At 39.3% G+C, this 228,612-nt stretch overlaps 1 protein-coding gene across 16 annotated transcripts; it reads left to right on the top strand.

The window, feature by feature from the left end:
• The first annotated feature begins 76,366 nt into the window (after nucleotides 1-76,366).
• Nucleotides 76,367-214,762, top strand: SNCAIP (synuclein alpha interacting protein). 16 transcript variants are annotated; one of them, XM_070569444.1, is made up of 13 exons: nucleotides 76,370-76,507; nucleotides 143,603-143,705; nucleotides 157,042-157,114; nucleotides 167,835-167,876; nucleotides 175,622-176,490; nucleotides 178,150-178,329; nucleotides 183,756-183,869; nucleotides 191,785-191,910; nucleotides 195,726-195,895; nucleotides 200,820-200,912; nucleotides 201,501-202,569; nucleotides 203,859-203,929; nucleotides 214,140-214,762. In XM_070569444.1, exons 2-13 carry the CDS (start codon nucleotides 143,649-143,651, stop codon nucleotides 214,222-214,224), a joined length of 2,949 nt encoding a protein of 982 aa, XP_070425545.1. In that variant the 5' UTR covers nucleotides 76,370-76,507; nucleotides 143,603-143,648; the 3' UTR covers nucleotides 214,225-214,762. The 16 variants fall into 16 exon arrangements, with proteins under 16 accessions (XP_070425548.1, XP_070425545.1, XP_070425553.1 ...); XM_070569441.1 differs by lacking the exon at nucleotides 76,370-76,507 and adding an exon at nucleotides 76,523-76,644; XM_070569445.1 differs by lacking the exon at nucleotides 76,370-76,507 and adding an exon at nucleotides 77,007-77,145 and having other exon boundaries at nucleotides 167,838-167,876.
• Nucleotides 214,763-228,612: the final 13,850 nt, after the last annotated feature.

The raw sequence follows: 228,612 nt of genomic DNA, 5'->3' as shown, positions 1-228,612 counted from the left end.
TACCTCTCCAATTTTCTTCCCACATTTGTCTTTTCCTACTTGTCATTCTCACACAATATCATCATCTCCAATCTCCAAATCCATTTCTGTTCATAAGCAGGCTCATTTCACAGTTCTATCAATAAGCACTCTAGCCAGAAGAGGGCAGTATTTGGAAGCAATGAATGCAAAAATTCTCACCGTGCAGGCCTGGGCATCGCCAGGCAGAGTCTGGGTTCTCGTTTTTTGTTTTCTCTAGTAGCAAACTATAAATGGGACATGAATTCCCTCCTGAAGTCATATCAAGTGACTCCTTCATCTCCTCCCTTTCCCAACTTTTTAAAGAAATAATCATAAATACTTAGGGTATAGATATCAATTTCACTTCATAACAGACCATGGTTTGGCCATTCTCTTAACACAGAATATAGAATGCAACCATCTAGAAGTTGTGAGTGATTCAGGCAAAGCAAGCACTTTGCTTAAAGTACACTGCTCTTATTATGCAGCTGACAAGTCGAATTTGTATTCTACCCAGTTTTTTTCAAAATGATTGTATAAGTTGCTTATCAACTTTCTCAACACATGTTTCTTGAACGCTATTAGGTGTCATGTACTGGCTGGAAAATGGGGAAGTAAGTAGGTAACTGCAAAAGAAGGGATACTGGGTGATGTAGATGGATGGCGTGAACTTGAAAGAAGCTGGAGTTTTGAAAAAGAAAGTTCTCAAAGATAAAGTGATGAGAATAAAGACAATACCTTCCCCATCCCCAGGCACTGTGGGATGTGGCACTCTGACAGAGTCCTCAGGTGACAGCTAAGATTTAGAATAAGAAGAATTCTTCGGAACATTTAGAGAAGAAATTGAGGATACAGGAGATTTTGCTGATAGCAGATCCTGAGGCAATAAAGAAGGGCTTCAGGGCAGGGAACGCAGACGGCTGGTGAGTGTACAGTCTGTGTAGCCACTCAGAGCCCCACACCGAGAAGGGCCCCAGGCTTGATTTAATGTCTTACTGTTACCGTCAAGAAATTCTGACTAATTCTTGAACAAGAGGCCCCACATTTTCATTTTATATTAGGCTCTGTAAATTATGTAGCCGGAGGTCAGGGATATGTGGATGTTTGGGTGAAGTGAGACTAGAGAATTTACAGACCTGTCTGTGGATAAGTCTCCATGATGCCCTGGGAAGCTTGAATTTCTGGTGGTGGTTAAAGTAAACAAGGATATAATTTCCAACGAGATTAGCCCTGATGGTCTTTTAGGGAACCATGGTTCACACTTCTAAATAAGGAGGGATGCCTGGAGAGAGGCAGTGTTCCAGGAACGCGCACTGTTCTGTGGGTCAGGAACGGTGGCTCTAACCTGGAGCACGTAGGTTTAGGGGTGCTTGGTGCTCAGTTGTTTCCTTTCTAGACTGCAGTGTTAAGTGGGGGAAGTGTACTAAAGGGCTCTTTGTGGGCCTTCCTTACATCCCACTGTAGGCAATGCTATGTCTGAAAGAGAGGAATCTTATCAGAAGCCATGCAGCCAGGTAAACATCTGAATACGGTAAAATACATCAGATTTTTCCTTTGTGCTTTCTGAGGGTGACGTCCAGCTTAAAGAGCCCTCCCCCTTGCCAAGACTATATAGTCTCTTAAGCTTCTTATAGCAATTTTTGTTTTTACATATAGCCTTTAATTCATCTGAAATTTTATTAGTATATGCATAGTAGGGATGTAACGTTTTTCTTCAATCAAGTTTTCCAGTATCATTCATTAATTGGTTTATCCTATATAAATGGGTTCGTTTCTGCTGTTCCATTCTGCTCTATTGATCTATTTTCCCATCTCTGCAACATTATCACACTGTTTACATGTTATACCTTTAGAGTATATTTTGATATTATATGCAAAGGTTGGCTTCCTTTTCAAAAAAATTTTGTCTTTTATTATTTATTTCTTCTAGATGAATTCTAGAATCAAGTATGTCAAACAACATAAATAATTCTCCTAGGATATTGATTTGTATTAAATCAAATCAACAATTTCTTTGAGGAAGAATCAGCATTTTTATAATGTGGACTCTTCTCATTCAGGAACACAGTATCCAATTTATGTTTAAAATCATAAATCTTCAATCCTGAATTCCATTCACATTCACGCACCCATACTAATTTGCTTGTTTTGCTGATAACAATCTCTTTGCATGTTTTCTACTTCTTTTGTGAAATGCTTGCCATCTCTCTTTTCATAGGCTTGCGTTTCAGCTAACTCTGAGGGGCGGTGAAGACACACGGAATTGAGAGCCTGAGTACAGTAAAAACTTCACACTCAGAAATTTTCTAAATAAGAGGAGCTTTTGTTCATTTCTCAAACCTATGTTATTAAATTGAATTGTTTATTCTAAGTGCTCTAGAAAAGATGGAAAGTTTTGCCTTAGATGCTAAAGATGTTCACATCGATAGTTCCTCTGTAATCAGATAGTTAAAACGCAAAGCCATATGAAATTAAATGCAAAACATCATTGCAGATCAATACACAGCTGGAAAAGCACTCCAGATAGCTCCCTATATCTCTCAGGAAACTGAAACCTTCCACAATACTCATCTTGTAAAATGAGAATATTCATAAAGAAGAAAATCATTTTTATTCAGCCAATTCGCTTATTCCACTGTCCAAGGCTAATCAAGGCATGTGATTAATAATATTCCCTTGAAATTGCATGCTGGGAAGTGTTTTCACTTAGGTTTAATGAAAAACACTTGGAAGCAATTGAGTGCTATGGAGAAGTGGTTAGTTATTATCCTTGTTTATGAATTAGCATGAGTTTAAAGAGTAGTTGATGCTGAAGGCTAAAGCTTTTATTTCTTTTTCATAACAATGTTCCATCCAAACTGAAACAGAAAGATTGACAAATGTCAGAGGGCATTTAGCCTACAAAAGAAGCCAGAAGCCAGAGAATTGAAAGAGATGGTGAGGGGGATTGTCTGATAAGTACGGGGAGACCAGCAGGTGGCAGTAGAGGCCCTTGTCGCCTCTCCTTGGACCGGCATTTCAAGTCGTCCACCTTCTTAACCCATCGTTAAGGCAAACCTGATTTCAATTATCCATGGTCTCCTTGTTCTCGTGGAGACAAGGATCGGAGGATTCCGGGTAGAATAGGAGGAATGAAAGCTCATATACAAATCTGAGCCCTCCCAAGTCACCGAAGACTCCTAGTCGTAAAGAACATGTGTCTCAATAGCCTCTGCTTCCTACCATTGTAAAGATTTTTCTATTTTTCTTAGTTGGGGAGGCACAAGACAATTTTAATCGTCAGTAGTTTTCAGCTTAATATTAAGTCTCTTGGCAGACTGTTTGGTAAGGCTTATCAGTTCAAAGGGAGCGCATTGAAAGGCTTGAACTTCTAATGGAAAAATGTAAAACTCCAAAGTGTTTTCAGGCCGGGCGCTGAGAAAACTGAGGTGTTGCTCTAGAGAAGGATTTGAAAGAGGGAAGCCTCTATACCAGGTTGGATTCATATTTTGAGGTCACACCAAAGTAAAAGAAGACATTGCTCTATAGGATGTCGTGAGAGGACGCATGTCTCTCTAAAGGTCTTTATTTTTAAAGTAGAGTTGGTGGGAACAGCATAGACTTTGGGGTTTGCATCTTGAATTCAATTCCCGCCTTCACCAATTACTACCCATGGGATTTTGAGTAAATAACTTATCCTTTTTGTGCCTCAGTTTCTTTATCTGTAACATGGAATTAATATTCGTATTTACCTCATACAGTTGTGAGTAATCAATGGCAAGTACTGGGATATTGTGATTTATAATAAGAAATAAATATTTGGTCTTAGTCCCCATTTCTGGCACAGAGCTCCTAAAACCCTTGGAATTTTTCAAGTGGTGAGAGCCCACAAAGGTGTATTTTGTTATGTTAACGAGGTGACTTTTGCAAACACCTAAGGATGGGGGCTGGCTGCCCTGAGAACCAACCATGTGATGAGAGGGTTGGACATTTCAGTCCCATCCTAGACCTCTGGGGAGGGGAGAATTAGCCGCTAATGGACAAAGATTTAATCAATTATGCCTCCGTAATGAAGCCTCCATGAAAACCCAAAGGACAGGGTTCAGAGGAGAGCTTCCAGGTTGGTGAACACATGGAGCAGCAGGGAGAGAGTCTCGCCTAGAGAGAGCATGGACGCTCCACACCCATTCCCCATTTCTTGCCCTGTATCTCTCTTCCATCTGGCTGTTCCTGAGTTATATCCTTTTATAGTAAATCAGTAGTCTGGTAAGTAAAATGTTTCTCTGAGTTCTGTGAGCTGCTCTAGCAAATTCATTTAAGCCCAAGGAGGGGGTCCTTGGAATCTTCAATCTACAGCCAGTCAATCAAAAGCACAGGTGGTACCTGGGCTTGTGATTAGCATCTGAAGTGGAGGAGGTGAGGGCAGTCTTGTAGGATTGAGCCTTTAATCCATGGGATTGAGTTGAATTACAGGACACCCAGTTGGTGTCTAAGAATTGTCGTTGATGTGGAACTTCCTCTCCCTGAGGAATTGGGTGCAGGACGTTTAAGCACTTAGTATATAGTTGTCACACAGAAGTTCTCAACAGACATTGGCTATTGAGGCAGAGACAATTAGTGCTCAGTGCGTATTTATTTGTTCCATTACATTTCCCTTGCACTTAGTTTAAGGCCATGTGCCTACTTATAGCCAATGAACTGGAGCAGAAGGGCTGAGGCAGGTAAGAGCCAGTGTGCCTTTGAGATCTCTCTTTACCTGATGAAGAGAACTTAGAGGTCACGTGTTCCATGTATTATAGCTCCAGATTGGAGGAGAGCCACCAACCAACATCAGGGTATGAAGAGAATGACAAATAAATTGTGTTATATCACTGAGATTTCAAGGTTAATTTATCACCACGACAGTTGCACTATGTAAGGAAGACATAAGATTTGACTATTAGAGTTTCTTTATAAGTACTGTTAATTCTAGATAATGACTAATAAAATGTTAAAATAAGTAGCAGACTGACTTCCAGTTCTTAATAAGCAGAATAGAATCTACTTGAGAATAGGGCCTTTATCTGTCTTATTTAGCATTGAAACCCCAGTACCTAGAATAGTGCTTGGCACAAAAGTGCTAAATACATATTTTTTGTGAAAGTACTCTGTGTTTTCAGTATGCACAGCACTCTATACATTGTGTAGTGCAAAGGAAATTAAAACTGTGGTCTTTGCTCTCAAGGAACAGACAGTCTAAATGAAGAAAAAAAACCACCTTCTCTTCCCCTGCCCACTCCCCCCTCCCAGGAACACAAACCAATGACATTACTACTTCAACTAAAAGGCACTATATTGAAATGCTAATTGATGCCACAGACCAAGAATGTTCAGATAACAGAGTTCTACGTGAGAACTAGAAAGGCAAACAATTGGGACATGAAGAAGAGATAATATCTCAATAGGTTAGAAAAAGAGAGAGATCCAGATTAGAGAAATAACTGGAGGATAGACCCAGGATACCAGATATGAGACTACAAATATTAATGAGACAGGGCCAGTCTAGAAGAAAAATATGTGTAGGAGAGGAGAAAGAAAAAAATTGGATGGTGGATGTGATGGTATGCCACCCAGATCCCCTCTTTGGGACTTAAGCACTCATTCTCCCAGCTGCTGGGACTGTTGACTGCTGAAGTCTTTCAGCTGAGACCCTTCCAGAAATTGCCCTCAGCTGAAGAGAGAGCCATCTGGGCCCAGGTCTCATCCTCTTTCCAGAGGCAAGCCATATCTAATGATGGATTGATGCTAAGATATGAAGGCTAGGCCTCTTGCCTCAATGAAGGGACAGTTCTGCAAGGCCATCCCAGCTCCAAGCTCCCTGGAGGATTGTCAGAGGCCTGTGTTGTGACCCTATCACAGCCTAACATCTCTCTCTGCCCAATCCTGCTTCACTCACTTCCCCACAGGTATCAATTCCCAAAGTAGGCCCAATACTTCCTGCATGCAAATCTCCACCTCAAAATCTGCTCTGTGACAGGTAGTAAGAAGCAGACAAACTTATGGAGGGTCACACAAGCCAGGAGGAACTTAGACTTGTTAGAAGAGGACGAAAGAGTCACTAATGATTTCTGACTAGAGGAATGGGAATCTAGAAAGGATTTGGTCTGGTAATGGAATGGAGGGTAGGTGGAGGTGAAGAGTCCACGTTTAGAAAGGGAAAAATCACTAGCTAGAATTCTGCTAAACAGTCTTTGAAGCCCTTCAGTGTGGTTGCACTGTCTAGACCCCAGAATATTAGCCTGGAATATGTCTAGTATTTCAAAGCCCACTTAGGACTCTGAGCTACAAGTCTAATGAATAAAAGGGAGTGAAATTCCTTCTTGGCTCCACTTCAAGTAGGGTCATTTGAGTAGAGATGAATTTGAGGAATAACCAGAGTTAAAGGTGAATTCTGGGTTTCTTGAAAAAAATGTCAGCATTTTGTGACCTTTCACAATATAGAATTGGGATTGTGAAGGAATGAGCAACTGAAAGGAAGGCTGCATCTCTGTATGGAGAGCTGACCACATTCTTACCAGTCAGGTGTGGTGTTTGGTGGTGGTAGCATTGGCCACAGAATTAAAAACAAGCTGAGAGGAGTATCTGTCAGGGGAGATAAAGAGTAGCGAGGGCAGATAACCAAGAGTAGCTAAGTAGACATAAGAAGTTATGGAAACTTCTTTGATTGATCAATGATCATTGATCATGACTGACCAATGAAAATTGTTGATTGTTTGATGTGGTAACATTTTCAGACACAACTTACATAACGTTTAGGATCTTTTCTCTACACTAATAAGAAGACAATTTCTCTATTCCCAAGTTTCTTTTTATTTCTTATCTATTGTTTTAAAGACGGTTTTAACAACACTGGGGGTACCAGAACATTTGTCTTAGATGCTGATTGCTATTAGAGTGATGCCCATTTGACAGAAACTAAATGCAGATCTAATAAATGTTATCAGTGGAATCTTGGAAAACTGTTATTTTGACTACAGCACTTCCAGAAGTTCAAATATTGATTGAATATTTAAATAAGAACTTTGGAACAATGGTTAGCCTTCTAAATGTTTTTCTAATGTGGCCATTAGCTCAAGTGAACTTGGCATGCTATACGGGTGATCCCAGCCTGATGGAGCAGATGTTACAAGGTGTAAATGAGGGAATTTATGTATTCAAAGGGAAGAATAAAGATGGGACATCTTAAAGCAGGATGTGTGCAATGAATGGTTTTGACGCTAATGAGCCCAGTAGGATGGAAATTACCTGCTTTCTAAGCTCATTCAACAAACATTTCTTGAGGCTCTACCTTGTGCCAAGCACTGCATGGGAGCATATTTGGCAAATTTGCGAAGAGTTAGATCTGGTAAGGCTTTCTGAATTCAGAAAGATGAGGGAAAAGGTAAAAGAGACAAAGCCTTTTGGAAAGGACTAAAACTTGTAATTAGGCAAATTAGGAGAGCTGAGTCTGGACTGAGAGGCCATTGTGAGAAAAGGTTGCTCAGTGAAATTCCCTTTAAGGCCCAGGAGTCACCAACTGAATCAGGATCCTGTGACTTCTGGGAACAGAGGCATATGGGGCATCGTGGAGTGGTTAGAAAAGTCTGTCCTGGAGTCAGGCTGCCTGAGTTTACATCACAGATCTGTCACCACAACTGTGGGACTTTGGCTAGGTTCCTTATCTCTCCATCTCTCTGTTCCACATCTGTACAATGTGGTTAATAACATTACCTCATGGGACTGTTGCTAGAATTAATAAAATAATTCATGTAAAGTGCTCCTCACAATGCCTTGAATAGATTTGCATGGCTATATGACAGTGGACATCCTGGGTATGGGGAGAGAGATCCCTGGAGAAATGAAAGGGGCACCTGTCTTTCGGATGTAGTCCTTTCAAATGCCCTCCCTAAGTTCCCTAGGGGATGAGAATGGAAAAATCACCCAGCCCAGCAGCATGAGGAACAAAGCTGGGATATATTCTCTTTGGAGTCATTCATCTCATTGCAGACATCCGTACAGACATGTGATTTCTTTTCTCTTAAGTTTATAGCTTATAGGATGTCTTAGCTTCTGATAGACTGCAGGTACCTTCTGGTGAGATTTAAGCAATTTTCTCAATTTTTGCTTAATAAGAATAATTCGCTCTAAGTGCCAAGTCTACATAAATAGTTTCTGACAGATGAAACAGTTTATAAATCCTCAAGAGCTTTTTATTGTCCTTGAAAAAACCTTTACACTTACTATCTGTGTGCCCTGAAGGCCTGTTGTGTTGGAAGGGCTCTCAGTCTAAAGAACAAAGGCAGGCAATAGTTTTTTACAACAGATATAATTGTCCTGCAAGACTGAGGCTCCTTCCAATTCCAAACCTTCAAAATCCTCCTCACTTTTAGCGTAAGTGCATTCACAAGAGCAGGAGTAAGCCAGAGTCGCAAGATTTCCATGTCAGCCCTGCTGGGTCCTTGCATGACAGGTGACAAATGGCTTTTCGTCTTCTTCTTTCACCCTTGCAACCCCTGACATACCTGAACTCTTGCTCTTGCATCTTCTCTGGCCTTTGAGGATAACAAAGCAGCTGCATCTTAAGCAGACGTAAAGCAGCCTTTCAAAGAGTTGTTTTGGCTTTCATAAGCTCTAAGTAAGAATAAAGTAAAAAGAAGTGATTTAACTTGCCCCAAATGACAATATATTCTGACAGGAAAGAGAAATAGCATATTTGGGGTTTTTCTCATCCCTGTTTTCTGCATCCATCTGTAACTCCTATCTAACACACTAAAGTCAGTTGATAGAAGAGGTGTTTGCTTCCTGCCCTCTCTTAGCTGGATACTTGGCTTTCTAGCTCTTCATTCATCTTATCCCATCCTCCTGATGTTAGCGTGTGTGAGCCATGCAGAATACTGGAGGATATCTTTGTGTATATCTTTGTGTGCATCTTTATATATAAATTAACTGAATAAAATCCCCCTGGGGAAAAAACGTTCCAGAAATATGGTGCTGGGAGACACTTCTCCATTAGTCTCACGTTTCTGCACATCTTGCAAAAGAGGTACTGACTGTCCTTTCTTCTGGGCCATATTTCTAAGGATGTTTATTTAGCGAACAGCCTTGGAAAATGGTGTCTCCCTCTAAAGCAAAGTGCAGGCATGCTCACTGTCCATTATAAAAGATTCAGCTTCCCTGAGCTCAGGGTTCCTCTCCTGTGGCATAACCCGCTGCATGTACAGATTTATTACAGCTCTCCTCACAGTGCGCTGTGGGAACTGGGGCTCAGTGACTAGCATAGAACTGTTACTGCTGTTGCAATGTGTAATAAACTGTTCTTTGTCTCTGATCTCAGAATCTTGTGTCTTCTGCTAGCCTCCGTGAAACTATGGCAAGCTAACTTGTTTGTATGTAAGTTAAAATCTCAGACCCTTCCCAGTTCTTGACACATAGTTCCAAGTTTAAAATTATCCCAAGAGATTTATTGATGTACAAAATCCAGACAGGATTTTTAATGTGTTGCTATACCAAACCGCTCAGCATGACCCACTGCTTTCTCAAATTCTTAGAAACTTATCCTATGTGTGTAACAATACCTGTACTCCATCACTATTCTCCTTGGATCATTATTTCTAGAAACTTTTTAAAAGTTGATAAGAAAGCACTCAATTTTCAGACCACTTTCTAAACATTATCAGATCTTTGATCTGTGCACTAAGGATTAAGCCCCCGTAAATGGCCAGGACAATTTGTGTTTAGCAAGAACACAAAATGTGTCTCCTTTCCCACTGTATAGATTGATCCATTCATTCTGACCTAATCATTTATTCAAATCCATTTATGCTTTAACCTAAAAATATATTTCACAGGGGCCGGCCCAGTTGTCTAGTGGTTAAGTTCATACACTCTTCTTCAGTGGCCCAGGGTTCATGGGTTCAGATCCCGGGTGCAGACCTACACACTGCTTGTCAAGCCATGCTGTGGAAGCATCCCACATACAAAATAGAGGAAGATGGGGATGGATGTTAGCTCAGTGACAATCTTCCTCAAGCAAAGAGGAAGATTGACAACAGATGCTAGCTCAGGACCAATCTTCCTCATAAAAAACAAATATATATATTTCACAGAGGAAGATAAGACAGGCACACTCCTGCCTTCATGTAACTTGTAGGTTAATGAGAAACAAAATATTAAAAATAATTACATAAAAATTATTTAATAAGTAATGAATACTGTAAATGAAATAAATACTACGAAGAACTATGAAGCGTAATAGAGAATATAATGGGTTGTTTTTTTCTTTTCTCAAATTTCAAAAGTAGCAAAGATTAGCAAATAACTATGGTACAAAACTTTTTTAATAATTGAGATCTTTTTTCTTTCCTTTTTTTTTGGCCTTGGATCTTGTAGACAAACAGGAAATAAGAACTAAAATATATATGTTTTTCACAATTTTACCCAAATAAAATAACATTTCCCTTGGCTTTTTGAAGGTTTCCTGAAGATCTTTCTAGAGAAAGGAGACATTGCTCCATTGACAATCTTTGAGGAGAAGTTGAAGTCTGTGAGCCATTATGTAGGAATTAGAAGCTGGAGGGAGTATGAGAAAAGAAGAGGCACATTGCACTTTTCAAAACAGTAGGGTAGATTTAAGACCTGAAAGAATGTTCTTACCTTTCCCAGCGAGGTTTTATAACTACACGTAGTGACTAACCTGTGATGATAAGCATCTAATGTGTTAAGTACAAAAAAAATCAATTGAAAGGATGAGGAGGAAGGGAACATATATAAAACAATGGTTAGTTACAAACATTCTAAATTAAAATTTCAGAAAAGCAGAAAGTTGTGAACTTTCCCAGGCAGCTCTCAGCTTCATTCAATTCACAGGTTGAGCAGAAAAATTGCAAAGCAGCAGGATCAACTGGTATTCCAGGGCTTTAGGGAGTCATCTGTGTATCACATCTGTCTGTCTCTGTCTGTCTCTCTGCATGCATGTGATGTATATTTATCTCCTGTTTTCTGAATAATTCAGACAGTTGTGTTTATTTTGTGAATTATTCCAAATTATGTAGATAATTTACTAAAATCTGTACTTTTGCCCAGTGTTGGCAAGGTTTAGTCATAAAATCCAAGAAATAAAAGCTATTTTTAAATGTGAATGAAGAAAGCATGGGATAGGGAGGGATTTGACTGAGGGATGGTTAAAAAAAAGAAGGTATTATTATGTTCATCTAGATTAAAGGAACCTAATCCGATTGAAATTCTTCTTTTAAGGTGGTGCCAGAAAGGAATTTACTTTTCTTTGTAGTAATGCTAGGACTTGAAATAACTTACCTAGTAATTAGTTACTTCATGGGAAAGAAAAATCTCATTTGTGTTTGCATTACTACAGCTGAAGGCAAAGCAGCAACGATGCGGTAGACCAGTTCTCTTCATCTGTCAGCAGTGGTAGATGTTTATCTCTGTCTGTCCCTGAATGCGTATCTGGATGAGGCTGAGACTTGCTGCCCAAGCCTGCAGAACTGGTCCTTGCTATCCAGCAAACCACATTGTGCCCAGCTATTGCTTCTGGCTTGGTGACCCTCACTACACTACACAGCTCCTTTAGGATCAAGGTTGTTCAATATGGTTGTCCCTCGCTCCTAAAGCAAGTACGTTACAAACTGGTGTAAGATTTCTGGTCTCCCTTCGGAGCATTGTTAGGTGAGTGTGTTTTCTCTAACTCTATTGGTAGCACAAATGCACTCTCCTTCAACATTTTAATTTTATGAGAGCTTCCACCCCGCCATCAAAGTCAAATAAAAGTTCAAAAGACTGCAACCTTTTCTTTTCATGCTTCATCCCTGTGAAGGAGGGAATCCTGGGGGCTGAGGTATAGAGGGGGGTAAAAGGGTTTTTTGTGTAAGAAGCAAGACTTCATTACATTCCCTGTGTTTGGAAATATCCACATGGTGTTCAATTTCCTTCTTCACATCCAACACTGGCAGTTTCTAGCACCTAATAATAAAATTCTAGTGTTTCCTATAGGATTCTTGCTAACTGCTACTACTTTATCTGAGTTACAGCTTATAAAATAATGAAAGCATCTACCTCAGATTGGGTTAATAAGGAAATTCTCCTGCTGGATCCAAGTCAATCTCACAATGTCTAAACAGAAAACAATTGTATTGGATTTATAACGGCATTCTTAGTCCTATCTATTTCTACAAGAGTGGCTCTAAGTGATACCACCTTGGGAATTTTGTGTAGAGTAAGCCATTTCCATTTAATGACAATTGAAACTGAAGCAAATATTTTCTGCTTTAGGAAGTTATCCGACAAAAATTTCCATTGGCAATTTGAAGTGTTGTGATTCAATGAGGGATTATAGAAGCTCGACTTTTGGATGCGTCTTGAGTTGGGTAGAGTGGGGGCTCTTGCTGATCTGTATATCCCTCTGTATCTCCTAGGATTATAAGTCCTGAGACATCTACTTCAGGTACTGGTTTTTGGACTAGCTCCATCAGAGTCAGTTGGGGATCTTTAAAAATAATACAGATCTGAAGACACCAGTCTCAGGAATTCTTATTCAGCTGGTCTGAGACAAAGCTTTGGAATCAGTGTTATTTATAAGTCTCTTATTCGGTTTTTAAGCTATGCCATATTTGAGAAATAGTTTTTAAATCCATTAGATACTTTAGTTACTTTTTCCTATAAGGCTTTTTCATGAAAACATGAAGAAATGAAACAATGACTTCTGATCGTGCCAAAATAAATGTCCCAGTGCTTTATTTTTGTTTTTACTTTTTCAAAGAAAATGTTGTGGTGGCAAAACACTAGATTGCTTGAGAAGAGCCAGCTCAGGCATCTTATGTAATTTGTCAATTATGTTTTAGATACTCTCGAGCCTTCTCTTTGTCCGTGGTTGCCTAGGTGTCTATACTAGTCAGGATAAATTAGGTTAAACTGTGGAAATGAACAGTTCCAAAATCTCAATGGCTGACCACAGCAAAGTTTATTTACTACGCATCCGACAGATCCATGTGATTGACTATGGCTTTGCTCCACATCGTTTTCTCTGGGGCTCAAGCTGACAGAACAGCCTCTGTCTAGAACATTGCTGGTTATTGTGGCAGAGTGACAAAGAAGATGTAGTGAACCATGTGCAGGTTCTTAAAGCTTCTGCCCATGGAGGGTCACACAGCCATGCCTGAATTCAGTGGGGAGGGGTGTGTAATCCCCAACAGGAAGGGATAGTAAATATTTTAGAATCAGAACACACCACATAACTCTTTTTAGAAAATAAATAGTGCTGGTCTTAAACTAAGAGAAAACAAGTATTTATTGAGTGCCTACCATGTTCCAGGCACTGGGAATACACAGTAAATGGAAAACACAAAATCTCTGAACTCTTGGGGCTTTCATTGAAGGGGTGGGAAGGGTAATAAAAAGAAATATTTTTATTTGAACAAAAACAAAGCAGGAGAGACTAAGAGTGATGAGACTGTTGGGAGTTCTATTTAGACTAAGTAATCAGAGAAGTGTCTTGTGAGATATTCGAGCACAGAATTTAGAGAAGTGAACGGAGTCCATTCCAAGACCTGGGGGAGGAGACTTGGAGACAGAGAGAGCAGCAATTGCAAGGGCCCTAAGGCAGAAACATGTGTGGCCCGACAGGAACTATGAGAAAGCCAGAGGGGACAGACACTTCCAATCCCAAAGGGAGAAACAGGAAAGAAAAAAAGCACTAACACGTTCCAAATCAGCCCAAACTACAAGGCAAATTCCGTGAGATCTTAAGGCTCAAGTTTAATTCCTTTTGTCTTGATGCTCTGTCCTCCAGGTCTAGGAAGGGTGGAGGTCCTACATTCCAGATACACTGGGGTGGAAGTCCCACCTTCTGGGCCCATGAGGGTGGCGATCTTGCCCCTAAAGCTCGGCCAGGCCAAAGTGGGATCCTCAAAGATCTGGGCTGTCCTACCCGCGGGGCTTTGGGCAGAGACCACCGGGCCTGTTGAAAGTGAGGTGATGGTCTCCTCTTTTGATACCAAGAAGCCAGCCTTGATGGTCTGTGAATTGCTTCAGGGTTATTCTTCCCTGGATTTGAAGAACAGTGCACATTCACAGTCAAATAGCTCTAGAGTTGCATCTTATAAAATCCCAGAAGTCCAACAATTTTCCTTCATCTTTCCCATCTCCTTCCTCCCCAGTTCAAATGCAGTTTTCCTGCTGAGGTGGCCGATTAAATCCATGGTGCATACATATACTAATCTCTTCTTCAAAGGGATGCTTGGCCACACCTTTAGTGTTCTCCTCCGAGCATACTTTCTCACTTTTTGCAATATAGGCTAGGAATTTTTCAAATCTTTAAGTCCTGCTTCCTTTTTGCTTTACAATTCCATTTTTATGTCATTTCTCTCTTCTCACGTTTTACTATAAGCAGTCAGAAGGAGCCAAGCCACCTTCAACACTTTGCTTAGAAATTGCTTTAGCTAAATATTTAATTTCATTGCTTGCAAGTTCTACCTTTCACAAAACACTAGAACAGGAACACAATTCAGTCAAGTTCTTTAACACTTTATAACAAGGATTGCTTTTTCTCCAGTTTTCAACATGTTCCTCGTTTCCATCTGAGCCCTCATCAGAATGGCATTTATAGTCCATATTTCTACCAAGATTCTGTTCAGGATTACTTAGGTATTCTGGAAGAAAATTGAGGCTTTCTCTACAGCTTTGTTCCTCTCCTGCTGAGCTCTGACCAGAATCACCCTTAACAGTCTGTTCATAGCAATGTAGGCGTTTTCTAGCACGCATCACAAAACTCTTCTAGCTTCTACTCATTACCCAGTTCCAAAGCTGCTTCCACATTTTTAGGTATTTGTTATAGCCACACACCTCACTCTCAATACTGATTTCTGTCTTAGTCTGTTCAGGCTAAGACAGAATACCATAGACTGGCTGGCTTATAAGCAACATAAATAAGAAATTTATTTTTCACAGTTCTGGAGGCTGAGAAGTCCAAGATCAAGACCCAGGCAGATTCTGTGTCTGGTGAGAGCCCAGTTCCTGGCTCATAGACAGCTGTCTTCTTGCTGTATCCTCATGTGGTGGAAGGGGTGAGGGAGCTCTCTGAGGTCTCTTTTATAAGAGCACTAATCCCATGGATGACCTAATCACCTCCCAAAGACCCCACCTCCTAATACCATCACATTAGGGGTTAGGAATTCAGCATATGAATTTTGGAGGGACAGAAACATTCAGTCTATAGCAAGGTCATTGGTCATTTTAGCAAGAGAGGTTTAAGTGAAGTGATAAGGATTAAAAAGCTAACTTGAGCCAGCCCTGATGGCCTAGTGGTTAAAGTTCAGCGTGCTCTGCTTTGGTGGCCCAGATTCAGTTCCAGGGCACAGAACCTCACCACTTGACTGTCAGTAGCCTTGCTGTGGTGGCGGCTGACATAGAAGAACTAGAAGGTCTTACAACTAGAATATATATAACTGTGTACTGGGGCTTTGGGGAGGAAAGCAAAATGAAAGAGAGAGAAGAAGATTGGCAACAGATATTAGCTCAGGGTGAATCTTTCTGAGAAAATAATCAATTAATTAATTAATTAAAAGCTTGATTTGAGCAGTTATAGAACCTGAGAATTTGGAGAGCAAATACAGACTCTTTTAAGAGGTTTTACTATGAATGGTAACAGGCAGATGAGGCTCTGCTTAGTAGTTATCTTTTCCATTGTAATGGTACCATTTTACAGACTTGTCTCAGTTGTAGTTGTTCCACATTCTTACCAAAACTTGATAACCTTTTGTTAATTTTAGCCGTCTAATGAGTATGTATTTGTATTTCAATATGGTTTTAATTTGCATTTCCCTGATGACTAATGATATCGATCATCATTTCATGTGCTTGTTAGCCATCTGTATCACTTCTTTTGCAAAGTATCTCTTCAAATTTTGCATTTTCTTTTGGGTTTTTAGTCTTCATAATTGAGTTATAAGAGTGCTTATGGATTCTGGATACAAGTTCTTTATCTTACTCTGGTTTGCCTACAGTTTCTCATCATTTGTGGCGTGCCTTCTTGTTTCTTAGTGATGTCTTTTAATAAAGTAAAGACAGACCTAGCACCACTCATCAAGCCATACTGAGACGGCATCCCACATGGCACAACCCGAAGGACCTATAACTAGAGTGTACAACTATGTAGTGCAGGGCTATGGGGTGGAGAAGAAGAAGAAGAAAAAGATGGGCAACAGATGTTAGCTCAGGTGCCAATATTAAAATAAATAAATAAAGTTTATTGTCCATTTTCCATTTCATTGATTTCTATTCTTATCTTTATTATTTCTTTCTACTTAATTTGAGTTTACTTTGTTCTTCTTTTTCTAATTTCTTGAAGTGAAACTTACGTCATTGCTCTTAGATCTTTCTTCTTCCTAATATACCCATTTAAAGCAACTTTTCCATCTAAGCACTGCTTTAGCAGCATCCCACAAATTTTGATATGTTGTATTTTCATTGTCATTCAATTCAAAATATTTCCTAATTATCCCTGTGATTTTACCTTTAACATATGACTGCTATTTAATTTCCAGATATTTAGGATTTTCATAAGATATGTTATTGGTATTGATTTCTAATTTAATTCCATTATGATCACAGAATTCACTTTGTCTAATTTTGATCCTCTTAATTTTATAAAAACATTTGATATAGCCCTGCACATGGTCTATGTTTGTCAACATTCTATAAGCACTTAGGGAAAAAATGTGTGACTCTTTTTTTGAATGCAGTGTTCTATAAATTAGATCAAAGATGGCTAACAGTGTTGTTCAAATCTTCTATATTTTTACAGGTTTTTTTGTCTCATTGCTCTATCATTTGCAGAGAGATAGGTGTTAAAATCTCCCATAGCCCAGGGCTGAACCTGAGACTTGTGCAGGTCCATACTGAGAATCCCAGCGTGCTCCTCTGAGCTCTCCCCTCTGGGGTTGTCCTCTCACTCTCTAGCCTCTGGAGACACATTTTCTTCATTCCTCTGGCCAGAAATATGGGATATTTCTTGGAGTTTTAGCTTCTTACAGTATTACTGCTGCAGCAGCACTCCAAGACCAGGGCCTACTATTGGGATAAAGCTGCAGGGAAAAGAGAAAAATGAGAAACTCATCCCTGTGGGATCACTTCTCCAGGTTCTGACTCCTTTCCACAATCTGCCTACTTTTGTTTACTTTTCAGAGTCCTCAAGTAATTGTTTTTGTATTTATCCAGAGTTTCAGCAATAATCAGTGAGAGGAGTGGGGCATATGTAGATGGAGCTTTGTGCCATGCTGGTACTAAAATACCCAAAAAGTTTCCTAAAGTTTTATGTAGAAAAATTTTACTCTTTTCACCAGGGATTCTGAATTTTGTGTCTTCCTTATGCCAAGAATATAAATGTATATATTCTTCTATCTTGCTTCTTTGAGCACTTTCTAATTTATTTTGCTTGTTTGTTTTGTTTTAAGCTTACTTAGTCCAACTAAAATTCATTTTTTAAATTTTTGGCATAGGATGAAGTAGAGATCCAACTTTAATTTTTTTTCGGTTTAAATAGATGACTAATTGTCCAAGCACAATTTACTGTGTAGTGCATCATTTACCCACATGAATTTGTTTCTGTATTGTCCATTCAGTTCGGTTGATCAGTTCAATTATTAATTTTCCAATATCTAGCATTATTCCTTTAATCCCTTTTTCGTTATAATGTATATTATTCTTCTTTTATACTTATTATTCTAATTGAATTTTCAAAAATTGTATGAAGTACGAATCTAACCTTTTTTTAAAGGACAGTCAGTTGTTCCAACATCACTTTTTGCATAGTCTATCATATATACACATAAATGCATTTCCAAATTCTAGATTCTCTATACTGTTCTCTTGACCTATTTGTCTATTACTTTTCCAATATTTAGTCATACGATGTTAAACACTTGTTGATCATGATGTATATTGTTCTTTTAATGAAGTTCTTCAAGAAAAGTGTGAATATTTCCTGGAGCTATATATAGAGCTATATATAAAGATACATGTTAACTAGACTTATTGTGGTGACCATTTTGCAATATATACAAATATAAAATCATAATATTGTATGCTTGAAGCTAATATAATGTTGTATGTCAATTATACTTCCATTTTAAAAAAAGCGCTAATATTTTATATAGGATTTTTGCATCTAACATTATAAGAGAAGGTCCATTGTGTTCTCTTCTTTTAATATTCTGGTCTGATTTTGTAGAATCCATCCATAAAATGTTCTGGTCCTGGCTTTTTTTTTTTTTTTTTTTTTAAAGATTTTATTTTTTCCTTTTTCTCCCCAAAGCCCCCCAGTACATAGTTGTATATTCTTCGTTGTGGGTCCTTCCAGCTGTGGCATGTGGGACGCTGCCTCAGTGTGGTCTGATAAGCAGTGCCATGTCCGCGCCCAGGATTCGAACCAACGAAACACTGGGCCGCCTGCAGCGGAGCGCGCGAACTTAACCACTCGTCCACAGGGCCAGCCCCTCTGGTCCTGGCTTTTGACTATATTTTCCATTTTGTCTATGCCGCTTCTCTCTCTTGTTTTTAAATTCTTGATGTAATCTTATTAATTTATATTTTTCTAGGAAAGTCAATCATTTCAATTTTAAAAACTACTTTCCGTAAAAATTTTTCCGTTATTTTTAAAAATTCCTATATTTATAGTTTTGATCTCTTTATCACTGTAATGTTTTTTTATTCTTGATCAGGTTAGCAAGAGTTTATTTCACTGGCATTTTCAAAGAGATAACATTTGACGTTATATACATATTCTATTGGGCTTTTAATTTCTATCTTTTGAATCCTCCTACTTTCTTTGGGAGTGTTTTTCATTCTTTCTCTAGCTTGTGTTGAGTAGTTGGTTCACTTATATTTAATTTTTATTTTTTTAAATACTTTAAGCATAGATTTTTAAATTATTATTATCATTGTATTTTTAAATTTCAAAGTGAATAGATTTTCTTTTCTTGGATTCTCTCTTATTTTCTATCCTTTAGACTTTTTTTATTCATTTGTTTTATTTTATTGAGTTTTTTGGTCTACTTCATACATATTTTTTTGTCTACTTGTCTTATTTCTGAGAAAGGTTTGTTAACGTCTCCCAAATTAGGATACTTTTTTGTTGCTGGACTAGTCCAGAGCATATATCCCAAAATACCTGTGGATTGCACTTTCCATGGCTTTCTTAACCTCTTGAAACTGATCAGAGTTCCAGAGGGAGAGAGCTGGGAAGACATTACCCAAAGGTCCTCAGTGCGATGCCTATTGGATTATCTCTTTACTTCCCTAGCTAAAGCCAAATCATCAGTACTCTTGGCAAGTCAGACCCTCTCTCTGGAGGTAACTGGATGTAGTTAGTGAGCAAAGCAGTCTCTCTATATATGACATTATTTATAAGATTTCCTTGATGTGATGAAAGAAATTGGAAATTCCCTGGGGAAAGTCTTTGTAAACACTCTGAGCACTCATTTACTTCCACAAGATACAAATGTCTAAACTGTTAAACAACCAAACAACTTTGATAATAGTGCTTCCTTCCAAAGGAAGAGAATTTGACCTGTAAAGAGGCTGAAAATGTGATGGCTTCAAAGGAATTTTTCCAAAGTAAATTAAAATTAAAGTTTATTGTAGTTCATAGAGTATTTTTATACACGCTAGATAATTTTATACTAGCAACAATTCTGTGACAAAAGTAAAAAAGACATGATTCTCATAACCATTCTGATGGATACTGTTGAGTACCAAGGATCAGAAGTGACTCATTCCAAGTTATACAACTAGCACACGATGAAGTGAGTATTTGAATGCACATCTTTTGACAGCAAATGTCAACTTACTTTAACTTTGTCATAGCAATCTCCTACAAACTGGAGACTTGATTTCCATGGGAAAATTCTCCTCAGAGACCAATTCATGTAGATAATGAAATTTTGGAAATGAGGAATTCCTCAAATACAGCTGTTGAATAGTTATTGGTTGATTTTAATAAAAATGGGCTAGATCTCTTCCAGTTGCCCCTTCACCCTTTCTGCCACACTCTGTACACCAGGAGGCTGACTTACACTCAGCATCATAGGCTCCCTTGTCCTCTGAGACTTGATAAGGTTGACCAATGGGAGCGCCAGCAGGAGACCTGAGGGAAGAAGAGAGTGAGGTTCAGGCATTTATTTCCATCTCCTTCTTGCATGTTGATTTGCGCTGGCCATGTAACTTAACTGAAGATCCCAGCTCTTGTGAGGGGCCTTCTTCATCCAGCTCTTTTTTCCCTATTCCACTTGCAATTTTCTCCCCTTGCCTTCTCAGGCCTAGGGTGGAAGTGGTTCCCTACTGTTCCTTACCCTAAGTACTGCACCATTCCCTGTGGTTTCTCTAAACCCAGCTCACACCTTTGTAACAATCTCTCTTTAAGTAATCCTCAAATTATCCCATTTGAATGTGCCAGCTGTTTCTTGCAGGGGCCCTGACTGATAAAGAAAACAAATTACTCTGAAAGTTTGTAGCTTAAGTAAAAAAAGATGGGGTGAAGGGACAAGTTTCCTAGGCAAGCCAAAAGCTGTTCATATACTAACATCTGATTACTACAATTTTGGAAAGGAGTTGGCTCTTTTAATATATTCTTCATTGGGGATTACACTTTTTCTGGACCAAAATCATAATCAGATCCAAAAGATTTCTAATACTTTATATATTATTAATAAAATTTAACAGTAACAGGAAAAAAAAAAGGAACAACCCTTTCAGTTTCCAAAGTAGAGAGAAAAAACAGTGCATTGCCCCTAAATCATTCTGTTGCCATGCAAACTTCTTTGCCATACCACCCTGAGAAATCCCTTAGAAGAGTTAGATTCTCCAGATCCTGATTCTTTGGCTAATTAAAGCAGGCATGGGGCACTGCAAGGGGTCACTGTCCAAAATGCAATGTGAGAAGAGAGAGTGTGTTGATTACACATGAACGGAGGGATTGAAACAATCCATTTCCAACAGGCGTCTATGTACACATGAGGACTCACATGCACATACACACACATACCCCCATACATGCACATGCACAGAAAGCCAGAAAGACAAACCTACAGAGAAAATGGTATGATTCACAGAATTCATTCTGCTGCTTGGGGACTAGACGGGAATGGAGGCTATTACTTTCCTTCTGAGCCAGAGCAGGGTGACATGCTGACGTGTATGATATTTTCTGCCAGTTGGCCACAATTTGAGTGGGTGGGAAAATACACTTCATTCCCATTTTCCTCCCTTATTCCCTTGCCATGGGTTAATTTTTATTATAATGCCATAAGGAATATTATAATTCAAAAAATAAGACAGGAATCAAGCCACATAACTGCTTAATCAATATGGGATAGGTTTCCACTGTCAAAGTGGAGTGGAACATTCTCCTCCAGTGGATTTGATTTCCTGTGGTTGTACAGGAATAAAATTGACTACATTTCCCTCTTTTGCATTTTAATGAGAAGAGGGGCTGAAAACTAAAACATAATGGCTGCAGTCACTGAAGGGTGTGTAGTGGAGCAAAACAAGACTGGGTCGTTCATACTAACAATTTTCAGTTCTGTAATAGTCTCTCTGTTGTCATTCAAGGTAGTGAGATAAAGAGGTCTACCACAAATTTAAGTTTTACAATTTGTGCTCTTGAGCAATTATTGTGGGTTGCTAGTTCCTTGGTTCTATTTTTAGCAGTGTAATAGATATTTCCTTGTACCACAAACTTAGGCGTGCAAGCATGGCACAAATTAATAATTAAACAATTTGTGCCTCAGCCCTTCAGAGTTTGGAACAAAGGAGATGAGAGTAAGCACTTAGAAACTAAAATTATGACTGTGAAATTAACATTTATTTCCTAATTTCTCAAAGTGAGGAGAACTAGCTATACTTTATATGAAAATTGATATATTGAGAACCATAGGTTTAAACATATCATTTAAAACTATAATTGCAATTGCTATTTGAACTTAAAATAGTCTGTACTTTTTCAAATGTCAAAGAGAAAAGGGCAAAGAAAAGAAGTGCAAGACATTAAAAGCAGAAAAGAATATTAGTATGACAAAAAATCTATTATGGTGGCTTGATGATAAAAGTAAATCAAATGGTGGCAGCAAACCTTATACTAATATCAGGCAAAGGTGAATTCAAGCTCAAAATCTTGTGTCTCTTAATGATGCAAGTTAAACTACAGAGAAGTTAGAATTATTCCTTATTAGTAAAAATATAAATAAAATACGAAATTACAGAAGCTAAAGGATATATTTACAAGAATACAAGAATAGTAGAAGGCAATACCTCACTTTCAGCTGCTTATGGGTGAAAAAGTCAAAATTTAAATACAGAATATTTAAATAGTAATATGTATAATCGTAATAAATAGATAGGCACATGTCAGATATCAAATCCCAGAAACAAAGAAATCTGTCTTTTTTTGAGGACCCAGAGATGTTCACTGATATTTACCATATTATTTTGAAACAAACAAAGAAGTAGAAATATTATGGGCAGCATTTTCTGACCAAAATGCAATCCAAAGTAGAAACAAATAAGAAAATTAGAAACAAAACAAAAATTCCCTTATTAAATAATTCTCAGGTTAAAAAAGAATAAAATCGGGGCGGCCCCGTGGCCGAGTGGTTAAGTTCTCGCTCTCTGCTTCAGCAGCCCATGGTTTTACCAGTTCGAATCCTGGGTGTGGACACGGCACTGCTCATCAAGCCACAACTAGAAGGAACCACAACTAAAAAGACAGAACTATGTACTGTGGGCATTTGGGAGAAAAAGGAAAAATAAAATCTTTAAAAAATAAAATAAAATAAAATCACAGTTATAGAATGTCTGAAAAATAACAGAAGGAGAAAGAAATTTAAAACCAACTATATCCATATTACTAAAAAAGAAAGAATAGAAATAAGCAAATAAGGTGGCACTTGTTAAGCCAGAAAAGTGAATACCAAAATAAACTTTAGAAAAACAGAAGAAAGGAGTTTTTTAAAATAGTAAGCAAAAATTCATAAAGAGAAAAATTATAAAAGTTATAAATGAATTCCAGACTTGGTTCTGTGTTGGGGGAGAATCAAACACAAATAAATTAATCATTTACCAATACTAAATATGAGAGAGACCACAAAAGAGAGAGAAAAAACAAAAAGTCATAAAATGAGAAATGAATGAAAAGGGGAAATGATTACAGATGAGGAAATCATCATAAGAAAATACTTTGCACAGCTTTATACTAATAACTTTCAAAAATTGGATTTTTTCCCGAGAAGAAATAAATGGACTACAAATTGTAGAAGAAATTGTGAATGTTGTCAAAATTTTCCAAAAAGCTTCTGACATAGAAGGTGTCTTTGGTAATTTTTTTCATTCTTCCGTGAAATAGATTACTCCAATGTGATTTAAATTTGTTCCAGAGCAACACAAAATAAGGAATTCTCTTCAAATTCTTTTATGACACCAGCATATGTGTGATAGTAACATCAAACAGATTCTCTCTTTCTCTCCCTTCCCTCTCTTCCTCTCTCTCTCCTCACAAAAATCCTGAATGATATATTAGCAGAGAGAATTTAGCAGTATATTAAAAGAGTGAAACAGCATAACTAAGTGGCATTAACTCCAAGAATGTATCCAATTCAATATTGGGAAATATATGGATTTCTTTCAATCAGTAAAATCACAGTAGATGCTAAAATGTATTTGAGAAATTCAGGACCTATTCCTGGCTTAAATTTTTTTTGATCTCTCCAAAATTATAAATATGAAGATATTCTCATTGTGATAACAATCCAAATTTGGCAAAAAAGATAATGTAAGAAAATTTGTATTCAAAATAGTAATAAAAATATAAATTATATATGAATAAAATAATTAAGAAGTTTTCTGCAGGTATACAAAAGAAAGCAAATATCTTATTAGAGGAAATTAAATATAATTTAATAAATGAAAATACACGTCATGTTTTTGGTTACAAAAACTCAATATTTTAAGGCTGTTCATCTATTCACTTTCTTCAAAACAATCTATAATATTCATGTATTTGTATTCAATATTGAAGTAATATTTATTTAGGAACTTGTAAATTATTCTAAAATTAATTTTTAAAATAGATAAATAAAAAAGCCAAGAAAATTTGGGAGGATTAAAAAAAAGAACTATAAGAATCCTTACTTACTAGATATTAACATAGTATAAACTACAATATCTAAAACAGAACTGCTACAGGAGGCACAGACACAGTCTGAACTGAAACATAATAAAGTCGCCAGAAATAGACCCAAGGATATGTAGTAGTTGATTACATGATAAAGATGGCATTTCATGTTGGTGAGAAGATGAGTAGAATTTCTAATAAATGACATTGGAATTACTGGCTACACATTTGGGGAAAAGAAAGCTGAATCCCCTAACTGAAAACAACTAAATAACTTCTAGATGGATCAAAGATTTAAATGTATATTTTAAAGGAAGATAAGGAAAAGAAAGGAACAAAAGAAAGCATAATATTCTAGAAGAAAATATGATTGAATAATTTTATAATCTTAGAATGGGAAAATCTTTCTTAGCTATATAAGTGATTCAGGATCCATAATTAAATTTTGATAAGTTTGGTTACATAATAATGTAAAATTTCTGTACCATGAAATAAGCTTTTAAAGTAAATCCAAGAAAAAAATACAAGCTTGGAAATACATGAGAAAAAACTAATACATTTAATATATAAAGAGTTCTAGCATATCAGTAAAACAGTCAACCACTCCAACAGAAACATAGGTAAAACAAAAAATAGGTGATTCACAAAAGAAGAAATACAAAGACTGACAAACATATGGAAAATAGTCACTCAGTTAAAGAGAAATGGAAAAGAAATTATATATATTAATTTTCAATCATGAAATTAGCAGATGTTTATGTGACTGTAGGGAACACTGAAGTGTCCGATTCTTATTGGTGGGAATATAATTCTATAGATTTCTGGAAGACAGTGTGGGAGTATGAATAATATCTTAAATTAGATGCCTTTGGCCCAACAACTCTACCTCTAGAAATTTATCCCAAGAAGATCATTGTATAGGTTAAATTAATTTATACATATGTGGATTTTTAAAATGTATTTAAACAATCTATAAATGTCCCTCACTATTCAACAAATTATGGTACAAATTATAGAACATCACAGATCCAATAAAATAACAATACAGATCTTACCCAGAAAGATGCTCATGACATATTTTTTTTTGTTGAGAAAAGCAGGGTAAAAATAATAAAGAATAAGCCGAGTATGAAATTATATATAATAAGCTCCATTTACATAGATGTACACAAAGAAATATAAACTTTTACAATCATGTATCAGTTATATTTCCCTTGAATACAAGTGACAGAAATTCTATCCAAACTAATTTAAGCAAAAGGGAAACTTTTGGCTCAGACTGCTGAAAACTGTAGCTTTGGTTTGATTTCAGGCACATCTTTTTCAGGGCTTCAAACAGGGTCATCAGGAACAGCCAGTTTTTCTCTCTCTTTCCAAGTTTCTGCCCTGCTCTCTCTGTGGGGCTCTATTTTCAGAACAGTATCTCTCCTCATGGTGACAAGATGGCTGCCACAGTTTTTGCCTCTCATCCTCTTCATGTCAACACTAGCATGAAAGAAAGACAGTCTTCTCCTAATTATTCATTTGAAAGCTTTGGGTTCATTGGACCTGGTTGGCTTAACTTGGGACATGTGCCCATACCCAAATTAACACTGTGATCTAGAGAATGCAAGTTTCTGATTGGCTTAGGCCTGTGTGCTGTGTCACATGTTCCACCATATATCTTCCACATCGATATGTATGTAGGATAATACCTATAGCAAGTGGCCTGAGAGTTGGATGGGGGAGGGGGAGAAAGGAGGAGTGTCCTAAAGGAAAATTGGTGATTACCTGGAGAAAGGTAAGTAGATGCTAGACCACTAAAAGAACAAACGAAGTTTATCCCTTCATGGTGATGTTTCTGGGCATACTTTTTCTTCCTACTTTTGTATATTATTTCAGAACTTACTATTTTTTAATTAATTAGTATGCCTCATTTGTATACATAGATAAACAATAAATCTATTTTCAATATAAATAAAGTAAAATACATAGTTATGTGTTTCTCTAGTTCATGCTATTTTTGCTCTTTTTATTTCTGCCTTGCCTTTCACTTATTTATTTTTCTTTCCTATTAACCTCTCAGCATTACTTCTTTCTGTTATCTTTCCATACCTGTTATTCAATCTTCCACAGTCACAGGCAAAAGAATCTGTGCAAGGGGCTGGCCTGGTGGCACTGCAGTCAAGTTTGCATGTTCTACTTTGGCAGCCCAGGGTTCGCCGGTTCAGATCCTGGGTGTGGACCTACACACCAGTTGTCAAGCCATGCTGTGGTAGGCGTCCCACATATAAAGTAGAGAAAGATGAGCAGGGATGTTAGCTCAGGGCCAGTCTCCCTCAGCAAAAAGAGGAAGATTGGCGGCAGGTGTTAGCTCAGAGCTAAACTTCCTTCAAAAAAAAAAGAATCTGTGCAAAAAGTGAAGGTATTTAACCCAGGAAGTATTTCAGAGAAAGAAGTATACAAGTAAAGATAAAGATGGTGGTCCCAGAATGTGTGAACGTGTATTAGAGGACTCACTTTGAACTTATATTTGTATAGCAAATAGAATTTTTACTTTGCTTGCAAGTTTATACGTGATTGCTGGAGGAAAGTCTGGCTTTCCAAACTCACTTGATCCTGCCTTTGGTGAAGGGTTAATTTAGAATCAGTGCCTCAAAACCTTTCATGTACATGTGAGTCACCTAGGGATCTGTTAAAATGCAGATTCTGATCTAGGACGTCCATGTTGGGGCCCAAGATTCTTCACTTCTCATAAGCTCCCAGGTGACGTTAACGCAACAAGTCTACAGGCCTTGCTCTGAAAAGGAAGGACTTGGATAACATTTTCTTATCTACTAAGTAAAAGTTAAGCCAGCCATATTCTACATACATTTTATTAAAATTAAAAATATATTAAAATATACTTTTAACTATTCCAGGTTTGTTTGTATATGCTACTATTTTTCTACTTGGGACTACATTTTTAAGAATCAGCAAAATTTCTCAACAACAAAACATCAAACAACCCCATCAAAAAATGAACAGGGGATATGAACAAATATTTCTCCAAAGAAGATATACGGATGGCCAATAGGTACATGAAAAGATGCTCATCATCACTGATCATCAGGGAAATGCAAATCAAAACTCCACTAAGATATCACCTTATACCCATCAGAATGGCTATAATAACCAAGACAAAAAATAACAAATGTTGGAGAGAATGTGGAGAAAAAAGAACCCTCATACACTGCTAGTGGGAATGCAAACTCGTGCAGCCACTATGGAAAACAGTACAGGGATTCCTCAAAAAATTAAAAATAGAAATACCATATGACTCAGCCATCCCACTACTGAGTATCTATCCAAAGAACTTGAAACCAGCAATTCAAAGAGACTCATGCACCCCTATGTTCATTGCAGCATTATTCACAATAGCCAAGATGTGGAAGCAACCTAAGTACCCATCAACTGATGATTGGATAAAGAAGATATTGTATATATAAATATACAATGGGATACTACTCAGCTCTAAAAAAGGATAAAATCATCCCATTCACAACAACATGGATGGACCTTGAGGATATTATGTTAAGCAAGATAAGCCAGACAGAGAAAGACAAACACTGTGTGATTCCACTCATATGTGGAAGATAAAAAAACACTTGGACAAAGAGAACAGATTAGCGTTACTAGGGGGAAGAAGGGTGGGGGAGGTGGTCACAAAGGGTGAAGAGGCGCATCTATAAAATGACTGACAAATAATAATATACGACTGAAATTTCACAGTGTTGTAAACTGTCATACCTCAGTAAAAAAAAATCAACAAAATTTGATTCCATGTTACCTCATCTTTGAAAAAGGTAAGTACTTTGTTTCTCTCCCCCACTCTCTAATATAAAATTCCAAGTCTGTTTTTACATTAATTCCACAAGGAAAAACATGCTTTTTTGCCTCTGTAAATGCTATTTTTCTTATTTGGAACCAAAGATTACTCTGTTCAACTTTGAATGACACTGCGATTGTGGAAAACCCTTCTTGTTTGAGATTTCAACAATGTGTTCTGTCAAAGGCAAACTTAAGAGTCATGGGTTTTTACTTTATTGCTCCCAACCAGTGTGATTTGTAAGACAGAAGGAGCAAAGTGCAAAGAACTTCTCTTGGAGAAAAAGTTTTTTAAAACTTTGATTCCCACTTGTGCAAAATGGTGGCTCCTGCTCCTCACTGTGGATCCATGTGACCTTGGGCAGCAGACACCGCCTAGTCCTAGTTTTCATCACCAATATTGACTGAAGGCCCAAGCCATTTACCCTGTCAGAGGCCAATTTTTGTGGCTGTGTATGAATTCACTTCAGGTTATAAACATTTTTAATGATTTTTAATGATGTTTATGTTTTTAAACTTCACATACCCTCTCCAACTCCAAGCTTTTTGCCAGTCCCTCTTGGCTCTGCTGAAATGGATGCAATCTGGGAATCAAGATCAAGGGTGGGAGTCAGCTTTATTCAAGAGGAATGTGCGTGTGCGTGTGTGTGTGTGTGGTGCATGTGCATGTAAAACAGAAACACACTTCTCCATGCCTCCCTTGGTTTGTGTGCTTTCTCTTCAGCTTGTCCCAGAAACCAAACCTGCTTTTGGAGACTCCAACAGGCAATTCCAAAATGGTAGCTCAGCTAAAATTTTTACTTACGTACAAGCATCTCACTTGCCCTCGAGTTTCTGCCTGTTTGAATATGCCTCCCTGCTGGGTGAGGCATGGTGCATTCTCCCTTGGGCCCTTGTTGCTATCCTGACTGCACACACAGGTTACCTCATCTCTTGGGAGCTTAACTGGACTTTCAGACTGCACTCAGCACCTGTAACCACCTGTGCTCTTCTCTGGCTCCTATTGAGGCCCACTGGCTAGGTAGTTTTCATGTCTGTTCTTCTTCGGCTATGCCTCTGTGAAAGCTCCTGGCACTTGCTAAGAAGACAGAATGAAATAGTAACATAAGCATTTATAATAAAAAAAAGCATGCTGATGAAAAAAATATTGCCACAATCTACGTTTATTTTTGCCAGTGATACAGCTTTGGTAACCAAAAATATCTCCTTTTTAAAGGCATCCACATAATAAATGACTTCTTTTTGCTGTGAAATCATGACACTTGTTTGATAACGGATGTGGGGTTGATCATTGGTGCAGGCAGCCAAAATCTTAATGTGCAGGTTTAGCCTTTAGCCTCGCCATCATGATGACAGGAACAGAGACCCCCCACAGTGCTCTCCTGTGGCTTGGCAATTCCCTTCACCCTTCCTTCTCTAGGCCTCAGACATCGTGGTGACTGGAGACCCTACTGGAATTGTGGAGTTAATGCTTCCAGCATTGTATATAGACAGAAAAAAAGAGTCTTGCACATGCATGTGACTAATTTTTAAATGTCCAAGAAGAAAATTATGTCTTAAGTTCCTTGATCTTTGGGTACAAAACTCAAGTTATGGAAGAAAACGAAAAGGATTCAATATGTTTTGAATAATCATTTATTCTAGAGCATCTGGCCAACATAAACTGTAAGAACCTCCATGTTAACAATGGCCACTGTCCAAAGAACAGTGAGGGACGTGCATTTAAAAAACAACAACAACAAAAAGCAAAAACCTCAATCATCTGCCACAGAAGCAATGACTGCTGAAATTATAAAGGAGGGTGATAATAAGCAGAAGGTTGTGTCTTTAAGTCCTGCCAGTGAAATCCAATTTAATGAAATGAGGGTTTAATTACAAAAGCAAAGATGACTTTCACTTCTATTTTTAATTTTATGGATGAAAAGTAAGCCTCAGAAATATGAAAGAACCAAATAAAGGCATCAAATAAGAATAACTTAAACTTGTCGTATCCCGGTTTGTGGGGGGTTGGGGAGGTTTTGAGCAGAGGATCGTTTGGCAGGCAATAGATAAATATAAGCAAACTGAAAGTCCTTGACTTTGCCTTAAGTGGCAAAATGGATGATGAAGACAAGACTGAAAGAGTCTGAGTTGATAAACATGGAGACAATTATTGTCCTTATTTATTGGCTTCTAAAGCACATCTTGCTTCATACAAGGTGCTATGCTGGAAAACAGAAAGACCTCTAAAATCCCCAAGTAGAGACATTCTGAGAATTGAAGCTCTGCAGACAGTCTTTTCACTTGCTTCAAAAAAGAAAATATCACATATAGAGCTATGAGTGTAAAAGAGTTTCACTAAATAAGGATTATCATTTCAAAATGAATGCTGTACCATGCCCTCGAATGGCAATAACATGTTACACATAAAGAAAGAATTGGGGCTAAAGTATTAAAATACATTAAGATATTTAAAATCAGAATTATTGTTATTCTTATTTTAAATTTTTTTCTGGGTGAGGGATGGGGGGAGTGGTGAAGAGAGAGGAAAAGAGTTAAAGAGAAGTGCCACAATGGTTAAGCAAAACTTGCTTCAGTTAATTCAGAGCGACTCAGTGGGTGGTCTATATCATATTTTTTACATTTCTTAATAAACCCAAAATTGTATAGCTCTTCTTTTTTTCCTAAAATGGCAACTTTGTGTGGCTCTGTTCATCTATACCCCGTCTGAGTAGGCATACACACAAACCAAGAGGTTAAAAAAATTTTTGCCTCTCTCCAGGACATTTTAGAACTAATTTATTTTGCCTTGCTTCATCATTAAGGAAGATTATTTAAACAGAGGCACAGTCTACTTTTTGAATATCCTATCCTGGGACTAAAATTAGCAACTAAACCCTTGACTTTAAACCATTCCAAGTTTTTGGATCCAATTGTATTAACCTTTCTACCAGTTTTCCTGCTTGGTTTAATCTGATAGTCCCAAGAGATGGGTTCTGAAGGAGTGGCTGAGCTATTGGGGAAGGAAGTGGTTAAGAAGGAAGAAGTACATTTCTTGGCAGAGTGTCTGAGCATTCAGGGACCTTACTCAGCGCTGGAGTAGATAATGCCCAAATATCACTATATCTAAAAGTGTAATTTAGAGATGTCAAAATGCTTACTAGCTCTAAAACACCGGATACCCCATCATAAGTTCACTCAACAAGGATACATTTGCTAATCAAATATTTTGGGGAGAGAGGGTATCTATGACATGCAGACTTTTGTGTTTGGCATTTATATATGGTTAGAGGGGGAAATGAGACATGGTCTTTGATTTCAGGAAGAGACCCACCTCACATTTTCCAAGCACTGTCAAGAGTACAGGCAGAGGAACTGTTGGACCATTTGTATGTCTTCTTTTAAGGAACCTATTCAGGTCCTTTGCCCATTTCTTAATCAGGTTATTTGTTTCTTTGCTATTGAGTGGTATCGGTTCCTTATATAGTTTAGATATTAACTCTTCATCAGATATATGGTTTGCAAATATTTTCTCCCATTTCATAGGATGCATTTTCATTTCATTAATTGTTTCCTTGGCTGTGCAGAAGCTCCTTAGTTTCTTGCAACCTCATTTGTCTATTTTTGCTTTTGTTGCCTGTGCTTTTGGTGTCATGACCAGGAAAACTGTTGTCAAGAAGCTTTTTCCCTACGTTTTCTTTTAGTAGTTTTACTGTTTCAGGTCTTACATTTATGTGTTAATCCATTTTGAGTTGATTCTTCTATATGACATGAGATAAGGATCCAATTTCACTCTTCTACATGTGGATGTCCAGTTTTCCCAACACCATTTACTGAGAAGGTTATCCTTTCTTCATTGTTCTTAGCACCCTCTCAAAGATCAACTGACTATAAAAGTATCGTTTTATTTCTGGGCCCTTGATTCTGTTCTGTGGTCTATATGACTGTTTTTCTGACAGTACTATGCTTTTTTGATTACTATAGTTTTGTAGCATATTCTGAAATCAGAGAATATGCTGCCTCCAGCTTTGCGCTTCTTGTCTAAGATTGCTTTGTCTATTTGGCGTCTTTTATCGTTTCATATGAATTTTAGGATTGTTTTTTTCTATTTCTGTAAAGAATGCCACATCAAATCTGTAGATTACTTTGGGAAGTATCGATATTTTAACGGTATTAATTCTTCCAGTCCACAAACACAGGATGTCTTTCCATTTCTCTGGCTTTTCTTTAAATTCTTTCATCAGTGTTTTAAGTTTTCAGTGTACTAGTCTGTCATCTCTTTGGTTAAGTTTATCCCTGAGTGTTGTGTCCTTTTTGTTACTATTGTAAAGGGGATTGTTTTCTTAATTTCCTTTTCTAATAGTTTATTGTTAGTGTATAGAAATGCCATTGATTTTTATATGCTGATTTTTGTATCCTGCAACATTACTGAATTTGTTTATTAATTCAAACAATCTTTTTATGGAGTCTTTAGAGTTTTCTTCATATATGATCATGTCATCTGCAAACAGAGATAACTTTCCTTTTTCCTCTCTAATTTGAATGGCCTTTATTTTGTTTTCTTGTTCAATTTCTCTGACTAGGACTTCCAGTGCTGTGCTGAACAGAAGCAGTGAGAGTGGGCATCCTTGTCTTGTACCAAATCTTAGAGGAAAAGCTTTCAGTTTTTCTTCATTAATTGTGATGTTAGCTGTGGGCTTTTCATATATGGCCTTTATGGTGCTGAGGTAAGTTCCTTCTATACCTATTTTGTTGAGAGTTTTTATCATGAATGGACATTGAATGTTTGTCAAATGCTTTTTCTCCATCCGTTAATTGATCGTGGCACCTGGGCTAACAACTGTTGCCAATCCTTTTTTTTTTTTTCTGCTTTTATCTCCCCAAACCCCCTCCCCCCCCCCCGTACATAGTTGTATATCTTAGTTGCATGTCCTTCTAGTTGTGGGATGTGGGATGCCACCTCAATGCGGCCTGACGAGCAGTGCCGTGTCCGTGCCCAGGATCCGAACCCTGGGCCGCCGCAGTGGAGCGCTCGAACTTAACCACTCGGCCTCGGAGCCAGCCCCGATCATGTGGTTTTTATCTTTCATTCTGTTAATGTGGTGTATCACACTGATTGATTTATGTGTGTTGAATTATCCTTGCATGCCAGGGATAAATCCCACTTGGACATGGTACATAATCTTTTTAATGTGCTTTTGAATTTAGTTTGCTAACATTTTATTGAAGATTTTTGCCTCTATGTTCATTAGGGATATTGATCTGTAGTTTTCTTGTGGTATCTTGTCTGACTTTGGTGTCAAGGTGATCAGCATCAAAAAAATGAGTTTGGAAGTGTTCCGTTTTTTTCTATTTTTTAGAGGAGTTTAAATGGGATTCATATATATTAACTTTATAATCAAGATTATTTAAGTAAAGCCAAAAATGTTTAAATTTTGAAAACAATGAAATAATAAATATATTAACAAAAATAAAACCATTTACATTTCTAGCATTGAGCATCTAGCATTGAGCATTTCTAGCATTCTTTACATTAGCAATGTGAAGAATTAGTAACATATTCCATACATATTATGTCTAGATGTACATATATGAATTATTTAATATTTCAGCCGCCATAGGCAACTTTTGTGAATAGCATACCTCCAGAGCCACAAATCATAACCCAAAGAGAAGCAAGAAAAGAGACTTTTGGCTCTACAAAGAAATCATTGTTATGCAAAAATCTATTGCATTCATACCATATTAAAGGGAGAATTTGACAGTAACTGTGTTTTCTCTTCTCTAAGCACACCTGTGTTCATCAAATCTTCCCCTCACTTCAGAGGAGCATTTGCTTCTGACGTTGGCGGTAGCACAGGCAACAAACCTTCACAGCATTCGAATGCAATCATCTTTATTTTGGGGACATAGGACAAGAAACGTGGACAAGATGTTCCTGGGACCTGAACAGTTTAGTCACAAGAGCTGATGTTTTAGGGTGACAGGCTACGTTGTGCCAATCTTCACGATTCAGTCTCAAGTGACTAAGTACCGATGTGTTCTTTAATAAATTTAGCATTTTGGTGTTTGTGATATATGGGGCTTGCTAAAGCATAGCCAAGGATGGTCCGACCATAGAGCCTATAATTTAGACAGAGAAATAGACATATAAATCATAAATTATAATAGGAAATTAAATGAAGAAGTGCTATGATAGTGGAATAACAATAATACCCAGCCTTTACTGGCTCCCTAGGTGACACTCTTGCAAGTGCTTTACACACATTATTTCATCTGAACCTCACAAAACAATAAGTGAAGATTGCAAAATACAGAATAGAGGCACAGAAATATTAGGTAGCTTGCTCAAGTATGTGAGTGTCAGTCAGAGGCCATATTTTTAAGCAGAAATTTTCTGGCCAGAGTGGCTTGCCAAATTTTATTTCAGATTTTTTTAACATATGTTCATGAAAGGAATTGTTGGTTTTTTCTTCATCATTATGCTGTCAGGTTTTGCATTTTCAATTAAAAAAAATTCAACTGTGTGTGTAAATAAAGGAGCTAAGTCTAAAATGTATATGGAAATGCCAAAGGCCAAAAATGGCCATGACAATCTTGTAGAAGAACAAATTTGGAAGAGTTACACTAGTGGATATCAAGATATATCATTAATCTGTTATTATTAAAACAATGTGGCATTCATAAAAAGAGAAACAAATCAAGGGAACATTGTAGAAAATTCAGAAGCAGGCTCACACCCAAAAGGACATTTGATTTATGACAAAAACAATCCTGCCCAGAGTGGGGGAAGATCACTCTTTTCAATAAATGATCATGGATCAATTTGATATCAAAATATGGAAACAAATGGAATTCGATTCTTGCCTCACATCATACCCAAGCATCAATTCCGTAGAACTAAACATGAAAAGTAAAGCATCGATGCTTCTAGAAGATAGCATGGGAACCTATCCTTCTGACCTTGAAAGGTGAAAAGATATTTTTAAAATAGAACATAAAAGCACCAACTATAAACAAAAATTACAAATTGCACTACATCAAAATTAAAAAAGTTCTGTTTATCAAAAGTCATCATCAGGGGCTGGCCCCAAGGCCAAGTGGTCGAGTTTGCGAGCTCTGCTTCAGTGGCTCGGGTTTTGCTGTTCAGATCCTGGGCACAGACGTGGCACCACTCCTCAGGCCATGCTGAGGTGGCAGCCCACGTAGCACAACCAGAAGGACCTACAACTAGAATATACAACTATGTACTAGGGGGCTTTGGGGAGAAAAAGGAAAACAAAAAGAAGATTGACAACAGATGTTATCTCAGGTGCCAATGTTTAAAAAAAAATGGCATCATTAACAGAGTGAAAAGGTAAGCCAGATTATGGCTGAAGACGTTTTCAATATGTATATCTTTCAAGAATTCGTATCCAGAATATATAGAGTGCTCCCACAAATCAGTAAAAAAAATAAAATGATTACACTATAGAAAAATTCGCAAGAAATTTGAGCTGGTACTTCATAAAAGAGAATATCCAAATGTCCAACAAACACAAACATGTGCTAAACTTTATTAGTCATTAGAGAAATGCAAGTCAAGACCCCGATGAGATGTACCAACACATTCACCAAAGTGGTTAAATTTTTTTTAAATGATTAACAATACCAAGTGTTAGTATGGATGTGGACCTCTCAAACTTTGGTGGTGCAAATGTAAATTGGCACAACCATTTTGGAAAATTTATTTGCAGTATATATAAAAATTAAAAAATTCTTATTTGAATTCTAATAAGTCAAATTACTATGACTCAGTAATTTAACTCATAGTATATACCTGGCAGAATGGACAAAAATGTTCATAGCAATATTAGTTGTAATAGTCCCAAATTGTCCATCAATAATAATATGGATAAATATATTGTGGTATAGTCATACAACGGAATGGTGTTCAGTAGTGAAAATGAATGAACTATAACCATATGCAACAGCATGGATGAATTGCATAAATATTACATTGCATGAAATAAGTCAGACAAAAAAAAGAAATTCTATTTCACAAAGTTAAAAAACACACAAACTCATCTGTGGTGCAGATCTCAGGTTTGTGGCTACCTTTGGGGCAGAAGAGGAAGAATGACCCAGAGGGGACATGAGGTGGGTCTCTAAGATGCTGGCAATGTTCTACTTCTGGGTCCAAGGAGGTCACTGTATAGCAATCTATCAAACCGTATAGTTATGATTTATGTACTTTTCAGTAAACATTAAATACTTTGAATTCAAATGTTTAAATGCTGTGAAGGAAATAAACAGGGTTGGAATAGAGAACAGCTAGAGGAGGGGGGTCAGGGAAAGCCTTTCTGAGGAGGTGACACATGAGGTGAGCCCTAGAGGATAAGAAAGAGGCACGTGGCTGGGGAAAACCATAGGCTCTCTGCAAAGGTGAGTGCATTAGCTCACTTTCACATGCGCTGGGGTAGTTTTATGCTTAATGCATTTCTGCTCTTGTTATCTATCAATGAGCAAGGCCCCATGACACAAAATAGATGCATCTTAATGGACTGCAGGACTAGGGAAGATTCAGAAATATGAGATGCTGCCCAGGAGATGTACATATGTAGGGAGGACACAGCTGAGAAGAGAGAGTCCTGAGGCATAGCACGAGGGCACTAATTAATTGAGAGGAGGGAAAGAGGGAAGAGATGACAAGGAAGAAAGGAGAAGATTGAATCCAGTCTTGGCCTCTTTCATGACTTCACCTATCCTGATCTCAGACATCAAGTGGTGGAACCAGGGCCAAAAATATCAAGAAAAAAATGACCAGGAGTGGCTGGCCTGGTGGCACAGTGGTTAAGTTTATGCACTCTGCTTTGGTGGTCCGGGATTCACAGGTTCGGATCCTCGGCACGGACACACACACCGCTCACCAAACTATGCAGTGGCAGAGTCCCATATACGAAATAGAGGAATATTGGCACAGGTGTTAGCTCAGCGACAATCTTCCTCAAGCAAAAAGAGGAAAATTGGATACGATGTTAGCTCAGCGCCAATCTGCCTCACACACGAAAAAAGACCAGGAAAGAAGAGAGCATCTAAAATTAGTTGCAAAATATTTAGTATGTGTGTGTAGCCAATATGCATATGTAGACTTGTTTATGAGTTCACATGAGCAAACCCATGTTAAGGAACTGAGTGGACAGAACATATATAAGTAGGGGATTTAGAAAGAAGAGACAGATAGGAGGGGCTGCATTAATAAAGTAATGTGAAAATTAGATACAGAAGTTTGACATCATCTGGAAAAAAAAATTTTAGAGATTTTTTTATAGATGTTTCTCACCTTTGAACAAAATTATTACATGCACAAAGCTTAAGAACTGATGGGCCAAAAGGAGAATGCAAAAAAAAATTTTTAAAGGCTACTGAATGCCTTTCTATGTACCATAACTGATACTATAAAGGAATGAATTAGAATCACGTTCAGAAACCATGAAAATGCCAAAAGAAACCAAATCATACTATACTGACCTTCAGTAACATTTTTGCATTATTTAGAAAGCATCTGATATGTTACTCCTCTGCCTAAATAGGTTTTACATGCAAATCTTATGGATAGGTGTTCATGCTTTTAGGCAAAAATCTTTATAAACTAAAGAGAGTGAAGATTCCAAACTTGTGAGCATCACAATAACACATGGAATTACACATTCACACATCAGTCACTCTGGCTTGGATTTGAGAGAATGCCACCGTGTAATTCATCAATTCTCCTCTGCAGCTTTTACTTCAGGCATTTGTTGTACACAAAACGGCTCAAAACAGTCAGTTACTTTCGGTAGTAGAAATAATCTGAAATAAGAAAATACAGAACCCAAAGGCAGTTCACATTAGCCTTCTAAAGTTATAATAGTGCTAAACTATGAAATTTACTTTCCCAGGTGTGAACCAGATGCTATAAGATTATTTTAAGGTGCTTTCTCTTCTGCAAAGACTTTCAACATTTTCTCAAGGATTACATATCGATGATTCACACTTGTGTTGAACACATTCCAAATTGCCTATGCGGGAGTTGCTTCTAACAAAAATCAAAGAAAGGTTTTTGAAAGTTTATTTAACTGATGTTTCATTGGGAGTCATTTATTTTCTAGCATTTCGAGAGAACAATCTGAAAACAAGTTAAAATATAGCAGAATATTACAATTATCAAAAAGTGATAACTTAGAGTTTGTAAGATAGTAAAAAAAGAAAAAGTAATAAGGTATATTTTTATTTATAGAACCCTTATTACATCAGGTAATCTTCAGCTTCTTACAATACAAGATTTTCTCTTGGGGTAAACAGGTATAAAATAGTTGAGAAAAGAAATTTGATGTCATAAAATATACAAATGGCAAACCCCATTGTCTTTAGTAGACTTATCTATAGCCCAAACACAAAGAGATTAATAAGTATATAATACACATTTTATGGTCAGGTTGAACAGAAATAAATTCAATTTTATGACACTATCGGTAAAACTAAGAAAACATTTGAACTTCTTTCCCAAAATTTCCCTCCAGGCCTATGTCCTAAAAGTAAATATTAGAAAAATGCAGTATACATTTATCATATAGAAAACATAAAGCTGTGAGTGAGGCTGTGACAAGTATCGTATCTTCATGTCACAACAGGGGGATGGTGTAAATCCTAAACAGGTGAAAGCCCTTGATGTACGTTAGCACATCCTGTAGTGACCGAAACTCCATCATGGGAAGAGTAATGGGAGAAACAATTGTATAGTGGCTAAGGCATTTTTCTCGGCTAATTGGGTTGTGGCAATACTGTAGCAGAACCCTCTCTCTGACTGTACTTACTAGTTTCCAATGACTGCAGCAGAGAAATTTCACCTTGTGGCTTTTCCTGCTCTAGGAAAACAGTGTATCTCAGGAGAACAGCCCTGGCTCTCAGCTAATTTCATCCATCCAAGTGATGCATTTGCCAGACACATGCTGGGGAGAAGCTTCTGTCTATCATGCCAATTATCATGATCTCATTGGACAAAATCGCCAGGAGCACTAAGGTAAAGACCCACCCAAGATAAATACACCCCTCCCCACCTCTCCCTGTTACCATTTCCCCATCTCTGCTTCTTCTCCCTCCATCTTGAGCTCTTCCTCAGATCCCCATTTTGGATCTTTCACTCTCTTTTTTCTCATCTCTCCTTCTCCTCCTCATCTCGTTTTCTTCCTCTTTGTCTCTGTTGCTTCCTCCCTCTTCTCCATTCCTTCTCCCCTGACCCTCCTTTTGTCGTATTTTCTCTTCTGCTTCCTCTGTCTCTCATATACTTGGGGTATTCTTTTTGGATTTGGGGGGATGAATTCTTTTGGGATGGATGCCTCTCTGAGCATATTCTCCACAGAACCTATTTCAGCAGCTCTCCTTGGCGTCACATCCTTTGCCCCACTACACACCTCACCCTTGACCCCAGCTGACCCTTTGTAATGCAACCACATCCTTTCTTTTTGGAAAGTATAGTGGTTAGAGAGGCAAATACCTTATAGGAAATCAAAATCCTGCTGATTTATTGCCATCAGCAACATGTTTAGGCCAAATTTTCGAAGGCCCTCCATCTTCAGAGTCTCATGTTTTTAAGGCTTCTGTTTGATTTATGCTTAAAGTCAGTAAATTGTTTTCTGCAAAATAAGAGGCAAAAAGCCAATTTTATCTCGTTAAAACAGAGACTCTTCCTTTAAGATCTGGCCAGAAAGGTTTGTGGAATTGCTCTATTCAACAAGGCTCAAAAGACCAAGAGAATAGGCATCTTTAGGAGAAAAAAAGTGGCAGCACTGTGGCTACAATCTAGAGGTATAGATAGAGGTGTCAGAGCCAGCAACTGATCTCATCGTGATGGGTTACCAGGGTTTACATAGTGGAAATGAAATAGTTAAGGTAAATTAAGCCCAAAGCACACAAATGCATCATCTCCCCACTACTGTTTTATGACATATAGGAAATAGTTCCCATCAGACTCCAGGAAAGAAGGCCCTTTGGAGCTCTGTTGGTTGGTGCTGTGCTCACGGAGGGAATTCAGACATGGCCCCATTTATCCACAACCCTGGAATGTAGATTCCCCCCACACAATAATGTTAACAACTGTCTGATAATGAAAACTGAGCTACTGGAATATGTCCCGACTTTTTCCCTCTTTCAAAATGCTAGCCGTTTGATTCTTACACTGTGAATTCTCTTATGATAGAAGTAGGAGTTAAAGATAGTGCTTGTCTGTGTGGTTCTTGACAGAATTTCAAATGAAGCCGAAATCTCTCATCCTGCTCAAACCAGACAAGACGTTATCGCCTTCACGTTTCCTTGCTGAATCCTATTAGCTGTTTCATGAGTCACAATTTAGTATGTGATCATGGCATTCTTGTCTGTGATTAACCCAAATTAAAGTTTACATTATCTGTTTTCTTTCAGATTTTCTTATTGGATGAAGAAAACATACTTGCATTTAATGGGAATTATGATAATGAAAATGACACTAGCCAGCCAGCCTGGCACTAAAAATATGTGGTTTTTTCTAATTACAAATGGGAAAAAAAAAGCCATTATGTCAGACTAAAATCTTCATCTTCTAATGGGCAGCAAGCTCAGGGTTTCTTTGCCTGAAAGATGTTTTCAAATCAATTGTTCCCTTTGTATCAGAGTCCAAGGAATCTGCTTTTGTTACGTGAAAAATTCAAGAGGGCCAGTCCAGGTGACCTAGTGGTTAAGTTGGGCTCACTCCTCTTCGACAGCTGGGTTTAGTTCCAGGGCTCAGACCCACACTACTCGTCTGTCAGTGACCACGTTGTGGTGGTGGCTCACATACAAAAAGAGGAAGATTGGCAGCAGATGTTAGCTCAGAGCAAATCTTCCTCAGCAAAAAAAAAAAAAAAAATCAATAAAAATTTCTATCAATATAACAAATATTTTTAAATAAGTAAGAGCACTATGTGAAAATGAAAAGGATATGAAAAGCATGCTAGTTAACTGGTAAAGTGCATAAGGATTCAATTTCACATTAAAATATACATATATATCAAGAAGATCTCATGATATTTAAATTTTTCCAAGTGATCATGGAATGTTCACATTGAAGAGGGCTTTTAAGATCATCCAGTGGTTCTCAAATTTAACTCCCATCAGAAACACCTGGGGGGCTTGTTATAACACAGATGGTGGGCTTACCCCCAGAGTTTATGATTCAGCAGAATTTGCAAGAAGTATAGTTGATGCTGATGCTGCTGGTCCAGGGACCACACTGTGAGAAGCTCTGACTCAGGCCAACCCTCTTGGTTTACAGACTAGAAACCTGCAGTTTCAATACACTGTCCAATGCTAAACAACTTATGAGCGGGTGAGGCAAGAAAAGAACCCGGTTCTTCTTGCTCCTGGTTCATTCTTGGTCTTCTACACCAGTGCTTCTCAAACTCTGATGTGCTGATGTGCATACAAATGGCCTGGGGAACTGGTTAAAACACAGGCTATGCTGGAATAGGTCTCTAGTGAGACGTGGGCTTCCAAATTTCTAACAAGCTCCCAGGTGCCATCCTTGCAGCTGGTCCTGTGGGGCATCAGAACTGGCAACCCCAAAACATGTCTCTGTCCCTTGCTTTGGTTATTTTTAAGAACAAAAGACTCTGAAAGAAACTTTGAACTACCCCCGTGACTGCCTTAAAGAATTTAAGATAAAAGGCCTGCCATCAAAATAAGCTATCACCATAGATAACTCTGGGTATCTGTAGACTGTGAGGGGCCTTGCTAAGCCCATTCTTATCTACCAAATATTTGATTTTTCCATTTCCCTGTGAATTGGCTTCCTCCCCTTTGAAGCCCCAAACCACTACCCCCAACTTCCTCCTTTGTCTTTAGCTGAAGATGGTATTTAAGCTGGTAACCTTGGCCATTTTGGAGAGTTACCCAATTTTCCTGGGTTTCTCTCATGTATACATGTTATAAAGCTTTGTTTGATTTTTCTCCTGTTACTCTGTCTCATGTCAGTTTAATTTGAAGCCCAGCCAGAAGGACCTAGAGGGTAAAGGAAATGTTATTCCTCCTCTACAGTTTGGTGACTTGGGTGAGATAAAACTTACCTGGCTGGACTCTTGCTGCTCACTCCTGGACCAGCCGAGAGATCCTGGGTCTCTGACAAGAGCCTGCAGGAGGTAAGAGTTCTTATCACCTCAGTCTCCTGGATCTCTGCCTGCAGGGTCCTTTGGAAGAGAGAGTGCTGAGTTTTTTTCCTTTTCTAAATTTAGATTAGCAGGAGAAAATATTCATGAAGCTAGCTTCTTGGACTCAGTTGCTCTAGGAAATTTGGTGGCATACTCATTGGTTATTGATTCTTTTCCTCCCAGTGATGGTCATATTTTTCCTTGCCTCTGTCTTTGTGTTATTTGTCATAAAAAGGAAAAACCACAGGGCAAGGCACAGTCATCTCTATAAGCGTGTTGTCTGGGCCAGTATGACGTTTCTTCTTTTCCTTGTTCTATGTCTTGAGAGCTTGGCTTTGTGACCTTTCTCATCTCCGCCATCTGGAGGATGCAGGTACCGGCATGCATCTTGGTGGCCAGTTGAATAGACTGGGGTTCTAGGACACACTCTCTTTGTCCAGCTGTGTCAGCTTTCAGAAGAGTTTGTCATAAGGGGTCCCAATTGCTTTCATTAGTGGCCTTTGTCGTCTCAACTTCTGGTGCTTATTGTGCAACGCTGACCTTTGCTTTCTTAGACTATTTTTGAGAGTGAACTTTCTGGATCTTTTTTGGGGATGCCTCTTGCATCCATGGTTAAACTTATTCCTATGAGTCACTATTAAGACCCTACTCATCAATGTGGCCAGATGATAGATGGCTTAAATTGGGAACACTTCCAGACTGGGGAAAAAATTGTGAGAGATGTCATCATAATTGTTTTATTGGTACCTATAAATAGGCCAAATTTAAAAAGAGGAAATACAAAAAAAAAACAAAATAATGACTAGCCTTAAGACGCTGATTCAGGCTACAATTAAATTAAGAAAATATAAAAGTTTAAGCATTGATAAGATTATAAACGTTGGTGTGTTTGAGCTAATTTTATGTAAAGAGGTATATAAATTTTGCCTGAGTATGCTTTAAAAATGTCTCACTGAGAATGCTTCCGCTATCCAAAATTATAAGACCAAGACCTATTGATAAAGTCCTAATGAAAGCTATGATTAGAGGTATAAGAGTTGATGGAATTCAGATAAAATTTTATAGAAAAATTGATATATTTGCATGCTTTATGTGAAGTGATTGTGTCTTTTTTGCCTGATTGTGTCACAGATTGTATTGTGGGCATAGACATCGCGTCTCACTGGGGAAAGGGAACTTTTCCCCTGCCTGATTTTAAGACATTATATAAATCGGTCCTTCAGACCATGTTCATTAAACATACAAAAGGGAAATCAATAGGGTTCCCTGAACACACACAATACGAGATAAAATCTAGAGGCTAATATCAGGTGCTAGCAAAAAGATAATAAAAGCTCCCGTCCCCCAGGTAAATTGGTCTAGGGTTAAATTGTACACTTAGAAAAAAAAGGGCCTTTTTTAAATGTTTTGTGCAAACTTTTAAAGGTGTGGTACATTGTCCTAAAGGTTTAAAACAATAACTACGGAATCTTTGTGTATTTGTGTCAATATGTATGTTATACATGGGTGATATTACCTCCAGATGGTATGGCCAAAATTCAGAGCTCTGTTTAATTCGCTTAATGTAACCACTTAGCTGAAATATTTCTAAATGTAATAGAAACTGACTCAAATATCTTTCAAGTTAATGTGATATGAAACAATCTTTGGTAAATGAAAGCTTGTTTAAATTTGTTGGTTTAATTAAAATAGACATGTCTTCAGTGTTATCAGCATTGGATGTGATGCAGACATACAGCCTGGGTGTAATAGTGAAATAAGCTTATGTTATCCCTGTTACAAATTTGTCAGCATAATAACTTAAAATGATAGCTAATTTTGTCCAATGTCTCATGAAGTTTTTGTGGGTAATCTAAACATAATTTTTGGGAACAAATGCTTTAGATGTGAGATGAGTTTATAGATAAAATTTCAGGAATAATTATAGTTTTATGGCATGTCTATTTAAAATAACTTCCAAAACGTCTTTGGTAACTCGAAACTTTGAATTTTTGCTAGGCTAATTTAGATGATAAAAATTCAGGGGCCGGCCCCGTGGCCGAGTAGTTCAGTTCTTGCGCTCTGCTGTGGCGGCCCAGGGTTTCGCCGGTTCGGATCCTGGGCATGGACATGGCACCACTCATCAGGCCATGTTGAGGAGGCATCCCACATGCCACAGCTGGAAGGACCCACAACTAAGATATACAACTATGTGCTGGGGAGATTTGGGGAGATAAAGCAGGGGGAAAAATAAAAAAAGATTAGCAGCAGTTGTTAGCTCAGGTGCCAATCTTTATTTAAAAAATTCATTAAGTATTTAATTTTCAAATAATATTTGATATTAGACATTAATTACTAAATATAAGTTTATCTACTTCTGGCTTCTTATTACAGAAAACTAAAAGATGTTTTGGGTCTATTTGTTTATTGTGTTTTATTAAACATGTCTTGTGTTTTATTAAAAGATTGCACTATAATGTAACATGTTTCCAGAAATTAAGAAAAGTTATTATGAATTTTCCAAACCACAGGATGATAATGTAAAAGACAGTTCATAATTACTTACTTACTGAGTTTTCACTAAAAATTAAGGTTTCTAAGGGTTAAAAATTCTAATATGTGATTAAAGCTACTAAAAAATTAAAATATATTTGTATTCAAGGAAAGTAAGATGTAACATGTATGTTTTTAGTAAAGAAGGTATCAAGAATGGAAATCTTTTTGTTTATTTGATTAAGAAAGATAAAGTTGTCCTAACATACCAGAAGGAAAGAAAGAAGGCGTGGGATAGATTCTAAATGTAAAAAGAAAGTTGTAGAAGGTTTGTGAAAAAGAAACCCTGAGAAAAAAGTTTTGTACATGGTCAAGTTGGCTAAGATTGCAATGAATTCAATTAAGTAAATGAGTTTTAATATCAAAAGTAAACTAGTGCAAAATTAAAATTTGATTTTTTTCCCTCTCTTAAAAGGATAATTTTCTTAAATTTTTAGTCTGGTCATGGTAAAGTGATTAGGAAACATTTTTCCTTTGAGTAGTCTACTAGAAGGGTAGAGATTTTGTGTTTTATCAAAATTAATTTCCTGTTTTGTTTTTGTCAGGTCTTTAATCACAGGTGTTAAGGTTTTTCTTACACCTATTTAATTTTATGCATTTCCCTGAAAATCTTTAATTGTCACCATGGTTAAATGGATAACTAAGTTTGTTTCAAAGGGACCTATGGTATTGTGTGTGTAAATGGTATTGATATAAGTTTTTAAAATTATATAACATTCCTAAAGTTCTGATCTGTTCTGGTTATCAGTCATAACTCTAGTTATTATTCTAAAGTGTTGTATGTCACAGAAATAACCAAATTATTTTCAATTGACATTTTTAAGTCTTTTGTCATTTACAGACAGTTATTGTTTTACTCTGATGCTTTTGAAAATGTTTTCATCTTTAGAAAAATTCATAAAAAGGACTCTGACACTCTTGAATACAGGTTTCTGATAAACTTTCAGATCATAAAACTGAACTGGGTAAGAAATTACAGAAATCTAATGGAGAAACTGATGACTTCATGAAACTGCTAACAAAACATCAAGATCAAAAGTTGATTACATGGGACTGAATGAACTGATGAAGATGATTATAAATTTTTATGACTTTTGTTTGAAATAATGGTGATTTTTAAAATTTTTCTCAGATTTAAAAAACCTTTTTTCCTCTTAAGCTAACCATGACTTATAGCAATTTGGTAAATTATACTTTTGTAGACAGAATTGAAGCATTTATTTTTTTCTCCAAACCTGATCCCTCCAGAATTTGGAAACCTTAGTAAGTGAATATTCTTATTTCATGGCAATATACTTATTTGCATAAGTTCAATAAGAATCTGTTCTCCTTATATGAGGACACAATTGGAAACATTGGTTATATTACCAAAACTTTGGCTGGAATGTCATATTTGAGAGAAACGTGCATAGACTCAGATATGACCAGACAGAGTTTGATAAACAAAGATTGGACTTTATGAAATAAAGCTACTTGGAAATACTGGCCTGGTCCCTTGTTTACAGGATTTCCAACAGCCATATTGGATAAGGAAGGAAGGTCACTTATCTGGCAGATGCAAGGAACCTCAACATTTTGGGGAATGTCAAAAGAAGAGAAGAATTCACCCAAATCTGTAGGTATTACAGGCTTTGTCTGATAAGTCCTTGGCTTTCCTGGCCTTGAGAGGCCTTTAAAGTTCAATCTGAGATTCCTTATAAAAAGTTTCAGCAAAGCAGGTTTAAAAGAGCCTATATGATCTATTGCTATTCTTGCGGTACTTATGTAAATAATTGAACCAAATTTATTGAAACTAAACTTATTTTGCAAGCCAGTTAGTCTCAATTTGGCCACCTTTGGTAAAAGTGAAGGTGACTTTAGAGAGAAAGATTATGTTTCAGTAAAAAAAAATATAATACACAGTTGTGGATATTGGATTCTAGTTTTGTTAATTGTCTTTGAGGTTTTTATTTTCTACCTGTAAACTGGACTGGATCCTGAATTCTTCTAGTCTCCTGAAATATCTGGCTACAAATCTTCAAACTAACATTTTCAACTTTTTCCATCATTTTATTTGAAGTCATTGAGAATTGAAGCCACCCTTGTTCCTGAAGCCCTGCAAACTGAAGCTGGATAACTTGATATAAACTTAAGAGACATCACCACAATATCATGGCCGTTGCTATCTAAGTCACTCAAAAGGATACTTGAACACCCAACGACATCATCAGGGACATTTCAAGGAACAAAAGATGCTTCAAACCTGACATCTAAAAATCTTCTTGACTAGCTGCCCCTGGGCTCAGAAACTGGTTTGTTATTTGCTCCAACCATTAATCTCATTTTCCTTTTTGTTTCCATAGAAATGCTTTTTATTAAATACCTGATTTCTTGCTTCCCCAATTCAGGCCTAACTTTGGGAGCCCACCTGCATCACTACCTTCTAAAATGAAGTTAACTGAACAGATCCATTATCAGGACTAAGAAATGTGTTCAGTGAGATGGAACCACTCAGCTTCTGGACTATGAAACTTCTTAAAGTTTCAAAGGTGGGACTATGTGGGGGATCGGAATTGGCCACCCCAAAATCTGTCTCTGTGCCTTGCCTTAATAATTTTTAAGAACAAAAGACTCTGAAAGAAACTTTGACCTCCCCCTCGCCCCCACCAATTCCTAAAAGAATTTAAGATAAAAGGCCTGCCATCAAAATAAGCCATAACTCTGGGTATCTGTAGACTGTGAGGGGCCTTGTTAAGCCCATTCTTATCTACCAAATATTTGCTTTTCCATCTCCATGTGAATTGCCTTCTTCCTCTTTGAAGCCCCAAACCACTACCCCCAACCTCCTCCTTTGTCTTTAGCTGAAGATGGTATTTAAGCTGGCAACCTTGGCCATTTTGGAGAGTTACCCAATTTTTCTGGGTTTCTCCCATGCATACATGTTATAAAGCTTTGTTTGATTTTCTCCTGTTACTCTGTCTCATGTCAATTTAATTTTGTCTCATGTCAATTTAATCCAGAAGGACCAAGAGAGGGTAGAGGAAATGTTCTTCCTCCTGTATAGTCCACAGACATGCTTTGAGTAGTAAGACCCTACACCGTGTTATGCAATGGTATTGTCTTCTTTATGTTAATTACTTGTACTGAAAAAATGTAGAACAGGTATTCTTTTTTTATAATAAACTTTATTTTAGAGCAGTTTCAGATTCACAGTAAAATTCAGAAGAAAGTTCAAAGAGTTCCCATATGCCCTTCCCTTCCTTCCTCTGCACCCTCCCCCGATGTATAAAACATTCCCCACCAGAGTGGTCCATTTGTTATAATTGAAGCACTTACATTGATGCATTGTTATCACCCAAAGTCCATAGTTTGCATCAGTGTTCACAATTGTTGAGTGAGTTCTGTGGGTTTTGACAAATGTATAATGGCATTTATCCACTAAAATAGTGTCATATAGAATAGTTTCACTGCCTTGAAAACCCTCTGTGCTCTGCCTATTCATCCCACTCTTCCACCTAAATGCTGGCAACCACTGATCTTTTTGCTGTCTCCCTTCTTTTGCCTTTTCCAGAATGTCATATAGTTGGAATCATACACTATATAGATTTTTCAGATTCACTTAGGTTCCTCCATGTTTTTCCACGTCTTAATAGCTCATTTCTCTATAGTGTTGAATAATATTCTATCATCTGAATATATCACAGTTAATTTATCCATTCAGGTACTGAAGGACATCTTGGTTCCTTCCAAGTTTTGGAAATTATGAATAAAGCTCCTATAAACATCTATGTGGAGAATTTTGTGTGGACATAAGTTTTCAACTCCTTTGAGTAAATACCAAGGAGTGTGATAGCTGGGTCATATGGTGAAAGTATGTTTAGCTTTGTAAGAAACTACCAAAGTGTCTTCCAAAGTGGCTATAGTATCTTGCATTCCCACCAGCAATGAATGAGAGTTCCTATTGCTCCACATCCTTGCTAATGTTTAGTGTCATCAGTGTTCCAATTTTGACCACTCTAATAGCATGTAGTGGTATCCCGTTATTATTTTAATTTGCAGTTCTCTAATGATATGTGATGTTGAACATCTTTTCAAATGCTTATTTACTATCAGTGTATCTTCTTTAGTGAGGTGTTTGTTAGAGTCTTTAACCCATTCTTTAGTCAGTTTTGCTTTTTTTTTTTAATCATTTTTGAGTTTTAAGACTTCTTTATATATTTTTGATAACAATGCTTTATAATATATGCCTTTTGCAAATGTTTTCTACCAGTTTGTGACTTCTCTTCTCATCCTCTTGATAGATATTCATTTTTTAAAGGCAAAAGACATCGTTTCTTTCATAAATTTTTATTCTTTCATAAAGTTAAGTTTATTGATTAGAACTGATTCTATGTCAAGGAAATGAATTATTAAAAATATCTTTTAAATTACCTTTTTATTACTTCAGAAGAGGAAGAGTACTCTGAATATGCTGAGTATTTTTGTGGATGTGTTAAAACTGTTTGAATAGCTTGTATACATATCCATTCATTGAACAGCATTTATTATCAAGCACTTTCCCTGTGCTCGGAGCTTGGAACACGAGAGTCATAAGACCCAATCTCTGCCATCAGGTTCAGTTAGGAAGGCAAGTGTGAAATGCAGTACAGAGTGTGCTCTGGTAGGTGTTAGAACAAGCAATAGATACAAGAATGGAAAGAATACTGGAGGGAAAGAGTATTTAGGGATGACTTTCCGGAGGAGACAACTTCTGAGCTGGATTTAAAAGTGCATATGAGAGTTTGATAGATTTTTTTGGGGGGGGTGAAGGGGTAGAGAGACAGATATTCCACACTGAGATGTCATAGAATTTAAGACTAGAAGAGGAAAGGCCTGAGGACAAAGCACTAATGAAGGTTTAATTTTAGGGAGACAAAGGAGACAGAGAAAGCAAAATAGAGACAGGGCTTCTTCAGAGACTTGGGAGAAACTAATGTCCAGAGCTAACTTTAAAAATGAAATAAAATTTATCTACTGGTTGTCCTTGTACTCCATCAGAGGTAAAGAATGAGCCCATAGCTTCTTACCAGTTTCGTAGTCTATAGAAAACCCAACACACTGTGGCTCAATTGGACTAATTGTTAGGGCAGACACACTGGCTGAACTTCAGGGATTCATATACATTTAAAAGCTGTAATTTTAAAAACACTTTCTCTCAAGCAATTAAAATGTAAACTAATATATGAACACCTATTTTAAGTGTGATGTATTTTAAAGCAATCCAATAAAACAGAATCAATTGGTTAGATTGCGAGCTTCAGGAGGGCAGGAACTGTGAGTTAAATTCATAAGGTCCTAAAGATTAATTAACTAGTATTTTCACTTCTAATCTTGCCCTTTGCTTCTTTTAAAACTTATAAGTGGTTTTTCAAAGAAAGGTCTTCTTTTCTCTCCACACTTATTCACTATTTAGCTTAGTTGCAAACCCCTGCTCTTTTTGGCAGCTCACTTCTCTTCAGGGAGCCATCTTTCTCTGACTCAGACATTTCTGCCTTTTCCCCTCTCTCGTGTAAGACCTCTACCTAAATTTTCCAGCTATAGTTCAGCTAAAATATCCCTTCTTTCCTGTGTGGGTAATTCATTTCTCTCCAGTTTATTTTCTACTCTGCAGTTTTCCTGTCCCTCTTTAGAAGAAAGACCTTTCATAGAACCTTCTTAGCTCTCAACATATCTGTGCACAGTGATTTAGAGCTATGTTGCAAATTTTCCTCAAATATGACTTTATAGATTGAGAGAAAACGCTTGTAAATACCCAGAATCTCTTCAAATGAAAACTTAAGTAGTACTTGAATTTATTACGGCTAGTTAACTGATTTTCCTGTTTTCTATCTAAACTTTTTATCACCATGAACAATTAAATACTAAACATTGTTACCAATTGAAGAATTATTCCATATTTAACACAGCTAAAATCATATTTATGGACCAGCTATCATGTCAATTTAGAAATCATTATATTTTAATATGAAAAACGTAAATATAGAAAAATAATTTTGACATCACAAGGCAGAAGGAAGAAAATATTAAAGATAAGAGCATTAATCAATGAAATAGAAAACAGGAAAACAATAGAGAAAATCAATGGAACAAAAAGCTGAGTCTTTGAAAACAATCAATAAAATCGATAAATCTCTAAGACTGACAAAGATAAAAAGAGAGAGAAGACACAAACCAACAATATCAGAAATAAAACAGGGGCTATCAATACAGATCCTGCAGACACCAAAATGATAAAAGAATACTACAAATAACTTTTGCTAATAAATTTGACAACTTAGAAGAAATGGACTTGAAAGTCACAAGCTACTAAAACTGAGCCAAGATGAAATACGGAACCTGAATAGTCCTACAAACACTAAATTGAGTTAGTAATTAAGAAGCTCCTGAAAAAAGAATCTCTAAACACAGATGGTTTCACTGGAGAATTCTACCAAACATCTAAGTAATTAACACTAATTTCACACAATGTCTACCAGAAAATAGAAGAGGAGGGATCATTTCCCAGCTGATTTTATGGGCCTAAACCTACCCTGATACCAAAATCAAACAAAAACAGTACAGAAAAAGAAAACTACAGGTCAATATATCTCTCATGACCTTAGATGCAAAAATCTTCAACAAAATATTAGCATAACAAATCCAGCAATGCATGAAAAGAATTATAGACCATGACCAAGTGGGATTTATTCCAGGTATGCAAGGCTGGTTCAACATTTCAAAATCAGTCATGTAACCGCCATATCAACAGGCTAATGAAGAAAGATAATATGATCATATCAATTGATGCAGAAAAAGCATTTAACAAAATTCAATACCCAATCATAATAAAAACCCTCATCAAACTAGGAGTGGATGGGAAACTTCTCCAACTTGATAAAATGCATTTACAAAACACCTATAGCTAATATACTTAATGAAAAAGAATTAAGGCAAAGAAATCCATTTTCACCATTCTTCTTCAACATAGTACTGGAAGTTCTAGCCACAGCAATAAGACAAAAGGAAGGAAGGAAAGAAGGAAGGAAGCAAGTGAGGAAAGAAGGAAAGAAGGAAGGAGGGAGGGAGGAAGGAAAAGAAATTAAACTCATACATGTTCGAATGGAATAAATAAAATTGTTCTTATTTGCAGATGACATGATTGCCAGCATAGAATATTCTAATGAATCCATAAAACATACTCCTGAAACTAAGAAGTTCAGCAAGGTTTCAGGATACAAGAGCAACATGAAAAATCAATCACATTTCTATACACAAATAAGGAATATGCTGAAACAAAAATCAAAATTACAATACCACTAATAATCTTTCCAAAGAAAATGAAATACTTAGGTATAAATTTAACAAATCATATATAGCATCTGTATGCTGAAAGTTACAAAATACCTGTGAAAGAAATCAAAGAGCTAAATAAATAGAGAGACACACTGTACTGCATTCATGGATTGGAAGTCTCAAAATAGTAGAGAGATCAATTCTCCCCAAATCAATCTATAAGTTTAACATACTTCCTACAAAAATTCCAGTAAGATTTTTTTCGTAGGCATGGACAAGACAAACTTATTCTAATATTACATAGAAAGGTATAAATCCTAGAATAGTTAAAACGATTTTGAAAAAGGAATATGGTAGAAGGAATAACTCTACCCAATATTCATGTCTATTATGTATATGTAGTAATCAATACACAGTGATATTGGTGAAAAGATAATGTAGGGGAGGATGACAATTCTTCTACCCACTCTAGGTCCTTCTGGCTGGGCCATGAATTATATTGACATGAGACAGAATAAAAGGAGAAAATCAAACAAAGCTTTATAACATGTATACATGTGAGAAACCCAGGAAAACTGAGCAATTCACCAGAATGGCCAAAGCTGCCACCTTAAATAGCATCTTTAGCTAAAGACAAAGGAGGATGTTGGGGGTAGTGCTTTGGGACTTCAAAAGGGAGGGAAGCAATTCACATGGAAATGGAAAGGCAAATGTTTGGTAAATAGAATTTTGATAAGAATGGACTTAGCAGTCTACTGATACCCAGAGTTATCTATGGTGATGGTCTGTCCTGGGGACAGGACTTTTATCTTAAATTCTTTTATGCAGTTAGAGGGAAGGTCAAAGTTTCTTTCAGAGTCTTTTGTTCTTAATAATCAGGGCAAAGAGATATATTTTTGGCTGCCACTTCTGATTCCCCACAAGACAAAATGATCAATGGAACAGTAGAGAGAACCCAGAAATAAACACTCAGAAAATACGCTCAACTGATAATTGACAAAGGTGCAAAAGTAATTCAATGAAGGAAAAATAGCTTTTTCAACATATGATGCTGAAGCACCACGGGAAAAAAGTGAATCTCAACCTAAATCTCATACCTTATACCAAAGTAACCAGAAATATTTCACAGACTTAAATGTAAAACATAAAACTATAAAACTTTAAAGGAAAAAGATAAGAGAAGATCATTGGGATCTAGGGCCAAGCAAGAGTTCTTAAACTTGACACCAAAATCATAATCCAGAAAAGGTAAAATTAATAAGTTAGACCTCACCAAAATTTTAAAATTTTCCTCAGTGAAAGATGCTTTTAAAAGGATGAAAAAACAAGCTACAGACCAGAAGAAAATATTTTCAAACCATCTATCTGACAAAAGACTAAAATATATTACAAATACTCAAAAGTTGACAGTGAACAAATAATCTGATTAGAAAATGGACAAAAGACATGAACAGGTATTTCATCAAAGATGATATATAGATGACAAATAAGTACATGAAAATTATCAGCCATTAGGAAAATGGGAATTATAATAACAATAAGATATCACTACATACCTATTAGAATGACTAAAAAATAGCAACATCAAATGCTGACAAGGATGCATACATTACTGGAGAGAATGAAAAGTGGTATTACTGCTCTGGAAAATACTTTGGCAATTTCTTATAAATCTAAACACACAACTAACATACAACCCAGCAATTGCACTTTGGCCATCCCAAAGAAATAAGAACTTGTGTTCACACAAAGACATGTAATAGAAGTTTCATTCAGAATAGCCAAAAACTGGAAACAACTCACAAGTCCTTCAACAGGTGAATGGTTAAACAAACTATGATACATCCATACCATAGGATATTACTCAGAAATAAAACGGATACGCTTGACAACGTGGGTGAATCTCTGGGGAAGTATACTGAATGAAAAGAGCCAATCCTAGAAAATTACATGCTGTATGATTCCATTGATATAACATTCTCAATATGATAAAATTATAGAAATGGAGAACAGATCACTGGTGCCAGTGTACAGGGATGGGGGTGGTTGGGTGTGGCCATAAAAAAGCAATGAGAAGGATATTTGCCTGTAGCAATATTAATTACCTGGTTTTGATTTTGTACTATAGTTTTTGTAAGATGTTACCATTGAGGGAAACTGTGTAAAGAGTACATGGGATCTCTTTGAATTATTTCTTAAAACTTGATGTGAAGCTCTAGTTATCTCAATTTAAAAGTTTAATTTAAAAAATCAGTTCTAGCATTTTCCTATTTTTAAATTATTTAATGTTTTTTTATCAATACCAAAGAAAGACATAGGAATCAAATTATGATCCTATCAAGAAGCAAAAGGGAATTATTAATCTGTTTTATGGAATATTGACTAATATAATACTAGTGATCTGCCTTGTAAACATGTAGTCCCATATGGGATATTGCAAGACAAACAGAATATGGCATTGCCTCCTTGGATCTTATGTGGAACAAGGGGGTGTATGAGAAAACAAAATTATATTGGGTGTGAATACAATCTCAAATTCTCCATACAGAATGTTAACAAAGTGGCATTTCTATCTTAATCTCATTCACATTATGGCTTTAAGCAGTGTTCTTCTGTCATCTTCTGCTCAGGTATTAATGAGTTTTATTCTCCGATGATGGCATATTTATTAACATTAAGATAGTTCATGTGGGTTGTTTGTTAACTGAAGGGATTCTATAATGCAAAGTAAAAATCTCATCATTTCCATGCAAAGAAAAATAATTGTAAAAGTACAACCTAGAAATTGAAGCCTAGGATTGGATGCTGAGGCGATAGGACCTTCTTTATTCTTCACCTTGTTGTGTATGGACCTTGACACCATGGATAACATGCCATTCGTATATTCTGTTTACTCGTTAATTAATTTATTTTTTATTCATTTATTCAACTAACATTTACTGAGGACATAACATGTGCATAAAATTTTGCTAGGCATTGATATAAAGCAGAAAGGTAAATAATGATCTGCCCAAGTAGACTACACATATACAGAAATATCAACTACAAAATAGAAAATCTTGGGGCTGGCCCTGTGGCATAGTGGTTAAATTCGGTATGCTCCACTTCCACGGCCTGGGTTCACAGGTTTGGATCCCCAGCACAGACCTCTGCCACTTGTCACACCATGCTGTTTTGGTGACCCATACACAAAATACAGCAAAGATTGACACAGATGTTAGTTCAGGGCTAATCTTCTTTAAGTTAAAAAAAAGGGAAAATTGGCAATGGATGTTAGCTCGGGGTGAATCTTCCTCAGCAAAAAAAAAAAAAAAAAACAAGGAAAGAAAGAAAGTCTTAAAAACCCTAAGATACAGTCCATATAAACAAAGGACAGTCAGCGTTTGGAGGAAGTCATCTTTTTAATCCAGGGAAAGTGGCAAAGGCTTTATGGAGAGAATGGTGTCTAGTGGAATTTTTAAGGAAGTTAGGTTTAAATAGATTGAGATAGTGAAGGTTTAGAATAGAGTGGGAGTCCAGGCCATCAGGAATTACCAGGGAAGCCTGAGGCCATTTAGGCTGATAATGTGATGGCCTTTATTCCATGTCTGACACTGGTCAATCAGGCTTGCTTGGATTCCCAGGGACAGGTCTGTGACTACTTTGCAAAGAAGTTTCTTCAGCCATTCAGTAAATTCTTGCTGTTTTTTATTTCCTTATTTATAACATAAATTTTACAGAAATTAAGGAACTACAAATATCTAAAGTACCTCAATAAATATATATATTTTTATTGACAGTGAATATAGAATAAGAAATTTGACCAAAGGATAGCAATCAGATAGGAAATCATTTCCAAGCATGAATTTAGGGGTCGGGGGATGGTTAGGGTTTAAGGATAGCAGCACTGAAGTACCAGGGAAGTTTGGGATTTCCTGGCGGTGTCTAAAAAATCAGAGAAATTAATAGTTATCATCCTAGGGAGTAGATGTTTACCAAAGTCAGTATGAGGATATATCAGATGTAAATTTCTTTCAATTTGTGGCTGTTTGTACCTGGTGAAGCTTAGGGTGATAAATCATTTAATTGCGTATGCTATCTACCATTAATTCTCTAAAGGGTTTAAGAGAGATGCTGGGATGTTTTCACTTGCATATTAGTTAATTTGGGACAGCCTTTTTGATGTTCATTCATACACTTTCATATTAGACACTTAGTAGAGTCTTAATATCAAGCAAAGTGTCTCCTCACAAATTTGAATTTTCTCTTTCCGTGTTCCCCCAGAATCTGGACACCCCAATGTGTGTGTGTGTGCACGCGGGTGTGTGTGTTGGAGTCCGGAGAGGAGAAGGAGTAAATAAAGGAAGGTGATCATATCACATATGAACTATTGGAAGACTGATCTTAAATTTCCTTGAAATTTTAAGAACCACTTCCAATGACTAGAAAGTGATTTTCATCTTAGTAGAAAGGAATTCATGTAACAGACTTGTTTCGATTGGCACATTTCAAAAAAAGAAACATATTCAGGTCAACAAAGAGCATTTTTAATTTAGCCTGATGAGCTGTATTTCAAACAACTGTGTAGATGGGAGGCTTAAGAATCATTTGCTTACACCCACCCACACACACACACACACACACACACACACAAACATACGCTTTCGGTGATCACAAAGCAAACTCTCGTAATCACAAGATTGCAGGACTGAACTTCTTGGAAGACATGCCATCTGAGAACCTACAACTTCACAGGGAAGTTTAATTACTACGTTGCCCCACGGAGCTTACCCTCAGCTCTGATGAGTAGATTTCATGCTTACTGTATAAACAAAATGTCTAAACCCCTACTGCTCAGAATAAAAAATGGCTATACATTTTCTCAAGTAATCAGTCCCAAGATGAAGAATCCTCAAGGAAAACAATAGTTTATAGGCTGATGGGGTAATGTCAAATACCAGATATCATGCAAAAATATCCAGTATGAGTTTTCCTCTTCATGTTAAGGTCTAGTTCACTCACCTGAATAAACTGGCCTCTGATATACATTACATCATGAGTATGAGATCAGAATTTTCTTCCTTAGATAATACTTAATGGAGAAACACATAAAGCCTGTGTTTCTTTGAATCGCTGTAGTCATAATGATTTTAAAGAATGCATAGCTATTTGAGTATTATTGAGTGCAAAGTTTCAAAGCATTGGTTCCAAATTATGAAACTCTCCACATCAGAAAGGTGACTCCACACCAAGATGCCCGACAATTGCTCTCGGGGACCACACTGGTAACTCTTTATCCTGACACTTAGGTTTTCTCTTAAAATCTGTGATTACTTTGGTGTTCAAGTAGGAATTGAAGCGTAATTAAAAACAATAGTAAAGGTAACACAGGAGACTCAAGAATCCAAGAAAACCGATTGTTCTGCATCTTTATCTTTTCCAAGTGTTAAGAGATTGGAATTGTGGGTTTGTAGTTTTTGGCAAGCATGTTTATTTTGTACTGATGAAAATATTTGGCTTTGCAAAATGTGTTTTGGTCAGGTAGGCTCATAACCCAGGCCATCCATCACTTAGGTAATGTCAGGACTAGGATAGCTTGGCAGGTGGAGGAGAATATGAACGCCCCATTATACATAGCAAAGAACAGCCCTGGGGCCGGCCTGGTGGCACAGTGGTTAAGTGTGCACGTTCCATTTCGGTGACCCAGCGTTCGCTGGTTCACATTCCAGGTGCGGACGTAGCACAGCTTGACAGGCCATGCTGTGGCAGGCATCCCACATATAAAGTAGAGGAAGATGGGCACGGATGTTAGCTCAGGGCCAGTCTTCCTCAGCAAAAAGAGGAGGATTGGCAGCAGTTAGCTCAGGGCTAATCTTCCTCCAAAAAAAAAAAAAAAGAACAACCCTGAATGGGAGGTATCTGGGGTCATACCACATGGCCCTAGTGTTGACAGCAGCAGCAGGCCATTTTCTCCTTCCCAACATGAAGCATATATCTGCAAAGTGACTCTGACTGTGTACAGGACCACAATCACCCTGAAAAGTGGGAAGGGGTCCACGGAGGGTCGGGCTGGTTTTGAACGTTTAGGGATGCCCTGAGCAGGTGGGTAATTCTTACTTCTGCTGTGCTGGGTAGTCTCATGGTCTCACGAGACTTGCGGGGCAGGCCCCAAGCCTAGAGTGTCTCTCACAATGGTCACATCACACAATCCTCACTCCCCTAGGAGGAGTGTCTCTCAGCGGCCATTCTTTTCTGATGTATAAGAAAATGCAGTTCAGTAGGTTTGGCCATGGGGTGGTTGTGAGTGGGGCCTGAGGGTAGGCAATGATATGTCTCTACTCTTGGCATGAATGAGCACAATTTTTTTCTGTGGGTTGTACTCAGTCATTGTAAACAGCAAAGTCCCCATCTGTTCTTTGAGTCTGCCTACCCTAACTCTCATAGATTAAGACTCTCTGCAGACATATGCAAAAATCCTCCCTTGGAGGGCCTAGCCAGGCCAGATGCAGCATTTTAGAAAGCCTAAAGACTATTTGGTGCCACATGATGCTGCAACGTAACTACTAGTGGGCAAGAGCAAACGGGATGCAAATGCTTTCCTTGTGGGGGTACCTGGAGCACCTGACCCCAAGTCCTCTGTCCCTGCACTGACTTCCATTCAAACTACAGCATGGAAGGCGGGCAACCAGCTGACACATCCATGCTGTAACAACCAATATTAATACTTAGGGTCAAATGTGACCATATCTAAAATACCTTCCCATTTTCTCGGACCTGAAAGCTTTCCTTATACTTAAAGCAGGCTTGGGCTTTCATTTACATCCTGGTACTATTGGGGTCAAGCTCCTGATGTAATTTGCCAGGTATTTTGGCTTCAGGTAAAATCCTTTCACCAGGTTCTTTGCTTGTTTCAAAGGCATTTGTTTCTGAACTGCCTAGTTTCTTACCCAACATGACAGATTTGGATTTACAGAGTTTATGGATTTATACTTCTTCACGGTGATCTATTCATGTCCTGACACCCAGTCATTAGAGCACAAGAGAATAGGGATTCTCCACTATTCCTTTGAGATTGTGTGTTTTGGGGCTGGGTGTCGGAGGGGGTGTTCCTATTAATAGATGAAAGATGGTTTTAACAGAAAGACTATTTAAAGATAAGCTCTTGCAGTGCACACAGAAAGCTGGCACTTCAGTTTCCAGTTTTGGAGTGTCTGGGGTGAGGAGGAATGCTGGAGCCCCAGCTGCTTCTTATTTGGCTCGCCATGAAAAATGTCCCCCTCTGAAATGCCTGCTTTGTAGGTGTCACATGGTTCCCGCAGCTGAAGCAGCCTTTCTCTAACTTGGCTGTTTTACATGCAAAATATTTGAAGTTAGATACACGTTCGCTTAGAGGACCTTAATTTCAATCTTTTAAGCTAAAATAAAAAAGACTTGCTCTCTTTTTTTAAAAAGCAGGGAGGGGCTGCCTGCAGGACAAAGGGAGTCAAAATGTTTCATTTCAGCTTGCCGCCAAGTTCATCACCTTTATTGTTCGAGGATTTTTCTTTCTGATTATCTTATGTTTTCAGGGTCTGGGCAGTTTTACATGTATGAAACAAAAGACTAAACTGTTTTTTGAAAAATTATACTAGAAAGAAAGAAAAAAGCACTTGCGTTTATAAAACCAAAACCCAAATATCTTAAACTGATTTTTTTCCACCTAATTTCTCAATCTTTTTCCAAGAGTGGAAATATTTAAGTAAAATTCTTTACATACGTATTTGAATTCACTCTGTACAGTGTTCACTTCTTGGACTTGAGTTCTTGGGTAGGGGAACCGGCTCTCTAGCTTTGGAAACAAGCTGAGATGAATGAAAGGGAAGAACTTCAGGAAAATGAGATTCATTAGTGATTCTTCTGGGACATCCTCTTCATTTCCCTCCCAATGCTCACATAGGCTGAGTCCCTTCATTCTAGATAGGCTCCCTGAGGATCACAGATCTGTGATTCATTTTGACAGGAGATGCGGGAGGATGTGTATTTGTGGAGGCATATTTTAAATGACTGCCCGAGGGTTATGCCCAAGTTTCCAGCCTTCTAAACCCAACCTTTTCTTTAACATCCAAATAAATTGGATCAAAACGCCAAACTCTCTGCCTCTCTCCATACTTCCAGGATTTCCCAGAGAGATTTGTTTTCCAGTTTATCTCTTTCTCTGAATTCCTGTGCCTATGTGGCAGCCTACCCTCTTCTACATTCCCTCATCCCACTCTGGACAGCACTGAGGGCTACATTGCTGCACAAAGCTAGGGGGCCTAGTCACTTTGTAGTCTATGTGAATGACGTCCCTTGGAGCACATCTAAGTATAAATGGTGTCCCTGGCATTGGGCAACACAGCAGCTGCAAAAAAAATTCTTTTTTTTTTTCACTTGCAAAAGTACTATTAACTTAAGATAGGAGTCACTGAAGGTGTTGTGGCTAATAGCAATTACATCACAGGGTGGGGAACCCTTTTAGGCTGGATGGGGGAGGGAGGCGCTCAACTTTCATAGCCAAACAGGCCCAGGCCATTAGGGTATTTTCTTTAAAAAAAAAAATCTTGAAAAGAATTCCGCCTTCTTCCTAAGATTTTGCCTCAAAATGCTAAAATGACAGGTATTTTTATTAGCTTTACAGACGGTTTGAGGAGAAAAGAGAGCAGAATGAATTGAGACCACAGGGATGATTTAGGACTATGGCAAAGCCCCAGACTGAAAGCCTGAAATCCCTGGATTCATCCCGACTCGCCACTTCACATCGTATATTCAGTCTTTCCCAGACTGAGGGCACGGCAGAAATACAGCCTTCAGACGCTTATACAGAAAGAAGTTTCTCTTATCTATCCAACGTCAGCCAGTTGTTTATTGATTTGAAAATCTCCCTCCTGCCCTAGGTCTTTCTTACATTGCCAATTAGCTTGTTCCCAATGTCCTGTCACCAACATTAAGATCCCCTGATTAGAGATTTATAACTGCAATCTCATTTTTATTATATTTCTTGAGATGTGAAGTATTCCCTTAATTGTGTAATTCTCTCTTGAACATGAACATATTTAATTAAGCGAATGAAAAGTAAATAAATTTTTCTTTTATAATTGATTTATGAGAGCTTAATGCAATCTAAATCAAAGTCCTCAATTATTCTTTACCCTTCAAATAGCTACTTCACTGAATATAAAATGAACTAATGTTGTACCTATAAATTTTCTTTATGTTGCACTAAAGCTAAGTAAATTGAACAAAGGTCTTCGCCTATGGAAAAATTAGAAAGTACCGTGTTCAGCTATAACTATGTCCAAAATAGTTTAAGTAGGCAGGAAAATCTACTCCTGGTAACAGAATATTAGGTGGCTATTCCAAACTACCTTATAAAAGGACACAGTGGAACTAGTAGGATTGACCAGAGAATAACTAATTGAATTTAGGGAAATATTTAGAGGAAACGTGGCAGTCTGTGAAACTAATTTTTTTTTCTTTTTTAAAGATTGGCACCTGAGCTAACAACTATTGCCAATCCTCTTCTTTTTTTTTTTTACCTTCTTCTTCTCCCCAAAGCCCTCCAGTACATAGTTGTCTATTCAGCATGGCCTGATGAGCGGTACCGGGTCCACACCCAGGATCAGAACCAACGAAACCCTGGGCTTCCAAGGTGGAGCGCACGAACTTAACCACTCAGCCACGGGGCCAGCAACGAATTTTTCTTATATTTAAGAACAATAGAGAAATAGTCCACCTTCTTCCTAAGAACCTTAGCTCAACTTCTCTTCCCTATCATCTTAATCAAAAATCACTTACGTCACATACTGCATTTTCAGTTGCTGATTGGAAGATAGGATTGAAATGCTACGTAGAACCTATACTGTTTAAAGAAAAAGCAATCATATTATGATACAGGGAATTTGAGGGTATCAGAAAAGATAGAACTGACTTGAAAAGACAAGAGGCCAAAGTAATAACTGACCGTTTCATTCAGTCAGAACAATGCTGTCTTCTTCATCCCAATTTGACCTGACAACTGTTTTTTGGAGCTCCCTTGTTGGACATAACATGGTGGTAGGCCTTTAAATGAGCTTCTACAAGAGCAGTTAGCACACCTACTCACCCGAGCGCCCTCTGAAGCACAAGGCAGGCTAGCCATGGAGGAGGTGAGACATGAATGTGAGAAAAGTCATCAGTAAAATCCACACATCTCAAACAACAGAATCTTTCACTACCTCTCTTGTGGAGTGTCGAGAGGCTGCTTGATGCTGGAGAATGTTCCCTGGCAAAGCCCTCTTCCCCTGCTGTGGAGAGCAGACCTAAGGACTGCTAAGTTATAGTTGCAGCTCTGTTAGGATATTCCATGGAGTTCCCTGTGAAAACAGCAGAAAGCAGAAGGCCAGGCTAAGTTGGTGTGGTAGGGAGCTGCCTCATAATGTGCTTTGAGGAGTTTCTGAAAGCAACTCTATCACGGAATACCTCCCATAAGAAGGTGTCTTAAAGCCCCACCACAATATTCATTCCTTTTGCCAAAGGGGAATTCTCACCAGATTCAGGAGCAGCCTTTTAATTGCACGTACTACCCAAGAGATGTAGCCACTAGTGACCTTCACTTGTATAGGTTTGCCAGCCTCACTCCAGATGCTAATAGGATCCAGAGGGAGTGGAACACAAGACAGGTATATTTTGGTGGCAAGAGTTGGGTGGAGACAGAAGAGTCTGAGATGTGGTATACAGCCCAGATCTAAGAATAAAGTGCGGTCCCAGGCAGCCTAGCCCAGGGTGAGGATAATGGATTTCCAGAGGCAAGGGAAGTTACAGCCTATTTTGAGAGATGGAGGACAATTGAAAAGTGAAGTGAGGTGGTTGGTACCCAACATAAACTTTGCTACCCCCCAGTTTTGCAGTCAAGTACTGGCCTTGAATAAGGAAGGGACCTTGCTTTGATGGTAGTCATTGATGACTGTCAGACAAAGAAAACAAAAGAAGCCCTGGATGTCTGGTTGACTTGGGCTTCAGATCTCTCCTGCATTTCAATGTTGAACGGGAATCTGCCATCAGGAGCATATCTTCCTTGTCAGCAAAGAGACAGGGCTTGCTGTTTTAATTGGTCACTGTTTTTTAGCCAACTATTCTGCTACAATTGGAGATTTCATTACAAAATCATCTCACGTTATTTTCTTACCTTCAATATAACTGAAGAAAACGATAAAACCTAAGTGAAAGTGGGCCCTGCTGCCTCTCTGGGGTCATAGGCAAGGCACCTGCACATCCTGCACCAGTCAGGTTATCTGGGAACAAGTGCTGTACATCAGTCAGCACATTTTATCTCCCTGCTTTCAGACATAAAAATGCTAGTATAAAGAAAATTAAGCCAGGTGATAAACCACCGCAGGAAGGGATGCTTTTTTCACATTTTCTTGCCCAGAGAAGGTAGAGGAAAATATTGCAGGTAATTAAGTCAGGCTTCAGCAACCTGAAGCATCATAAACCACCTCCTCACCCCAGAAAAAAAATACTGCAGGTTTAATAATGATACAAAAGCAAAAAGAAAGGACTGTACTATTTTTAAAACTCTAGAAGTTTCCTTGGAAAGGAATTCAAAGCAGAAGGGAAAATAAATGAATCCTGTCCACTGGGCTGATTAAAGAGTAGCATTGTATTGTCAATGCTGCCAGGACTTCAACACCCCCACAGAATTCAGAATTAGAGGTGCTTGTAAGCCTCTTGATCCAGACAAATGAACAACAGACGTCCGCCTGAAGGTGAAGAACTGTTTTACTAACAGTCTTGTGTGCTAATTGACAGAAGCTGACAATGAAAATGGCAGAGATGTAGGTTAAGAGGTCAGTCATCTGCCAAGCCCTGTAAGCCTGGAGCATGATTTGAATGTTATACATGAACACAAGGGGAGGCGACTGTGCATGTGTGATTGTGGGTGTAGACCTCACCCTTCCCAGGTCAGATAATTTACATTGATGTTTCTTCTCATGTCACACTTCAAATCATGCCTCACCGCTGCCTATTATTTCAATCAGACCCAGTACGTGTGTGTACATAGGAGGTGTGCAAGATGAAGATTTTAATTGGTCCTTGTCCTAATCACTAGTTCATAGTTTGTAATTAGGAAACTATTGCAACAATATCTAGCATAATCCTAATTTTAAAAAGCAGGGGAATAGAGGAGCCAGCCCAGTGGCGTAGTGGTTGAGTTCCTGCACTCTGCTTCAGCAGCCCAGGGTTTGTGGGTTCAGATCCCCGGTGCAGACCTACACACCGCACATCAAGCCACACTATGGCAGATCCCACATACAAAATAGAGGAAGATAGGCACAGATGTTAGCTCAGGGCCAATCTTCCTCACCCCCCCAAATAAAAGCGGGGGAGGCATAAAAGTATATTGAAGGTTGTTTGTCATATCATTCTATCTCATAGCAAAAACAAAACACTCCAGACAGACTAGATATGCATCAATACATTAAAATATTAGTCAGCCACTAAATAAAATGAGGTGGACCTGTCTGTTTTTACATGAAAAGATGTCCATAAAATGCTTTTAATTGTTAAAAAAAATAATAATAATTACGTTGGGAATAAGAAGTGAACTTTGGTTCCATTTTTTGTTAAAAGAAAAAGAAATGTTTTGATATATGCAAGGAAAAGGATCTGAAAGAGTACACTCAGGGATACACTTGAAGAATAGGTTTGAAAAGTCGTTTAGATTTTTATTTTTAATGAATTGGCTTCTTTACTACTTACACTTTTTAAAAATGTTATACATTAGTTTATTAATTCTTTAAAATAGTCAATTCCTTTTTTATTTAAAAAAGAGGGAAATGGTAAAATAGAAAAAACTATATGGAAAGAGCTGAGAGGTATGATTCAAAAATTTCCACTTTTGCATGCAGACTACCTCCTATGCCAGGAACAGTTAATTTTATTGCAATGTTTTAGTTTGTGTTCAACTCTAGTAAGTTAAGATTGATATTCTCTTTAAAATTTCTGTGTATTTGTGTGAGTGTGTGTGTGTGTGTGAGATTTCTGTTAACACATTGAGAGAAAGGAAGAGAAATTCTCTAATTATTTCTAGTTATCTTCTTTCTTTTCCCCGTTTTGAGAGGGGCTTATTATTTTCTTTTTTCCTTCCTTTCTCTTTTAGTAACTGTTTATTTGCACGCAAACATAGCATATTATGAATCTTTTGGTTACAGGAGACAGAAACCCAGCTCACCCCCGCTTATACTGAAAAGGGAAGCTGAGCGGGAATTTCGTGATCACGTAAGTAAGAAATCCAGGGGCTTAAATTTTTTCACTAAGATTTTCTTTTTTTTTTTCACCTCTGTACTACTTGACTCTGTATTGGCTTCATTCTCAATCAGGCTTTCCCCTCAGGGTAACAAAGATGGCATCCACAGCTGCCTAGGCTTCCAACACTCTCAGAGCTAACAACGCTAAGAAAGCAAGAAAGATGCCTCGTTTTTGATAGTTCCAACCAATCCTTCCATCCCTGTACAATCACTATGGCCAAAAGGATGAGAGACTCTGATTGGCTAGTCTTGGTCATGTGCCCATCCCTATGGCAAGGGAGGCAGGTCAAGCAATAAATCTCTTAACTGAGGAACGGGAAGTTCCCGGAAGAAAAAGATAGTAGCTGTTATAAAAAGAGAAAAGAAGATCTACTAAGTAGGCAAAAACAACAGATACACATGACCATGGATTTAAAATGTGTCACATTCCATATGAAGAGCCTCTCTCATCTTTGTCTTCCTAAATTCTTGAATGTTTTCCCTCCTTAGTTTTCTATAAACTCTTGTAAAAAATCTCTCGCTGGATTGGAAGACATGATTGCATGCGTTTTTCTTCCCTTGTGTATCCTGTTATGAGCAAAAGTCTCTTTCTCTGGTTTGCCCAACTGTCCTGTCCCTTGCCTTTCAATGATTTATCTCAGAAGGAAAACTCTAGTAAAATAAAAATTCTGATTTTTTAAAACACCTTATTTGATGAGCAGGGGAAGAAAATACGCTGTTTCAGATAGGGTTTTTTAAAGGCTTGAGCTGATGAGTTATTGCATAAAAATAAGTTATGTTCTTTTCCCTGAGCCAGCAGTCTTTTAAAAAAAGCAGGTGTTCCGGATACTAGAGATGACAAACAGCTTTATAACTAACACAAGGAAGAGCAGAGGACAGTGAACTCCTCTGCCAAGTGTTAAAGCCAAGGGCAAAATATTCCAAAATGGACTTTTCTGTAACCATTTCAAAACAGGGGAAGCCAGAGGATTAGTAAAACAGTAAGTCTATAGTCTGGTCACTTTGAAGCCTGACATATTAGCTAGTTTGCTAAAGGCTTACATTTACACAGATCTTTTCAAGGGAAAAGATTTTTCCTTCAGCCAAGTATGAAGATACGATAGTTTTTTCTCTATCCTCAGCTCATGCTAAGCATCATCCACATCTGTCGCATAGTCTACATGAAGTGGGGCTATTGTCATGAAGTTTGCGGAATATACACTGGGTGCCTTAGCTCACTGATTGTAAAGGCTTATTTTCTGCTTGTTTAGTTGTTGTTTATTGAGGGAGGGAAAGGGGGTTGGGCATAGATTTGGAGAATGACGCATGTTCTCCTGTTTAAAAAGGCAAAAGCAATCCAAAAGACGTTATATTCTGCACCCCTCCGTCACTGGGCACAAGGATAGTGAATTGTTTTGATTTTTATGTTCCCAGTTTCCTTCTTTGGGAATGTCTAGAGCACATCAGTCATTTCCTCCCAACACTTATCAATGAGGTTTTTACAAAGCACCAATTTTTCCAATACTGTGTAACTGTCACATCCATCTGTTACCTTCCACCTAAACCTGTAGCTGGTTAGCCAGCTGTTTTTCCCTCTGACAACACCACCATCCATTTTGACAGAATGGTTTAGGATGGATGTTTCGGGAGCAGGCATGATGAGGTTGGTTTTTCACATTCCCTAGAATAGAGCTGTCCAACAGAAATATAACGCAAGTGAGATATGTGATTTCAAGTTTTGAAGCAGCTGGATAAAAAAAAATTACAGGTGAAATTGACTTTCAGTATTTTATTTAATCTGATATATCCAAACATCACACAATTACTAATGAGATAGTTTATATTCTTTTTCCTGTACTCAGATTTTGAAATCCAGTGTATAAACTACACGTATGGCACATCTCAATTTGAATTAGTTCAAGTGCTCAATAACTACCTCTGGCTAGTGCCTACTGTATTGAACAGTGCAGCCCTAGACAGACCCTGTAGGCTATACTTAAAGTATTCACTGTGGACATGTGCTTTTATATAATACTACATAGTTCTGGGTAGTTCAGGATGCTATGAACAATAGAATTGTTTTTTCAAAAATCCTCATTTCCTCAAATTTGTACCAAGGTTCCAAGATCTTTTCTCCTAGTCAATCTAGCTACTAAAAGCCATTTCCAAGGTCATGACAGATTTTAGAAAATATGGAAAGTTAGAGCTGAGGAGAAGTGCTCCAAATTTCTAGGTCACAATTCTAAATTCCATATTAAATAATAAAAATTTTAAAACATATCTACCTGATTATTTGTGATTTTCATAGACTTTTTCATCCCTTTCATAATTTCCTGCTATCTGACTTGCTGTTAGATGTATTTCATGTTCTGGTCTCAATTCTCCAAGGTTTTGGAGCAATTAATCTCCTTTCCACCTCGGCTACACGTTTCTAATAGCACTGCTTGATCCTTACACGAGGGAGGATGCTGTAGGAGTTTCTGCTTTCTCTCAAGAGTCATCGTCTAGGGATGAGCAATATGCAGTGATGTTCTCACAGATGCTTTGGAAGCACTTTAATGTGTCAACATTTCCACCTGTGTTTCTCAAATGTGTGTTAATGGTAGTATTGATGATCATTTTTGTTTTTGTATGTGTGTGGTGCCAGGCCAAGAGTAGATTGCATATGACTCTCCTTAAATCATTTAGCTATTTGAGAACACTCTGAACACTCTTTTAGTTTCTGTTGGTGGACGATATTTAGCAGTCTAAGCTGCTTCCTCTACCTGGAAATCTTCTCTCACTGTTCACATGGTTGGCTTCCCATTCTTCAAACCTCAGAGGCCTTCCCTGACCATCCAATGTTGTATAAGATCCTCTCTTTGTTTTTTCCACAGCAGTCTGTTTTTTGCCTTCAGAGGTCTTAGCAACACTGAAATATACTTGCTATTGAATATTCATAAAGGCAGTCTGGTGTATCTGTTCTGTCCACCCAATATATCCTAAACAACCAGCACAGTGCCCAGTGCCCAGCAGGTGCTCAAAAATATTTACTGAATGAATGCATAACAAAATACTTTGTATTTTCCCAAGAACTGTATTTTTCCATTTATATCACATTAATGGTAAATATATCAAAATCGTATTGACAGCCCTAGAGTTAAAAATGCTGATGATACTCCTCTCGCTAGGGGTGTTTCATTTTTTAAAGTACTTCTTCTTCATCCGCTCCTGAATTGTTGGTCAATTCACCATTGGAGGTCTGGGTAGAATGTTAAATATGGTTTACAAACCAAAGTTAAATATCAAATTAGAGGAGCTAAATTTTTTTAAATTTTATTTATTTATTTGTTTGTTTATTTTTTGAGGAAGATTAGCCCTGAGCTAACATCTGCTGCCAATCCTCCTCTTCTTGCTGAGGAAGACTGGCCTTGAGCCAACATCTGTGCCCATCTTCTTCCACTTCACATGTGGGATGCCCACCACAGCATCACCTGCCAAGTGATGCCATGTCCACACCCAGGATCCAAACCGACGAACCCCGGGCTGCCAAAGTGGAACGTGTGCACCCAACCGCTGCACCACTGGCCGGCCCCTAAAAATTTAAATGCCAGAGAACCAATAGCAATACTGAAACATGAACTGAAATGTTTTTCAGATAACATTGCACAAAATCTAAGTGATTACAGTAAAAGCAGGATTGTGGACAACTATGCACATATCACATAGGAATCCAAGATGTACTATTATTGTAGCTTAAGGAGAAAAGATTTCTAGTGCTATTGGTACAAGCAGAGAAATAGAGATATTTAGAGCCAGCCAGCTAGCCGGCACTCTGGAGTTCATTACTCCAGTGAACTCACCTAGGCACCAACAGCTTTCTTGAGTTCATTTGTTTAACAAATTATGTGTTCAGTTTTAATGACTAACAATTTTAATGTGTTCAATTTTAAATTCTCATAGAATATTAGCTTATTTAATTCTTATAATAATCCTCTGAAGTAGGCATTATTAACATCCCACTTTGTAGTTAAGGAAACTAGGGCCTGGGCACATTAAATAATTTTGAAGATGATAACAAGTAAAGCCAAGATTTGAACTCAGGGGGTGTGACTCCCAGATCAGTGTACTTAACCTCTACACTACAGGGCTACCTTGAACTTTGAATTTAAAAGCATTTAGTCTATCAACAATTACATCTTTCTCTATTCTCCCTGCAAACCACCTTTAAAACATTTTCCATGATTTACAAGGACCGTTTTTCATCAGCCATCAGCTTTTCTCATCCAGCTCAATATATATTTGGCTTTTCTCTCCTTGTTTTCTTCTAAAGAGGACCAGTTGTCCACAGGCCAAGGAATTGGAAACTGGAAGCTATACATTTGGGGAAGAAAGTAAAACTTCCAAGACAGTCATAGCTAAGAAGTCTGAAAACATTGCATTTTCAGAACCAGGCTTTCTTCCCAAAAGCTATTTGGAAATAGAATTTATTCTGGTTTGGAACAGTGAGGATTATAATTACTTATGCATTCCATTCATTGATAGCTTTCTGTGCTACTTAGAGGTAACCAATTCTAATGTCTTTGCGTGGCTTATCCAAGGGGAAAAGTTTCTGTTCTATTAACCCACTAAAGGCAGCTTAAGGATAAAGCCAGAAAACAGTCCATTATAGTTTTAATCTTACAGGATCTAAATCCACGTATTCCCTTTCATAGTCCTGGACATCACCTGTAGACCTATCTAGTCATCTCCAAATGCATATTTTTGGTCTGAAGGTAGAATAGGTGGGGAAAATGGTGAATTATCTGTAAAGATAACAGAAACTCTGAATCTAAGTAAAGTGGGTATATATCATAGTACTCTTCAACCACAGATTATATGCTATAGTAAAATCATCATCAAAATGAAGGAGGGAGACTTCATAGCTGCCTATAGGACCAGATGTGAGTAAATACACAGTGCAGTTACAACTGACAAGTAATCAATGGAATGTGTTTTCATAGGTCTCATATTCTGCAACTGTGGCAGGTCCGTGTGAATGTAGCATGATGTTTGGAAGTTGACCTGCATTCCTCTTCAAATCATGTAACCACACTCAGCTGACCTGCATTCCTTTTAAAAACAATCTAATCAAATTCATTTCAAATACCAAAACCTTCAGTTAGAGATTTAATCTGTTTATGCACACGTGTGAAATCCTTAGTCTCTAAATGTGCCCTTGCCTACAAATATCCATGTTTACAGAATATGAATTTCACAAGACCTCCCAGCCCTAGTTTTGCAAACTTAAATAAATTTTCTCGCTTTTTTTTCCTTATAAATGAAAGAAGTAGGACAATCCGGTCAAGGCCAGAGTGCCCCTGATAATGTTTGGTTTTATGCACCTTGGCCTGTATCAGGGAATCGTTCTGGGAGGGAGACTCCAGGTGCCCCTCCCTGAGAGCCAGTCTCTCTCTCTCCCTCCCTCTCCTAAGAGATTTTTAATCTGTGGGATATAGTAATCGTTGAAAGCACCCATCCTGGGCCCACATTTTAGAAATTATTTATCTGTCCTATTGGCCCAAGTTGGAAAGTAGTATAACCCAGCAGGCAAATTACTAATTTGGAGCTCTGGAAAATATATTCATCCCATGGTATAGCAAAGAGAATCTGGCTGAGTATTTAATAACTAAGAGATAATTATATACATGTCATGTTACGAAAGCAAGTATGTTGACCATTTGACAGTTGTATAGCATTTTCATTTATCCCTGACTAAGTTGAATACTCTAACGTACAAGGGCTATTTACTTCATCAACGGAAAACAAACCTAAGAAAAAGTTGAATAATAAGGCTGTACAATTTGAAGAGTTTTGAACACTCCTCAGTTATTGTTGTAGAGTGTTAGGTATTTCCCTTACAGACAGAAATGTAGATGCAAAAGATTTCTTGAAAATAACCATTTTATGATTAAATGACAGACTCATGATATCAGTTCACATGGGCTAGTAGGGTAGATAATAATGAAGATGAAAAAAAGAGACTAGAATCCAAAGGAGGAAAGAATGCTATCAAAGACGAAAACCAGACAAATAAGACTGATTTTATTCAGGCTCTTGCAATAGGAAGAGCACCCTAAATCTGAATGTCAGATTGTTTCTGAGGGGTGATTTTGCATTAGACTTTTATAGGGAGAAACAGACAAGTTACAGGAGGGGGGACTTATGATTGGGACTGTTTTGCAATCAGGGGAAGTCTAGGTCAGTTAGCTGAACAGGAAATGTTTTTCTCTGTGTCTAGCAAGTTTCAGAGGGACAAACAGTTCTAATCTCAGCTATTCATTCATGAGACAAAGAATGGGAAGTCGGAAGGTCTGCGTCTGGTCTTGTCAGCACATTCAGGCAGAAAGGGAAAAGTCTATGTTTGGCCTTGTCATAGGTAAACAAGGAAGTCCTCTGCAAATCGTATGGAGTCATGTGTAAGAGGGGACCGTGAGTTTTATCAAAGTCGTATGGAGAGGTGGCTCTTTGTGGTAAGCCGTTTCCTGAAACACAAAAAGGTGGGGGCATTTCTCAACATTGCTGATTTCTAGGAGCACAGGGCTCACGCAGAATTCACCATTGTCGATGGCAACCTGATTTTGATTGGAGCCATCGGTGGACTGGTAGGGAGATGTGAAATGACCCAAGGGGTGTCAATTCAACTAGATCTGAAGCCAACAATCCGCCCAAGGAAGAAAAAAAGCTTTCCTAAAAAGCATCCAGGAAAAAGTGAGCTATTAAAGACAATGTGGGTGGAACCCCTGGAAAAATAGACCCATCCACTGGGCTCAGGTTGCTGCAGAAACATTACTTCTAAATCAAAACCGAAAGTTTGTGGATGAAGCTTAACGAGAATGGGCAGAGAGTCCCTCAGGGCCAAGGAGAAGAGTGAGCTCAAGTCAACCTCAGGTAGAATAAAGTGCTAACCTGCAAAAATCCAGCTATTCAGTTAAAGTAAGCGAAGTTAAATCCAGTCATGAAACGTGCGTTGCCTGCCTAAGTGGAGTTTGAATCCAGAGCTCCTCTTGGTATTCTGTCATCTTACAGATGCACTGGGCTCTCTGCTGGTAACTCATTGTGGAGAGGTACACAGGGGAAGATCATTTCTAAGCTGATTTACCAAAAAACCCTTAGTCCCTCATGGATATTCTCTTTGTATTTTTGCCCCAGGCTGCCTCAGAACACATGGCAAGACACTCATTCATCTCAATACTGATCGTATTTTTGCACACGGTCTAATTGTTTCCATTTAAAAAACCAACAGGAAAACTTCCAATGATCTGTAAGAATAGGTAAAGCATAGTAGTAGGATTAATTGGAATCCCATTAATCTCAGTGAATCAGATTAATGATCCATAAAAAACGTCTTCTATACCAAATCTTTTATTAAAGCTGCTATATGATAAGCAGTTAAGCTGCCAGACTTGAATTTCATCTCTCTCCCCAATTCTAACTTTATTAGAAGTTCTAAGATGGATAACAATTGCTCCAAGAAGGGAGAAAAGAAAAAATATTGAAGGAAAACAAAAATCATTGGAAAGTGAAGAAATGACCATAAGAAACAGGTCAGGCAAGGAATGCTACATTGCTAGTCACACTGAGCTCAGGCACAAGGGTGCAGAAAGATGAGCACTGTCTAAAGAAGTCCTAGGTAAGGGAGGTGGGTGCAGGAAAAGAAGGCGGGGAGAACATGGGAGCGTGTCCTATCACCAGGTGGAAAACCGGGAGAAAGCACATGTTTCTATAATCATTCCTTTCTCTGTGAGACTCCAAAATGTCCAAAAATTGGGTTCATAATCATTCCTCGTCAGTCACATTCTTTCCTCTCGTTTCTTTCGTTATTCCAGAAAGTAAAATTGACCTGGAATTTAGACCTCCGTTCAGCATTTATTTCCATACTTAAGTTCTACGACTTTTATGTAAAATATGTAGAGAATTTTCTCCTGTTTTATAAGGTCTACAGTGACGTGTAATATGTTGATGCTTCCTCATATGATTATTTACGAAATATTCTGGGTATATTGTAGGAGGCACTTGCTTATCCTCTTCTGATTGGTGGAGCTACATGACTAGTTCTGGCCAATGAGTTGTGGGCAGAAGTGACCTGTGTAACCTCTGAGCTGAAGCATTTAATTCCTGGTATAAGACCCTCCAGAGTTCGCTTTCCCTCACTAGAGTGACTAGCAATATTGCTTTTAGTGACTGCTCCATTATTCTGGAGTCTTAAAGTGAAAAAGACATGAAGCAGACTTGCAACTGACCTGGAATTGTCAGATAGGGAGAACAAGAAATATATTTTTATTAATCTATGGAAGTTTTGGGTTGTTGTTGTTGTGATTGTTTGTTACCATGGCATAACCTAATCTATCCTGACTGATACAACCACATTTACATAAGAAATGGCCTCTGATTCTTGATTTAAATACCTTATAATTACTTAAATACATCTGTACAAGCAAATAAAACAATCTTGACTCCAGAATAAGAGTCTGGCCCAACTGAATCAACCAGAAATCAGAAAAGACCTCAAATAGGGCTTTCTTCAATGACCCAGAATCTGCAACGAGAATAAAAAATCTGAGTCTTTAATACAGAGCTGAACGTTTTATTTAGGAAAATCTACGCTTAACAGGAAAAAAAGAAATCGTTTTCTGCTTGATTACTAGCAATGTGATAGCAGGTTTATCCAATTTTTGTAGCACAATAAAGATACATTATGGAAACTGGGTAAAAGAATAGAGGCAGATGTTTAATTGTAATAATTGAATGAACGATTACATGACAGCTCTTTGGCAGATGACATACAGTGAAATACACTTCTGTACTAATTATTTTCAGTAGCTAACTCTTCGGTATAAAAATATGCTGTGTTGAACATCCAAACATGAGTAGTATGAACTCCCTGGCATCTTGATGGGAACTGACAATTGAATGGTAGAAGATAAGAAATAAACATGAAGCAGAACTATGCTAAGTGCTGGAAGAGGTGCACACCCTGTGCTGTGGTGGGCATGGGTGGGGGCTATTCCAAAAAGGGGTACATGGTCCAGTGGCTGTGGCCGCTAAGCCGTTCCATTGATACTAGCCGGCCTATAGAGGCAGCTGCTTGAGTAGAAAACTTTAGTATCAGAGACTGGTTGGTAGTAAGAAGTGACTGAAGGATTCGCAGAACAGTCTACTAGCTTGACAAAAAGTCAACATTATGTTGAAGAAGCTGGCTTTCTTGTCCTCCAATCTAAAATCTAGCAGCTCTGTTTCAACCCAAATACTTCACTACTTCCACACTTCGGTATATCAATTTGTGGTTTAGGATTTGGCAAGAGTTTGCACAGGAGAAGGAAACCAACAAACAGTCCAAGCAAAAGCAAACTCACAGTCTGTGTAAAAAAGTGTATATAAGCATAGGTTTAAATCACAGTGTAAAAATAATCACATGGAAACAATGGTACATATGTAATCAAAAACATGTTAGAAACAGAATAAACCATAACAAAAGAACTATAAAAAACAGGGGAAAATATCTGAAACAACATCTCAAAGATTGCTCTTGCACACGATGGCATGCTATTCCTTTGGCTACACAAAAGCAGAGAACTTTCTTTTCTGGAACAACCCATCTTCTGTACATGTGACACCATCGAGCCCTTTCTTATTGAACCATTTAAACTGAGTTAACGCCCGGCTCATTGTTGGAGATGTTTAGGGCAGTTGGAAGACAATAGCCATTTAGAATTCTTCAATAAATTATTCCTTCAATAGATTAAAATTTGATTTTTAAAAAGCAGGCTGTCAAAATATGTAAGAGGATGGCAGTGAAAGTACACTGCCTATAGAACACACCAAGGGTGACATCAGTTCCATCCATATCTACTGGATGGAAGCAAGATGTGCTTTTCTCAGAGTTTATACTAAGCAAAAAAAAAAAAAAAGCGTTTTTATTTTAACCAGATGTGAACGAATTAAACCCAATATTTTCAAGTATTTTTAGGGCCATATGATGTCATCTGATTTTATATTTTTTACCGAGGGATAAATGTGTATTTTTAAAATTGTGAAGCCACTTTCCATGTATGTACTTAAAGTCTTATATATGATAAATTACAATAAACAAATTACAACACTGCAGAACAGGCTCTTGGCTTTGTGCACCAAAAAGCAGAGAGGGAGATTTAGTTTCTCAAGAGGAAACGGAATTAAAAGCATGGGAAATGTCTTCTGCTGGCCTTCAAGGTAGTCCTCATTTCTGTCACTATTGTAGTTGTCCGAGTAGGTCCAGGGCGAGGACAGCTCCCTCCATGCCCTCCTAATAGTACAATCGCCTCTTTCCTGAAATAGCGGCAGAGCAGCCCGTGGACTCCACAGGCACTGCGTGCAGTATTACTAGTCATGCAGGGAACCCAAGTTTTTAAACAATCAGGTCCTTCCTTTTTTATTGGTAACATATTTTCAATGACAGGCTCACACACGATACTCATCCCCATTTCCACTAACCCAGACAGAGCTGAGTTTCCCAGGCTCATGGCGCCACTCCTGTCCTCCGGACCTGGCAAAGGATGGAGGATGCCCATAAACAGACGGACCAGAACTCGCTTTCTCACACTTTCTCTGGGGCAGCATCAGGCAAGCAGTCACACCCTGGAGCAAGAGTGTGGCCCTCAACGGCTTTGCTGAGTGAACTTTTCAGAGTCATCTCTCCTGGGAGAGAGATTTCTTAAAAACCATTTAAAGCTTTCCAAAGGGCAAAAGCGAGATGGTCGTGAGCCAATGTTACCATAAATGCTTCCACTCTCCCTGATTTCGTGTCGGAAATAAGGAAAGTGGCAGTCATTCCTGCTGGCTTGCTGACGCCTCATCCAGCCGCTGCCGCCTCCCGCCCCCATTAAGAAAGAGACGCTAAAAGTAAAGTTAATATTACTGTAGGGCCGTAGGGTATTAAACGTTGTTGAATTAAAAAGCCTTTATTTCAGACCAAAGTCTCCTCCATCTACCACCTACACTAGAGCACACAACATTCCGGGCTCCTTGGCGACGTCCCCGAGGGTGGGCGAGCCTGGGGCAGGGGGAGGGTTGGGGGCTGAAGACTCCGTGCCAACGCCAAACGCTCGGCCAAAGGCTTCTGAAGCCCAACGGTTTCCCAGGACCGTGCCCACGTTCCGTTTTCCCCCTTCCCGAGTCTCTTTTCCCGGTTTAGGCTGGAACCCTGGAATGGTTTGGGGACCAATGAGGTGGCAGAGGTTGACGCCTGGAACCCTGTGAGGGGCGATTTCATCTCCAGGGGGCGAGGCCGCGCGGCGGGGGCACGGGGGCGGGGGAGAGCGAAGGAAGCGGGGGCAAAAAGTAGGAGGGAGGGGAGGAGAAGCCCAGCTGCCGAGAAGCGAAGGCAGCAGAGGTAAGAGAGCGAAAGGTAGGGAAGAAGACAGAGCAGGTCCGCGCGTGGACAGGAGCGGGTCGCGGGCCGGGCTGGGGCGCCGCGGGGACGGCGGGGAGGGTCGCTGTCAGTCAGGCCGAGGGGGGCTCGCGGGCCGGGGGCGGCGCCGGGCACACGGCCGCGGAGGGCGCGGCGGCTCCGGCAGCCCCGGCAGTGGCGGCCGCGCCCCCGTCCCCGGCGGTGCGCCCTTGCCGCGCTCCGCGTCCCTCGGCGCCGGCTCCGGGCCCGGCCGCCCCGGGGCTCCCCCCCTCGCCTGCCCGTCCGCGCGCGCCCGTTGGGGGGCCTGGGGAGCGGCGCCAGCGGCCCGGCCGCATTGTGACGTAGCGGGGCCGCGGCAGCGCCTCCGCCGCCCGCCCGCTCCTGCTGCGGCTGTGCCTGCTCCCGCCGCCGCCGCCGTCCGTCCGTCCGTCCGTCCGTCCGTCGGTCCGCGCTCCGGAGCCGCCGGCGCGCCGGGCGCCCCCGGTGAGTCCCGATCCAGGGCGGGCGCCGCAGGGAGGCGGGGGGCGGCGGCGCGGGCGGCTGAGCTTTCCCAAGTTTGCACCGGGCGACCCCGGCGGGTGTCGTCCCTGCTCCCCCCGATTCCCGGGCCCCCTTTGTGCCGCGAGTCCGGGCTGCGGGGCCAGCGGCGGCGCCTCTGCAGAAAGGGTTTCGGGGGAGGTCTCTATAGTAACGGCGGTGGCGGCTGCCAAGCGGCTGCTTCACTCGCGGAAAGGGGGAAACAGCCCCCGCCTGGGTTTCCAAAGGATTGTTCTTTTCATTTGCCCATTTCTTGTGGTTATTATTCATGCTGCCACCTCGGGTCGTATCAGAGGCAGGGATGGGCAGTGCCGCAGCTCCCAAGAGCTGAGATAACGAGGGGCGAAGTAATAGTAATAGCAACAGTACCAACAACAATAATACTAAACGCAAGAGGGGGACGCCTGGCGTTGCTGCCGCCCGAGAGGAGCTCCTCTCTCCTTGGCACCACGGCTCCCAGGCTGCCAGGTCCAGCCCGGGCTCCCACCGCCGCCCTCCGGCGCTGTCCTGCATCCCGGGCTCATGGGCGTCAGTTTTAGCCGGGAATATTTCTCTCTTGGCCCTCTCTCGCGGTGATGACTTTCATCTGCAGGTGGTAAGTGAGGTGAACTGGTATTTTGGCTATTGTCAAATGCCACGTTTTGTTTATTTCATTTTTGCGAAAAGAGGGAAAATTATGAGCCATTACTGGCAGCCATACAGTTTCCACAGGAAATACTAGCATTCTTTGAGGAACACGCTACTGCTTGCAGCGAGGAAAGTCTTTAGGAAACAAAAAGGCAACAGCATTGTTGCTCCTTTTCAATGGACCGCTAGGAGGGGGGAAACGTGTTGTTTTTTCCTGTGGGAACGTTGCTTTCCTTGGGAAAGTTAATTAAGGAAGCTTACTGTCGGTGCCCGTTTTTCACTTGCTGGTGGCTGGGCCCCACTGCTCTTGGCTGTTACTGACAAGCGCCCATCAAAGAGCCGGGAGGAAGGGAGCACCGCTGCAGGACAGTCTCACCGCACACCACGTGCGGTGGAGCCGGGCCAGGGTGCAGTTTGCAAAATGAAATAAGGGCTGTCTGGGGAGGTTTATGAGGATTACATGTGTGCAGAGGATGTCAGTTCTCCAAGGTGTCACTCTAAACACGTAATTTTCAAGCATCACTTTCCTTGCTGATTCTGCAGGAAGGCAGAAACCTATTTCTCTTATTATAGAGCAGACATCCCAGTTGGGAATGGGTTGAAATCTGTATTTCATTTGTACATATTGAAATTTTGAAAGGCCAAGAGAACAAGGTGTAGGAAAGCGGTATGCTCATGTGTTCACATCTGGGAGAGAATGTCTGTTGGGTATTTCTGATGTATCTCAATGTTCAATTGCATTCGGCATGGTTCGAGGGAGACACCTTTAAGGTGTCCTTAAAACTATGAAAAAGGTGTTTTGGTACCAATCACAGAAGTCTCTCCGGAAGGCAATATTCACTGAAGATTATTCATAACCAATTATGTAGGCATTCCCAGGTCTAGAAACGGAAAGAAAAGATGGTGCCCCTCTTAAGGATCTTTGGACATCTCAGTTAGGAAGAAAATAGGAAAATAAGGGATAAAATTTTAATTAAACTTCATTCTCTCCATAGCGAGCATTTCTTGAGTAAAGATTACAAGGTAGTAGTTTTTAAATGCTGCTGCATTTCTTGATTTGACATTTACCATGTGTTGATGTCCAAAAGGAAGTGACTAAAGCAAGTAAATTTCTCTACTATGTCACAGCTTTGCTGATTCCAAGCAGTTGTTCTGGTGCAGGTGTACAGTGGAAATGCAGAACAGAGGCCAAGAAACTTTGTGTGCACTGTTGTTTTGGAAGGAATTGTAACAGTACTTTATTGCTCTTGAGAGAGGAAACCCACACAAACATCTAATACAAACAAACGATCTTTGATATTATCAGAGAAAGCCTGGAGCCCTTTTTCTTGCCAGATTTAAGGCATTTCTTGTCAAAAGAGGAAATCTCCCAAGGAGCAGGTGCATCATTATAGAAACACAAGGGAATTTCTCTTTTAAATGCAAAATCTAATTGAATAGCAACAAGAGAATCAGTGACACTTTTAGAATAGATGCCTTGTTTTTGGCAGTCTGTCAGATTAGGGTTGCAAGCCACATAGGAGAAATATGTGTCTTGGGAGAAAAATAATATCCTGGTGAAAATCAAACCATTGCTTCTGTGAAAACTTTTATGCTTATGTACTTCTTTCCTTGTGCCCCTTTGACTGATATGCATATTAACTTACAAGAAGTAATTTTCTGAAAATGAATCAATAAAGTGGTTACTAATATGACATATACTATGCATGATTTTGCACTTTATATAGGTTAGATAATGATTTTATATTCTATGGTTTGCATCTCACCAGCTCTTTTATTAGGCTTCTAAAATAAAATGATCAATATATGGTGTTGAAATGACAGGCCTGATGCCAGTGTTAATTGATATGCCTGATGGCTGGGCCCTGGAAAAATACTGATTGATTCCTACATAGTCATTGTGTATTCACTTTGTACATATGTGGGATATAAAAATATATAATGCACAATCTCTTCACCAGGAGATTACAAGGGGGGAAATAGGACATATGAAAAAGTAGAATGGTACAAAACCTGACAGAAGATATTTATGATTGAGTGTCCAAGACACTAAATAGTAATTGAAAAGGAATTCTTAGGGGAAAGTGACCAAATCAGCTTAGATATTTTATCAGTCATCTGTTATTGCATAACAAATCACCCCTAAATGTAGTTAGTTGTTTAAAACAACCACTATAGCTCCTGATTCTGTGGTCAGCAGCGCAGGCTGGGTTCAGCTAAGTGGTTCTTCTGCTGGTCCCGGTTGGGTTCCCTCAAGCATCTTCAGTCAGCTGGTGGCAGGATGATCTAGGATGGCCTCCCTTATGCCTGGCAGCTGTTGGGCTGTTGGCCAGGTTCTCAGGTGACTGGGACATGTGCCTCCCATTCTCCAGCCGACTAGCCAGGGCTTCTTTACATGGCAATCAAGCAGTGTTCCAAGAGCAGCAAAAGAGCAAACCCCAGTTCAAAGTCGATTTTTAAGCCTCTGCTTTTATTTTACTTGTTGCTCTCCCATTGGCCAAATCAAATCACGAGGCCACCACAGATTTAAGGAGTGTCGAAAGACTCCACTTATGATGAGAAGGAGCTGCAAAAAATTATAGCCACTTTTTTTGCAGCCTACTACATGTTTGAGAACACTTATTCTAGCAAATGTTTTCTGCTGAGGAATAGCGTACTGTAAGGAGAGATAGGTGGAGCCTGCTTGTAGACAGCCCAGAATTGAGGTTAGAGAATTGCCTTGTAAATTATTGTCCTGTAATCTTTGTTCTGTAAATCACAGGTAGGACAGGAGTGACATAATGATAATAAAATCTTAGCCATGTCCTTTGCCTGTGGCGTCAAGATGTTTTGGAGACAGTAGGCTTGTGGCAGAGTCAGCAGACCATTGTTGGGAGATGAGCAAGGCTCTGGCAAGGGTGTAGGCACAAAGAATGGAAAGGAAAGGATCGATCTGGAGGATCCCATATTTAGGATTAGGTGACTGATTATAGGGGGTTACTGAAAGCCGAGAGTCAAAATCATTCTGAAATTTAAAAGAGCTTAAGTGACTGAAAGAATGATTGTGCTGTTGTGAGAAATAGAGAAATCAATATGTGATTTATTGGGGGGAGGAGAAAAATTCAGTTCCAGAAAGGTTGATTAAAAGAGATAAATTGAACGTGAAAGTACTTTATAAACTGCAGAGTATGCTGTGAATGTTAGCTAGCGCTTAGTGTTTAAATCGCAGAGGATTGTATATAGTTAAGCTTCTCTAGTTGTAAAGCAATAGAAAACAACAGTGTGGAGAATATCCTAAGCATCAAAGGGAAGTCAGAAGAACCACTCTCAGGGTGGAAACCCAATTACTCTGGGGACATTGGGAAGTAGGAGCTGATGTTCTTTTTCCTGAGGCACAGCTGGACGTCTGCCCTTGGAGTGCTCTGCCCTTGGACTTAGCGTACCAGGAAGGAGAACATCTTTGGCCCGGTTTGAGTGGCATGCACACTGCTGAGCCAGAGGCGTTGATTGACAGCTCCACTAAGACAGCACACAATGGGCAGTAGGTAGGTGCTTCCTCAAAGGACGTGGGAGCACTGCTATCAGAAGTGGCAGTGGACAGGAGGTGGCAAAACCAACAGATGCCCACGAGAGAGGGACACTTGAAGATTTATTTGTGCCTAGCCACTGGGAGGCAGACAGGACAGGAGGTGACAATTTACATAGAGATGTAGGTGCGTTAATAACAGTTAAACCCATGCTTGTGGTGGGGTTTTCTCATGGAGGGAGAATTAGAAAGAAAAGAGGGCCCAGCACAATGCATCATCCAGGCTCCTCCATAAATGTCAGTAGATGTTTTATTAGAAGGGAGAGGAATCCAAAATAGGTTCTGTTCTGTCTTTACTGAAGGGCTCAGTTGAGGTGCTGCTTCATCAGCTTTGTTTTATAGATGGCCAGTCTGAAATTCAGGTGGTGTCCTTACCATCCAGTGCAGCTGTTGGGCCTGACAAAAACATCTGGCCTCTCTCACGTCACACAATTAGTCTGAACAGCATACACAGCTGCTCTTTATGGAAGGGCCTTGGATGGACCAGCTTGAGTCTAAGCCTATACTTTTTTATAGTTTCTATTGCACAAGTCTAAGAACCCTGAAGATATTCAATAAATGTTAACTTAATGACTGAATGTGCCATTATCTGGTGCAGTAACATTTTTCTAAAGCAGTCTGGCCTTGCTTTTCATTATTCACAGTAGAATTTGTTATAAAGTCCCTAAATGCCTTTTGTAGATTTAAATGTTTTAAGGTACTATTGTCACAGTAATATAGGTTTTTATAATCTACCACTCACAAAAATAGACTTTTTTTTCTTTTTTGAAACACAATTGTCTTTACTTTTTATATTTGTCAGGACTCTTGGCAGCAAGTCACAGAAAACCAGTTTATACTTGCTCAGGTAGGAAGGGGCATATCCTGCTCCTGTATTGGAAAAGTTCAGGAAGGATCCAATTCTGATTTCCTCTCTTCTTCCTGGTGGTAAAATGGTCATCAGCAGCTTCAGGCTTAACTCCTGCAGGAAAAGAGGATAATTCAGAATTAAATCTAATTAGACCACTTTGATCATATGCCCATGCCTGAACCAGTTCTTATGGCCAGAGATTTGGAACATGCCACTTGGCTGGGCCTTGGTAATGTGCCCAGTCCTGGAGCCTTTGGGAATGTGGTCTGTGAGGAGTGGCTGGGGGTAGGGGAAGTGGAGGAGGGTGGTCAGCAAAACCCTCCTAAACCCAATGACTTGAGAGCACGGGAAGGGTGGTTTTTAAAAAGAAAATGTTGAAAAGAAGAGAAAGTGGATGCTGTTCAAGCAGGAACAGCAGAAACTATTCCATCTGTTTTCCCTGGAGGACCCATCATCCTCTTACTAAGCCACCGAGCCGTAAACCTGGGGATGATCCTGAGCTGACCTTCTGCCTTTCCTACTCTACCTAATCAATCACCAGGGCCTCTTGCTCCATGTCTCAGTCTTACTCTTTGCCTCTTTTGGTTTAGACCCTCCCTCCCTGGTTCACTCTTCACAAGTCACCTCTTAGATGTCATCTCCAGGTCTCCCTGCTTCCAGGCCATCCTCCTTGCACTCCCTCAGTGTTCTTCTTAAGAGCAAAGAGAGAAAATTGAGTCCGTGGTCAAAAGGTACAAACTTCCAGTTGTAAACTAAACACATCCTGGGGATGTGATGTACAGCACAGCGACTGTAGTTAGTAATACTATATTGCATATTGGAAGTTGCTAAGCAAGCAGACCTTAAAAGTTCTCTGTCACAAGAAAAAAAATTGTAACTACGTGTGGTGGTGGATATTAACTAGACTTACTGTTCTGGTCGTTTCACAATATGTACAAATATTTCACGATATATACAAATATCAAATCATTGTACTGTACACCTGAAATTGATATATTGTTGTATGTCAGTTATATCTCAATTAAAAAAAAAAGAACCATTCAAAACCTCATAGCCCTGGGGGAAAAGTCTAAGCTCTTGACCATAAATTCTGAGGTTCCCCACGATGTGTGCTCTGCCTCCTTCTCTGGATGCAGCAGATGGCAAGGAGGGAAGGTGTTCAGTAAAGGCTTCTTCTAGCTGCCCATGTTATCCTCATGCTGTGCTGACCTATATAACATTAAGGTCCCCAAATGCTCCATTTGCTCTCTTATTTGCATGCTTTTACATGTGCTGTTGAATCTGTGGAATATTGTTTATCCTTTCTTGTCTTAGTGAACATATCTAGATGTCTTAGTCAACATCTTCTATACTCAACCCAAGTGTTGCTCTTTCAAGAAGCCTTGGCTGCACACCCCCTCCTACCCAAGCCCTGCGTCAGACTTTGCCTGGCGGTGCAGTGTTGGGTGTACTTATCCCTCTCTCTCGCTGCCCTGCGTGTCCTGAGAGCTGCACGGTGCTTTCTCAGCTGTGTATCCCTGTGCTCGGTACAGTGCCCCTCACATCTTATATGCTCACCAATTTTTAAATGAATGAGCGAAAAATGTGTACTGAATCATTCATCTTCAGGTTTTTAAGGTGATGTTTTTAGGTTTATTCTGTTTCCTCTAACTTGATTCTCGCATTTGCATCTCAGAATGTTGGACATGAAGACAAGTTCTCTGTGAAGTTACTGCGCAGACACTTTTTCAACAGTTTTCCCCGTGGTTGGTGTTTCTTCTTTCCTGCTTGGTCACTAACAGCTACCGAAGAAAGAGGCTGGAAAACATCAGTGGCCCAAAACCAATCTCAAGGCTAGAATCTAGCCTTGAGAGATCAGATGAGGAATGATTTTTCTTCCTACCATAAAGAGGATATGTAATAGTTAATATTTATGAGGCACTGACTCTTTATTGGGTGCTTACCAGATGCCTTACAATTATTTCCTTATTTAATTCTTCCAGCAGCCCCAGGAAGGAGATGTTATAATTATCATCCTTTTTCTCTACATGAGGAAACTAAGATTTATCTAAAGAGTTGAAGGGGCTTGCTTGCTACTAAGCTCCCTCTTCCTGGAGATGGCTGGGCTGCCAGACGCTCCCCTGCATTGTTGAGGAATAGAATCAGCCTTCGACCGGGCTCTTCCGATTCATCTATTAGAATTTTTCTGTCGTTGTTCTAAAATGAAGTGACTACCTCCTAAGAATAAAACATTCCAGCTGTCTCCCTTGGCCATCAATTATGTCAAAAAGATTATGGAAAAAGATATATTTAAAGAGATAAGGACTCTACTACTATAGCTGACATTAAGATGAATTTCTACCTTAGAAATTCCAGTCCTGTTCCGTGATTGTGATGTTGCCAGATAATCTAGGTCTCGTCCAGAGGTTATACTGTAGTGCATAAAATGTAGGCCTCTTGAACAGGTGTAGAAAAGACTTGGTTCTGAGGATCCCTCAGAAAGTTATTCCATAGGTACATAAAATGAGCTAAACACTTTGGAAGCCATAGAAGCTCAATGTCTCTTAACCTGTTTTCAGCCTGAGAGCCTTTTGAGATCCGATGAAAGCTATGGATTCTTTCCTTAGAGGAAAAAGATGTGCACACACACAAACCGCTTTGTATTTGAGTTCACGGATTTCCAGGATCTGTGAAAGCCCATCTGTGGATTTCCTGGGGCTCCATGGACTCCAGGTTAAAATCCTTGTTTAAAAGCCGTAATCCAGAACAAAGATAATAGCCGTTGTTGAGTGTTTACTATGTATCACATGTAACCACTTATTGGTTATTTACTATGTGCTAGTCCTTTTTGAAAAGTACATTATAGCTAACCGACCTTCTAAAACATACACTATGAGCCATGTTTTAAGCTGTAGAGAAGGAGGTTCAGAGAAGGCATTTACTCAGTCTCCCAGCTGCTAAGTGGTGAGAGTGGAATTAAACACAGAACCCGGATCTGTGTCACTGCTACTTCACGCTCCCTCCACGCTCGTTCATCTTACCAAACTAAGCATGAGACCTGTGCCAGTGACATTTCCAGCCTTTATTAGTCCTGACCTCCCTCAGCCTTCAACTTCCCTGTTGAAAGCGGTGAAGTGGCTGCTTCTGCCGCCAGAGCATCCTGGAATGTTTCCAGTGCGGGAGCAGTGAGGGCTGGGGGGTCTCCGCTCCCTGTCCTCCTTAACTGTCACGACTCTCACATGCGGAGCAGAAAACATCATTAGAGCGATACAGCACTACTGCTTGACCATCTCTAGGTGAGTTCCTAGCTCATTCCTGAGTGCGGTTTATACACCTGGAGACCTGAACTCAACAGATACTCAACAACAAAAATAACTGCAGATTCTCCATTTGGACCCATCCACAGACATTTATTTTGGACTCGCTGTATGCCAAGCTCCATCCTTGGAGCTGTGGTCACAGTAGTGAGCACACAGATGTGGTTCCTGGGCTCATGGCACTTCCATCTAGCCTATATATAGCCAGGAAGGAGGCTAGCAAATAATTTAAATAAAGCGCGTTAAGTTTTATGAAAAAGGGAGTATGAAAGATTCATCCTGTGCACATTTCCTTTCTTTACAGCTTCAAAACTCTGGTCACAAATGTGTCTACTTCCTTAGCCCTTCCCTCCCTCCCTCGGGGTGTTTAGAGCGCTTCAAGTTTCCAGAGACTGACTTGACAGAGTAAGGGGGACACACAGACAGAACAGTTCATCTCAGTCCCCCCTTTGCAGATGAGAAGACAGAGTCACCAAAAGACCAGCCGCAGATGGGGTGAAGACCAGGCTAGCTAGTTGGTCTGGTCCCCGGCAGAGCATGGCTCACTGCAAACCACAGGCTGCTTCTCATTTATTCGTGATGCAATTATTGTTGTTGTTTTGGCCTTTATGTTGTGGTCTCTTTGCTGCAAATGAATCCAGGAGGCAAGCACTCTTCAGGAGGCAGACACGTTGCCAGCTTCTGTTCCCTTTTCATAGCCCGTCATAGGCTCCCCTGTGTGTTGTCTCCTCTCCTTTCACAGTTACTTCTCCCCCTTGCCCACCTGCCCTCTGGCAGCCTCCCTCCAGGGTTTTCTCCCCAAGAGTTGTCTTACGACTGCTCAGACCAGAAATGGTGGATAGAGATACTAGGATCCGTGAATGCAAGCCACATAGGTAATTTCAAATTTTCTAGTAGGCACATTAAGGGAAGTCAATGGAAACAGGTGAAATTAATTTTAATAATATATTTTACTTAACCCAGTATGTCCAAAATATTAGCATTTCCCCTTGTAATCAATACCAAAAAACCCATTAACTAGATTCTTTGCTTTCTTTTTTTTTCAAACTCTTTGGAATTTGGGGTGTATTTTCTTAAGTCAGACTGGCCACACTTACAATGCTCAGCAGCCACATGTGGCTCGTGGCTCCTGTAGAGGACCACAGACTTGGGCTCTGAGGAGGCCCTGGGAGTACCAGGCTTCTGTGTCCCTCAGCACTTAGCTTGCTCCCCTGCTATTGCCCCTGCAGGAGCTGTCGTACGCGGTTGTGTGTGCTCTCGAACCTGGGCTCTCTAGGGTAGGGAACGTGTCTGTCATCTTTCTTTCCCCGGTGTCTTGGGCAGTGTTTAGTAGGCCCCATCATTGGCATTCAGGACTTTGGGAATGCATTAATGAGTGAGGGAAGGTTATTTGTAACCCCCGGGGCTGAAGGGATTGGTGTGTGGGGGCGCGGCTCACCAGCCCTGACTCCCGCCTTTCAATCCCAGCTCTGTCCAGTGCCACAGAGCCACATTTGCATCAGCCTGAATAGATAGGGGGCCTCTACAGTCGAAAGGGACTTTCCAACCTAGAAGTGTACTGAGCCTCTGTGTGTCTTATAGCTTTAGGTTTCACCTCTCCTAATTTTGAATGCTAGAGGACTTATTTACAGTCTAGTGTGTTAAATTGTAATGGGCTATTTAACAGGATGAAAAAAAAACAGGACAGACCAAACGCCAAAAGAAAATTCATCCACTGAACTAAGCCTCCTACTAAGATGACAAAAAAGGCCGAACTGACATCTCAAACATTAAACATTCAAGGAAGGAATAGCCTGCATCAGGGAGCTGTTAGAGTCATCAGGATGAGCTTTCTCTGCGTTCCCAGTGGTTTTAGAGTCATCCCCACTCCCCCTGAGAGAACGGGGGATTTGTATCCTGAGTAAATTTGCCTTTGCACATACAGTATTTAAATTTTGCAAGTGCTTCTAACCAACTAATGTGCATGTGCTTGCTTGTCTACTTTACCCCATGATAAATATCCCTTGTAATAAGTCATGCAACCAAGTCTCAAAGATCAGTACTCCCATAAAACCATACTAGCCACATATTCAAATAAATTCAAAGTTTGGAAATGGAGGAAAATAGTCTTTGATCTGTTAAGTCATATAAACATTTTAAGAATGGATTCTTGTCTCAGAAAAGAGTATGATTACCTCAGGCCTGCTTAAAGACTGCATTGAAATGGGAAGTGGAATTGGGCCTAACCTCCGTTTTACCATTGATTACCAGTTTCAACCTGGAAAGCTCATTGACCTGCTTGGGGTTTTTGTTTCTCAGAGTGCATACAGGGAAAAGTAAATCCTGCTGTCACACACTATGTAGGGGGAGGATGAATGAAGTCTAGAAAGTATTTTGAACAATTTTTCAACAAAACTATTTGGAACGGTTTGAGGGCTAGGTAGCTTGCCAATATTTTTTCAGAGTAAATTCTAAAAAGTTAGAAAAATCGTAGCATCTATCATATTGTAGATAACTAAACACTAGCCATGTTTAAGTAATTTGGAGTTCTATTCTTTAATAAGTCAAGGATGGTTCAAGACAGACAAAGCTTCGCATCTGTTGGCTGCAGTTTAGGGAATGCCGCTTTCATTTGAATCTCTTAAAAAAGATCTCGTGCCTCTCTGTTAACTGTAAAATACTTCTTCCAACATGACGGCTCTAGTGTGCTGTGTTGGTGTAATTGAAAACCTATAAAAAGGCTGAGAGCTACTTTTGAATTGGCTCGGTGAACTTGGACTGGCTTTGTCAAAGTGGTGAAAGGTTTAAAGGAATTTTCATAAATGAGGTCTCCAAGCTGTGTTTTAACTATAGAATTCCAATGAACTCCAAGGCCTGTGAACTCTTAGAATAGCGCCTCAGAGAAGAGCAGTCATATCAAGATGGAAATAAATGATTCATTTTCATTCCTCGAGTTCTGCAGACATAAGCACACTTAGCCACTGATCATCATAATTTAGCAGTGCTGTTGTGCACTAAGAATACAATTTAAAAGTCTAATCTTTAATTAAGTTGAGTACTCACAGATTAACATGGTTACAAATCTTGGGCACTGGATATAGCACAATGTTTACTCATGTTGCTAGGAAATAGCAGAGCTCTTCGCAAGTTACAAATTGATTTGGTAAGAAGAGGGATGTGGACTTCTCCCAGTAACGGACTTACTCATTTCTTCTCTGTTTCTCTTTCATAACATATGTAAATGCATTTCATACAGCAGAAGTCCTGCACACTCAGAGCTTTTGTTAGTAACAGAAAGCACAGGTGTGTGCACCTGAGTAAACATTTGCAGGCTGTTTGAAAGAGTGATTTTACCTAGAGCTCTTGGATGAAATAAGCATCATCAAGTACTTGAGTTTTTAATGAAATGAATTTTTCTGTTTGTTAGAATTATCCAGGAAATAGATTGTTCTTTAAAATATAATTATCATGAGGCTGATCGATGGTTTTGCATTCTTGCCATTAGTGGGAAACCGTCAAATTAGTATAGAAATTTGATCTAGGTTGATGGTTTTCCAAAATCATTAAAACTTGCGTGTAGGAAATCAAATCAACTCTGCTATTCTTTTTTTTCCCTTTCCCTCCTTTTGGCAAACCTCACTGCATGACACATTGTACAATAGTTTTTAAAAATGCAAAGCTAATGCTTGCACAGCATGAAAGTGAGTAGCTGTGCCAGCTCACTTGCCTTGTCCCTGAAAAAGACGAAAGATTTCTATACGCTATTTCAGTCAGGATCAGGCATGAAAGAGTGGTCTCCCCAAGCTCAAAAGCAGAACTGAGAAAAAACCTACAGGGACGAATTCCTATTTGAGGCAGGCCATTGTACACAGGGCTGGTATTTCAAAGCAGAGGCCCTTCCTACGAGATGGAAAAATAGCAGAATACTTGATTGTCTCGAGGAACGACGTCAGGGTTGGGATGGCTTGTGCTCATTATAAGGCTTTTATCCTATATCCTAGCTTAGAACAACTGAGAAGAAGAAAGAGAAGGTGCTGCTGAGGGGCAAGATCATGACTATACTCCAGCATATGTGCCTACAGTCTCTTTTGGTAATTAAAATCCTTTTAACTGGATAATTATGGACTCGTTCCTGTAGGAAGCCAGTTGTTGATTTTGGTAAGAATTGTTTTCTCAATCTGTGCAAGTACCTAGCACAGATTCAGGTATGTACTATATGATCAATATATGTTGGCTGAACAAATTAATCCTTCAACATGTCTTACAAGTAAATGTATTAATAATATAAGACCTAAGGCTTACTCCATTGCAGTAAATAGAAGTTAAGGGCTTGTCTTCTTAAAAGATATCATCATGTTACCTGTGTTATTTATACTCAGAACATCCCTCTGAGGCAGGATACTGTCAGACACGTGGGCAAAATGCCATGTGATGGAAGGTTTCACGGCTCAGTTGGAATAGGTGGTGGAGTTCTAAGAGGTCTAAGACCTGCTTTTATAGAACTTTTGAAGCTAGAAGGGAATTTAGAGATCTGACAATAATGAGATGGAAAGGTGAGATGATAAAACTAGCCCACAATTTCATAAGCGTGGTCATTATTTCTTATCATTCTTACTGTCTCCCAAAACACCCAACAGCACACTTATAAAGGGTGTGAGATAAAGATGGTGGATAGGCGGTTATGAGCATGGACTTGAACCTCAGAGCAAAGCCTGGCTCAGCCTCTTACTATGTATGTGATTCAGGGCAGCTTACTGAACCTCCTGATATTTTGATATTATTTCTTCTTTCACTAGCAAATATTTATTGATTGCCTCATTTATTCAAGGTAAGTTTGGGATGCTTGGGTTAAAATGGGAATAATGGATGTCGGATCTACTCTCTTCCTTTCTCCACCTATTCTGTGTGCTGAGATGTTTGGAGGCTCCTGGTTGTCTGGCTTCTGGTTGAGTTTGGCCAGTGAGAGGCATCAGCAGGAGATAAGCAAGCAGGTGCGGGAGAGAGTTTGAGCTATTTATTCCCTGGGTCCCCTCCTATGCCAGGTCACCTCCCACTACTGTAGGCAACAGCTCCTGGTAGGCAGCCATCTCCCTAGGCTGCTTCCTGAATTCTGATAACTCTGCCCTCCTTCAGACACTTCATGCTGATAACTGCTTCCCTTTAGTCTTACTAGCTCAGGGTACTGCACCATCTCCTACTAGTTTCTGCACACCCTACTCACACTTTTGCAAATGGTCTCTTTATTAAACTACCCTCAAATTGTATTTAAGTGTGCCACCTGTTTCTTGTTGGGAATCTGACACAAGTCATTACCTGTCTCAGAGGTCGTTGTAAGAATGACATGATTTAGGTAGGATTTAATACTTTGACTATATAATAAGCCAAGGATTGGCTCATAGTAAGTTTTCAACTTGTGTTACCATCATCATTTGTTTTTTTATTTTTACAAAGTATTGGGTTTGCCATATTAATTGTTGTTGCATTGTTTTAAAAATTTTAAAAGGTGAGAAGAAAACAACTAGCATCTTGCAAATGTTAAGAATGGAAAAAGTGAAACAGAGATCAAGGGCTGAGGTCACACAGTGCTTGCGGCAGAACTAAAAAGTGAATTTGAGATCTTTGACCTTGTTTCTTTGCACAGGGTACATCGTCACAACACCTCTGGAAAAGAAAGTTACAACTTCAAACTATTTAGTAAATTAAAACTTAACCTACTTGGGATAATTGGGTATGCCTGATGTAAATAAACCCTATTCCTGACCATTAAAAGATAATTGCATTGTATCATAGATGACTCGGCATCTTCAACTTAATTACTGTAGGGGCCGGGGCTAAGAACTTTCACAGTTATACCCTCTTGGTAGTTCAAGACAGGTGATCCTTAGGACTCAATTTCTTGCAGGCTCTCGAGGGTAGATCTGTTTATTTATAATCAAAGCTGAATAGAATGCTTGTATAGTAGATTTTTCTGCACGTACACATTTTTCTGACTTCTGTCTTAGAGTTCTCATTCTTAACTCTGTGGTGTTTAGAACCATCTCATCTGTAATTTATAACACGCTCATTAAACTGTTTGTCAAGAGTGAAAACTCACAAATTCCCTGAAGAAATAGTGGTCAGTTTGAAAAAGAAAAACATCTTCAACTTCTTCCTAAATGATACGAAATTTGTCATAGTTGTTGAAATTTCAGACCATGTGGATGTATCTTTCAATCTCTTGGAAAGATTGTATAAGTGTTCTCTAACAAGCTAGAAAGAAACTGAATTTCAGAAATGTCTCTTTTTTACAATATAGAGTCAAGGGAGGAATAGCAATTTGAAAGGCCTTTTTATGTCAGTCCAAAGATGGATTTGTAGATTGTCCCTTCTGTTCAAGGAGCTGAGTAGGCACAAACAAATATCCTATTGCCAGAAGAGTTGATGCTTCTAGAAGGAATGATTGTCTTTTGAACATTTGCATCTCTTTTTATTCTGTAGCATTTTCTTTAAAGTTAAGCCCAGGTAGAGTTCCTGTCTTCTGTCTTTATGAAGAATATACCTTTCCTGTATTGGGCACTTAAGAAATACAGACTTTCTCAACTATCTATTTACTTACTTATTGTCTTTGAATTGTCCTTTCTGGAGGAGATATTATGTCAAAGTGCCTTAGTGATCTCCCAGTTGATCCTGGGGAAGCCTCCTATTGCTTCGTTCCAAAATACAGTAGCATTTTCACTGACAGGGACTAGTATATTTATTGTAATTATTATTATAAATGATTACACTGTTTTTCTCACATTAGTTATGTGGACATGAGTACTAGTAATTGGGAATAAAATAAAATCCTTAGTAGGTCATACTGAAAATGTCACGTTATACCTAAGAACTTTCTGTGGCTGCTTGCCAAACAGAAGTAGTTATGGGTTCTTTAAAGTGGAGTAATTGATGGTGTTTGCAGGTGGAGGACACATTACTTTATGAAGTCATTCTGTAAACATGCTTTGGTACCTTTTTCTGTGTGGATGCAGTCTTTTCCCTCTATGAACTTTCTACGGAGTGGAGGAGAAAAAATTGTATATCAATAGTAGAGGCAGGGACCAAGTGCTATAGTAGGAAGAAGGAGGGAGCAATGACTCCATCTGGAATTGGGAGGAGGGTGGTCAGATTATCCAGGGCGTCCCCAGGAAAAGTGACGTTTGATTTAGAGTTAAAGGCTAAGTGGGTGTTCAACAGGCAGAAAATTTAGGGGAGAGCATAGGGGCCTGACAGACTTTTGATGTGACTTCACAGTAAGATATATGGTATGGAGTGGCAAGAGATAATATTAAATGGATGACTAGAGTCAAATCTTGATCCATTTCTCTCTGCGGAAACTGGGACCTCATATACCTTTTTCAGTGAGTGATATTAATAAATAATCCTACGTAGATTCTTGTGTCATTCATTCTCAAGGCTTATGCTATCCCTGTGTTGGTAACTTCCAAATTTTTATCTCTAGCCCTGGGCTGGAGATCCTCTTTGTCTTCTGGTTATCTGCATTTTGATGTTTCATCAGCTCTCAAAAAGTCTACGCCCCCAAAGTAAATTCATCACCTTGCTCTCAAAATCTTGGCTCTGTCTGAGTATCTTAGTTTAGTGAAGGGCCCCAATTTTCAAGGAAATTATCCATAACACTCCCTTCTCTTGAACCTCCCAATATCTCCCAACATCCAAATACTAAACAAATTGCCTTATTTATTCAATTACTCTCAACATTATAGTCTCCTTTCCATCCCTATTTCTAGTATCTTTATTCAGGTTGTCGTTATTGTTCCCTTTGTCTACTGCTGCAACCTCTTAACCAACTCCACCCCTTTCTGGTCAGTTCCTGTACAGTTACCCAGTCGATCTTTCTAAAATGGATTGAATCAATGATGATGCTAGTAAATTTTTAGTAGGTTCTCATTGCCTGTCGATAAAATCTAAAATCCTTTGCATGACATACAAGCCCTTCTGATTTTGCTCCTGCCCAGCTGTGCAGCCTCCTGAGTCCTGTGACCAATCCCCTACCCTTCTCCAGGCTTATTAAATGACTTGAAGCTCCTTGTAATTTCCAGTCTGTTAATCTCCTGAGAATTTTCCTCTTCCTGTTCCCAGCCTTCTTATCCTGTCAACTCATTGCTTCTGACCTCTGCCTCCACCCAAGTTGGGGTGAGGTGTTTCCACAACTGTATGGTGATAGACTGTTTACTTTTCTCTGTCTCCACGAGACTGCAGGCTCCTCAGTGCCAGGCACCATGTCTCATTCATGTCTACCATATTCCCAGAGCTTAGCGTCATGTCTGGCACATAGTTATAGCAAAAATAATAGTGTTTACAAAGCACTTATTATAGACCAGGCAAGGTACTAATTTATTTACAAACATTATCTCCTTTAAAGGGGAAAAACAAAATCAAGCTATGCTTTGGAAAGAGAATTTGGCAGAAAAATAAAGATTGAGCAAGAGTTTTGTTACGGGGAGTCCAATCAGGACAATATTTTAGCAAAATAAACGAGAATTTAAAAGAATTTATACTAAGATAGACGCAGTAGGATTCAAGTGGAAAAATTTATTACAGTAATTCCTAGAAATATTGAATTAGATGGATGGATGGATAGAAGAATAGAGGGCCCAGCTTGTGTTCCTTAGAATTTGCTGTGGACCTCACTTTATTTAACTTACAATTTTTCATAACTTTGGTGCAACAAGTTTGTTAGGACTCCAGTAACAACTATCCAGGTGCAGAAGCAGTCTGTGTGGCAACAGCCTAAGAGGAAAGTGTTAAAAGCAGACATATCATGAGTAATATATGATGGCTTTTAAAAATAGATATTACAATTAAATGTAGACATAAATATTAAATTAGGTCCAAAATTAATTGCTCAGGTATGGAAGTATGTTATACAATTGAGGATTCTTTCAGTCAAAAATGAAGCTTCGAGTGGAGTAATCATAAGCTTAGGGATCGTCAGTGGAGAATAGAGGTTGAAAGTGCGGACCCTGGAATCAGAGTGCCTGCTTTGAATTCTTGCTCAGCCATTTACTGGCTATAGGATCTGGGGCAAATTACTTACCCTCTAAAATGGAGATAGCTTCTTTAAGGGGGTGTTTTAATGATTAAATGCAAAAAGAAAAGCATGCGCTACTGTAGCCCAATGGGATGGAGTGAGCACTTGGTGAGGCGTGGGCTGAGCGGCGTGTCCGACCTCAGTCCTTAGCCAGAGTGGGAAAGGGAGCGGTTACTGCATCTGTACTCCAGCTTGTTTTCAACTGTGTTTCCTTAAGTTCTATAGATGTGTTGTAACTGAAGAAATTTTGCCATGTTTTATATTAAAAAATGGCAATTTTGTATGCTAAAATCCACTTCAAGGAACTTTGTGTTGTTAGGGTGCAGCCTGAATGTATTTGGTTTTCCCACACAATTCCTGAGAAGAGTTAGTGAGGTGACCAAATGTTAGTGGTGAGCAATCACTTAATGCACACAGTGTATTAAAGTACGGTAACTACTTAATTGCTGTTTGGTGAGAAGTCTTAAGTTCATTGGTTTTGAGTGTTCATTAAGCAGTCCTTCATTATTTTAGCTATTTAGTCAAACATCTTAACAGGAAGAACCCTTGAAATATGCTGTTTTCCAGATGCTTCGAAGATATAATTAGTCCCTATGTATTTCAAGGCAAAAGTATTATATCCTTCAGGAGAATTGCTCAGAAATCAACAAACTATTTGATGATTTAATGACTGCCTAGCCAATAATGAACAACGAGTGAATGATAAGCACCTGTAGTAGTAAGCTGGGGGTGGCTCTTGTGACTGTCTGCTTTGTTAGCTTCTTTGCCTTCCCCAATTTCTTTGATCCATACAGACCCAAAACATTTGGTGTCTCCACTCAATCCTCTGTCATTCTCCATACTTTTACCTTGTGTTATTTTCCCTGTTGTAGCACTTCCCCCAAAGTAACCTATCATGTGTTTATTTGCTCATTTACCGTCTGTCTCCTCCACCTGAATGTAAGCTGATGTGGGCAAGACTTCCCTTTGTTCACTGCCATGTTCCCCAAACCTAGCAGAGTGCATGGCGCGTAACAGACATTTGGTAAATGTTGAATGAGTAAGTGCACAGATATAAGTCTGTGCTTAGTAGAGAGTCCTAAACAGGCTATGCTGCCACATGAATGTGTTTTTGTAAACATTGTTTGCTGAATATAATGTAATGCTTGCTCACTGAAAACACAAAACTTGGAAAATACAAAGAAGTTTCAGTAGAAAAATGTGAACTCACTCTCCAATTCTGAGACAGTGGTTTGACATTTGGGTGTGTTACCCCCAAATGTCATTTGATGTATTTGATGTCATCGTTATGTGTCATCCTGGATATATTATTTTGTACCCTGTACTTTTTCACTTTTATTGTATCATCAGCATCTTTATTTTTACAAAAGTTTTTATAAAGACTTCTACTTAAAAATGCGGGAGAAAAAGTACATTTCTCCACACCTGGCAGTCAACAACAGAAATAAAGAAAAACAGAGAGGAAAATCCATCCGTAATGAAACAAGTCATTAGCAACAACCCCAGAGCACAAACCTTGGTGTAGAGCTGCCAAGTCTGTAAAGTGTGGATACAGGTGAAGGAAGACATAAGAACCTACACTTATCTCATCATCTTAGGCCTTGAGCAAGACACGGATTTCTTTCAGGTTAAGTGCCCGGCCGTAAAAGATGTCTCCAGTGTGCACTGAATTATGTGACAAGACCTAAAGCTGAAGATAGACTGTGGGAGAAGTGGGAGTGACTCTGTGAACTTCCAAGAGTCACCACTAAAAGGCAGACAAGATGGAAGCGGAGGAGAAACATTCTGATGTACCATTTTAATTTTCTTCTCCGTAGCCTGCTGGGGAGGGAGCCTAGTGGAAGTGAAGTTGGGAAAGGAGGGAAAGCAGGCAGCCGTTGCCCAGGAGGTCTTTGCTGTGAGGCACACTGGAGCAAGCAATGGGAGGAGTAGGGGCCAGAAAAGAAAGGCTTTCTGTAAGAGCTAGCCAAGGCTTTTAGGGAAATGCATTAACTTATTTCAGACTCTGAAAACATACTAAGACATTGAATAGTATTTGGTGAACTGAAAGAGTGAATACTTTCTTCTAACCTATTTGGTGGGGAAACATGGACACTAGGGAGAAAACAACCCGTTAAGATTAGAAATAAGAATGAAATAGCTGAGCTTGTACAAACATTGTGTAGTTTACAGAAAGAGGTTAGCCCAAAGATAGGAGCCATAAATCAAAGATTAAGCAACATGGCACAAAAGGGCATGTGTTTCTGTAATTGTAAAATGAGCTTTGCAGCCAAAGGTGGAGCTGAGCTTTTCAAATTGCTGGAATGTCACTGTTTATTTATGAGCCAAGATAAAACTCATTTTTAGATAAATGACTAAATTGAAATACTATAATGTGTGCCATTCAAGCACTGTTATGGTTAAAAAATGTGACTATAAAAATGTCACATTATTACAGAATCTATTTGTTGGTTAGATATTTTCCGAGTCCTATCTACTCAGTTTATTGACTCCCACTAGGTTTTACTACTGCTTGCCTTGCATAGCCAATACACAGTAGCTATTGTAAAAACAAGATATAGTCCTTTCTACCTCACACAGCCCTGAAGAATCTCAGGAGCTCTTTAAACCAGAGCCGATATTGTGGATAATGATATCAGATGAAGTAGAAATGAAGGTACTTTGTTGACAGAGACCATACCTCATTTACAGAAAAGCAGTGGGCTCTTCAAAATTCAGGTTGATACTTAATTTGACACTTTACATTTTAAATTCTAGTTCTTCTATTTCGTTTGAGCACTCAAACTATTTTGGTACCTCTCTGCCAGATTTAATCAAGGCATAGTTTACCATATAACTCATCAAAAAACCAGCAAAAGACTGCACAACAGCAGCAGTCCTGCATTTTGTGTGCGTTACAAGTTATGAATTGAAATCTACTATCAATGTAGTAAATTACATCATACATGTTATCATAGTTAGGCTGGAAATGAAATGTTTGGAGGAAGATGACAATAAGAAGTCAGAAAATAATGGGGAAATTGAATATATGCTATCATGGATATGGAGGAGGTGGGGGCCATGAGAAGCAGCAGAGCAGTATGGAAGACTGAGCTTTGTGAAGAGGAGAGAGGTGAATCGAGAGGATGAGTCAGGTAACAATGTGAGAGGATGAGATAGCAGGCTTGCTTTCTCCAGACAGGATATAAGAAGAGGAACTCAAGGAAAATGAAAACAGAATTGCAAACTAGTAATAGGAAACACACACATGCCATGTGCAGACACTGTCCGGAATGCTTTACATAATGTTAACTAATTTAATCTTCACAATGACCACTGAGATAAGAATGATTAACATCTCCACTATACGGATGAAAACAATGAAACAGAGAGAATTTTAAAGTGACTCGTTCAAGTCACACAGCCAACAAGAGGCCCTGCTGAGATTTGAACCTGGGAACCTCAGATCCAAGTCAATGCTCTGGATTATTTTACTGTATTGTTTTCGGACACGGGTTTGTGTGTGTGTGTGTGTGTCAGAGTAAGTACAGAAACAAACCAACCTTTCAATGACCCTACATTATAATCATTTTACTTATGATCAGGAGATTCTGTAACAAGTAGAAAGAAATCATTTGAGTAGCCACTAGGAAAAATATAACTATATATACTTGAAGTATGTGACTTTTGAAATGAATTTAAACCTCATTTAAATCAGAATAACTTCATTTGGGCATTTGATTAAATTGCCTGAACTATGTTCTTTTACACTGTGTTTTATATTCTGAGAGAATATGGTTGACTGATGCCCACAGCTGAATCAGGTTACAAATGATACAACACTTTCATTGCTCTGTGGCAGTCGGCTTCCTCTGGTTTGTTTTTGACGGCACAGTTGAAGTAGACAAGGTTCTCTTGTTCCTTTGCTTATTTTAATAGGGTACTGCTTGTCAGATAGTCTGAGGACTTGAAGATGTTTGTCGATTTTCGTATACTATTTCATCTTCTATAGTAAAAAAAAAAGGAAAAAGGAGAGTCATTGTAATATTTTCAGTCACATATATTCTTTGATATAATGAAGTAAATGACAATCTCAATCTGAAGTATTTTATGTCTTTTCTCAAGCTATTATTACTTTATTCATGTGTCTTTGGTTTCAGTTCAAATCTTAATTTAATGGAGGATTTCAGGAACAGTTGGATAGAAAAGCTATTTCTGCATGATTGATGCAGTGTCCCATATATATTGTATGACTCTGTATTGAGACTTTAGTATTAAAAACAGATGACAGGGGCCGGCCCAGTGGTGTGGTGGTTAAATTTGCACATTCTGCTTTGGCAGCCTGGGGTTCGCTGGTTCAGATCCTGGGTGTGGACCTATGCACCACTTGTCAAGCCATGCTGTGACAGGTGTCCCACATATAAAATAGAGGAGGATGGGCACAGATGTTACCTCAGGGCCAGTCTTCCTCAGCAAAAAGAGGAGGATTGGCAGCAGAAGTTAGCTCAGGGCTAATCTTCCTCTAACAAAAGAAAAAAAAGAAAAACAAACAAAAACAGATGACAATATGTTTGCTTTTTGAAACACAGAAAGATGGGTATTGGTATATAAACATATAGAGATTTGAATACATCATGAACACATATGTATGCATGTGCGTTCATTAACAACCACAAGTCAGTCAGCTTAAAAATACACATTTACAATTTATCAGTATAAATCTAATGTCTGTAAACTGGATTATCACTACTAGTGCTGCAGTCAAGACCAACTAAGAATTTTTTATCATTTTTTATTGTTCTGGGTATTAAAATGGTCACCGAACTACAGTAATACTGTTTCATATCTACACATACATATGCTAAGTTATGCTGACATTGACTATAAAGTTTATGAATGAGAACCAAATTAAAGATGGCTTTGAATTCTCTTTTTTTTCCTATAGTGAAGTCAGAAATCAAGTACTAATATAATATCTTGTGGATTCATATGTAAGGTACAGTGATTTAATAAAGACGTTCAGGTTTCAATGTTATTTTAGATCCCCATAGTATTTGAATGAGGTTTTGTATGTCGTTCAAGTCTGTTGGCCAAGCCTTCAAGGGAATGCTCATTTCCTAAAACCTCTTTATGGGCAAAACATAAGAGTTTATAGCAAGATTCACGCGTACTTCTGTTTCTGGGGCAGGGATCCTAGTCATATGCGTCCGGAGGCAGGAAGGTGCTTGGAACCAGGCAGGGGACTTGGATTTTGTACAGTGGGGAGTGGTAGAAATGCAAATTGGATGGTGTAGGCCTGCTCTGAAGGAGGCTGCCGCGCGTCTGTGATCATTTGGGAAGGTAGCGCCAATTTCTCCACATCTGATTTTCAAGAAAGGACAAAAATATGGCTGTTTTTGTACAATTCTTTTTTAGAATACCTAGTAGGCCAAATCACTCCCTTATGTGGGCTACATGTGACCCAAAGGCCTCCCGTGTTCACATTCCCACTAAGTCATGGGAAACTGGAGTCCTGTGTTGTCTTCCATTTCACATACGTGAGATGCCAATATAATTTGAGTAGGAAACTATCTTAATAGAAACTTCAAATAGAATCAAAACCAACTTTGGATGGTTTTAAATTTTCTTCTTCAAGTGTGAAAAATATAGTGACCCTCCAGTTTTCTAGTTTAAGCCATGTATATGTACTTTTTAGCCAAAAACGTGGCGGGGGCGGGGGCAAATTTGAATCCTATTTCATTTGGGATATTGTCTTTTATTATCGATTGGTCCAAAAGTGGATACGGAATTTCCTTGTTCCCATTTATATCTCAGTGTGAGATTTCCTGTCTTGATTCAAGCATTTGTGGTCAGTTTTTATCTGATCATTTGTCTGTCTGATATCCTTGATATGTTTTTATAACGTTTTTAACAGAAAATGTAAGTGCTATTTATGGAAAGCAAGCCGGTCATCTGTGAAGGGTCTCTTGTGATTTCTCAAGTTGTTTTCACGTTTGACTGATACTGGCTTCTAGAACAGAAGTCTGGGAACTAACAATGAATGTTAGACCACTGAACATAGTTTTCTTTCCTTTCCAAGTCTGTCTTCAGAGAGAGAAGAGATGAATGAGAATGGAAAATAGATGCATGTAGCTGAGCAGCAGGTTAATTATATTAATTTCAGACTCAACCCAGCCTGAAGACAATATAATAATCTATAAAAAATGGAATGCCAAGAAGAAGCCAAACTACTATTACCTTTTTCTTTTTAAGAGTACAATATGTTAGAGTAATCAGGAGCTCATAAATTGCCCTTACAAGCAGTTTATAAAAAGACACTGTACGCAGCCTACTTGGAATTGGAAACTATGGGGAGAGTCTTTTCCCTGTTGCACCTGAGGTATTTTTTCCATGTGTTGAGTTTCTTTTTGCTTGCTCAGTAGAGAACATGGGAATTCTGCTGTGCTTCTCAAACATGTGATGGATGAGGAGGGGTCAAGATGCAATTGAGTTATTTTAAATACTGAGGAGCCGAATGTAAATAGTACTCTGTAGTACTGTTCCCCTGCTGTATATGTGGATACAAAGAAGCACTCTGTTTTCCCCTCATTTATGCTAAGTTATCTAGTAAGAATTAAGTGGAGGATGAGAATGGGAGTAAGTAGACGGGAGTGACAAAACATTCCAGTATCTTCCAACACAGACCTCTCCCTTCCCTCCCCATGGAAGCTTCGGTTCCTCTCCTTCATCAATAAATACTAAGAATCACCAGGTAAAACACCAATGAGAACTGTTGACACCTTGAAGCTAAGGAATGTTTTCAATATATTTACAGCAGCCATGAAAATAATTTAGAAAGTTGATCTTCCCTTAAAGTATTCAACTTTGTCAGTTGTGCATAATATCCTCAATATTTACTATTACTCTGTCCTATAGACATAAACAATCATTTCAGTGACCACTTTTATTAAAATACATGAACACGTATTTCATTATTCAAAAGAAGCATGTGATCCTACAATTCCATGGAAATTTTAAAGTAAATTTTACTACCTCGTCACCTGTGTCTAGACAAATTTATTAGGCACTTGCTGATGGTGAATAATACCTGTTTATTAAGCTGATTTTCAGGCTGCTTACATGAGAGCTTTCATAAATTAGTTTTAGTACCTTAGGATTTAAACTTAAACAGAGATTAGGTGTTCATAAATTGAATCAAGTGATCATGGACTAAGAGGGAAGAAAAATGTTTTTTAATGCATTTTTGGCCCGCCACCCCTCCTTCTCTTTCAACTCCAGGAGCCTGCTTTACCATAAGGAAGGACATATTTAAAGTTAGAATCTCTAATGCCAGAAATTTCTACTTTATGTCTTGGCTAACCAGTGAGGATAATCAGCACCTTGTCTCTCTTAAAACTGACAGCGTACATTTTTAAAGTGTTGAAAGAAAAGTATACAGAGCTTACAGGTTGAACAGTCTCAATTCCCGGGCCTCGGTGAAGATTTTGAAACTTAAGTTGTTTTCAGTTGTCAGGGTAATGCACTGTGGTCAGTTAAATGAATTGGCTACTTTAGTCAATGGTATTTTGTAGCTAATACATAAAAATCAGAAGTGCACACTCTGAAATATAAAAATCGACAATATTCATAGTAGTGCTCATTTTGTGTAGTTTTATGGTACCTTTGCTAAAAGGAACGATCTGTTTCCCAGTTTGGTAAGCCTGTCAGCTGTTTACTTTATTAAAAAGACAAACCATTTAAAGACTCAGGTTTAATCTTTTTGGAAATTAACCCATTCCCAGGTTCTATAGGAAACCCCGTTGCCTTTGGGCAGGCTCCACCATTTGAAATCCACCCCTAGTATCTTGGAAATGCTAGATAGAAAGAGATAGTTGGGGTGTGATGGAAATAGCCAGCACTTAAATAAACAGTACCCCATCCTGAATTTCTCTGCTTCCAAAACCCTTTGTCTCTCATAAATTCACTTCTTGATTGTGTTATAGAATCAAAAGTTAAAGAAGTATAAAATAAACTTTAAGACAGTTTCTCTAGCAAATTTAAATAAAATATGCTTTTGGTCTTGAAGCCACCTCCTTCTCTAGGAGAGTGGAACTAACACTTCTGTAGATGGTGACACATGGGATGTTTTGGATTTTAGCTGTGTTTGCCCATCAGCTGCATGTTTGCACATTGATCAGGCTATTGATTGCTGGCTATCAATACACCCAAAGTTACAGTTTTTTGGTTTCTCCTTTCCTCCTCTTCTATTCTTCTCCTCAGTGGTTGATCTGCTATCGTCTTGTTACTCAAGTACTTAGGTCAAAGGATAAGGAATGAGCTGAGTGGTTTGGGGAAGGGAAGAATGAAACCAACCCTGCTCTGTGTCCTCCCACTGGGAGTCACTGCTCCCAGTGCACATGTCCTCAGGTCATGTCCAAAGGAATGACAACAACAGGCTTCCAGAGGCATCTCTTTGCCATGATCAGGCATCTCTTTACCATGATTCACATTGTTGGATATGGATTTGAATGCTGAAGAAAAGGCAGGATCATTTCAATTCACATGTAGCTAATTACATCACTAATAGCTGTCCATCATTGATGAATCCTTCTGGAGTGCCCATTGAAGTGCAGATACTCAGACATGATCTCATTTAATCCTGATGACATTCCTAGGGGGATCCTTGATGACCATTATCCCCAATTTAGAGATGAAGAAAGTGGGGCTTTTGGAGGGGTTAAGGAACTTGCCTGTGGTTATTCTTCAGGTAAGTGGTGGTAAAAGGACTCAACCCTCACTCCAAAGCCCTTAACACAGCTTTGTGTCCTCCCAACTGTCTGCTTCACTCACCAGTGTGTATAATGTATTCCACAATGTTAGCTTTCTCATTCTGTCACTTGTTTTCGTGGTGACAGTGTGATAGCAGCCATAGCTCTTTTGGCAGTGGCAGAATTTTTAAGATATATTGTTCTTATCTTAGAGATGGTATATAATGGATTTTTGCAATTAATACATGAAACTCTGTCTCCATATTTGCCTTAAATACGAAACAAAATAGAATGTCTTTTTCTTCCTTTCCTCTTAAACTTGTGATTACACTTCTATTGGAAGAGATATATGGCAGATGGCATCCTAAAATAGTTTTAGCAAAATATGCTCGTGAGTTAAAATTGTAGAAGTCCTTTCATACCAACCAGATTTTCCAATGACACAATAAAAACTGAACATTTTAATGTTGAAACCTACTTAGGTGCTTAACTCTCAAACTAAATCAACCAATTGTTATTTTCTGTTTGCTTCTTAATTATGGATAGCTAAATATTCACTTAGGGAGCTAGACTCTTGCTGATCAAGTAGTTTTTTCATGTTCCCCTTTCATCTCATTCTCCTCCTAACAATGATTGCTGTCTGAAATCTTTCATTCAAGTAGAAACACATCACTAGAGTAGGAGCACATTAAAAAAATTCAGTAATTTGAACTGGGGACTGTTGAAATTAGTGCAAATTTCAATTACAGGATATTTGAAAGTACGGCTTTTATATGAAAGCAGTTTTTTAAACTGAAGTAATGAAATATTAGTAATTATATCTTGCTTTAATGAATCACTAAGAGCGTTTTGTAAATAAGCTCTGTACAGATATTAAGGGTGATATGCCGTTTGTTTTCTCTTGGGCAGGTGTTGAGGGTTTTGGAGAGACCAGGCATGCTTCATCCTCTACAGCAAGGTTCCTTTCTCATCCTTGGTCCTATTGACATTTTGGGCTGGATCATTTGTTGTTGTGGGGCTGTCCCTGTGCCATATAGGATATTCAGCAGTATCTCTGGCCTCTGCCCTCTGGGTGAGAGTAGTAACCTTCTCCCAGTTGTCACAGTCAGAAATGTCCAGACATTGCCCAACATCTCCCCAAGGGGCAAAATCACCTCAGGTTGAGAACCATTGCTCTGTGGTTCTCCAGACAAGAAACCACAGTTAGAGAGAGATCGAAGTGTCAGCTCTATTGATAACCAAGCTAAGGTAGAGAATGTGGCTAAAGTCAAAGGCCAAGATGAATTTTTTTTTTTGTTTTCCTTTCAGACACCTCTGCCCGGGTGTCGTCTTACCTGGCCTTCCATAACCACTCTGTTAAAAAATAGCACAATCCTGTGACTGTCGCCCTCATCTGGCTCTAGTTATCTTCCCAGCCCCCTTTTCAACCTGAAGTTGTATACTTAACTGTGTATTATTTTCTGCCTGTATCAAAATGCAAGATACATGAGAGTAGGAAATTTGTGTTTTATTCAATACTGTAACCCTAAAGCATAGATCGTATGCTTTATATGTGGCACATGATTTGCAGTCCATGAATAGTTGTTGACTAAATGAACTGATTATTTAGAGACATTTGCTGTAAAAAGGTAAAGAGCGAGGGTTTTCAATACCACCAATATAGCTTAAAATAAATTGATTGGAGAAGCACAGCTTCAAGTATGATAATTCTATCTCATGGTGTTATAATTAATTATTCCATAATTGAGATTTAGATTTTTCCCTCATTTGATGTAATTAGTTCTCCTAGAGTCTGTTTTTCATGTCAAGCAAACAATGACTTCAGATGAGAGAAAGCATAGAGCTGTAAGGAAATGAGTAGAGAAAACCCAGAATGATGCATGGAGTGAGAAAACAATAGGAAAAATACCAGCATTTCTTATACTATCCATCACTGAAAATGTGTCAGTGAGCAAAGGGCCACCCTTAGGTGGTTTCACTGGAAGGTATGGAAGGACAAGCACCATATTTCTTTGAATATTTGTTTTGTAGTTTCAGAAATAATAACTGAACTTTCGAATTTAAAGCAAATAACAGTTTGAGAGTTTACAATTTTTATTTTATATTTTCAAAACTTTTCTTGTTTTGTACTTATTTTTTCAGCTCCCTAAATTGAACCAATTGCAAATTTTTTTTTTTTTTTGAGGAAGATTAGCCCTGAGCTAACTACTGCCAATCCTCCTCTTTTTACTGAGGAAGACTGGCCCTGAGCTAACATCCGTGCCCATCTTCCTCTACTTTATATGTGGGACGCCTGCCACTGCATGGCTTGCCACACGGTGCTATGTCTGCACCTGGGATCGGAAATGGTGAATCTCGGGCCACTGAAGCGGAACATGAGCCACCGGGCCAGCCCCCAATTGCAAATATTTTTAAGTACCATTACACTCAATCTTTTGAATTGAAGTAGTCGCCTTTAATAGGAAATCTGCATTTCACCATAAAGATGGAACACAAAATCCTTGGTTTAGTTATAAGGCCCAGTAATGAATGGGCTAAAGTGCTGTAAGCTTAGCAAATAGTAAAGATAAACATTCGACAAAATGTGTTTTGGTCGTGAAAAATTATGGACATGTGCACTGGCAAGGTGAAGAATGCAGCCGTTTCAGGCTGTGTCCTAAACACCACTGAAATGTTGTCCAACAAGAATGACCAATCTGGCCATGGGCAGATGCCAGAATTCACTAGTACCATCAACAAAAGGGCTGTGATAATTTATCTTTCAAAAAAATGTTAATATCAAATTCATTGTGGTTGGTTGGTTAGAGTGCCCTCATGTGTTCCTTAATTATATTGCCTATTTATCTATTTCAAATAACCTAAGTTTCTTACTCTTAGGCATAGGATCAATATAATTAATAAGAATGCTGGATTTGGGTTTTTTTTTCCCTTTCCTCATACATGCTTCCTGAGATATATGTAAAGTCCTGAAGAGTCCAGGGCAGCCCTAGGGCTGTGCTTTGGGCATCTGTTTATTATAGATTAGTTGCAAAACTGCAAGAACCAAAGTGAATATTCTGTCTTATTCCTTTATTTCCTGTGGCTTGGAGAGGAGTTGACCACCCACTCTCACACAGAGCATTAGTGATAGATCCTTGCCTGAGACCTACCTCCTTTGATCTCTGTCCATTGTGATTCCCATCCTCCATTTGTGGTATATGACTGTATCTTATCCCTGGTGGATTATAACATTGCTCAACACGTGGAGTCAGAATATGTTCAATCACTAGACATGTTAAGTTTCTGTTAGGTGCAAAATATCATAAAAGGTGACATGGGGGATACAGATGAGTGTGACCTGGACCTACCCTGCAGGAAAGCATGCCCTCTAATGATTTTCTTCCTTGAGATGGTCTAGTCCAGCCCATAACCACAGATCCTTCTGGAAGTGTTAGAGATTCAAGAAAATCACGTTCCTGTGATTTTTGGACACTCAAAGAATGGCTTACACTGTATGGTTTGGCTGACAGCATTTTTGTAGTTCTTTAGAATTAGAATTTAGAATCCTCCAAGAGACTTTTTTTAAAACTCAAAAATGTATTTCATTTATTCCATGATTTGCTCTACAGGGCTTTCTATTTTCTAAGTATATTAACATCACTAAATGAGGTTAAAAGTAGGAATCCAGTGTTAGAGATGAGGGAATAGAGCTTGTCTCAAATAGCTGATGATTTTTCCAAAGTCAAAATAAAACTCCCTCTTTTCTCTTCATTCAAGTAGAAGGCAATTTGACCAATAAATTCAATTATATCCTGTCTCCTGCAAAGCATAGATTCATGGACTAGTAGAGTTTTGGAGCTGTAAAATTATTAGAGATAATCTCCTAGACAGCTGAATCAGTAGAGACTTAAATACACATCTTCCTTCTAGTCGTTGAATAATAGGGCTTTTGCATTCTTTTCTAATAACTTATTGGAATTTGCGTAAGTGAAAGTAGGGTTGAAATGATCTATTTGATCTATTTTGACATGTCCAGCCCATAGTAGTATAAAGCAGAGAAGTCAATTTTAAAACTTTTTAGTAGCCACATAGAAAGTAATAATTTTATTAACTACTGAGGTATTTGAGCTGTGGGGTTGTAAGAGACACTAATGATATGGATATAATGAAAGCAGTTGTCAATGGATTGTATCAGGTTTTTTTCAATCACATTAACTGCATTACCAAATAATTAGAACAGTGAGGCAAGCTTTTCAGGAATGATTCCCAGATGTGAGTGACTTAATTTTTATCATTAAGTTGGAGATAACTCAACGTTTTAATGTAGCTGGAGCAAAAAGCATGTCCTCCAGTAGAAACTTCCAGAAGCCAGTGTTATTTAACTTTCTTCATTTTACGCACAAATTATTTGAAAAGATAGATATGAATTCTTTGTCATCTATAATGTATTACAGCTTTCTGGAAGGTCGTGTGAGAAATGCTTTTCAAAGCTTGCTGGGATAAAGTGGCGATCATAGCATCTTTACCGCAAGGAACATCTGTTTACCAGCTCTGCTCTCTCTGACCGGTTGTAGGAGTACTTTAGGGAATGATTTCTTTTTTGTCTCTTGACAGGCTTATGTGCTTGAGGCCAGACTGCAAAGACAACAGTGGTGTGTGTTTGAGTTGGTGTATGTGTATGTGTGTTCACACATGTGTAAGCATGCTAAAATCATAAGCATAGCCACGTAAGAATATGTTCCGTTTCTGCAGATGATTTGAAAGTCCTCGGTACTTTCACATATATGTAGATACCCTCAATTAGAAAAAAAAAATTTAATATTGATTTTCCTTTGTCTCCCTTCTAATTAAATTCTCGATATCTAGAAATGCTTTACATATTTAACTAAAGTAGTGCGTTTGACGTGGCACCTTGAAATAATGAGCATTGTATTCAAACAGTTCTGTTCGTGTCTTATTTATAGAACATTGTGAAAAGAAGAAATGTCTCATACTTTTTCACCTAAAATAGAACTGTGAAGTTCTTTGAGGGAGGGAGAAATTGAATTTGGGAAACATTAATCCTGAGTTTTCCTCTGATGCTATTTTGTGTGTGTGTGGGGGGGGATTAGCCCTGAGCTAACATCTGCCACCAATCCTCCTCTTTTTGCTGAGGAAGATTGGCCCTGAGCTAACATCCGTGCCCATCTTCCTCTACAAGACAAATATCTTTCATTCAAAATATTTTAACAATTAGGATACAACTTGGAAATTTTAAATTTTCCAGTATTTTATATGTTGCTTAAAGAATTGTGAAACATAGAAACAACTATTTATAAATTTTATCCGTTCATATTTGTTAAGATATCTTTTTTCATTAAAGAAAAAAAGATATAGAAAGCTGGCTTTCACTTTCTGGAAGATTATGGTCTAGAGAATTACTGTTGTTCATTACCTTGTTGTTATTTGATAAGTCATGTGGTAACAAGAGCCCTCATCATCTGAGTCCTCACAGTTGAGTTACAAGGTGAACTGTCATAAGAGGAAAATATTCATGAAATGATAGTTATAAAAGTAGCCTTCTAAAACCACATCAAGTTAATGTTTCTATTAATCAGTTTTAGGCTGATTATAAGATGCTTACAATAATTTAACGCAGAAAATACAGTGCTAAAAATATAGTGCACGTACAGTCCATCTAACAAACCAAATGATTGCAAGAATTCTTTAATTCAAAGAAATTGATGTTGGAAAACTGCCTGAATCACATGTAAATCCACCGATAAATGAGGACCCAGCAGAGTTAGACCAATCAACAGCTTAAAGTGGGAGAACAAAGATGGATGAGGACAGAAGTAGATGTTTCATATGAGAATTATTTCAGAATCAAAGGACAGGAGAAACTCTTGGAAAAATTGATGACATTTTTGAGGTTTTTTTTCAATAATAGCTCTAGTGTAAGCTGAATTGTATAATTTTGTCAGAAAAGAAAAACTACATCCCCCAAAAATCAACCTTTGATCCTATCTTTACTCCAATTCATAGCTGCAATTATAGCTTAAACTTTGTTCCTTATGATATAATTTTTAATGAACATATTTCAGATAACCCCGTATGATGTTTTTCACTATTTCTATGAAAAAGTTGACTGGCCTTTTCCTGTCTCTAATTTTTCTCTGATAATGAAAAACTCCTAAATAAAACTTCCACTCTGAATTATCCATCACCAGTAATTATGAACAGAATGTGCCTCAGTTGATCCCTCGATTTAAAATCCAGATTATTTATTTCTCTCGTCTCAGAATATTAATTTAGCACAGTGATTCTCAACTCTCGTCCACTTTGAGAATACTTGAGGAGTCTTTAAAAATACTGATGCCCAGGCTCCACTCCCAGAACATTTAGATCAGAATCTCTGAGGGGTGGAGTCTGAGATGAACTGTTTTTTAAAGTACTCCCAACAGTTAGGTTCACAGCCAAAGAAATGAAAACAGATAGATTTTCCTCCTACTCACGCTGTTTTAATGTATTGAGAAGTTATAAGGTTTTCCCTTATGTAAGTCAAATTTGAAAAAATAATGATGGCATATTAGGTCTTTATTGACAAGAAAGAGAATATTCTTAAGCATGACAATTCGTTTTTGTATTTTGAACTAGATATTTCTTCAATTTTTTTCCTACTGCTATTTCTTCTCTTTAGAGAAAACACTGACCAACCTTAATTGCAAGAATTTTGTGGCAACAGCCATATTATTTTAGATTTTTTGTGCTGAGGTGTGCAACGGAGCCTGGAGGCCACATGATATGTATGATGGGATCATGTGACAGGTTTCCAAACCACTGACGAAAAGGTGGGTCCCAAGTGGGAAGATGGAATGAAGAGAAGGTATGACATAAGATCAGGATATTAATGGTGAAGTAGGGAGTGTAGATTGGGGTGGTACTAAGGGATTTTTTGAGGCTGAACAGAAACCAGAACACCAAAGACCATATGATAGCTAAGACATTCAGTATTTATTCTTTCTTATAGTGTTGACTGCTGTTTACTTTTTTTCATCCTAAAGAGCTTTGTTAGAAGCCTTAACTATGTGTCTAGCGCATCAGTGACTGTAACCCAGATCTTATTTTACTCTCTCTCTGTTGCAGCTCCAACATTTTTATATTGATTCAGCATATTTACTTTTGTGTTCTCTTGGCTATAGAAGTGTTACCCCTTTTCATCCTTTTATTACCCTGTCTAAGTTCTGTTTTGTGATATCTTCTCTCCTCATTTTACATCTTCTTTTCCTCCATTAACAGATGTGCTTTTTGATTCCAGAGGAAAGTTAAGAATGTGAACTGATTAAAGACATATTTCTTCTGTAGTGGTTGTGTACTTACCAGAGCCAGTAAGCAGCTTTTTTTGTTTTGCGTTTAATGTCATTAGGACCCAGACAGGCCTGAACAAAGGGCACTTAATCAGCAGCATGCAACATCTTCTGTCTGTGTTTGGACCCAGCTGTAACTGGGATGTTTGTACTGACCTCATCGGGGAAGGCTGGCTGCTTAGCAAATTTGGCCAACCCTAAGCCCAAACCAAAAGGGTTTGTATACAGTATGTCGGCTGTATACCAGAATACCAGATTATTGCCTTGCTCAGAAGGACGAGTTTGTCAGTGATGATGACCTCTTGTTTCCCAAAAAGCAAGATACTGTGATCTCACCCACTGGTATCCTCTAGGAGGCAGGCCATGTCTGATTCATCTAATGGCTGTGTTGGAAGCAACAAGCTTATGAACAATTGGCAAAGTGCAATTTTCAAAATCTTGGATGCTCAGTATTTGTTAATGATGTTTTCACAAATGTATTAAATTGATACATGTGGTATTTTCAGTGAAAGTCACTTAGTATCTTTTGGTCTCTGCTCCTCTTAACAGATGTCACCCAAACCCTCCTGGAAAAACGAGTTCCTTGTATACCAATTCTGTATTGTCATCAAAGATTACACCGCTGCTTGCATAAAAATCTCAAAGACTGGGGCCGGCCCAGTGGCTCAGCGGTTAAGTGCGCATGTTCCACTTCTCTGTGGCCCAGGGTTCGCTGGTTCGGATCCCAGATGCGGACATGGCACCACTTGGCACACCATGCTGTGGTAGGAGTCCCACATATAAAGTAGAAGAAGATGGGCATGGATGTTAGCTCAGGGTCAGTCTTCCTCAGCGAAAAGAGGAGGATTGGCAGCAGTTAGCTCAGGGTCAATCTTCCTCCAAAAAAAATCTCAAAGACCTTTATAAAGTTTCCAGTGATTTTTTAAAACTATATGTTTTTGTTAAGCCTTCTTTTTAAAAATGTCCATAGATTTAACAGTGTCTTTTCAGTTATTGGAGTTTCTATTGGGCTCTCATTAATAGGGTTAAAATCCACATTTTTGGCTAAGTTATCTTTTCTGATTACTGAGTTTTCTTCTTCTCTTACTGAAGGACATATTGAAAATATTGGAGTCCAGTGATTTTTTTATTTGCAAGATTCTGTTGTGTCATAAACATTAGAAACCTTTCTGTAGAAGGATGGAAAAATAGTTCCTCATTACAGAAAAGGTTCTTGGAGGGATTTTGTGGGAGGTTGGGTCTTTTTGGGGGGGGTGAGGAAGATTGGCCCTCAGCTAACATCTGTTTCCAATCCTCCTCTTTTTGCTTGAGGAAGCTTTTCACTGAGCTAACATCAATGCCAATCTTCCTCCACTTTGTATGTGGGATGCTGCCACAGCATGGCTTGATGAGCTGTGTGTAGGTTTGTGCCTGGGATACAAACCCATGAACCTGGGGCCACCAAAGTGGAATGCACAAACTTGACCACTATGCCACTGGGCTGGCCCCTCTTGGAGGTTTTTTAAAAATGTTTTTAACGTCTTTAAAATTGCAGGTAAAAAAAATAAAATTGCAGGTAGCTTTTTAAAATATACATATTGATTTGATATTAATGCATTGTATATTAATATAAATGATGTATACTATTATTGTAAGATAAGATTTGACCTCATGTACCTGCTACATTCCATTCTAATGAAGGACAAAACCTGGAAAGTAAATATTATTTTCCCTGGTTTGTAATATCTGAGTCTGAAAACAAGGTATGAAATTTGTTAAAAACTTAGAAAAGTTTGCTCAATTTTGATGGTCTTGTTTCCTTGATTTACTAATTAATGCTCTCATATATGAAATCAAAGATTCTTTGCTACCTGTGGTTTTCCTGAATGGCATAACTTTTTTGTCTAAGAAGTGCTTTACTTTAACTTTATTATATCTTCAATTATTTAAGGAAAAATGGCAAAATTTTCTCACTTATGGAAGAGCTAAGTTTCTTTTTAATTTTATCTATCATTTCTGATTATTTTAAATGTCTTATTGTTACTTGGACTAAATAAGGAACCAGATATTGTTTGAAAGTCACCCATGATCCTATCTTAATGTCTACATTAAATAGTATCTACATTTCCTCTGAAAACTTTTTGAATTTTGCCTTCCCAAATTCAGATCATAAATATAGAAAAAGTAAAATAAAATAAATTGCCAGGATATGTTTTACATCAAAAACAGTATTTGAGATTTCACAGAGAGTCACTGGAAATATCACAAAGATTTGTGCTTTCATCTTATAAAAAGAGACGTACTAGAAACGATTAGTTTTGTTTGAAATGTTATTATTATAAAAGTTTGTGGGAAGAATTATCTAATAAGAATAGTCTCTCAGCCTTCCATATGCTTTAACTTTATAGATAAATTGTTATTAATATAAATATTTCAGAAATTGTATGCTTTATTGGAAAACCCTAGATATTTGTCAATTCTCTCACTTTCCATAATATTTTAATAGACTTTATTTTTTTGAGGCAGTTTTAGATTCACGGCAAAATTGATAGGAAGGTACAGAGATTTTTCCCACATACCCCATGCCTGCACACATGCATAGCCTCCCTCATTATCAACACCCCCCACCAGAGTGGTACATTTGTTGTAATTGGTGAGCCTGCATTTGCACATCATTATCATCCAAAGTCTGTAGTTTACATTGGGGTTCACTGTTGGTGTTGTACGGATTATGGGTTTTGACAAATGTATAATGACATTATCTACCATTACAGTATCATATAGAGTACTTTCAGTGCGCTATAAATCCTCTGTGTTCTGCCTATTCCTTCCTCCTTACAGATAGCTTTTTGTTGCTCACTATGACCTTTGTGAAAAGATTCAGGCTCTTTAAATCCTCACAGTTATAAGCAAGAAAAAAAACATTATGGGCCAATGACAGAACATACCAAGATAACTCTGGGTTCCTTGGTAAGAGGGTATTAGTCGACTCATTCAACAAATATTTCCTTTTATTACCTTCATGCAAATGAGTTACAGACTACTTGAAAATCACTTTGCTTTACAGATAAATATATGGCTAACTATAGTTGGTATGCCACGGCTCTAACTGAACAATTAATTTGAAATTAGACTCTTGGGAACTTTATCTAGAACACTTCTGGAATCATCACCAGCTTCCAGTTACTCCTTACCAGTGATACAGAACCCCATCTACATGGGAAATCCTTTAATATACATATAGACAAAGATGGTATCTCCTAGGCTTTGTCTGCTTATGGTTCTGATTATTACTATGATCAATTATATTGTCCTGAATGTTTTCAAAAGTATCTTTTCCTGTATATTGAATTGGTAATGAGCATCAGTAAAATTTTAGAGCTGGAAGGAATCAACAATTCCCCGCAATAGTGTGGATGCGTCTTCCACAACAGCACATACTGTGTGATTCCATTTATATGAAGTTAACAAGGCCAACCAACCTATTGTATTAGAATGCAGGATAGTGGTTACCTTGGGTTAGTGGAGGGGCAGTGACTGAAATGGGGCAAGAGGGAGATGGTTTCAGTTTGTGAAAATTCGTTAAGCTGTACAGTTATGATTTGGGTACTTTTCAACCAAAAGTTGAAAATAATTATAACAGTTATGAGATAATTGGGGGAAAAGACAGCTGCTGTAGTTAAAGCAGGGATATTATGGAGGGCTCAAGATGGGTTGGATGAGGGTGAGCCAGTGTGAAAACCACTGGTGTCAGCCAACCACCACTTTTAGAGCTGAGGAAAGGAGGCCTCCCCAGAGACTGTGAGTTGACCAAATTACACAGCTACTTGAGGACATTTATTAAGTTATTTAATGCTTGCATATTGAGCATGTATCATGTCCCAGTATATGGAGCAAGATGCCAGGATATAGTTGGGAACCAGACTGACCCAGCCAGACTCCCCTCACAGAGTTGAGAATTCAGGTTTTCCAGCTGCTTCATTTGCATGACTTGCCCCTCTCCAGTAGACATTTGAGTTTGCACTTCCTTGATTCACATTAATCTTCTTATGTCAGAAAACTGGATATTTCATTTTGTTGAGACACAAACTAGAATTTCCTTCCCACTTCTACTTGTTGCATGTTTTATTGTGTTCAGGGAAGAATGTTTTGAGAATTGAGTGTAGTTTAATATTCTTTACAAGTGACACTAGTCTTCCAGAGAGGCTGTGATGAGAGCAGAGAATTCTTGCTGCGTCCTCTGGGCTTGCAGACTGGAGTCCCCATCATTTCTGTGCTGGTAAAATGATGCACCTCACTTGGCTCCCAGGCTTGTCATTTGATCCGGCTCTCATCTGCATGTCAATGAGGCTTAAAGCCTGTGGAAAGAATTAACTGGTCTGGATGTTTATGCAACTTTCCAGCAATGGCGATTGAAAGGAAAGTCGCCCTGACTGAGCTGATTGTCTTGGAGCAGATATATAGTGAAGTAATCATGTTAATATTATGTGACTCAGTCTATATGATATTTTCAATGATCGGCCTAGTAGGAGTTTAAACATGAGCAAAGACACAAACTAATCAAAAACAGTAAATGAAACATGTCTTTTAAAGCAGATCAACTGGGCTTTTATTTATTTTTATACTTTTTATTCAGATTAAAGCATAGAGCAAATTCAGATTCCCTTCAGAATTTATGAACCATGTTTTATATTGCATTTTTAAACCAATAATATTAATTTCCAGTTGTATTTCTTTTCCTTTAGGACTAATTAAAGAAAACATGTTTGTTTTTCTAGGCATCACTCCCAAGTCTGCAAGTGCCAGGATGTAAATTCTGGTTTTATGTTCCAAAAAAATGTTTAGGTTTTGAGATCACATAATCTTTAAAAAGTCCGTGTGTGAGGGGGTGCATATGCTCTTTGTTCCCGAGTTTAGCCTTATCCTATAGACACTTCTAGAAAGGCAAAGCAAATTCTATGCAAAGACTTCCCTGTTACTTTTCCACAGGTTATATAAATAAACACAACAAATTCAACTTAGGTTTATAACTGTTTCTGAGGCCATAATTCTAATAGCTAAGACCTCTCAAAATTTGTGTATTCTGTTTTGTTTCTGTTCATGCCCTTCATCTTTGGGATGACTTCTAAAAAATCCTGAAAGAGCTTGATTTTCAAGCTCTTTCGGGCTCAAAGATAGTCTTATAAGATTCTTCATGATTTTCCTTCTGAAGCGAACCCAAGTTGAAGCAACTCTGTGCCAATAATGATATACAGCGAACCCCCCATTCCAAAAGGTGATTAGGTTATAAACTCAGTACATGAAGCAAAAATTATGTCTAGTCAAAATGACCCTTGAATGCCCGGTAAATTGCCCATAAAATCCTCCTTCCCATGAGCCCAGTGCTGCCAGTTTTTCCTCCAGCATTGGAAACAGCACTTTCTTTGAGCATTAGATGAGGTAGGGCCACATTACAGGAAAAAGTAACACTAGAAGGGCACGCAGCATGGTAAGATCCCCACACCATGAAATCAATGGGAACCAAACCAACAAGTGTTACAGCTGATTTCCTGTCCTGAGTCCCATGTTCATTATCCGGCCTAGACTCATTAAGGGGAATGCTGAGTGGAATTTACCACACTATGCCAATTGTTTTCCTTTCTTCCTCCCTCTCTCTGGAGAAATGAATTGAAATCAAATGCATACATCTAGCGACACCACTGTATCTGTGATGCCCCTGTGGGGCTTTTCTGTGCATAACACACCGATAGACACATCAGGGGAAATCTGTTGTCAACTCCAGGGTTAAACGCTTGAAAACAACATGTGTGATGAGAGATTTAAGTGGTCTGTACCCCAGCTCTCCTACTAGATAGCATTTGGTTATGGTTTAGAATACTGGTTTTGAAGGTGGGTGGCATTTTTGCATGTTTAAATAAATGTAGATTGTGTTTAATACTATGCCAAAGTGTATTTTGGCAGCAATGGAATGTTGCAATAGTTGGCTTCCTTTTTAGAAGATCATTACACAGTTTATATGCCTAAAGTTAAAGAAGTTCTTTTTGATTGGACTGAAATAATTGGGCACATTTTACTTAAAATTTTATACACACATGCACACGTGTGTGTACACACTGGCTCCCTAACGAATTGATAAGGGCTTTTCTGGTGTGACTACTAGGAATTTGAGCACCTTTTCTTCTCATGCTGTGCAAGGGTTCAAAGGTGATTCCCTCCCCAGAGTCTGGTGATGTTGGGACAAGTCCTACAAGTAACTTTGGAATCTTCCTCTGCGATCTCCCTTTTCTTCCTCGCATACGCATACATTCTCACCACACGTCATCCATCACAAAGGCCTATTGGCTCTACCGTCATAGTACATGATGAGTCTGGCACTGGTATGGCCCTAGATGAGCCGCTGGAACATCAGGCCTGACTGCGCAGTTCCGTCCTACCTGACCGCTATTTCCGTTCTTCTACTCTTGGAGTCTGGTCTCCAGCTAACCACTCGTCTGATCTTATTAAACATAAATCAGCTCCTGATACTCTCCCACTTGAAACCATTCACTGGCTTCCCTCCACATCACAGTAAATTCCAGACTCCTTTCCATGGGCCCTAAGGCCCTGCATGCTCACATCTCTGCCTACCTCTCTGACTCAGTCTCCTCATGCTCGATCCCCTTCTCCTCCAGACTGGCCTTCTTGCTGGGTCTCTCTGCTGAGCTCACACTCACCTCATGCCTTTTTGCACTTGCAGTTCCCTCTACTTGGAATCCTCTTCCCTTCTGTTTTCTGTGGTTTGATGCCTTTTGTCATGCAGAAAGAGGCCTTCCTTTCTTGACCTACCATAATTAAAAGAGCCCAGCCACCCCCCCCCCAACAGTCTGCTTTTTTTTGTCTTTATTGCACTTATCCAAACTTGAAAAGATTTTATATACCTACTTATTTACTTGTTATTGTCTGGTTAATCCGCTGGAACTGTGCTGTCCAATATGGTAGCCACTAGCCACATGTGGCTATTTAAATTTAAATGTAATAAGTTAAAATGAAATAAAAGTTAAAATTGAGTTCCTCGATTGCACTAGCCACCTTACAAGTGTTCAATAGCCACCTGTGGCTAGTGGCTACCATATGGGACAATGCAGACATAGAACACTCCCCTCATCACAGAAAGTTCCACTGGACAGTGCTGCCTTAAAATATGAGTTCCCTGTGGGCGCGAGCCTGTCTTGCTTCTTCACTGCTGAATGCCTTATGGCTGTGTCTGCCACGTGGTGCTCAATAAATCTAAGTGGAAGGAAAGAGGGAGGGAGGGACCAGAAGGGAGAAGAAAAGAAGGAAGAGCCTTATGTTTTTCAGGAAGAGATATCTTCATCACTTTAATCTTTGTCTCCATAGCCCCAAATAGGCTTAAATTTCATAACTGAAAAAATTAAAATATGTTTCTCAATATGTAAGGGGAAACTTGGGGGGATCATCTTGAAATCTCTTCTGATTCCCCTGTTTGCCCGTTTCGCCTCATCTCCTCGGAGCCTCACTTTGGGAACTCCAACCTTCAAAGATGGACATTAACAGACTTCCAGGAGAAAAGAGCACTTTTTCTGTTCTCTGTTGAGCACAATAAACCATATTCCTCCCATTTACTCCACGGTGTTTGCACAAACAAAGGGTGTTTTTTTCCTCTCACTAAGGCTACAGTTCCCAAAAGTTAGAGTTATGGAAGGTGTGTACTCACAGGTATTTGTGTGACTTTTTTGAATTTGTCTTGTGGAAAGTCATACTTTTTAAGTGTGCCAACGGTGTGTAAACGCAGCCCTCTCCATCACACGGGCTTGGCGGAATCTGCTGCGGCATGTGGGTTGTAGCTGAGTGTTGATTGAAAGCAGCACTTTCCCTCTGGCTTGCTTCAGAGCTGAGACCCTTATAAATTGTTGCTGTGAACTTTTGAACTCCAAGAAACTTCTGAATATACGTAGTAAGCAGTAAGGTAATCCAGGGCTAAGAATGTGTGTCCTCCTTGTAAAAAAATCACATCTATTAAAAAATAAGTTTGATTCTTGGCTTTTTAAGATTTTCTTATGTTTTAAACCTTATCTGAAACCTTCATATAAGGTTTTTAAAAAACCATTCTTAACATGCAATTATCTAGATAGGAAATCATTCCATATAGTAGATATGAAAGTTATTTTCAAGTAAGAATGGTTTCAAAAACAATAATTTGTCATTTTTGCTTGGTTTTAAGACAGAGAAATAAATCATTTAAGCCCAGAATAATTTACTAAATCATGTTCTGAAGCCTAGATTCTAGAAATTTATTAGAGTTGAACTATCAAAATAAAGTCAGAGCATTTAAATTTTTGCATAGGTCTAATGTCCAGTATTCTATTGCTCTGAGTAACAATATGAGATGTTTAGATCTTGAGTAAAACACATATCCTTTGCAGATCCACTATCTTTCTCCAGAAAGCTTAATGAATTAGTGAATACTTTTATGTAATAGGGCCTTATGAGAGAAATATAATAGCTATTAATGGAAAGTCATATTAATTTTATTTTTATTGGAAAGATAAAGCATAATATGTCATTAAAGACTGAGTGCTAAGCAGCCCATGAGGCTGCAGGCTTAGAGATAAAGACCTTGGTGTCTACCATGTGTTGGGAACCACAAATAATAGTGCCTTCAGCTTCTCAAGAGGAGGATCTCATGCTGCAAGGATTCCTGTGTGTGTAACGTGCTGCAGCTTGGAGAGCCTACTGGATTTTAAGAAGGTCTTTCGGCAGTCAGGGTTGATTATTTGCACTTGTGTTGGGGCTCTTTCATGCAGAAGTGGGAAAACATTGTTCCAGGGAGCACCTGTAACCACTTTCCCACAGTTCTTTTTGGATTTTAACATTTTAATGGTAGAATTGCTTTTGGCTCATCGAGACCTAAATGTTTAGTAACCTAGCCAGCCTTTCTCCTCAAAAGAATATCCCACAACAAGCACATACATAAGAATGCTTGGAAGTGCTTTAGATGTCTCTAGCAGCACCAGTTGAACAGAAGGCCGGGAACCACTCGGAGCTGTGGATTTTCCGTCTTCCTGACAGGCTGTACAGCCAGTCCCAGAAACTACGTTTTAGTTTCTTTCTTGTGGAGACTGGTAATGAATAGGGTTGTATTAACAACTGAACTGAGAACTAGTGGTTCCCACCAACTCCAACATCTGGCACCAGGTATACTTTCTCCTCAGCATAAGATGGAATGATTTTAAGCTCTTATTCCATGTGGATTATAATCCTTTCTCCTCCAATCACTTGCTCTGTGAACTAATGATTGTTACTTGACCCATGTCTCAGTTTTCCTGTCTCTAAAATGGGAATAATTTACCAACTTTGCAGAGTTGTTCTAAGTTTTAGAAATTAGGGACGTAAAGTATGTGGCATGTAGTAATTACTCAAAAAGCAGTGCTGTCTCTTTAGCTTCTTGAAATTCGTTAGCTGGAACTCTACTTGGATAAGAGAACTCCGTGTTTTTGGACTACATTCACTTAGCACTTAAGTTTTATTTTGTAATGTTTCCAAGTATACTCCATGAAAAAAAAAGTATGATTATATGTACCAGAGGTCCTCATTATCTGAGAATAATCAGGAGAGGAATAAAAGACCACTTATAAAATGAAGTCACTTAAAACTGAATCATATTTTCAGAGTAAATAGTAAAACGTCAAACAAAATTCACCTAATTGGAATTTGTCTTGAAAAATTAAACTGAAATTATAAAAATAAGTCCATTTATGCCTGTAGTTAATGAGGCTTAAGTTAGATCTTTAAAATGAATTGGGAATCAATTCTTTCCACAAAATTATACATTCATATTACATGCCATTCTTCATTTTCTGTGTCTTTGCAATATATAGTGATGGTCATTATTGCCAAAAAACAAAAATGCCCTTTGGCTTCATCAACTTGTCCAAAGCCTTCTCTTTATCTTTTGATAGTCAGATCGTTCTCTTGTGAAACGTCTATTACATCAGTATCTTTGTTGATATGTTTCTGAAATTACTACCTACTCCAACTTCTCTAGTGGCCTGATGTGTATTTCAAGCGGTTCCTCAACATCTGTTGAGCACTCAAGAACTATTTCTGACTTCATGAATCCTGCATCTTTTGCAAGCTTTGCAGTTGTACTTCCAATACACTTGCATTGTATTTGTGTTGCTTTGAAGGAGGGTTTGAAACTTCCCACGAGTACGAGACTAACTTCCAAAGATGTTGCTTTAATGGATATGGAAAGATGCTCCTTGTAAGCAGGAAAGGACATTGGTGGGGGGTAGGTGGAGTATTTTTTAAAACGGCCAATTCATGAATATTTTCGTGTTACGATGACTTTTATATCCCTAGGCAACCTTGAAACTGTAGGACATTGGATAACCAGGCCCCCTGTGTAGAATTATTGTCATCCCCTGAAGAAGAGCTATAGCACTGACCTAAAGGTCCCCAGCATGTTCTTTTTCAGCATGTTTGCTCATGCTGTCCCTGGGTTTTCCAGAACAGCTTTTCCATCGTATCATTTGCTCTTCTGCTTCCACATAATCAGTTCATAATGACAAGCCAGATACAGAGAAGAGGAAAAGATCTTTCATGCTTCCTCAGGCCTGTATCAGCACAATCATCTTTTAACCATCTATAAAACTGGCCAGTAATGATTTTGAAAGAATGACCCTTGTGGTTTTTTACTAGTGGAGGACGGATGCACTATGGGGACAACTAAAAACAGAAGATAAGATATGTGAATGTTCTAAATTCCAGCAGCAGCGTCCTGATTTCCTAATCATCACTGACCTTGTGCACTGAGTTATTTTGTGTATCATTGGAGATATTATAGTCAATCTACAATGAGAATAATAATAAAAACAATAACAACGAACAGCTGTTGAGCACTATTCTAAGGAGTTTGCCTTCATGATCTCATTTAATCTTCACAATGCTCTCAAGGGTCAAATGTGCCTCTTTTACTGATGAGGATACTGAGTCTCCATTCTTTAAATGTCTTTGAACAGTGGGTGATGGAACAGAAATCTGGCAAGAGTGTGAGATAAATATGGACGTTGTTGCCCACTGAGGTATAAAGATTACCAGTATGGATCACCATAGGGAGTGCTGGAAATTCAGGAATGTGGGTGTTTTCTGACCCCAGGAATGGAACAAATGGAAAGAATAATGGTGAAGAGCCAGATTTTTCCTCTGTTAAGCTCGGAGATATGCAAAGGAACTACAGTATTGACTTGAAGAGAATTGTAGTAGATTAGAACAGGGAAAATTTAAAGTTTATCAGTAGAAATGGCATGTTTGAAGACAGAGAACTCAAGGAATGTATACTGTTACTAAGTACAGAATCAGATTAAATGGGGGAGAGGAAACTGGAGAATGTCTACATTTCACTAGATAACAAGAATGGAGTGAGCCAAGAACTCAATTGGAGTTTGACAAATGAAGCAGAGGTCCAACTGAGGCTGAACTGAATATGAACCACACTCAGTGGCCTTGGCAATGCCCCCTCCCTTGGTAATGGTATAATGGTAACAAACACATGCAAATGAAATCAATAGTGCAGCAACATGTGCTCCAGCTAGCTTCCCCTTGGAGGATGGAATTTGAAAAGTTTGATGAGCATTTGAATCGCAGACAAAAGATGTGGTCAAGATGGAAAGAATCTATGTTTAAAACACTGAGTTTCCAGGTACTATGGCTGCTGTTGTTTTTCTCACTCTCTTGGTTGCACTTAATGCCAACAATTCAAGTAGTCACAAATCCATGTTGTCTTGCTCTCCCCGACACCAAGATCAAGTTGCTTTAATGTCAAAAAATAAATACTTTTCTCACTAATTTCATTTCATTCATTTTTATTACTGTTACTTATGTATTTATTTTCCAATAAATTTGAAAAATATAGCAAGCAGAACAACTTGGGAGACCTTTGTCTCTCTGCCATTAGAAAGCATTGAGCGAGTCACTGGGCCCTTCTCAATTGAATTTCCTTAATTTGTAAACTGGTAAGGTTGTGGTAGATAATCAGTATTTTTTTAAGGACTTAATTTTTTTAGAGAATTTTTAGATTCACAGCAAAATTAAGAGGAAAGTGCAGAGACTTTCTGTATACCTCCTGCCCCCATACATGCACAGCCTCCTCTGTTATCAACATCCCCCACCAGAGTTGTACATTTGTTACAACTGATGAACCTACATTGACACATCATAATCACACAAAGCCCATAGTTTACCTTAGGATTCATTTTTGGTGTTGTATACAGCTTAGGGGTTTGGACAAATGTATAATGACATGTATCCAACATTATAGTCTCATACAAAGTACTTTCACTGCCCTCTATATCCTCTGTGTTCTACCTGTTTGTTGCTCTCCCCGACACCAACTTCTGGCAACCACTAATCTTTTTACTCTCTCCATAGTTTTGAATGTCATGTAGTTGGAATCATACAGTATGTAGACTTTTCAGATTGGCTTCTTTCGTTTAGTAATATGCATTTAAGGTTCCTCCATGTCTCTTGATGGCTTGATAGCTCATTTCTTTTTAGTGTTAAATTGTATTCCATTATCTGAACGTACCCCTGCTTATTTATCCATTCACCTTCTGAAGGACATCTTTGTTCCTTTCAAGTTTTGGCAATTATGAATAAAGCTGCTATAAACATCCCTGTGCAAATTTTTACATGGACATAAGTTTTCATCTCCTTTGGGTAAATGCCAAAAAGTACGATTGCTAGATCACATGGTAAGAATATGTTCAGTTTTGTAAGAAACTGCCCAACTGTTTTGCAATATGGCTGTACCATTTCACATTCCCACCAGCAATGAATGAAAGTTCCTGTTGCTCCTCATTTTTGACAGCATTTGGTGTTGTCTGTGTTCTGGATTTTGGCCACTTTAATAGGTGTGTAGTGGCATCTCATTATTGTTTTAATGTCCATTTCCCTGATAACATATGATAGGGAGCAACTTTTCATATGCTTTTTTGCCATCTGTAGATCTTCATTGGTGAGGTGTCCGTTAAGATCTGTGGTCGATTTTTTAATCAGTTGTTTGTGTTCTTATTTTTGAGTTTCAAGAGTTCTTTGTGTATTTTGGATAATAGTCATTTGTCAGATGTATCTTTCACAAATGTTTCCTCAAAGTCTGTATCATGTCTTCTCATTGTATTGACATTATCTTTCACAGAGCAGAAGTTTTTAATTTTTTCTTTTTTCTTTTTTTTTGCTGAGGAAGATTTGCCCTTAGCTAATGTCTGTTGCCAATACTCCTCTTTTTTTTCCTTATTCTGTTCCATTGACCTATTTATCTATTCTTTTACCAATACCCCCACTGTCTTGATTAGTATATGTTTATAGTAAGTCTTGAAGTCAGGTAATGTCAGTCCTCCAACTTTGTTCTTCTCCTTCAATATAGTGTTGGCTATTCTGGGTCCTTTGCCTCCCATATAAATTTTATAATCAGTTTGTCAATATCCATGAAATAGCTTGTTGAGATTTTGTTTGAGATTGTGTTGAATCTATAGATCAAGTTGGGAAGAACTGTCATCTTGACAGTATTGAGTCTTCCTATCCATGAATATGGGACATCTCTCCTTTCATTTATCAGAATTTTGTAGTTTTCCTCATATAGATATTGTATATGTGTTGTTAGATTTATACCTAAGTATTTCATTTTGGGGGGTGTTAATATAAATGACGTGTTTTTAATTTCAAATTCCACTTGTTCATTGCTGGTATATAGAAAAGCAATTGACTTTTGTTTATTAACCTTATATCCTGCAACTTTACTATGATAATTTATCAGTTCCAGGACGTTTTAGTCAATTATTTCAGATTTTCTAAATAGACAGTCATGTCATGTACAAAGAGAGTTTTATTTCTTCCTTCCCAATCGGTATACCTTGTACTTCCTTTTGTCTAATTGCAATAGCTAGGACGTCCAGTACAATGTTGAAAAAGAGTGGTGAAAGGACATTCTTGCCTTGTTCCTGATCTTAATGGGAAATATTTGAGTTGCTCATCATTATGTATGATGTTAGCTGTAGGATTTTGTAAATATTCTTTATTAAGTTGAAGAACTTCCCTTCTATTCAGTAATTTTTAAAATAGTAGTCCTCAATGGCTTTCTCCAATGAAAAGAAACACAAAAGAATAGTAATAAAAAGAGTCACATGCAAGACATTTGGGTAAGGCTAGAGTTTGAACATAAAAGGAACCTCAAAAGAACCTGTCAGAATCTCAGGAAAACTCTGTATTGGCGGATTTTTTTCCCCTTAGGTTCCTGCCTGCTTTGTTGCCCTCCCCTGATCCTTGGTCAGCCTGGTTTGGTGTGTTCACTGTTGTTAAATGTCCATCTTCTTCTTACTTTCTCCAATTTCCTCTCTGGACTGTTTGAAAAACATTAACCCTAAATTTTTTTGGAGTCGTGACTTTGATTTTTTGATACATGCCCTTCCCCAAAATGCAGTATGTCGTATATTTATTTTAAAATATTAAACTGTGGTTTGTTTTCTGATAAGACTTTCCACAGTACTGGTGCAGAAAATTTTCAGTATCTTCTGTGGCTAAGCTAAAGTTAGCTTCTTGTAAATAGATCTGTGTTTTGTGTCACTGCTTCATTCAATGAACTTTTTCATTCATTCAACAACTTCTTAAGTGCCTTTTGTATACCAAAGTCTGTGCTGAGCACTGTGGATTATGGTGAACAAGACAAAGGATCTTATCGTGAGGGAAGCAGATGAATGTGCAAAAAATATTTAGTTATGGTAAGTACATTGAATGTAATTTGCTCAGGAATGTTGCACGGGAATGAGCAAGTAGATAATCTAAACTCGAAGTCAGGTATAGACTTGAATGCTTCCTTTGGAGTTACTTCCTAAGTAACTCTGAGATGAGTCTTTAAAGAGTAAGTTTAAAGGGTAAACGAAGTGAATTAGTCAGGGTGAAGTCAGAATAAACAGAAACAACTCTAGATATTTCTAACAGTGGGAAATTAAAATAGGGCATTAGTTCTCTGGTGCTGGAAGAGCTGAGACACCAAACTAAGCAAGATAAGGCAGTCCTAAGATTAGCAAAAGCAAGAAGCCACTGCCACCCCTAAAACTGAACAGACAAAGAAAAGAGGTCTCTTATTGACTGCAAGTTAGAGCCTTCTAGAACAACTGAGAATGATGACAGTGAGGCTAATGAGGCTGCCTTGCAAGAACTGATGACATACGGGAGACACTGCCTGTGGCAGGGCAAGGGTGTGTGTATGTGTGTGAGACAGAGACAGAGAGACAGAGCGAGAGAGGCAGACAAAGAGAGACCCTTACCAAGTCCCTTCTCCCTGCTTTCTAATCTTCTGCCTGAGTCTGCCTTTGGCCAGGCCTACCAGGAAGCCAGTCAGCTGGCAAAGGAGGTTAGGAACTATAGTTAGCTGAGAGAATGGATCTAAGAGTAAATAGACAAATGATTGCATCATTCATTGGCAAGTGGTGGTTTGGATAGTTTGGAGTGGTCATGAGAAGAGGAGGATGTTCACACAGATACCAACATAAGCCAAAACCCCAGGACGGGGAACAGCATGGAACAGAATCTCAGTCAGGGTCATTGAAGTTTCCAATGTGAGTCATAGATTGTAGGAGCTGAACAATAGGCAGCCACCCGACATGGGAGGCTTCATATGACTGGTGGAGGAACTGGCCATCTGCCCTGCAGGCTGTGGAAAGACACTGGGGTGTTTTCAGTAGGGAAATGACAAGTCCATCTTTGTGTTTTAAGTCCCTTGGACAGTTGTGTAGATTCAGAATGATTTTGAAGAAGCAAAGATTTACTTATTTCCTTGCCTTTAGTCTTGTCCTTTTCAAATTCATTCAAGCAAGACACAGTGAGAAGCTATAAGAAAATAGTAGGAGGGATGGAAAGGATAAAGACTTAAATAACAGGATGATTGAATGTCCAGGTGAGGGAGAGAGAAGGGCCAGGGATAACACCCACATCTCTAACCATAGCTGAGTGGAGGATGATGGTGTTGCCAAATAAGGTTAAGTTTGAGTTGGAAAGCCTATGGGACATCCAGGTAGTGATATCAAGGAGCAGATGGATATCTGAACATATAGGGGTCAGTGGTTGAATGAGAAGAGATGTGGACCAAGATTTGTGATCTGTAGGGTGCAAAAAAATTAGAACCTTAAAGGAAAAAGGGAAAGAATCTCAGACAGGTCCAGGTGTTATTGGATTTAGTGATAGGAACTGATCTTGTTCTAAATCATTTCCAGAGGAAAAAGACATAGAAACCAAATTGTGGTGGATTAAGAAGTAAAAGGAGACAAGAAGGTGGCAACAGTGAATATAGATGCTTCTTTTGAGAAGTTCGGATGTGAGGGCAGAAAAGATGGGATGGAATCTAAAGCTGGGATGGGTTTTAAGTGTAGGGTTGGTGAGAATTGGATGTGTATGGTCAGGTGCAAAAAGCCACAGATGGGTTTAATCTTTAGAGGATAGAGTAGAGATGAAGACCAAGGGGCTCAGGGCTGGAGTCAGGCCTGGAGAAGATTGGGGGAATTTTCCACAACTGCTTGCCAAGGAATTGAGCTTATGCTGTAAAGACAGTGTATTTAGAATTCCGGCCTTTGGCAAAGAGCCCATGTAGCACCTTCCAGTTACAAGCAGAAAGCACCTCTATGACTGCCTGAATGATTTTAGGAAATAAATACAAAAACTATCAATTGTATAACACTTTGCAACCTTCAGACTGGGTTCACAATTTCGTTTGATCCTATGATCACCTCATAGCTGTGTGTATATGTAAACATAAACATATACATGCATACAAACATATATATATATATATATATATATATACACACGCATGTATGTGTGTGCACACACACTTGTATGCACTTGCATACACACACACGTCTCTAGGAAACTCTTTATTAGGAACCTGAGGCTCAGAGCAGATATGACTTGAGAAACCTTTCACATCCTTACATGATTTAACCCAGGTCTTCTGTCTTCCAAATCCTAGGGATAGACTTTGTCATTCTCCTCGATTGGCCTAGAGAGTGTCAGGCAGAGGGATTGCCCCCTCCACTTCACTTCTGGTTCACCAGGCCTTTCAGCCTTAGACATCTGGGGGCCTCTTCTCTGGCACGTCTAGTGTTTCCCTCTGCGCCATATAGCCACTCATCTCCTTATAGGGCAGCTCCTCCCCTGCCAGCCTCCTGTGTTCTGACATCAAGGCGTCCCCAGAACCTGCCCACAAAGCTTCCTATCCTGAGCTCTTCCTTTCCACATACAGGTGGCACGAACAGTGGGCTCATATCTGTACACTTTTTCTTTAGGACCTGGTTCTCAAATTCTCTCATCTTTCTCTGCTGCCAGATTTCTTCCAGTTTTTGAATCCAGTATTTCTCCCCATCCCTACTCAAGGCCCTGCCAACCCACTGCTCTTTGGAGCCACACAGCCCTGGTGGGACTCCTGATTCAGTCACATACCAACTGGAACCAACTGGGCAGGTTACTCAGCCTTATTGAAGCTAATAATCCTTTGTGGGTTATTTGTGGATTTCAGGAAAGAGAACGTCTGTGAAGGGTCCAGCTCAGTGCCAGGCTTCATCAATATTAGCTCCCTTTCCCCACCCAGAGCGGGCCGGAGCTCTTATCCACATCTCGCAGCACTTAGCACACTAATATAATTAGAACATTAAGATATCTAAAAGGCAATTACCATTTAATTGTTCTGGCCCAGCCAGCCTGAAGTTCCTCTCCATTCACTTCTAATTTGGAGCGAGGGGGTTTTAGTCCTGCCCTGGCTGGTCACAAAATCACTGCCTTAGAGAGAATTGAAAATCACTTCAGTCAGCCATTGATTACAAGATAAAAGATTTGGTAATTCCCTTCATTTTGTTCTATATAAAAATGCAAATATCAATTTGCTCCTAGCCGGTGAACAAATCAGACAATTTCAAGCAGCATCTTTCTGTGACCTAGTGAATTATCCTGCTTGGTTAGACCAGCGCTGCTCTCAAGAAGGCCTGCCCTCCGTCATAGGTGCTATACTGATCTTCATTAAAATAAATTAGTGCTCTTGTATAGATTCAGACTTAGAATCAAGTTTCAGTCATCTCTTCTTAAAAGACATTTATTTATATTACATACTCAATTTAAAGGAGTAAATGCCCTTCCCTCAGCCTGCAAGTTTGTTTATCTTAGCGCTACTGTGAGAACCTAATGCCCAAATGAAGGCAGTGTGTTTTATTTCTCCTCCTCTAACCCGACGTCGCAGCATAAAGCAACAGCAGTCTCTAATCAAGAGGAGCCCGAAAGTACTCTGAGATTTTGAATCCAAATCTTTAATATTCGAACTGCTCATGTGCGTTTGAGGAAACCTAGATTGCCTGAAGCCACACGGAAAGTATTTACATCTGAACCACTTTACATGTGATTGTGAGTTAAAGTAAATTCTAAATAACTTTAGCAGTTTGTGATTTGGAAAACAGCCTGGGCCATATAAATTCTCCCTTAGTTCTTTTTCTGTTAAATCTTATGCCAAAGTAAATGGAAGCTGTAGAGAACCTTTGAACTCCTCAGTTCTCAAATGACCTCAGTGAGGTTGGATTGGCAGAGCCAGTGTTTAGTTTCCAAAGGAAGATTTTTTCTTTCCTCCTTGAAGTGTACACATGACAGTTGCCTACCTTCCTTGGCAGGGGATGTAGTATTGCTTCCTGGGCCTTCCGGGCTCTGGGCCATGTCCAGGCCTCTGAGAAATGGGTTTTTTGCCATCAGGAGCTCCTCCGTGCAACTCTTGGGGATCCTAGAGTTGGTAGCCCCGTTTCTTAGCACCTCTGCTTCACAGCTCAGTCAGCTTTGCTTTTCCCTTCCCTTTCTCTTTCAGAAAGAGCTGTTGAAAGCGAGAGGTCTGAAGTTCAATGCCACCTCTTCCTGCTGGTTAGGGCGAGAGCTTAACTTCTCCCAGCTTCAGTTTCCTTTACCATGAATTGGAGATTAAAAATAGTCCTGCCCACACGAGTCCCTCTCTTTTCTGAATGTTTTATTCTTATACTCACAACCGTGCAGTATTATTCCTTTATTAACTGTTAATAAATAATTAGTTAAATATATCTTACAATAAATGATATATACATGTATGAGTATATATACATGTAATATAACTATATATATAGCATATATATTATACGTTAGCATGTTTTTGTCACTAGACCAAATGCCTTTTGAAGGCAGGGGCAATGGCTTCCGCTCCAGTGTGTCATCCTTAGAGTCCAGGGCCATGCTGTGCACAGCATAGGTTCCCAGTAGACAAGCAGTTGAGTACAGTCTTATGAAGGTCCCTCTTTAACCCTATTGTGCCAAAGTTAACAAAGAAAAGTATTATCTACCAGTCAAGCTAATGTTCACAAAAATTAATTTTACTCTCCTTATATTTTAATGTGTGCTATGTCTCTAGTATAAAAATAATCCTGAAGAAAAAAAGAACACACATATTTCACATTTCTGCCCTAACACAAAGGAACATATTACATGTTTGTTAATCCTTTGAAAACAAATGTTTCTTCCTTTTTTTGGAGGGGGGTCAGTTTACAAAACATTTTTTTACCCTTAACCCTCAGCTCTGAGAAGTCAGTATTATTTGCCATAAATTCTTACTAGTTGGGCATATTTGAGAAATAGCATCACATAGACAATTTCTTAATTCGTTATCCCAAAATTAAATCTCACATTAAGGTGGGCTATCTATTGTCTGCTGTTTGTGGTTGTTCTTCAATACTCTACAAGTTCCCGCCAGGCAGTCACGGTGCCTCTGCTTAAGCATGGCAGGAAGAGGGGATCACTACTGCTGGAAACAGTCTGTTTCAAGTCAGGCATCTTGAACTGATGCGCACGATGGGTAGAGATCTTTATGAGATGCAGAAGTATGAACCCCCACAACATGTATTATTTTCATGAAGGAGAAGGGAAAAGACTAACTGCTATCCAGAAATCTGCATGATTTGTGTATTATAAACCTGAGGAAATTCTTCTCGAAAGGAGTTTATTATAGGCTCTATGTGTTGGGTGTAGCAATTGTAAATCATTAGGGGAAGATCAGGAATAGTCAGCAGAAAATCCACAATCTGACAGCACGTGTGTAGAGAGGCAGTGACTAAGAACCAGTGGTTTTGGAATCAGTCATATCTGGCTTTGATTCCTGTCCCCATTACTTGGTAGCTTTGAGCAATTTACTTTCCTTTCTGGTCTTCTGTTTTCTCGGTGAAATGAGAATGATATTAAGGATTAAATGAGGCTAAATTTATGAAGCAAAATACTAACACAGTGTCTGGCTCAAATTGGTGTTAAGTGGTAGCCAATATGAGCATTATTATTGTGTTATTACTATTGCTATTATCACTTTTAGATTATTATCATCATTAGAAACTCAGGGGTGCCTATTTGACTGACTGCAGTTGACACTGAGGTAATGGAAATTTCTTAGGGAAGAAAACTATGGCGTGGGGACTCTGAGTTGGCTACCCGTCTTAGTAGCCAATTAGGTATAAAGAGTTTAACAGTAAGTGTCAGCCCCCCAAGCTCTGCCTCCCCCCAGTGGAATGATGGGGCTCAGCTTTCCTACCTGTTAACACTGCCATAGACCTCTGACACGTGCCTTTCCCGAAGGGGTTGTGGGTACCAAATCCTGATCTTATCCTTATGTAGAAAAAATATTAGCTAATTTCTTATCACTCTAATCTGTATTTTTTGGTCAGGCCAATGTTGTCCTAGTAAAACAGCTCTTCCTCGTACTGCCAAAAGGCCTGATTTGTAGCATTTGTTAATTCCTATGGTGTAAATACTCCCAGCGCACCCAGTTTCAAGCTCCCAACATGAAGTCACTGAACACAGAGTTGGGAAGAGATGTTCACAGTTGTTCAAGTCAGTGCAAGCTGGCTCCAGGACACCACTGGGTCGGGCCGAAGCATATGTTTTGACAGTATAGGATAGGATGATTGACAGCAAAGTTTATGTGCAAATACAGTAGAGGGAAAGTAGTTTGTCCCTAGAATGGAATCATTATGATATACTTGGCCAACAGAATTCGTCCAGAAAGTGAGTTAATGCCAGATTACTTAAGCAATGTATTTCAGTGCCATTTTTCTGCCTTTGCTCTGTACTCTCTACTCAGGACAGAAGTCTTTTCCTAGCCTCTTGTGCTCTAGGAGGAAATTCTCCCTAATCACATCCCAATTATATTAGAGATTTGGTCATGGACATACTGCTCGTGTTTATAAAAGTGTCTCCCCACCCCGCTCCCTCCCTCCCTTCTCTCCCTTTGTATTTCCTTCCTTACTGACTTCACAGGTATTATCATCTCTTTTATATTGCCAACAAGCCCATGAGATCATCAGAACAGTATTAGTATTTCTGCTTTGCAAAAAGTGGTAGAGAAGCTGGAAAACGACTGAACTTCATAAATCTCTATCGTGTTATTATCATTCTTAATTTGTCATTTTATTTGGAAATCTTCATTGTTATTCAGACAGCTCTGCATCTTTAATTTTTTTCCATGAGGCGAGAGGGTAATTTCAACCTCTGGCCACCTTTCCTTTGCTGTCACAAATTTACCTTGTTCTCTCCTTCATGGTTGTTGAAAGCTGTATCACTCTGTATCTAGGAAATTGCATTACAGTGCTATAAATACATTTCTGAGAACTTTTAATTAAGTGATGATACCTGGAATTTTCTCATTATAGTTAAGTCCCTGGAGGTGAGAAAACAGAGCCCTCTTGGGAAGCTGTTCTGTTTTCAGCAGCTCATCACTGGAGCAAGCAGAATTCTGTTACAGACCATCTTTGAACTGTTAGGGTGGCACCAGTTGACGATTTTGTCAACATAGTGGATTAAAAAAACCCAAGTCTTCTCACTAAATACCTCTTAAAAGTTTTCCAAATGCCTAATGACTTAAACTGAAGAGAAGACAACATTTGAAGTAACCGATTTGCCATTTACCATGAAGCCATCTGCAGACATGCTTGACATCATCGTTTGCACCATTCTGATCCTTGTGAGCTTTGTTGGAAACATGTGTTTATTTTATTCTACAAGGAAATGTATCTCTCGGTGTTTACAGACATCCTTTCTTCTAATTTTCAGTCTTATATTCGTCCACCTCATTAAAAACTTGGTGGTGAATGTCATGAAAATTGTTTATTCTTCTGGTTTCGTATTGGATTCAGCTGGCTGCAAAGTTCTGCACTTCACGGCAGCCCTGACGACTTCACTGGCCATCTGGTTCATGTTACATTTTGCGTTGTTCTACCACCGGAAGCTGTACCAAATTGTCCACCCTTTGAGTGAGGCTCCAAACCTGGACCAACAGCAGCATTCGTTGAAGGTGGTTTCTGCGCTTTGGGTGGCTGGTGTGGCAGTGTACATCCCAGTTTTACTTTACACTAGAAAATCAGAATACCTGAATGCAGGAAATGATACAGATGCCGTGTCTTCCAGCAGGATTTATATGGATTGCCTAATTGACTTTGGAAACAAGCAGGTAGAGTTTTACTATGGGAAAATATTTTTAGTTTTGATTGATAGTCTTCCTTTAGCCATCTTAGTCTTCGTCTGTTTCTGGATGTCTTTTCTCCTTTCAGAAAGAAAGAAGATGACATATGGCGACATCTGGGTTGGAGATGATGATGATTTAGAAATTGACATCCTTAGAGGGGCCAAGTTTAGTATTTTATTAATGTGGCTGATCACTCCACTTTGGATTTCTCACTTTATCTTAGTCTATTTCTTGAAAAACTTGGCAGCGTGTGTCTTTTTTCCAGCTGTTCTCACAGCTCTCTCCTCAGGCTTCTCTGCTCTCAGTCCTTTCCTGCTTATGTTGGTGAATTACAAAATGAAGTTGGTGTCCTTCTGTGGTGCCAAGGAGGAAAAACCCACACTCCAGACTGCAGATGTTTTTCTTTCTCCATATGCTTAATGGCGAAGAACTCAGTTTTAATCATTGAGAAGTAGGCCCCCTCATTGGAAGGTACGGCTAAAATTGCCGTAACCCTCATCAACAGACAGTGTCTGAAAGGGGGGCTAGAAGATTGACTCCTCCCCAAAAATAGACTTCTGAGGGAAACTGTGCAAGAAGAAGATATATGAACACTAAGTTATTATAAGTTGAAGAAAAATAGTCATCACAACATTTGTCATTTAGCAAAATACCAAGATTTTTAATGTAGAAATTCTAGAGTGACTTAACAATGATTATAATCTGGAAATGAACTCAACAGACAATATATTAAGTATTTACTCTGTGCAAGATATTGTGTTAAGAAACAGCAAATTGTTGAAACTGAGGATAGTACTTCCCAGCTAAATCCCTAAAGGTACTTAACAGTAATCTTGTGTTTTCATCTCATGCTTTTCTTGAAATGCCTTGACACTTATAGGAAGTGTATTAGTTAAGGATGCAATGTTCAGTTTTTGCAGTTTATTAATAGTACCTCATCTAAGCTGAAAGCAGATCTTGTTCATTTTCCTTCCACTAAGTGTCTTCAGTAAATTAGGGCCAGATAAAAGCATTGGATCAAAGAATTAGTGCTTGCTAAGTCATACTCTGTGTGTATGTAGAGATGTGCAACATTGGGTTACTATAGATGTTTAGTCCACTATGCTTGCTCAGTCTCCCATATATCAAAGATATATCATATCTTCTTCAGAAAAGAGGGACTTTTATTTTATAGAGGATTTATTTCTTCTTTTGATTGTTAACTTGATACATTTAGAATTGGAAGAACTGATAAAATCCTCATAATAATCTCATTTCTGGATTTGGATTCAATAAAAATAGGCACATTATAATTTAATTAAAAATATATGGCCAGCTTTTTATTTTAAGTGGTTAGTCGTTGTAGCCATTTGGACTGCTTCAGATTCAATGAGTAATTATTTTAAATACCATATGATGTATACATGTTGTATAAGCATTGAATTTTAAACTAATTCTTATTAGATTCTTGCATTTTTCATTTTCCTTCTTTATAAGTAGGCCTGGGATTTATTATACTGTAGTTCTAGTTATTGGATATCCCTAAATTGAGATTCTTGCTCTAAAAAGCCTGCATCAAAAATTATAAACCTGCATCTCGTTAACAGGAGAAACTTAGAACATCTTTGTTGCCATGAAGTGCTATGGAGAAAGGAAATTTTAAAGTAGCCAAGGCCCAAATTTTGTAGGGTTTTGTAAGCCAACGTCTGTCCCTTGTATCGCACTGGGAATTAAAACACACACACACATACTTAAGACCTTCTGAGGTTTCTGGGTGGTCTTCATGGGAAATACTTAGTCCAGTCCACTGAGGCAGTTTAATCAGAAGGGCACTAGGCATGGATCCTGTATAATGAAGTTAACATCTGGGGAGATGGGGATGTGGAAAAAAGGTCGCTATCTTTTAATTAAGTGCAGATGTAGCCAGGGGTGGGACAAGCCATTGATCTTAGGTAGTAGTTCTCAAATGTGGTTCTGGGACCAGCAGAATCAGCACTGCCTGGGAACTTGTTAGAAATGTAAATTCTCAGACCTATTGAATCAAAAACTCTAGAGGTTGGACCCAGCAGTCTGTTTTAATATCTCTTCTGGTGATTCTCATCCACACTGGACTTTGAGAATCTCTGGCCTAGGGTTGCTCGGAAGTTTAATCCTCACAAACGATGAGAGATATGAGAATGAAGCCAAGATAACTGACTCCTGATGTACTCTTTAATGCTCCCCATGCATATTGCTATTATGTCTACTTCTCTCTAAAATGAAAATCAGGGTTGTCATCTGTGTTCCATACATTCTCAATGATAATTGCCAAACAAATCCACTGTAGAAATCAAGCAATCTTTTCAGAATCAAGAGTAAAGCATGACCACGTCAGGTGTGCCAAAAATTTGGAACTTGGATTTGGATAGTTTCCTGTACATAACTGAGTAAGGGATCCAGTTCCCAAATTATTCCATAGTTCCTTTCCAGAAGCCAGTGCAAGACATGATTGGCTTAAGCCCAGGCTCAACTTCCCAGTGCTAGAAATATTTCCTTTTTCTTCCCAGATATTTTCTTTTTGTTTGGGCCTCATTAGGTCATAGTTTTGTCCCTGTGGAACTGATAAGTTTTTATCTACAACAGAGAGTAAATCATATTCTCACTGAATGAACAACATTCCAGTTCTGTTTTAAAAATTATTTTCACTTCAACTCTCTTGCTCCCTCTCCCTTTTCCTCTCCCGGAGGCTCCATATTTAATTCACATTCCTGGTAGGATCAGGATGGCAGATGAAGTAGGATAAGGGAAGTTCAACAGAGATTGTCATGGTAGCACCCTGGAGAGAGGTCAGAGTTGGTCAGGATTGTCCTCAGGTCCTGGTTTGGTTTCAGGGGTGTTCCCACTGCCATCTCAGACCACACAGAATCTTTGCATTTAAAGTTCATCTTTTCCTCCTTCCAAATGCAGGATTCTCATCTTTCTTCCTTAGAGGATCCCTCCAAACCACTATATGAACAATTTCTTGCTGGGGTGGTTGTGATCTCTTAAGCGGCCCGTTCCATTTAAGCCCATTCCAAACGTCATTATTACCAGGTCTTTGCTGAGACTAGCATCGCTGAAACTTCCTCTAAGATCTACCCTTGAAGTCAGATCCTCTTTTTACCTGATGGCTCTTTAGATTCTTAAAGAAAGGGAAGAGTGCTTTTCTCTTCTCCAAGTTAGATATTTCCTTAGCTGTGCCACATGAGACAGAGTCTTCCAACCACTGGCTGTCTTGACTTCCTTACTCTGTCTTGGTACATTGCAGTTTATCTGTGGCCTTCTTAAGAAGTGGCATCCAGAACTGAACACAATATATTCTTTCTTGTGTTTACAAATGTGTTTATATTTTTTTCTATTGTACGTTCTTTTATCTTCTCTTGTGCAGCTGCTGTGAGCATGGATTCTTTCTCTCCTCCTTCCAAAAAGAATTTTAAATGTTAAACTCACTTTAAATCACACACAAATATGAATTTAAAAGTACCTCTATCTCTAGCCTTAAAAACTAAGGTCTTTTCAAACTCTAAAGTTCTAGCATAAGTTAGTTCATTCTCAGTATTTAGATTTTAGAGATAACGAAATGACTCCCAAATCATTTGCATGCAGTTTAAACTATGAGCTAGGGCTCAAAACTACAGAGAGACCAACCTTTATGTGGACTTGTCAGAGCAATCGTGATCTCTAGAATGAGGTTTTCTAGTCCAGTGCTGTCTTGCTTGCCTTTTTAATAAGACCTAAGGGAAGATGGTCATAAGCAAATTTTCTTTGAAGATGAAGTATTAAACCAATTGGCTATGGCATGGAATGTTTTATAGACGAGTTCAGGGATATCTGTGGGTAAGGTATGTTAGGTACACAGAGGTCTATACACTTTTATTTAATGATGATGATCATGCCTGCCATTTCTATTTAGACTCTGCTGAAAAGAAGAATGAGCAATTCCTCTGGAGTTACAGTTCGTGAACACCTAAAGCAATACAATTCAGGGCTGAGGAGGTCTATGGAATTCTGCTTTGAAGACATGCTCATGTTTCCCAGCAATCCAGGGGGCTAATCAGAAGAGTTGTGGACTTGTTATTGGGCAGTGGTTTGTCTGAGCTGGCTTTGCCCTGACTTAGTAGTACATAACCTTGCCCAAAACATGCCCAAGTTTTACCATCTGTAAAATAAGAAGGATATGATTGTGAATCACCACACACACCCTCTGCCTCCCTCATGTAGTTGTAATAAATAAAGTCAGGTAAAACAAATTGAAGAAGATTTGAAAAAATGAAACATTTGATACAGGTGAAGTGTTACTTCATCAGTACAGTTTCGGCAAGCTGAAATAAGGAAGAAAAGCAAACTTAACATCAGAAGTCTTGTCTGTGTGTCTGTGAGGCAATTACAGAACCTCTCTGAGCTTGGTTTCCTTATCCCCATAAAGGAGATTATAAAGATATTTGTCTCCCAGAGTCTTTGTGAAAGAAAGATGAGAGAGTATATGTAAAAGCACCCGGACCTAGATCCTGGTACAAAATTTTGCTTCACAAGTGTTTCCGTGGGTGTTCAAATGCCACACCCCTTCCCCAGCAGCTGGAGCGGACTCAGTCTATTACATTGAAGTCTCCTGTTGGATAGAAAATGTTCACTTGTATTTCTACAAACATGCCAGGAAATTTGATATTCCAAGAAGATGTGCTCTGTTTACACTCTGGCTTTGGAAATACTTCCCTGATCACCCCTGCATATCACCCTACCCTGGACCTCCCCCTTCAAGATCCCTTTCCTAAAGTAAAAACAGCAGTAGGTGCTGAATCAGTATTATCCATCTTTATGGAAATTCTCCTTCAGAATTCTCACCTCTAGGCCTTTGCCTGTGGTATAAGCACTACCTGGAACCCTTGCTCCTGCCTCTGCAACTTCCTCCCCATTCATACCCTCGTCCTCCAGCTTTCAGCTTAGACTTCACTGTATCGGGCACATTTCCCTTATCTCCAAGGTCTAGGTTAGGTCTCCCAGGCTCCTAGGTATTCATTTGTCTTGGCAATGACCACATTATATTGTAATGGCTTGTTTTCTTGCCTGTCTCTCCTTGTACTGCATGCCCGTACGGATGTGGAGAGTGGTATAGGTCTTATCCAGCCTGTACACACAGGAATATTCCATAAATGAAGAAGTGGGTGAAATCTACAGAGCTCTGCTTTCCCCCTTTCTCCTCATGTGTACTTCTTGGCTCTCCTTCAGTTGCCTCTTTCCAGTAGAAATTTCTTGCCTCTATCATTTTTCTGCTTTAAGAGTAGGCATTTTGCGACTGCCATGCTTCTGGCCACTGCTGAATCAAAGAGTGAAAGAAACTGAATCCAACATTTGGAATGAGTTGCTTCCTCGCCAGCCAAGCTACTGAGCCAACTGGGGACAACATTTCATATATTCCACTTTTTTCCACCCACGCCTTCTAGTACTTAGTTTGTGATTTTTCTTTTTTGGCTCTTGTCATTTTAAAGAAAGTAAGTTCAGTATCTATATGCAGGCTTTCAAGCTGAAGACTTATCCCAACACAAATGTGGCTCTGTGTGTGTGGGTGGGTCGGTGGGTATAGGGAGCTGCTGTGTTTTCCCAAGTATTGGTGAATTAAAGAGTAAAGAAAGAAGCTGTAATGCAAATCGATTGAGGTTACCTCATCACTGAATGTACTCTGCTCATTTATTTTGACAAGCCCAACTTACTTTTAATTACCAGGCCTCATAGTATACTGGTAAATGTAGCAATAGTGACTTTGGCAGAAAAGGAGAAATCTGTGTAACATGAGCCTTCAGAATGAGTCCATGCTGACTCCTTGTAAAATGGAGTGAGGCAATTCATTTTAAGAAGAATTTCAGTAGAGCAGTTTATGTGATATGTGACTATAGTCGCAAATCAGTAAGCCTTTTATGAGCCAAGCACACCAGAATGTGTACATTAAGTGAGTGTAGTTTCTCAAAGAAATTTTCTTGGCCACTCCAAGCTTTTTCCAGTGATGCTGCCATTACCCAACAGATTTTTGGAAGTCTTCATTTGGAATTATTTTCAGAGTCAGTTTTCAAATCACACACAAAAAAATTAAAAATAGCACCTGAAAATCATAGTACTGAAGGGGGGAGATTATTCCTAAATTGCTTGCCTACTTTTTATTATCCAGTTGGACTCTTAGTTACTTTGAGCTCTTTCCAAATTGAATCTTCCCTTGAAGGAAGCAATTGGGCCATCACTGAGGTCATTCATGAGAAGGTGACGTAGTGTTGATAGACCCATTAGGGCCAGGAGCCCCTCCCACACACTTTAATAGGCACTGGAGGGACTTCTGTTCTTGGCAGTTTGTCAGAACTCTGTGAGGGTAGGAAAAGTCCTATAGACATAGTGTATAGTTGATACTCATTATTTTGTTCTTCATCTCCTCTAACCAGGCATCAATTTGGAGTTTGGGTGAAGTTTCTCCTGGTGCCCTGGGTGCATCAAAAGAAACGGGGCAATTTGTCACCAATAGCTTCTGCACAGCATGCAGGTCCCAGCCACCTAGCCTGGTGTTCCCATGTTCTAATATTTTTCTTTTTTCCCTCCCTATCAATTTTCCTACCCGAATTGGTAGAGCTAAACCATTGGAAATGTCTCCCGTACCTTTCTCTACTCTCCTACCTCTGCCCAATCTCCATCTTCATCTCTCCCCCTCTTAAAAAAAATTATACACACAACATACCTGCCTAAATGAATAACAAGTTAAAAATTGCCAATGGCAGTGAAAAGAAATTGAAAGCTCAATTGAGTTTGAAAAGAAATGATTTCAATCAGTCAACAGTACCTAAGGTAGACAGACTTTGTAAGAGGCTTGTTGGGGGAAGAAGGGAGACCCTTCCTCAGAGAAAGCCCTCAGGACCTCAGAGGACCTGGGACAAGTGACTGCAGCTTGTAGGGTCTGGGCTGATGGGGTGGGAATGCAGTGCAAATTTATAAATAACTGGGTCCTGAGATATCAGAGGGGCCCAAGGCCAAGTATGATGCATAGCAATAAAGTTCTCATGTAAAAGATTTTAAGCTGGACTGCCCTTTCTGGGGAGGCTGAGAAATGTTTTTCACTAAGGCGTAAACCCACTCTTGTTGGCTCTGAGTAGGCTTGGTCCTCTTGCATCCAAGCTGCTGGTCTGGCCAAATGGAGGATGGCTTCGGTCTTTTTCTGGGCTTGGACTTGGCGCAGCTTCGCCCTTCCCCTCTAGTCACAATGGTGAAGTGGCATAATGTAAATCCACAAAGCCAATCACCGTCAGGGCAAGAACCCTTCCCTCCCTCAGTTCTAAAGTGAAGGAAACATAATCCTCACCTCATCGTAACATTTTATTCTGTCTGTGAAGGTTTTCTTTTTCTAGTAATAAGAGAGAAAATGGAGGCTCTGTAAAAGCACAAATTGTAACATGCTGGTAGTTTATTCGTGAGAAATTTTATTTTGTTGCTGTTGAGATATGAGAATTTAAAACAATCTTAGGATACAGATTCAATCTTAGAATACAAATGAAGTAAACATCATTTGGCAGGAGGCACCAATTAAAAAGGGGGGGGTACTTATTGTTTAATACTGAATTCCTTTGAGGGGTCAACGCTGAAATGCCCCCAAGGCCAGGCAGGGCTGTCAGTGCCAAGAGCAGATCCCGAGGGAGCTGGTGAACTGGGGAGCGCCTGCCTCCTAGACAGGTAGGGGCAGCTGCAGCTCAGTTCTAGCCAATTGTTGTCATGGGGATTGCAGACTTGTGCTGCCAGAACTTCAGATATTTTTAAAGTGAAGCCAGAAATCCAGAATTTTATGTGAAATCACCCAAGGTCTACAAGTTGGCAACTGACTTGATTTTTTTTTTTAAACACTGCTAGGGCCAAAACACATCACATCTGTGGGCCAGCTTTGGCTCAGGGGCCTCCAGTGAGTGCCCTCCGTAGCTGTGCATTCCCTCAGAGCCCGTGTGTCCCTGGGCAGAAAAGGGGGCTCACTGGTTTCCATTGTGGGCTGGTGTCGGGGGTGGGGTGGTACCATAAGAGCAGGATGAGAAAAGCGTCCACAGCCCAGGGCAGTTTCCTCATCATGCTGGATTACTTGCAACAGCTGCTCTAACCTGGCTCACCCCTTCCCACTGCATCCCTCCTTCCTCAGAAAGGAGTGCCCGAGGGTGCCAGGTGCTCAATGGAAGGCAGATGATGGAGGAGGAGGCAATGCAGTCACCACTGGGACAACTGTGGACTCACCCTCGACTAAAAAGAAGCAGTGTTGGGAAGGTGGCCAGGAATGGTGAACCACAGCAATTTCTGCACATTATAAATGAGGATGTAATAGTTTTAAAGTGGCACCTTGAAGGAGTAAAGCACTGAAACCAGACAGAAGAAATTGGGTCATAGATAGAATACAGCATCCTAAAAGAGATGGCTGTGTGTGGTGGCCCATTAGGAGTAAAGGAGAGTCCTGGATGCCTTGGACCCCCTTAGTCTGAGGCTGGACCACTTAACCCACTGACATAAATATGAGCAGCCGCCCAGGTCTTCTTGTAATGGGCTGGAACTGTTGTAACTCTTGTGTTCTGGCCTATAGAATAAAGAATCTCACCACTATCCTCCAAGTCCTCCAAGTGTTTCCATGTTTCTGGTGATATTGTGTTTGTCTGTACCCCATCCTGACACCCAGCCTCATCTTTGTGTTCACTAAAGCCATGGGAATTGTCTGTAAATCAACAATTAATCATGGAGTACAGATTTAGTGAAAAGACATTGGATTGGAAGCAAGTCTGTTAGTTGACAAGCTGGAGTCCAAAGAGTCTGGATTGTCTCAGAATCCACCAGAATGGGAGAGAAAGTTATTTTGAGTAATTTGCAAGTATGAGTGTGTGTTTTTCTCTGAAAGCTTTGTGAGGATTAGAGGAAAAGTGATATAATTTTGTACCAAGCAATTTGCTTAAGAATCTATTTTTAGATTTCTATAGATAATAAAATTTCTGGCTTTCTATATATTTATATATAATGTATGTATTTTACAAATATAAATTGTTTTTCATTTTAAACTTTTCTGTGATTTCAAAAGAGCTTTTAACATTTATTCAAAATGGATAATCTCATTTGAACATGGTAGTAATATCCTAATCCTTTCTTGACTCAAATTCTGCATCTACTATAATTAAAAATATGTAAAAATGGTATAAGTGTGTGGGAAGGGAAAGAGAGGAAACACTGAAAGTTAAATCAAGTGATGGGTTTGAGATATGGGATGGCAAGAGATTTTCTCCACCTTTATTATAATTACGCTATTTGTGTAGCTTAAAAAAATCTCAAAATAAGAAAACAGTGCCTTCAGAATAAGAGTTTCCTTTTAAAAAATAGGTGTTTTTATATTCTTGTTCTTTTGTTGATAAGCCCATTTTCATCAGCCTAGATTTATTTTCACTTTCCAATAATGTATTCCTCATTCTTCAGCAAGGTGCCCCTTGATTAGAGAACTGAAAGAGGAAAAACTGAATTATTTCAGATAGTCAAGTCTGAGTACATCAGTTTTTATAATAGGGAAGACAAGTTACGGGAAATGGAATCTTATTTGATGTCTGTGAGTTGGCTCTGGGGAAGATAACTACACACCGAGGCGCTGCCACAAGATCTATATTTCTGTTCTTGACATCTGTAGGTGCCACCGCCAACACCAATGGTGATGATGATAAGTGATGGGAAAATGAACTGGGAGGTGATGTATCTTCCTTGACAGATTTAAAGAATTGCCGCAGGCAGCCCCAAGGCAAGTGCTGACTGAGGACATTCTGGCGCCTGCATCAGGTCACTCGGACTCAGTCGGGCAAAGCTGTTAGAAGCAGGGGCAATGCAATAATTCTGTGGTTTAAATCTGTACTTAGATCCTTTTTTTTTTGAGGGGTGAACTAGAGGTTGTGCTACAAGTTCTGTAATATCAATTACTGTTGCTTAGTTGGTGTCTGTCTTGTACTTGTGTTATTACTGTGGAGATTATTCATTGCTCCATGCACAGCATCCAAGGGTGTGCTCACAGTAAACATTCGAATATGGTTTTCCTAATATTTTGAGGCTTAATCCCCATCCCTGAAGCCCCTACTTTAACCCAGGGTGTGGTAAGTGCTAGGGATGGGTTGGGTCAATCCTAATATTGATCACCGGGGAAGAGCTGTTGTTCCAGCAAAGATAAGCAGGCATAAAGAAGTGAAGCAAAGGACCATGGGTGCTCGCTGGGGAGCCATACTGGGGATCCTGGAGGATCTCTGCTTAGCACTTCTGCAAAGCCAGGTTGGGGACATTCAAAGAGAGGAAATGTGCTCAAAGGCAACACTAGCACTCAAGTATCCTTCTCTTTTTGTTTGTTTAAGTATAGATATGATTTTTGGTTATAAAACAGCTAACCTTTTTGCCTTTCTTTTTTGCTTCTGTCTTGTTCAGGACTTTATAAGTATTTAGCCTTACTCAAAATGTGCAAAGAAGAATAATGGAAGCCCCTGAATACCTTGATTTGGATGAAATTGACTTCAGTGATGACACATCTGTAAGTATTGCTACTTGCAAGCAGTGCGTCAGGAGGTTCTGCCTTCACCTACGTGGCTACCTCTTACAGTCTATATATCCTAAACTCTTCCGACTGGATTTAGAAACTGACAGCAGAAATCCTGTGTGGCAAACAAAGTGTGGTTTTGGGGCCTCCTGGACTGAGAAGTGAATCCCACTTAATTGTGTGTCAGCTTGGATGAGAAAGGCATATAATGTCACTGAGCCTCCCATTCCTAATCTTTCATTGTTGTCAAAACGATTCATTGAGGGACCCACCCCATGGCGTAGTGGTTAAGTTCATGCACTCTGCTTTGGTGGCCCAGGGTTCACCAGTTCAGATCCCGGGCACGGACCTATACACCACTCGTCAAGCTGGTGTTTGGCAGCATCTCACAGACAAAATGGAGGGAAGATTGGCACAGATGTTAGCTGAAGGACAGTCTTCCTCAAGCAAAAAGAGGAAGATCAGCAACAGATGTTAGCTCAGGGACAGTCTTCCTCACCAAAAGACAAAAGGTTCATTGAGTACATTTATGAAGTGCCTGTGTAAAGTGAAAGTGTAGACAGTTTCATAGAGTTACTTATGACATAATTAACCCTATGAATGTTAATTCTCTTTATATCAATGGCTCTGCTACAGCCAGCATTCTTTAGAGTTCACGGGGATACAGACTGAAGGATGGCCCAAGTTATTAGCTGATGAACAATAAGAGGAATCCTTCCAGTCACTGTAGTTATCAAAACACAGGTTGGACACTTTCTGGGAATATTGAGGAAGAGTCATGCATTGATAAGGACTGGACCAGCTGACCTGTGAGGCCTTGCTTAATGCTGTGGGCCTTGCTTAATGCTGTGGGCCGATAAGCTTCTTTGTTCCCACAACACCCACAAACTTCCTGCAGCCTCCAGGTTAACTCACAGCTGCTCTGAATGGGTTGTCTACATGCACCTTGTTTAGAGCTACATGTGACTTTTCCTGGGCCACACGCTCAGTTCTGCCACAGAGGCCAACCAGCAAACATGTTGGCCTCTCACATCCCAACCAAATCGGACTAACTCTCAGAGGACGTGGTGAGAAGGCTGCTGTAACTTTTCTTCCCAAGACCTCCAAGGTCACAATTTCCGACCTTGCTTTTCATCGATCTCTCAAGACCTGGAGCTTTGGGTCATCACTGGAAAGTATCTCAAAAAGAAAAGCTTATTTTAACATGCCTCTGGCATCAGTGTTATTCCTCTACTTGACTCCTTACTTTGGAGTAAAATTTGCATATTGTGCACAAGAATTGGGTTACTGGAACGAATTGACAAATTGCCTATTTTATACAAGCTTGGGTGAGTCTCTGTAGCATGGAAACGTGAATTCAGCCATTCCCTATTTCAGCTTCCAGACAGTTTTTATTCATCCTCAAGACCAATGTGAAGTGAGTTCTTCTTTCTCACGATACCTGTCTGTCTGTCTGTCACTCTCATCTCTTTTTAAATCACTGCGCTTGACTGAAAAGTGTTCAGAGCATGGTTCTTTTTTAACCACTTCCCTCAAGGTATTTTGTGCTGAGTGGAGAAGAGCAAGGAAAATAGTGATAACGTGAAAGGAGTGGGCAGGGCGGAAGGTGTTTAGAAAGGGAAACGTGTGTCATGAGTGGGAGTTCTGGGTAGCTCTCTGAGCTTTGATAATGAAGTTACATTTTAAGAGCATAGACTTTAAAGGCACCAGTCTGGGCTCCTGCCTTGTTCTGACATTGCTGGCCGGAGCGTGTTAACTTCTCCTCTCTGACGCACCCACCTAACTTGTAAGGTTGTTTTGAGGATTGAGTGAAATAATAATACATGTGAAGCACTTAGCTTGGCACACAGTAAGTTGTTCTTAAAAATGGTAGCTTTTGTTATTATTTCAATGAATGCTAGAATAATATTTATATGACCAATGGTGAAGAAAGAACTCAAGGGAAAAGACCAGGCATCGTGTCAAGACTTTTTAAAAAAAATACAATAGAGCAGTTGTATTTACAGAAGAATCATCTGGCAGCAGCCCATAATTTTGATGAATTAGGAATCTCCACTTGAAAGATAATAAAATATGTTAAGCAATATCTGAGGCTGTTTAGCAAATTGGGATACAGGATTGTGCAATAGTTGAGCTTCTATAACTTGACCACTCTGAAACATAAATAAAGACATCCATCTGTAATTGTGTAACTGCACTCAAACCTTTCGCCCTTTCAAATATGTTCCTCTTATTTGGATCTTTAACCTGCATTTAAACTTAAATCAGAAGGAAAAAAGTGAAATTGCATAGAATTGTTGAAACAATAGTAACAGCTATCGTTTATTGAGCACTTACTGTGCAATAGGCACTGTCTTGTTTGATTCTCACAACAATCCTATGAAGAAGGTGCTTATGATTTTCTTCATTTTACAGATGAGGAAACTGAAGCGTGGAGGGGTTGTATAACTTGTCCGGGGTCACCCAGCTAGTGAGGAGCACTCTGTCTCTGTAACATCTACTTTTAGCCACAATGCTTGACTGCCTCTCCGAGATGAATAGTCTATTGCAGTGGTCCTCATCAGGGTCAATTTTACCCACTCCCTGGGGGAACATTTGGCAATATATGGGGACACTTTGGATCTTCATAACTGGGGAGGTGCTACTGGCATCTAATGGGTAGAGACCAAGGATGTTTCTAAAGAACCTAAAATTCCTGGTTTATTTTAATCCACATGAAACAAAGAAGCTCTACTTTGGCAGGCAACCACTGTAACATGGTAGTTTTTTTTTTTTTTTTTTTTTGAGGAAGATTAGCCCTGAGCTAACATCTGCCACCAATCCTCCTCTTTTTGCTGAGGAAGATTGGCCCTGAATTAACATCCGTGCCCATTTTCCTCTACTTTATATGTGGGATGCATGCCACAGCATGGCTTGATAAGCAGTGCTAGGTCCGTGCCCAGGATCTGAGCTAGCCAACCCCGGCCTGCCAAAGCAGAGCCAGTGAACTTAACTGGAACACCACCAGGCTGGCCTCACCATGGTAAATTATTTTATAACAGTTCCATCTGATCCAGGTTTAATACCTTCAATGTGTCAGAATAGTGTTGTTCTTATATAATGATTTCATGAGGAAAGCAGTGGAGATAACCTCTTAAATTTTGAAATGGTTATTCTCAGTTTATTTAGGTAAACTGGGAGCAATAAACGTTACAACTGCTTTAAGAGCTAAATGGAGACTATTCAGATGCTAACATTGAAAAATGAAGATGTACTCAACTTGCTAATTCGCTGGCATAAAGAGAAGTGTAGTCTCCCATAAACATGCCTTTACTTTTAGGGTTTTGTAGACCTCCACCTCTGACAGCTCTTAAGCCTCTTTCCTGGTTAAGTGGCAGGAAGGGGGAGGAAAATGCACAGTACATTTGAAAAAGATGTTTACTGAAAGATACTCGAGTTTAAAATTGCTCTTCTTACTCTCTAGCCATAGCCTGATTATGTACTCTAGGCTTTGTGTTTCATGATTTTTCCCTCTGGTCATGAGCCTGGTTCTTGTTTTAATTAAAACACAAGCTGTCTATGAGTACAAAAAAACAACTAGAACTTTTTTGCCTTCACCTAATGAGATAAAACACAGAAGGCAATAAGATTATTTTGAAGTTTCCCAGACTCAAAAATAATGCTCATCCTTTGCAAAATGCAGAGTTTAAACTATACATTCTTGTAACCCTGCCATCTAAAAGGGCAGAGCATTGTGCAGTAACTGCAGATCTGAGAGGGAGAGATGACGACACACATAAACACAAAGGTTCAAAGTGGGGCTCTTCTGTCACTGCAAATGGGCTTACAGATTTCTCTCTTTATTCCTATGGAAGCCAGATCCCTCTATCTTAAAAAAGAAAAATGCTCTGGTATACTCTTACCATGGAGTTTTAGTAGCCATGATGTTTCTTTTATTAAGAGAGGTCAATTTGCTATTCTCAAAAATAGTATTGAACACGGGCCTGAATAAAGCAGAGGCCGAGCCAAGGATCTGTTGAAGACTCACTCATCGCCCTCAAATGGTGGCTGTGCCATGCACCACGCTGAACTTCTCAGGTCAATTATCGTATTTAAGCCTCACATCAGCTCTGGAAAGCAGGCCTTCTTTTAATCCCCTGTTTGGCAGATGAAAAAATTGAGGCTTAGAGAGGTCATATGACTTTCACAAGGTTACAGATAGTTAAGTGGCAGGGTCAGTATTTAAATAAAGAACTCTTTGACCACATTACTCTTCTCCTTCTGAGCCACTTGGTTGAGTGGAAGAATCTTTGGACCAGTCATCTCATCCATCACTATCCCCAGATGGCACTGAAGCCATTGCAAGTAGCTTTTTGGAAGTAACGAAGTTGGCATATATTATAAATAAAGAAAAGAAAAGAAACTAAAGAAAACTTAAGCAAGTCTCTTAATTTTACTGTACCTCAACTTTCCCATCTGTAAAATGATAATAATCATCTCTAGCTATTGGAGAAAATATGAAATTTTATATACGTATATGTATATAAAGACATACCCACATATTTATATGTATATACACATATGTACATGTACATATGTACAGATACATGTAAATATATACATACACAAGCATACGTGCACATACACACATAGGAGTCAGGAAAATATTCCTCTGCACGTGAATTTTGTTGCCTTTCTGTATTACTGTGACTGCAACTTTGATGAAAGTTGGTAATTGCATAACATATTTTCATGCAAATCAAATGAGCTCAAGATAAATGTATCCTTCCACTTTACTATCCCCTTTGAGCCAAACCCTTGCAACCTAGAGTAATAGCACAGAACTATGTGGAATCATTTTCCTAAGGTGCTTGGACCACTGTCTGGTAGAAAATGAATGTTATGGCAACCAAACCTCACTTTCAATGACTTTCACATTTTCCGTTCTACACATCAGGCATCAGTAGCACTGTAATACCTGCCCCTCTATGTTTGTGTGCAGCACCTTTTACTCTACGCAATCCCCTGACACTTCCCAGATTTTGTTACATAGCAACAAAGAGCTATTTCACAGCAGTGGGAGACCTTGAGAAAGAGTATGTAGAATTTATCAGGCAGAGTTGGGCCGGTAAAGAATACAGCCTTTGCCCTGATCTTAGATGTGAAAAAGGGTAGAAAGATCTTCAGGGTACAGAGAGCCTGTAAGATCCTAGTGTACTTTCTTCTGCGCTTCCTAGAAGGTGACCAAGACTTTCACCTGGACTCTGGCTGCCTCAGTCCCTTCTTCGCCATGCCTATCTATCAGCCCTGCCCTTCCTAGTCGTTGCTTTGCTCTTATCTAGATTAAAACTTTTCTTAGTGCTTCTCTGTATGATCTAGTTCCATCAGTGTTCAGACGTTCTTTCTGCAGTGTCCTGTATTCAATCTAAATTACCTCTCATTCCTCCCCTTCTCCAGCCTCCCGTTATCAAAGATCTCACACCTTGTTCTAATGTCATTTGTTACATGTGTTATCTTGTTTTCTTAACACCTTCCCAGAAAGGAATTAGGAATAATCTAATCCAGGCAAGCTAAATTATATGTTCATGTTCCATAACTAGTGTTAGAACCCAGACTAGAACCCAGGTCAGACTTCAAACCTTGGACCGGGCACCTCCTCCTGAGTCGGTGGAGAGCAAGCTTATGGATAGAGTGATTTCCAAGAAGAGAGAGCAACTGGCAGATTTTTTTATTTGTTGTTCCCTTGCTCTGCAGATAGCTCTAAAACTTCTTATCTTGCCTGATAGTCATAGCAGTTATTAGACTGACCATGCAGGTTATTTACACAAACTGTTTACCTTTTGTGCATAACTAGATTTTATGCAAGTCTACTCAAAAAGCATCTATTAAACATTTACAGGAATGGTTCTAGGCTTGGGGTAGATGACACAGACATGGTCTGTCCTCTCACAGAGTTTACGGTACATTGTAATAACAACCGAGCGTATTATGAAATGTCAAGTTAACTTCATGGTAGGTCACATTTAATTACAATATCGAACTCCAATCTTGATAGTCTTTATATTTTGGTGGCAATTAATTATTGGCTAACAACTAAAACTAGACCATCCTTGAGGTTGAACCAGATTTACGGCTGGACATCTGACCTACTGCAAGATAAATTTCTTTTGTAATTCTTTTGTAATTTGTAATTTTTGCCTCAATAGTTGCAATTACTTTGGCTTCATTCTTATTCATTTTTTATACTTTTCAATATAAATAATAATAGCATTTGTTGAACAGTTACTATGGGTCAGTCACTATTCTCCACGTTTTACATTATTAGCTTATAATCTTCACAGGCACACTCTGATGTAGGTACTATCATTAGCCTGTTTTACAGATGAAGAAACTGACATGCAGAGGTTAAGTAACTAAGATTAATTAGCTGGAAAATAGTGAAGTCAGGATATAGCATGGGCAGTCTGGCTGTAGAATCCATGTACGTAACCACTGTATTGAAAAGGACTTGCCCTGGGCCCCTTGGTCACCTCTGGTAGTTCCAGTTCATGCAAGTCTCTTCTCATCCATGATGACTTCTCACAGTAGAGGGAGATCATTCAGTACTGTGATCTCACCACCTTTACCAGTGTGAACCTTTCTCATTTGTCTGAACGCACATATTAGCATAGCAATAGAGTAGTTCCTGGTATATGCTCTTGAAATAGTCAAAGAGTTATAGTTTTCCCAAATACCAACCACAAGCAATGTTTTAGGATAAAAGAATTTGATTATTATTAATTTTTTAAAACCTTTTTTAAAAATTGGCACCTGAGCTAACAACTGTTGCCAATCTTTTTTTTCTTTTTTCTGTTTTGTTTTGCCCAAATCCCCCCAGTACATAGTTGTATATTCAGTTGTGAGTGCCTCTAGTTGTGCTATGGGGGACGCCACTTCAGCGTGGCCTGATGAGCGGTGCCATGTCCGTGCTGAGGATCGGAGCCTGCGAAACCCTGGGCCGCCAAAGCAGAGCACACGAACTTAACCACTCGGCCACAGGGCTGCCCTCGAAAAAAACCCTCTTGATAAGATTAAAAACAAGGAACAAGAGCAAAAATCAAATGCATTGAAAATAGGATTATTTATAATAATTTCCTTCAATGGAGCCTAAAAGGTAGAAAAAATGTATTTAAAGCAGACTGGGATGGATATATGAAAACACAGATCACCGGTATCTGTACTTTGTAGAAGTGGTGGTTGAAACTGTGGGAGTCAGTATGATGGCCTGTGAAATATGGAATACAGAAAGAGAAGGATGTTCCAAGGAAGGAACTGTGCAGAAGTATGTCCCACGTGGTAGGAGAAAAAGAGGTTTCTACAAAACAGACTAGAAAGAAGTTTTTAGAGATATAGGAGGAATACTGAGGGAGCTAAAAAGTGGGAAGGAATTTAAAGAATTTAAAGAAGGAAGTAGTCGATAGTGGGAACTAAGTCATAGTGGGGAAATAATGGTAAAAAGAAGAGTTGAAAAGTGCCCACTGAATTTCCGGATAAGACTCATTGGTGGCCATAATTGAAGCAGTGCCTGTGGGGTGATGAGACAGAAGCCATGTTATGGTGACTGGAGGCGTAAATGTAGAGGTGAGGAAGTAGAGACAAGAACCAAGACAATGCTTTCAAAAAGAGGGCTGTGAACACAAGAGCAGGAAAGGCCCTGGTCAGCTGGGGAAGCAGCCTGTCTGGAGGTGGTGGAATGCCTATTTATTTTCATAGGATCAGGGGAGAGAGCCGATGTTGAGAGAGTGGCTGAAGAGAAGGAGAAAAGAGAGGATGATAGCAGAGATGAGTCCGGAGGAGACGGGAGAGAAGGGCCTGCGTACAAGCAGAGGGCTAGCATTGAAGGGGTGGATTGTTAATACCACATCCTCAGGGAAGGGGCAGAGAAGCATGATTTGTTATGGAGGGTGGGAAGTCAGGACACCCCTTCCTGAACTGAAGAGCAGGCCCTTGGAGGGGAGGTCAAAATTTTAGAAAAATACTATGTTTCTGAAAGTCTCACTTCAGCTGTGTGTTTTTGCTTTCACTACCAGCTTTGCATGCACACTTTATTGTCGTTTTATTCTGTGTCTGTTGAGATGCCTGCTTGAATATTGGAAAGCTGTGTGAGAAATCATGAATTTCAGGATAGTTGTTTGGATGACTGATTTAATTGTTTCTTTTGGAAACTTAATGGGATCTTAGTTGTTTAAAAGTCTCTAGCTTGAAAAGGTGGGATTTTAGTTCTTCCATTTTCTGTGGCTCATTACCATTTGAGTAATGTCTGCTTGTTCACCCAACTGGCCCTAGCTGCCAGGAGTAGGGGCCAAAGCTTTTCAGTCCTGAAAATATCTAGGGTAGTCAGGGATCCCCATAGCCCAATGTAGAAATCACACACTGTTATTATGAATCTGATGCGTGTTCAAACTATTTTGCATGGCAGAGTGACAAAATCGACTGGCGTAGGCTGGGATGTGTAGGATTGTCTTGCGTCATATCAACTCTGTGTAGTTTGCAAAGCTAAGTTGCAGTGTCAGCCCTTGGCCTTGGGCTTTCTTGGATAAGGAAAGACCAAAGAGAAGCCAAGTAACGTGCTGAGACTGGCCGAACTATCCTTCCTTTACTTTCTAGTCCCAGCTCAGCCCCCCTCTTCCTGCCGTGTTGATTCTCACATCTTGATCTACTGAGCTTAAAATCATGAGAGGAATGAAGATGAGGAGGGAAGGCTGTGGTACACACATGGAAAACAGGTCAGAGAGAACAGACAAAAACATTTAACACCATTTTACAGCTTACAAATTGACTTCACTTACATTATCTCATACAATTATCTGTCTTATAGATAAGAAAACTGAGCCCTAGAGATATGAAATGATTTATTTTTCCAGAACTGCAGAGTTAGTAAATGTCAGAACTGGGTCTTGAATCCAGATCTTCTGGCTGCATATCCATTGTTCTTTATACAAAAGGCTAAGGCATCAACCAGCACTCATTAATATATTAGAAGTGTTTTTTCTTTTAAATATACCACTTACATTGCTAGAGTTGTAATTATGGGTTTTTCTAAGAAGATTAGTGCTATATAAATATTAACTACTATCATTATTCCTATTATTATTGCCACTCAAATCATGGGCTCCAAAGGGGAATTCATTTTATTCAGTTCAATAGGTACCTAGTATCTTTGGTAGGTAAAATATTGTCTACATCCTCAGGAAGCAGAGAAAGCAATTACATAAACATACAGGTAAAATGTCATGTGATGGATTCTGTAATGGACATATGCCTAGGATAAGGTAATAGTATAGAGCAGCGTTTCTTGAACTTCATTATACATCAGAGTTACCTGGATCATTTGTAAAAACAGATTGCTGGGCCATGCCCTCAGAGTTTCTGGGATGGGGCCCAAGAATGCGAATTCCTAATAAGTTCCTAGATGTTATTGATACCCCTGGTCAGGAGAGGACACTTTGAAAGCTGGCATTACTTCCATCTGGAGAGTCAGAGAAGATACTGTAGAAGTGATAACCAGGCAAAGCTTTAAGAATTAAAAAGCAGTCTCCTAGTGAAATGAGTGAAATGGCATTCCAGATAGATGGTATAGACAGGTAAAACAGTAGATAGGAGATCCACAAGAAATTTGGTATTACCACAAGCAAAGAGAAGTGGACAGTGGTAAGAGATGAGTCAGAGCTCATGGAGGGTTTCATGTGACGTGCTAAGGCACATGGTCTTTGCCCTAGGCTGTGCAGAGCCACCAGAGGATTTCAAACAGAGAAGCACCTTAGTCAAATTTGCATTTTAGAAAGCTAGTTAATTCTAGTGCAAGTATGGAACCATGGGGGAAATCCCCACTTACTACCTAAATATGAAAGAACTCCTTTGAACATAATACTGTGTTCATAATACTATGCCAAGGGATTAATCAAATGTGTGCATCTTGGTATTTCAGTCAAACAGTTAAGAAGTCACTGCCTGCCATGTGTATATACAAGTCAAAGATATCCTCCTTTCCCTTGGGCATTTGGGAGAGCCAACACTAACACAGAGAAAGCAACAGAGCACATGGCTAGGCAGTGCTTTACCAAGGGCAGAATAGAGAAGGGTAAGTAAGGGCTGAAGCGGTCAGCCAGGGTTTCATGGAGAAGACAGAACACAAGCTGGCCTTGAAGAATGGTGGCATTTGCCTGACCAGACGAAGGCATTGCAGGCAAGGAAGACCCCAGAGTAAAGGATCAGAAGGAGAACTAAACTTTGAATGCACAGTGACATTGAAGAAGCAGAGGCAACTGGTCAACCTTTGGCAAGGGGCTCTTCTTGAGACTTGATGGGGGAATGGAAAAGAGGCTTGGATCAGAAAGACAGCTTCCATAGGGAATAACCTCTGGAAGATTTTTAGAAAAAGGATAAATGAGAGCAACATAGAGATAGGAAATACAATGCTTTCTCAACCAACTGTAAGCACCCTCTCCTCTCTTATCACCCAAGGATAATATGAATCAAAGGAACAGAATATAAAGGCTTGGGTTGAGGTCAAGAAATGGGGAAGATACATTGGGCTTTGGTTCTGATAGGGCCAAAAAGACAGTAGTTGCTGCCCTGGGAGCTGGCTATTGTCCTGAGAAGGAGGTGCATTGGCAATTTGACAGCTGCTTATAAAAGGCCATCTGCCCTGTGAACTGGGATGAAGGCCTGGGAAGCGTTCCCTTTCAGCTCCCAGATGGTAACAAATGTGCTAGTGCAAGGAAGATTCTTGGGTCATTTGCTTGTTCCCAGCTTTGCAAACATGAAAATGTTTTTGCATGTTCGTTTTGTGAATTGTATGTTTCCTCTGCATCTCTTCACACCTCAACTTAACCATCTTTATAGCATTCCCTTAAGCTTTATCTTCTATCCAAAGAGCAATGTGTGTGCTTACTGAAACAAATCCACAAATTGATTTTTCTTATGTCTTTATAAAGAATGGGGGATTTGTTCACAGTGTAGATTGGAGTCATTGCAGAACTGGAGAATTTGACATTCTGTATACCCTTACAATTACCCAAAACTTCGATTTTCTGGCCAACACATCATTCTTTTCTTAGATTGCTATACTTTTTATTTCCATTACCAGGGACAGCATGTGACTTTTCCTTCACAGTCATTATTCTCAAAGAATTAAGGTATATGCTTTCACAAAAGTGACTTCCTCTATGACCATGGGTGGAGAGGCAAAGCCACCATGTGTGATGTAGGTTGAGGCGGTGGGTGGGGCTCAGCTAGGCTAGTCTCTGCCTGTGGCTCAGTCCCCACACCAACCAGGCAGCCTGTGCTATTCAAATTTAAACCTCCTCAAATTAAAACTTACTACCCACTATGAACCTTTGAGGTCATGTAGGAAGAGTTAAAGGTACTGCTAATAAATCCCAGATTCTGACATGCCTGACTTTGGTGTGGGAGGTGGCAGTTAGGATGCCTGTGGCTGGAAATGCAGATAGCAGCGCACCCGGTTTAATCAAATATATATCATGAAGCCGGATGAGCAACCTTATTGAATTTATCATTAACTATATTTAAACACAATCTTAAATTTCCTCTTCATAAAATTTTGCCTTAGAAGAAAAGCAAAAAAAAAAAAAAAAAAAATGAGAAAGGTAAGTCTGCCAAAGGGTATTTCATGGGACACATGGCAGTTGAAACAAAATGCCCAATTTTAATTGAATTATAGACTGCATAATTATTTAACCTATACCAGCTGGTCTCAAGAAGCTACCAGATTCCTTAGAGAGCTTGTACTTGGCCAGAAACATAAGGTACCTTATTAGTAACAAGAAAAATGCCTTCTGTACCTGTGTTACCCCCAACCCTCAAAGAACATAATGTGAAAGGAAAAAGATCCTTGAAGTTCATTTTTGATTTAAGAGGCAGTCCTCCCTCCCTCCGAGTATGTGAGTGGATTTGCTAAAGCACCTGTAGTCTCTGAGGAACGGCCAACATAAACAGGATGTTATTGCATCAGACAGGTAAGAATAATTTCTCTAATTAGTCACTTGAGATTTCATTTTTCACTTGCAAGTACTAGAAATTTAATTTGTGTGTGATGTGCAATTGGCAAACTGACAATAGCTACAACTGCCCCTCCCTCTGTCTTGCTGTCCTGGTACTGTGTGGAAGGCACTGGGTTGGGGGCGTTGGGGAGGCATCTCAATGTAGATGCTTTGCTTCATCTATCAGCATCAAGCTAACTAAAGCACCTTCCCATTGACAAATGTGACCTAATTACACATTCCTCACTTGTAATGCTTGAATGATCCTAATGAGTTTCCCGTGATCATTTTTCTTCCAGATTAAATGTTTTTTCTCAATCCCCCCAAATTTTGCAACAGTGAAGAAATTCATAATACATTCTCATTTACGTAAGAACATTGTTCTTAAAGGTACAGAGCAAAATAATTTTAGGAAGCTGTATTTTATGAATTACAGAATGATTGAAGACAGTCGCTGACTTGGCCTTTGATGAAGGAAGAAGTCATCCTGTTTGTTTTGTTTTAAAATACCGTTCTCTAAAGAAAGATTGATTGGCATCAAACGTAGTCCCCATAAATCATAGCTATTGATTTTACATTTGTTTTAGCTCTTCTGATTTTATGCTCCCTTATGTCATAATTTGTTATCCTGATAGCTGGCGCCTGAGTTGGTGCTGGGGCTGAGCCTGCAAGATGGTTTCTTTCAGTTCAGGCTAATCTATACATGAAACAGATGAGCTTTCATACACGGAACCATGCTCCTCTCACTTTTTATAATGTTACCCTGGCATTTCCCAAGGAGATTACAGATGCCACACAGTAAAATCTGTGACAAGTGGCAATATTAGGGACGTTTGCATAGTCTAATCAGCATGGACACAGATATGGCTGCTGGCTGCCCTGGGTGCTGCAGGAAGCGGGGTGCTCCTCCCATTGGCTTTTCACACAAAGACTTGCTCTTAGGATTCAGAATGCAAATATTATGACCATCTTCTGGAAATTCTCAAGGTCAGGAAATTCTTCCATCTTCCACAAGTAGCAGAAGTGATGGGAGATAGAATGTCTGTTGGCTACACCCCACCTTTGTTAAAGAAGGGCTGGCCAGCCCTCTTTTTAATCTGCATCTACTTAGATGCTTACAGGTAGAACTTGGGATGATGCCAGGTCACTAAGTGGCCCATTTAGGGCAAAATTAGATAGACTTTCTGGACATACATGTGTTACTCAAGTATCATTTCTTGTGTTTTGAGTTTCTGGCCAATTTGAGTGAATGTAATGCTCCCGTTTTAAACTGCTATTTTACACCCTTTCTCCTCTGGCTTTCCATTCAGTACTCAGTCACATCACTCAAGACCATCCCAGAACTGTGCCGGAGATGTGATTCGCAAAGCGAAGACAGATCAGGTAGGTTTACTCCTCATCTCTCCTCCTTGTCCTGCCTTTTTGGGTGTGGAGGACTCCTGGAAGCTGTTTCCCCCCACACTGCTCCTGCTTTCTGTTTTCTTTTTCTTTTACGGCTTCTCCACTCACCCCCAACCCTCAACAAACAGATGTTCGGTCATCTTTTGAAGGCTAACAGGACAGGGAGGCCCTACTGAGGACTCAGCTGTATACAAATAAATGTAGACGAGCATCTCAACAGTCCCAAACCACAGTATACGCAGCAATTTACTGAAAACCCGAGAAACCATTGGTGACAAAACATAATGATGCAGGCGCCAATGAAAAAATGTTGGATGCGTTTACTACCCATATGGCAAGGACCAGCTTGGGTGATGGTGCTTTGCCAAAGTCTGAAACCCTATCAGGGATGCGACATGATAGAATCTGCAATAAGGCATACTGTAACAGTTAAGATTAAAGCAAAGCTTTGGAGTTTAATAGTGTAAACTAAACAGAGAATTATGGCATATAGATGAAAACCAGCTGGTTGACCTTTTCTCCTTGCACACCCTCCCACCCCTGACAAAAAAGTACATTCAGGGTTGTTTTTCCCTCTGTAAATCAAATTAAGCCTCTCTCCTTTTCTCTCTGTGATGGGCAAAAATGAAAATAAAAAAGGATATTGATGGGAATGATACCATGGCATTAAACTATGAAATAATGTTTATTATTTTTCGAAGTAATTACTCTAAGGCATCACCATTAACCTTGCCAAAGCTGGACCTCCTCTGATAGTAACTAGAATCCTGAGAATCATGGGTGATGGAAGGCTTAAAATAATCCTTGAATTATGTGTATGATGTTTAAAAATAAATAGATGGTCCTTACCTATACAACTACTAGAATTCTAGGCCTTTCTGACTGAAAGGACTTGTGCAGAGTGAATTTACTTTTCTCCTGGACAGTTTGTTTTCCTTTGACATTTTGCTTAGATGAGACAAGGAAAATAATTAGTCTTTCCACATTTGTTTATCTCTGTATTTTTTGTGTGAGTGAAAGTAATGCTTCAATGTTTGGGTCAGAAACAGCAGAAGATAGTTTAAGTTCAAATAAAAGTTTTCATTTACCTTCAGGATTTTTAAAATTTTTTTAATTTCAAACGCATTCAAGTTTCTATCGGGTTTAACAGGGACCTTGGCCATAACGCTCATCAGGATGTGTCTCCTTAAAATGCATCACCAGATTCAGGGTTGAACCTCTGACTGTGATCAGTGACAGAGGCAGCAGACTGCAGTGGACAGGCCACCAGCCTCAGATCTGGGTTTGGGTTGTGAGCTAAGCACTGTTAGAATGTTTATATTATAGACGGGCAGACTGAGGCACAGAGCAGAGAAGTTAAATATTTTGCCAGAGTCACACAGCAGTTAAGTTGCAGAGCTGGGATTCAAATCCAGGACGTCTGACTCTAGAGTCTCGTCTCTTATCCATTACAGATACTACCTCTCAGATAGCTGGACTTAGTGACATTAATTTAATTTTAGGATATTATCCTTTTAAAACTTTAAAAATCAGCATTTTTCCTCACAATTAAGTGGTGAATTTCTTTTGTCTGTTAAATAGCTTTCCTTGCTTACCAGGTTAAGTGAATTAACTGAAGCTTTTAAAAATAATTTTTCCTGGGACTTGTTTATTCCATTTTCTCCAGATCTTGTGACTTCTAGCCACTTCCACAAAAGGTGTTATCAGGCATCTCTTCTCTGGTTGAGATGGAGGCCAGTTTCAAGTTCAGAAGCTTTTAAACTTTACCCAGAGCACAGACCCAGTGCTCGAGGTAATCAGCAATAATGAGACCTGACAGGAAATGGATGTATGAGGGAAAGACAAGGCCTCTTACTGGAATCACATATATACCTCCAGTTTGATGCACCATTTAGAGGCTGGTAAACCACTTTCTAATAGAGCGAGAGTGATCCTAGAAAAAGAGACACATGGAAAAATCCATCTCTCCACAGCATCACTATAGAATGACCTGTGGGCTTCTTTAAATGAAATTTCAGCATTGTAAAGTTTTCACAGCCATTTCTGAAGGAATTGTGGTATTCTCAATTTGCTCCATGGACATGTGGATGTAGAAATAACCCCTCCATCCATCCAGTCTTTCTTGTTTCAACCACTTAGGAAGAGTTTGCTCCAGGAGTGCTTGCAAATTTCCATCTTTGTGGTAATCTTTTCAAACAGATGGCAGCCGAAGGCGCATTGGCTTCTGAGAAGAGTCCACATCTTCTTTTGGGTGGGGCACCCTCTGGGGAAACTTTTCCCCAAACCTCCTGTCACTTAGAATATACTCCACCAGATAAAGACAGTTGTTTTTACCTTTCTAAAGTTCGTTAAGCATTTTCTAGTTTGTGCAGGTTGTCAAATGTGAGCGTCCATCCTTGTATTACCAAGTCTTTGACCAGATGTTCTTGAACCCATTTTTTATTTTATTTATGCATTCAGCAAGGAATTGTTGAGTGTTCTCTATCCCGGGCACTGAGGACACGTTAGTGAACAAGACGTAGTAGACAAGGCCCCCCTTCTTCCAGCACTTACATTCTAGGGGGTGACAGACAAAAGGCAAGCAAATGAATAAATAAACCAGATCATTTCAGATAGTGATGAGAGGTGACATGAGGCAATGTGATAGAGTAACTTCTACAAGTTGGGGAAGGAGATTTGGGGGCCAGAGAGTGTTAGAAAGACCCAACCACGTGAAAACCATTAAAGAGTGTTGAAGGCAGAGAAACTAGCAAGTGCAAAGCCCCTGAGCCAGGAATGAGCTAAGCATGTATGAGGAAGAAAAAGAAGCCCAATGGCGCTGCAGTGTGGTGATCAAAGTGAGGAGGAGGGCCGGGATATGGTTGGGGTCAGACTCGGCAGGGCCCTGTAGCGCAGGGTACACAGAGTTCAGACTTTATGCTAAGTGCTGTGAAGAGCACCGCCAGCAGGATTCCAATTTTGCTAAAATCCTATTCCCTGGAAAGGAGACTCAACATGTGGAATTATAACTCTCAGTAGAAGAAGGGACCCTAAAAATCATCAAATCTGAGAGAGAGAAAATGAGAAAACAGACAATAAAAGCAGATGGGTAAAATGAATGTGGATAAAGGGTATACTGGTGTTCTTTGTACTGTTTTTATTTTTTCAACTATTCTATGCATTTATTTACAAAAGAAAACATTTTTAATTATTTATAAATAAAAAGTTTTTTTTTAAAAGACAAAAAAATCATGTAGTCCAAAGTGCATCAGATCTTTGAAGGTGATCCTTATCATCCTGGCTGTGGGCTCACCCAGCCTGAACTTCATCACCTCAGGGAGAGGGAGCTCACAGTCGCTTGAGGTCGCCCATCCGTAACGTTTAATTTCTTTGTTCAGCCAGGATCAGTGTCCCTCAAATTTCCATCCCTCAGTCCTAGTTCTTCCTTTGGAACCAACGAGAATGACACTCCCTCCTGGGAAGGGTGCCACTAAGTATTTGGAGGTGGCAGTCACCCTTGGTTTTGTCCTCTCCAGGTTAAAACTGCCCCCCAGAGTTGTGTGTCCTGCTCATTCTTCTTGCTCTCTTGTGGATGATTGAAGTTTACCAGCATCCCTCTTAAAAGTGGGGCAGCCAGAACTGAACCCGAGGTCACTCCACGTATGGTCTGGAGTCAGAATCTGTCTCCCCACACAGAACAGCCCCCAGGGCTTACCACGCCTTTCCTGTCTTCCCTAGTGGGCTATAAAGACAAGACTCATGCTTGTCCTTTCTGCCTGATTTTCAGGTGTTCTGAGAGGAGCAGGAGTGTCAAATGAGTTCTCTTGGTGACCCTTGGAAGCCTCTCTGTGAGACGTATAGCCAGGCCTCATCCAGCTTCACCCCTGGACCCTGGGCCAGCTCCACAGTGGGCTCTGAGAAAGGCAAATATCAGACACCTGGGGCAGTGTTCTTGCGCCTTCCACCAGCTCACTGATGCCCATGAGTCTGCCCTGGGAGTGCCCTTCCTTTAACCGAAGGCATCGATTCTTGTTGAAATCCGTATTTTCCCCTGACGGAGATAATATTTTAAACCGTTCACCATCAATTACACTACACTATGGCTACATTTTAAATTTTTGTGAGAAAAGTTTTGAAAAGAAGTGTGAAGGTATTGGAGATAACCACAAGAAGGTGGGGGGTGAAGAACTAGGAACTGGAAGCCTGAGAACAAACTTGGCATGTGTGTGGAGCTGCACAGGTGTTATTGAGATTTCCGAGTTATCTCTTAGTGTACCAGGCGTTATGCCAGGTCTCCTGTAAACAGCTTATGTCTCCTCCAAGTAATTCTCCCAGGGAAGACCATTATTATGCCCATTTTATTGATGAGGAAACTGAGGCTCACAGACAGTAAATAATTTGCCTAAAGTTCTAGAGCTAGTAAGTGCATTTGAAACCAGGTCTGCTGACTCCGGAGCCCTTATGAGGAGCCATTATCTGAGTAAGAACTGAGAAGTAATTATCATCCAAGGAACCACATGTGGCTGGTAGTGTGGGTCAAGGACGTTATGTATGAAAATTTTTCACCTATAAAATAAAGTTATTTGTGAAACATTTGCATGTATTTTCTGCTTAATCCCTGCTACTCATGTAAGAAATGAGGATGGCACAAGGCAGTGAGTGTAACTCTGCTCCACAGTTTTCTGCAAATGAGGACTAAAATACGTTATGTTGACATATGGTATTCAAATCAAGCATATTCAATTTCATTGACTTCGAGCTTTTTTAATTAGTTGGACATTCAAATACACATTTGTTTCAATTCATGGTGCTTTAAATGTCTTGTGATTCTTTCAGAATGTGTATCTGCTAAGCTCATTGTATAATTTTCTTATGAAAGAAGGCAGATAAATATTAATGCAGCTTTGCATCTGAGAACTTAGATGCGCTGAGGTTGGAAAACTCAGTTATGTAACAGTAATAAATGGCCCTGGGATGCATAGGAAAAGAGATTTTGAAAGAATTTTAATACCTCAGTAATATCACTTGAATGACAGTGAAGGAAAACTATACTTTTTCAACTTTGTATCTGGTAAAAGTTATTTCGATGTATATTTTAAAACATTGCAAATTTGCTCTATTTTTAGTCCCTGTGCATGCAAATTTTGTGACAAACTCTGAACCTTTGAAAATATATGGTTTTATAAGATTTTCAAGGATTTTGGCAAGCATCAAAAATAATACGTTGACATGAAATTTATCCTCTAGACACTGCAGTGACACTGATAATAAGTAGATAAATCTCCTGTTTTCAATTTTATTAAGATTTAATGCTAAAAGCATGAAAGGGAAGGGTGATATGACAGTTTAAATTGAAAAGCCCTCTGATTAATCTATTTCACATGATGTAATATAAAATAGACTCCAAAGAAGAGGGAAACACATTAAGATCTCAATCAAGAAAATTGAACACTTCAAACCGATACAGCAAAGAATCTAACATTTATGACAAAAATCTCAGTTTCTTTAATGATAGTGAAAATCAACATACAGCAAAAACATCTAGATGAGAGTATTAGTCAAATAAAACCATTATTTTTAATTTTATTCAACAAAATTATAAAGGTGATATAATCTACTATAAAAAATGGAAAGTAAAAACTACAATTAACTCTGCCACCGAAACAAAATTACTGTATTTTTTCTAGTATTTTTTTTTCCTGAGGCATATTTTTTATATCATTGTAGTCATAATGTATGGACAGTTTTATCTGCTACTTTTTCTGGTACTGCAGCAGGTACATGGCCATCATTTTGAATGAACCACAGAACTCAGCCGTGAAACTAGAGCTACCCCCTCTGTCCAAAAGGAGAGACCATCCCTGACTTTAATCCATTAACACTTTGCTTATGTTTCTAAGAGAAAGGGTGGAAGTCATTTGGGGGAAAGATGGGAGCAGGGGGTGGCAGGAAAGTTAAAAATATAACTGAGTTAGTGTAGAAAATAATGAAAGGGGCTGGAGAAGCAGAGCTTAAATACGTTACATCTTTGCCCCTTCTTCTCTTTACTTGATCGTGTCTTCTTATTTAGCCATAGCTATAATTACGTGCCACAGCTCCCTAATATTCTAAAAGGTTACCAGCATTGTGGAATTAAGAAAGTCAGGAATGAGACAGAATTAGAGGGACAGAACATTTAGGGGAAAGGACTGCCATACCATACCACAGTCTCCTTCTCTACGTTTTGGTTTATTTTTATTGGACTCTAAGAAACATATCCCCATCCCAAAACTGATAAAGAAATCTCCTCTTGGTAGAAATGAGTTCAAGGATATCTGCAGTAAGGAAGGATGAGAAACCGGAAGTACAAAGAGAAGCATTTAGGCAGGGAGGGAAAGAGCTGAACATGAGTACTTGTTGGGGAGGGGGGTTGTTACTAGTTTTGGAGCTTTATAGCATCTCTAAGAGCCCCCCCACTTCTTGCTGAGAGCATATCCTTTTTCTTTTGTCTCCCAATATTGAGTGGGCTCTGTCTCCCCATTTTCAGTGACTCCTCTTTGCCCGCATACCTCCTTTGCCCTGACTCTTCCCTCAAAAACAAGTCATAAAAGAAACTAAAGTATTTTAGAACCCTAGAATCTCATAGTTGAAGGATCCTCAGAGAGAGTCAGGAGTTATCTACAAAAACCCAGACCCTTCTATGGCAGTTGATGGCTCAGGCCCTCACCTCTCACAGTGTGGTGCAGGACCAGCACCAGCACCTGGGAGCTTGTTGGAAATGCAGACTCTCAAGCCTTGCCCCAGACTTCCAAATCAGAATCTGCTTTTTAACAAGCTCTCCAGGTGATTTATTTGTGCATACTCAAGTTTGAGAAGCACTGACTTAGGCCACCTCAGTGCTAATCCATTGTCCATGATAAGGTATGGTGATCTTTTCTAAAATGCAAATCTGATCATGTCACTCCATGTTCAAAGCCAGGTAATGGTTTTCCAAGATGGTTCTCAAGATATACAATGGGAAACTCTTTATGTGACCTTCAAGGCCCTGAGTGATCTCCTGGGACCAGCAAGCTTCCTCTCATGCCACTCTCTCCCTGCTTTCTGCCTGCCAGTCACATCAAGGAACCTCCTTCAGTTCTTCAAATGTGCTGTGTTCTTTCACATGGGATGTCCTTCCCTTTCTCCTTTCAACTCCAAGTTAACCTCCTCAGGGCCCTTTTACCTGACTCCCTAGACCACCACCGTCCAATAGAAATATAATGCAAGCCATTTACATAATTTAAAGTTTCTCTAGTAGCCATATTAAAAAATATGAATAAACAGATGAGGTTAATTTAATAGTAGATTTTATTTAACCCAGTAAATCAGAGCTATTATCATTTCAACAAATGCTACTAGCCACATTTTATGTGCTGAATAGCCACAGGTGTCTAGTGGCTCCTGTTTTGGATAGTGCAACCTCGATTATATCAGCACCTCCCTCCAACTTATATTATTTCCTAATTCCCTATACTTTTCCTCTTCTTTAAATATCTGTTTTAGCATTATTAATAATGTGATGTTGGTTCAATATCAGTTTTCTCTAGTAGACTAAATAAAATCTCTTTTGGGTAATTTTGTTCATTATGGTATCTCCAGTGCCTGACACTGGTGCTAAATATATATATATCTGAGGTATGGATGGATGAAGAAATATGTAAAGAGGTGAAAGCTAGCCTTGCTTCTTTGGGTTTTGCATCATAATTGAAGATTGGGACATACCTTCTCTTTGTTTGGTTTGACACCTTGATCTTTCAGTTACTTTATCTATCTGCACCATCAAAGTCTTTCCTTCTCAGCTATCATCACCCTCATCATACAAACACTCCCTAATTATCTCCTATTTTAAAAAACAAGCACATAGTACCCCCTCTAGTGGCTTCTACCCACTTTCTGTGCTCTTTCCTCTCCTTCCCTCCACCCATTTACATCCAACCTGCTTTCAAGAGTTAAGGGAACCTCCGTCTCCAGTCCTCCACCTCCCATTCACTTAAGTATCTCCAGTGTGACTTCCACCTCTCTAGGGAAGATCATGACTTCCATGGTGTCAAATCCATTGACACTGATATTCTCATCTTTCTTGGCCTCTTCCCATTATTTGAGACTATTGGCCGCACCTTTCTGGAAAGATTCTTCTTTCTTGGCTTTGTGATACCACTTCTCTCATTTTTCTCCTAACACTCTGACATCTTCTTAGTCTCTTTTGCAACTCCTCCTCCTTCTCTACTTGGCCTTTAAATATCCAAGTAGGACTTAAGTATTCCATAGGACCCTCTCTCCTCTCCATATCTTAAGTCTCTCTAGGTTGATATCCATTCTCATGGCTTCAAATGCCACTTACATTCTGCTGCTACTCACCCCAGTACTCTAGCCTCCTGTTTAATGGCCCACTCAGTATCTACATTAGATGTCTCATAGGATTTTGAAAAGGAATTCTTGAATCCTGCTTCCCAATATGTTCCTCCTCAGACTCCCCCCCTCAGTAAACGGCACTCAGTTTACTGAAACATCTGCTCAGCGACAAAACCCCAGAATTCTCCCTTTCCCTCACACTCCACATCAGTCCGTCACCAGGTCCTGAGTCTTTTGTGCTCAGAGTAGCTCCCCTTCCGTCCATTTCTCTCCATCTCAACAGCCACCCGCCAGGCCAGGCCACCTGTATGTTTGAAGTTAGAAGCCATGAACTAGTCTCACTTCTTTCTTCACCACCAATCCTTGACCACCCCAGGAATAACCTGTTTCCTGCAGAATAGGCAGAAGGATATATTTTAAAATAGAAAGCAAATCATTTCACTTCTCTGTGAAATCCTTCCAGGGATGCCCCACTTTAGTTAAAATATAAATCAAAATCATTGTTGTGGCCAATAAAACCCCCAAATGATTTGGCCCTGACAACCTGTACCAACTTGGTCTTCCATCACTTTTGCCCTCACTCAGACTGCTCTAGACATAAGAGTTATGGAACCTGCGAGATTGTCTCCTGCTTTAGGCATTTGCGAGTATGCGTCCTTCTACTCAGACCTTAGCAAAATTGTCTTTTCTCTTGCATTTTTCCCCAGATCCTCACATAAGTTCTTCTCATCTCCCAGCCCTTAGTTTCTCCTCCATGATCTGGCTTCTCAGCAGTTCTCGATTCCAATACCCTACTTGTTTTCTTCAAAGCACTTTGCATTTCATAATTTCTTATTCATCTCTATACTTGCTTCACTGTCTGATTCCCCCATGAGGGCAGGGATTATGTCTATTTCATTCACTTCTGCACCCCTGGAACCATGTGCACAGAAAGCATTCAACAAATGTTTGTTGAATGAATGAACCCTGTAAGAGTATTTTAGCATTCTGCCATTTACTCTTACACTTCTGAACAAGCTTTATGGTATTCCCATATCTCTTGCTTACGTTAGAAAAAGATTGCCACCTTTAACCAGTTGAAGGAATTGGCAGCTGAAAGAACAAATTCTTAGTGATATGGTGACTCTAAATTTAGGCTGATGCCACTGAGGATAAACAAAGTAGGAAATTCTTCCACTCAACTGTTTCTACGACAAGTTGTCATTAAAAACCATTTTCCTAACTTTGCTTCCACACAGAAGCTTCATAATCAGTGGTTACCAAAATCTAGGCAAAGAACAGTTTGGTATTTAGGTTAAAATGAATCTGAAATGAGTACAACCCGGTTTTGCCACTGGTTTCTGGGATTCCATTGCCTACATGTGACTCAAACAGAGAAAATGTGAATTGCGTGTTTAGGGAATAATTTTAATTGTGATAAGGCAGTCCTGTGGTGTTATGGAAAGAGAGCTGGAGTCAGGGAACCTCGGTCCTGGTTGAGCAGTCAGCATGCTGTGTAATTTTCCACATAACATTTAAAATCCCCTGAGTTCTCAAGTGAGAATAAATAAGAACTGCCCATCCATCCTGCAGAGTTGTGAAAACCTCTAATGAAATCATATGCTTGTCTTGTACTCAGAAACATAGAAAACTTTATACAAATATTTTGTATTAGCAATTTTAAAGTGTTAAATGGAGGAAATTTTAGGAAAATTCCAATTAAGAAATATCATTTCAAGGCATTCTTAAACCTAAGTCTTCTTTCCATTGTTTATAATAGTGCCTGTGAAGCGCATACTGAACTGCCCTGGAACACTGAGGAGGAGTGGCTCTGCCATTCATGTTTCCTGGGGGGAGCCTCTGTCTGTGCTTTGATTTGTCCAGCTATACCTGCCTTGTTCTCTCTGCAGCCTTGTAATTGAGAACCCCCGGCTCAGGCAGGAGCTCCCGTGGGCGGACCCTGTGGGCCTGCCAAGAGGAAGAGCAGGCTGTAGGCCAATGCTAGTTCTTCCTCCCATTTTTCCTCCCCTTGAGATCCTAAGGTGCATCCCTCTCAAAATGGGACCAGGTTTCACAGACTCACCACTTTGTTTCTCGTGGAAAATAGAATTTATTTAACTTTTAGCCAGAAAACAGTAGGGGGATAATCTGGTACCCCAAATACCTACCCCCTCTTCTTTCTCTTCTTCGTGTCTAAAGCTGTATTCCTAATGTGGATACATAACCCATATTTAGAAGTCAAATAAACAGGCTTTTTGGGAGGCATCAGTTGAAGATCGGGAGTAGAGGGTAGGGATTTTCCAACCCCCACCCCGTCTGCCTCCTGCTCTTTCTTACCAAAGACCAGTAACTTGGTGTTCTTTGTCCTTGACAGTAGATCAACACTGTAAAACATCGCCATCTTCAGTTAAAATTGGTAAGTGTGTTTCTACACTTTCCAGAAACTACACTGAGCTTGCTAACACTTCTAGAAACCACACTGAGCAAGCTCTCTCTTGTTTTGGCACTTCCCTGCTTGATGAGTCTTTTCACTGTCCCTTGATGTGTATCACTCTCTACAGTTCAGCACTGAGAGGGAGAGAAAGAAAGAAGGAAAGGAAACCTGGTAAATGGACCTGGAGTGAATACAAGACTTAATCCACTCAAGAGGTTTTGCTAATGTCAAAGTGAAGGTCAACATACTTTTTAGATGACAGAATAACTCTGAAATCATGTACTTTTTTCAGACCCACCAATTGCTATTCTATGTGAACTGTACTTTTGAAGCCCAAAAGTTTAAAGTTGTCAAAATATTGAGTCTGATATCATGATAGAACATGCCTCTTTCGTGAAGAAGTACCTTTTCTATCCAGTGTACTAAGGGCTTGAATATTTCTATGAATTTTTACAGAACAAAGAAGCGAGCAAAGATGGGGCACAAAGTTGCATGAGCAGATCTCATGTAATTCATACAATTCTGGGCAGAACTGGGAATAATGAAACATCAATCTAACACTTTCAACAGCTGCTTGGTATCAGTAGCCGCTTAAAGTAAGGAAGCTTAGAACCAAATCAATGAATCTTTTCTAACAGTATTTTAACGTCTTAATATGAATAAATCATTGGTTGATATTTTTATAGGAATAAAGTCCTCTACTTCCCCTTCAGCCTCACAATACCCTTAGTAAAGGGTCCGTGGCATCAATGAAAGGGATGAGCAAGCAAGCCCCTGGAAATGTTCCAGAAAGATGCATTCCTTGCACACATTGGCTCTTCCCAGCATAATGGCCCTACACAATTCTCCAAATCCAGAGTTAACTCAACCCTTGTTAGGATCACGTTACACTTTGGTCTCCAAGGATAGTACAGAAGAACATCCAGCAAGTAGTCCTCACTCAAACTCCATAACCTTCTTCCTGTTATCATGAGATGGTAGAGGTCACCTGTCACCACTCCTTCCAGAGCCTGAGATGTTTACAATAAGTGGGCCCACTACAGATTTCAGTTTACATTGGATTAGGGAAACTCATGACTCTTAAGATCAACACTCCCAATCTTTCATAAAGTCCCTCCCTTAGGTGTAAAAATGAAATGTTGGAGAACTTAGAAGGTATGTCCTTGAAGGTGCCTAGGTTTCTAGTAGCTGTATACGTAGAGTGTATTGTTATGTACATTTTTAAGGCAATTACAGTTGAAGCTGACCATTTTGTTTCTCAAGGAAAATAGAATTTATTTAACTTTTAACAATACACAGTGGGAAACACTATTTTATCTTAAACACATACTCCTTTTCTTTCTCTTCTTGATGTCTAAAGTTAATTTTCTAATATATCCACATAACTCCATATTTAGAAGTAAAATAGGCATTTTCAGAGCCAGCATTGACGTTTAGTCTTGAAAATTGTATCCACTGTTGCAATAGAAAACTATCTATTATCTTTCTAAGAAAATACTAATTTATCAGTCCCAAGAGCCAGAGAGTTGTTCTGTGTCAGCAGTCAGCTTAGCCTCATAATTATAAATTTGTGAGGATCTGTTGAAAGACGTGGATCCAGAAGAATTATAGTGTTTCATAGTGAGTCACTCAGAATAAAGAGCCCTGTTATTTGTAGACATTCCATACAGTCATAGAAATTTAGAGGTGGATCAGGTCTTAGCAATCGTGTGCTCTAACCCCTTTATTTTACAGATGAAGAAATCGAGGCTCAGAACTTACTGAAGGGAATATATGAAAATATTTCAATATGCAGCACATCTTCAAATGTCTGAACATCTTCAGTAGCTTACTAACACTGTCCTTAAAATATTCAACACAATGTGCCCCAAATGTGGCAAGATCTACTCATTGTGACAAGACTCATATTTGTTTACTATACTTTGCATCTTTGGTCTAACATATTCCTTCCTGCCTGCCTGCCTGCTTTCCTTCCTTCCTTCCTCCCTCCTGCCCTCCCTCCTTTCCTTCGTCCCTTCCCCCTCCTTCCTTATTTCCCTCCCTTCCTCCTCCCTTCATTCATTCATTCATTCATTCATTCAAAGATTTACCCACTAAGCCCCAATACCTGAGAGATGCTGTGCTAGACAGAGGGTTGATTATAAACACAGGTAGGTTCACAAACAATCTTTGCCCTTAAGGAAGTTGGGAAAGAGAAGGTGAGACAAATGTGTGAGCAAATAGTTACAACAGAACTTCAGAAATGCCTCGCTCTGGTTGTAGGCAAGTATTATCAGGACACTCAGAAGCAAGGAGCGACAATTCCCTGGAAGACTCAAAGGAAGTACACCAAGAAGGTAACGTCTGAGGGGAATCTTGTCAGATGAACCTGCATCTCAGTCAGAGAAGGCAGCAAGGGCATTGTAGGAGAGGGGCAATTCGCCCAAAGGAAGAACATGGTGTATCCAGAAAGGGTGAGTTTAGCAATGGTGTGCAGGGAAAATTAATGATGTGAGAATGATGGGTGCTGAGATGAGAATAAATTAGAGAGGCCAGCCTTGGGGCATAGTGGTTAAGTTTTCAAATTCCACTTTGGCAGCCAGGGGTTCATGGGTTTGGATCCCAGGAGTGGACCTACACACTGCTCATCAAGCCATGCTGCGGCAGCATCCCACATACAAAATAGAGGAAGATTGGCACAGCTGTTAGCTCAGGGATAATCTTCCTCAAGCAAAAAGGGAAAGATTGGCAACAGATGTTAGCTCAGGGCCAATCTTCCTCACCAAAAAAAAGGAAGAAGAAAAATTAGAAAATAAATAAAAGAACTGCATCATACCATGCTAACAAATTTAGCTACTATCCTGAAAGCCAGAGTTTCCCAAACCTTAGTAATTCAAGTATTATTTCCACAATGTGTGTTATAGCCAACATCTACCTCATTTGTTTTTGCTTTACGTGTATACCACTTGTACTGTTATTTATTGAACATATTTTTCTAAAGTAACTTACTGTTAAACATTTTTTTAAAGAAACTTTATGTCAGTGTTGTAAATAGAAAACCAATGTCACTTGTAATAAATCCAAGGTCATCATTAAAATGAATGCTATGAAAATAAAACATTCTTGTTAACTCTTTGCCTGTGAAAGTCTCTGAGCCTAAGGCCTGCAGTCTCATTATTCTAAAGAGAGATTGTGTGTTTCGGAGAGGAGTTAAATTTATTGTAGCACAAAGTTGAAACTCCTTAAATTAATTAGGAGGAAGAAAGAGAGTTGAAAGTTGTAGTATAGCTTCCTCACTCTCTAAGCCAACAGTATTTAGCATGGTTCCAGTGTGCCATCTTCACGATACGGCATGAATGTGCATCCCACATAAGGGGAAATACTGTTTTACGCTGTACAGAGCCCCCAGAGGTTTTTGAGCTAAGAAGTGACAAAATCAGACTTTTCAGAAGAGGGATAACTCAGGACTGGAAAGGGAGACCAAGGGCAGCAGGAGGAACCTGGCAGAGGCTGTGGGAGGTTCCCAGTGTGGTCCAGTCAGTGTAATAGGATGAAGAAGAGGAACCATATTTGAGCGGGATTTCGGATCAGGCCACAGCAGGACTTGGTGCCTGAGGGATGAGGGGCAGGGGACAAAGAGAAGGGTCAACGATGCCTTCGAGACGGATTGCTTGGCAGACTGCATAAGTGGTTACATGATCCAGGCCGGGCGTACAGGAATATGTTTAAGGAAGACAGAATATGTGAGTGTGTGTGTGTGTGTGTGTGTTGGGTGAGGAGGAGAAGGGAGGAAGCAGGCAAGAGTGAAGGGGGATAAAACCCTTGGATTGTAACATGCTGCCTGTCACAAATACTTGCACACCCTAGGCTCGCATTAAATGCTGTTGAATAAATGGCTACATGTGGATGGTTAGCAGACAATTGGAAATACCTTGCTGGAGATCAGAGACATCCCAAATGGCAGTTAGGTTAGAAGAGATAATCAGGGCCTGTAAATCAGCCTCAAATACACTTTCATTTACCAACTAACCATTTTAGAAAATTTGTGACATAATCAAGTAGACAGGTTTAAGATATATTAAACATGTTTACTTTCATAAGATGTTAAAAATGAACCCATTCAACCAAAAGTCTTTAAGAACCTACTTACATAAAGCAGTTTGCTGGGTCCTTTGAGGGATAGAGAGAGAAATTAGACACAGACCCTGTTCTCACGGAGCTTGTAGAGATCTAAGAAGATAACAGATAAAATCTTCAGGGATTTAAAGTTGGTTATCATGTGAAGTATTTATTCACGATGTCCAGAAAACAAATTTAGCCTCAAAATCTTCCTAGTCACCATAGTTAATCGAACTTTGTTTCCATGTGTTATAAGAAATTTGTTATGGTGTTGGGGTAGAACAACAGTATAAATGAAACTTTGGGGTATATGATATAGTAATAAATTGGAGCCTTCTCGTGAAAACTTGTCAAATAATCCATTTCTCATGACTGGGATATTTTTCCCAATAGTCAAGACACAGACTAGAAAGCATTGATTTTACTCTCAGCCTAAAAAAGTCATAGATTTGAATAAGGGGAAGGGCAACAAGCCTAATGTTGATGCCCTTTCTTCAGTTTCGAGACCCTTCTGTGGAAAGAAGTGTTTTCATAAGACTCAGACAGAATTCATTTCCATAGAGCGTTCTTAATGGCTCCTGTCAGAACAAAACAGCTGGGAAACATATGGTATCCATTTCCCTGTATCACTTAGAAAAAATTTCACATGTAAATAAAGCCAACATAAAAGAGTAGCCCTTTGAACCCCCGACCTTATACAATACATAAATATATTGGTACAATGCACTCGTTGTATTGGCCCACTAAGTTATGTGGTTTTAAAATTTTTTTATTACATCCTGAGATGCACATTTTCAAGAAGTTTCAAAGAAATGAAGGTAATTGACAAAATATTAGCAGATACCATACCCAGTAATAAGTATCTATCTCAGAAATGTCAAGGAATATATATATATATATTTCCACTATATGTGAAGCTTTTCAGAAAATTGATGGGTAAAATTAAAGGCATAGTTATACTTTATAAACTCAATGTCTGAGTTTATCTCTCTGCTGTTTTAAATAAGTAACCATGTGTTTTTGAAAGAGAGAAAGGCTTGGCAGAAATTTTTGGCAGACATTAATTTTTCATAGCTTCACATTTTTAGGGAGAAAAGGACATATAAAGGTAGAAAAACTTTTAAATTTATAATGGACCAACTGGAATTAGTCTTTGACTTTGCATATTTACATTTCATAAATAACTTCAGAAAATCTAGCTCTCATCGGTGATTATCACTCCTCTGAGTTTATTAACAAGACTTTTGTCCCTTGTGAAATTAAGCTGTAAATCCCTCAGAAGGATGCACTCTGGGCATTTAAAAAGAGATTTAATGCGTTGTATAAAGTGAGAGTCAAATTCAAATACTAGCATTTGTTAATTGTCTGCTCTGTGCCAAGTACTGTGTACATATAAGAACCAGAGCCAACAAAAAGGGAGAGGAGCAGCAGCTTAAGAGCATCCACATACCTTCCTTCCTTTCTGGAACATTCCTTGTTAATACCTGTTCTTTACTGGACAGAATCCAGGTCGCCGTCTACAGCTCATAGTATTCTCTTCTTAGATTCTAAAATGCCAGAGCTTGAAAGGCCTCAGAGGAGGACAGCTTCGTGAAGACCCTCTGAAACCCCATGCAAAACTGTGGTCCATTTTGGGGAAAGAACCCACCCACCAACAGTTCTTTACCGTTCAGGCTCAGAGCACTCTCACTTCCTTGTCCTGGTTCCAGAACTCCTCTGAATCCTTTTAGAGCACATCCCAATAGGAAAAAGAATGACCAGTGGTCTAAATTTGGGGAACTTTTAGTAACTAGCATGCCACTTTCACCCCAAGAATCAGTGGTAGCCAGGGATTGTCACAGAAGTTACAGGCCTGAGTACACCCTCTCTCAGGTTCTTTTATTCTTTGATTGTGCCCAATAGCAAAGAACAGACACAAACATAGGCTTTGGAGTTAAATACTTCCCACCTGCTGCTGTTCCAGAAGAGGAGAGAGAGATGGGAGGTCCCTGCTTGGAGGGGATGTCCTGAAACCTCACATCTTTGATGGGGGAATGGTGTAAACTAAGGGGAAGGGGAGTTTGTTGTTAGCGCTGTTGAGCTGATTCTGTCTCGTAGCGACCCTGTGTACAGCAGAATGAACCCTGCCCGGTCTTTTTGCACCACCTCTAACCTTCTAGCACTGTATCAGACAGTGCTCCCCTGCTATTCCTAGGGTTTCCATGGCCAATTTTTCAGAAGTGAGTGGCCGGGTCCTTCTTCCTAATCCATCTTAGTCTGGAAGCTCCGCTGAAACTTGTCCACCATGGGTGACTCTGCTGATATTTGAAACACCAGTGGCAAAGCTTTCAGCATCGCAGCAACATGCAGCCACCACAGTATGGCAACCAAAAGGTGGGTGGTGTGGTTCCCTGCCCAGAAATGAACCTGGGCTGCGGCAGTGAGAGCCCGGAATCTTAACCACTAGAGCACCAGGGCTGGCTGGAAGGGGAGTAGGAATCCATAAATCAGTGGCCTGCAAGTTTCCAAGGGTGCCGGGTCATCTATCATCTAGTCAAGGGAGTGTCCCAGAGAGGAAGCGGTATCCTCATGGCTGAGGAGACTGTTGTTTCTCCATCATCCTGCACCGAGAGGAGGCACAGGGCAGCCTTTCATGTGAGGTTAACTGGGAGAGAAGGTGGTGCTTCTTATCTTTCACTTCCAGATGTGTTACTGTTTCACTTACACTCCATCTCAACCAGACACTTACTCAAATGCAAACTGTACAATCTTTAACCTTTGCACAAAAATGAGAAAAAAAAAACTAGTCTGCCTACCTCACCCTCCCTTTTCAACTTCCTCTCCTCCTGTTTATTTCCAGCTTTCCCAGCAATGGAGGACAGCATTGAATCTTAAAGAGCATGTTCCATTGTGAAGTGTTAGTGCATTGTGTTGCTGTGTCATATTCCAGAAAGCACCATGAAATGCCCCTGAATGATAGTTGACCGGGATACTCAGTCTTCAGTGGGGTGAACTCAACCGTGGCTTCTCTCCCATAAGCCAGTCAGCTCCTGACCACTTCATTCCTTCCTTCTGTTCTTGCCCTAATCCAGCTAATGAATCACCTAGTGAATCATCCAGTAGGTCACAGTTTTATGTTTGCCCGATACTAAGCAATTTATCCCTTCTTTATATTGGACTTCTTAAGCTTTAGGGGTGTACACATGTGTGTGTGTGTGTGTATGCACACATGTGTGTGTACCTCCTCATTCCTCCCTAAATTAGTTTGGAAATTCACTTAACACAGAGGATCCCATCCTCCAATTCTGTTTTTAAGGGTGGTGACAAGTATCAAAATACTGCTAGGGAGGTGTAACTATCCAGGGAATAAATCTAAACATCTATCTGGGTTTGTCTTCTTTAGCTGTCTGCTTTTACCATTTTTACTACTTTAATTAATTTTGAGCCAATATCTCATAACTTTCTTTTATCATTCAGTGTTTTCCAGTGGTGAGTATGAACTGTTTTATGATACACTTTCTTTCTAAGTTGTCCCCTTATACAGTGGCTTGCTTTGAGCATAACTTGAGTGGACCATGTCTGCCTGCATGGCCAAGATATTTTCAGTATTTCAACTTAACCATCTCCTCTTTTAATTTATTTTAAAACAGTTTCTAGCTCTAGCTGGAATTGTGGCGTGTCCACTCTTATTACAAACACGCAAAAGCCCACGGGAATCGCTGATGTATACAGTAAGTTCCGCCCCGTGAAGAGAGTTTCCCCACTGAAACATCAGCCAGAGACTCTCGAGAACAATGAAAGTGATGACCAAAAGAACCAGAAGACGGAGTACCAGAAAGGGAGTGAGTCTGACCCAGGCCCCCAACCTGAGGAGCTCAGCCCTGGAGATAGAGAAGGCATCCCCCAAAGTAAGAGCACGGAGCCCAGCACATTGCTGGGCGAACTGGAGCATTATGACCTCGACATGGATGAGATTCTGGATGTGCCTTACATTAAATCCAATCAACAGCTTGCCTCTTTTACCAAGGTGACTTCAGAAAAAAGAATTTTGGGTTTATGCACAACCATCAATGGTCTTTCTAGCAAAGCCTGCTCTACAGGAACTCCTGAGAACTCTCCATCCAACATGACACCATTTTGTGTTCTTTCTCCTGTGAAAAGCCCTCACTTGAGAAAAGCATCATCTGTCGTCAGAGACCAGCAAAAGCTCTCCACTGAAGAAGCCGAGAGCTCACCTCCTCTAGTTAAATGTGGCTCTGCATATGAGCCTGAAAACCAGAGTAAGGATTTCCTAAACAAGACCTTTAGTGATCCACATAGTCGAAAAGTTGAGAAGGCAATGCCAGACTGCCAGCTCAGGGCCTTCCATCTGCAATCCTCAGCAACAGAAACCAAACTAGAAGAGCAGATTGGTGGCATGAACTGGACCAGCTCCCAAGGCCCAGAAGAAAGGAGTGAATATCTGAAAAAAGTAAAAAGCATCTTGAACATCGTTAAAGAAGGACAAATATCTCTCCTGGTAAGTATGATATAGTTCAAAATACATATTAATAATCTAGACTCCAATTTTATCAGCTCCTTTCATTACTAACAGAATGATGAAGCATTTGTTCCCATTCTTATTTAGTCTTTACTTGTGACTTTGGTTGGTTGATGTGACTTTTGAGTTTTAAAATAAAAATTAGGAGGTTAGTGCAGGGAAAAACAAATGGCTTTAGAGAGAGTGTTATTTCACTTTAACTTTGCATGAATTCAACTGGAATAAGGACACTTAATCTAAAACAAAAACAAAACAGAAAAAGCCGCGCACTTTCTTTAACTTGAATTTCAATGTCTACCTTTTTGCTTTTCAAATGATCCCCATGCTCTTACTTAGTTATTTGTGGGGATGTCAGTTCCTTGCTGATGGTAGACCTGCCAGATATGTGAACAGAGGGTCTTCTGTTTTATCCTGATCGTTATTCAAAAGAGTTGGACGAAAATGTTTGAAAGCACTTGCAGATAGGAGCTTACACTAGAGCTTGATTGCCCTCTGACCCACCTGGAGTTTTTACTTAGTTCCAGCTCTGCCTGTCTAAGGAGCATGAAGAAGCTTTTCCAAAGACTCTACATGCAGAGTAATATGATGTAATAACAGTCTATTCTGCTTAGGCTCAGAGAGAGCTAAACTGAAATCACACCCCATCTGCCTGCATTGTTCTTTTCTGGCTTCCAGACTTAGATCAAACAGTAGCAAGTGTGGGCTGATACTATGATGTTAATTAAAGTTTCATTCAAGAAAATCATCACATCTTGACAGTGTGATTCTACTTAGGGTAAAGCCATACATAGATATATACAATGTACTTGGTCTATTATCACAAATCTGATTGTTGCAATAGGATGATATGATTGAACAATTTTACTAAATAAAGTAATAACTTTTTTTCTCCTAAAAATGTCTTCTCCATTTATCTTGGCTCTTCCTCTCTATTTCTTTTTGTTTCTTTCCTTTCATTTGTCCTTCCCATGTTTTCCTGTTTCCCAAATGGTAACACCTCTCAGTTTACCCAACAGTCTTTGTCAACCAGTTCATACTCAGAGGACTGAACTTCACTAGAGATGAGAAAAACCAAAGGCCAGGTAGCGTCCAGGTGCCCCCAGGAGTTTTTGTGGGGATGAAAGTGTCTAGAGGTACCACCATGGAAGCACTAGTTGCTGCAGTCATCACGGAGCTTGCAGTCAAAGCCACTTCTCCATAGTTCAAGGCAAAGCAGATGGTTGAGACAAGTAGTTCATTCACTCAACACGCAACAGGGAATATAACACAGCCTGGTCCTCAGGACTTAAAAGTCGAGTGGAGGAGACAGACAGGGAGCCTGCCAGTTACCATAAATGTCATTGAAGTTGCTTAGAAACCCAGCTTGGAGCCCCCACAAGCTCGCTGACTTATCCCTGTCACCATGGCTCACGGGAAGATAAGTCTCTTGGGCATTTGTGTCCTAAAGCATAGTATAACAAAAAGCATAGTGGAAAATCATTAGAATTAATAGCAAGGAATTCTGACTTACTAGTTCCGCATAGCTACCACGCAAGCTTCCAGCAGCTCATCTCTTCTTCCTGGTGCCCAGAGCAAAACTCCCTCAGCATCTCATTCTGATTTATTAACTTAAGTTTTCTACTCTTACTATTTGTACAGCCACACCTAGCTGCTGACAATCTAGACAAAATTCATGATGAAAACGGAAACAATCTCTTACACATTGCCGCATCGCAGGGACACGCAGAATGTCTGCAGCACCTCACATCTTTGATGGGAGAAGATTGCCTCAGTGAGCGAAATGCCGAGAAGTTGACTCCAGCAGGCCTGGCCATCAAGGTGACTGGTTGGGAGCTGGGCCCTCCACAGCTAAAAGTTGGAGTTCTATTTTTTAAGATTCCTAGTGAGCTAAAGTGTTGGAATGGAGAGAGAGGAGTGACATACCAAGCAAATAGTGAATGAACATATTACATTTAAGAGATTAATTATTTCAGTCCCTAACTGCTTTGAGATTTTGAGACTTCATTCCAATTTATTGTGCAATGAGAGTAAGCTTCAAATAATTTAATAAAGAAAGGAAAATGACCTGTTGTGGTTCTAAGAACCTTTTGTTATTCATGGTGACTGCAATTTGGATTCTTAACCACACCTGGCTCTTTGCAGGACTGTTTCATTTTTTCCTAATGCGAGTATAATGAGCTAGACAAATGAGGAAAAGGTGTATTTTCAGGGATGATAGCACTCAGGAGTATTTCAGGTAATAAAGTGGGCTTCTAATGGATCACACTGGAGGATTAAATGTTTTCAGTATCAGGAGTTGTTTAGAATATCAGTGCAGAGTCTGAGTTTAGCTGTTAGCGCACTATGCTGTCTGTCAGAAACTACATAAATGAATGCCAACTGGGATAGAGTTAAAACCTAGAAACTGTGACACAGGAAAACATGGTCTTTTATAGCATTGCAGTGAGTGCCTCTGTAAAATCTAACACATCACTAGAAGGTTAGCTATTAAACTAAAATTACTTTTAAGATCTTTGGCAAATAAATGTGGAATTCAGGCAAAGTTAGTAGAAAGCCAGAGTGAAGTTCTGGGAAATAGAATACATTTTGTGCTTCTGCATATGTACTTTGCTTTACATAATAGTCATACCTTCTAAAAGATGAATATTTATAATTTTTATAAATGGAATTATATTGAAATTTACCAGGGGAACTTGCTAGTTAAAGAAATCTACTCATAAATTCACTAAGGAACATGTTACATTTTAAAAACAAGCCATTGCTGTCCTACTCCCAGTATATCTTTTATGCAAATATGAATTTTTGTTTCTTTGATCTATTTACTATTCAGTACAGTTGTGTATGTTAAAAAATTGTTTTCTGTTTTATTTAATTTTACTCAATGATAGGTATTATTTCAAAGATAGTATAGAAAATAACATTTTTTTATAAAGTAAAAAATCTATGACCCTGGTGAATATAGTTTTCTTTGAGTTGTGAATGATCAATGTCAAATTAAGAGCTGAACTTCAGACAGCCATCATGAAGAAAGAGAAATCAAATATGAAGTCAAAGTTTAGCATAGTTGAGTTTAATAATGTGTACTGTTGACCAGGTACTGTGTTAGGCAACAGAAATGCAAATTTGAATGAGGCATAGTCCCTTTTCTTAAGGAGTGGATAGCCTGGTGGCTATAGCAGGTAAGTTATCAGTAATGCAAGTGCGGGATGGCAAATTCAGGATCTAGTCCTCTGTCAGAGTCCTGTGGGAAGCTAGGGGTTGCATCTGGTCATCAGTGGGCATGTGTTAGTGATGAAGAAAATATTCTTGCAATGCCAATGAATGTTGACATCTGCCTTGCCATTTTAGTGTTTATAAAATACTTATAACTTATAATTTATATTAAGTTTTCCTGACTAATGGTAGAATATATATATAAAATATATTTTAACTGCATAGTTGGATGAAAAAGTGTTTTTCTTAATATTTATGCCTTATGTGCTTGTTTTGATAGATTAAGAATCTTCATGTTTGTCAATGAGTACACACTTCTGGTTATAAGATAATTAAGTTCTGAGTATCTAATGTACAGCATGGCTATTATAGTTAATAATGCTGTATTATATACTTGAAAGTTACTAAGATAATAGATCTTAAATGTTCTCACCACAGAAAAGGAATGGTAATTATACCATGTGATAAATGTGTTAGCTAATCCAATGGTGGTAAGTATTTTGCAATATATGAGTGTACCAAATCAACGCATTGTATACCTTAAATGTACATAATGTTATATGTCAATCAAATCTCAACAAAGCTGTAAAAATAAATTAAAATTTATATAAAAAGGCGGAAAAAAAAAAGAATCTTCAAAGTAGGAAGATATGCAAGAACTTAGTTGTCATTAAGCCAGCCCCGAGTATAAACTCTTTCTACGGTATCTATATTAAGTGTTCATTCATTTTTAAACTCCTCCAGTCAACATAGTATTGCCATCATATAATCAACATGCAAACTTAAACAGCAGATTTTTTTGTTTGTTTTAATGAAGAATACAAATCAAACCCATAAGAACCATAAGAACTCATATCAAACCTCGAAAGCTTTTATAGATTTGGGGCCTCAGGCTTTTCATGCGTTACTTCTGGACAATGATTTGAGAAATGGAAGTGTTCTTCTTTCCCTTCGTTTAATCTAGAATTTACAATGGCAGTAAGTACAAATATTTTATAACAAGTGCCACCCCTTTTGGACATCTGTCCTGATACACGTCCTGCCTCAGACCATGTATTTTGATGGATATTGATACAGTTGAGGGGTCCTAAGAAGTCATCATTCTTCCATTTTAGGACCTTGTTTTGAACACCAGTAACTGACTGGTGGTGTTTCACCTCATTAAGCATAGTTCTGAGAGCCCTGCTGTCATTAAAGACAAACAAACTTGGTACAAATGGGCAGAAGTTGCTCAGATAATATGGCTTGGCTGACAGGAAGCAGAGATAGGGTATCAAATAAAGATTACCTTAGAAAAGGACCTTTGAAGTCATACCAAGGCTTAAGAACATCTCTCTCCATCTCTCAAACTCCTTAAATAGAACATAATAAATTCTTGCCAGTTACATGCAGAATTTATCAAGTGTTTTCTGGGGCACCCAACACTAGATACTGTGGGAGTTCAGGGCATTATTGAGTGCCCTTTGGGAATAGTTAAGCAAAAGAATTGGAAAGAAAGATTTCTATCAGGTGAGAGCAGTGAGTTTTCTAAAATGAGGCCAGTACAAGAAATTATTTTAGGAGCTAGACAGACTTGGAATGAAACAACGTTAATTCCTTTTTCATACTCATTCAGTCCTTCTGATTAAGATCAAAGATAAAATGTTGGTTTGGTGAGAAAATTACTTCAAACACATGACCTACTGACCTTCCCCTTTAACATACAGTGATTGACCCCAGGTTCAGAGACTTCAGCAGGCAAAAGTCTGCCATAATTTAATAACAGTTTTTGTTTTCTTGGTGTTTCTATTTATTGCAAATGATATTGCTTTCAAATTCATAGTTTTTCAAAAATTTTGTTTGTTTAAATGTTGCTTCCCTGAATAACTAAACCTAACAGAATGTTCTACAGCAGAATACACATTCTTCTCAAGTGCACATGGGACATTCTAGATCGTATGTTAGTCCATAAAACAGATTTTAATACATTTAAAAGGACTGAAATACAAAGTATGTCGTTTGACCATAATGGAATGCAATTAGAAATCAGTAACAGAAGGAAATTTGGAATATTCACAAGTATATGGAATTAACACCCTCCAGAATAATCATTCTATCAAAGAAGAAATTGCAAGGGAAATTGGAAAATATTTGGAGATGAATGAAAATGAAAATGTGAATACCAGCATTTAAGGATGCAGCTAAAGTAGTGCTGAGAGGGAAATCTGTAGCTGTAAATGCTTATGTTAAAAAAAAGAAGAAGAAAGATCTCAAGTCAATAGGCTAAACTTCTACCCTAGGAAACTAGAAAAAGAAAAGCAAACTAAAATTCAAAGTAAGCAGAAGGAAGGAAATTAAAAAATTCAAGTGGAAATAAATGAAATAGAGAATAGGAAAACAATAGAGAAAATCAACCAAGCAACTCCTGGCATGCTCAAATTGAGTAATGTAAGGAAGGTCGATGATGAAGGTTTCATACACAAAACGAAGGTGGGTGGACCTGAGAGGGAGAGAGCTGAATAGGGCTGGTTGACTTTTGACCTTTTACTGGTGGAGGAACTGAGCTGGCCAGTGGCAACCCCTTAATAAGGAGCCAGGAGCAGAGGGGACCTCAAAATCACTCTCCTTTCCTGGTCTCCTGCCACCACTCTCCATTAACCAAACCCAGCCAGAATCCAGGGGCAAGGGGGCCAGTCCATAATGATCAGCCTCCCTTGGCAGCAAGGAGGGCAGAGAAGGGAGAAGATCTATCTGAATGGGGCATCAGGGAGCTATTCAGCACACACCTGATCATGCTAGATACCCCAAATGGAGAGAATAGACTCTGCATGTGAATAGTTGGGAGTTAACTGCTTGAAATTCCATAGGAGTAAGTGAAGAATGAGGAGATCACTTCCTCTGTCTTGTCTTTACAATAGGCTTCCCTGACTCTATGCATGCAGTAGCTCTTTTCTTCTGTGCTAAGGTCCCACACTGTGCAGACCAGGAAGACAGTTGAAGGTCTCATTTGTCTTATGGAGTTATTGTGAGGCTCTAAGAGAGCATTCAAACAGTTTAAGGTCACAAGTATTGTGTGCTTAGTAAGCTGACATGCTTTCTCTCATTTGATCTTCACAGTAACTTTATGAGGTAGTTACTTCTATCCTTGCTGTTTCACAGATGAGAAAATTGAGTATCAGAGAGGTAAGTTAACTTGTTCAAAATCTTGTAACCAAGTGGTGGATTATGGATTTAAATCCATTCCGAAGTCCGGGTCTTACTCACTAGGTTATATAGGTCATAACTGCCTTCCTGGTTTGCACAGTGTGGGATTGCAGCACACGAGAAAAGAGCTCCTGGGGGCGTGGAGTCAGGGAAGCTATTATAACAACAAATCAGAAGCTTCAGCGAAGGTAGCATCTGAGCCAGTATAATAGGATTATTTTCTCTTTATTTTGGAATCCTAACATTCAACTTCTCAAGGGAAAAAGCTTATTCTGAGAGTTAATGGATAAACAAATTGTGGTATGTTCATATGATGGAATACATCTCAGCAATAAAAAGGAATAAACTGTTGATTGAAGCAGTAGAGAAGGCCACATGCAAAAGAGTACATACTCTATTCTATGGTGATAGAAATCATATCAGTGCTTGCCTGGGGCAGAGGTGGCAGGGATGAGAGCAAAGGAGTACTAGAAGTTTTGGGGGGTGACGGAAATATTCTATGTCTTGATTGGAGTTGTAGTTACAAGACAGTATAATATATTTGTCAAAATTTATCAAACTGTATACTTAAAAAGGATATATTTTATAGTATTCAAATTATAGCTCAATAAAGTGATTTTAAAATAACTGATTAAAACTATGAAAACCTATTTAAGCAAAAATTCTGCTTTTGATTTAGAGCCAAAACCACAAATCAGAACTATAATAGGTGATATATTTATATTGTAAATAAATTAAGCCAGATATAAAAGCCAAAATTCATGTGATGTCTTCCCTTGATAAAATTACCATCTATGAGGTATTTTTCAAAGCTGAATTACCTTGAATTTCTTTCTTTTCAAATCTAGAATGGTCAGTTGGAGTGTGTACGCTGGATGGTGAGTGAAACAGAAGCCATTGCAGAATTGAGTTGTTCTAAGGATTTTCCAAGCCTTATTCACTACGCAGGTTGCTTTGGCCAGGTATGAAGAATTTTTAATTATCAGATTTATAAGCAATCATATTCACTGAAGTTTTTGTGTGTGTATGTGAGGAAGATTCACCCTGACCTAACATCCATTGCCAGTCCACTTTTTTTGCTTGAGTAGGATTAGCCCTGAGCTAACATTTGCGCCAATCTTCCTCTACTTTGTATGTGGATGCCTCCACAGCATGGCTGAGGAGTGGAGTAGGTCTGCACCCGGGATCCGAACCTGTGAACCCTGGGCCTCCGAAGCAGAGCGCACGGAACTTTAACCACTTGGCCATGAAGCCGGCCCCTCGTTGAAATATTTTTTAATGAAAAAATGTTTTAAACAACATAAATATTTCATAGGAAGATATTAGATAAATAATGAAGCTATATCCATATGATAGAATTTACAAGAAACTGTTCATTATATAATAAGTTAAATGTATGATACAAAACTGTTCCTGTTAGGGGCCTGCCCAGTGGTGGAACAGTTAAGTTCACACGTTCTGCTTCAGCGGTGCAGACATGGCACCGCTTGTCAAGCCATGCTGTGGCAGGCGTCCCACATTAAAGTAGAGGAAGATGGGCATAGATGTTAGCTCAGGACCAGTCTTCCTCAGCAAAAAAAGGAGGATTGGTGGCAGATGTTAGCTCAGGGCTAATCTTCCTCAAAAAAATAAATAAATAAATAAATAAATAAATAAATAAATAAAACTGTTCCTGTAATTTGGTACCAGATTTGAATTTTGGAGAAAGAGAAATAGATAATGACTAGAAAAAAAAGTCACAACATGTTTATAGTGGCTATCACTAAGAATGGAATTACAAGTGGCTTATATTTTCCTTTTGTATTTTTCAATATTTTTCAAATTTTCTACAATGAACATATTGAACTTGTGTCAAAAATAAAAATGATAAATTGCTTGAACCCCAAATTAAGAAAAAAATCTTTAGTAAGACATTAATCAAGGAAGTCTCCCTCTATTAAAGATGAGTAGGCACGCTAACTAGATGGGTCTCAGTTACAACCAATTTCTACGTTAGGAAATGCCAGTGTGAGTCACTGATGTACGCAGATCACAATCCAGTGTGTGGAGTAAAAAACTCATCACTAACTCCCTTTGAGGGGGATGAGTATAAATTATCTTTAAAAAAAATTGAAACCACAAAATGCCAATCTCAGTCTGAAAAAAAATAAAGTCAGCACTATATTAAAATTTGTTTGTGGCAAAGAAAATTGCTTCTCATGCATATAACCGTATCCCCTTTGGCTTCATAAACTTTCCCAGTGGCAGTAAATTGTGGTATTGTCAACAAGAGATTATGCTTTTTCAAGCATGACAATCTCAAGTTCAAAAAATAGAGTTGGAGAATATTACCACAGTGGTTCTTTAGCAGGAGTCATGTTAGGTGATAGTTTTTTTGTACAGTGGTAACTTCGATTAATATATATATTAATATATGCTGTTTTCTACATGTGCCAACCACCATGCCATTGGATTTTGTGTACATCATCTGACTTGTTCCTTAAAGCAACCTTATTAGATCCTGTTGTTTTTATCCTCATTCTATAGATGAGGAGACTGAAGAAAGTTAAGTGACTTGCACATTGTCTAATGGCCAGTAAGAGCAAAGGCTGGATCTCAACTCAGGTCCTCTGACTTCAAGGCCAGATTCTGTTTGGTCTCTATCTGAGTAGATAATTTGTATAGCTTGTTTACAGTGGCATTCATATAGCTGAAGACGACTTTGTACAATTTTATCTAACACATTGTGATATGTAGAGTACCTTAACAGCTCATTGAAGAAGTGAATACCTATACTAAATTTGTGAAATGAAGAAAGGAACGGGAAGAACATTTAAAATTTGTAAAAGCCACTGTCTTTGAAAAGATTACTCCGTTTTATTTGTGCATTGTACTTATGAGCCTCAGCCATGGTGGCCCACAAACAACCATAATAGTTAATCAGGATTTGCAGAGGATGCTCCTTTTTGCTTATCCTAGCAAAGGAGAGAATAGAATTTTCAAATGACCAAAGGAATTTAATCATTTGATGACTTTCATAAATCATTTTCAGTATAAAATGGAATTTTATTCTCAAGTTGTCTGAATAATTGTTTCATGTCTCTGATTTCATTTGCTTATATAAAGTCTAATGAGGAATTTTAGATATCCATGGAAAGGCTGCCTGCGCTTTTGCTAGAGCTTGCCAAAGAAAAGGAGGAATGGATTGCATTGCTGTTCTGAGACTCTAAGTAAATAACTGGGCATCCGGCATTCTTTGTCTTGGGAAATGTTGCTTATATGTGCCAGTTTCTTTATTCAACTATCACAGCAGGTTTCTCATAATTTTGAAGCTATTAGGACAGAACAAAAGAAAATTCCCTTTCTAGGACTGGTTGGGTGATAGTGTGGCTTACTTGGCTGGACTAGAGAAAAATATGGAAATGAGTGACCTATGTGAGGAGCTGTGTCAAACATTTGTTTCATGCTAGTATCAGTCTTCAGATTGTTGTTTCAAGCTGATAAGCATTTTTCATGACCTGAAGTACAGCTTTGAGCAGAGTAGTCCAGCACTGCCCTTAGGAGAGCATTCCTACCCAAGTGGAAAATGGAGAAGCCCATTAGAACTGCGAATTCTGTCCAGCCATCCTACATCCGCTACAGCCACTTATGTAACAGATAACCTGTGGAGATGCTGAACTTGGAACCATTACAAGGCTAATATTTTCACAAGGAAGACTGTTATTGAACAGTTTTCTAATGGATTCAGCACATGCAAGTTTTTCTACATCAAGCAGGCACTTGAGTGTGTTCTGGTTTTGTTTCTTCAGTAAATACTTCTGGAAATGATAGTACAGTGGAAAATTCCTCTCTTGGTTTATTTTAGTTGCACTCTGCCCCTCATATAGATTCTTAAAGAATAGGCTCCATTTGACTCCCTACTTGTATCCTTTTTCCTGTAAAAATTACCTTTAAAGACTCCAGTACCACAGAGTAGCCAGCAGTTTTTAGTGGTCTCCTGGAGTGACAGATCTTTGGGTGAAAAGAATTGATTTTCCTCATCTTGACACATGAAGTCTCAGAGGGTGCAATTATTTCATTGCCTGATCATACCTAGCAGAACTAGCCAGAGGGAGCGTGAAGGGGAAAGCCCTGGGGAGACTCAAGGAAGAAGCAGAAAGTGTCCTCCGATAGGCTTGCTTTGCTGTCCCTTGAGAGAGTTGTTGCTGGTGAAACAATTGAGACAGAATTGTCTCAAGCCAAAGCTACCGCCTGTGTAACTTGGCCTGTTTTATTCGAGCTTGAAGGTTCAAACGGTCTTGTCCATGCTTCCAGCAAAGCTCTTGGCCTCGGCTGCTTGGGGGCTTCGGCCTGTTCTGCCTTGGTCATTGGCTCAGTGGGCTCTGTGTTACTTTCAGCTTCAAACCTAGGACCATTTTGTTTATGAATCCTTCATGTGACTTTTGGTCAGGAGATTCTGCTACAAAAACAACCTCCATCATAGCATTGAGCATTTACCAAGAGTACCTTTGCCTACACTGTCTTGTTCATTCCCCATTTTAAATATCTACCCTGATACAGACCAAAAAAAAAAAAAAAAAAGGCACTTTTTGAAAAGAGAAAATGCTCAACAATTCTTACCAATGGTCATGCACAGCGATAGGCATGCTGGTAAGGGGGATGCTTCCACAGGTTGCATGTTATTGTTTTTCCACAGTTGACTTTAAAAAGGGGAACTATTCTATGGACTATATTGTTTCACTGTCATGGGATAGAATTTAGTAAACAACACTGAAAGTGCCGCAAATAGAAAAATCTTTGATTAGCATTGAGCATGCATCTGCTCTCTAAGGACTGATCTTTGAAAAAGCATAACCAACAAAGCTCCACAAACCCACAGACTAATGAGCAGTTAACTGTGATTTCTGTGACCCAAAGGGTGCAAGAAGAGCGTGTCCTTTACAGAGGCAGGGGTCACGGGGCATTGTACAGTTGTGGATATTCATACTTAGAAAACAGAGTCATGGAGAACACTGGCTCCTGAGTGAGGCTGTCTGGGTTTAAATCCTGGCCCTACCGCTTACCAACTCAGTGGCTTTGGATACGTTTATTTTTTTAAAAAAGAAAAGGTCTCCCTGGACCTCATCTTTAAAATGGAGATAATGGGACCTTCCTCACAGGGTTGTTCGGAGGACTAAATGAGAAAAGCCACATGAGGTGTTGCCTGTTGCTGACACATAGTAGACACTAGATAAATGTTTGCTTTTATAATTGTTGTATATCTTCCAATTTATTATTTTTTACTGCTATCAATATTATTTAGTTTTTTTACTTCACTATAAGTAAAGTATAAGAGAAACCTGGCAAAGAATTATTTAGGCCTTAACCTATTTAATCAATTCTTAGATGTACTTTTTTTTCACATTTTACTATCTCTGGATTCTACATTTATTGTACAATAAATGACGTTATGAAATTATTGCTGACCATTTTTAATATTTTAATATCTCAAAAAATGGAATGGATCTTACAACTGATAGCGTGTTAGATTTGATGATCTGTGATGGCAGACAAAGCTGCCTCCTTTGGAACTTATGGTTGTAGAGATTTTACTGATACCAGTCATAAATCTGTTGCATACTTTTCAATTACATTTTTTCTTATACTTCATCCAGCAAATCTCATAAATTGTATGTATTAATTGCCTCTTTAAACAAATTAGATTGCCTTAAGAACACACAACATAGACCATTAAAACAGGTTACCAAAAGAGCAGAAAATCCTCGGAAGAGGAAACTGGGATATGAAGGAAGTTTTCAGTCAATAGATGAAAGCTGAATGGATAGATGACTGTGTGAGTGGATGGATGGAATGTGAGTTAGAGAGGCATTCTGGGAAACAGAAATAATACGGAAGAGCCTCTCCATCCATATGACTGAATTGGATATTTTCTGAAAGCAATATTTATGGGAAAATGAACATCTGAAGTTACATTCTTCCTTTAACATCTCCTCCCTGACACACACACACACACACACGCAAACACAAACACACAATCACACTGAGAGAGAGAGTGCACTAAATGTCTAAGAGGGGAGGTGGACACCGTTGCATATATAATAAACATATGCATTTGTAAGTGCCTTTTTAGTTGGAGAAAATAGCTTCATTTATCTGTTCTCCTTACTAGATATTTTTCAAGTCACTGTTTAAATTGGACAGTGATCTCTCCTGGCATGTTCTCCAGAATCAGAGCAGAAAGCAGCATTTCTCTGAGAGTGGATGCTAAATATGCTTTTACCAAAACCAGGGCATTCTAGCCATCTCCATGTCTATTTCAGAAATCCTAAATGTTGGTTATTAGACCAGGTGTATAGTCAGCCAGTCCCTTTTGGTAGTTCTTCTCTGCACAATCTCATAGGGGAGATTTTTGTTTCCATATATCTCAGTGGACAGGCTAGTTGCATAGCTTCTTATTAAAGTAAAGTGTCCACTGCAGAACACAAAACTGAATTTGAGGCGCTGGGCAAAGACCTGTCTTGTTCTGAGCAATAGAATAAAGGTTCTTTATGTAAGTCTTGCATATTGAATTGGGTAAGGTCTTTAATTGGAAGGAAGAAAGAGTTATCCATGCCATCAGAGGAAAAGAAGACAGGTCACTTAAACAATGTGGACTTAACCTGACTTGGAGAGCGATCAGGAGCCAAGGCAACTCCTGTCACACACAGACCTTGTCCTGCTCTCCCAGATTACCAAGCCCCTGCAAAGTCCAGGTCTCTAGATTCTTCCCCAGAACTCTACAAGGGGAAAATTGTCAGTCTTATGAAACTCAGTATTCCATTTCCTACAATGCCATTACTAAAAGTCAAAACACTGTGAATTATAGTAAAAGGCGTTTTCTGCACATGTGTAGTAGACATATCCACTATAATATTTAATTAGATCTGAAAAATATGAAAATATGCCTGACAAGAAGGTACATAGAAAATATTTCTAAATCTCTTAAACTCCTCTGAACTTTACTTGCGGAAGAAAGAAACTGCTAGAATATCAGAGAATATACAGTTGCCTTCTTCAGTTTTCTGATTTGTAAAATATGGGTGTTTAAATTGGATGATTCCCTAAAATGTCTCCCACTCTGCAATTTTAAGTTTCCATGATTTAATATCATGGATCAAGCCAAGTCACCACAAGCTTGAGAATGACCCACTGAAGATGGCAGGGTTGTTCTTGTCGCTGGTAGAGGCACAGCAACCTGCCCTCTTGATGTTTCAGTGTCGTTGCCATTGACTTTAAACCAGTTTGTTATGTTCTTTGTCCTGAGATACATCTCCTCTCCCAGATCTTTTAAGGAGTGGAGATCACATGGTGTAATCATCTGTCTCCAAATAAAAGTAATTCAGTTTTTTCCCCTACCTAACTAGGAAAAACAAAGAAGTTGTTGTATCTTAAGGATATGAAACATCACCTGCTGTGGTCCAAATAGCCCCAACTTTCTCCAAGTTTGCCTCTGGAGAAGAGGATTAAGCTCATCAGCATCTCCTTACACAGATTCTAACTCCCAGCCCTGGCTGCCAGGCTCTGCTCCACCTCATTCTCCGAGGGTGTTGTGCGTTTCACTTCTCCAAAGTCTGTCTGCTTTTGCAGCTCACACTCACTCTGCTTTCCCTTGGTGTATTCTCCATAAATTGTGCGCATCAATTACATTTTCCCCTTCTTACTCTTTTGGGGTCTTAATCCCTGCTTGCTCATGTGGAAAAAGTGTGGAGCAAATGTTCAGTCTGTCCCTGATGTCACAGATGCCTCCATAAACAGTGCCCTGTTCCCTATATGAGCAGTGAAACATTAAAGGAGTTGGCTGTTTTCATCCAACATTCCTTTAGCAGATTAGTTGGCATGTTAAGAAGGTGAAGGCAAATTTAATCCAGAAAAGTATAAAAGTTCATGACCAGTCCGAGCAAATAACTGGAAAAAAATCCTTTAAAAGGCTAAGAAGAGGTTCAACCCTATTTCAAACGCATGATCTTCTTTTTAAATGTCAAATTCCACCCACTAAACTTCATGCTGTTGTTTTTACCACTCTCATATTTTTTTAACATTATATTTAATTCTTCTATTTTAAAACAGTGAAATCCCATCCCCCTGCCTTCTCCAGGGGCCAAACATAACATGAAAATACCACAAAAGACTCAGTGGGTAAAATGTGAACAGATTATGACAACACACAGTGAATGCTCTGGGTCTTTGCTTTTGGAAGATTATGTTCAGAACTTTGGGTGCCCTCCCTCTAACACGGGAGAAGAGAAAGCTTTACCTTTAAAACACCACCCCCATTTGGTCAGAAAAATCAAGAAGGTCCTGGTTTTATTTCAGTGACATTATCTTATATTTGGTAACTTAAGGTGATGCCTCTTTTTATAAGCCTGTTGATTGCAGGAGTTGTGGAATTAGGATGGCATGACTGAAACATTACAAACTTAAAAGTAGAAGCTAATTTATCCCAATAGTGCGAGGTGTTATAACATTCCTGAAGCCTACAGACAGTGTAACAAAGTAGCAAAAACATTGCCTTGGAATCAAAAGACTTGGATTCTGGTTCTAACTCAGGATCTGTCTAGCTGTGTGACTTTGAGGAGGTACTCAAACTTTCGGTGAGTCAATTTTCATCTATAGAATACGTAAGTAATAAGAGCATTTCTGAGGTAACTTCCTGCCCTTAAAATGCTCTGAGTGTTCCTCTTTCATTGGCTTCAGTCTGAGATTCATGGATTTTCAGTTCATGCTGAATGGGAATTTTCTCTTGATGTGGTAAGCTTGGTTACATCTAAGCTGAAATGTTGGAGTTTTGTTTTCCTCTGTCTTTACGTTAGACTTCTCTACATGATATTCCATTAACTTTAACTGTCTTTGTGTTTATAGGAAAAGATTCTTCTGTGGCTTCTTCAGTTTATGCAAGAACAGGGCATCTCGCTGGATGAAGTGGACCAGGATGGCAACAGCGCTGTTCACGTAGCCTCACAGCATGGCTACCTCGGGTGCATACAGGTATACAAGCCTTGCTTCTTTGAAGAGAGAAATGAGTTTATTAAGTAATAAAACAAAAAAAATGGAAATTTTGTTCACTGGGAGAATGTCTGAATTAAATCAGCTTTTTTTATTATGGTAGACAATAAGGAATTATATTAGTATATTTGCATTTCCAGAAATCCACACAGACAGAGGCATAAATAGCCCTACAAGTTTTTCCTTGAATGTCACAGGGTGTTGAAAGGGCCTATTCCTGCTTTCTCAGCATTACTCTAAGATCCCAATGCTGAGAACAATAGATATTAAGTACCCCCATGTTCTCCAGACAGCAGGAAACCACCAGACTGACATCTCTCAGTTTCTCAAATGGAAGACGATTCTTGCTATCATTAGCATGCTTCTCATTCCAGGTGTATGAAAAACAGGACAGATTTTTCAAGAATGGATTAGAAGAAGTCTTCGGAGTAGGGCATAGTAGGCTAGAGAGAGAGTACTGTGGGTTTCTTCCTTTCTCTATAGGAAGGCTGAGCTTCTCTAATGCATTGAAAATGCTCACAATTGATTACATGGAGGCCTTAGATATTGATCCCTTCAGCCCTTGGGCAGGTTGGGCAGGGCCTTGGTTGGCCAGCCACTCCACCCACCAGCCTCAGGCGGCCTCATCCTTTTAGCCCAACATGCCTTACAAATATTATCAAGTTCTATGTGTGCAATGATGTAAAAAGGTTGGAAAGCAGAGCCCAGGAGAGGGGAGGGAGGTTCTTTCCCTTGCCCCAAGCCACCTGAGGGGGCACTCCAAGGGGGCTACCTAGAGTACGTGGGGTTCATTCCTACAAGAAGAGTCTGCATCTCATCCCTCAGCTGAAGACAGAGCTTTGTGAGGCTGAGCCAAAGCCATTGCCGCCGTCATAACAGCACGGGGTGGGAGAGCACAGTGAGGGGCCCCAGAAGTTTGGGGCACATGTGAATGTAAAGATTGGATAGACCTTTTCACCTAGAAAAATTTTGAAACCCTCGTCACAAAGCAAAGAGAGAGGCTAGCCAAAGAGAAGGAGGAAGAGCAGATAAAAGAGGAGTGACAGTGTGAGGAGAGGACAGGCTTTGAACTGGAAACAAGGTTTAGATTTGGCCTGGAATTTAATTTATGAACAGAAATCGTAATTACCAGAATCAGACCAATCGCACCATTCTGATCATTGAAAATGACCCAACATCTTTGGATTTATTCCCACATCTGCCTGAGATGTGGGAAAGGGTCATTGATAACATATGGCTGAAGGCCATGATTAGAGAAAGTGCTTTTATCTCACCAAGTTCATAAAGTTCAAAATACGTTATGTGTATATAACAACTCTAGGGAAGCAGCACTCATTTTTGCTTTATTATATGTTGTTTCTTTTATTGCAAACTCAACGTGCTCATTTATTTAAGTACTTACCGACATCCTACTATGTGCTAGGTAGACCATCTGAAAGAGAAGCTGGAGCAAGTGAGACCAGTTGCTCAGGCAGGTAGAGGAGACTCAAGAAATGACAGGATAATATATAGAAAAGCTGTGAAAGTAAAGGCAAGAAATTAACAAAACCAAAAAGCAGAGGTAATAGCAGAAAGCTCTCTACAGTGTCTACTCGCATACAACTGCTCTCAGGAGAGCTCAGTTGACAGGAAAGATTCCAAATGTCTGAAAGTTTCCCCACTACTGTTGGCAAAGCATGCGTCTTCTAATTTAGGGCACCAAGCTGTAAAAGGAGCAATGAGAAATTGGAGACTATAGAAAAGAGAGAAAATTGAATTATTACCAGGATCTACAGAAAGATGAAAGGAATAGAATTATTTTTTGTGGAGGAAAAATAATTGAATAAAAGCTGAAAACTTCATTTTTCCGTTTAACAAAACACTCTATATCTAAGTCTTGAAATAAACTTTTTTTTGTTAGCTAATAAATGACTGAAAGCCAAAGAAAACCAGCTGATACCCCTAATTCTGTTTGAGATTTCTGTTATTTTTCTTTTTAATATATGAAGAGAGGTGATCTGTCCTTTCAGAGCACTCATCACTCCACTTAACACAAATGATATTTTTGGCACTAGATCCATGGATGTGGAAACTTGGATAATCTTGGAAGCGGGTCTATCCACTGGGTGTGAGATTGAAAAAAAAAAGATACAAAGAGACTGCAAGTAGAAGGCGGGGTAGCAAGGGCCTTTATGAGGTGAGGAGGGGACTGAGTATGGAAAACATTGGAAAGAAAAGTGCAGAGGCCAGAGTCAGGGGAGCAATAACAATGTGTGTACACTGAGTCTCTTGGAGAGCTAGAGGCTGAGGTGGGCTCTGTGACACTCTTGTGAGGGGGGTGGCAATGGCTTTATGGCAGATTGACCTTTCATGGTGAGTGATCATAAACCAAAAGGAAAATGAAGCTTGTTAATGACCTCTGCGTCTAAATAGTCTAGGAATTTAAAAATTACAAGTATTGCTTATGGAAAACATATTACCTCTTACTAAAATAAATCCAGAGGTCTACATTCGCATCTTGAGAGTGTCAAAGAATATGTCAGATTGTGACAGTTGATTAATATTGATGTAAGACCTTTTTGTGGAATCTAATGTCATTACAGCATAAATACAAAAGAGTTTTGATTATTTTTTAATTAATGATGGGTCAGCCATGCTCCATCAAATCTCTCTCTCTCCTCTATTAATGATATTTTGGCCAGATCCCATAACTTGCTGCTTGTTTTTGACTGTTAACATTTACTCCAAACCAGTTTAAAATCTCAGTTCTTATTTCTGATTCAAAGCATTCTCCTCCTCAACCCAGGTTAGACTCAGGATTTAAGGGACTCAGCATGCAGAGTGAGGCATAATCATCTTTTTATACATCATGTTAGCACCTATTCTCCTCTTTCTTCTGGGCTCCAACGTTGGGGACAAAGAGGAGGTCCCGGAGAAAGTAATCAACTGTCTCTTTGCTTAATTGGGAAAGGTCATGGCACTCTCCCTGCAAGTTACAATTGCTTCTTTGGCTCCCTATGGTTTGCCGCTGGTGCCTTCTGTGGCAGCCTTCAGATGCTGACTCTTTGGTGGGTGTGGTGGGTGGAGTCTTCAGAGGACCATCTGGAGCCTCCCCACTGATACCTGATGTGGGAGATCTGTCCCCAACCTTATGCCCTCCTCCCCCATACAGTTCCCTCCACCTGTGTTGCACCACACTACCTCCTGCTGCTGCAGAACCCTCTCCATTTTAGTAGGGTGATAACAAGCTCACCCCCAGCTCCCTTCGACAACGTCTGCTCAATCCACAGGTTATATCCTTGCCATGATACATGGTGGGAGTGTGGGCTGCTTCACAGCCTCTGCCATGTCATTTCTCTCCAGTTCTTTTATTCCTGATTGGGTAGGCTCAGCAAGAGATCAAGTGTGCTGTCCAAGCAGATAGAAACAGGTAAACAAAATTCCACTCTCCCCTTCTTACAGGCACCCCCAACTTTATAAACCCCCCACGGAAAGAAACAAAGCATCTCACCCAGACACTGCTCCCTCAGGACAGCAGCAGGCTCCTCCCCTTCCTAGTCTCCTTCTGAGGCTGGGTGGGATTGTCAGTAGTTGGACTGGTTCTGCCACGTCTTTGTAGGCCCTGAAGGGAAGTGTCTGATACCGACTGCTGAAAGCTCACAGAGCCTCTCTTTCGTATGGGCTCTCACCCACCCCTGGCTCTACTACCTGGGTTAGGAATAACAGGAAAAGTTCCATTCAACCTTCTGTTGCAGTCATTAAAAAGTAAAATTTAGAGAGAGCTCTTGATACAATCACGTCTCTGCATCTTCTGACAGACCTTGGTTGAATATGGAGCAAATGTCACCATGCAGAACCACGTGGGAGAAAAGCCCTCCCAGAGTGCTGAGCGCCATGGGCACACCCTGTGCTCCCGGTACCTGGTGGTGGTGGAGACCTGCATGTCACTGGCCTCTCAAGTGGTGAAGCTAACCAAGCAGCTAAAGGAGTAAGTGGCATATTCGTTCCATGAGAACAAAGTCATCGTTGTACTGAGGTTTCAGCCAAGTGCTTTGGTAAGCTCCCCTCACACCAGTTGTTTGGGGAATTCCTAGCAGCCTCCTCATCTTCTTTTATTCCTCCATCCCAAGTCCTCAAGGCCGGAGTTCACGCTGGAGATGCCATCTCTGCAGAGGCAAATGAGATTTAAACAAAAAAAGGCCAAGCAAGCTTCCTAAGCAGGGAATTTAAGCCTGGTGGACAAGGAGAGAGAGCCACTCTCTGTGTTCACATCTCAGGGCCAGATGACATAGCAGGGCATGGAAAGCAGACACGGGCATCACCCCGAACTTCTGTTCTTAATATTCTAGTAAATCATAAAGAGCACGAGAGAGTGAAAAAGGCTGCTTTTCCAGTGAGATGGCCAGTTTTCCACTTTTCTCCAAAAGAAAAATTAATATTTTGGAAATTACATACAGATAACCTGGTAACCATCACCAGCAAATTTATTGTAAAAATTGAGCAGACAATTCATGAATCCTCAGAATCTAAAATAGTGCTCAGTCAGCATGATGTTGCTTAAAGCACTCTATGTCTAGTGAAAGTCAGTTCTTTTCTTGATGAGGTTATTAAACTGGTGCACATTACCGAGCTGGATGTCAGGGAAGCATTTCTGGGAGGTTGTCATGATATGCTTGAAGAAAGGGGGCCAGCGGAGAGGCCATCAGGTAAGTCTCCAGTGGGTTGAAGGATTAAGGAGCTGACGTCCAGCTGAAGGGACCCTGGTCAGCCCTTGGAAAATATACCAGTCAAATTACAACTGCCATGGTGGGGAGGGATCACTAAAAATGGGAATCAGTGTTCCAAGTAATGTTAACAGATTAGGAGGATAAACCTTAAACATTAAATTTTAGAGGAAAAATACAAAGTCTTTAAGTTATTAAAAATATTGGTTTTTTTCTCATACCGCTCATTTGGAAAAAGACCTAGGGTGGGTGGGAGGCCTTAACTGATTGTAAATGTAATTCACACAACCATATGACAAGACCTTGGACCCTTGGCTCTTCTCCCAGCTTGGGGAAACCTCCTTTCTCTCTCTACTTTCGCTCTTGCCTTAGAGGCACAGTCTCTGCACCCCTCTGGCCCTCCCCCTCGCAGTACCTAGAATACTCTCTTTAATGAGTTTAGGCTTTTACTAGAAAATTTTTTTTTTAATTTAAAACTTAAAAATTAAAGAGAGTACCTCCAAGCATCCTCCTCCCAGTTGCAGAAAACTCCCCTGGGGCAGGTAAGCTAGGTGAGTTTGAAGGGCTGGATGGAATTGAAGGGAAAATGCACACAAATTCATAACTCAGTAAGTTCTCTTTCCACAGCAAACATACTTGTAGACGTGTCTTTATGTACATATATAGGTATTTCTAAAAATAAGTTCCTAGAAAGGGAATTGCTAGAACAAAGGGCACGTGTATTTAAAATGTGGTTAGATGTTCCCCAATATCCTTCCAAAAATGTTGTACCAATGTCCACCCCCCCGGTAGCATATGGATATATGCATCAAGAGGAACTTTAAAATGATCCAATAGACAGTTTTTTCTGAAGGTTCATACTTAGAGAAAAGATCACAAAACATTCTCCTCAGTCTCCATACCATGGAGTCTGAGAAGCTTTCGTGATCTATGATAGCTGTTTTATTGGTGAACTGTTCAAAGTCAGCGTCTTGGCTGCTCTCTCTGTTGATGATCCTGAGACAAAATACACATGTATGCTAATAGACTTCAGTTCTTCCATTGTCTCTAAAGCTGAACGCTGTAGACAGTTGCAGTTAGGCCAATGACCAGATAAAATATGAGAGGTTACATTGTAGACCCTAGTCGTTTACTTACTGTGTGCCTCAGTAAGGTTGGCAAAACTAGAAATGAACATAGAAATCCACTTCCTACTGTCACAGTACACTGTACCTTTCATGCTCCAGGGCTCCAGTAACATAGAAAGGTGCAGGAGGAAGAATGGAAAACATGAGTTTTTCCAGTCTAAAATTCTGAGTGGGAGATAGTCTTGAGTGCCTTATTTTACTGGAATACCTTGACCAACTCCTTATAGTTAATAAACATAGTCACTGTTTAGAAATGACAGCCTTCAGTTCTGTTGAAGTCCTAGTCTACAAGCCTAGGCATTATGGGTTGAATTGTGCTCCCCCCAAAAAATATGTTGGAGTCCTAACCTCTAGTATCTCAGAATGTGACCTTATTTGGAGATAGGGTTTTTACCAAAGTAATCAAGTAAAAATGAGGTCATTAGGCTTGGCCCTAACCCAGTATGACTGGTGTCCTAATAAAAGGGGAAGATTTGGACTCAGAGACAGACACACAGAGAGAGAACACCATGTGAACAGAAAGGCAGAGATCAGGGTTCTATGTCTACAAGTCAAAGAGCGCCAAAGATTGCCAACAAACCACCAAATGCTAGGAGGGAAGCGTGGAACAGATTCTCCCTCACAGCCCTCAGAAGGAACCAACCCTGCCAACACCTTGACCTCGGACTTCTAACCTCCAGAACTGAGAAAATAAATTTCTGTTGTTTGAGCACCGACTTTGTGGCCCTTTGTTACAGCAGCCCTAGCAAACTAATACACTAGGCATATGCTCTTATATTTTCATGTGTTTTATATATTCTTATTTCACATGCTCATGTATTGTAATTAAAGTCGATTAGTCCCTTCTGAGGGTTTCTTTAGAATCTGGAGAATAGAGTCTTTTTTTCCTCCATTCATATGTGGGATTTCAGTCATCAGTCAACCCAATTGCCCTCAAATAGTTTTCTCGATCGTGTCATAATTCACTTTGACACCTAATAAACCCCTTAAAAGCAGAGCATAATCTTTCTTCATCCATTTGAGCTCCTCACTAAGTATTTTTCTTAAAAATTTGACATGCAATACCAACTTGCAAAGTGGGAAAAGTAGAATGCTCTTCTGTATTTTTGCTTTTTATTCTTTCTTTAAACCAGAGTCAGCAAACTATAGACTATGGGCCAGATCCAGCCGACCATCTGTTTTTGTAAATAAAGTTTATTGGAACACAGCCACACACTATCATTTACATATTTTGCAGGGCTGATTTCATGCTACATAAGCAGAGCTGAGTAGTTGTGACAGAGACTGCATGGCTCACAAGCCTAAAATATTTACTATCTGACCCCTCCTGAAAAAGTGTGCAGTCTCCCGCTATAGACAATTCAACTTTCAATAGGTGAGTCTGGCAGAATAAGATGAGATCACAGACCTCTGTCTTGGGGATGAAATGCTAGGACTGAGACTGATCACTTCTGAGAAAAACAAAGAGAGTGCTTAGGGCTGATGGAAGAGTACTGTCTGAATCCGACCTCACAAGATTATTCTTAGGCAGCCGACAGTTGTTGAGTACATGCAGTGACACTTGGCAAGGAGAACACTGGACTTCTTCAAGCCAATATTGAAGATTCGGCAGTCATTTTAAGAACACTTGTAACTCATTCATTTAGTTCCATGTCCTGGCTCGTGAGAGCTGCTACCATTTTTGATGCTAATTGTATTCGTTTTCTATTCCTGTAACGAATTATCACACACTTAGTGGCATAAAACAATACAAGTTTATCTTACAGTTCTGCAGTTCAGAAAGCCAGAATGGCTGTCTCCAAACTAAAATCAGGCTCCACAGGCTACGTTCCTTTCTGGAGGCTGTAGAATGAGAGTCGGCTTCCTGCTCATTTGAGTTATTTGCAGAATCAGTTCCGTGAAGTTGTAGGACCGAGGTCCGAGTTTTTCTTGCTGGGGGTCAGCTGAGGGTCATGGCCAGCTCCTAGAGGCCATTGCATTCCTTGGTTCACAGCCCCTTCTTCCATCTTCAAAGCCAACAGCAGCAGGTGGAGTCCTTCTCGCACTTGTCTCTCTGACCTCCTATGCTCCTCCTCGTCACTATTAGAGATTCATGTGATTAGATTGGACCCACCCCAGTATCCAGGATCACCTTCCTGTTTTTGACATCAGCTGATAGGCAATGTTAATTCCCTCTGAACCTTAATTCCCTTTGCCATGTGAGGTAACATATTCACCCCTCCAGGGATTAGGATGTGATGGGCATCTCTGAGGGACACCACACTAATACTACAGAGTTCGGGAAATACTGCCTTTTCCTGTAAAGTCAGAATCAGTTTGATTTACTTTTTTCAAGTTTTATGATAGTATGTGTTTTCTAAGCAGATTTCACTTTCTGTAACCTGTGGCTTTTAACCTATTTTCTTAACTTTAAAGCACATTCTGGTACACATGTTTTTATGCCCAGAGTAAATTGAGTGTTGCCATATATTGTTTTCCCTTTATATAGGAAAATACCAAGTTATTTAATTGTTTTTACCCAACATGGAAATAGTTTGCCTGTTTTGTTTCATTTTGGTTTTTTCTGATTGCTAAATTAATACAATTACTTTAAAATTTCAAACAATTTAGAAAGAGTAAATAACATTTTGGAGTATATCCTTCAAGATTTTTTTCTTTGAGGTGTATGTGTATCTCTCTCTGTCTCTCTCTCTCTCTCTCTCTATATATATATATATACACACATATATATGTATATTAGGGAAACTTCTGTGTCATAAATATTCAAATATATTACCATTTTTAATAACTGCCTTCATAGAAATAATTATAAATTATTTACTCATTCTTATTGATGAGCATTTAGGTTACTTACAGGTTTTCTCTAATGTGAATAATAAACATCCTTTTGGATACTTTTGATCGTATCCTGAGGAAAATTTCTGAACTGTAAGGATGAAGATTATGCACATTAGTCAAGCTTTTGGATTTATTGCAACTTAGCATGAAAAAACGGATACCTACTAATTTATAGTAGTAGCCATGTATCAGAGAACTCATCTGTTTTGGTCTTTTTTCCCAGACAGACAATGGAACGTGTCACACTGCAGAACCAGCTCCAACAACTTCTAGAAGCCCAGAAATCAGAGGGCAAGTCACTCCTTTCTTCACCCAGGTAATACCAGGAGCATCAGTGGTTGGAGTTATTAAGAATCTTTAATCTCTGAGCCTTCTTTGGGACTTCCTTTTTATTTCTTTAAAGAATATTACAACAGAAAACATTTTATTTTTATAAAGAGGAATAAAAATGAGATGTCATAGGAAAAAGACACTGGACTTAGAGTCAGAAGACCTGAGTTTATCTGTGGCGCTATCATTTCTTCATTCCATGACTATAAAAAAGTCACTTACTCTTTCAGTCTTTTGTTTATTCATCTATGAAATGGGAATAAGGATAAGTAGGTTCATAAGGTTGTTGAGGATGGGATTAGTTGAGAAAATATGTGCAAAATTGATATTTAAACAGTAAACCATAGACAAATTTAGTAGTCATAGAATAATGTATGAGGCATACTATACTTTGGTTATGGCTACCACTATGGAGTATTTGGAAACTGCTTGAATAGACGTTAAGTGATTATTCTTATTCCAATCTTACTGACTTTTAAGTGATTAGTGGCAGTAAAGGCCATACAATGACTTATGACCGAGTCATTTTAACCCAATAGGAAATCATCTCATGTGTCCTTCATCCTCTTTTCAGTTCACCATCCTCTCCAGCTTCCAGAAAGTCCCAGTGGAAATCCCCAGATGCAGATGATGAGTCTTTAGCCAAAAGCAAACCAGGAGTCCAAGAGGGGATTCAGGTTCTTGGAAGTGTGTCAGCATCCAGCCGGGCTAGGGCCAAAGCAAAAGATGAAGATTCTGATAAAATCCTACGCCAGTTACTGGGAAAAGATATCTCAGAGAATGTCTGTGCCCAGGAAAAGCTGTCCTTGGAATTCCAGGATGCTCAGGCTTCCTCTAGAAATTCAAAGAAGATTCCTCTGGAGAAGAGAGAACTGAAGTTAGCCAGGCTGAGGCAGCTGATGCAGCGGTCACTAAGTGAGTCCGACACAGACTCCAACAACTCTGAAGACCCCAAGAGCACACCTGTGAGAAAGGCTGAAAGGCCCAGGCCACAGCCCATTGTGGAAAGTGTAGAGAGTATGGACAGCGCAGAAAGCCTACACTTGATGATAAAGAAACACACCTTGGCATCAGGACGCAGGTTTCCATTTGGTATCAAGGCCTCCAAATCTCTGGATGGCCATAGCCCATCTCCCACCTCAGAGAGCAGTGAACCAGACTTGGAATCCCACTGTCCAGGCTCAGGGACTACTCCCCCAAACCAGCCATCTGGAGACTCCACTCAGCCCAGCCCTGACAGCACTGCTGCCCAGAAAGTGGCCACGAGTCCCAAGAGTGCCCTCAAGTCTCCATCTTCCAAGCGCCGGACATCTCAGAACTTGAAACTCAGAGTTACCTTTGAGGAGCCTGTGGTGCAGATGGAGCAAACTAGCCTTGAACTAAATGGAGAGAAAGACAGAGATAAGGGCAGGACCTTTCAGCGGACCTCCACAAGTAGTGAATCAGGGGATCAACTGAAAAGGCCTTTTGGAACCTTCCGATCCATTATGGAGACACTAAGTGGCAACCAAAACAATAATAATAACTATCAGGCAGCCAACCAGCTGAAGACCTCCACATTGCCCTTAACCTCACTTGGAAGGAAGACAGCAGATGCCAAGGGAAATCCCACGAGCTCTGCTAGCAAAGGAAAGAATAAGGCAGTGAGTGTTCTTTCGAGAATATCCATTTTTTTCTTTTGAATTAATTATGTTGTTCCTAACACTACAGATTGATGATCTTTGCCACCTTGAGGGAATCCCCAGAAAAATTCCAAAGGGAAGCACGGAAAGCCAAATTCGTGTGTTTCTAATGAGATCTGTCACTTTAGAGTACATACCCTTTGCTCTTCCTTTGGAAAATACTCTAAGAGAAAAAGATTGAATAAATCACAGGAGATTATCTTCTGGTCCCTAAACTTCCCTAAATAATTTGATCCTGGAGTATTAGGAATCCTAGACTGGGAAGCCTTTCTACGAGATTAGACTACTGACCAGTGTGAAATCAGGCCCTTCCTTGGCACTGATTCTGCCTCAGGAAGAGTTTGTTCTCCTCATGTGACTGGATAGCTTATTCTCAAGCCCAATTAAATAGCACGTAAATAGAAACTCTATTTCTAAAGACTTAACTACTCAACTTTGGAATGACCTTTGAAATGAATACTCCACAGGGACCTCCACATCGGCGTTTTATGAGGCAGGCCCCTAAGTGTTGATCAGGAAGCTATAACAGTCTGAAGTGCTTGCTAGTACACAGGGGATGGCAGAGTGTGCCATGAACTACATTTTATAATTGCTTTTATTGGAAAACCATGCACTATAATCTGGTTTAAGTCCAGTGAATAAGAGATATGAACACCTTTTTAAGCAATGTTTCCTGCATGTTCTGTGCATGCCGTGCCATCAAAAAATGGTGTAGCAGCCAAAATGTGAAACTCTCTGAAAATGGAAGGACCTAGAATATCCATCGTGCAATCTAGAGAGTCACAACCTACATAATTTATTATTTGCTATAAAGTAAAACCCCATTAGAGTGAGGTCTAAGAACTGTCCAAATTCTTTTCGTGACACCAAAATCAAGTTTTAGTTAATATCTCTCTAATTAATTGAACACCAATTTTAATCATATATTTTTTCCACCGTGAATTGTCTTTGTTATAAAGGACTTTATCATGTATTTGTTTCAGCCAGAAAAGTCACACTTGTGCCCCAAACACCAGATCCTTTGGGTTAAATATGTCCAAAGTTACATTGTTCAAATAAAACTTTTCCAAGTAACTGAATGGATTCTCTCATTCAGAAGTAGAAGAATTATGTCAGCAGTTCTCCATGCTCCTTAAAGGGTATACGAAGCTTCTGTCCTCTGTCTCCTGCATGCCTCCTGTTTATTGAGACCTGTGCATGTGCTGAGCTTGTTGCATGTTTTCAGATGACTCTTAATTGCACCTCTTTAGGAGATGTACAGCAGCTGCATCAATCTTTCCTCTAACCCGCTGATTGAAGAGCATCTGCGTAACTCTGCACGGTACGTGGTGCCAGGGGATGCATTGCGCGGCAGTCCCATGCCTTCGCTTTGAATTGCATGACCTTTTAAATTATGGTCCTGGAGCACCTTTAGCACGGGCCGAAACCAAGGAAGAAGAAAACCACAACTCTTCTCCCAAAGAGAAGCAGGCAGACTTGTAACTGGGCCTTAGAAAGGGAGCAAGCGCCCAGTTGGAGGGGCTTTATTCCAGCAGCAGAGGGCAGAGGAATATACTCCACTCACATATTGTGTTTCCCAGTTGATTTTGGCTTTCAGTCTTTGTTTAGTGGAGTCAAGTACCGAGTAAGTATAGAAAGTAAATTTCCTGTCCTGGGAGAATGAGTCAACCATGATCAGAATCAGAACTTTGAAAGAGAGCTGAGGTTTTATTTCATTGCTGATTATAGAGTGGAAGCTCCTTTCATCACCATTCTGTTGCCCTTGGGAGAAGCAAGGCCCTGCCATTCTGAAATTGCTCTAGCTGAGCATTTGGAACCACAATGCCAGTCAATGAGCCAATCTAGGTGTGCCCACCAGTAAAACAAGGGTCTTCCTCAAAGGAAATGTTTACGATTCAAAACGCATGGACTATGTACTTAAAAACATCCTCTTCAAGGTCCCCAGTGATTCAGGCACTCCTTGGGCAAAGTCCTGCAGCATGGCTTTCTTTCATCCCTCAGTAATATATATAACTCCCTGATAAAGCAGGAAACAGGGGAGGAGTAAAAAGAAAGCAGTCAAGGGAGAGTTAATGCAGTCAGTGCCTCTTGACTGGTTTATTTCAGAAGAGTTAAACTCCCAAACCCATTTTAAAAGGAGACTATCGCTTTTAAATCATTTAAATTAAATTACATTAAATTTATGTTAATCATTTAAATTAAAAGAAAAACATGACACACCTTTCAGCATTCTTCCAAAATCCTCCAAAATACTTGTGTGAATGTGTGTATGTGCATATATACAATTATACACACACAAATATGGGTGTATTTGCTGTCGGTATGAATTTTAGTTCAGAATACTAAGGTGCAAGAAATGTCACTCTCCTTTCTTTTCCCCTCTAAGTCAGATTTAATCTGCTCCAGGTCTCTATTCAGGCTAGAGGAAAAGAAAATCTCAGTCATTTTAGTGGGTGCCCCCAGGGGTCTTGTTAATTGAATAAGTTGAAGGAAGCACCTTGGAGCTTCGGTATTTACTGGTCACCAGTGTTCTGCTTGGGTCAGGCTCACGTGTGGCCTAAGTCTGGGCTGCTTCTGGCCACACTGGAGCAGGAAACCTTGGCCAGTGCTGAGACCCCAGTGCGTGGGGGTGGGAAAGAAATAGAAAAAAATCCCCATTCACTTCCCAGACATTGGTCTTGGCACACTTCTGATTCTCCCAACCTGTCTTCCCCACCCCCATACCCTTCTTTGTCCCCATCTTAGGTTGGATGTGTCTTCTGGTGCCTGGAAAATTCTGCTTTTGTCCCTAAACAGAAGTCACCAATGATACCCTGAGGGAGAGAAACACAAAGACTTGGCAAACTCTTTGGGAGGGGAAAGGAGAATGAATACCTCTCATTTCTTCCAGGCTCCTCCAGCACCTGGAAACAGGACAATTAGTATCACAGTAGATTCTCCTGCCAAAAATATTTCATCCTGTCTTTTTACAAGCAAGAGAACAAAGCTGAACAATCTACTATAATAGGATTATCAAAATCAGAGCACAAAAGGAGGTTATGGAGATATCTGACACTAGATTAACACCTACCTACTCAGTTTAAGGAACAGTCCTTCTGAAGGCTCAGTTTCGAACCCATCAAATTCACTGGTTATACATATTAACAGAGTTTGATTTCAGTGATAAACAGAATCCCAAAACTAAAAATATTGAGCGTATTTAAATAGCATCCTGACCTCTTCCCCTCCCTACCTTATAAATTAACTTATACTTCATCTTGGTTTTAGTTTGCCATGTGTTCCATAGAAAATGAAAACCCACTCATTTGTTCATGCTAGCAAGGGGGCAGGAGGGAGGGTCTCTCTGATTCACTCATAATCACACAGAGGCAGGGAGAGCCAGCCCAGTTCACTCCTCAGATGAAGAAAGGATGGATATCTCTAGGTGAAATAAAGGTTCCTCAGAGAAATTAAAACTAGCATGGGGATGTGGGCATGAGAAACACCTAATTGACTCTAGTGCCTATTCATTTTGCCTGTGGGACCCATAGAAAGAGCATCCCATAGAAAGATGCAAGAAAGAAAGGAACTCAAGTGTTCATCTGTCAGTGATGCCTTCAAATTTTGGCCCAAGAATTTGCTTGATGGCAACATGGCTCCTCTCGGATAGCAGGGATCATACAACTTTGGAAACCAACGGCAGTCATTGGGTTGGAGTTGGTTCCAAACCTTATGCCACTGAATGGCCCTATCAGGACAGCCCTTGGAGAAAGAGTGGGGCAGTGGACCCTCATTCCAGGCATACGTTGGAATCACATTTTAGTTTCTAAGAAATTTTTATTTTTCCTGGTAAAGGAAAAATAGGGGCAATAAATACAACATTTTAAAGAATGTTAGCCCTGTGAGGGGGTTCTCTTTGCTATTTGTTTTTCTAAATTGGTCATAGCTTGATAGCAAAGAATCTAAATTTCTTTTCAATGCCCTTTAAAATTAGATTCACCTCTATTACTTTGAACAGCTTTCCCAGTGTCTTTCAACTGCAGAGGATGACTTTGTCTATAACAAGCAGATTTATCTTTACGTTTTCTTATAAAAGATAAGTTGGTTTTGAGTTATTACAACTCCAAGAGAATGTTTGCAATTACTTGTCTGGAAATGCCAATGAGAGATTCATTTCCCAGAGTTTAAGTCTATCTGAGATCTGTAACACATGGAGTGAGTACTAGTTCTGGTTACTGACAAAGGGCATTGACCCTTGGCCACCACCAGTCACACCCTCTCTGACCACAGGGGCACTGGGACCTGATGAGTTAGCATCAGGAAACCCCTAATCCCAGCACCAGCATGAGAGTAAACTCCTTAAAAAGACATTAAGCAATAAACACCATTAATGTGAGTTTTACTGCCAAGGAATTAGTCACACTGGGAATATACATCCAGAGCCAAGAGCTAGTATCAAATATTTTGCATAGATGTCAAGGTTGTTCAACAAACACTTTAAAGAGAGGGGTATGTTTGGCTGAGGTGATGTCAGGCTATGGCAGTGGTCATCTGCTGTGTCCAATAGGAAGAGTTCAGGGTACCTCCCCGCCATTACCAACACACAGACACACACATTTCTGTCCTTATTGTCAGGACATGATACTAAACAGAAAAATGAGCAAAGATGTGGAAGACATTGGGAAAGGAGAGGTGAGGTCCTGGCTGAAAACTGTGCCAAGCAGAGCGTACCCCCAGGCCCAGTGAACAGCATTTCCAGGGTCATGATGGAAACATTCAGTCAGCACAAAAAGGGAATCGCTGATGCTGCTGACCAAATACATCCTTGCCATAATTTCTCTGGGTATAATAAAATAACCACATTTTAATTTTGTCTTAAATTTTCGACCTGAAAGTATTTCTTTTTAGCCCATGTGTTTTTTAAGGCTTCTTGAGGGACTAATCATATAATTACTCAGTCATAGGTGTATTACCAAGCTATTGAGAATACGATGAATGCATAATTCTACAGTGAACCCCCTAAAGCAGACCGAATCTTACCAACGTAACAGTTCGGAAAAGTTTGTTAAAGTGCTAATACTAAAGGGGTATTTAATAACACTACAGACATTAGAGTTTCTGCTCAAAAACTATGGTTTCAAGTTCTAAGTCCCGATCTGAAGTGTGTTTTTCTGTGTTTTCATTTCTTATATACTAGCTCAGGGGTCCAGAGCCAATCAGTCAGGAGGAGTTGATACCAGGTACCTCTGCTCCAGAAATCCCTAGAGTCTATCTGGCCTCCTTCCCCTCCACACCTCCGCATGTTTCCCCAGGTCTTCAGCGCTCCCTGCACAACTCTGCACCTCTCACCTCTACCTCTGCCTCCCCAGGGTTCAAATTAGTTTCAGAGAGGAAACTCTTATTTCATACTTTAGCTTTGTCCCTATGACTTGGAGGAGAAAGGAGACCCCAATCTTGAACCATTTCTCAAATTACATGAATTAAGTGACAGGTTCTCCTTTGAAACCAACTAGAGTTTTGCATTGTTGTTGGCTGTTGCATAGTAGCATCTTGTAGGAAAAAATGTCCATGTTATGGGAAATAGTTAAAATGATCAGATCTTTCCAGTGTCTGAGCACAACTTAGCAAACTCTTTATAAAAGCTGCCAGAGTTCCCAAGATTGATGAGAGCATGATTCACAAATGGAGGTTCTTTTCATAAGCTCCTCATACCCTCTGGAAAAAGAAAGCATATTCTGCCACAGGGAGATAGTGAAACAGAGTTTAGTATCAGAGCATGATGAGCTGAGACATAGAAAAAGCTATTGCAGCTAAGGTTCCATGTTCTGTCTTAAAGCACTGTCCTTGGAAGGCAGGAAATGAACATGTGGAACACTGATGAACTATAGGTAGGAGGGTGCAGAGGGGAGTTCTGCCCTGGAATCCAAAATCATATCACTAGAAGTACATTCTTTCAGCATGCTAATCCTGGTTTAAGTCTAGTCACAAAACTTAAGAACAAACAGCTCCCTTCTCCCACTTCCATTTTCTTTTCCTCACTCCTCCCAGGGTCCAGTTTTGAATTGTGTAACTCCAAAGGGGACACATGTTCTATTAGTGTCATATTTACACCACACATCTGCCACCACTAGGATGTCTTTGTATGTTAAAAGAGCAGGGCCTGTCTGTGAACTTTCTTACAGCCAGAGTTTTAAAGAGGCAGCAAGTCCTTTGAGGTTTAAAAGTACCATATAGAGACTTTACCCAGACACCTTCCAGTACCTTCGCCAAGCATCCCTGCCTCAACCACAGTCATTTGGGATTTTCCTTCCCATGCTGAGAACAGTGTAGATGTATAACCTTCCTGAGCACCACATCCCTGGATCGCCAGAGCACTCATTTCAACAGTATCTTTAGCTCTAAGTTGCACATTTTGCTGTGCCAGAATAAGACCTGGTCCCTTCATTCAGCGAGATCAGAATCAAGAGAGAATTAAAAGAGGATATGGTTAAAACATAGTAAGCCCCATGAAAGGTCTAAGAATTCCATGAGAGCAATGACCATCGATACCCCCATTTATACCCCCAGTGTCTATCTTGGTGCCTGGCACATGGTAGGGACATCATAAATGTTTGGAGAGAGGGAGAGCCAGAGAAAGGAAAAGAGGAAGAAGAGGGAAAAAGAAATAAAACAAAAAGGACTGAGTTTGTCATCCCACAGAAAGAATGATGGGCTCTGTGTAAATCTAGACCTTTGGCTTACATGTCCACAAGTCCTACCTACAGTGAGTTTCAGTTTGGGTACTTTGAGTACAAATTTCCAATCTTTGAGCCAGAATCCCATTTCTTAGTAGATGGGATTTATAGATATGCTCTCAGGAAAGCTCTGAAGGAGATCACAAAAACAGCCAAGTCTCCCTATTTTGGTTATCAGTGGAAATGTAGTGTATGCCTGTGGGCCATTTTAGACTGATCCTCTAAGTTAGTTGCTGTCTGGTCACCATGGGCTATGGAAATATGGAATCCATGCCTAGATGAGTCAGCGAGTTAAATTACTTGAAAAACTGTTATTTAAATTTAAGCCTTTTCTTCTTTCCAATTTTGGTCACTGAGAATGTGACTTCATATCCAAAAATGAAATCAAGGAGCAGCAAATTATCTGAATAATTCATGCCAGAATTACCCAAACACTTTGTTCTTTGAATACTGGTAATTCAGAACTAGGTAATTGAAGGGTCCTGGGAGGCTCGAATTATCCTGATATTCTTCAGATAAATGCCTCAGATTAACATTTTACTTGATATAGACTCAGAGCTAATCGTGCTGGGTTTTCTTGTACAGAAAGTGTTCTTTTTAGTGTTTTTGAACACAGCACCTCTTATATTAAAGAAAAATGCTCCATCAATGTCTAAATGATAGTATCCTTAGACTACAACCTAAGCCTTCTTTTTAACTTTTATTTTTTAACTTTTATTCACTCCCTGAATCAACCACTTGCTTTTAACTTGATATTTTTTCCCTAATATTCTGTACCCCTGAATAACACGCTCATACAGATTTTCAATTTTAGATATTATCTCTATTATCTGTTGGCATCCTACTATAGAAGATAGAAATGATAGCTAACACTTATAAAGCACCTACAGTGTACCAAAGAATATTCCAGGTGCTTTATGCATATTAACTGTTTTAATCTTCAATGACACAAGATGGTAGATACTATTATTATCCACATATTGCAGATTGGAAACCAAGACACAGAGAGTTTATGTATCTTGCCCAAGATTTCACAGTAAAGATGGCAATGAATTGTGGAGCTGGGGTGTGAACTCAATCAGTCTGGTTCCAAAATCCATATTCTCAATGATGAACCAAATTTGTCCAGCTCTACTTTAGCATCCAGCACTACCCCCCACCCCAGCACAACACACACCTACTTCTTTTTCCCACCATCAACATAGTCATATCACTCTTTGAGGTTAAATCAGATTCAGTGTTTGTTATTAGTATCGCTATCTAAATATTAATCACAGTGGATCTGTGCAGTGTACTATATTACACCTCCTTTCTCATATAACTTTATGTTTTCCCTGGAGACAATAATTTTGATTTCTTAGCTTGCAATTCATTTCTAAACACGCTGCTGGAGACAGAAATCAGACAAAAATTCAGGTATCAGACAAAAATCAGGTATCTCTCATTTTCAGTCTGTTCCTGGAGACACCCTCTTTCCTCCTGCCCTAGTCTGGACTGCTGCTGTCTACACAGCTGTCATCCTGGAGTTTCCTATATACATCATTCTAGGATTCCTTTTGCTTACCTCCTGTGAAGAGCCCTATTTCTTGAATCTGTCTTTTCCCATTTTTTGGTTTATTCTCTTGCTTTGGTAAACACATCTTCCTAACGCTAATTTTTTTGAGACTTTACTTGTCTAAAAATATCTTCAATTTGCCCTCATATGTATTAGGAACGTTTGGCTGGGTGTAGAATTCTGGGGAGGATATTATTTTCCCTTAGAGTCTTTTAAACACATTGTTTCCTTTTCTTCTTGTTTCTGATGTGTCTGTTGAGTAGCTCCTTTCCTCCCTGATTGCTAATCCCTTGGAAGCTTTTACAATTTTTCTCCTTATCCTCAGTATTTTGATTTCTTGGTGCTTTGCCATGATTCCGTTTTCATTCCTGGGGCGTGGGCACTCAGCAGTCTTTTTCAGTCTGGAAACCTATCTGCTTCAGTTCTGGGAAATGTTTTTATATAATTTCTTTGAAAATTTTCTTCCCTCCAATTTCTCTGTTCACTGTTTCTGCAAATCCTGTTACTCTCATGTTAGAAACACTGGACCAATCCTCAAATTTTCTAACTATTCTTCTGTGTTTACCCATGCTTTTGCTTTTTCTAGCTCTTTCTAGGATATTTCTGGAATGCTACCTTCCACCTTTCTACTTTTTATTTCTACTATAATAGTGCTAATTTCTACTAGCACTTCGTCAGTTTTCTCTTTCTTCCTTTTTATAGCATCATATATGCAAGACATTTAAATTTTACAATTAGTTACAAATACAAATCTATATTTTATCTTTCCTTTTTACAATAAAGGTGGCATACTATACACACAGTTTTTCTTCTTGCTTTATTTCACCTAACACCTTGGAGATCTTTATGTATAGTATAGAGAATCTTCATTCCTTTATATAGCTGTATATTATTCCATTGTATGAAGGAACTATTTTTAATCCTTCATTTTTACTGAGATTCTGGTATTTTTCTTGTTGATTTATAGCAGCTCTTTATATATTACATATTATGAAGATTAACCCTTTGTGATATGAATTGCAAACATTTTCCCCAGTTTTTCTTTTCTTGTTGTGGTTATAATTTTTTGAAGTTCTCATCACCTGCCTAATTTATCTCTATTCACGTTGACTTCCATTTCTCTGTTTATTTTGGTCTCTGTCTTTCATAGTAGTGCTTTCCTCATATGCCTGGTGATCCCTAACTCATTCATATTTAAGAACAAGACACTAAAGCTGAGTAGAAGCTCTGGCTTTATGGATGAGGCTTGTTGAATGGTAGATGTTGCTTCCCAGAAACTGGTGAGTACTAGGCTCTTTTCTTGGGAAACTCACTAATTGTCAGTATTTGTAGGTCTTTTCTCTTGGCCAGTTTATTTCTCAAGATAAGGATACTCCAGTCTCCTGCTAGGGCTCATAAACCTGATTGTTGGGATTCTGTGAGTCAAACTAGCAGGAGACGGGTTAAGAATTGTGTTCTATAGGGAGACTTTCACTTAATCTCATGATTTCCACATACTTCAGCTGAATTCAGAGTCTCTCTGGTTCATGCCTTCCAAACTGTAACCTCCCGTCTTCCTTCACATTGGAAAAGGAGCAGTCACCTGGCTGCATTGAGTCATGAAGGTAATCTAGGGTATGAACTGCTACTTCCAAAAATAAATTTCAAATAATCTTCCCACTTTCAGCACCCACACAGCACTCACTGTCCCTTCAGAAGTACCTGGTACTTCTAGTTCCTGTGTCTTGCAGTGCAAATCAGTTTGTTCAGGTGCCTGGCTGTAGGCTTAGATTTCTGCTCACAAAATCAATTCCACGTGTCCAGCCACCTTCCCGTTTCTGAAGTATTATTGACATTTTGTCTATCATCTCCTCTCCCATTTCCCTGATTCATTTATTTCTTTACTTTCATTTTAGAGTTATTTTGTAAGAAAGGGTGATAAATATGTGTGTTTAACCCATCATGTTTAGTTGAAAGTCCCTAGAACGTCTTTTAACCAACGAGATTTTTCTTTCACTTTCTTCCCTTCCTTGCCCATGGACAACTCTCTAAAGGTCTATTCAGAGGCATAAACAAAAATAAGAATTATAACTTTCAGAGGGTGATGATGATCAAATATTTACTAGAACACTGAGAATAGACTGCATGGTCTTTGTAAGCAAGCATGATTTTGAGGCTATAAAACGAAACTTGGGGTTCTCCATCCAAATACGTTCTCACGTTCACAAGTACCATTACCAGAAACAGTTTGTTTTTGTCTGGTGTAGCAACAAGAAGGAATTTAGTAATATATAGGTTTGCTCACCCTCAGGAGATAACTCCTGTCTGGAAGATTTTATACCCAGAATGGGACTAACATCTCATAAAAATGAATGCATCTACCCAAAAGGAAATTCACTTAAAAAGCAAAACTGTTCCAAGTCTTGAGCTTGTGCTTCTTTCCATAGGCTTACTGGGTATCAAGTATTGAGGGGGAAACAGCATTGTTGTTCCCTAGTTTCTTCTTTTTCCCATAGATTTACCTACTTATGGTCTTCTAACATGCTACTACTCAGAATCACATACTCAAAGAAAAAGCATCTTCTTTAAACTATTAATATTCAATATTATCAGAAAATAAAAGGTGTTACCAGTGAATCCATGTAAACTGTAAATATCTCTTGATTTTGCTTGACCAACAGTACTGTACTTCCTGTCTTGTTTGACTTTGATAAAATTGACTGTACAATTTTGCCTGGATTCCAATCACTATGATTGAGAAATTACTTCCAGAGCAAAATTAAAAACTGTTCACTAAGTGTGTCAGGGCCAGCCGGGTGGCATAGCAGTTAAGTTCATGAGCTCCACTTCAGCGGTCCAGGGTTCACTGGTTCAGATCCCGGGCACAGACCTATGCGCCACTTATCAAGCCATGCTGTGGCAGGCATCCCACATATAAAATAGAGAAAGATGGGCACAGATGTTAGCTCAGGGCCAATCTTCCTCAGCAAAAAAAGAGGAGGATTGGTGGTGGATGTTAGCTCAGGGCTAATCTTCCCCCCAAAAAAAAGGAAAAGAAAAAAGTTGTTTACTAAGTGTGTGTTATTACATGACTGTTGCTTTTATTGTTTAAAGTGTAGTTTATACGAAAAGAGAATAATTTGCCTACTGGAATGAAGTGTTCTTCAGTGTGGTTTGTGTGAGGATAATTTCCATTTTTTGTGAGCTGTTTAGTGGTGTTATACGTCTTGTAACTTGACCATAGTTTTATCTAATTTTGGCCTTGTGGTTTCTCTTCTGCTTAGGCATAATGCCATCAATAGAAAAGTGAAGAAATCCTACAGCATAAAGCACATTGCTGAGCCAGAACCAAAAGAACTCTTCCTGTAAATCACTTTTTTTATTCTCTCTCATTGCTGCCCTTTGGACACCATTGGAAATCTCTGGATTATCCTCTATGGAAATAGAACCAGGAGAACAATGCTTCACCAGCAGAAGAACAGAATATCAGAACGCCTTAAATTTATAATAGTAGACTATATCAGACACATTTTGGGATGATATTTGTAAATATAACTTGTTTTTAAAGAGATGCTGTTTAAAAGCATGATTGGGCAAATGTATGTTTTTTAAGACTGGATTGATTCAGCCTACCCACAGGACATTTACCAAGCCACTGACTCCATTTTGTATTTCATCAATTGCATGAGTGTTTGCTAATGTTGATTGAATTTCCCTTTCCCCATAATATGGGCAGTTTTGGCTCAGCTCCTCAATGAGACCAGGTCAGTGGTATTGCTTTCGGTCAAGAGTGTTTTTTTCTGTCATTTCTACTTTTGGTATAAAGGAAATAAAGCAATGTTAACAGTCACCTATAAGCTTGGGGTATCTACATTCAAATAAATCTGTGATGTTCTGATTTCTAAGGGATTTTGAGAGTATTTTGATTGCTGATATTTTATTTCAGGAACAAACTGCCCAGTTTAGCTGTTTTCCCATAGGGGTCAAATAAAACATTCTAGTTTTCATTAAGTACTAAAGGATCAGACAAGTATATAAAGTAAGTCAATTCCTTCTGTCTTCTCAAATCGCAGTGTTGACATGAGAAAATGCTAATGACAACTAAGGATTTAGCCCCTTCTTGGGTCACTTTTTTCTGCCTCTAACACATTATGAGGCCTGTCTAATCCCTTTAGGAGACAGTGTGGAGCCTGAGTTCATAACAGCCCTATTGTTGATGCAGCTTTTAATCCATGTAAGCAGTAAGTTCCAGATGGTTTCATCCTATCATGTAAAAATATATTTCTGTTGAAACTTCAAGAGTTTTATTTTCAAAGTGTTGGCATGGCCTATAAGAGGCTTGTCAAATTTTAGTCTGAAAGCAGAATGTATTCTTACTAGTAGGAGGGAGCACTATATGCTATTAACAGTTTCTAGCAATGTTACTGCAATCAAATGTGGACCATTCTGTATTCTGCGTGGACAAAAGACACCAACGTGCTGAATTATGAGGTAATCTTGCATATGTGAGTCCTCTGATAAATGTGGACTTGATGAGATGCAGTGAGGTATAGAAGAAGGAGCGAATATTTAAATGCCTTTTATGTATCAGCCACGCTTATGTGGAGATATTATTACTGTCATTTTATAGATTACAAAATTAAAGTTCAGAAAGTTTAAGTCCTGTGTCCAATGTAACACTACCGGTAAATAGCAGAATTGGCTTTGGTGCACATTTACTTATCATCCCACTACACTGTCTGTCTGTCCTGCATTATGCTATCTCCTTAGTGAGTTGCCCACTGGACTAGTACACAGGAAGCATGAATAGTGAAATTGGCTCTACTTCTGGACAACTCTTTCATCTTGGGCAAGGGACATTACCTCCTTGATAAAGCTGGAAAAGGTCAAGACTGGCCTACACACACATCTAGGAGGCAGGCTCCTTCCAACTTACAGAGCAACATGTCTATGAATTTCCCCAGTTTTCTCTTTCCTTGTTTGGGTCCTGTGAGTTCCTGTTTTTAGAGCCTGGTGCTGTGTGGGTCTGCATTCTCACATTGTCTTTTCCTCAAGTGAGATGCCCTATTCTGGTTTTGGCCCCTTGGCTTCTTGTGCCCTCGTTGATTGCTTCCTTACATTTCACTGCTCTGTCCTAGTGCTTGATTTCTAATAGAGAATATATGGCAAGCTCATGTGAAACATGGATTCCTACATTTTCTGCTTGGTGCAGAGGAGGTGACACTGGAGTCACACATGAGTCAACCTTTGGGACTTGGCCCTAAAATGGAGCCTGCAAAGAAAGGCAATCCAAAGAGTGCTCTCTGTCCCCCAGGGGCCTCAGTTATTTTCTTAGACAAACTGTACTTTTAAACTTGAAAGTTGAAGGGAGCTAGGCATTCTGCAGAGATTTTATGAGCCAGACACAGAGTTCCCAATTAAACATGGCAAAAAAATGTCAAGAACTTGAAAGTAAGAGATGCTACCTTGACCTAGAAAACTCCAGAAATTCAACTGTTTACTGACACTAGCATTTTAGGTACCACAGTCCTATGCACAGAACAAACAATTTAAAAAGGTAAAATAGGAAAGTCGAGCAGATTCAGATGAGCCAGACTGCAAGACAATGCATTCTGTGTTTAAGGAGTTTGCTAGGACACTAAAAAGGCTGCCTCTTAAATCGCATGTGTACCATATCTAAATGCTGCTTCTTAAATCACATGTGTACCATATCTTTACCATCCAAGTTCCTTATGAAATGGATACATTACGTTTGCTTGAAATTAATAGAAATGATGTTTTCCTTACCACAAACTTAGTTTTGTGCAGAATTTCTTAAATAAAAACACAAACATTTCTTGTAGAAATTGAGATGCAGTTACTTGTTAAAGAAAGAGAATGTTTCCTTTTCATAAGCAGAGCTTTGGGGTCCCTGCCCCAACTCCCTCCCGTTGGGCTAGTAAAATGAGTAAAGCTCTATCTACATGCCTAATTACATACGGCAGAGCAGGAAACTCAGCTCCACTGTAAAAAAGCTATCACAACATCTGTCAGCGTCTTGTAAAGACTGGCTGCTTTTATGTCACTAAAGGGACTTGTATTGCCAGAGTTCAACACATTAAATTAAGAATGTTTCTTAGAAAAGATAACAAGATTCCCATTCTTCACCACTTTGAACAGATTGAATTTCCATTATTTAGTCTTATAAAACCTTAGTTATCAGTACCTCAACCCTAATAAGAAAGCTCTGGGTTTGCATCATGGGGTTGGGAGTGGGGATGAGACTCTCAAAGGGTAACTCCAAGTAAATTTTGATAATTTATTTTTTTCTCAAAGTGAATATTCATAAGCAACATACTGGATGGCACAGGCTGGAGGAAATTACTGTAAAATAAATATTTTTAGAAATTCCCTGAAAGACTTCCTGATATGAAATAGGTTGAATGTTATTTCTTCAGTAGGCACCTACTGGAGAATATGCTTAATGTTGAGTTAAGTTGATAGAGCAAAGTAAGAGTAAGGAATTTATTACAACAGAGTTGGTACCATTTCTACCCATAAAAATGGAGTTCATGCTATCTACTGCCCAAAGCTCCCATTTGTTAGTAACTCTGTCTATAGGTCCTGTATTATTTCTGGTATTATTTCCCTTTATTCTTCTACTATTGCATAGTTTTATGTAACTTTTGAAGTACTTGATTCTTGTCTTCTAATGAGACCATAAGTTTGTTGATCTCAACAGAATCTGTGTGTCACCTCTCATAGATGGTGGTTAGTAAATATCTACTAACAACTTTTTTCAGTACTCTTATATCTGTCTTTATCTTCTCATTTCTACTCATTCTTCTTCTTCCACTCTCTCCGCTTTTTATCTCTTTTTCCCACTCTCCTTCCCTTCTTTACTCTCGCCCCTTCCTCTTTGCTGTCATCTCCCTTCCCTTGTTTCTCTCTTCTCTGCCCTCAGTTCCTAAGATCTCTATACCCTTTATCTAGGATCTTCCTTGGAAGAAGGCTGGCAAAGGAATTGCAGTAAGTAGAAATGTGCTGGACCTATGTTTACAATGAAAAGTAAATCACCTCTCCCTTCTTGCCAGAGCATGTTAGTAGAACGAGCATCTTTCTACATGCTGACGTAGTCCACAAACTCTGACTGAGCCCATGCCAAGAAAGAGGACCCAAGGTAGGCACTCTCCTTGAATAAAAAAGACCCAAACATTGGTATCCACCATAGTGGGGACAAACAAGGATAAGATAAATTGTACCAAATTGTACATTTCAAGGGACTTGTGGAAAAAAGGTATTCTAATTGGTTTATAGCAGTGGTTATCAAACTTTGCTGCACATTAGAATCATCTGGGAGAGCTTTTAAAAATCTAATATCAAAGTTGAACCCAATAACAAATAAATCCACCCTCTCTGGAGTGGAACCCAGGCATTAGCATTTATAAAAATTCCCCCAGGATTCAATGTGCAACCCAGTTCTAAAACAAGCACCTTGCGATTCAAAATGTGTTCAGGCTCTACCAGCATTGGCATCATCTGGGAGCATATTAGACATGCAGAACCTCCTGGCATTCATCATGGCCTTTAATTTTGTGATGCTGTGAACTGTCTATTGAGACAGCATTTGAGCAGATAGTTGGACAAAAAGGACCCTTTCTCAAGGAGAGGGGAAGAATGGTGCACCCTAAACCTGGTGGAAGGTGTGGAGAAGAGACTATTGGGTGTTTTAGGAAAGTGTCACTGGAGTCATTGCACTCATGTTTACTGTGTGTATAGATTGAAAATCATACTCAATACTATTATTTCAGATGGAGGAAATTTAAAAATCATAATTATAGAAAGTAAGGGTTCTTTTCTGGTTGGGATAGGTAGAAGACAGAACAATAATTTTTCGATAAAGAATGGGGTCATTGCACTTTCTTGTTTAATCATAACAGGGCTAGCTTTTCAATTGTTGTTTTTCTAAATTTCCCAAAATCTATGTTTATAGAAGTCAAATCATCAGAAAGCTACACATCTGGCAGTGGCATAAGCAAAACAAAAGCACACCAAAACAAAGACTAAAACCCACTCCCCAACCACTTCTGCAGAGCTCCCCATAACATGCCAGCAAGGTTGAAGACATATTTTATGACCACATTACACAGGACAGTGCTATATCGCATGCCAAATTCATTCCTTGGTTTACACAATGTACACACGCACAGAGCAAATGCCTACCATGTACACAGCTCTGTCCCAAGTGGTGGAAATGCAACCATAAATCTAAGGTAATAGATGCCTAGTGCTTTTGCTGAAATGTGAAAAGACTGAGTTAAACAGGATAAATTTGAAAAATATAGCAATCTGTTGTGATGTGCTCACATTTATGTTTTATAACTATATTTATCTTTTGTTTCTACGGAGTTTGTTCTTGCAATGTTCAGCCAATTAGTAGCAAAGAAGGAAGAATTAGAAATTCTATTTGTGGTAGTCAGTGCTAGTTGCCTTCTCAGTACTTCTTCTCCCTTTCTTCCTAATTAAGAGAAGACAGTTAAATGTTCACAGGTAAAATTACTTTCCCAGATGCCCTTGAATGGTCATGTGACTCAGTTCTGGCTAATGAACAATCAGTAGAAATCACAGAGCGATGCTTTAGAAAGCTTCGTGGAGGAAGCAGCTTACCTGGCACTTCTGTTTTTCCCCTTGTCCTACACCCCTCTTCCCCTTGGGGTAGAGCAGTGCCTCTTGCAGCCATGAGAACAAAAGTCACATGCCAAAAACAGAAGAGAAGGAAGGAGAAAGAACCTTATTCCATGAATAGCTGCATAAGCCCTGGACTGTCCTGCTTATTATTTGTTAAGTGAGTAAAATAAGCTCTTTTTGTTGACCAAGTCACTAAGCTCTGGCTTCTGGTCAGAATAGCCAAATATAAAACCTAATCGATGTCCTCATCATACAGAATAGAGTACACATCCAGGTCGTAGGAATAAAGCAACATTTCATAAATTGTATTCCATCCACCAGGGTCTAGGAGATGTTTGGCTGTGCTCCAGGATTAAAGTATGTTTTGCTAGTTTGGTAAACAGTGCATATAAAATCATGTAATACATTGTGATGCACCACCTTCAGAAACAAAGGACTTATTCCCCCAGCTGCTGGCAGGGCTGCTGGCCCAGAGCCCTCAGGTGTTAACCTTCTCCAGGAATTGCTCTTAGCTGAAGAGGGCCACCTTGCCCAAGAGCACATCCCTTCCCAGGGCAGCCTGTATCCAATGTCTGGTCCATGTGGGGCTATACAGGCCCCGCCCCTCACCCAATTTAAGACAACTCAAAACATCCATCCCAGATCCCAACAGCCATCTATAAGAAACTTGCTGCACACCAATCTTGAGGTCAGAGTCTACTTACCAGAGAGCTCAATCTGTGACAGCATATTAGCATGTTCAAGTTTTGAAGAATCTCAGAATAAAAGAAACTTGTTTAATTGTGTTTAGTGCTTAACCTGGTTTATAAACCCGAGGACTTTCCTTTAGAACACTGTCACATACGCAGAGTGGTTTCTCTTACTATGAGTTTGGGACATACTGGAGTCATTTTTCTTCCTTGAAGTATGATTCACATACACTATCCTATTAGTTTCCGGTATCAATTTTAGATCATTGTACATGTTTGGAATTTAGACTATTCTATTATGATGAAGGCCTAGTGTCAAATCAAAGTGTAGGTGCCAGGGCAGAACCATTTAGCCAAATTTCAAAGAAATGCAGCCAAAGTTGTATTCCATTTGAATACAACTTCACTTGTTTGCTAATAATGTCAAATTGAAACTTAACATAGTAGCCTATGGTCATTATTATTGTAAGGTACCATTCCCAGGGTCTTTCCGTAGGCTATGGGCCCAGATGTATACATCAACCTCATTTCATTGCTGATGGTTGAACTACATCCTAAGTCCTCAAAGAAATGTCATCTCTGAACTGTGGCATTTATCAAAAATCAATATAAGAAATAACCGTATAGAAAAAAGTTCCTATTTTTTTTTTTATAAAACTGTTATTGAAACCATCACATGTTTAAAAAGCCAATGGTTCCACAAAGGGTCATAAAATAAATTCTCCTTAGAGTTAGAACTAGGAAAAAAATCTGCTTCTATCGAAAAACTGGCATGCTTCTTTTTATTAACTAACAAGAACTTTATTTAACTTGTGTTTTCCTTTTTGTCTTGCCTGCCAGGAAAAGGTCAAAAGTAAAGTTTGTATTCGATCTCAGTAGCAATCCTTAGGTTAGTTTTTTCTAGTATATCAATCTCTCTCAACCACGCCCCCTTCCTTTGTTCTTCTTTATCCTTTTTTAATGGTTGTAACACATCTGTGTCTTCTATTATGTCACCCCTAGACCTTCTGAAAGAAATAGGCTGAAATAAATATAAATATTCTCATCATTTCTTTTCCCACCTTATCCCCCAACCCACCCAATCCTGCCCATTTTAGTTAAGTGATGTTGAAACCCACACTAACTGTGCGTGCAAGGCAAGGCTGATTCAAAGTGTGAGACAACTGTTAGCTTCAAATTGTGTATTGTCTTTTGAAGATGGTAGAAATCACATACACACATATGTAAAGTGCAAGATGAAGAATAGTATGCATGGTGGGGACTCACCGGGCAAAGATGTTGAGGGGAAGGAGAAATAAATTTTGGTTTGGCTAAGGTCAAGCAGGGGCCCTATAAGGTTCACATCTAATAGAGGCAGGAATATACTCAGATACAGTGATTGGCTACTCATCTCATGTAATGTGATTGTCAAAATAAGAATCACAAATCAGAACACAGCACTATATATCCACAGCCAAATGGCCTTACTGGTAGCTTGTCAGACTCAGAGAATCTTGGAATATGTTCAATCAGCCCTTAACTTGATCAAGCAATATTTTCCAACTCACAGACAAGTGGGCAGAGATTCAGAAGTGAGTTGTCTATTTGACTTGTCTTCTTGCTCTAACTCAGATCCAAGGCCTTAGTCCTACACCCGTAGAGTCTTCATTGTGACAGTCTTGTGTCAGCACCATGTATTCCTCCTTGTGGTGGCCTTGAAGTTAACCCTGCTCAGCTATCTTCAAGAAAACTTGCTGTGAGAAGGGTCTTCAGCTGTATCGTAGCTCTCACCCCAAGGCCACACTTCCCCCCAAGTTTTCTTAGCCAGAGACTGAGTGCAGCAGAGGTATTAGAACCAGAGCATATCTTTCTGCCAGGGGACTCCTCTAAGGGACAACTGTGGCCTAGGACTTCCCTTAACGTGGTCAAAACTTTCTCCAAAATGTGCTGTGGTCTGAGGCTCTTCCTACCCAACCCCTCCTTCTCTCTCTCTGTTCACAGGGGTCAGCCCTGCATCACAATCTGAAGGCTCTCCCTGCCCACTCGCTGCCCCTTTACCCTTCATAGATATGTCCCTCAACAAATCTCTTGCACTTCTAATCCCATTTTGATGGCTGCTTCTCAGATGACCCTAGCTGACACCTTCTTGACCTTCCTCCTGTGCCCTCCTCCTTTTACTTTCTCACGTTCTTCAAGGTTCAGCCACCTCTTGGGTTAGCATTAGTTGTGAGCTATCCTTTCTCTCTACTTTCTCCCCTTCCTCTGCTAGGTAGGGTGGTAGAGTAGGGTGCGGATGGTGCTTAAGATCCTACGAGTGGAGGTGGTAGCGGTACTTCTCTCCTCTTGGCAAAGATGAACATAGTCTAGTCTGTATGCCTCCTGTAACTTATGCTGAAAGAGTCTTTATTTCCTTCTCCAACTTGAGTTATATCACAAAAACCCATATTCTGTTCCCTTATGCCCTGTAAGTTCCAGACTCAAGGACTAGGTCTTGGCTTAGTGGGAGAGAGAGAGGGACTGGTTGGGCAGGGAGAGGTGGTAGGTGATTGAGGAAAACTCACCCTACAACACAGGTAAAACATGTTATCTGATTTCAGGAAAAGAACAGTCCGTGAGAGATGGAAGAGAGCTTCTGTCGGTGTCGCAATCCAATGTACACATCAGGATAGATGCGGAGAGGGCTGATGGCCACTCTGAGTTTATTATAACCAGCGTTTCAATATATACATAGCTTACATCTGTTAAACATACACAGGTGTTCTGGATGAAGTAATTAGCGAATGCCAAGAATTCTTAGTGATTTCTCAAGGAGCCCTCCCTTGGCCTCTGTTTTGATATTATCATGTTGTTGCTGTGCTCCTATATTTTTATCTCAGAGCAGGCAAGGTCTCTTAGGCAACGGTCCCTCTTGCTCCCGATATCGATATCGTTTCTCCATCTGTGCCCCCGGGCGGCCGCCGCCTGGCTTAGGTTGCCCCCCCAGGGGGTCTTACCCATCATTGGCTAACCGGCCTTCTCACCTCCGGGTCACAGTTTGTTGGCAGGCTTTTTCCAGTGATTATTAACCCTTCCTGTGTCAGGGGTGGCTACAGCTTCCATTTTACACTAAGCTTTCTCCCTTTTTTTACATCTGTTGTCCCTTACTGAAAAAATTTTGCTATTCACAGGTGAATAACGCACACTTCCCTTCTCTCACCTTAGGTTTCTCCTTCACATCATTATTTTTATGTTAATCATAATGTAACATCATATTTACATTAATTTAGCACAAAGAACATGTAAGCAAATTACTAAAGTCATCTATCATTACTCGTAGCATTTATTTCTCTTATATTCATGTGTCAAAAGAGATGTACTTTAAAAATTAACATATTTAAAACTTTCATAAACTTGCTACAGGCATTAAAGAGCAGGTACAGGGAGTAAATACCAAGTTAGATTGAGAAGTTACTAGTCATGTTACTGATGGTGGTGGCCTTTATTGGCCCACATTCAGGATTTATTGTCACAGCCAGTTTCCAAAACCTGTAAAGACTTCAAGGAGAAAGGAACCGTTCTATTCGTGGCTTATCTGGATAGATTCCTTGCATCATGGCTGCAAACCTTCATGTTTATCTGGATCTGCACACATCTGCTAGAAAAATCCTGTGATGTCACATTTCCAACAATTGCTGGATTGCAACGATAAATCTCCAGGAGGAAGCAATTCTTCCTTAAGTTTCAGTGTGATCAGAAGAGAATGGCAAGCCCTTCTTTCTGCTTATATGTGCAAGAGCAGCGTTCCAAGCCAATTCCTAGCTATTGTTCCTTCGCAGACTTGAACTCCTGCAACTAAGAAAAATCACACCTCTGCTTTTAGGACCATTTTGCTAGAATTTATCTTGGCCCAGTGGACACCTAAAAATAGTTACTTTATTTGAATATCCGTCAGCCTCCTTCTAGACATATTTAAAAGGCTAAGCTTCCCCTCCTGTGCCTCTTTTGTTTTCCGGACACACCACAAACCATAGGGAGCAGCCAGCCTGCACTATACAAAATGTTCAGTAACAGGGTTTCTTGATTGGCTACCTAGTTAAGTAAATCTCCTTGCCTGGAGGAAACTAAGTTAAAATAACATTGAGGTCCGTCCCTAAGCCCGCAAAAGAGAAGAAAATTAAAAAGCAGGGCTGAAAATTTCCTCTGTTGTGCAATGAGTATTGCAGGATGGTTGTCAGATGAAGTTTCAAATACGTATTAACATTTTCCTAAACACGAGTTCAGACCCCACAGTCTCCTAAATGCTGCAGGTTTGGCTGACGTTAGCTCCAGGAGGATTACTCCGTTGGAAACCATCAGCAATGAAGTGACTCTACCAGCTCTGCCTGCTATTATATCTTCTTATTGTAAGGTAAGAGAGCCCTTTCTTTTGCTTTTCAGTTATAAACACATGGAAAAGAAAGGCCTGGTGTGCTGGGCAGAGACCTGAGAGGTCAGCTGCCTCCCAATACTAGCTAGAAGTAGCACGCACACACCATTCCAGACAGAGGAAAGCATATGCTTTGTTTACTAAACATCCAGAGAATGAGATTCTACCATCTCTCAATAACTTTCTTTACGTTTGTACAACCATTAATGCCTAGCATTTCTTCCTCCCGGCCTACTCATTTCTGTGGGCCTGCCCTCCCAGAAATGCTCCTATTCAGACTGACCCAGTTGACCATGACAAGTACTCAATCCAGAGCAAATATAGAGAGGGAAAGAGTCAGCTCTGGAAGCAGATAATAGTAAGATAGGGATTATACAGCAATTCAAGTGTAAGAATTGGCACTTCATTTTTTCACAACAAAAGTACTAAAATGTATCCCCTCACAAAGCCACATTTAATTGGTATGTATGTGGTTCAATAAAGTGAGAACGACTTTAAAGCTAATAAGTTGTTCATATTTCCCTTGACCCACGGAATACATAATCATGAAGAACAGGCTTCTTGGGTTATACATTGTCTTTTTGGTATACTTGCAATAATTTCATGTTTAAGGCATCACAGCAACACAGCCAGTTCTTAATGACAAATTCATACCCAACAGCTGGCACCATCAGACCACTGTGACAGACATCCTTGAACAAATTTAGCATAGTACATCTAACATCTAGTTTAGGTACACCCCACCTCTCCCCAGCCCCCACAAAAATCTATTACACTGGAATTACCTGGTTTATTTCCATATTAGTGTGTGATATCTAATATGGCTTGTTAACATGGCTTACCATATTTTCTGGGCATAAGTGTTTATGGGAAAAATTTCAGAGTTATACAAGTTTTGGACATGTGACTCATATAAACTGGAATAAGAGAATTGTTGTTAAAACCTGGGGCTTGCTTTGAAGCCTCATCACACTGTTCTTGGGAAACCATTAAGCAAAATGCCCTGAAGGGTAGGAAAAATTGCATTGAGCAATAAAATGTCAACAAACTGCAGAATTTGAACATCAAGCACTTTCATCTAAACATGCCCTTCTCTCCTTTCACTTGGCAGGGGTTTGGTTTTTAAAAGGTAATAAACTCTAGCACTCCAGTTGACCTGGGATGTGTTTAAGAAATCCAACCTTAGAGCCAGAAGCAGTCCGACCTTTAATGTAGACTCCCCACCTCAGAAAAACCATTGAATGAGAAATATAAACAGAAGAGGAGAACAGAAATATATGTCTCAATTGTCCAGGTCTTGGATTTTTTTCAAAGAGGGTTCACAACAAAATGCTGGGCCAGAAGGAACAATCTTAAATCTGTTTAAACAGGTGTCTAGTACTTACTATCTCATGAACAGCAAATGAGTATAATCATAGCACAATATAAGAAGGATGTGGATGAGGAAAACCTATTCATAAGCCTGCGTAACCTTTACAACCTGGGGCAGACACAGTTTGGTCTCAGAGCAGGGCTGCAGTCAAGAAAGAGTTTCCCACAGCCAAAAGTAATTTCAAAATAACTCAAACCCTTTACTTATGTTTCTAAAGAACCAAAAAGGGGATCTAAATTCAAAGACCATAACAATATTTATTAAAATCCCCTTTCATCTTCTACTCCTCCCCCTTACACTTGCTGCCAATCCAGAGCATTTCAATTCACAATTTCCCATAGCTTCTCTCAACATATCATTCTCCTTTCTCTGCCTTTTCTCACCCTCTCTTTTCTGTAGCACTTTCTTATGTAGATTGACCTTACCTCTCTCCTAGCAGAAAAGAATCCCTATTTGTAGGAAGAAAAAGAATCAGGAAATTGATCTGGTAACTACAGAATTCTCTTTGGCTGGGTAGGGTAGGGAAATAGAGAACATTCCACATTAACAATTTTATTCCAACAGAACTATATCATGAATTAAAAACTACTGATGGGTAAGAGCTATATCTTCCATCTACTCCTAAAACTTAGACCTGAAAAATCTGAGAGACATGATGTAGATACATTATGTTTGCGTAGTTCTAGAGATAATGTTTGCCTAAAAAAACTCATGCTATTAAAGCACATAGAAGAAATCCCTTTTCTCTCTCTTAAAAGAGTGAAGTTTAGGGGCCGGCCCTGTGGTGTAGCAGTCGGGTTTGTGTGCTCTGCTTCAGCGGCCCAGAGATCACCAGTTCAGATCCCTGGTGAGGACCTAGCACCACTTATCAAGCCATACTGTGGCAAGTGTTCCACGTATAATGTGGGGGAAGATGGGCACAGATGTTAGCTCCAGGACAATCTTACTCAAAAATAAAAAAAGAAGAAGAAGAAGAGTGACGTTTCTTTTCAGAAGTATAAATGTGATAGATTACCAAATGGAGGTCTAGAATTTCTTGGAGAAGGAACAGGAGACATAATAGAATACCAGTTGTGGACACTGGGAAATTTTCATGCCTTCATGTAGAGACCATTCCAAACCATTGTCACATGGTTTGAAATGATAAATCAGGCTTTGTCTATGCATGACTAGCGTTAGTTTCCTAATAGATTCTATCCTACCAAATCAGGCCTTGGGAGCCCAAATACTTATGAGTCAAGCTGTATCCTAATCAAGTGTCACTGATTGAGTGAGAACTATGACAAAATGGAAAGGGCATGCTCTATCTAAAGTAATTATTCCTTTTCCACTAATTCTTAGGAAAGCTGGCCCAGTGTTGCCAGATTCCTAATTTTCCAAGAGAGCCCCCAAATCCACATGCTATATGTAGTACACGCTAAAATTTTAGATGCTGGCAGTTTAATACTTTTCACCACTATGAATGCCAAATAGCCATACCCATGCACTGATGTAGCCTACAGACCACATCAACTCTGAAAAAGAAAAATTAACTCAGAAGCAACAAATATAATATACCAATATTTGATTTCTTTACCTGATTCAGTATGAATACTCAATATAATTTTCTGCAAAAACCATCCAGCAACAAATAAAAAGGCTTAAAGGAAATCAAACAAGTGGCACGTTTGCCAAATAAATTAATTCAACCATATAAAAACTATAGGCTTATGCCCAAGAAGAAGTCAGTATGAAAGTGGTGCTAAAGCAGTGCTAAGTGGTAAACTTTTAGATTTTAATGCTTATATTAGAAAAAAATTAAAGTTTAAAATCAGTTATTTAAGTTTCCACATTAAGATGCTATGAAAAGGAAAGCAATTAAACCCAAGGTAAGTAGAATGAGGGAAATGAAAATAAGAGCAGAAATCAACAAAAAATAAAACAAACCATAGATAACAATCTATGAACACAAAAGCTGGTTATTTGAAAAGATCTATAACGTTGGAAAACCCCAGGCTGATCACGAAAAAACATACATAAAGCATCAATATCAGTAATGAAATAGTCATTATCACTATAGATCATACAGCCATTTTAAAAACATAATAAGAGAACACTATGAACAATGCTATGACAATAAATTTGAAAACTTAGGAAAATGATCAAATTCATAAATTACCAAAATCAACACAAGGAGAAATAGAAAATCTGAATAACTCTCTCTGTATATATAATAGAGTTCTGTAGGTAACAAATAAATTTAGTATATGATTTTTTTAAAAAGCTCCTCAACAAAGAGAACAGTTTAGTGGTTACCAGAGGGGAAGGGGGTTGAGGAGTGGGCACAAGGGGTGAAGGAGCACATATATATGGTGACTGACAAAAAATAATGTACAACTGAAACTTTACAATGTTAGAAACTGTTACGACCTCAATAAAATAAAAAATTTTTAAAAATCTCCCCAAGAAAACTTCAGATCAAAACAGTTTCACTGGTGAACTCTATCAAAGATTTAAGAAATAATACTAATCCCACAGAAATTCTGAAAACAGAGGAGGAGCGATTGTTTCCTAACTCACTACCCTGATGTCATTTTATTACACTAACTCATTTTATTACCCAGATAAATACATTAAAAGAAAACTGCAGATAACTATCCTTGTGA

The sequence above is a fragment of the Equus przewalskii genome, chromosome 13 (genome assembly GCF_037783145.1).
Source record: "Equus przewalskii isolate Varuska chromosome 13, EquPr2, whole genome shotgun sequence".
Classification (NCBI taxonomy): domain Eukaryota; kingdom Metazoa; phylum Chordata; class Mammalia; order Perissodactyla; family Equidae; genus Equus; species Equus przewalskii.
The sequence above is the reverse complement of the archived record's forward strand: the minus strand, read 5'-3'. Positions and strand labels throughout refer to the sequence as shown.

Excerpts from the sequence above, each read along its gene's own strand:
- SNCAIP (XM_070569444.1), top strand. The coding sequence starts at position 143,649 with ATGGAAGCCCCTGAATACCTTGATTTGGATGAAATTGACTTCAGTGAT. Across the intron at positions 176,491-178,149 it reads AAGGACAAATATCTCTCCTG|CCACACCTAGCTGCTGACAA; the intron begins GTAAGTATGATA and ends CTATTTGTACAG. Across the intron at positions 200,913-201,500 it reads TCACTCCTTTCTTCACCCAG|TTCACCATCCTCTCCAGCTT; the intron begins GTAATACCAGGA and ends TCCTCTTTTCAG.